At 37.5% G+C, this 288,358-nt stretch overlaps 7 protein-coding genes across 24 annotated transcripts in view; 6 read left to right on the forward strand and 1 right to left on the reverse strand.

The window, feature by feature from the left end:
• The first annotated feature begins 1,460 nt into the window (after positions 1-1,460).
• Positions 1,461-9,519, forward strand: LOC306991112 (NLR family CARD domain-containing protein 3-like). 2 transcript variants are annotated; one of them, XM_079598641.1, is made up of 7 exons: positions 1,461-1,596; positions 2,992-3,182; positions 4,900-6,978; positions 7,659-7,832; positions 8,054-8,227; positions 8,623-8,669; positions 8,840-9,519. In XM_079598641.1, the coding sequence occupies exons 2-7, from the start codon at positions 3,034-3,036 to the stop codon at positions 9,385-9,387; spliced, it is 3,171 nt and encodes a 1,056-aa protein (XP_079454767.1). In that variant the 5' UTR covers positions 1,461-1,596; positions 2,992-3,033; the 3' UTR covers positions 9,388-9,519. The 2 variants fall into 2 exon arrangements, with proteins under 2 accessions (XP_079454767.1, XP_079454768.1); XM_079598642.1 differs by lacking the exon at positions 1,461-1,596 and having other exon boundaries at positions 2,912-3,182.
• Positions 9,520-10,531: 1,012 nt separating this feature from the next.
• On the forward strand, positions 10,532-98,504 carry trip4 (thyroid hormone receptor interactor 4). The gene is made up of 13 exons (XM_079598668.1): positions 10,532-10,725; positions 11,232-11,404; positions 12,452-12,579; positions 13,201-13,419; positions 14,447-14,525; positions 14,620-14,725; positions 16,719-16,934; positions 18,169-18,295; positions 21,483-21,667; positions 23,748-23,872; positions 24,408-24,499; positions 64,274-64,376; positions 97,514-98,504. The coding sequence occupies exons 1-13, from the start codon at positions 10,646-10,648 to the stop codon at positions 97,570-97,572; spliced, it is 1,692 nt and encodes a 563-aa protein (XP_079454794.1). The 5' UTR covers positions 10,532-10,645; the 3' UTR covers positions 97,573-98,504.
• A 3,551-nt stretch (positions 98,505-102,055) lies between these two features.
• On the forward strand, positions 102,056-158,817 carry znf609b (zinc finger protein 609b). 3 transcript variants are annotated; one of them, XM_079598615.1, is made up of 10 exons: positions 102,198-102,319; positions 102,419-102,548; positions 113,375-114,243; positions 141,019-141,244; positions 150,264-150,351; positions 150,907-153,217; positions 153,546-153,870; positions 154,353-154,727; positions 155,929-155,998; positions 156,501-156,644. In XM_079598615.1, exons 3-10 carry the CDS (start codon positions 113,500-113,502, stop codon positions 156,508-156,510), a joined length of 4,149 nt encoding a protein of 1,382 aa, XP_079454741.1. In that variant the 5' UTR covers positions 102,198-102,319; positions 102,419-102,548; positions 113,375-113,499; the 3' UTR covers positions 156,511-156,644. The 3 variants fall into 3 exon arrangements, with proteins under 3 accessions (XP_079454742.1, XP_079454743.1, XP_079454741.1); XM_079598616.1 differs by having other exon boundaries at positions 102,056-102,548; positions 155,929-156,007; positions 156,501-158,817; XM_079598617.1 differs by lacking the exon at positions 155,929-155,998 and having other exon boundaries at positions 102,056-102,548; positions 156,501-156,668.
• Positions 158,818-160,118: 1,301 nt separating this feature from the next.
• gramd2aa (GRAM domain containing 2Aa) lies at positions 160,119-193,879 on the forward strand. Of its 3 annotated transcripts, none has more exons than XM_079598690.1 (12): positions 160,119-160,303; positions 167,477-167,578; positions 174,983-175,040; positions 177,784-177,856; positions 179,056-179,159; positions 181,441-181,536; positions 184,881-184,952; positions 185,056-185,118; positions 187,907-188,084; positions 190,794-190,887; positions 192,964-193,071; positions 193,159-193,877. In XM_079598690.1, exons 1-12 carry the CDS (start codon positions 160,194-160,196, stop codon positions 193,160-193,162), a joined length of 1,062 nt encoding a protein of 353 aa, XP_079454816.1. In that variant the 5' UTR covers positions 160,119-160,193; the 3' UTR covers positions 193,163-193,877. The 3 variants fall into 3 exon arrangements, with proteins under 3 accessions (XP_079454816.1, XP_079454817.1, XP_079454818.1); XM_079598691.1 differs by lacking the exon at positions 160,119-160,303 and adding an exon at positions 160,837-161,132 and having other exon boundaries at positions 193,159-193,879; XM_079598692.1 differs by lacking the exon at positions 160,119-160,303 and adding an exon at positions 167,160-167,357 and having other exon boundaries at positions 193,159-193,866.
• A 4,031-nt stretch (positions 193,880-197,910) lies between these two features.
• On the forward strand, positions 197,911-205,160 carry LOC306991125 (tripartite motif-containing protein 16-like protein). Of its 2 annotated transcripts, XR_013796040.1 has the most exons (7): positions 197,911-198,608; positions 199,202-199,288; positions 201,409-201,639; positions 202,144-202,297; positions 202,742-202,801; positions 203,459-204,652; positions 205,014-205,160. XR_013796040.1 is itself a non-coding variant. In XM_079598677.1 (6 exons), the coding sequence occupies exons 1-6, from the start codon at positions 198,024-198,026 to the stop codon at positions 203,995-203,997; spliced, it is 1,656 nt and encodes a 551-aa protein (XP_079454803.1). In that variant the 5' UTR covers positions 197,911-198,023; the 3' UTR covers positions 203,998-205,160. The 2 variants fall into 2 exon arrangements, 1 of the variants encoding a protein (XP_079454803.1); XM_079598677.1 differs by having other exon boundaries at positions 203,459-205,160.
• An 857-nt stretch (positions 205,161-206,017) lies between these two features.
• Positions 206,018-219,797, reverse strand: chrna7a (cholinergic receptor, nicotinic, alpha 7a (neuronal)). The gene is made up of 9 exons (XM_079604780.1): positions 219,598-219,797; positions 218,044-218,088; positions 217,138-217,247; positions 215,865-215,944; positions 213,728-213,895; positions 212,378-212,572; positions 209,100-209,186; positions 208,326-208,435; positions 206,018-206,586 (listed from the first exon to the last, which is right to left on the reverse strand). Exons 1-9 carry the CDS (start codon positions 219,691-219,693, stop codon positions 206,050-206,052), a joined length of 1,428 nt encoding a protein of 475 aa, XP_079460906.1. The 5' UTR covers positions 219,694-219,797; the 3' UTR covers positions 206,018-206,049.
• Positions 219,798-264,105: 44,308 nt separating this feature from the next.
• Positions 264,106-288,358, forward strand: part of neo1a (neogenin 1a) — a 180,151-nt gene continuing 155,898 nt past the window's right edge. For all 12 annotated transcript variants that reach the window (XM_079598740.1, XM_079598743.1, XM_079598735.1 and 9 more), the window contains exon 1: positions 264,106-264,591. In XM_079598740.1, the coding sequence (XP_079454866.1) occupies positions 264,519-264,591 (73 nt within the window). In that variant the 5' untranslated portion in view covers positions 264,106-264,518. The remainder of the gene's footprint in view (positions 264,592-288,358) is intronic.

A 288,358-nucleotide genomic window follows, 5' to 3' on the forward strand; every position in this document is an offset into this window, starting at 1 on the left:
CACTTTTTTTTTTTATCTTATTCGCTTTCCACCCAAAGCACAAGCAATGAAAAATGTGATTAGCAAACTAAGTAAAGGCCTGGTGAGTTAAGATGTTACATAGTTCACCCAAAAATGTAAATTATGCCCTCATTTACTCACCCTCAAATTGTTCCAAACCCGTATGATTTTCTTTCTTTTGTTGAACACAAAAGAAGATATTTTGAAGAATGTCAGAAACCAAAAAGTTAATGGGCCTCATTGATTTCCATTGTATTTTTTCCCCCTACTGGAAGTCAATGGGTGCCGTCAACTGTTTGGTTTCTGACATTCTTAAAAATATCATATTTTGTGTTCGGCAGAAGAAAGAAACTCATACGGGTTTGAAACAATTTGAGGGTAAATATTTATTTTTGGGTGAACTATCCCTTTAAAATGATTATGACTGATTTATGTTTATGGATTTGTCTCCATCTGGTGTTCAGATGAGAACTGTATTGTACAGATGCTATTACAGGGAATCACAGTGTTTATTTTCTGAAATAATTGGGAAAATCCCACTGGATTTTTGCCAAGGAATCCAGGGTGATGCTAACTTTGTTGAATTTATAATAACTAGTATGCGTTTTGGATTAGAAACACGATATTGATAATGATATTAACACAGATAAATTAGATCTGCAGGCTACTGTATTTTCCCTAAAAAAAAAATACAGTGAAAGAAGCACTTTGCTTGAAATGTTTGCCATTACTGATTTGGTAAAGTTTTTAAAGCCATTTTCCTGGGCAAAAGAATAAAACATTAGACCATATCTTGCAATCCCTGAAGTTATTGTTTTGTTAAATTAAGCTGGTCTAAGGCTAACACACGAACAACCCCACAACATTTTACAAAATTGTATTGGTTGATTATCCACGGCAGGAGAATCAGGTCTGAATTATGAATTGAACGATTCATGAAATGTGATTACTCTATATCACCATAGTTAGTATGAGAAAGGAAATGAAAAAGATCAGTATGACACACTTGTCAGATAAAGACCAGACTGTGTTAAAGACCCACTGGATGGCGCCATTTATCAATTCACTGAACATTAAAAAAAAACACAACAGCAGTAAACTTCATCAAAACATCATTTGATTTGTCATTATATTTGTTAGTATTGTGTTTCTAATGATAAAAAAAAATACGCTTCGTTCGTCGAAATGTTAGTAGGCTATTTTTTGTTGTTGCCACCACTGACTGTTATTTATCATCTCCATTAGTCATGTATGTCCAGCTTGAGCAAGTATTTTCTCAGAAACTTAGAGGATCTGAAACCAAAAAACATGACCCTTCAACTTTATGCGTGACCGACAGTGTTTCTTGTATACACGGCCAGCACGACACGACAGTCATCGATGCTTGACACTTGACTTTATCTGAAAAACAGTAGGCTTGGCGGGGACAGTGGGGGAGACGTACAAATGTAACTACATAGGCTGTTACTACAACAGAAAGTCCAACAAATACTGAGTCATTCCTTACAGCATGGTGAAATCTGGACGTTTTATGAGGTGTTTTTTGTCGCAACAAAGGCACACAAGAAGTGTGAGAAAGCAGAAGAAACTTCACGGGTGAGCTGTGTGTGTGTTTGTTTGGACTTCTGACGATTGAAGTGGGACCACCTGATTCCACAGGAACAGGGCTCAACTTTATTTACGATTGTCTGGGTGTGACCCTCGTTTTTTTTTTTTTTTTTTTTTTTGATAGGTAAGTTTCCATAACTTGATTTTTTATAAATAACGGTATTGTCGGTAAAATGACAAACATTTTAAGGACACTATTCAGATTCGATAGCTACGCAGACAGATATCCACCAGCATTTAGTTGTGTTTAGTTTCAGATATCTAAAATAAACCATAACGCCATTGAAGTGAACGAGAATGCTAATCTCTGTGGTATATTAGACTAGTAGTAGCTATTAGTTTGTGCATTAATTTACTTGATTTAACACTATTCTAAAGGAAAAGATGTCAGGTTCAACATTTCCCTCAATGTTTCTTAGAAAACCAGATTTCCATTCATGCAAGTTTTAGAGGAAACAGCTGTTTTGGGGTTCATAAAAGTTCATATATACTTAAAAAAGATACTTAAAAGATACATAAAAGTTAAAAGATGCGTCCACGATTAAGGATTCTTCATCTCTTTGTATTCATGTTGGTACTATGGGTTTTTTAAAAGTATTAAAACATTTTCCTGGAGCCTTGAATACCTGTAAGTAAATTAATCCATCCATCCATCCATCCATCTACAAATACTGTAAAGTAACTTTACAACGGAATCGCCTTTCGCAACTTACAGACAGCTTTTTGCTGGAGTCATTGTTGTTCCACTTAACGTTAATGGCTTCAAACATTTCATGAGTAGTTGAAATATGTCTGCTAGTTCATTTGAGTTCAATATGAGACCAAATATTCACTATAGGGTTCAAATCTGGACTCTGACCAAGGCCAAAACACAAACCTGATGGACTTGTTCTCAAGCCAGTTCTTGGTTGTCTTTGCAGTTTGGGCAGCAGCATCGTCTTGTTGAAAAATAACATCTGATCATTCCTCTTTAGATAAGAACTTTTCATTTGTTGGAAGCAAGCCAATCTGCAATAATCTCCTGTATACCTTCTCAAAGCATTAAATTACTTTTCAAAATGAAGTATCTCACCAATACCAGCAGCTAAAAAGCCTCCTCTTACTTTCGCCATGATTCACTGTGGTAGAGATGCATTTATTATTATTATTATTTCTCAGTAGATTTTCAAAGACACTGATCTGGTGCATCACCATGCAACTCGTGTTTCATTGTGATTCATCACTCCACACACTACTTCCCATATTCTGCCAAAAACTCAACAAATTTCCTCATTTCCTTGCCATTTTTTTTTGTGCCCAGGAGTGCTATGAATATTGCATTATCAGCCTTTATAGATCAGTATTTAGGACAGTTGTATAATATTTTAAGATGTGTATTTGCAGACCTAATGCCAGCCACTTCTGAGGAGCAGCAGTGCCTCTAAAATGAGTTTCCATGAAAAGAGCGAGGAAGGAGTTTCTGTTCAGGCTAAAAGTGCAGGAACTCCAGGACCCAGCTGTGTGTCTATGAAGAGTGACGTATCTATGGGCATACCACCTGAATTCAGCGGTCAAGCTGTGACCTCGGACCCCAAGTGAGAAACAAGATTAAATCATAATAATTTATACAGTACAGACGGATAAACATAGGCACACTTCCTTTCCATGGTCTATCTGTAAGCATATTCACAAAGCTTAAGGGTGCTTTCACATCTGTAGTTCGGTTAATTTGGTCCGGACCAAGGGTGAAAAATCATACTTTGTAGCATTTTTCAGGCGTTTGGTTCCTTTTCACACCACACTGATTGCTCTCATCAGTTGATGAGTTGATGAAACGAACCAAAATGCAGTCACGTGACAAAATAAACATCACTCATTGGCCAGATTTGTCTTGAACGTATTTCCATAACTGCTCTTCGATTGGTCAGAAAAATTAACGTGCGGGAAAATTACATCAGAACTCCTGGAAGTAAACAACGAGGAGGAAAATCCACCAGACAACACGCCGCTTTTTACTATGGATAGAGAGACGACAGCGTGGGCTGATTGTATCCCTGGTCATAGTTGATAGGATGCGGCATGAAAATAATGTTTTAATGCAATGCACGCAGCAAAAGGAGGAGGCGTGCATTGCATTAATGTTGCTAAACAGTGACATAATGCACAGCGCAGCTGACTACGGCAGCTGGTTTAATCCAAAAATGCGCAGTTCTTTGGCAGTTGGGTCTGTTCGAGGTCGCATCACGTTCTCACCACAAACGAACCGCTCCAGAGTTCATTTGTAAGCGTACCGAGTTGGTTCGCTTTTGGTGCGCTCCAGAGTGTGATTGCTGCATTCACACCTGCCCAAACGAACCGCACCAAGGGGGACAACTCTAGTGCAATTCAATCTAACTAAATGAGGCAGATGTGAAAGCACCCTTAGCATGTGGCTGTGTATTAATGAAAAGTGACAGTCCAATGAAAAACCTGATGCAACATTGGTTACGTTTACATGCAACCAAATAATCTGTTAGTAATCGGATTGACAGCTCAATCGGACTGAAATGCCTTCATGTAAACACCTTAATCGATCCGATTGAGCTTGATCTGAATGAAATTTCGATCCGATTGAAAGGGGTGGTTTATTCCTTTTCTAATCCGATTGAGATGAACATGTTCCGATTGAACATGTAAACATGAGATTGAAAACCAAACTGAAGGGATTGCGCATGTGCAATAGCGTAATGACGTATGACGTTGCAAACGAGCCGTTTCTCCTGTTGAATAAAGTATCTTATTAATGAGGTCCCCTCATTCTAAAATGTTCCTTTCACTGCGTCTGTGAAGTGGAGCAGGACAACATCCCACCAGTCTTTGTTTCGGATTCTCATCCACAGACAACTGGTTTTGGGCATTTTTACTGAGTGATAAATACAAGCAGCACGGCAAAAAGGTTCATATGCTCATTGTCTCCAAATTATGACCAGAGACGGATATTAAGTCTGCTGTTTAAAACTACAGTAATTTGGAGAATGGTTATTATGCACAAACACTCTGTAAATTCGTGCAGTGTGCGCATGTCTAAATCGATTCCGATTTAAAGCTTGTGACATATAAATGCGCAAATCAACTTCAACTACGATCACTTTATTTAGTGTTCATGTAAACACTACGTTCAGATTCATCAATCGTAATGAGTTTAGTCTGATTGAAACAAAAAGTGTGCATATAAGGCAAGTATGCAAATATGATTAGCTCAAACTCACACACTTTTAAGTGCATGCAGTGCTAACGATGTTACCAGATAACACATCTATTGTCTCTCTGCAGGGATTTGCTCCAGGTTCGTTCCACATGTGGAGTGTGTGAGCAGGTTCTGAGAGACCCAGTCTCTATTTCCTGTAAACATAGTTTCTGCAAACAGTGTATCAGCGGCTACTGGACTAAGTCCAGCTCATCAGAAGACTTTGACTGTCCTCAGTGCGGGAAGAGATCTAGAACACGGCCCGTTCTACAAACAGATAAAGTCTCGGGAGGATCCAGATCTGCTGGTTCTTCTCTTTGTTACACAAAAGCAGCCCGGCTGAAGGAGTCTAAAAACCTGCAGCTGGTGGTGGATGATGTCCTGCAGATAGTCAAAGAGAGACACAAAACCAGCATGAGGAACAAGTATGAGAACTTATTTGAGGGAATCAGACTACAGGAGAATCAAACCCTCCTGAATAGGATCTACACACAGCTCTATATCATAGAGGGAGAGAGTGAAGGGGTGAATGAAGAACATGAAGTGTTACAGATGGAGAAAACAGCCAGGACACAACATTCACAAGACTCTCAAATCCACTGCAATGACATCTTTAAATCCTTAACTGAACTAGGATGTGAGGGGAAGAGAAGAGAGGGGAATGACACAATAAAGACTGTTCTTACTAAAGGTGTCGCTGGAATTGGAAAAACAGTCTCTGTGCAGAAATTCATTCTGGACTGGGCTGAAGGAAAAGCTAATCAGGATGTTGATTTCATGTTTGTGCTTCCATTTCGAGAGTTGAACTTGATTAAAGATCATCAGTACAGTATTCGCAAACTTCTGCTCGACTTTCTTCCTGAACTTCAAGATGTGGACTCAAAGATTTATGATGAATGTAAAATGGTGTTCATCTTTGATGGTCTGGATGAAAGCCGAATTACTCTGATGTTTTCAGACGGACAGAAAGTTTCTGATGTGAATGAGTCTTCATCAGTGGGTGTGTTGATGTCAAATCTCATTAGAGGAGAGCTGCTTTCTTCTGCTCTCATCTGGATCACCTCGAGACCAGCAGCGGCCAATCAGATCCCTTCAGATTGCATTAACCGTGTGACAGAAATTCAGGGATTCAATGACCCTCAGAAGGAGGAATATTTCCGGAAGAGGATCAGCGATCAGCATCAAGCCAGCAGAATTATCTCACACATCAGAAGATCAAGAAGCCTCCACATCATGTGCCACATACCCGTCTTCTGCTGGATCTCATCCACTGTGCTTCAGAACATCCTGAAACAAGACGATGGTGCAGAAATCCCTCAAACTCTGACTGAAATGTACATCCACTTCCTGATCATTCAGATAAACATCAGGAATCAGAAGTATGATGAGAGAGATCCAGGAAGACTCCTGCAATTCAACAGGGAAGGGATTTTGAAACTTGCTGAACTTGCTTTCAAACAACTCAAGAAGGGCAACATCATGTTCTATGAGGAGGATCTGAGGGAATGCGGGATAGATGTCATTGACGCCTCAGTGTATTCTGGGATTTGCACTGAGATATTTAAAGAAGAGTCTGTGATTCATCAGAGGAAAGTCTATTGCTTCGTGCATCTGAGCTTTCAGGAGTTTCTGGCAGCTGTTTATGTGTTTTACTGTTATGTAATTAACACTGTGGAGGCACTAAGGTTTTTTGATTCCCTGCATAATTTGCTCAGAGGCGCTGTAGATAAAGCCTTAGAAAGCGAGAATGGACACTTGGATCTTTTCCTCCGGTTCCTGCTGGGCATCTCACTTGAGTCCAATCAGAAACTCCTAAAGGATCTACTGACCAACACTCACAGCTGTTCAAGGAGCATCGAGAAAACAACTGCTTGTATTAAAGACAAAATTAAACATGGACATAATCTTTCAGCTGATAGATCCATCAATCTTTATCTTTGTCTCTTTGAAATGAAAGATCAGACTCTGTACAGAGAGATCCAGGAGTTTCTGAAATCAGACAAATACTCAGAGAAGAAACTCTCGCCTGCACTTTGCTCAACGATCGCCTACATGTTTCAGATGTCAGACGAGGTGCTGGAGGAACTTAATCCCAAGACATTTAATACATTGGAAGAAGGTCGAAGAAAACTCTTACCAGCGGTGAAGAACTGCAGGAAAGCTCTGTGAGTGTTAAATTCAAATGTTGCTGCTTTCTGTTATTTTATAATTTGCCTAAATTGACATTTTTACAACTTTGCAGATTTTTCCTTATTAAGTTGAACCAAGTCTCTGGCTAAATTAGACTAAATAGTCAATAGGCATGACAGCCATGACTGTTTTCAAGTTGTTTTAAGTGGGCTTGTGATGCTACTGTAGCAGGCTGAGAGTTTGTGGGGTGGCTATTGTAGCAGTTTGTAATGTTTACTCGTTTTCAGTCAGTATGTCATGACATGTCATGTCAAAAATGAGCCCGATGCAGAATGGGTTTTTCATTGGCGAAACACTCGCAACACTTAAGACAGAGTGTTGCCTAATCAATTGCATACTCATGACACATAGCAACGCAGCTAAAAGTATTCCTAATATGTTGGACCTTTAATTGAAAGTAGCCCACTTTTACATGCTGAGACATGCCTTCACAAGCACCCGTAAGAGTTGTTTGTGATATTTTAGTTGGGGAAGGTGCGACACATGAACGGGCCATTTGCAAGGTTTGGAAATATGCTTTATTTTTGTAATTCCAATAGGTGCCACTAGTGTTGCAGAAACTACATACTTCACCTTTAAGGACGAGGACTTTATTTGAATTACCCTGTGCAGTTATCTGTAGATATCATTTGAATTATGTTTTGTTCTCTTACAGTCTAGCTGACTGTAATCTCACTGATAAATCTTGTGAGATCGTGGCCTCAGCTCTACAGTCATCAAACTCCGTACTGAGAGAGCTGGACCTGAGTAACAATGACCTCCAGGACTCAGGAGTGAAGCTTCTCTCTGATGGACTGAAGAGTCCAAACTGTCAACTAGAGATACTGAGGTTTCTAAGAGTTTTTAAGTTAAATTATTTTGAAAAAATTAAATCCTTTGTGAAAGTTACATGCAAGCTGCCCATCTGGTTCCAGACAGTCACTTTTAATATCTGGTCTAATACTATGTGTAAATTACCACATGTACAACAGTTCTAAAAAACTATCTTAAACTGTACTATAAACAGTGTGTGTGTTTGCAGATTTTCTGACTGTTGATATGCATGTTTAGATTATCTGGCTGTATGGTGACAGAGGAAGGTTGTTGTTGTCTGGCCTCAGCTCTGAGTTTAAACCCATCACACTTGAGAGAGTTGGATCTGAGCTACAATTGCCCAGGACACTCCGGAGTCAAGATGCTCTCGGATCGACTGAACCACCCAAACTGCACACTGCAGATACTCAAGTATGTAGACCTGAAATTGTGTAGTGTACATTAGGGGTGTATTTCACACAAAACTATGTGATCTTTGCCTATGCCGCAACACATGTCGTGATTGGATTACGATTAAATTAGATTCATGGGTATATTGATCAATATATTGATAATACTATATGATGTGCCTATTTTACACCATCCGTTTTTTTATGAACTTAAAAATGCAACCAAAACACATAACATGAACATTTCACTGAAATTTTTAAATCATTGGGACATTTGTTTTTGGACTTTAGTTTTTTAATATAGAAAAACAGAGGGGGAAAGCAATAGCAACAGTCAACATGCAAACTCTGGACAAGTGATAGAAGGTGATGGTTTGTCTAAGACCATTTTTACATGCCTTCTTTTGTGTTGTTTAGTTTGGACCACAGAGAGTCATTTAGGATCACACCAGGACTGCGGAAATGTAGGTTCTCACTCTGACACACTTCATGCACATTCAGTTTTTTTCAATTCAATATTATTGTGCTTTTATAATATAAATTATCCAAAAGCAGTCATAGAATAGTGCCAAAGACAAAGATGACAAAATCAAGGATCTATAGTGATATCACTGATGTTTTAATCTCTCTTCAGATTCCTGTCATCTCACATTCGATCAAAACACAGTGAACACGCATCTCATTCTGTCTGAGAACAATAAAAAGGCAACATATTTGGAAGAGGAGCAGCCTTATCCTGATCATCCAGAAAGATTTGAGCACTACGAGCAGGTCCTGTGTGGAGAGAGTATGACTGGACGCTGTTACTGGGAGGCTGAATGGAGTGGCTGGAGTCATATAGCAGTCACATATCGGGATATCAACAGGAAAGGAGGGAGCGACTGCAGGTTTGGACTCAATGAAAAGTCCTGGAGTCTGGTCTGCTCCGGTAAAAATTACTATGCCAGGCATAATAATGCAAGAACTGACGTACCCGCACCCTCGTCATGTTCTAACATTATAGGAGTGTACCTAGATCAGCCAGCTGGCTCTTTGTCTTTTTACAGTGTTTCCTCTGAAACAGGCAAAATGATCCACATTTACACCTTCCACTGCACATTCACTGAGCCCCTCTATGCAGGATTTGGTGTTGGGGTTGATAGCGGCTCTTCAGTGTGTTTATGTGAAATACAGAAGATGTAAGTCAGGTGTGTCAAACATTCAGACCGCGGGCCAAATACAGCCTGTGGAGGAAATAAATGTAATTATGCAAAATTTGGGTTAAAATATGACTTAAATTATTAATTTATTAGGTTAGTGTGATATTTAATCTGTGTGCTATGCACAAATAAAATAATATAATAACATTTTTACATTATTATAAATGGCACATTTGAGAGAGAGTTCAATGCTTGAGAAGTGTTTTCTACCAGTGCATAACTTACATTTGACTGTTATATTCTTATTTGGAAAAATATGTGTATATAAATAATAACTTTGTGCTTGTATTTCTATTTTGCATCCTAGTCTGTTAAACATTATTTTATATATTTATGTCAAAGAGACAAAGCATAACAGAGAAAGGCAGTGCAATAATGTTAACTATTTCTTGTTGGAGGTTACATATATATATATATAATTATAATGTCATTGAATTACTACTGTTAGTTAGAAGTGGCTTAAATTGACAGAGATTGTAAAGTTTTTTTCCTTATCAACATTTTGTATAAACTATAATAACATGGCGTAGACAATGTATATCCAGCTTGGAATATCAAACGATCCTTAGTTAACTTGCTGTTCTGACTTAGATTTAACATTTTAAAATCATGTGGTGTTCTTCTTAATTTCTCTTTTTGCATCAGTTATGATCTTCTACATTGTGTGTTTTTTTTTTTTACTTTTTAAAAATATTTTTAGCCTCATGAAATAAAATGTTGCTTTACTTTTAAAAAACTACGAATGTAGCTAATTTTGAAAGCTTCAAATCAACAATGAAAATCGAACTTTGGCGTGTATTAGTGCCAAAAAATAATGTGTGGCATTTCAGGTGTAATTTTACCACATGGATTCTTATCTGACATTTTAATTTAGCAAGTTGCTATAAGTTGTCAATAAAAGGATTGTGATTGGTTCGTCCTGTTCGTCCTGTTGGTTCGTAGCGTTGAGAAAAGTAACAAGTCTCATATGATATGATGTTCGTAAACTTAAGCAGTGATCGGGATACATTTTTACATTTGATGAAAAGCACCAATAAACCTTAATATCATTTAAAATATACAGTAAATAGTTACATTAATATAATTATTGTTTTAACCCATCACACCAGACCTGCAAGACTGATGGAGACTTTTATTTTAAAATACGTCTCCCGGAAGCCGTTACAGTCTCTGAGAGAAATCCTGACAGCTCTGAGTTAAAGTACAGCCACTGCAGTGTCTCACAGTTTACTAACTTCATCATGACCGATTCTTTGCTTCGCTGGACTGTCGATAAGTTAAAGCATAGTTTTGGATTAGAAGCCAGCGACGACATTGTACAGTAAGTATTTTTTTTATGCCTCTAGACTGGATGATGAATTGTACGCGAGCCTGTCTATTGTCGTTAAATGCTGTAAAATATAAATGACAGACCTGACAAGCCAGAAAGTGGACTTAATGTGTACACATTTGTCTACCTGAAAGTCCTTTCATGTAAAACTAACAGAGATAACTTGGTGGGCCACACTCTCTTTAGCAAAATGGTACCATGTTTTTTTGACTTCGTACTTCCAATAATGTAACTTACACCCTGGTAACACCCTGGTGCATGATTATGTAATTTAGTCCCACAGTACTAGGATAACTGTTTATAATAACCATATGTGAACGATATCTTAGTGTATGAGTTATCATAACATGAAATGTGGTAGATTGTTTGGAGTTTGTGATGGGTATATTTGGGTATCCAAACAGAAAACAGTATTTGTGGAAATAAGTGAGCACTGTCCCAGACAGCAATACACACTATGTTTGGCTCAGATCTGGATTTTTGTTGTTGTTTTTCAGGTACATCCTTTCCATTGACAATGCTGATGAAATTGTGGAGTATGTTGGAGATCTCCTACAAGGAACAGAGGGGAAGAAGCAGGAGTTTGTGGATGAGCTGGTGCAGAGATGGCAGAGGTGTCGAACGCAATCGCCTGATGGTCTGGGAGTCTTCAGGATAGAGCCGGTCATGGGTAAATACAGACACACTGATGTTTTCACTGTCAATACATAAGAATTTAGAATTTAACTTAAGTATTAAGGATAATATAGGAGTTACCATTCCCATATTGGTCAATAATCTGAATCGGTTTGATAAGGCTGATGTTTTTTTTGTTTTGTTTTTTCAAACTACCCTATATATTCTTCTTTGTCAGGTTTAATGTTGGTATGAAATGAAAATTCACCTCTTTTATATTCATCTAGTTGTTTAAATGCCTGTTAGGGTTAGAATGATTTATCCATGTAGCCTACATGTTTCCTTTTTTAATATTTCCTATAAATATAAAACGGCAGACTTGTCTCTGGCGATGTATGCAAGACTTCTTCGTTAATCTGCTAAAAGGCCTGTACGGGTTAGAAAATTTGATTTTAAATGTAATTTTCCCATGCGATTTGTCAGAGGACTTTCACTTTTATAAAAAAGCTGGGATAAAGTGGTATAATATGCTATTTTCTTATCAAGATGCTGAAATACCCTATTTATATTTTTTCCTTATAATTTACCGGTAGGTTATTATGTTTGTCCCAGTATTTGATTTTCGCGTGACTGATATTTGTCATAGTTACATGTATGCATGTATTATGTGTTTTATTCGCAGTGCAATGGAAAAGAGATTCCAACACCTCGCCATAAAAAATCTGTTGCATTGACAGCATGCAAATGTTAATGTTAATTCAAATTAAACATTTTAACTCCCAAAACATTTGTCTTGGTGTCAATGGGCCTTAAACCCTCCCTCTTCAAGCTGCTGTTTATCTGCCTTCATTTTGCATGCAACATCAAACATCAAACCTCAACATCCAATTAAAAACCAATGAATAGAACCAAGTCCCCAATCTACTTTTTTTTTTCATTGGGTTACAATACAGAAAAAAAGATTAGTCGCTATGTCAATTTTATCGCAACTTTAAAAAGTACTTCTATATTGCTTGATCTCTGCATCCCTGCCAATAATTTTGTTATTGCTATGAAAATATATCTGTCAATAAAGTAATATTGTATGAAATATCTGCCCCAGAGGGTCTAGACACAACTCCCAAAGACAACCAGAAGAAGACCAAGCGAAAGGGAAGAAACAAGCAAGAGATCACGACTGTCTGTCAGGCAGAGCCGGAGCCTGTCAAAACTCCCATTGACTTGATGAAGGTACGTCACCTTATTTAAATATCGTAAACTCTTAAGCTGTAAACACACGTCAGGTGACGACTTGCGGGAAACATGTTTAACATGCCTGTGTGAGCGTGACTTCTGAGAACTGGACTTCGCTTTACAGCCATTTTGTACAATATTTGAAAATTTCTGCAGATGGAAGAAACATGGTTATTATAATAGATTCTCACATTTACAGGTGAAACTTGAAAAATTAGAATATCGTGCAAAAGTTATTTTTTTTCAGTAATTCAACGTAAAATGTGAAACTAATATATTATATATAAACTCATTACATGCAAAGTGAGATATTTCAAGCCTTTATTTGTTATAATTTTGATGATTATGGCTTACAGCTTATGAAAACCTTTTCACAATTTGGGGTTTTCATAAGCTGTAAGCCATAATCATCAAAATTATAACAAATAAAGGCTTGAAATATCTCACTTTGCATGTAATGAGTCTTTATAATAATGTATATTAGTTTTACATTTTAAGTTGAATTACTGGAAAAATTTCACTTTTGCACCATATTCTAATTTTTGGTATTTAAATATCGTAAACTCTTATGAAGTTGAACTGGAGAGACTTACAGAGGGATTTACTTGCTGTTATCAGGCTCAGGAGAACAGCGGCTCCAGCTCAGTGAAGAAGAAGAACAAGTTTGTGAATCTGTACGCTAAAGAGGGTGGAGATAAGCTGGCGGTTCTGCTGCCGGGCCGTCAGTCCTGCGAGTGTTTGGCTCAGAAACACAGACTCGTCAACAACTGTCTGAGCTGCGGACGGATCGTGTGTGAGCAAGAGGGATCCGGGCCCTGTTTGTTCTGCGGCAGTCTGGTGAGCCTCTCATTCATCAGTCTGTGTTAGTGATGTAGACCTAAAGGGGCACTAAGGGGGTGGTTGCTTGTCAACACAGATTATCCAGTTATTAAAAATAAAAGAGAACACAACACATGGTCAAATGTTAGACTTTATTGTAGATGTTTTGATAGAACATCACAATTACACATTGCTGATAATAACAGAAACTATTTGCTGTTTTATATTTTTATATTTACCTGTTCCATTTACAGCAACACTTTTTTAATTTGGTACCATGTCCTGAAAGATCTTGATAACCTATTTTTTTATGATTCACAATTACACATTGTCTACAAAGTGTGCCAACAGAACAATTTAGTTATTTGTATTCGATCTGATCGAGAGTACAATAATTTGATTAGACAAGCAGCTAATTCTAAGAACATGGATATGTTGTACAAGTTGTTAGCACAGCACTAGTAGAAGACCAAGAGCAAAACATTACCGACATAAAAAAAAGGGGCAATGATAATCTCAAGCGCTGTTTATGTGCTTTATTTAATGTTAAAAGTGTGTCATGTGACTTTGAATATCATTTATACACATTTTAGTTCGTTTGCCAGATACTTTGCCAAAGCAATGGTGCAAAATAACGTTAGAGAACTTTTATGATATAATGAGACGTATAAAGTAAATGAAAGACTCATTCAAGTTTTGACTTAAATTGGAATAGAATGATCATGAAAACATTCTCATTACCATTCAAATCTTTTACTTTTGAGTTCGTTTGTAGTTTTTAACTGAATTTTCGATCAAGTAAAGTAAGTTAGACTCTTCTTTGAAAAAAATAAAAAAATATTTCAGATCCCAAACTTTTCAATCATAGTATAAATATTGACTATAGATCTTTTCACTGGCCATGGAAAAGCCCATACTGGTCAACCACTATTCTGTATCTTGTCTAATCTAATGGACCTTGCCATTTTGATTATGATAGTGATGAACAACTGTTTTAAGAAGCCTTCATTATCACCGTTTAACATTTCTTTCACACATAATTCAGGTCTGTACCAATGAGGAGCAAGAGATACTGCAGCGAGACTCCAACAAAAGTCAAAAGCTCCGTAAAAAACTCATGGGAGGTGAGACATTAAGTTGATTGTACAGTGTGTGTTTTCCTTTGACTAGTAGCATTTGCGTGATACTGACAGCCTTTGTTTTTCTGTGTGGACCCAGAGGGAACTGAACGGGACTATCTGCCCCACCAAGCGACCAAGGTGAAGACTGGTCTGGATAAAGCCGTAAAGCACAAAGACAAACTTCTGGAGTTTGACAAGAACAGGTCTGCCTGTCCAAATACTCTGTTGTGGTGTGCAATGCACTCACTTTTAAAGTGTCTTGAACCCCCCGGTTAAGCACTGATCGTTCACATCTCAGAGTTCAAAAAGTCTTAAGATATGGGCATGTTAAGTTGTGGAAAAGGTTGGGAAGAGGGGAGACCGCAACCAATAAAACACAGACCTGCAACACACTCATTATACAGACACATGAATATTAAAATATGTGACTCTGGATCACAAAACCAGTCTGGAGCCGCACGGGTATATCTGTGGCAATAGCCAACAATACATTGTAAGGGTCAAACTTATCGATTTTTCTTTTATGACAAAAATCATTAGGATATTAAAGGATTAGTTCACTTTTAAAATGAAAATTCTGTAATCATTTACTCACCCTTAAGTTGTTTCAAACCTGTATGAATTTCTTTCTTCTGCTGAACACAAAGGAAGATATTTTGAAGAATGTCAGTAACCAGACAGTTTTTGGTTCCCATTGACTTCCATAGTATATTTTTTTCCTACTATGGAAGTCAATGGGAACCAAAAACTGTCTGGTTACTGACATTCTTCAAAATATCTTCCTTTGTGTTCAGCAGAGGAAAGAAATTCATACAGGTTTGAAACAACTTAAGGGTGAGTATATGATTACAGAATTTTCATTTTAAAAGTAAACTAATCCTTTAAGTAAAGATCATGTTCCATGATGATATTTTGTAAATTTCCTACCGTAAATATATAAAATGTTTATTTTTGTGAGTGAATGCAGCACAATCGTGAGCATAAATGCACAACTTAAGGAGATTTTCTCAAAATTTTTCTTTTTTGGCACCCTCAGATTCCAGATTTTCAAATAGTCATATCTCGATTAAGTATTGTCCTATCCTAACAAACCACACATCAATGGAAATCGTATTTATTCAGCTTTCAGATGATGTATAAAGAAAGAGGAAGAAATGCAGAAGAACATTTAAAAGGTCTAAATAATAATATATTCATTACATTCACAAGCTACATCATTGTCTTCTGTGTATCAGAATAATTCATGATTAGACGTACGGCTGTATCAGTGTCCTTATTTGCACATAATATTTTTTATTTTAAGAAGATATGTGTGCATACACTGTGCTGGTTCATGTTTAGAGAACTAGAAAGAACCCGGAAGAACGAAATAAATACCATAACCAATAATAAATAACCAATTTATTTTACTTTTAGAGAGCTTTTACTAGTATTTTAACTGTTGCCAAAATTGAACCTTGGCTTTTTTTGTTAATCTACCCGAGTCAAACTGAGTCGTGTAAAAGCATCATTAGAATGGAAACGCCACTTTTAAAATTGACCGTATTTTAGTTTTAGGTCAAAATGCCTTTTGAATGAGAGTGCTAGGGGCACTTCTATGATAGCATCAAAATCGCTATTTTTAAAACACTAAGGCGGTTCAACACAACATGAAACTGTGCTTGAAGTATCACCAGGGGCTCTACACATGAACTCCATTATTGACTACATCGTTTGTGTACACAAAGTTTACTAAAAAGAAAGGTTTTGAACAACTCACTGTAGCTGTTGTCAGTCATAAATAGTTGATCTGTATCAATGAATCAATTCATTATTATATGAGGATCCTTTTTCAAATATAAGGTCAATATTGATTTTCACTAATGACAAAACAACAACATTATCAGTGAATTTATATGGAACTGAGCTTTAGGAGCTTTCCCTCTATAATTTTGATGCTATCATAGAAGTGCCCCATGCCTTCCCATTCAAAAGGCATTTTGAGCTAAAATGAAAATACGGTCAGTCTTAAAATTGACGTTTCCATTCTAATTACCGGTATGCTTTTACACGAAAGTTTAACTCGTGTAGATACACAAAAAGAGCCTAGGTTCAATGGCAACAGTTACCCTTTCAGTGATGTGTAGCCTGTACATATCTGTTCACATCTCAAAAAATGACCCTTTCAACAATTTCACCCCTTCCACTTTCTTTTAGTGTTAAGAGGACACAAGTCTTGGATGATGAATCTGATTATTTTGCAACGGACTCGAACCAGTGGCTTTCTCCAGGTGAGAGGGAGGCCTTACGCAAGCGAGACGAGGAGCTCCGGGAGCTTCGCCACGCCTCCCGCAAAGACCGCAAGATCACGCTCGATTTCGCGGGTAGACGAGTGCTGAATGAAGGGGAGAATATGACTCCGTACTACCAGAAGTAAGAAGCCAGCTTCATAATTAATTCAGGGTTCCCACGGGTCCTTGAAATCCTTGAAAGTTTGTGAATCTAAAAAAAAAAAAAAAGTCAAGGCCCTGGAAAGTTTGTGTAAATAAACAGGTCCTTGAAAGTGAGTTTTCTGGGGAAAAAATCCATAGTATTCCCTCTGGTCCGCTAATGTGTTATTTCGCCAACACTTCGTGGCCTATGTATACTAGCATGCTTGATATACGTTAGTTAAGCGCATTTACATGTTACGTTAAGTGTTTCCCGCGTGGGATACTTCGTGTTGTACGTTGCCATGACGTTCACACACGCACAAAATACTACGGTGGAACCTCAACGTTCCCACATTAAGTCCTTGTATGTGAAGGTATTGGACCTGGAAAGTCCTTGAAGGGTCCTTGAATTTGAAGTTAACCAAGGTGTGGGAACCATAGTTGTTTCAGTTATTTCATTTTTTATGAATCTTATGCCGGGTTCAGACTAAACTATATCAACCTGATTTTGGCGTGATCTGTTTGACGCACGGTTTCGTGGCGATTCGTAAACGACAATGGGCGTCAGGATGCAAGAATCGATCGTTTTATCTCGTTGAGTGCGTCATCGTGGATGACAACTGATGCCGCGTCTGCAACGCTTCACGACGCTCCGACAAAAAGACTAGCATGTTTCATTTTTTTTCTGGACCTCCAAAATGGTTTCCGCCACATGTGTATGGAAGCTTGTTTCCACCACAGAATAAAAAATAAAATAGGTAATTGCGACTTTTTATCTCGCAATTGTGAGAGAGAAACTCGCAATTCTGAGGAAAAGTATTTTTTTCCTTAGAATTGGACTTTAATTCTAGTTAATATCTCACAATATGAGAAAAGATGTCAGAATTGCGAGATATGAAGTCGCAATCGTGTGTTATAATTGCAAGAAAAATTGCGAGGAAAAAAAAGTCAGAATTGCAAGTTTATTTCTCTCAATTCTGACTTTATAACACGCAATAGTGCGTTTATATCTAGCAATTATGAGTTAAAATCTCGCAATTCTGACATCTTTTCTCATATTTGTGAGATATATAAACTAAAATTTAAGTCCAATTCTAAGGGAAAAAAAACTTTTCCTCAGAATTGCAAGTTTCTCTCTCACAATTGACCGTTCGCAAAGTCCCATGACTTGAAGGCAGCATTAATTGCATGATTGGCAAGGTATAATATGAATATCATTTTTTTGGTTGCAAAAGGTTTGACGATACAGTCAAGGACATCCACACTGGTTCTTTTGGTCGGACATCAAAACATTCAGTTTCCACTGATCGACCTCACCTCAGAGAGCTCGTCAACCCCAATATAGTACAGGCCGCGCCAGAGGTGGGTGCAAACAATCTGCTTTTGAAGAGCTTATATTTATATCATAAATATATTTATTTCATTTAGTTCACTCAAAAATTAAAATTAGCCCATGATTTACTCACCCTCAAGCCATCCTAGGTGTGTATGACTTTCTTCTTTCAGACGAATACAATCGGAGTTATATAAAAAAAATTCCTGACTTTATAATGGCAGTATGATTGGCCGGAAGCTAGTTATTTTACTTTATAAAGTTTTAAATATTAATATTTTTTGTTACACAAATGCATGGCTTCACTTAAGAAGACCTTTTATTAACCCCCGGAGCAGTGTGGAGCACTTTTATGATGGATAGATGCACTTTTATGATGGATAGATGCACTTTTATGATGTATAGATGCACTTTTATGATGTATAGATGCACTTTTATGATGGATAGATGCACTTTTATGATGTATAGAGGCACTTTAATGATGGATAGATGCACTTGTATGATGGATAATCAGGGCTCCAGACTAACTTTTTTCACTAGGAGCACAGTGGCCCCCAAGTAAAAATTTTAGGGGCACAACCAGAAAATTTAGGAGCACACATCGTAAATCAACATACTAACCAAATATTCACATTTCTACTAATTTCCAGTGTATTACTAATAAATATTTAGATAATAGATGCAGAAATTACAATGGCTTTGCGCTCTGATTTAACGTTACAGCCTCTTGTCTTCTAAAAGCAACCGGCAGTTGATTTATTAACATGTCACGGCATACTCTATGCTTGAGGCTAAGATTGTGTTTAAATAGAGTATTGTGTTTAAACTGTGAAGTGCCTGCACTGTCGGCAAACTTCGTGTTCCCCGCAGTTATGGGGTAGCGACTACAACATTCACAGTTCATGGAATTAGTCTTCTTACAGTACTACTACCTCAACCAGCTGAATTCTCGCATCCAGTCTTCCAGAAAATGGTGGGTTCGGCCTTTTTTCGCCACTAAAACCTCTCACTCTGAATCATCATCCGACTGTGGCAATGTACTAGGGCTGCAACGTTTCAAATAGCTCACGGACACGGTTCAGTTTGTATCACGGTTTTAGGTTCACGGTTTCGGTATGATTCGGTATGTGCTGTGTTCAGGGGGAAAAAAAGACTACTGTAAAAAAAAAATAAAGAAAATAAGAACAAATAATCTAACCACAAGCAAAAGCACAAATAAATGCATTAGAGCATAGCCTACTAATAAAATAAACTATGTGTAACAAGGTTATGGGAAGAAGGAGGCGGGAACCGGCGGACATTTAGACAACTTTAATAAATAAATAAACAAATACAAAATGAAAGTATAAGCCAGCAGTCCCTCGCGGACGACTGCTGGCTACAGAAACAAAACACAGGCCTGTCCTCTCTCGTTCTTCACTGTCGTCGCTCCTCCTATATGCCTCCGCTCCTCCGTGAGAGATACGAGACCGGTGCGTCGCGCAGGTGTCGCTCATCAGTAATCACGCCACCGGTCTCGCGCCGCTCTCACGTCCCTCGACCTCGCCCTGCTCGCCACACTATGCTTTTCAGGTAGGTCTAACATTAGTTTTCAGGTACAAAAATTGAATAAAATAATCAAATTTAAAATAACATTGAATATTTGACTGTATAAAATTAAAGAAAGCTATTCAATTCAGAGCTGATTCTGTAGGCCTACACCGATACAGTGATGAATGTTCACTTAAGGCATAACTATGTCTGCTATACTCATCAAGACGGACATGTTGACATACTTTTTGTATTAATTTGTCCATTCAAGTGCAAGACTTGAAAGATAACTCAATATTTGCGCGCTGTCTGAGATGAGTAGCCTACGCATACACACGCGCGCACGCACGCACACACACACGCGCGCACAAATCTAGACGCGAGTTCTCTTTCGCGTCTTCCTCTTGAATGTTTACATTGGCAAAACATAAATGATGAGTTTAGTTTAAACACCGATGGTAACGTCTGCAGTTCAGGTCTCGTCTGCGCTCGTGCGCTATCAACTCCCGGATTATGACGGCGTAAATGACAGGTCGTGTTTGAGCATTTGGCACTTGCATTGAACAGTGTTTACAAAGAGTAATCGTTTTGTTCACGTTTTTTTTATTTTCGCTGTTGTAATGTATTATTTGGGAAGCCAGCAAGTGAATTTGACTGGCACACTAGCCGCAGAACGAGTCAATAGTTCGCTTGCTCGTTGCTCAGACGCACATAGCAGGTTGTGATATTTGTCTCCGTCTCCTTCCCACAGACGTTTAAACGCGCGCTCGATTATCTCTGGGACCCTCCCCCTCCACACATTAGTCACTTACAGTGGCCATTCCCTATTCTTCTCGCACTCATTGGCCTGCCACACATTCCGGATTCATTGATAAGCCCCTTCCACGTTTAACGTGTAAAAAAAAAAAAAAAGGGACAAATTTACTGGTCGCACATGTGCGACTGGATGTAAAATTCAGTCGCACACACTAAAATTTTGGTCGCAAAATGCGACCATTTGGTCGCAGTCTGGAGCCCTGATAATGCACTTTTATGATAATCGATTCACTTTTATCATGTATAGAGGCACTTTTATGATGGATAATGCACTTTTATGATGATAGATTCACTTTTATGATGGATAGATGCACTTTTATGATGGATAGATGCACTTTAATGATGGATAGATGCACTTTTATGATGGATAGATGCACTTTTATGATGGATAGATGCACTTTAATGATGGATAGAGGCACTTTTATGATGGATAGATGCACGGATAATGCACTTTTATGATGGATAGATGCACTTTAATGATAGATAGATGCACTTTTATGATGGATAGATGCACTGTTATGATGGATAGATGCACTGTTATGATGGATAGATGCACTTTTATGATGGATAGATGCACTTTTATGATGTATAGAGGCACTTTTATGACGGATAGATGCACTTTTATGGACTTCAAAACAAAAACAGCAATTCACTGCCATTATAAAGCTTGGAAGAGCCAGGACATTTATTAATTTATTTTTGATTGTATTCGTCTGAAAGAAGAAAGTCATATACACCTCAGATGGCTTCAGGGTGAGTAAATCATGGGCTAATTTTCATTTTTGGGTGAACTATCCTTTTAATGCCAGTTGTATATGAGTTGCATCTGTGTACATGTCTATTCACTCATGTGTGTTTGTGTTGTGTCAGTGGGTTGACGTGGGCTGTAGCGACTCCTCGCGCAAGTCGTCATCAAAGGCTGTGAGCAATACACAGAAAAGTGAGCGCAGTCGACTCCGACTCCAGGACAAAGAGCTTCAGGAGATGTCAGATGGAGGCTGGTGCCTCAGCATGCATCAGCCATGGGCTTCACTGCTTATTAAAGGCATAAAAAGGTACAGTTCACTTGAAGACGCCATGAAATCATAAATTACATCACTCCCGGCTCAGGGGGTGAATATTCTTCCCCCTAAATTATAACTACCACCTGCGTCTGTCTAGCAATAGCGAGAAGTAAATATGTTATGTAAACTTAGGATGCACCAATATTAAAACTGAACCATAGCAATATTTGGCAACACGTTATTTTGTCCTTGTTGCATATGTTACATGTACTTACCATAGTAATAACAGTAAATTATGCATAATTGCATGCAACTAACCCTCAACCAAATCCTAATCCTACACTAACCCTATAGTAAGTACATGTAGTTAACTTAATATTACTCAGTACTTAAATATATAATTACACTGTAACAATAACACCTTAAAATAAAGTGTAACCCAATATTTCAATAATAACTTTCACATTTTGGCAATGCTGTTTTGTGTAAACTTACCGACCGATAAAGTATTTAGTTTTTGTGAAACTAGTGGAGTTACAAAGATAAAGCATATTGTCAAACAACCTTGCAAACAACACTTTTGCGCGTTGCACCTTTTCCAACTCAAGCATCACAAACACAGCTCTATGGGTGCTTGTGAAGGCATGTATTAAGTAAGTAAAAAAAAGTAAAAGAAGGCTACTGTCAATAAAAGGTCCAAACATATTAGGAATGATATATTAGCGACGTCTAGAACGAAAGTACATAACAAATGTATCTAATGTTTCTGCTTAGGGCATGATGCGCCACAACTGTTTGAGTCAAAGTAAACATTATAAACTGGTCATTTGTCTTTCTGAACGGGTGCATGGTGATTTTGTATGGTATCGAAGTGTCCATTGGTATACGGTGACCAAACGTCCTCTTGCCCGGACATGTCCACTTTTTAAGTACTGTCAGTTTTTTAAAAATAAATTCATGAAAATGTCCGGTTTTCACTGTTTTTCATGGGACCATTAAGCGTGTACTTTAAAATATTCACAAAATATATGAAACCGGCTTCGGATTCGCCCCGTCTTGTTATAATCAGTGCGTTCCTCAATCCGCAGCGGCTCCAAGCAGAGAGCACGTCAGAAAACAGAGGCCTGTGTGTGTGTGTGTTCATCTCAGCCTTATTGGTCTGTCACATGCTCGTCAATGTCAGAATATTTGAAATGACCAATCAAATCAAAGTAGGCGGACTTTATGTTCACAGAATTTTAGCAGCGTGACTCGACGCTGTTTACGCTCAAGTGCGAGATAAGATGCAAGTAGCTAACAGCGTAAAAAAAAAAAAAAAAATCATCAATTCATAGATGATTTACAGAGAAAATTCCCGTGTTTTCGTTTCGGTCGGGATCCGTGTAAAGCAGAATGCATGACCTGCAAACCCTGAATCTGAATGGACCGCTCTCAATGTTTTGATGGTGTCTGGGATACTACATTTTTTCTCTTTTGAGGGAGATAAACTCATGAATGGCATAACACCGGTGTATAAACCGGTTAAGAGAATGTATTTAACATAAAAAACTTGCATATTTTACCTTCATATATCACTGATATGGTAAAATGTTTTTCATTTGATGGTGATAATCTTTTTTCGGAATAAAGTCGGAATCGGCTAAAATCTGTATCGGCAGCTCAAACTCAATGAAAAATCGTAATCGGCCTAGAAAATAGTAATCGGTGCATCAATATAATCTTTCTGATTGGCTGGTATCAAACACCGCCACATAATCTTGATGTTCACAGATGTTTTATTTATTTCTACATTTGCCGTAGTGTTGTCGATGGGTTCAATAACACATCCTGCAAAAGGGGGGCCTTGGCCAGAACCTCTTGGTATTTGGGGGACCTTGTCATGGAAAAGTTTGGGAACCCCTGGTCTAGTCTAGTGTAGTCATCAACAGAAAATGAAGAGATTGAGAGGGGAGAAAAAATGATTTTGGCGTGACATTTCTTGTGTGTGAGAGCGTGAGATTGTCCCTGTATGTAGAGCTTTTGTGTGTAGCTCATCTGAACGTTTCTACTTTTCTCTCCATTTGTTGTGTGTGTGTGTGTATGTGTGTGTGTGTGTGTGTGTGTGTGTGTGTGTGTGTGTGTGTGTGTGTAGGGTTGAAGGCAGAACATGGTACACGTCCCATAGAGGGCGCCTGTGGATCGCTGCCGCCGCTAACCGGCCAACTCCTCAAGAGATCGCAGGGGTGGAGGCCATGTACCGACAGATTTACACAGATGGTATGTGTGCAGATTTATGACAGTAATACTAAACCTATATATATGTCTGTAGAATGTCTTTGTAATTTCACCGGTAACACTTTACAATAAGGTTCATTAGTTAATGTATTGAGTAACATGAACTAACAATGAGCACAATACATAATCTTTGATATTGTTAGTTGATAAAAATCCAGCTGTTCATTGTTTGTTCATGTTTAGTTCACAGTGCATTAACTAATGTTAACAAACACAACCTTTGATTTTAATAACGTATTAGTAAATGTTGAAATTAATATTACCTAAGATTATTAAATGCTGTTGAATTATTGTTCATTCTTAGTTCATATTAAGTAAGGTAGTTAACTAATGAACCTTATTGTTAAGTGTTACCATGTCACCTAACTTGGTTACTATTATTTTTTTTATTAAGAAGCACATGTACGCATATGTTCAAGCACATACGAATGAACATATAATCACAGTAATAAATACATATACATATAAACAGCTAAATAAACCATACGTTTTCTAACTTGGTTATTTTGCTGTCCAGATCCGCAGTTCCCGACGGAGTATCCCACAGGCTGTCTGTTGGGCTGCGTGAACGTCACAGATTGTCTCTCTCAGGAGCAGTTCAGGGAACAGGTCAGTGGCTTTTGGTGTCCCTGTTGGTATATTCATACATGCATAAAAAACATTCGGTTTACATTAAAGGGATAGTTCACCCAAAAATGAAAATTCTCTCAGTAATTAGTCTCCCTCATGTCGTTACAAACCCGTAAGAGTTTCGTTCATCTTCAGCACACAAATGAAGATGTTTCTGATTAAATCAGAGAGCTTTCTGTCCCTCTTTTGACACCTCTATCATTTTTTTTTTCCCATTGAAAATAACAATTCCTAATATTTGTCATTATTTTTTAGTAATTTTATATTTTGAGATCATTTTATGGTACTAATTCATATTTATCCAATAATTATGATCAATTTTTCCCATTGAATTTAAAGAAAAAAAATCATTATTGTTCAGTTAATGCAGTATTTCAGGTTTAAATAGATACTAGGCTGGTAAAATCCAATTTTTAAAGGCAGATTAGCACAATCTAGTGAGAGTAAAGAAAGAAAAACATGTCATATTATGGTGTAACCACTAGATGCCTGTAGAGCTCTCTATAGAGAGGCTTGTGAATTCCCTAGTTTTTGGACATATATATTAAGGTTGTGCATTTGAATATATATTTAGACATTCTAGAAGACTGCTTTTTGTCAAGGTTTAGATTTTGTTTGTGTGTTTGTTTTAAGGCTTCACACCCTCTTTGTACATTTAAAAAATTTTCATACACTTACCAATCCTTTAACCCACAATAACATTGCGTATTTTTGGGCTAAGACTTTGTTTGTTATCCATAGAGAAATTGAAACCCTGAGAAATATCCACTGGAGTAAAAATCAGATTACAAAATATCACATAACCAACCAAAACATTTCACAAAAAGAGGTTATAAAGCAAAATATACAGGTAAAACTCGAAAAATGAGAATATTGTGCAAAAGTTCATTTATTTCAGTAATTCAACTTAAAAGGTGAAACTAATATATTATATAGACTCATTACATGCAAAGTGAGATATTTCAAGCCTTTATTTGTTATAATTTTGATGATTATGGCTTACAGCTTATGAAAACCCCAAATTCAAAATTAGAATATTGTGAAAAGGTTTTCATAAACTGTAAGCCATAACTATCAAAATTATAACAAATAAAGGCTTGAAATATCTCACTTTGCATGTAATGAGTCTATATAATATATTAGTTTCACCTTTTAAGTTGAATTACTGAAATAAATGAACTTTTGCACCATATTCTCATTTTTTGAGTTTCACCTGTTTAATGTTAAAATGGGGAAAATGCTGAAATGAAATGTTGGTGGATCATGTTCACAGTTAATGTGTTGATCTGCACATGTGGTTACATGGGTAGGTGAACATGAGGAGAACTTCATTTACTAAAACACTAGTAGGTTTAAAGCGGCACTCGGTAACTCTAGCCACCGCTTTGCTGATTTTCTTAACGAGCTCCCCCTACAGCTGCGTATATTTTTCACATCACTGTCGTAAAGTCACTTGCGGCGCGCCGGCGCACTCCTCCCCCTTTCTACCGCTGCTCATGTGCTTTTGTTATGGGCGGAGCCGGTGTGGTGAACAAATGAGTCCCAGACGCACGGTCAACAGATTTCTTCGTCTCCCTCACCTCCTCCGCCGAGAACCGTCTCCTTTTTCTTTGCAGTGGAACTTTTGAAGAAAGATCCATCGTCGCTTGAAATTTCAGTTAGAATTGAGCATGAGGGGGGCGTGTGTGTTTATATCGAATTGCTGTAAAGCAGTTCGTGTTTCTCTCTCTTCCTCGCTCGTTCTCGCTTCTCACGAGACTTCCTATTTTCAACTTACCGGGACGTTAGTCCCAATGTTGCAAGGCTGGTTTTCCGCCTGGGAACGCTGGGGGGAGCGGGGAAAGTAACCATTCTCACCAGAACAGATTATTTAACCATCCAAATGATTTCTAAATGGATTTATTAAGTTGAAAAAGTTACCAAGTGCACCTTTAAAATGAAAAACTAGACTATTTAATTTAAAGTATACATTTTATATATTTAATCTGAGAAAAGGTCTTGCATCAATTGTTTGCAGTTGGCACTTCAGGGCTCCAAACTGCGACTAAAATGGTCGCATTTGCGACCAAATATATTTATTTGCGAGTGAAATTTCTGCCAAGGTCGCCATTGGCGACAATACAAATTTACTCCCTTTGATTGTAAAATTTAAATCCTACGTGCATGTTTTATAACCAGTAGCCTATCGCTTCATTTGTTTTGTTAACGTCATGAAATGAGACGCTTGAGTGAACTGACTGAAAGCGCCACTGAGTGAAAGCGCCAAAATATGAACGGGTAAAGCGATCACCTTTCCGCGCCAGAAAAAAATATGTCAAAGCGAAAAATTTCTGACTTCTTCAAGCAATCCTCATCTCTGTCAATAACCAGCACGGATGACACACCTGCAAACAAAAAAGCAGGCTCCAGCAGCTGTGCCAGCACGAGCGCGCTAGAGAATGCCAGAGACACAGGGATTCCTCTCTCCGCATCAGTCAATGAACACCGCGGCGAAAGACATTTCAAAACGTCCTGGATTCAGGAGTTTTCTTGGCTGAGGTATGATCACGAGACACAAAAAATGTTTTGTGACTTTTGTTCAAGAGCGGGCAAAGAAATAGCGGGGAAAACGGAGTTCATTACAGGAACTAACCATTTCAAAAAAGAGACTGTGAGAAAACACGGGGACAGTAACAAGCATAAAAATGCACGCGATCACATAATCGCGAAGAATGCTCCACAGACTGCACCGTTAGCACGTGCAGTTTCTCGTGCATGCGAGCTGCGGGACGAAAAGGAATGGAAGGAGTTAAAAATGAAATTTAACACAGCCTATATGATCGCACGGGAAGAGCTGCCATTCAGTAAATTCAGTTCACAGATATTATTAATGAGAAAAAACGGACTTGATGTGAGCAAAACGTATGATAATGACACATCTTGTGCTGAGTTTGTAGGATGCATTGCAGATGAGATCAAAGACCAAGCACTGACAGACGCACAGACAGCTAATTACATCTCCATTATCACTGACTGTGGCACAGACGTTTCTGGGAAAGACAACGTTATTGCATACTGCAGGCACATTTCTGCAGGTGTGGCAGTGAACAGGTTTATTGGTTTAACTGAGCTTGAACACTGCCATGCACATGGAGTATTGGATAAAATAAAATGCTTGTTTAGTGATGCTAAACAAACTGATTGTGATTGGTGGCAGAAGAAGATTACTGCATTTGGAGCAGATGGGGCTGCCGTTAACATGGGTGCTCGAGGAGGAGTAGGTGCTCTCTTAAGAGAAGAATTAGGACAGCACATTCTTTCCTTTCACTGTATGCCACACAGACTGGAATTAGCCATGCTGGATGTTCAGAAGTCTGTTCCAATGATTGCAAAAGTCTATGACTTGCTACAGCTAATATGGAAAACATACCATTTTAGCCCCAAAAGCAAGCGTGAGTTGAAAGCCATTGGCATGGAGTTAGGCTGTGCCATACGAACACCTTCTGCTGTGAAGACCCAGCGCTGGCTGCCTCACATTTACAGAGCCCTTTCTGTTTTTCTTGCATCTGATCAGACTACAGGCCAGGGCCAATATACAGCTGTGCACTGCCACATGCAACACCTTGCTGCCTCATCCAAAAACACTGAAATAACAGGAAGAGCAAAACACATCTCACAACAAATGGAAAAGTTGCCTTTTGTGGGGTTTTGTCACTTTCTCCATGACCTGTTTGGAGAAATCTCAAACTTGAGTCTTGTGCTTCAGAAGAACTCGCTTATTCTACCTCAGGCTAAAGCAGCTATTGATTCCTGTGTTTGTACAATCAAGGGAATGAAGGACAAACCAGTGAGAAATGGAAAGTTGGAGGAATTTCTCAGTCACACAAACTTAAATTCAGTTTCTCAGCATGAAAATGTGGTGCAGCAGGACAAAGCCCAAAGAGAAAAACAGACCAGAAGGCAGAAAAAAGCAGCCTCATCTGACTACGTGGGCATTTCCTTTCAAAACATACAGCTGAAAGGCTGTGATCTCCAAGGTTTCAGTGAAGAACTAAACCACCTCATTGATGAAACTGTAGACATTACAGTTAAGGAGCTTGATAGGAGGTTTGAAATAATGAGAGACAACCCACAGCACAAAAACACACAAGGGACAGAGATCATTCAATGCTTCTCAATCTTTTGTCATGATTCTTGGCCAAACGACATCTACACTTTTGGGGTAAATGAAATTGACACACTGCTGAAATGGTATCAAGACATCTTGCTGAAAAATGGATGTGACATCAATGCTGTACAGGCAGAATGGAGATTGTTGAAAACCCTTGTTAAAGGACAGTTTTCAGATAAATCCTATTGCAGCTTGTGGGAAGTCCTACTAACAAAAGAGCCCTACTGCACAGATTTCCAGAATGTTTTGCATCTAGTTGAGATAATGCTTGTCCTACCAATTTCGGCTGCTCAGTGTGAACGTGGCTTTTCAGCTCAAAACAGGATAAAATCTAAAGTACGCAATTCACTCCATGTGTCAACCTTGGAAGATTTGATCAGGATCAGCACTGAAGGCCCATCACTTGAACAGTTTGATCCTGAACCATGTGTCAAACGCTGGCTTTCTGCAAAAAAGAAGAGGAGACGGCCAAACTACACTCAGTGGCCAAGTGATATGGACATAATCATGGTCAGTGGCAGTGACACTGGCTCAGATTCTGCGTAAAAAATAATAATTTGACTGTATATAGTTCATAAGTCAGAAGTGACATTCAGTTTCCAAATAAGCTTCAGTTCCCAAATAAGCTTCAGTTCCCAGAACATTCACAAGATGACAATGCTGAAACTGTAAAAAGAGGAGAGACATGCACACAACAGAGTGAATAAAAGTAAGTGCATTATGTGGCTCTTAAAAAAATTATTTGGCACCTGTTTTTTTCCCCTATAGGAGCCAATGGCTCCTTAATTGATTTTTTTGTTTGGAGCCCTGCACTTGGTTTGATGTGTATTTTGTATCAGTGACATTCAGAAATGTTTACGTGTGACTTTAATGTCCACATTAATGTGCATCATCCTAAAACGGCAAGATGTGACAAGTTAAAAACAGTTTGCGTCTGTGTTCCCTTTCACTGCTCTCTGTCTGGCTAATTCTGAATTTAATAACATCTCCTGTGTGTGTACAGCCCCTTAGGCTTTACATGAAGCAACATGATTTAAAAGCCATTAAAAACAGATCAGATTGGATGAGCCGCACTCAAAGCTGTTGAGTAGCCGATATACCCACACCTGTGACCGCACTTCAGTTCAGTTTTATTCTGGTACTTTTTTGGGTCACCGCATGAAATCAAATATAAAATGTGGGTGCCCTGAAAAAAAAAAAAGGTATAAAATCAGTTGAGAACTATGTTTTTTTTGTCTTGATGAATTTAAATGCATGTAAAATGTATTGGTGTCTTTTATCATTGCTAAAGTCAAATTATTCCCCTTCTCTTTTCGATAGTTACTCTACATTAAATAGGACCTATTATGCTTTTTTTATGCGTTCAACATTCTTAAGTGTGTATTGTTGCTGTCTGAACATGAAAAATCTCTGCAAAGAGTCAAGGTCCCTCCAGCGGGAGTTATTCTCTATATCAGTGTCAGTGTTTCTGAACTCCTGAAACGCCTCCATTGTAGTCTTGAGTTTTCTTCCGGGAACGAACACGTCACAATATTCCTCATTTAAATAATTAATGTGCAGAATAAAGGGGCGGGGCTTGGTTGAGTTAGTTAGTAGTGTGTTGAAACTGGTGGTTATGGTAAGGGGCGGGACATTTCCCAAACCCGCTCAACCAATCACAACACACTGATCCAGCCGACCAATCAGAGCACAGTGTGTTTTTCAGAACAAGGGACTTCATAGGCTACATTCGGACTGTCAGTCCAAATCTGTTTTTTTGTGCTTATCCGATTGATATCCGATCAGATTTAGTCACTTAAAATCAACTTTTAAAACACTTGAAATGATACATTCATGGTTTGAAATCCTATTCAAATCGCATTTCTGGAAATCCGTTTCGGTCTGACTGATCTGATTGGATTTCGCGGATCTGAACGGTTGTGATTACACAGTGTGGACATCAATAATTTTAGATCAGATTCCAATCGGATACACAATCGGATTGGGACTGACAGTGTGAACAGCCATTTAATCCGTCTCTTTTGTCCACTTTTAACTATTTTCTGTTTTCTTCGAGGGGAGGGTCTATGGGCGGGTAAATGTTTGGGCTTTTTCTGATCTTTCAATATAATAGATGAAATAAGCTCACGCAATTTACATGAACACGACCCGAGACGACAGAAAAACACACATTTTTAGTTTCTGCTCTGAAGCAGCAAGACCAGCCGAACGCTGTGAGTGTGTGTTAGAGATCAGGAACGGTGAGAGAACATTCTGTTTGGTACGTTTTTCATCTTTAAACCAAACTTGAGTCTTCAGCCGACAAAGTTTAAATCCCGTCTGGCCAGAGCTCTTCCCATAATGTTAATAAAGAGAAGTCGGTGTTTTGTGGCCGTTTGAACACATTTGATCACATGAGCGTTTACACTACGAAAGCAATCCGGTCGAATGTGTTTTCAACTAGCTCTGGAAGAGGTCGAAAGGTCAAACTCTAAACATCTTAGACCCGTTTACACCTGTATTTAGTGTCGTCCACTTGTGATCCGATCGACCAAAACGCATCTTTATACCAGATATAAACAGGGCCAAATATAGTTGAGTGAAATTTCCTTCTTTTGTCAGATCCAAAATCTGCCAACAGTCATAAAAACAGATAATAAACAGTTTTATGTTGCGTATGGCAACTCTGCTCTCTAGATACAAGCATAGGCCGTTAAAAAATAAAAAATATCACTTGACTTCAGCTGTTAAAAGTATATCTTGCAAACAAGATTAATACAGTGTTACACTGAACAATGAGCAAAGTTTAGATAACAATGGCAACATTTTTGCAAAGACATTCACTTCTAAATAGAAACCAGATCTGTGATAATGTTCACGCATTAGATCAGCAGACGGAGAGAAGACGGTGTTTGAACACATTTGATCACATGAGCTTTTACACTATGAAAGCAATCCGGTCGAATGTGTTTTCCACTGCCTCTGGAAGAGGTCGAAAGTGGACGAGCTCAAAACATTTTAGACCCCGTTTATTATCCGATCAACAAAACGCAGTGTATGTGTAGTGCATGTACTGTATGTGAACACAAATAAACCGGAAAAGATGTGACTGACTGCATATAAGTGATGACATTGTATTCAAAATAACGAACATTACGTTTAGTCGATAAAATATTCCCGTGTATATCCTCGCTCATGACTCCTCAGGAAGCTCCTCACGCCTCGATCCTCGCGGTGCAATTAGAGAATTGAGATGTGAGATGTCATTCAGGATGGCTGAGCTCGACCGGTTTCCGGGTCATAGGATGGAGGACGGAGGAGAGAGGAAACGAGGAGGGATATTGAGAAGCACACTTCCTGTCTCACTTCCTGTCTCACTTCCTGTTCTCCCTGCATGGCAGACTCCCTGTAATAGAGGTGTAATTGAGGGATGAGCTCTCCTCTGCTGCGGCCTTGAAAAATTATAAACAAATAGGCCTAGAAAAATTATAACATTTTAGGGCCATGAAGATTTTTGCATTGTGTGACATACTTTAATGACTATTTAACTTTACAATGAAAATTACCCCATTATTTACTCACCCTCAAGCCATTATAAAGTTTGGAAGAGCCAGGACATTTATTAATATAACTCGTTATTAATGTTCGTCTAAAAGAAGAAAGTCATATACACATAAGGGTGTATTGAGGGTGAGTAAATCATGGGCTAATTTTTATTTTAAAGTGAACTACTCCATTAAGGACATTTCATAACTAGATACTTACAGGGACGTGAACAATGTGTCGTTTGTTGAACAATGTATTGTCAAAGTTTGAATACAGTCGAATAAGTTTGAATACAGTGAAGATTTGTAATCTCTTGAATCAAATAATCTCTGCTAATGGACAAGCAGAAACCAGTAAAATGCTCTATACCTTTCACAGAAACCAACATTAAATACATACACCAAAAAATAAAAAGCAGTTGGAATGGGATCATTGATTAAACAATTTTTTAAAAATAATAAATCTTGCATTTTGGAACAAGACATGCATTTCATTTCTAATAATCGCTGGGATCAAGTTACTTTCACATGATGCCGGAAAGACTCGCAACTAAACTGGTGATGCTTTTGAAGGTTTTTAACCAAGTAAATCCAAATTTAGTCTTAAAGCTTTCAGAAAAGTGAATCTTAAACATCTTATCGAATTTTTTATATTTTTTATATCTAAAGCATGAATTTAGCCATTGAAACTGGCATGGCGTTAAGATGTAACTTTCTTTCTGGTGTAGACATTTTACCCTTTGTCACAGGAAGGGTTAGATGGGACATATCGAATGACGAAGTGCCTTTTAGCTCACTTCACAGCCTAGAAAAATGAGGGGTCAAAGTTCGACTAGTTGGCATATGGTCCATTTTGACCCTCACCCGTAGTTCAAGCCAGGGTTGCCAGGTCTGCAGTTTTTCCTTCACCAAACATTATTGGTAAAGCTTCCCATCGAATAATCGCAAAGAGCTTTGAAACAAAGTCATCTTTCAAATTCTGTCCATTTTATCATGAAATTCAAGCAATAAATGGCATTTTGACGCTCTTGAATGTGACGTGAAGTCTTTTTCTTCCACTTTAATACAAGTTGTAGCATTAAAAAACATGCATTAGCATCAACAGTCATGTTGAAAGATACTGTACACTCATGTAATCACTCAATCAGTGTTTCAACAGCAGAAAGACTTCAATAAAACAGCTTGTGAACAATGACACTTAACGTGTTTATCTCAGGAAAGTTATCCAATGTTCACAGTTCATTAGTTAGCTATAAAAACACTAAAGACGAGCTTATTTACTGTTAATTATATATGTATGCTTGAAACAATTATCAAGAATACAAGTGTTTATGAAAACTACCTTACTGTATGTGCAACTGAGTAGTATACAAACATTTCAGCTTTTATTTGAGTGTAATTATTATATATGTAAATAAAATAGCAGCTGAATATGATAGTTTGGGCTTTGTTGTTCATTTTAACCTCTAATATTATATTAATGTCCCAAATGAGAGGGTTTCCCTGTTTAGTTTACAGCATTATTATTGGTATCAGTATATATTATCGGTGAATCTCGAATATAATATATTTAATATCTAATATACTGTGTATATATATATGTGTGTGTGTGTGTGACTTGATCCAGCAAAATGAGTCACAGTGACCCAAATTTTAAAATTAAGATTTTGGTATTAATGGAAAGAGGAGAAAGGAGACCATAAGCTTTCAAATGATATCCTAGTCAAAGTTAAAAAATACCTTGAATGGTTGTAAAGATATACACATTTGAATTATGGTCGTCTGTCCTCTTTTTCCAATTGAAAACCTGAGAAAATCGCTTTTAAAGTTTTTTGACCATTTTTGTTGTTGCTATCTTTCAAAATCCATTGCATATAAAGGGATAAACTATTTATTTTACAGCTTAATTTGACCAAAGACATTAATATATTACACAACATTTCTCAAATTAATAATATTTCATCTTTCTGAGGAGAGTCTGACAGGAGGATGGCTGGACCAATCGCGTGCTGGTCAGTCGAAACGGGGCTTCCCATTGACATAAGATCAACATTTGTGTACATTTCTAAGCTTTTTGATTGGTTCTATACAACGTGTAACACCATATTTGGAGAGCAGAGATAGTGACGCTTCAGGGGATACCTGGGAAATCCTCGGAGGTGATGAGAGGAGTTGACAAAAACAATGTTAATTTCCAGGGAATTTAGTAAAACTTTGTAAACTTTAATAGTCATTTAAATACATTTACTCAATTATCTGGACTATGAAACTTTGGGAGATTATTTTTGACTGTCTGTTCTTTGAAATTAGCAACAAAAAAAAATCTATTATTTCATTGTTTTTCCACATAATCGCCCCATATCTTAAAATGGAACATTGCGACTTTCCGACTCATTTCAACAGAGCGGGTCACGTGTATATATATTATTAATATATATATATATTAGTATAAATAATATATACAGAGATTATTTTATAATTATAATTTTTATTTATGCACTTAAATGCATTACATTTTTTGCTACTTGTTTCCTGTGGGTGGCACGAGTTATTAGAGGAGATAATACTTATTTCTTACTCTAGTGAGCATTTGAGTGGGTGGAAATTGTGCATGTCAAGATTAGTCATACATATGTTTTTATTTTTTATTCCCCTTAACGTAAAGATTTTCAATTTAGATTGTGTAGATACTATTTATTTTCAGGACTGTGCTTGCATACAGAGTGCCTCAAAGCTAACACGTGGATTAAAAAGCCACAATAAGCCTCGGTAATAGCCTTTAATTGTTTTTAACGTGTGTGATTCTCGGCTCAGCCTGCAGAGGGCGCAGTGCATTATCAGCTCCTCAACCTCCACATCACTGCCATTTTGACTGAAGCAATCCTTTCATACTGATTCATGTCATGCAATTACTTTCATATATTGCACTCTTTTACTATTGATAGTTGCATGTTTGAAGCGAGCATCTATTCTCTTAGTTTCTATGATGTCAAGCAGAGGATTTAAAAGGATTATGTCCAGGTGCAATATCGCAACCCGGCTCTGTCCTTGATTAATTATAAATCAATGAAGTCTGTTGCAGCTCAGAGGGCTCTAATCTTTTCTCTTTCATCCAGTGTAAATGTTGGTGTGCCTCAGCCACTCGGTCTGCTTTAACCTGAGCGAATCTGTCTACCTGAGTGCTTTTCATAAACCTAACACCTCTTGACAAGCCATGCACTGAATGAATTCTCTCAGAGAGGTGAAGACTTGATGCCAATGGTCAGACTGCAGATGCTTCGGATTAAAATTATGCGTTTAAACCCATTGATACGAGCAGATTTCTGTCGAACAAACATTAAAAATGGTTGTAATAGGGGTGTCAAAATATATTGCAATACAAAAATGCATCGATATGGATAGTGACAATATGTATTGTGGATAGTTCACCCAAAATTAATATTTCTGTGTGAGAAAAAAAAGCAAGTTTGCAGAGTTTTACTGTCAATACTACATTAAACTGCTATATATATAATGTTGGATATAATATATACCGGTAATAATGCAATGGGGGAATATTTGTAATAGGGGTGTAACAATATATCGCTATAGAAAAATGCATTAATATGTATCGTGAATAGTTCACCCAACAATTTCTGTGTGAGTGTCAGTATTACATGAAACTATTATATATAATGTTGAATATAATGTATAATAATGCAATGGGGGAATATTTGTGGGTTCTGATAATGCCAAATGTATTGTTACCAGTGAAAAGTGTCCAACATTATTTTTAATATATCTAGTCAGTGAAAGAGTGCAAGCATATTCGTGTAAAATAATTCTGTATTTTCAGCTTCAGAATCATAATTATGGTTATTCTGGTGTCTCTATTGTCCAGCACCAAGTCCAAGAATATTAATTTACACACACAATGTAAAACCAAATTTAGCATTTTAATCAACAGTACTTTTTTTTCTTTCTTTCTTTCTTTCTTTTTTTTCTTTTTTTTTGAACACAGTGTTTATTGTTTTTGATTATACAAGACGGGTAACGGAGAAGCACTTTTCCATTTCGTCATTGTTTTTTCCCACCCCAACAAGAGAACACATCACTCTCTTCTCCCATATAGAAATACACAAAAATCTAAGACAAGAATCAATCTAAATGCAAAACAGTTATTGCAAGGTACCAAAAAGCCAAATATACATTACTGTACTTACTGTACACAAAAGTTACATTTTCCAGCAAAAAAACAAAACAAAACACTAATACATAGTTACATCTCCTGTAATAAATGACCAATATTATTGTTGTTAATGTAGTAATTAAACGGCTTCCATATTTCTTCATAACTGTACATTTTTTGTTAACCTTTTACCATACGTCTTGGAGTATCGCAATAATATCGTATCGTGATATGTATCGAATCGTGACATGAGGGTATCGATACACCCTTAGTTTGTGATAATGTTACATCTTATGTTGATAAATTGAACGTTCATTGCATTATTTTAGTGTCATGAGTGTTACCATGAAGGTCTCTGTATTGTAAGCATGACACTGCATGCACCTTCTATACATTAGTATTTACGTCAGCTTGTGGAAAAGCTATAATTGTGATGAATTATGATTCATCATGTGGCTTCTCTCTTTACCCCCTGTGTTATTATGGTGGTTGTCAGTATATGTTAAAGTTTCAAAACTGATTTTAGTACCAGTGTGTCTTTGCTAATTCATCAGAAACGGGTTTAAAATGTATATATATATATTTTTGTGAATTACAGTGTTAAATCTAAACATATTTACAGATCAACCTGTAAATTTGACAGTTTCAGTTCTGGCAAACACTTTTCTTTAAAAGCGACAAGATTTAGTTAATTATGGATATTTCCAATTAATCTGGTATGTTTTAGAAGGATCTTTTAATCAGGCCACAATCTTGCATTGTTATTTTTCGCATAATTTTTTGGTATGGGTAAATTTTGTTATGGGAGAATATGGGAAAACAGTGGTATGTTTTAATTAAAATCATAATCAGGGCCCATTTGTCATCTCAACTTGGTTATAGGTTTCAATTTTCTCTTTTAATTGTGCTTTATTGATATGAAAAGAACTGTAGTACATTTGTATCGCCAAAGCAATGTAAACTACAATAACATTAGTGCAAATACATAATGTTTACAAAGAAAAAGTAATGCAAAATTAAATAACGAGAAATTAAAATAGAGTTTAATAAATTAAATAACAGAATAAAGAAGTAATACTAATAATAATGTGACCCTGGATCACAGAACCAGTCTGGAGCCGCACGGGTATATCTGTGGCAATATCCAACAATACATTGTATGGGTCAAAATTATCGATTTTTCTTTTATGCCAAAAATCATTAGGATATTAAGTAGATCACGTTCCATGAAGATATTTAGTAAATTTCCTACCGTAAATATATAAAACATGTATTTTTGTGAGTAAATGCAGCACAATCGTGAACATAAATGCACAACTTTAAAGAAGATTTTCTCAATGTTTCCATTTTTTTGCACCCTTCTTATTTATTCAGCTTTCATGTGATGGATACATCTCAATTTTTTTTTAAATGTACCCATGTGACTGGTTTTGTGGTCCAGGGTCACATATATGTTATGCAGTTTAGCTACACATGAGGGAAACATTAAGTCGGGGTGAATCATTCACTGTCTCTTTAATATTGTGGCGGGCATACACACATTGTGCTGCTAACACAGCAGTCCTTGTGTTCTTCTAACAGGAAGGGCATTTTTCTTTCATAGTTTGATAGGGTTTCAAATGCGTGGTGTATGCACTTTATTTTTTGATAGAGCAGTGTGTGAAAATCGTTGTGCATTGTGTTAGAAAGTGCAGCTCTGTCTCGATGTGGTTTAGATCACAGTGTGGACAGAAACCTCTCTTCCTGTGGCAGACATGTTTTCCTGTGTCTCTATTGTCCACCGAGTCTGAATCTGGTCAATGTGTCTTCTTTTTTTTTTCTTTTTTTTTTTTGTGTACAGATGGTGACTGGATTTCACAAGTCTAACATGTCCCTGGATCAACACCTCTGTTGATCCTGGAACAACATTTCAATCAACTAATCAGATTTGAGGGATTTGTATGTTTACAGCTTACAACCAGGAGTAGGCGCTTCTTCATCAGTGTTTTTCGCCTATAATATCCCTCTGGTTTTAGGAATCACTTATGGGTAGTGTTAGGTTTAAGTGTTGGGATAGGGTTAGAACAATTTTTTTTAGATATAATATGTTGATCCAGGATCATGTGTGACTTGGCAAAATGACGGTGACCGTGTACAGATAGTCTGCCGTGGTGTATTCTCTCTTTAGGGCCAAATAGCATTGCATTTTACTCTGAAGTGTGTTTGAGTGATGTAATTGTGTTACATTTATGCTGAAATTTGGTTGAATTTAATACGTTTGTCAGTATTGTTCTGGTTCAGAGCATCAGTAGCCACGTTTTTATTACCCTTCAAATTGCGAATTGTAAAATATGTCCAGTGGAAACGTCAATTTCGCAAAAAAAAAAAAAAAAAAACCCAAAAAACTCCCATATATATATATATATATATATATATATATATATATATATATAAAATTACGCTCGCATGATGTGGTTTTTCAGGCAATTAAAAAAATATATATTTCACAACTGCAATGGAAACAGTTTTTTCGCATTTAAAGGTCCCCTGACGTACGTAAAAGTCGATCATTCTTTAAAGATGACGCTGTGTGTTTGGACCGAAGGCGAGACCGTTCTTTATTAAACTTATAAAAGACAAAGGTATCCCGGGAATACTGGATTCTAAACAACAAAGAAATGCCTCAATTTATCAAGAGCTTGAAGCAGAAATGAGGGAGAAACACACAGAAACACTTCATACGAGTATAAGAGTCTTTCCTTGCCATTAATGCTTGAATAACACACATACGGCTACTTCCATTTAAAATACTCGCTAGTGCGTTGGCTGCAATATACTGTATTTTCCGGACTATGGGCCCTATTTTAACGATCTGAAACGCAAGTGTCAAAGTAACTTTGTGGGCGGATCCCGGCGCTGTTGCTATTTTCCCGGCGGGATAAATGCCTCTTGCGCCCGGCGCAAATCTAAAAGGGGTTGGTCTGAAGTAGCTTCATTACTCATAGGTGTGGTTTGGGCGTAACGTGCAATAAACCAATTAGAGCGTCCTCTCACATTCCCTTTAAGAGCCGGCGCGCTTGTTCCATGGCGGATCGCTATTATAACGGCGGATTTGCCAGCGCACGCCAGGAGCGATTCACAGCCGAGGAGACCGACGTTCTCGTCAGGGCCGTAAAACACAGAGAAGTGACATTGGGGATGATAGGAGAAACCCACCCAAATTAGCTTCGGTTAAACAGGCGTATAATTTGGGTAAATGTGTAGCCTAATCTAGATTTTTTTTTTTTAAGTCTAGATAGATCTTTTCCACATCTTCACGGACACAACAATGATTTCCCTCGTGTGTTAATATATTTTTCCTTGTAATAATGTATGATTTGCAAAAATGAAAACTGCTGCGTCTGTTTATATTAGAGAATAAACGTGTATGCGCGTTAACACACTACATTATGGCCAAGCACGCGCCCTTAAAATACCATATCACTAACGCGCAACGCGCCACAGTCTTTAGACTCGGATTTTCCTGGTCAATGGCGCAATTGCTTTCTAAAACTGGAAAATAGCACCAGGGTACTTTTGCGCTGGAACACGCCGCCTCTTTGCGCTGAACCGCCCCTGTGAGCGCAAGTTCATTCCCTAATTTACCGACGTGCGTCTGTGGAGGGAAAAGTCTGCTGTGCGCGGGTGCAAAATAGGAATGATACATGCGTCAGTGTACAAAGTCAATTGCACTGGGTGCAAGATAGGGCCCTATAAGTCGCTCCGGAGTATAAGTCGCATCAGTAAAAAAATGCGTCATGAAGAGGAAAAAAACATATATAAGTCGCATTTATTAAAAAATTTATTTCACAAAATCCAAGAACAGACATTTAATCTGGAAAGGAAAGTTATTCAGCTACACAATAGCACACAGAACAACAGGCTGAATAGGTGTCCGGTATGTTAGCGTAACACATTAACAGTTATTCAGCTGCACAATAGCATAAAGAACATATAACTGGGAGGCTGAATAGGCTAAATTAACATAAGCCAGCGAGTCCAACAAGTTACCGGTCAGCAAGTTCACCAAGCTCCCGATCTCATTCCTCAACACTGAATACATTGAGTTCTTCCTCGGTGTCGCTCCTGAACAACTCCGCCAACTAGAGCGCCCTCTCGCGGTTGTAGACGGTAATGTTTTCTCTTGGTTCATCTCAGTCAGTATGAATTAATTTTGATATATAAGTCGCACCTGACTATAAGTCGTAGGACCAGCCAAACTATGAAAAAAAGTGTGACTTATAGTCCGGAAAATACAGTAGATAAACCTACCAACATCCATTGGCATAATTTTGGGAATTACTTGAAAAAATTACGTTTTAGTCGCAAAACATCGATTAATGGAAACGCTGTCATGTCGCAATAGTTTTTTAATTGACATTTAGAAAACATTGCAGACATTTTGTGCAAATCTTTAATGGAAACGCGACTGGTGTGTTGGTGGTCAGTAGATGTTATTGAGACCTCAGAATTGAAGCTGTGGACCAGTCGAGAGTGGTTTGCTCCGCTCATTACATGTTGTTATCATTATTTAAAGTCCCCCTGTGGTGAAAATCAAAGGTTTAATGTTGTTTATGTGTCTATGTGGTGTTTTTAATATGAATTTGCACATGGTTTGTCTTAAAGCATAAGTCGATAGCATTGCTGAGTATTTTCTCCTTAAAACTGCAGTGAACCAAAGACAGTCTCAAAAACACGGTTTGAAATCGCTGGCGTTTCTGACGTCACACACTACCTTGTAACCAATCAGATCAACGTGTGATCGTCAACCAGTGGATCTCTGAGCTGAGTGAGTGGAGGCGGGGCTCATTTGCATATTCATAGAACGGCGTATACTAAATGAGGGTGTAGAGTTACATTCAAGCTATTTTAAGACATGACATTTTTTTCCCAAGGATAAAACACTTAAATATGTCATTTTGGTGATAAAAGATGATTGACTACAGTGGGACTTTAACAACCATTTTAGCCATTCATTTTGCTGACAAGATTAACACTATAGCCAAGTGTACAGGCGGACCAAACTAAAAAGTGGACCGGACTGTATTATGCTAATAGTCCAGCTACTCAAGGCTAGCGAGTTTATTGGATAAATTCATCCAACATTCGATAGTGCTGCACGGTTACTGTTTCATTGTTTGCGGGTCTTATGGATTGTATGCCAGCATTAATCTCCGAGCACGAACTGGAGAGCCCCTCTTTTGTCTTGCGGTTTTATTTGAAGACGAAATTGACAGTGCAAACATCTGTGACTGCCACCGCCAGCGTTTCCCACACCCTCTTAGTCTCATTAGCTTTAATGAGATATTGACACAGACACTGGTGTCTAAATTATGCACACTCGTTTTCCGCTGATGTATAAATAGCACTGATGAAATGTAATTGCTCTCCTTTAGATCACTCAGAGGGTGATTATGGAGAGAGACTTCTCCCCGGTCGTTGGACAGTTCTTACCGAGTCGCTTCCCGACTGCTTTTCCAGGCCTCGGGCGTATAACTGTGGCAATAACAGCGCAAGAGGAATCTGGCTTTCTTGTGTTTGTCGTATTTGCTCACTGGCTGTTTTCTCTGGCTTTTCAGCGCTGATCATAAAAGCCTGTGTTTGAGGTACAGGCAGTGTGAGCGGCTTTTCATCCTCTGTTTGAGTGCTCACAGCTCGGAGGCCAACCATAAATCCAGTCTGGGAAACAGGAGGGGGTGGATTGGGGGTTGAGAGAGAGAGAGAGAGACTGGGCGTAAATAAAGCTGGCCATAAAAGCCTGAACGAGAAGTGTGTATCCCTCCATGCTGTCCTCCTCCACCCCCTCTGAAAGAGAATTAGCACAGGCTATATGGCTTCTCCTGTTGGAGTTTGTTCCCCCTCCTACTCAAAAACTGGCTTTGGAGGGAGGGAAAAGAGAGAAGGGTTTTCACAGACACACACACACACACACACACACACCATGGCCCATCTGTTTGGAGGCATTATAACAGTCTTGCAGTATTAGAGTGCATTGAGATATTGATCAACGACCCCCCACTCTCAGAATTACTGGGAAGGCACCGTCATCTGCCATATTGACCCTCCTGTGTTATTTTGGAGATTAAGACATAAATTATGTGGCTGAGTCACAGAATTAATTTAGACACCTTTCTAGGCATTTAATGTAACAGTTCAAATGTCATGCGTCTACAGACAGGTTTCAAAATGAATGTTTTGCTGAAAATTTACTGGCCGTAAATAATACACTCACTTATTTGGTACCAGTACATTTGAGGTACTAATATGCACTATTTCGGTAACCAATATGTACCTTTGAGGTAGTAATATGCACTATTTTGGTACCAATATGTACCTTTGAGGTAGTAATATGCACTATTTTGGTACCAATATGTACCTTTGAGGTAGTAATATGCACTATTTTGGTACCAATATGTACCTTTGAGGTAGTAATATGCACTATTTTGATACCAATATGTACCTTTGAGGTAGTAATATGCACTATTTTGGTACCAATATGTACCTTTGAGGTAGTAATATGCACTATTTTGGTACCAATATGTACCTTTGAGGTAGTAATATGCACTATTTTGGTACCAATATGTACCTTTGAGGTAGTAATATGCACTATTTTGTTACCAATATGTACCTTTGATGTACTAATATGCACTTATTTGGTACCAATATGTACCTTTGAGGTATGCACTATTTTGGTACCAATATGTACCTTTGAGGTAGTAATATGCACTATTTTGGTACCAATATGTACCTTTGATGTACTAATATGCACTTATTTGGTACCAATATGTACATTTGATGTACTAATATGCACTCTTTTGGTACCAATATGTACATTTGATGTACTAATATGCACTTATTTGGTACCAATATGTACATTTGATGTACTAATATGCACTTATTTGGGACCAATATGTACATTTGATGTACTAATATGCACTTATTTGGTACCAATATGTACATTTGATGTACTAATATGCACTTATTTGGTACCAATATGTACATTTGATGTACTAATATGCACTTATTTGGTACCAATATGTACATTTGATGTACTAAAATGCACTATTTTGGTACCAATATGTACATTTGATGTACTAATATGCACTTATTTGGTACCAATATGTACATTTGATGTACTAATACGCACTTATTTGCTACCAATATGTACATTTGATGTACTAATATGCACTCTTTTGGTACCAATATGTACATTTAATGTACTAATATGCATTTATTTGGTACCAATATGTACATTTGATGTACTAATATACACTCTTTTGGTACCCTTATGTACCTTTTGAAAGGGTACCGCCCCAGTGACCGCTTTTGTACCTTTTTTTTCTGAGAGTGTACAATTGGGAATTTACCAGCCGTCGAGATTTCTTTCTAGCCAAAGCATATTGCATTTTTCATAATGTTGTTCATGGGGCAAATGAATTGTATGTTTCCAAGCATATTTGTGGTAGAGAGCGCAAACCACCGTTCCATTTATAAACATACATTAGTCAGTCTCAGTGAAACAACACTTGTTGAGACATGCCAATTTTGTTTGTTAGATTTTTGTTTTGTTTGCTTAATGCCAAGAATATCCCCGCACAGTTTTGAGCTTTCATTTAGTAGATATTTTGCATCTCTTAAAATGGTTTGCTTACATCAGGGATGTCTGACTAGCGTTCTTCTATTGCGATTCAACCCTTGGTGCAGTTGTCATGTATAGGTATAAAATGTATAAAAACAAACAGCCTTTTCAACCACACACAGTATCATTATTTCTGTCTTTCAATAATTCAGATAATCACAGAAGTACTGCGATTAAACGTTTATAGTTGGGATATAATCACTGATGGTTACAGTAGCGATCAGAACGCTGATTTATCCATTGTTAATGAAACAAGTTAAGTGTTTATGAGTGAGTCATTGAATCATTCATTCAACCCAATATAAAAAAATCTTATTTTTCAAATAGACTGCAGCGATTAACATTTTGTTAGAACCTCTTATTTTGTTTAGTTGTCTACTCAGAATCGTGGAAGAATCATGATCTCTATTTTAAACATAAAAAAATTGTGATTCTCAATTTATCCAGAATCGTGCTGCTCTACTTGCTAGCCATTTTCATTCCTACATCTCATAGTTTGATTGTATTGATCTAAACATTGAACAGAGCCCTTAATATCTCTGTCAGTCCAGTGCTGTTTTGTAGGCTGCCCTGTCAGGGTGATTTCAGACGCCTCCATTTGGCTGTCAACATGGCACTTTTTTAGTCAGCCAGAAATGAACGAGGGGAAAAAAGAACCAATTTCCCCTCCACAGTAGCCGAGTGCTGTATTGATCTGTATTGACTGAGCATGGGCAGGCTGTCCTGCCATAGAGAAACTGTGCTATTGTTGTAGTACTCCATCATTTGCAGTCTCTGTGTGTATGTAAATGTAAGGGCTTGGCTCTTCATTGATTTAATAGGTTGAATATCAGCTATGTATGCATGTATGTATGCATGTATGTATGTACCTGTATGGTATGCATGTATGTATGTATGTATGTATGTATGGATGCATGTATGCATGTATGCATGTATGTATGTATGCATGTATGCATGTATGCATGTATGCATGTATGCATGTATGCATGTATGTATGTATGTATGTATGTATGTATGTATGTATGTATGTATGTATGTATGTATGTATGTATGTATGTATGTATGTATGTATGTATGCATGTATGTATGCATGTATGTATGCATGTATGTATGTATGTATGCATGTACCGGCATGCATGTATGTATGTACAGTATGTATGCATGCATGCATGTATGTATGTATGCATGTATGTATATGTTTGGCATAATGATGCATAATCTGATTACACTATAAATGAATGTTACAAAGTTTTTTTTGAAACATTTATTTGTAATTATCAATTTTTCTTCTTGTCACTGTAGCATTTAAAATAGCATAATATATGTAACCGGACACTGAATTGTTGCCATATTTTGTAGAGAGTTTAATAGGGATCTAATGCAAAGGTATAAACGTTTCGTATACGTAGTATTTTATTATATGTGATTTATTGTGTAATGATTATTTAGATACAGTTTTACAAAAGAAAACAATAAAATGATTACCGGTATTATTGATGCATTCTCCTTCTCCATATTGTTTATTGGACAGTTAAATGCAAAAAGAATCAAATTGGTTGTGAAAAAATAGAAGAAGAAAAGAATTGGCCAATCTTTAGTGTTTTAAATCTAGGAGTTTTGAAAACTAGAATTAAAAAAATATTTTTTACACTACATAGAGACTATGGGACTATTTTAACGATCTGAAACGCAAGTGTCAAAGCGCAAGTAACTCTGTGGGCGGATCCCGGCGCTGTTGCTATTTTCCCGGCGGGATAAACGACTCTTGCGCCTGACGCAAGTCTAAAAGGGGTTGGTCTGAAGTAGCTTCATTATTCATAGGTGTGGTTTGGGCGTAACGTGAAATAAACCAATCAGAGCGTCCTCTCACATTCCCTTTAAGAGCCGGCGCGCTTGTTCCAATGCGGATTGCTGTTATAACGGCGGATTTGCCAGCGCACGCCAGTAGCGATTCACAGCCGAGGAGGCCAACGTTCTCGTCAGCGCCGTAAAACACAGAGAAGTGACATTGGGGATGATGGGAGAAACCCACACAAATTAGCTTCGGTTAAACAGGCGTATAATTTGGGTAAATGTGTAGCCTAATTAGATTTAAAAAAATATATATATATAGATAGATCTTTTCCACATCTTCACGGACACAACAATGATTTTCCTCGTGTGTTAATATTTTTCCTTGTAATAATGTATGATTTGCAGAAATGAAAACTGCTGCGTCTGTTTATATTAGAGAATCAAAGTGGATGCGCGTTAACACGCTACATTATGGCCAAGCACGCGTCCTTAAAATACCATATCACTAACGCGCAACGCGCCACAGTCTTTAGACTGTTTTTTTCCTGGTCAGTGGCACAATTGCTTTCTAAAAGTGGAAAATAGCACCAGGGAAGTTTTGCGCCGGAACACGCCTCCTCTTTGCGCTGAACCGCCCCCGCGAGCGCAAGTTCATTCCCTAATATACCGACGTGCGTCTGTGGAGGGAAAAGTCCGCTGTGCGCGGGTGCAAAATAGGAATGATACATGCGTCGGTGTTCTAAGTCAATTGCGCTGGGTGCAAGATAGGGCCCTATAAGTAACTATTCATTCTGTTCTGCGGGCTGTCCCGCCTAACAAGAAGCCAGTTGTCATTTTGATAGAGGCGTCACCAGTTATTATTTTTTTTTTTTTTTTTTTGAGGGGAACTCTGATGCATTATCTGTGATTTGAGCTAAAAAGGCTAAATTCAGTCATCAGATTTTATCACGATGCAATAAAACTGAGTGCACTGCATTTCAAACAAATTCAAAACGAGAGGTTAATCGTGTTAACTGCAGAAAATCATGACTTGTTTTAAGATCCCAATCAGAAAATTGGGATTATTTTAATCTATTAGCCCTAGTTGTTGTTTAGAAAAGGTGCTTTGTCCTACTGAGTCGCAGAACAAAAGCGTTAAGCTGGCTGTTATGAGAAGACAGTGGCCTGTTGGCAGGGGGCAGAAGCCCTCGTTAGTGCAGGTTAGGAGGCCAGCTGAGGCCTGTGTTTCCTTGTGTGGTAATGTGATATTTATATGCTGAAAAGCCCTCTTCCGGTGGGAGAGACTCTGAATCCGAGCCAAACCGAGACAGCCCTTTTTCTCTTTCACGCTATCTTATTCTCTCTCTTCCTATCCTCCCCCCACAGACATTGTTTTTCCCTGTCAGTGTAGTGTGTAAGGATGTGGTTGTTAGGAATTCAATTTCTCCAGTAGCTGCCTTCATTATCTGCTGTGTGGAAAGATGCTTTTAAGCCCCCCTCGCTCTCTGAGCCCAGCGTTTTGCCGTTCTGGAGAGATCAGACCGTGTGTGTGTGTGACTGGTCTGGACACACTGAGGCTGCATTTACACTGCAGGTCTTGATGCCCAATTCACATTTGCTGATATGAGTCGAAAAATTTGAATATGGTACAAAAGTTCATTTATTTCAGTAATTCAACTTAAAAGGTGAAACTAATATATTATATAGACTCATTACATGCAAAGTGAGATATTTCAAGCCTTTATTTGTTATATTTTTGATTATGGCTTACAGCTTATGAAAAACGTTTCACAATATTCTAATTTTGAATTTGGGGTTTCATAAACTGTAAGCCATAATCAAAAATATAACAAATAAAGGCTTGAAATATCTCACTTTGCATGTAATGAGTCTATATAATATATAAATTTCACCTTTTAAGTTGAAATATTTAAATAAATGAACTTTTGCACGATATTCTAATTTTTCGAGTTTCACCTGTGACCCGTATCCGATATTTGCATTTACACTATACACTGCCGAAATAACCCAATGTAGACGTTCTGACCCGGAAAAAGAGGTAAAACTGCGCAATATGTAATGGATGCAGACAAAATGATTATCCAGTGTTTTGCTATCCGTTTTAAGAAATCTTTTATTCCTTTTTCAATTAAAATGTTAAATGATGAATGAGTTTTTTTGTGTATTGTAGAATTTTCTGTTTATGTTTCCAATGTTTTTGTCAATGTAAACACCTTGAGTCCAACACAAATTTAAAGTGTATTTCATTCATTTATTAATTTTCAAAGGTCAGCAAAACATTGATGAGAATTGTTGAATTATTGAGATAAAAACTAATGATCCTCGTTCTGATTTCTCTTAACAATTCTTGTACCAACCTTCATGGAAGAAATAATTAATAATTAATTATATATATATTAAAAAAATTCTGTCTTACAATAATTCAAATCATCACCGAAGTAATGCGATTTAAGTTTATAGTTTGATATAATCACTGATGTTTATAGCAGCAATCAAAAATAGTGTAAATAACCTATTTAAAGAAACTTTAAAAAGATTGTATCAATTACATGTACACCAGTAGGTGGCGACAAGTGACTGTTAACATTTTTTATTTGTCATAAATCATTCAATCAAGAGATTTGTTAAAAAACGCTGTAATGAAACAAGTCTTTGAGTGAGTCATTGAATCATTCATTCAACCCGATAAAAAAAAAAAGGGAAATTAATTTAATATTTTGGTAACACTTTATTTTACAGTGTCACGGTTACATTTAGTTGCTATTGTAATAAATATAAATGATGCATAATTACATGCAACTAATCCTAATCCAGTTAAAACTGTATGTTTGAAAGTAGCTATTGCCATAATTTTTGAGACTGTCTTTGACTCACTGCCGTTTTAAAGAAAAAATACTCAGCAATGGTGTGCACATGAATTTACACATGCACACGCATATTAAAAACACCACATTGACGTACAGTATAAGCAAAATCAAAAGCTTTATTTTCACCACAGGGGGATTTTAAGTTAGATCAGTGTTAACCACAATTGATGCCGCTTTGTCCTGCATCAATGTTGTTCCAGTTGACCAAATGATTTGTCCTTAAAGATCATTGTTATGGTCAGTGAGGGGTCGTATTTCACTTGCCCTCATGAATGGAGGCCAGCAGGTGCTCAGCTGGGTCTGTTAAAGAGCTACGGCCCGATCCCCCACCCAACACTAGTGGCAGGTGTCGGTGGTGTTAATGCGTCTGACATTCTCCTCCCTTATTCCTGGAAGCCCGAAGCTGTCAGTCAGAGAAAGACACAGGCACCTCGTCAGCCGTACACTCTCCGCTAGGCATCCGTCTTCCTGACAGGCAGGGCTGAGAGACCCGCGGAGGCTGTCGTGGGTCAGACTGGACAAACTCGACTGTGTTATTCTGGGTTCGCATGTCCCTCTAAGCCAACCCCACCCTGATGGATCAAAGACGCGGTGCTGCTTTCATCCGTCATCCTGTTACTCGTCAGGCCTCACCTTTTACCTGTTAAGCACTATTCTTAGAAAAAACACCTTCCTCTCCTTCCCTAATGAACTCCCCTAATGAACTGGTACTTGTTCTACCATTTCTAGTGGTGCAACGGATCACAAAATTCACGGTTCAAATCATTTACGGTTTTTGAGCCACGGATCTTATTATTTTTAAGATGAGCAAAAAAAACATACAGGTGAAACTCGAAAAATGTGAATATCGTGCAAAAGTTCATTTATTTCAGTAATTCAACTTAAAAGGTGAAACTAATATATTATATAGACTCATTACATGCAAAGTGAGAAATTTCAAGCCTTTATTTATGTTTTTGACATAATTATGGTTATGATTATGGCTTACAGCTTATGAAAACCCCAATCGAATATTGTGAAAAGGTTTTCATAAGCTGTAACTAAGTCATAATCATCAAAAATATAACAAACAAAGGCTTGAAATTTCTCACTTTGCATGTATAAGATGCTCCGGAGTATAAGGCTATGTTTACACGGAAACGATCTGAAGAGAAAACGCAAAAGTTGCGTAATCACTTTTTATTCTGCGTTTAGACGAGCGTTATGGGGGGGAAATCTGCGTGCATATGGTGACGCAAAAGTGTGTGAAATTCGGTGTAGTGTGGACTCCAGGCGGCTAGGTGGCGATATGAAGCACTGCCACACAACAACACCAAGTCCGCGCACCTGCGTATAACCTTCCTTCTACTTCTCTCCCTAGTAGACGTTTTTAGCCTTTAGACGGGAACGCGACGGTGGAGCGTTTTTAAGATGACCACTCTGGAGGGTGGTTTCACTTTTTTTGCGTTTTTAAGCCCCAAAAACGCTGTCGCCGTGTAAACGAAAGGCACATCCGATCACAAATTTTTACCTTTTCACCCGCGAGAGTTCTCATGTAAACAGGGCCACAGTGTAAAGTCGCACCAGTCAAAAAATGCATCACGAAGAGGAAAAAATAAGTCCCCCTGGACTATAAGTCGCATTTATTTCGAAATTTATTTCACAAAATCCAAGACCAAGAACAGACATTTAATCTGGAAAGGCAAGTTATTCAACTCCACAATATCACACAGAACAACAGCTGAATAGGTGTCCGTTATGTTAGCGTAACACATTAACAGTTATTCAGCGACACAATAGCATAAAGAACATATAACTGGGAGGCTGAATAGGCTAAATTAACATTAGCCAGCGAGTCCAACAAGTTACCGGTAAGCAAGTTCACCAAGCTCCCGATCTCATTCCTCAACACTGAATACATTGAGTTCTTCCTCGGTGTCGCTTCTGAACAACTCCGCTAACTAGAGCGCCCTCTCGCGGTTGTAGACGGTAATGTTTTCTCTTGGTTCATCTCAGTCAGTATGAATTCATTATGTAAGTCGCACCTGACTATAAGTCGCAGGACCAGCCAAACTATGAAAAAAAAATATGGTAATCTGCGAATCGCATACGTGTTGAGCCGTGGGGCCGGATCCGTACGGATAAACTGCGAACGGATAAACCATTTCCCAGTTCAGCTGATCATGTTATGGCTGAATCCTCCCCTCTCTTTCCCTGCCATTTCTCCAGGTCTGTTTAATGAGGTGTCGGTAGACCCACGGGGGATCTGGATGAAAGGCATGCTCTCGTGGCCAGTTAGTCTCCCTCTAATGGGACTTTGTGGGAGCAACTGCTATTTCACCTTCCAGCAGACATAGATGGGCTGCTTTCCAAAACCTCAATCAAAGCAAACATTCATGTCTTCCTACCGACAAACTCATAAACATATCTCTTATTTCACGTCAAGACCTCTGGGTGAAGAAACAGTTGCCCCGATACTTGTTGACATGGTCCATGCTGACAGACAAGGTGAGATTTGTGGAGCTGATAAGATTTATTCCCAAAATGCATTGATTTGAACTGCATAAATTCCTGCTGAGCTTTGATCCAGAATGAAAGCCTATCCTTTAATAACGCTCTTGAGCAAAACTAAGTTGTGATTTTTATTGGGTTTCGATGTTAAACCCTCTCAGAGGCTTGAGGTTTGCTATGTTTCCAGTTTAGCAGCTATCTTGCCTTGATAGAAAGATAGAGTGCTACTTTTTTTTTCTGCTGACCTGCAACAGAGCAATAGCCAGGTGGTCACCGTAACACACACACACACACTCTCTCTCTCTCTCTCTCTCTCTCTCTCTTTCGCTCGCTCACTCACTCACACTCGTCATGGAGGACCGAAAAAAAATTAAACACGCTAGTCTTTTTGTCGTGATGTCGTGAAGCATCGCAGGTTGTCGCTCACTATGACACACTATACGAGATGAAACGATCAAATCTTGTGTCCTGACGCCCGTTGTCGTTTACGAATCCCCACGACATCCAACGTACGAATCGGGCCAAAATCGGGCTAAAATCGTGTAATCTGAACCAGGCATTAGTTGGATCAGATTTATAAAAGACAGATACGCTGTATACCGAAAAACATCCGAGCTCCTAGAGGTAAAGAGTCTGTTTGACATTAATTTATTGAAGAGGAATAACCCCTTGAGATGAACCATCTCGTTTTCGAGGGGGTCCTCAATTCCAAGTACAGAGATTAACAATGACCTTACAGCAGCAGTCAAATAAAACAAAAGACAACAACAACAACTTACTTTACAATAATAGTAAGTACAAAAAAATATATAATACATAACTCATACAAACAAGACATTCACTCATACAAGACTCTCCAAAAGTTGCTCACTCGTCCCACAACAGAGTAAACACATGTAGTATATATACCGAAACATCCAGTAAACACATTAGCACACAAAAGTGTAAAGGATTAGTCACGCACTAACCCTAGATAACTTTTGATTGCCAACAAAACACAGACATTTTATGTTACTCTCCGCCTGCAATTCCGACTGATGACCGGGATCTTTTATCGCTGGGACCGCTCCATCTTTCAGTTTCAAACGATCTGCAAATCCAGCGTTGAACTGATTTTAAATATCTAGACGGCTGCTTTTGGTATTATTTCTGGGTATAGTTTACATCCACATGGACTGGAGGTTTGCATGACATTCTTAAAACTATATTTAAAAAAAATATGAAGATCTATGATAAATATGTTCTTGTCCTTAGTGGCCGTGCTGAGAATTTTACACAAATTGTACTTAATATTAATATGAATTTCTTATTTTGAGCTTTATTGAGCTCCACTTTAATATAATTTGTGGAAGAAATCTGTTCAAAAATGTTGACATAGTGTGGTTTTGTATAACTCGGCGTCTGGTAGATTCTTAGGCGACCTTGTTTTCTCGTTGCTCGTGGTTTGCTCTGAAAGGTGAGGTCATAGGCAACACTCAGGGACCTGGAACTGAGCAAAACGTTTGGGCTGCATAAATCTTACCACCAAAATAAGTGACCTCACAAAATCTATCATCATCTTGTGAAACTGCATTTTTCCCATTCGCCAAGCCATGATTTTCAGTAAGTGAAGGCCTGTCGAAATGCTAATGTAGAACCTGCAATCCAGCCAGTTCTGGCTACATTGGAAGCCCGCTAGTGTTTCATTTTGCTTATGCATTTCCAGCAGGAGCCTGATTCACTGACTCTTTTTAAACGAGGCCAATCAATGCATTACAGCATTGGTTCCCCCCCGACGGGCCATTGCCCAGCTGCTCCTGGAAGTTTTGTGCTTTTGCCTCTGAGAGGTACATTATCTGTTCAGTATGCATTAAGGTGAGCGTTTACCATCAGCTTGATTGACACAGTGGCAGCTTGTGAAGCGGTAATAGCCGGACATGAATTTTCTTGTGGCTGAGACATAAATTATGTAAAAACACTAGTGGCAGTGTTGGACAGTACTGTATAATTAATTTGCGCTCCAACTTGACACCAGTTGTGTTTGTGGATGGAGGAGTATGTTTAAATATTAATCACTGCAGAACTCTCCTACTGGAGACAGAACCGCTCTGGCTGACATAAATATAAATAACTGCATTTCATTTCAAATGTTTCTGTTTGTCTGGAATTGCTGTGGTTTCAGCATTTGGAGTTCTTATCATTTTGAGCCAAATCATCTGTATTTACAACAAAACATAAAAAATATCAAAATCTGACAACATGAGAAAAACACATTCGCATTTTGATACCAGCAGGGTTTTTTTTCAGTGCTTTGTTACAAATTACCGTATTTTCCGGACTATAAGTATTTTTTTTCTTAGTTTAGCTGGTCCTGCGACTTATAGTTAGGTGCGACTTATATATCAAAAGTAATTCAGACTGAGATGAACCAAGAGGAAACATTACCGTCTACAGCCGCGAGAGGGCGCTCTAGTTAGCGGAGTTGTTCAGAAGCGACACCGAGGAAGAACTCAATGGATTCAGTGTTGAGGAATGAGATCGGGAGCTTGGTGAACTTGCTTACCGGTAACTTGTTGGACTCGCTGGCTAATGTTAATTTAGCCTATTCAGCCTCCCAGGTATATGTTCTTTATGCTATTGTGTCGCTGAATAACTGTTAATGTGTTACGCTAACACACCGGACACCTATTCAGCCTGTTGTTCTGTGTGCTGTTGTGGAGCTGAATAACTTGCCTTTCCAGATTAAATGTCTGTTCTTGGTCTTGGATTTTGTGAAATAAATTTCTAAATAAATGCGACTTATAATCCAGTGCGACTTATATATGTTTTTTTCCTCTTCGTGACACATTTTTTGACTGGTGCGACTTATACTCCAGAGCGACTTGTAGTCCGGAAAATACAGTATGTTATAGGTGCAGTCACATTTACCGTTGTAAATCCAGTCATTTATTTGAAATCCACGCAATCAGGAATTTTGTGTGAGTGAAAGATTTCCTCACACAGATTTCAAATTGGACACTCGCATTCACCGCATTGACCAACAGAACGGTTTGAAAATCACTTCTGTGTGAGCTGTGCATTATAACCTACTGTTGACGGTAGACAATAGCCGTGTTTCCATTACCCTTCAAATTGCGCAAATTGAAATTGATAATTGAAAAAAACGGCCAATGGAAACACGTAAATTTCACAAAATCTCCCATTTATCGCAAAAAAGTTTTTACGCTCGCATGAGGTGCTTTTTCAGGCAATCCGAAAAATAAATATTGCACAAAACTGCAGTGGAAACCTGACGTAGATGACGCGGTGTGTTTGGACAGAATAAGAGACAGAGTTCTTTATTAAACGCATAAAAGACAAAATAATTACAGGAATACTGGATTCTTAACCTCAAAGAAATGCCACAATCAAGACCTCGAAGCAGAAATGAGGGAGAAACACGCAGAAACCCCAGCCGCTCACAATCATTTTTTGTCGACATTTAGAAAAAATCACTAATGTTTTGCGCAAATCTGTAATGGAAACGCGCCTAGTGACCCTTTTTTGCCTGCAAAAATTTACCAACATTTTGTGATTGTGACTGCACTTTTAGACAAGAAGTGTCTTTTAAATTACATGATCACATATCACATTATATTACCAATGCTAAAAACATTTTCCTTTCATTGTGTTTTCAGTTAGTCTGCTCTTAATTTTAATTGGTTTAGAAAAACATATTTGATTAGCTAGCACAAGATATCACGATAACATTCTCCATTCTCCAAAAGGCATTGAGGATGATGTCAAAAAACAAGTGCACAGAACTCAGAGCTTTTATATGACCTTACACATTTTTGGCCTAGTAAAGGAGCAGTCCAGCAAAAAAAACTCAACAATTTTATTCCCAACCTGAAGACTGTTATTTTTTCCCAAACATAATTCATTTATTTTCAAAGCAAAATCACTTTAGTATTGTATTTTTCATGCTAATATAAAGTGAAAATGGTCCATAAATCTTTGACTTGTCTGCCAAATTCGAAATTTTGATTCACTAATAATGATTCATTGAAAACCAAGGGTCATTTGCCTTAACCAAGCATCATAAGGTCAAACAATTAATAATTGTTTAAAAAAAACACAGTGAATAATGACTTAAATTTTGGTCTTTTTTTGTGTGTGTGGTCCTTTTTCCTCTTCATTTTTGGAGCTTGACAGCTTGTGGTTATGATGAACAGTCATGAAAACCTCATTCATTAATCAAAACCTATATTTTACACCAACATTTGCTCAAAATTCACTTCGAACATCTGAAAAGAAAGGAAAATGCTATCAGTTGAGCTTGAGAAGCTGTCAGTATTGACACAAGAGATAACACTTCCATTAATTGGCCAAATTTGTCAGTATTATTGATGTATAATAGCAGCAAGAGCTCTAGAAACCGGTTCATTCTCCTCATCTATTCATGGTTTATTCACTGTTACCCGTCATGAAGCTGGAATGCTGCTCAGGCATTTCACACTACAGCTCCCAGATGGTCTTTGACTTGCAGGGGTTTACAGGCTTTTTTTTTTTCCTTGTTTTGTTTTTTGAAAAGGCTGCTGAGCTTTTTATTTTCCATTGAGGGTTGGTCTTATGCTAGTGAAATACAACTGAAAATGCATGAAAGCAGTGATCCTGACAGCATGCATTTTTCTCCTATTCCCTTTCTCTTTGAAAGACCTCTTCCTTAGTGCTTCTCCTGTGTCAGGGCGTCGGTGCCAATGAAGCCTTTTTATTTGTCCGAGATTGAGTGCAGCCAAGCGGGCCGGCCCTATTACCACTGCGCCACAGTGCAGGAGATTGCCTGCCTCTGTCATCTAATTGCGTACATCAGCTGAAAGCCTGTTTCTCTGCAGTGGTGAGCAGACAGCCAGTCTCAGATTCATTGCTCCATTGGCTAGTTAAAGCACCAGGCTGTCTTTGTTTGGCGACATGGGGAGGCTTATAAGCTATGGTGTGCTCTGTCTGTTCACTAATCTTATAATGTTCCCTGGCAAGGTCTGCTCACCCTTTGCTGCCCTCCTCTGCACTGGACAATATGAATCTCTCATCACAGTGCTTATAGCTGGGACACACTTGCAGAGTCTCAGCCTAGAGAGAAAAGAAAATACTTTCCACTTATCTGGCACCCTGTCAGCAGATATTTGTGGCTGCGCACACATTTTGCACTGCGCTAGCGTTGTGTTTTGGAGTACATGCGTACATGGCGTGAGCTGCTGTCTGAAATTAAATTGGCTTTTGCATCATGCTTTCTGGTTTGAAGAAATTTGGCCGGTTAAATACAACTTGAGCTCAGTCGACAGCATTGTGGCATTCTGTCAGTTACCGCAAGAAGGTAATATTGACTCAGTCCTCAATATTTAAAGTCCCCTTGTAGTCAATCGTTTTCTCCTTTAAAACTCACAAAAATGACATATTTAAATGTTTTTTCTTTGAATTTTGAATTTTTTTCATGCCTTAAAATAGCTTGAATGTATCTCTACACCCTTGCCTCATTTAGTATGCGTGCATATGCAAATGAGCCCCGCCTCCACTCACTCACAGCAGCTCAGAGATACACTCGTTGACGATCACACCGTGATCTGATTGGTTACAAGGTAGTTTGTGACGTCAGAAACACCAGCGATTTCAAACTGCGTTTTTGAAGATACTCAGCAATGATGTTGACTTATGAATTTGCACATGGTTTGTATGTTAAAGCATATTAAAGCATATTAAAAACACCACATGGACATGTAAACAACATTAAAAGCTTTTTTTTTTCCCACAGGGGGACGTTAAAAACAGAAAATTTGTGTCCAGTAATACTTAGTGGCAATCATCCTGAACCAAAAAGCATAAAATTAGCACCTATCACACTGTTTTGATTACATAACACTTTAATCAATAGGTCACCAACATGAAAATTATTATTATTTATTCACCTTTGTGTCGCTCCAAACCTGTGTGACTTTCTTTCTTTTGTGATGCACAAAAGAAGGTTTGACCATTCTAGTCACTCTTTTATGTAATAACATTGATTGGAGCTTCCTTTATTAAAAAGCATTATTAAAGTATCATGATTGTTTATAGCCAACATGACTTGTGCACTATGCTCCAAATCTTCTGAAGCTACATTAGCTTTGTGTGAAGAACAGACCAGAATTTAAGTAATTTTTCTCAGAAAATTTTCCAATCCAGTGAGCTGATTATCACTGCATCCGGATAATCTAGTTAGCGAGTTGAGAAACCAGAGAAATAGATCTGTCAGATTTGTGAATGAATCGTTCATGCTGGTTTCATGAACCAGATTAACCTATTAAAGGAACACGCCGACTTTTTGGGACTTTAGCTTATTCACCGTATCCCCCAGAGTTAGATAAGTCCATACATACCCTTTTCATCTCCGTGCGTGCCGTAACTCTGTCTGACGCACACACCGCTAGCCTAGCTTAGCACAAAGACTGGAGGTAAATGGCTCCAGCTAGCATACTGCTCCTAATAAGTAGCAGTGCTTCGCCTTCTGAGAATATAGTTCCCAGTATGTATACGGTTAGAAGATGGCTGTGTCTCATGTACAGTCTGTGACTATACAAATCACAACATGTAAATAGGAAAATGTTGGTGTTATTTTGTCACTTATTAGGAGCAGCATGCTAGCTGGAGCCATTTACCTCCAGTCTTTGTGCTAAGCTAGGCTAGCGGTGGGTGCGCCAGACAGAGTTACGGCACGCACGGAGATGAAAAGGGTGTGTATGGACTTATCTAACTAACTCTGGGGATACAGTGAATAAGCTAAAGTCCCAAAAAGTCGGCGTGTTTCTTTAAATTATGATTCCTTAATCGACTCGGAAGCTATGAAGGTCAAGAACGCTCCAAAGAACACACAGTGTTTCCGCTACATTCATTCAGCCGTGGTGGGCCGCCACACCAAAAATCCTCCCGCCACGGCTGCAGCTTCTCAGTGAGGTCCGTCCGATATTGTGCATACTATTGTGTTATTGTTAAGCCCCACTAAAGGCATAAAAAAACATTGTAAAGCACCATAAAGTTTTCGTGCACTATATTCCAAGACTTCTAAAGTCATTCGATAGCATAATGTGAGGTAAAAAATAATATTGAAGTCGTTAAGTTAAAGTTAATGAAAACTCATCTCTCCTCGGTCATTCTCCATTCAGAACTCAAACAGCGCGTCACCTTCGGTTACGAGTAACACGATGACACTCTCCAAGATCAATGTTCACATTATTATACTTTATTTGTAGATAAAGGTCTATGGTTTGCATAAAATTACTTTATCTTACTGTTACTGGAGTTTATTGCGTTAATTATGTTAGATTACAGCACTGAGCAGCACTCTGAATTCGAATTGTTCTTCATGCGCACTGTTAACTGAAATGTAAAACTGTTAAAAGAAAAGGCTAAATAAACTGTTGCATAGATATAATACAGTAAGCATCAAATATCTCTTCGCTTTGTGCTTTTAAATAAAGTGTGCCAGTCAGAGAGACTGGTAGTTGTGAAACAGTATTTCGTGTGTTGTCTGTGTACTCTGCTAACACTTTTCAATGCGACGCGCTGCACGCTGTGATTTCGAGTTGCTTCAAGTGCATCATTCGGCGCACGGGATGCGCATAATCGCATTGCCGCTGTAAATTGGAACCTTTCATATAGAAAAACTATTTTTCGATTAATCGTTTTTTAAATTGTGGTTAATTCAATATCGATTCTCAAAGGCTATGAATCGATTTTTTCCCCCATATTTATTTATATATCACCCAAAAGCCAGTATTAGTTTTCCTACACTTCATAGGCTTGCAGCCTCCATGTTATTCTAATGCAGTGAGATTTTATGTTTGTTTTATCTTAAACATAAAATAACCTGATCCTGTTTGATCATCTTGCATCAAAATCCTGTCTATTCATTGTATGCATTTGATATATGCTGTTTTAATGTACCCAAGTGTACCTAAAATAATAAGAGTTTAATATACTGGCTCTTAATTTCTTTTTATTAATTAACCACTCGTAAACTTATGTTCACTGTTCTTTTTTAATAAATATAGGTTTTGTGTTAAATCTACAGTATATTCATTGAGTGGAATCGAGAATCGAAATTGAATCGAATTGAGAGCTTGCGAATTGAAATCGAATCTGAACATCTGACATCTGAATCGATACCCATCCCTAATTCTAATACTTAGGGGAGGTTTAAACACCTGGGGCAAGGGGGCGTGGCCCATGGGAATATCACGCATGGGCGACGCCCCCTCCCCCTGGGGTAATGGGCCTGCCACCACAGCTGGAAAAAATCCTAGAGGAAACACTGACACAGGTTTGGATGTAGAGATATTCAATGAATAACAACTTTTAAATTTCGGTCTGTTCCTGACACATAGCTATCGTGTAGCATCAGAAGGCTAATATTGACTTGTGATTACTGACTCACAATGGTTGGTGAATGTCAGAATTGTAATTTTTGGGTTAACTGTTGAGTTATGTTGTAATTGCAAATATAATGACTGTTTCCAACCCAAACAAGTTTCCCCAATATTGTCACCATTTGTCATATTTCAGCAGCCACAAACTTATGCAATTGGCTCAGCCAGAAATTTACATTACACCATGTCCTAACTACACGCGACGCGCGATAAAATGCGTCCATGTTTTTCCATGTTAGCCAGCCGCGACGGCGACACGCGGCGATTCTATTTTAGAAACAATTTCTATTATTCTGAGACGTCACGCTGGAACAACAAACACAAAGTGTGGCAATGATAATCTCAGGCACTGTTTATGTGCTTTATTTAATGTTAAAAGCGTGTCATGTGACTTTGAATATCATTTAGTGCTCCAGCTTTGTAGCTGTAAAAGCAACACTGGATAATTCACCTCAGATCTTGAAATTAAACAAATGGAAACAAGAACGTTCAAACTGTGAACAAACAAGTGTATTATTTGACAAAGATTGTTTTAGTAACTCAGTAGCCTATGTAAATAATGTTTAAATGGTGTAATATTTGTGAATTTGATTTTGTAGCTACTTATCCATTTCTTGCAAGTGCCGGCAAGATTACTCGCTGAGACTCCGCCCACACGCTGTTCTGATTGGCTGTGGGTTTTGATTTTGATTGGCTGAGATTTCGACGCATCTCGCAGTCGCGTCTAGTGTGGACAGACAAATTATTTGTCGCTGGAATCTTATCGCATCGCGTCTGGTTAGGACACCGTGTTAGCTTCATCCCCTAAAACAGTGGACAACTTATCACCTCGAACAAAAACATTTTACTGAACAATAAAAATACATGCTTCACATTTCAGCTTTGAAACCTAGACATCCAAAAATGTAAATGTGCATTTTCTGATCTTCATTACAAACTGATGAACAGAACAATCTAACATTATTTTCTCTAGCAATGGGAAGCATATGGCTTCAATATAGCTTAAGTTGTATTTTAATCCACCATATTACTTTAATGGCTGATGTTCAGATTGTATCTTATCTCAGTGATACGACTGAAGCTTTTGAATGCAAGCCCTTATTCTGTAGATGGATATGAATTTGACATGCCTTTTCAATTAGTCAGGTATTGAGACTGTCACGCGGGGGAAGGGAGAACTGGCCAGTGCAGTTCAGCAGCATTAAATCCTAATTAGCCATGGAAGGATGAAAGGGAAACGTTTTTTCAGTTCATTCTTTGATCAAGATTATATTCTGAACATTAGCCATATATATATATATATATATATATATATATATATATATATATATATATATATATATATATATATATATATATATATATATATATATATATATATATATATGTATATATATATATATATATATATATATATATATATATATATATATATATCCGCTCCATTGTGTGTGTGTAGAGGCTTCTTTTTGTTAAGGGCATTGGCTTGAATTTGAGATTAGTTCCTTTTATATCAAATACATTCTCTCTTCTCTTGCTTTTATTCACGGTTTAATTCGAGATTCATATGTGACCCTAGACGACAAAACCAGTCACATGGGTCAATTTTTTTAAATTGAGATTTACACATTACATAAAAGCTGAATAAATAAGCTTTCCATTGACGTATTTGGAAACATTGAGAAAATCTCCTTTAAAGTTGTGCATTTATGTTCACGATTGTGCTGCATTCACTCACAAAAATAAATGTTTTATATATTTACGGTAGGAAATTAACTAAATATCTTCATGGATCATGATCTTTACTTAATATCCTAATGATTTTTGGCATAAAAGAAAAATCGATATTTTTGACCCATACAATGTGTTGGCTATTGCCTCAAATATACCCGTGCGACTTATGACTGCTTGTGTTATATAGAGGCTTTTTGAAGGTTGTCTAACAAATAAAAAGACTGAGGCAGTACACTCAAGAAAGCGATTAAGGAATAGTGCTGTTAGTCTTTTGTTCAGTAGTCCTCCCACCGGCCCATCATGCAATCTGTCATCCTTTTAAATGAGTCTTAGCCCACACGCTTAAATCTTTGAACTCTGCAGTGCTATCTTCCATTAAAATTCTTTTAAAAACATGTTTTTGTGAGACTTTTTAACATGATACCAAAATGGAAGCTATTTACTTTCTTAATAAATGTTCCAGGTCTTATCGTGCAGTATTTATCAGTGCACATTTTCCCAAAGAAAGCAAGAAAAACTGTGCATACTTTTTTAATATCAAGTGTAATAACTTGACAACAATAGTTATTTTTATTTTTGGTTTTAAAAAATTTAAACAAATAACCAAAGAAACAATAGGACAAAAAAGAGATATACATGTACGATTAACATATAGACAGATTCTTAGTAAAGCTACACAAGTAATTCAGTCAAAGGAAGTGATTGATTTTCTCTTTTTCTTTTGTTGTTTGATTAACATTAAAGATATAGACAGCAGTTTTTATATTATGCTCCTGTCACTTTAAGACTGAATGCACAGATCCAATATATTTACTGATTTCTTTCCCAATTGTTACGTCCACTTTTGGTTGAGCAATGTGCATTTAATTTTTTTGTTGATGGCTGATACCCATGTACAATAGGGTCGCCCATATATGATATCACGCTATCTAGAGGTAGTAAATGACACATGCATAACAATTTTTAATTATTTTTATTTACTGTGCATTCATGCATGTTTCTTTATCACTCTAACGTGTCAATAACTTTAAGTAGCGTTGAGCTATGTGGATTTATTAACATTCCTCCATTACATTACATTAAAGTCTCAGTCAATTTACACTACTTTCTGTTTCTGCTAATGTCATTTAGGCCATGCAGGCTATTGAATAATGTTAACTTTTAGCCAAACAGATTCGGCCCTGCTTTCTTCTGGTATGGAGAACCCTTTTTTCACAATTCAATCTCTTCCACATAGATCAAATCAAGTCCCACTATTTGTTTTCCTTCATTAAATAAATAGTCAGCTGGTTCTTTGTGTTCTAATTAGTCTTAATACATTATTTAGCAAACAAAGAAATCTCAAAAAGAGGCAGAACATTAAATTATAATGCGAGACATTGCACTAATCAATAAAATCGCTTTTGCTACTGAGAAGCTACAAAAATGAGAAATGTGGTAAATGGAAACAAAAACTCTAATGAGAAATGTGGTAAATGGAATCCCAGGTATCCTAAAATATCAAAATAGTTTTTTTTATACAGTATGTATATATTTTTTTTTTTCTGGTGTAGTTTTCTTGTTCATGGGTTTCTGATGATGATGTGGGCTTGCTACACAACCTGTCCATGATGGCATCTAGAAAATTTGGCAGCTTCTGTTTTGTTGACAGTGACATTGTAGAGTTTTATTGGACGCATATCCTTTGACATGCACTACAAAAGATATATTTGTCTAGAATGCAAAACTGGTGATTTAAAATGGTAAAAATATTTAATGTAAACTCTAAATTTGAGCAAGTTGACCTTATATACTTTAATGTTAGTGTTATTTGTCAACCTTTCATCTGCTGATCTTGGCGCAACATTTAGTTTTTTTATATGTATATATATTTTTCTTGTTCATGGGTTTTTGATGATGATGATATGGGCTTATCTGTCCACGATGGCATCTACTGTAGAGAATTTGGCAGCTTCTGTTTTGTTGACAGATGCATTGTAGAGTTTTATTGGACGCATACACTCTTAGAAGAAAAGGTTCTATATAGAACCTTAAAAGGTTCTATAGGCGCTTCGTATTTGGAACCCCTAAAAGGTTCTATATACAGAACTCTTTTTAAGGGTTTTTAAGAACCAAAAGGGTTCTTTCTTGTCATCAAAGAACCTTTTATGCTAAAAAGGTTCTATAGAGTTGAGTAAAGAACCCTATGGTTCTATATAGAACCCCAATGAACCCTTTTTTTCTAAGAGTGTAGAACCTTTTAGGGGTTCCAAATACGAAGCGCCTATAGAACCTTTTAAGGTTCTATATAGAACCTTTTCTTATAAGAGTGTATATCCTTTGACATGAACTACAAAAGGTATATTTGTCTAGAATGGTGATTTAAAATGGTAAAAAAAATTATGTAAACTTTAAATTTGAGCAAGTTGACCTTATATACTTTAACGTTAGTGTTATTTGTCAACCTTTCATCTGCTGATCTTGACGCAACATTTCCCCACAAGCATTTCAATCAGATATGTGACCGTATCAGCGCACGAGTGTGAGCAAATCTTGCAGTGTCTGAATGTATCCACGTCTCCTGCGAGACAGCTCAAGTATGCAGAGGGACCTCATATCTGCAGCACTCTTAAAAGCCCTGATTGTGTCAAGCTCTCTTTGCCGCTTTTAGTGTGTGTGTGTGTGTGTGGGGTGGGTGGGAAATAGTGTTGTGAAAAGCTTGTGCTTCTTAAATGCCGTGATACAATCATACGACTCTCTGATGGTCGGGAGGAAATAAGATGACCTGTGCCTTCCCTCGACAGATTAGATAGATGTCACCTTTCTTATGAAAGTGCCAGTCAATTTCGCCTCTCCTGTGTGCTGCCTATCAATTACTGGGGAAGAGAAGCCTTTCAAAGCAGCTCTTCTTTTCTGTGCGTGGTAACCAAGTGGCTGAACACAGCTCATTGTTTCCTCTCTCTCTCTTTTCAGTATCCCAAGATCAGCGAGGAGTCGACTTCTCCATTTGTCTTCATTTGCTCCAACCCCCAGGAGTTGGTGGTGAAATTTCCCATGAAAGGGAAACACAAGATTTGTAAGTCCTGCCTGCCTCTTTTCATGTGCCGGCTCTAGTCGTTCTCCCTTTCTACACTCTCTCATTTAAACACATGCATGTCTAATGAGCAGTCTATAGAGGCAGCATATAGGCCACTATACACATAGACAAATTCATTACGCCACCTCAATACGATACTTTCTAACCAAATTCTAAAAATATTGCATTCTGTACTGTGCAGAAGTCTTTAGATTGTTCCCAAAAACATTTATTTTAAAAGGGGTCATGACATGAGAAACCAAATTTGCCTTGATCTTTTAGTATATAAGAGGTCTTTGTACCATTAAAACGTCTTGCAAGTTTCATAGCTTAAGACGTCCTCCCCGTTATAAACGAATCATTTATTTAATCAAGCTCTAAATACAGCTCGTTCTGGATCCATGGTAAGAAGTGACGTCACGGTACGAAGTGACGTACCAGCGTTTGCATATGACCGCCTCCAGCACAAGACAACTACGCTCATTTCGTACCGTTGTCGCGCCCGCGCGCTGCGCGCCTCACAAGTGTTCAGTCGACGGACAGCGAGTGGGTCTGTGTACAGGGAAATTACGATGCTGCAGATGTGCTGTTCCTGGCTGTGGACAAACAACATCTTTGAATACGCTGCGAAAGATCCAGTCGTCAGGGAAAAATGGATGCACTTTATTTTTTGCGGACGTCTCAGTCACGGCAGTGTTAGTTTAAGCGTTTGTTCTATACATTTGAAGGATGACTGTTTTGAGAACAAATCCCAAAATGATGCTGGCTTTGCCAGAAAACTGTTGCTCAAAGATAAGTCCGTGCCGACTATTCTGGGCTCAACAACGACGACGCAAAGTGTAAGTAATGTGTTTAAAACTTTAAACTACTTTTTAAATACGCTGAATCCGCACAGGTTCTGGCTGGGGGCGTTAATAATTGATGCATAGGCACTGACGTTAGCCAATCATAACAGTGGGCGTTAACACTGAACTCTTAAAGGGGAAACACCCCCAAAACAGACTGTTTGAATCAGAGGATGAGAAACAGGGTGGGAAAAGGTCATACATCACTACATTTTAAAAGTTTTTTGTAAAAAAAACTATAGTAATACTATAATTGCACCTAAGGGAACATAATAATAAAATAAAAAAACCCATGTCATGACCCCTTTAAGATGTTTATTTATATCCAATTATCTATAGTATTAGGGGTGTAACTGTACACAAACATGACGGTTCGGTACGTACCTCGGTATTGAAGTCACGGTTCGGTACAGCAGGAGTGAGAAAACTAAACACAAAATTGCTTCTTTTTTCTTTTCCTTTTTTAACAAAGATGTAAATGTGTTTAAATAAATTCTATTATAATTTGAATTTTCTTAAGGGTAAAAAAATCTATCTTGGCTAATGCTGTAAATTATATGGGGAGGCCTTAATTACATATTACTATAATATTAAAGGTTACAATTAACAACGAGTCCAAATTATTAAATTCAGTTGCTATTTATTTTTTGATATAATAGTCAACACAGTAAAAACAAAACAGAAAAACATTTACTGTAAATTGCACATAAGACAGGTTTTGCATTAACTTCTAAATCAAATTATAAAGAGTTTTATAAAGAGTAAAACATTTTTTAAATATAATAATTTACACAGTAGCTGTCATAACTTGTTTTCATGACAAATTTGTTTAGACATACATTAAATAATCAACACATTACTAACAGGTTAAGTAAATATAATGAAGAGGCTAATATAGTGCATATACAAAATGTTTCTCTCTAGAGTTAATTTCTCTAGCGAACTAACCCGACTCTAAATGCCAGAGGTTAATGTAATGCTGCGTGAGAAATTATTCTCAAGCTGTTTTATTGATATCTTTCCACTTTTAAAACACTGGTTGAGAGATGTAATCATATCGCATCTTCCTCTCATTCTTCGCTTTTTACTGGTAGCAAACAGCGTTGCATTGCCGCGCACGCCCCCTTCTGGATAGGAGTGTGGATTGCCTGTGACTGACTGTATTCGTTGCGAATACATGTATTGTTACACCCCTATATAGTATACAATATTTCATGTAATGTTTGGAAAAATGTGTAGCAAAAAATATAAATAAAAATCTTAAAGCAAATGTTTTTGAGGAGCATCATATGCAGTGTACTGTATATCCTTCACGGAGAAGGCAATCCCATGGAATATTGCACCAAGCTTGGTAAAATAAAACAGTTAAGTTGTTGTTAGATGAAGCAAAGGCAGTGTTGATTTATAAAATAATCTTGCATTGTGTTATTTTGTGATTAGAGTATCATGGAATTAGCTTAATTATTATAATTTTTGAGTGTCCAGTGAGGAAAGCTATTTCCGCTGATTTACAGAGTAGACATTGAGGCAGTTTTACAACAGAGCTATGAGTTTACACACCATCTTGTACTTTAACTGTTGCGTGGTATTCAAAATATTACATTTTCTTAATTACTTTACTTTTCGCCACTCTTTTCATGCAATATGTCGTATGGTGAAATTTTCCTTGAAAACACAAGCTGCTTCTTTTCATGTGTTGGACTGGATTATCAATTAATGCTTATTGTTGTCTTCACTATCCTCTAGCTTTGGTTCCCTTTGGTTATGATCAAGGTGTTAGTTCATTTGATTTTCACGTCGTGGATGTCCAAATAATCACATCTTTAGGCATTTCCAATAGTAATGGTAGCATATATGATTTGCATTTGAGTTTAAAAAACGTATTAATTATTCAATAATTCAATTCATTCAATATTCAATTACCATAAAATATCCCATTGGGAAACCCATGGTAATATTGTGGAGATTGTACTGGAGTTTATGTCAGTGGCCTACCATTTGATAGTCAATCGTTTGAAAAATGTGTAGCGGCTATGCAGATCAAAGAAGGTGATTAATGTAAAAATATTCAAACAAAGTGAAACAAACAGTTGTCGGTCTGAACAAAAGACAAATGCACTCCAGCTGTTCCTTTCCCCTTGGCTTATCCTGGGTTTGAAATCACAGCTCAGGATAGTCACTAATGAAGGGTTTGGGTCTATGCATGTTCTCGTGGTCCCATCAGCCAGAGTGATAGGTCACATGGCATTTACGGCTCTAGTGATCGGGCAAAAGCACCTCATGGCAGTGTACTTCTGGGAGGTCCTACGCCAGCTGAGATGAATGGGAATGCTAACTGATGAATGTTAGCTTTTTTTCCGGGAATGATAGAACCTCTTGTTCCAACCACATGACCCACGTTTTGTCACCAGACATCATGAAAAAACCTATATTTGACCCTGGACCACAAAACCAGGCTTAAGTCGCACGGGTATATTTGTGGTAATATCCAACAATACATTGTATGGGTCAAAATTATACATTTTTATTTTATGCCAAAAATCATTAAGATAAAGATCATGTACCATGAAGATATTTTGTAAATTTCTTACCGTAAATATATATAAAAAATATATTTTTGTAACATCGAGGACTTAATTTGGACAACTTTAAAGGCGATGTTCTCAATAAATCTTAGATTTTTTTGCACCGTCAGATTCCAGATTTTAGTCATATCTCGACCAAATATCGTCCTATCGTAACAAACACACATCAATGGAAAGCAATTTATTCAGCTTTCATATGATATATACATCTCAATTTAAAAAAAAGACCCTTGTGACTGGTTTTGTGGTCCAGGCAGGGTCACACATGATGACAGAAGTACGAATAGTTCTATATAATGCATTGTTTTTATCTACAATCTTGTTTGTAGAAAATCTCCACTCTTAACGGAGGTTGTTTGGTGTCATTTTTTTTTCCCAGTCATTCTTCACAGCAGCTCAACTGTCAACAATGGTGTTATTTCACAGTACAGACTGGAAGCATTTCACACTTGGATAGTATCTGCGTGCAATTCCTCCTTAATCACATGTACACATTCTTCTGTTCAACCTGCTTAGCTTCTCAGATACAAAATGGTCAATTAATTATATAACTGAATTTGTGAATTCTCGGGTGGAAAGCGTCTCTGACAAGCATGTGGGATTGCTTTTACAAGAGCATTGGTGACTCAGTGTTCGGATTCTTTTGTTTTCACATAAAGGAAGCACAAAGCCAGGCCCTCAAAAGCGATCCTTCCTTCTGACATTCAATGCGCTCTTCTTTCTCCACCAGCTTTTCATATCGTAATGGAGAATTTTATATCCGTTTTGACCTTGTGTCTATCCACCGTTTCCCATTCATTTTCATTCTCTCCTAAGCTGCCAGAGCTCTCAAGAGAGTCGACCTCCATGAACTCCTCATTGGGTGAATGGGGGAGGCGATATGGACTGATAAGCTGGGAGGGCAGTTAAGAGTAAGAAGTCACCACAGAGATGTCCTGCCCTTTACCTCTTCCATGTCGTTTGAGGTTTATCCAACACTAGGGTCAATGTGTCACCCTTCTTGTCCTGCACATGAAGACCAAACAACTGTGTCTGCATCACGTTGTTTCAAAAACCGGATGGTATATTCATTAGCAATCAAAAAAGATTGCTATTACAAAAAGCTATTACAGAAAACTGACTTGCATAATAGAAAACCATCCATCCACCACTCATTGTTGCTGGAATTGCTGACATTTAGATGTGGCAAATTTGGAGTCTGTCATTGCATTACAACAAAATCTCCATTCCCTGATTAAAACAACTGTATTAAAAGCTGTGTGGGTGCTGAGGTTTCTGAATCTTTTATCCTGTCATTTCATCTCCTCACTGAAGGTCACCCTCGCTGCACCGAGCTAACAGAGATCTCCTGATGAGTGGCATCAGCCATGTGTGAATATTGCAAGTTCACATCAGTGATTCTGTTACATGCCAGCCTTTTAAAGGCTAAAGGTTGTCTCTCTCTTCTTGCTTTATTCGAATCAATACGGCTTCAACATCCAAACAAGTGTGCCTTGGAAGCTGCATGCATTAATAATATGCAGCCCAGCTTCTAGAATGATGTGTTGAACTGTTTTGCTGAAGGCTGGATTTAAGGTAGATGATCTATTTATTTCTTGAAAGGAAACCAATTGTGTCTGTTTTAACCAACTGGTAATAAACAGGCTTCTGACTATGGGAATGTCTGCTTCACTTGGCAACTTATTCTGGCCAAGAATGATCCACAATTACCAGGAAGAGATTTTCCGACCAGAATGTAAAGCGACTAGCCAGAGTTTGTTTAATTTTTCCATATTGTTTAAGGGCAACCTAAAAACTTCGGGTACGTTTACACGACAACGATATCCTTAAAACTGAGAAGTTTTTCATTTTAGTTTTCCACGTACAGACGACACCATTGTCAAAACGATCTCCATTCATTCGGATCCGCGAAAATGACTAAAAACGCTGTATTCTGCTGCCAGGCCAGTAGATGGCGATCACTATAGCCTGAACACGTAATACGCATGTGCGTGACGTCATCGTCTTCAGAGATTTGCGTTTTTATTGTTTACACGGAAACCGTTTTCAAAAACCTGCACTTTGAAACCAAAACTTTGTGTTTTTAGGCACCCAAAATGCCATTGTCGTGTAAACGAACGGCCAAAACGCATAAAAAGTTGTAAGTTTTTAGTTGAAATTGGTGTCGTTTGAACAGCCCCTTAGTTCTCAAATTCAATTAATAAGTTTGTTAGTAGGTGTGCAATACAGTGCAACCAGTGTAGTTTGACAAGCAAATTACTTTTTCAATTAATCATTTAAAAATACTGGTTTGTGTCAGTTAACCAATTTGGGATCTTCACAGACATAGTGAGATACACTGTTCTGCACACGGATGTCTTGTTACGGAGTGCGCTCAACTCCCTTCAACACTTTTTTTTTTACCATATTCAAATCCATTCGCAGAATTCTGCCAGATTGTCCCACACAATCGTTGCAGAAAAGTGTGTAAAGTCACCCACCAGTTACCTCACACCCACCAGCTACCTTACCAAGGGGCTATAGTAGCCTGAGGCCGTGAAAATTATCGACTTCAACTTCTACTGTTAACGCCTTTTCTTTTTCTCCCTGCAGTGCCCTTGTTTCTACACTTTTTTTCCCCTTTCATTTCAACACAACCTTTTTTCATTCTCTTCCATAGGGCAAGTAAAAAGAGAGGTTTTGATTTATTCATGGACTCCTTTTTTATATTCATGTATTTTCCAGGGCTATCTGGGTGCGGTGGAATTTCTTGCTTCAGCGGCTGCTGGGATGCTCGACAGAAATCGGGTTTCATGTCTATTGAGCCTTGCGGTGGGGGAAGGGAATGTGTATTGGGGGTGGTTATATATTACCCAGGAAATGTGCAGCAGGCTTCAGAGGTGACAGGCTGTGTTTATTACAGATCTGTCACACAGCTAATGGGCAGCCGGGAACTGGCTGCTTCACTAATGTGAAGGAGAAGCGTGCAATGAACAAGAGGACTTTAGTGCTCAGAGAAGGGCTTCCTCCCCCTTTTTGCCCTTTAAACTCAAAGCAGTGATAGTGATCCGCAAACAGGCAAAAGGTGAACGAATGTTACCGGAAATCTCAGTTTTCAAACATTGCACAGGTGTTATAACACTGCATGCTAGTGGGTGAGTAGTGAGCAGGGATGAGTTTATCCAAAACAAGTTACGGCAGACATTACTGGCATGCTCAGAGGGATTTTTGAGCATTTACGTCACTGATTTTGGGTCGAATTTTCAGACATTGCACAGAAGTTATAGAAATGCATGCTAGTAGGCAAGTGATCACCTACAGCAGACCTTTTTTAAATTGTGTCCCCCTGTAGTCAATCATTTTATCCCTTAAAACTCATCTTTGATCACCAAAATGACACATTTAAATGTTTTTTCTTTGAAAAATCTACACCCTAGCATTTAGTATACGCGGTTTTATGAATATGCACATTAGCCCCGCCTCCACTCACTCACACTCCACTCGTTGACAAATCACACGTTGATCTGATTGGTTACAAAGTAGTTTATGACGTCAGAAACACCAGATATTTTAAACCGTGTTTTTCAGACTGTCTTTGGTTTTAAGGAGAAAATACTCAGCAATGGTGTTGACTTGAATTTGCACATGGTTTGTCTTAAAGCAAAATAAAGACACCACATAGACATATAAACAACATTAAAAAACTTGATTTTCATCACAGAGGGACTTTAATGGAGCTGAAAAACAAAATATGTATACAGCAAACATGCAAAGGGCAGATCTGCAGAGTTGTGTGCAGTTGGGTGCAGATTTCATGTTGGCCCCGTACTAGTCATTGTGATTTTGCCAAGTAAGATGTGTTCCTCAACAACTTTTTGCAAGTTCCTTTCAAAGAATATAGACCTAACATTGATGTAAACTAATCCTATAAACAAGTATCTAGCATACGCCTTGTTTTCTGGTGTTCAAATTCATAAATTGGAAAAGAACAGGAAAATGTGTACACAGCCTAAATATATATACCGGTAGGTCAGCATGTCAAATTCTTAGGAAGTGGAGGAGGGATGGAGAAGCTTGTTGAATTTCCACTCCCCAACCTAATGTTTTTCCAGGAATTTGTCCTACTTGGCACAATCCTGGTGTCCGTACATTATTACAGGGTCAATTCCCCTGGAGAAACCTTGGGTTAAGTGCCTTACACAGTGATGTCGGTTTAAAGCTCGTTCCTTACAAGGCTCGAGCCGGCAACCTTCCTGTACGCACTACTCCACACCACCACCCTCTTATACATAAGAGATTATGAGACATTTTCATGTTCGGAGAGAACCAGTGTTTTTGAGAAACTATAGGGTTGAGTTTATACTTTAGAAATTAAATTGAGGCTCTGATATTTGCAAAACCATTGCAATTGCAGCTTTGGATCTTTTTGTCATTTTGTACTTTAATAACAGCCTTGTTTTTCAAGGTAGACCAATTTCATAATGGACTATGATAGCAACTGAGACAAAGACATTGTATGTCAATTTTAAAATCAATCAGACAATAAAATAAAATCAATCGTAGTAGCCAATTCCATGTTTTGTTAAATTATAGCGCCACCAAGTGGCGCAGTTCCACAGGTTTTTGTATGTGTCCTCAGAGTGCCCCCATACATAAGCGTGTCAAATTTGGTGAAATTATCTCATTTTGTTTTGGAGTTATAGACATTTAGCACATAGAAAATTACCCACACAGGACTTTAATTGCATTTTTTTGCCACTAGCATTAGCAATAGGTTGTGCTGTTCAGTTCCCTAGTGCAAATTGTTCACACTGTATTTCAGTGGACCAAAGAAAAACAATTATGTGTTGATATATTTCCTATTGAACTAGAAAGTTTCTGTGGGATATATTGAAAGAGTCGTTGTAGTCCTGAACCATGATTTACTGCTTGCTGATTGGACGCAGGAAAATAACCATTTCAAGATAAAGACTGTAAATTGTTATCATGTAATGGCATCTTTAAAACAGTATAACTCATTGATTGGGCTCTACTTCTATCCCTACTCGTTTTCATCCGTGTAACTTTTAAATGTGGTGTTTATTATGAAAAAGATCTGTTAATGTTTTTTGGTAACTGAAAACAAATTGAGTCTACTTTGAGAGGTGTCCTGGAGGCCGTGTGGGATCGAGTTTAAGAGTGTCATTGCTGGCTACTTTTCCAAGCTCCCACACAGAGTTGTTCACTCGTATCGTGGTGTGTGATCAAAATATCAACAAGCGGTTTTGACACGCTTGTATATCTGTCTCCTTGATACAACCCTTCAGTGCTAAGAAGACTTGCTAGCTTTTAAACTGAGTGCTACATAAACACATAAAATATATGTGTACATGAAAAGAGAATTGGAGAGAGACTGTTCGAGACTGCCAGAAAAAAAAAAACCAAGCAAGCCTTTGAAGGTCCTGTGCATTTAAGCAACCGTCCAAGAATGCGGTTGATATTTGGCTATGAGTCGAAATAGACATAATTCTCATTTCAAGCACAGGTCAGCCTAGCATGAAATGTAAATAAACAACACCGTTAAACCTGGGTCCTGTTCTTTAAGGCCATGACAGACAAGTCAATGTTTGTGAGCATCTGCTGGGCTAGTGTTTGTAGAAGACTGTAGTCTTTTCGTGTGTGTTCAAGCGCAAGCTTTTGTCCATACCTGTCAACACTCCCGTTTTCACCGGGACTCTCCCGTATTTCACACCCATCTCCCGTCCCCCTCCCGTTTTGTCCTTTCTCCCGTGAAACTCACGTAATTTGTATTCCCAAATGTCGTTATATGAATAATCACATCAATATATTATTCCAAGGTTGCCCAGTTGCCAGATCTTGTATAAACCCATGCTACTCGCGCAATCAACACATCATACAAATTTCAACCCATTTGTGAGCTCAACCTGGCAACCTACAACTCAGTAGCGCTGTTGACGTGCGCAGATCGTTGGAAGTTGAATAAAGCGATCACTGGTAGAAATGGGAGGAGAAGACTCCGTGGTAAATATTTCACGTAATTAACGCAGCATCCGTTTTTTCTGTCATCCTTTGGCTGGCTTTACATTATATGATGCGCTTTTATTCTTGCAAATGCTTTTAAACCATTCACGCAAAGACAAATTGAGCGCCAGAATCGAGTTCTTTCGGCTTGAAGTTGACCGAACTAACACACAATTCTGCAAAAATATCTGTTTTGTCAAGTATCCTCATAAGAGCAGGCTGAGCACTCTTAAATTAGTTAAATAGTTTTAAATTAACATAAAGAAGAGTTGTGAGAGAATGAGGCGCGTGTGAGATCCGCGTCTCTGTCAGCAGCGGCTGCTCTTAAAGGGACAGTAGCCAAATAAAGCTTTCTGTCAGTAAAGTTAATCAAAGAACAAAGGGAACAGAGAACAACACTCTGCTCTTGACAAAAGAACATTTGTAACTTTAATAATGATTCATCTATGTATAATTTAACATTTATGCAGTGCAAACTGTTTGATAACTTTATTACATTTCTGTATATTTCCTACCTTTTAGACAAATATTTAAAATATACTGTCTTTGTTGTTTCTACATTAATTTGGAGATTAAATGTGAAATTATGACATTATAAAATATATAAAAATAATGTTTTTTATCGTGAGTAATCACATATTTTTTTTTGTTTCTTACCAGTATCAATGTCAAATGCCCTATGTTAAATTCCCATCGAGGCAGGCAGATTTTTATTTTTAAAGGCCAGTTATTTCATGGATCCAGGATACTATGATCCTGATAAAGTTCCCTTGGCCTCTGGAATTAAAATAACCGCACATCATCACACACCCTTCACCATACCTAGAGATCGGCATGGGGTAGTTTCCATAAGATCATCTCTTAATGCAAATCAAACCAGTTATTAGGCGAACTGAGATAAAACCATGCCAATCTCTACACTCTAAAATTTGCTGGGTTGTTTCAACCCAAATTTGGGTCAAATATGGACAAACCCAGCCGTTGGGTTACATTTGTAAATAAATGTTTTTGAATGTTTTTTGGATCGGCTTCGATTTTCTGCGTTTTTCGCATCCGTAGCAAGCATTTTGAATGGTGTTTTGACAATTCAGAGCCACGAATGTGAAAAAACGCATGCAAAAATGTCAGACTCAGTGTGCAAGGACCTTCAGCGTTGAACAAAACACGTAATAATTAGAAATCAAGAGTATTGTGATGGTGTTGTAGTTGTATACGTGTAGTATTGAATGTATAATGTCGGCGGTTTAAGTGTATGTCGATGTTTAATGTATGTTGGTTACTGTAAACTTAGACACTGTTATGCAAGATAAATGTCAGACTTGTCTGACAATAAAGTGTAAAGTATTAGTATTAACCAGGAAAGCACCACAGTCTACAAATGGCTTTCTTATAGTTGTGTGGGAAAGTGTTTCAACATTGGGGAAACTTGAATGTGTCCCTCCACAAAATGGCCGTAGCTCTGTGGTCCTGAGATGCAGAAATGTGGCTATCTGGCATGATGTTGCCCTCCATTTGTTTTCAGTAATGACCGCTCTGCTTAAAGAGCCCAAGTCCTCCGAGTAGAGCGATGGAGATTGCATCTATGTGTGGGCTGCCAGCTGCTCCCATGTTTCTCATGCTGTCTGAGGTTTAATTTCCCCACTGCAGCACGTATGAATAATGATACGAGGCAACGGGCCCTCTTCTTTATCTTAATTTAATCCTAATTTACACAACAGCCAACTGCAATAGAGCACTAGCAACAGTGTGGGAGTACTGGAGTCCCACACCATATGATGACAAAGATTACAAGGTCTCGGTTTGGTGTTGTCAAGCGTGTTTTTACAGGCTCATCTGTCGACAAATACATCTACCACTTTGTTGCTGGAAGTAGGAACCCTTGACTCTGTGCCCTCAGCCTCTGCCAAGATGGCCATTTAAGCTCTTGAAAAATTAATGCATGAGTGAGAGAGAGGAAGATGGTGGGAGGAAATGGAAAGACTGTGTACATGGATGAAAGTTGAGTTGCTGGTCTCTGGTTACAGTGGTTGCTCATTTGCACCTTGCATCTTCATCTAGTTTGAGTTAGACAGAAGCTTTTCTCTTTAAAAAAAAAATAGTTAAAACATGCATTATATTTTATATGTGTATCTATCTATGTGACAAGGTCTTGCAATGGGACTTTATCCCAAAAATCTTACAATGTGACTATTTTTTATTTCTCACAATTACCTTTTTATTTTTTCTTTGATGCAGATTCTTTCCTTGTTTTTCCTTCAGTTGCCATATACAATTATTATTATTTTTTAAATGTTTTTTGACTTAAAGAATTGGACTCTTGGATATCTATTCAAACTACGATTTATATTCTACCGCAGTTGTTCTTAAAAAATGTTTTTAATACTAATAATAAAAATGAACTGCATCGGTTGAATAGGAAAATTGACACTTTTGGTTTCTAAATGTCTCTTGAGTTTCAAAACAGTGCAGGTGTTATATATTTTTCCCCGTGTTGCAGGTAAAGTGTAGGTCATATTTCCCTTTTAAATTAAGTAATTTTGTTAATGGCTTTTAAGGTTGTGTGCATGGTTTGCAATTTGTCCTTTTTGGCATTGTCCTGATTCCTTTTGCTATATGTGTCTGGAGTCGCACGGGTATATCTGTGGCAATAGCCAACAATACATTGTATGGGTCAAAATTATAGATTTTTCTTTTATGCCAAAAATCATTAGGATATTAAGTAAAGATTGTGTTCCATGAAGATATTTTCTTACCGTAAATATATAAACATTTATTTTTGTGAGTGAATGCTGCACAATCGTGAACATAAATGCACAACTTTAAAGGAAATTTTCTCAATGTTTTGATTTTTTTGCACCCTCAGATTGCAGATTTTCAATAATCATATGTCAACCAAATACCGTCCTATCCTAACAAACCATACGTCAATGAAAAACTTATTTATTCAGCTTTCAGATTATGTATATATCTCAATTAAAAAAAAAAAGACCCATGTGACTGGTTTTGTGGTCCAGGGTCACATATAATATACAACTGTTTTTTATATAGTTTTTCCTTGCTCTCCGCAACCCTATCACAACATCAGATTCTCACATTCTAGGTTGCCAAGCACAGCACCTTAAATCAAAGCTTTGTTGTAACCACTTCAAATGAGTAGGTGTTTCCCTCTTCATGCTGCATTACTCCTTAAGTGGCTTAAAAACAAAGACAGGGTTATCCCGTGACTATTTGCGCATTGTGCAAATCTAACTGGAGAGGTACAATACTACTATACATCAACACAGCTTGACGTGCAAGGTTGTAGATGGTGAAAAAAAAAAAAAACATTTGACTTGTCTAGGCAGATTTGTGTAAATCTGACAGGATTGCTTTGAATCTTTAATGGTATGTGTATATTTATGCTTCCTGTTGGTATGACTTAGCTGTCAATTTACTGCAGTTCACCTTAAGGCGAGACACGGCAGGCAAAAACATAGTTTTTTTTTTTTTTACAGGTCAATTTTGAGATTTTCAGCTATTTGTCTTCAATAACATGTCTTCTTTCAGACTTGTGGTGAAAAAAAGTCTGAAATACACATTTAGGTCTTTATTTTACTACACTTTGTCTGTTTGTGTCTGTAGATTTCTCATAAATTCAACAAAAGTTGATGTTATAAATCATCATGATCCGCGATCTCTGTCTGCTCCCTGTCATCACACACACCGTTAGAAAGCTCTCTCTCTCTCCTGTACAATGCTGTCGGATAAGGAAATGACCATATTTGGATCCGGCAGCATTTATCAGCAACCAATCGTGAAAGTAAAAGGGCTGAATGCGCAATCTCATTGGCTGATGATAAATCTTTAAAGCCCGTTTTCTCAAGATTGTAAATATATTATTCAACTAAATATAAATATATTTATATAACATTTTATTCCAAAAAACATGGTGAAAATCAATTTAAGGCTATTGACAGTATATTCTGATTTACAGGATAACAAAAGTAGATATCCATAAATCCCTCTGTATTTTTTCCCCATCTAATATGTGAACACAATTAAAAAATAATTTTTAACCTGACTTTATGCAATACTCAGATTTCGTTTTTTAAAATATATGCTAATTAGTGCATATTTTATTAGATATTGCCTAATTTGCATATTTAAACATTAAATTACAGAAAACTTGTAATAAATTTTTTTCTCATCTTAATGTAGGTAATCAACTGGGAAAGTTTAATGGTGATATCTGCTAGTTAAAAAAAAATACCCTATTCACCTGTAGTGTCTCGCCTTAATACTAAGAGTCTACATGAAATTCAGTGTCAAATAGTTAAATATTCGCTTAGCGGTCAGAGGTCACGACTGTAATAAAGCTTGCTGGTGCTTGTGTGAAAGGCCAGAGCATTGGTGCATCACACATGGCTTTCCTTCACGCTATGTTTCTGTTCTGTTGAGTGTGAAAGGGACTTCAGAGAGTCCTCAACGCTGTGCTGTGCTCCGCTCTCATGCACACCATGAATATTGCATTAACACATTCCCCACCATATGTAGCCTAGACGCCCTGGCTACTGCTGCAAGTGTGCTTTAGTATGCAGTGAGAGTCACTGCCTCGCATTGACCTGCCAACAGCAGCAGCTCTGTATTGTGTACAGTAAACATACTCTTAGTTTTGTCGACAAGCTCCAACATAGAAATTAGTCGAGTATTTAGATTTGTCTTTGGGTGGGCAGCTAGTGTACAGTTAAACACTCTTTAAAACCTGATGTAAATAAAAATGCCTGTCTGCTTCCTTCTGAATAGTATGATTTTAAGTTTGACTTCTTGTGCCAAATATCCCAGTAAAGAATCATCATACCTTTTCTGAATGGCATTTACAAAGTGTTGATATTCAAAGTCCAGTTGGCCTGATTGATGATCTCAATGACGTTACCATGTTGGGATCGATTTTCGTGGCTTATGTGCTCATTAATCTCAAAGCGGGTCTAGCCGGGGCTTTGACCCCAGGGATGTGGCCCTCTAGGGTAGAGGAGTGGATTTCACTACATTGTGTCGACATTCATTTTACATTTAAAGCAACACCAAGTAGTTTTTCAACCTTCATAATATATTTCCAAGACTCTTGTGATGGTACATCGACTTACAATAGGTTGAATGACACGTCTGCCATAGCCTGACCGGGTCTGTATCACTTTTACTGGCACTACGTAGCTTCGCGGACCTCGAAATCGGAGGTGAGAGCCCAACTAGCGTTTCTTTGCCGGCTGGTATAGCGTCTGTATGTTGTTGTTGTCACGGCCGAAGCAGCAACTTAACCGAAGAAGACAAAGGTGGAGACTAGGAAGAGAAAAAGGGAGAGTTATAAAATCAAAGGCCGGACGAGGATCAATATTGGTCCAGCGTTCGCTCGCTGGCGTGAGATAAAGGAGGAGGAGGGGTGATGAGTTGTTGGCCGTCATGCTGTCGGACTAGTAATAGCTACATGATTAGATGGACAAAATCATCTTTTAGGATAACTATCCTAATGACTGCAGGCTGATAGTCATGTTTGTTTATTTATTTTTTCTGGTGAAAGTGTCTTGCCTCGATTTTTCAAATTTACATTTACATTTATGCATTTGGTAGACGCTTTTATCCAAAGCGACTTACATTGCATTTAAGGTACACATTTTACATTTTGTCAGTTCTTGCTTTCCCTGGGAATCGAACCCATGACCTTGGCGTTGCTAGCGCCAACGCTCTACTGTTTGAGCTACAGGAAAGCCTTTTTTACCATAGATTAATTTGCAGATTCATCTATGGTAGCTTGATATTATAATATTGACGATATATGGCTATTACCTACCACACAAACATTGAATTGAAATTAGCATATCCATTATGTAAAACAGTAGCCAATAGGCTACTATAATGACGCTGGCTAAACGTGAGCTACGCGATCTTTTGGCGTTTGAAAAAAATAAAACTCATGAAATTATATTCATATGACATGTTGGGCCCTATCTTGCACCCAGCGCAATTGACTTTGAACAGCGGACTTTTCCCTCCACAGATGCACGTCGGTATATTAGGGAATGAACTTGCGCTCGCGGGGGCGGTTCAGCGCAAAGAGGAGCGTGTTCCGGCGCAAAACTTCCCTGGTGCTATTTTCCAGTTTTAGAAAGCAATTGTGCCACTGACCAGGAAAAAAACAGTCTAAAGACAGCGGCGCGTTGCGCGTTAGTGATATGGTATTTTAAGGGCTCGTGCTTGGCCATAATGTAGCGTGTTAACGCGCATCCACTTTGATTCTCTAATAATTATAAACAGACGCAGCAGTTTTAATTTTTGCAAATCATACATTATTACAAGGAAAAATATTAACACACGAGGGAAATCATTGTTGTGTCCGTGAAGATGTGAAAAAGATCTATCTAGATAAAAAATAAAAAATCTAGATTAGGCTACACATTTACCCAAATTATACGCCTGTTTAACCGAAGCTAATTTGGGTGTGTTTCTCCCATCATCCTCAATGTCACTTCTCTGTGTTTTACGGCCCTGACGAGAACGTCGGTCTCCTCGGCTGTGAACCGCTCCTGGCGTGTGGTGGCAAATACGCCGTTATAATAGCGATCCGCCGTTATAATAGTGATCCGCCATGGAACAAGCGCGCCTGCTCTTAAAGGGAATGTGAGAAGACGCTCTGATTGGTTTATTTCACGTTACGCCCAAACCACACCTATGAATAATGAAGCTACTTCAGACCAACACATTTTAGATTCGCGCCGGGCGCAAGAGGCATTTTTCCCGCCAGGAAAATAGCAACAGCGCCGGGATCCGCCCACAAAGCTACTTGCACTTTGCGCTTTGACACTTGCGTTTCAGATCGTTAAATAGGGCCCGTTGTCTCATTGGTCTAAAGCCCCATCTCACATAGCTATATATTAAACCTCAAACATTTTCTGCATGGCTGTGAATTCAATGCTTCATGCAGTTTTTCTCTCGAAGTATAAATGGAAAAATTAGTTTTCCACTAAAAACTGTCACATCATGCCTGATTAGGACACACTTGTCCCCTTTTTTGGCCGCATAGCCGATTTCTAAACCTCGCTGAATGTCACGGTTGTCACTGCGAAACCATTTCGGCATCATTTGGGGAGCTTGAAAAAGAGTCAGCACTGGTGTTAGTCATCTTTAATGTTTACTATCTCTCTTTTACCTGGACAGCAGCCACTGCCTGAGCTGAAAGAGGAATGTGTTGCTTTGAAAGCCTTGAGATATGGCTGGAATTTCCCCAAAAGGCTGGCGCAAACAAGACCGGCATGGCAGGCATTCCCTTCCTCTAATTGGTCTTTCACAATCAAAGAGAAATCCTTTTTCAAACTGTCTGGTAGAATCTCTCCAGTGCTTGAAAGCAACTGGACATGGTTTTCCATTTGAATCAGACTCATAATTGAAGCGTGGCAAAAGAAGAAGACAGAAAAGATGCCCTTGTTAAGCAATCAAACCGTGTTTTGAACGGGAGATTCAGCCCTAGATCGTGACTGCAGTAATTAGAGAGCTTTTTGGTTATATTTGGAAGCACACTCATGCTCGTCTCTGGAGGGAAAAGCCACTGCTTCTCTTACTGCAGTGCATCAGCTGTTCACCTTCAAGCTGGATTTTCTGTTTTAAACGCATTAAGACCTATAACATCAGAGCAAAGCGACAAAAGGAAGCGGATCATTGCCCAAAATCATCCAACGACTGTCACCCGTAAACTATTAAGCCGTTCAGGCAGTGACACAAATTTTTCCTGGCCTCAAACACATTCTCATTTCGCCTCGGTTGTTTGTTACCACTGTGGCTTTCAAAGACAAGTGTCTTATATCCTTGGAATGCTTGAATTAAGACGAACAAAACACACGTCTCGGATTCTCGTATAAATATATATATATATATTAGGGCTGGGCAAAAAAAATCTATTTTTCGATTAATTGATTTTTAAAATGTGGTCGATTCAAAATATATATTTTTCCCATATTTATTTATACCTATCACCCAAAAGCCAGTATTAGTTTTTCATAGGCTTGCATCCTCCATGTTACAGCTAATGCTGTGAGATTTTTTTGTTAGTTTTATCTTAAACATAAAAAAGGCCTAGACTCTATATTAAACTAAAATACTGCATTAAAAAAATAGACCATAAATATTAATAAATTCAATAAAATTCACTCAAAATACAAAATTAAAAAGAAAAAATATTATAGAACAAAAAAACAATTGCATTGGTTTAATTGCAAAAATTACATTTTTAGGTGTCCGGTCGCTTCCGACCGGGAAGGCCCAGGATGTGACTCCGAAACGAAGACCGTCTGATATATATTATATATATACTTTTTTGAACTAGTCCTATTTTTTTTCTCCCTATCGGATCCAGGTCTGATAGTCAATAATTATCAACAAAAAGTCTGTTTCGATTGACGTCTGCGACGGGACGCCAAAACGTTCGAAGTGGTCACGGACACTTTTACTAAAATGGCTATCCCTCTTGAACGGAATGAGGTAATTTCACCAAAGTTGGTACACCTGTGTATGGGCTCGGTGTGTGGTCGCGTGAAAAAGGATGAGGCGACTGGCCACTCGCTGGCGCTATGAAACAAAAAACACAAAGAAAACAATGGAAAAAAAACAGTAACACTTTACAATGAGGTTCATTTTTTATGTTTTAACTAACATGAACTAACAATGAGCAATACATTTGTTACAGTATTTATTAATCTTTGTTATTGTTAGTTGATAAAAATCCAGCTCTTCATTGTTTGTTCATGTTAGTTCACAGTGCATTAACTAATGTTAAATACAACCTTTGATTTTAATAACGTATTAGTAAATGTTGAAATTAATATTGACTAAGATTAAAGTATTAATAAATGCTGAATAAATATTAAACATTCTTAGTTCGTTAACTAAGGTTGTTAACTAATGAGGCAAAAAACTCAACACATTTTTATGGACAAAAAAACTAACAACATTAGTACAATATTAACTGTATTACTGGAATGTCTTTTTTTATTTTTTTTTATTTTTTTACAAACATCAAAATATTTTTTGTGGTTTTCCAGTGAAAATTTGCTCTCTTTTCCCCCCACGATTGGTCATTTTACAATATACTACCTACTGTCCTCCTCACAACAGTTTCACAATTAGAGAAAGATTTGATTTGATAATTAGAGTCATTTCCTATTGATGTTCCCAGAACGCTCTACAGGGACAAGGCCGTCTTGAAGACTAAGGTTACACACAAACACACGCTTCCCCATGGTAATTATCAGATCTTTATCTTATCTACAATATTTAGTACCAGTGCCCTTGAAAGTGTGCTGATAAAAACCATGGCAAAATCACACAGCGCTGAGAACGACTCTTTGTTTTACATTTCAGTGCTTCCCACAGCTAGCCCCGGCTTTGTGCTGAGCTTGTTTTAATCTCCATAGCTCTTGTTGAGCTTATTGTTGTGCTTTTGAAAGAAGTGTATTTACACTCAGAGAGCTGTCTGTAGCCACCTCGGCTGAGCCAGACCTCTCTCAGCAGGATAATCTCAGTCTGATCTGCTCACCCCCTACATAGGAGCCAGTTCTGCCGTCTTTGTGGCGTTGAGCGAGTGGGGGAGGGATCCTCGCTCTCGTCTCCCCATGTATGGACTAGTTCTCTGAGAGCTGAAGAGGCCCTGAGTGCTTGTGTTTATACTGAGTCCCTACAGGCTTTGTGTTCGCCGGCTATAAGATTCGCACTTTGAATACGTCACTCGTGGAATTTTACATTTTCTGAAGATTGAAGAGGTTGCATCTCTATCGTGTTGCTTCCCATAATGTGTCGGAAAGTAAATATGTGGTATTTTTACATTTCTAAGCCCATTTTACCTTAAGTTTACCCTTACCTGCCAATTTTATTTCTAAAATCTAATCTAATACATCTAATGTCTCTAATATATCTTTGTGAAAGGGTATGAATTCACCTTTTCACCTGATTTTTTTTTCACCTTCTTTGAATTTTTTTTTTTTTCTAGTTCGGCTTGGTTGCAAAATTTCACATTTACACCCGCATCTGTGCATATCCTGAATAAGCTATTTCACAAAACAGATGTTTGCATATAGACTAAGTAATAGCTGAATATATAAAAGTTGACCCTTATCAAAAGTTTACTTGTGCTTGATTCTTAAAGTCACCCTGTGGTGTAAATCCAGCTTTTAATGTTGTTTATTTGTCTATGTGTGTTTTTAATATGCTTTAAGACAAACCATGTTCAAATTCATAAGTCAACACCATTGTGGAGTATTGTATATCCCTTAAAACTCATCTTTTGATCACCGAAATAACACATTTAAACGTTTTTTTCCTTGAAAAAAGTATTCTACATGTAGCTTGAGTGTAACTCGACACCCTTGCCTCATTTAGTATACGTGGTTCTATGAATATGCAAATGAGCCCCGCCTCCACTCACTCACTCACTCAGCTCAGAGATCCACTGGTTGACAATCACATGTTGATCTGATTGGTTACAAGGTAGTGTGTGACGTCAGAAACACCAGCGATCAAACCGTGTTTTTGAGACTGTCTTTTGTTCACTGCCATTTTAAAGAGAAAATACTCAGCAATGCTGTCGACTTATACCAATTTACACATGGTTTGTCTTAAAGCATATTAAAAACACCACATAGACATATAAACAACATAAAAAGCTAGATTTCTCCCCACAGGGGGACTTTAAGAAAAATAAATTCATTTCAGATTCAATGTCTGTTTTCTAATAACAACTCTCGTTATCTCGTGCAATATTGCTTCTTGATGAAGTGCATATTGTTTTAAGGCTATTTAGATATTTTCTACTGGAAAACAAGACGAAATACTGCCTAAGGAGTTGATTTTTTGCAGTGCTTCCATGGCTCTGTGTGTCTAAAAAGAAACCATATGTCACAGAGTGCACTCATAAGTGCTCCTGACACGTTTACTTGTAAAAGCAGTGGCCGTGTGGAGGTGTGCGATACACTCCTCTGATGGACTCTGCGTGTATTAATGCTTTGTGGCGTTGGACTGGCAGGTTTCCAGGGCTGCTCAATGAGGCAGCACTCAGTCTGCTGAGCTCTTTCTGCCTCACGTCACTCTGTTTATTCTTCCCTGCACTCCAGCAAACCAGCTGAGCTTCAGGAATAAACCCCATCAGCTTTTTACCTCCGTGTACTGTGTCCACAGATACCGTGCCAGTCTAGTCCTTAACACCCAGCACATAACCTTCCCACCCGAGAACCCATTTTGATGATTACCAAGAGCGTTTAATTCCACTGTCTGTGCGCACAAGCCTTTGGGGAGCCAAATTTGACCCAGTTTCTGTGTGAATCTACATTTAGACTGGCTCCGTGGGCTAAAATCATCTATCCTTGATCTCGCCCTCATAAACAAAACTGCCGATAAATCATCCTTTGCTGCTTTCCTGTCATTTGAGTGAATAGTGCTTTTTAAAAGGGTCATGAACTGGCTTTTAAAAAAATGTTATATTGTTGTCTGAGGTCAACTTATGACGTTCGCTTGGTTTTTACATTAAAAAACATCAAAATTAATAAGTAATCGGCTATTTTCTACCCTGGTTTTAGCCTAGCTCCTGAAACGCTCGGTTTTTATGTGCGTGCCGCATTAAAGACTTGGAAGTAAACGCCCACTGCTATGATTGGATAACAGTTTAGCATATTATAATGAGTTTCATGTAATGCGTGAGTCGGTGGGCGGGGCTAAACAGGCGGTGTTGAAGTGGGCGTCGATCTTCTTCTGCGGAGGCAGGGTTTGATACCCTGTGTCGTCAGAGATCCCCACTTTGAAAAACCTGTCGTTCGCTGTGTCTGGTGTCAATAAAAGCTTTTATTGGACTAACAAGGAAGTTTTCAGTTCTGACCCAGGATATTCTCATAGTGTGATGACCTCTTATATGTCAAAAGCTCTAGGAAAATTTGATTTCTCAGTTCATGACCCCTTTAAATTTAAGTACAATCAACTTGCAGTATAAGTTAAAATGACTTGAACATCCATTAAACTGACTTAAATTGAGTTAAATCTTGTATAAATTAAGTTGAAAATTGCTTAACTTTAATATTTTGATGAGTTAAAGAAATGTAATGAAGTAAACGCCCACTGCTATGATTGGATACCAGTTTTGCATAATATTTGCATATGAGTTTGATCTTCTTCTGCGGAGGCGGGGTTTGGATACCCTTTGACGTCACAGATCTCCACTTTGAAAAACCTGTCGTTCGCTGTGTCTGGTGTCAATAAAAGCTTTTATTGGACTAACAAGGAAGTTTTCAGTTCTGAAACTTAAAGGATATTCTCATAGTGTGATGACCTCTTATATGTCAAAAGCTCAAGGAAAATTTTATTTCTCAGTTCATCAACCCTTTAAAGCACTAACATGACTATTGTGCTTTGTGTGTGTGTCCTATACTGATTACTCATTATCTTATAGCCATTCATTGATATGCTTTGTATATTGTAGTTACGTCCATAAATTGATATGTTAATATAGTGATTCTCACCCGGTTGAACGAGACCCAACAGTGGATTGCCGGTCTGTTTCTATAGGGTCACACATTGCAGGTGAGCTAAATGCAAATAATCGTTTAGTCATGCATAGTTAGGGTAGCAAAATAAGCTTATCTTTTAAAAGGGCAGAGAGAATGCGTCCAATATCTTTTGTTGTTGACTTAAAAGACCATTTCGGTGCTAATTCAATCTATCCCTTGACAGATCCCAGTATAAACAGTTTTGCATCTTCTCATCCTTGAAAACCATTTACAAAACTATGCAATGTTTAAAAACACTTACTAGATCTGCCCATTGTTTTTTAATTGATTCATTCATTGGCATATAACATAATTAATTAAAAATAATTGCATATTTTCGCTGCGAAAAGCCGCCAATTGAAGATAGTTCAAAGACATTATTGTGGCAGACAAGTAAAACACTTACTAGACAGTTGGTATGTATGTGTACACACGCAAACAGACATCTTTAGGAGTTTGTATTGTATTTGTGTGTCTGTTTTTCACATGCCATCTGTGCATTAAACTGATATTTAGAAGACTGAGAGTTTAGAAACTAGAAGATTTTAGGAGAAAACTGAGACATTAGAAACCAAAAGCTCAATGTTGCTGTGCAATAATACATTTCAATGTATAGAAAAGATTAACCTTTTAATATGGTTCACAAAATCTTTTTACTGAGCATTTAAAAAAAAAGTACATATGGATATACCAATAATGTCACAGGAATAGTGTGCATCCCTAATCATCATTTTATTATTTTTGTTGTTGTTGCAAAAATCACTTTTTACTGCAAAATGATAATCCTTTATATATATATATATATATGTATATGTATAAAATAACCCATCACTGTCAGTTTTGCACTGTGATTAGTTTGGTCTGTCTGTCAGTCAAAAAGTGCCAATTGACTGCCTTCTCAAATACACTCCTGAAAGACAGGGATTCACATGCAAAGATGCTGCTTAACTCTGCTAAACTGCTTTTTGTGAAGCTTTTAAGCCCATTACTTTCTACTTTCTTCCAAACCATATAGATAAATGGCAGAACAGAAGCAGTGTCACCCGTGGTTTCGGATTTTGGACCCAGTGTTTATCGGCACTACACTAATCATTTCATCATAGGCTATAAAAAAAAAAAAAACTTATCTGTCGACTAATTTTAACCCTAAATGTGTCCGTGTTAGTAAAACCTAACCGCAGTGTGTGAGTCATTTCCTGCAGGATTGAATTGTTCACCTTAAATGTTTTAATATATGTCGTGACAACCAACCGTTTATCAGTGTTCCTCCCCCACAGCCAGGTAATATAGATGTGTGTGTGTGTGTGTGTGTGTGTGTGTGTGTGTTCACTTTCTGGCTCATGCTTAAATAGAAGCACAACCATGGCGGAGAGTGCAACCAGTGCTTAGCCTCTGCAGGGAGATGTCAAGCAAAGCAAGCCAGCTGAGCGCGAGCCCTGGATACGGTCAGAGTGTGTGTGTGTGTGTGTGTGAGGGGGTAGTGCAGCTCAATTTCCATTTTTATTAACAATCCTGTTACCTCTGTCAGGGAGACGGATGGACGGGAGCTGGTGGATCAATGTCACTCTCCCTCCAGCATGCCAAAGAGCCACAGCACAAGCAAACCATTAACTGCTTCCTATCCAACCCCTGTCCTGTGCTCAGCCCACAAGGAACAGCTATAAATACTGATTATGTTACCTTTCTCAAGGTCTTATCAAAGGAGCAATGCTCCTTAACAGGCACTACAAAGCAATTTCTTGCCATTACACTGCAGGTAATTGATTGTTCAAGTGCTTGCTGTTAACTTAATTAATTAATGGCGGTTTTTAAGACAAGCAACACTATTGCTATTGCTCATACAGGGGATTAGGGGTTTGTTCAAATCCCTAAATCTGAGTATTAAACTTCGTTGCATAAACTAATTGTGTTTGTGGTACGGACATGAAGGATTTTGGCTCCCAAATTGAAGATAGGTCAAAGACATTATTGTGGCGGACAAGTAAAACATTGACTAGATAAGTGAAAACGCACTATAAACTTCCCTGAATATTCAAGGAACCAAATAGCAATGTGCTAAAAAAACACCCTATCATATGCATAGGAACACATTAAAGTCGCAAAGAAATAGAAGAAGCTTAAGATCTTTGCTTCCCTGTTGTGATGCACATCCAAGTGAAACAGATTATCGGAAAAGAAAGGGACTTGGTTCAGCACATCGTCGTTGATTGGGTGGAGGCAGATCTGAAAGCGAGATGCAGTCGATTTGTAAAAAAAGGGGTAGAGTTTAAGTGGACTAAATTATTGGAGAAGTCCAGTATACGTCACCGGAAGATCGAGTTATGACAATTTGATTAAAAATGACGAGGTCAAAACTAATTTAACACGCTGCTATGCAACTGCTAAAAATCACCCACAACACCGTAATGCTGTGTGTGTTTCATGATCAAACACTATTTGTGTTAATATAATAATCTATTAACTTCATGTGCAAAATCTGGCAACTTATTCTGCTTATTTTACTGTCGTTTTTCATTCTTAACAGAAATGACTGCAGAAAGATGAACAGTTGGAGAAGTGTTCGGAAAACCTCTCCTGCTGGTTTTTGATTTGTGACTCACTTACGCCAACAAGAAGAGGACCCCTGGTAGTTAGTGGGGATGATTTCTCCCAGAGAGCCATTCATTCTGAAGTCTCAAGCTGTAACAGAACAAACCGTGATGGATTTTGCATGCACAACGATGGATTTAGATCCATGTGTTTTTCAGAGGCTGTGTGTGTGTGTCTACTTAACTATCATTTTTGGGAGTAAATTTGTATCCAGCAGTGACCACAACCTGAAAAAAACTCTCTTTAGAGACGTCCTCATTTGTAAATCTGGTATAAAAAATAAAGCAATTGAATTTTTCAAATGCAGAAAGTTTTGTGTTTGGGGATAGGGTTAGTGTAAGGGGAGAGAATAAGTTTGCACAGTATAAAAACCATTATGTCTATGGAATCACCCCATTTAGATAGCTAAGTAAAGTGTGTGTGTGTGCGCTGAGCTTGACTGCTCTTACGATGATGGTGGGGAAAGGTTTGTATCCGTTCCCTGCTGAAAAGACCAGCATAGCTGATCACCAGCCCCCAACAACTGCATGCCCCATCTTAAAGAGTCCTTACATATATTAAATGTAGCCTAACATGGTTGTTGTCCCAATTTCTTAACTAGCTTAACCCCCTTAAATATCCCTAGTTAACCAGCTTCTATGCTATCTGTTCTGGTTGAACAGCAAAGTTTTGGTGGTGAATAGCATGGTTATGTTGGTTCATCACCACCTAACCAGAATAAACCAACCAGGACCAGCATGGAAATTAATACTTGTCTAAGCTTGTCCTTGTTTCATTTCCTGCACACTATCAACCTTATTCTGGGTGGAGGCCATATTTGATTTTAAGCACCAAAGCTGTAAGGCATAGTACAGTGCAGTCGTTCTATACGTTCTAGAAGTCTGGATGCTGGTGTGTACCTTGTTGTCTATCAGTATGTTTTTCCAAAAGAGGAAAACAATCTCAGGATAACATAGACCAACGTATTGATCGTCTATCTCACAGCCTCAAATTAAACAGTATATGGTTTTGTACGTGTCTCTTGATATTCATTTGTCCTCTTTTAGTCTAGCTCTGTACCAGCCCACACACACATATACACGTCTCCATTTGCCCTTGCAGCAGGGAAGGTTCAACTCGCCCTCCCCCCAGAGAGCAGATTTGCACTTGAGCTGACCGTTAAACATGCTTTGCTGGGTTGCCATAGGAGGGCTGAGCACAAAGGCACTGGTCCTGACCCCCGAGCGGCTGTTAGCAGGGCTCCTGCGGTCTCTGGGAGAGAAAGAGAGGCGCCAACATTGAGCTTAAAAATTCTCAGGAAGCTGTCAGTACTGACACATTTCTCCCTCTGCACTGCTGCACATATATGCAAATCTCAGCGCCTCAAAAACAGAGCACCAGATTTATTCCCCCCGTCTGTTTCTCTCCACTCCTTTCTCTCATCCGCTTTCTTTTGCCGCTGCTCTACTAATGAAGATTTTCTTGCCCTGCCTCCCCCTCGCAGGAGAGAAGTGGAACAGAGAGCTCAGCAGTGTTTGAGTGTGGGGGAGCGGTCATGTACTCAAGTGTTTCTCATTAATGAATGATAATGGAGCCATCATATCTCATGTAAAGAGCTCTGTGACTAATTGTGCTACACTGTTTGTTGGGAGGATCTGCTTGATCTCTCTTCCAAAGGCTTTAGTGAGTCACCGTCAACATATATGTGAGATTTTCTCACCTGGATTCAGCTCTGAGTCGCTGTTTTGTTTGATTGTTGTATACAGAGACCAGCTGGCTGTATTTCAGTGGTAGCTGTAGCTTGTTCAAAAACCAGTCTGCTATGGTACTTTCATGGTTTTGGTCATTGTGGACATTGTTAATACCATGTTAATACTTTTTTTGAACATGCTACTGCTACCATTGTGTCTTACATTGTAAGGCTGAATAATTACATATGCTTAATTATAATCTTTCTGATAATGGTACCATGGTGATATCATATATGTTGTAGATGTGGTATCATGGTAATAGCATGGTATGCTTTTATACGTTGATAAGTCCAATTCATAAACACCAATGTGAAGCGTGTATAAGAACAACAAAGGGCCTAAGACAGAACCTTGTTGAACTCCATACTTCACTTGCATGTTTTTCTGTGATGTTAACATAAAATAAGGCTGAAACACTACTTGTGCTTAATTATTTAATCAGTTAGCATGACACAGAGTAAAATGTAATGTGATGGTTAACATGGTACCATGGTTTTATGGACATGTAAGATCTTTTTTGACATGGTGTTTTAGTAATTGTCAAGTCACCTTTATTTGTATAGCGCTTTTTGCAATACAGATTGTTTCAAAGCAGCTTTACAGTGATAACAGTAACATTTAGCAATGTAATTGTATGAGATTTGTGGACAATATGGTAATATGTTTTTGAAATATGGTATTGTGTGAATGGCTGAGGGTCTAACAATGGTGCCATGGTAATATCATATATATTGTGGACATGCTATCATAATAACATACCGATACCGATACCAATACCATCCGAAAGCACCAATATGTTTCTTAATATCATGTATATTAATAATATGGATGGATGTTTTGTATATTATCTGGGTAGATTCTTCTAATGATGTCTACATTGCTCTATGGAGCGGAGTGAGTATGGTTGTGATTGAGAATGAGTTTAGTCGTGGCTCCAGCAGAAGCCCTGGATCTGTGCTTAGCCCCAGGCTCTTGTGCTGACAGAGAGGGGAGGTGATTAATTGCTTTGGAGGGAACAGTTGCAGGAATTATTAATGGCTGCAGGATTAATCTGTTTTCTCTGGTTGGCCCATTAGTATGGGCGACCCTGGTGGCTGGAAGATTTTTCTCTTGGTCTGGAGCTCCCTGGCAGCTAGTAGGACTGAGCTGTGTCTTTCTTTTCATCAGTCTTTTTTCTTTGTCTTTCTCTTCATGTGTCTGAAAAATTCCCATCCTCAGCTGGCTTTTTCGGCAAACTCCAAACTCTGTGAGGCAGGTGGAATTGATTAATGTCACAGCATATTAGGGAAAGGGCTGTAAACACGGTGTGTCCCTGTTTTAACGGTCCAAGCACTGCAATTTCTCAGCATACCTGTCCTGGTCTGTGTGTGGGTTTGCATCTAAAATGGGTAAATGCATTTTTTTTTTTTTATGGAACATGTTCAACTCTCGGCTACAAGTCTCATACCCAGGCCTCCATTGGCAGAGGTTGGGGGATTCGAGCTACATGACTCGAGTCTGACTTGAGTTGCAAATTTAAGGAGTTGTGACATGCTTGACTAAATGAAGAAAATTACTAGACTTGACTTTGACTTGAGAACCAAGAACTCGAGACTCGACTTGGACTTGAACTGCATGACTTGACAATTACTTTTTAACAACTGTAATTAAATTATGTTTTTTAACTGATTTAACATCTACTGATAAATAAATTGCAAGCCACAGAACCACCGACACAACAGAGTCAGAAAAAGATCGCAGGGCACCAATAGAGAAGGTAGGAGACAATCTCCCAAGATCGTTGCTTTTGGATATAAACACTTCAAAATGGACCATATTCATTAAAAGAGATTTGCTGTGTGCACAATTTGCAATGCCAGGAATATCAGACACGGCCAACATAACCTTGAACTTTCTCTACTTCAAAAAGGAAAGGTATGTAAGCTAACCTGTTCATTATTGTTAAATTGACTAATATCTAGAGAGAATAATGTGCAAAATAACATGCTTCTTTATGCAATATTATGTTTTCAAATGTAGTTGAAGGCATCCAATAGACTAAAATTATTATGAACAACAAATCTCTTGTTTTGTAGTTAACGTGATGTCGAACTTTAAAGTTGGTTTTAATCTAATCGGTTCATTAATTCAATGACCCATTCATGAACAGTCTATTTAAGGGGGCAATTGTGGGGCCTTAAGGCTCCAGTATACTTTGAAGAATAAACTTGTGTGACATCATTTTGAACAAAATTCAGCCAAAATAAAGTATAGAGTAAAGAGTTAGAGTTAATTTCTGGAGTTGGAAACAGCTTGCCAAAGTGAACTTACCAGAAACGCCTTCAAACTTCCATTGGTCGTTACCAATTACGAAATAGTTTGGTGTGGCTCTGTGGCTCTACCTTCTTTGTGAACAACATCTTCAGGTTATTTCTTCTGTTCAGTCCGTCGAGGTCAGACGCAAGTAAAACAGGAACACACTTGAGAGACGTTTTATAGTAGAAACTGAAATTGTAACTCGAATTGATAGAGATTGATAGATTTTTTGTCATGTTTAATACTGAAAAGCTGCTTGTTTTTAAACAATCTATTGCATAACGTGTTATATAAATACCTGTGAAGTGACTTTATTGGGGTGTCGAAATGCAGATCTTGTGCAAACATATCCACATCGCTATGATCAAATGCTTTCTGAACTGCTTTTTTCTCACCGCTGTTATTTTTTTGTTTATTTAAGCTTTTTTAATAATGGGCAAACACATTTTACCATATTTAAGTATATTCAGCAGAAAGCTGTGTAGATTTCCACAGAATTCTGTCTGCCTTCATTCATGAAGTGCTGCTTTGTCCTCGCCTCTTGCTAGTTTGTTCGTTTGGTTGATAATTTGGGTAATGTGTTTATACTTTTTTCTGATAATAAAAGTGTTGCACTCTCAACTCTCTTTTAACATACCAGAGTGAAATAAGTGCACAGATTCCATGTGGACCTATTAAAAATGTTCATTTTACTCCAATTGTGCAGCAAGATAATTAGTTGAGTGAATTCCATACGATTAAACCACCCGAGTCTCTTCCGTTCGGAGACTTGTGTGCATTGAATTTACTGCAGTGAGGGAGCTGTAAGTGTCTGTGAGCATTCATGACATGCTCTAATCATTAAGGTACTTAGAGTTAGATTGAAAAAACGAGCTGGATTTCCCCAGACTGTGATGTGATTCTCCCTTGGCACTTCTGTGCGTTATTCATGATTGAGACCCTCAGAGTTAGTCAGATCCTGCAGTGAACAGTGATTTGTTTTATAGGCTTTTGACTTGACTCACTATCACATATGAAACATCAAAGAAAAGACTGTTTCTTTATTACATTATTATTTCTAGTCATATATCCAAGCTCATCTTAACTCATTAACATGGATAATACCTCTAGAGCTAGATCACAACGCTCCAGCTGTCTGTGTTTATTACCCCCACTGAGTGCATGTGTTGATGTCCCTCCTCCCACCCTTCACTGCCCATGGCTACAAGACAAACAGCCTTTTCAAGAACCGATATGATTGAACACAACAAAAACAAGGCAATGCTTTCTACTGTAGGGTTCCTTTGGGGATCTCCAACAATGAAATCCATCCTGTACATTTATAATACTATTGGATTTCTGGCATTTGTGGTCTTCTATGGAGAAATGTGAAACATTATAAATGTAAGTAAAGACTTTAATGATATCAAAGAGATAGTCTACTAGACAATGAAAATTCTGTCTACTAGAAATAAATTATTGGAAGTACATTCTTAATGCACTCAGTCAACTGATATTTCATGTGGCTGGTGAAATCATAAAACTTGTTGATTTTTGGTTAGTTTTATCAGCGTCAAAGTAAAAGCTAATGCCATGTTTTCTCATAATATCATCTAAAGGGAGTGTGTATAAGGAGAATAATAAAGGGCCTGAGACAGAGCCTTGTGGCACTCCATACTTACAGGACATTGATTATCAGTGAATAACAAGTTTCTCACGTGAAACTATTATATGTATTTAAATAGAAAGTAGAATATAGTGCACAACATACGTTGTACAGACCACTTTTATGGCATTGTTTTGTCCTTTTGGAAGTTTCCATTGAATGGAAAAGAACAATCAGATTGGACATTCTACAGGTAAAACTCGAAAAATTTGAATATCATGCAAAAGCTAATTTATTTCGTTAATTCAACTTAAAATGTGAAACTAATATATTATATAGACTCATTACATGCAAAGTGAGATATTTCAAGCCTTTATGTGTTATAATTTTGATGATTATGGCTTACAGCTTATGAAAACCTTTTCACAATATTCTAATTTTTCAATTTGGGGTTTTCATAAGCTGTAAGCCATAACCATCAAAATTATAACAAATAAAGGCTTGAAATATCTCACTTTGCATTTAATGAGTCTATATAATATATTAGTTTCAACTTTTAAGTTGAATTACTGAAATAAATGAGCTTTTGCACGATATTCAAATTTTTCAAGTTTCATCTGTAATAGATGACTCGGGCTGAGAAGATGATTTAAATTTTTAGGTCTATTGTTTTAAGTTCCAGTAGTGTTCCCCGTTACATTTTACTTGCAAACATAAAAAAATAATAAAAAACTACCCTCAAGTTTCACACACACGGTTGCAGTTCTTCGAATGAGCCCAGGGTGGTTCTACGTGTTTTACTAGACTATATGTCCTGTTAGATGGGAAGATTGCATAAGTTCTGGAGTTCAGTACTTGATCTGAGCGTAGGTAGTTGGAGAAAAGCCAGATGTGCTAGAGATGATGGAGTTCCAGCAATGCTCTGCACCTATTATTGGGCTGGCTCCCTTGCTGCAGTATGGGTAATAAACTGCTTCACAACAGCCCCCAAACAATCAATGGGAAATTATCTCGCCAGATCGATGTCTGGGCTCTCAGAAGTTGCCTCACCAGCCAATGCTGAATACTTGGACTCAGCAGCTGACTGTACCCATTTTTAAGAAATTGCTGAAGACATATCTTTTTCGGCAGCATTTAATCCAGTAATACTAACACACTCCTCTCTATTCTAACAAAAAAAAAAAAAAAAAAAAAAAAAAAAAAAAAAAAAACTGTACGTTGGATTGTACTGTGAAGGGTCATAGCACTTACATACTGTTGGTCTACTGCTAGTTTAATTGCTTCTATTGTTTCTCATTTGTAAGTCGCTTTGGATAAAAGCGTCTGCTAAATGAATAAATATAAATGTAAATGTAAATGCAGCTCTACACAACCATTGGCTGGAGAAATGCATCTCCATTAGATTGTGTTTGTGCTGTGAGGTTTCTATAGGGTATGTTATGTTTAGATCTCTCTTAAATTAAGGTTTTGATTTAAAATTGATTCTGGAATAGCCTTAGTTGATTTCAGATGTGCATCTATTGCTCGGTTTGTTTTGAAAAAGTATGTTTTATCAAAGAAAGAAAATCTCTTTCTCTGTTTGTTGACCTAACTGATCTGTTCATTCATGTATTGGTAGCGTGAAATTCTCTTTGTGGCTTTGTGACAGCGTGCTTTGAAATAGCATTCAGATGCATGCTCTCAACAATTGTTTACAGGTTTTTGCTTTCCCGAAGCCGCAGGTTTAATAGGGCGAGACAAACAAAAAGACAGCATCTGATAAGCTGGCTTTAGCGCATGTCGTGTTTCGTGACTCAAATTTTGGTCAGGTAACAGATTGCATCAGCATGAGCTGTTCGAAGTGAGCCAGACTTTGCAGTCGTTGCAGGTTGACAGATGCTAGCGCTGTACATCTTGTGCTGAATGCTGCCAACTGATCTGAAAAAAGCGGCCAGCTAAGATCAAGGGGTGGAATTGAGAGTCTTTGCTTTCCCACAGAATAGAGATGCTGATGCCAGCCAGATCAGCATCATCTCCTCTGCTATCGATCGAGTGGCTCCAGTTTCAGAGCTGAAGACTGCTGAGAGCCTCGTACTGGCGGCTCTTCGCTACAGTAATGCAGCATTACGAATCACAGACTCTCATCTGACAGAACAACTGACACTAGCCTAAAATATTAGCCTGAAGTTGAGATTTCTTGAGCATTTCTTGAAGGCTAATTCTGATTACAGGTGAAACTCGAAAAATTAGAATATCGTGCAAAAGTTCATTTATTTCAGTAATTCAACTTAAAATGTGAAGCTAATATATTATATAGACTCATTACATGCAAAGTGAGATATTTCAAGCCTTTATTTGTTATAATTTTGATGATTTGCCTTGATGATTACAGCTTATGAAAACCCCAAATTCAAAATTTGAGTATTGTGAAAAGGTTTTCATAAGCTGTAAGCCATAATAATCAAAATTGTAACAAATAAAGGCTTAAAATATCTCACTTTGCATGTAATGAGTCTATATAATATATTAGTTTCACCTTTTAAGTTGAATTACTGAAATAAATGAACTTTTGCACTATATTCTAATTTTTCGAGGTTCACCTGTATATCATTCTAGGAAGAAAATGTAAGCTCTCTGAATGCTAGTTGGTTGTGAATCCGTATTCTCAGAATTGTTTCTCTCTTTACACTAAACAAATGAACTATTCTGTGAATGCAACATCTAGATTTAAACCTGTCCCTGAGTAATGATGCATCAGTGTGACTTTTACAGCACTGCAATCCCTATATGTACGATAAGAAAGTGTGAAAAAGCTGGCGTAAGTGTGAATGTGTGTGTAAACGGATTCATAAATTCTCTCTTCCTGATCCCAGCCCTCAGCTCAGCAGGGCAGCTTTTGGTTGTTTGACAGGGAGCTTTGAAAAGGTCACTGGGACTTGAATCACCATTAACCTCCCCCTCCCCATTCTCTCACACAGGGAAACTGGAGAGCCAGAGCCACCAAAGTGCCAAGAAGTGTTTAATGCAGCCGGCGTGACCCGAAACAAAGCCGCGGTGGTCAAGAGACGAGGAACAGAGAGTCGACGGCCGTGTCACATGTCACATGGATGCGTATGGTGACCATCAATAGATAACTAAACCAGAATCATTCCCTAATTGAATGTTATTGCTTTCTCTGCATTAAAAGGCTGAAGAATACTTGTGTATCTGCTCTTTAATACATGACATCTTTTTTGCCATATAATTAACCAGCTCCCTTTTAATCTCAATTGGATTTCCAGCTCATAAAGCCGACGGCCTGAACCAGAACCGCTTGGCTGAGCAAGGAATGTTCTGCTTACTAAAGAGGCAATTGTGCTGGAGAGCTCATGTTGGAGCGGCTCTTGTTATTTGGGCCACAAAGCCTCTCAGGTTTTTGGGCCTGCCGCTCTCAGAGTGATTGAGTGGCCTCTTTGTGACACCGGCATCTCTGCAGCAGAAAGAGCAAATGACTGGCTCCATTAACGGGAGATTGCATGATGGGAACTGCATTAAAGTGGCCATGGAGCATATATTTCCCTCTTCTTGTGCAAAACGGGACGTTCAACACGGGGAAATACATCAACATGATAAGTGGTTAGCTAGCATCTGCGGTCTGGTGAATAGAGAGTCTGTTCTGGGATTGCTTCACTTTTTTTTTTTTGGCTTGAATATCAAATGTGAATCATTTTGAGAAATTCTCTCAAATTAATAATGAAAATAATAAAAAAGTCAATTTCATACCAAATTCCTGTAGATGTGATTGACCATGAGTTTTAAAAATGTGTTTCCTTTAATTAAAATTATACAAATATTTCAAATAAATTTTGTATTACAGAAATGCAAATTATACTTATTTTATATTTCACATTTACAGCACACTACTAACAATTGAGAAACGAGGAAATGCGCTTAATTGTCATAAAGATAATGTTTCAATAAATATATTTTAAGAAAACGCATGTGTAACAGTGTAATGGATCCGTGCATCTTAAAGTGACAGTAGCCTAATAAACCTGCTGCCAAATTATCATATAATATTTAAAATATGTTTTTTCCCCATATTATTGATGTAAAAAATGTGGCCAGTGAAAATGTTGAGTGGTAACCAGTGACTGTGGAGCAAAAAAGTTAATATCAAGCCCTGTTTATATCATGAATGAGCTGCAAAGTGACCTTATGTGTTCATATGATCCACCCTTGTACAGGACGTCAGTCACTTTGCTGCTTTTTTCCCATCATATTATAATGTGCGACTAATTGTCCAAAGCTCCTTTGTGCTGAAGTACAAAAGACACTTTCTCGGGAAGTGCGGACAACTGTCCTAAATTCAGTTTCTCACAGAGATCTGATCTCGGGTGGGCTTTGATAACACCGGCCGATGCGTGGGATTTATAAATGAAAATGTTTCTCAATAAAACAACATTATTATGGAGCATTCAAACAAATTCCCTGCGTTTGTTTAAACACCCAGTATGAGCTATTAAAAGCGCGATTCAAGTGTGAAGGAGCTAATTATCTTATGAAAAGCTGGTGCTTTTGCATCTGAATGAGGGGGCATTTTAAAAGAGGCTTAGGTTGTAGGAGGAATGTCAGCAGCAGGTCTTCCTGTTCTCAGTCAGCACTTTCCACACAGGCGTTTCCTTCTCTCGCCACTGTCTGACAGGCCTCACTCTGTTAACCCCGAATAAAAGAAAGTGCAAATGAGTGTACCTGTGGCTACAGACACGACACTGCCACCCAGGAACCACGAGTCTCTCCCCGCGGCAGTTTCTGATGAAACCTGGAGACGCCGGTTTATCATCAGCCGGCTGGAAACCAGCATTGTTTGGGGGAGATACTGAGCTATGCGAGACGTGAAGGAGTAATGAGCCTACTTGCACATCAACAAATGGCATTTGTACATTATAATGACATTTTTGAGTGTTTGTGTGTTTGCTATATTAACACATGATATGTCTGGGCTTAGTCATACTTCAAAAGCAAAGCAATGCTGTCAGTCATCATGTGTTACAGACAGTGTTGGGGAAAGTCACTTTTAAAAGTAATGCATTACAATATTGCGTTACTCCCTTAAAAAGTTACTAATTGCATTACTTAGTTACTTTTTTAGAAAAGTAATGCGTTATGTTACTTTTGCATTACTTTTTTCCCCACCTGGGCTGGGCTTGTTTTTTTTATAACAAACGTTCTATTTTTGGGCAAATGTAAAGACCCTTTCACACCAAAAGTGAAATAATAATCCTCAGACTGAAGGACATGTGTACAGTAGAGGAAAGCAAACAAGCAAACCTTTCTATCTATCTATAGTCATTTTTGCTTATTTAACTGAATCATCGAAGGTCAGAAGCAAGAACATTGGTCAATAAAGAGAGATTAAATGCATAAAAAATTATGTTTTATTTCACATATTAAGTTATTGGAGGTTTGCATAGTATTCTGATTCTACATTTCACTGATTTTATTCATTTTGAGGAATATTGAATTTTTTCTTTGTGCAAGTGAGAGGAGTAAATGCTCACATTTAGTCTAGAATTACAATAAACATCATCTTCACACACACACACACACACACACACACACACACGCCTCTGCACTTTGATGTGTCTCAACATGAGGACAGGAGAGCTGTCAGTCAATAAATGGGAAAACAAAGTAACTTGCTTATTTGAAAAAGTAACTCAGATATTTTGTTGTAAATTTTAAAAGTAATGCGTTACTTTACTAGTTACTTGAAAAAGTAATCTGATTACGTAACTCAAGTTACTTGTAATGCATTTCCCCCGACACTGCTTATAGATAAATCATGTTCTCAATGTTACTGTAGTAACAAATGTCAAGCGTTTAATCATTTAACTCCTCCTCTTTTAAAGGGATAGTTCCCCCAAAATGTCAATTCTGGCTTAACTCTCTTGCGAATACCTCATGTCATTTCAAACATGAAGGATGTTTAGCACAATGTTAACGCTGCTCATTTCCTAACACTGTTTCCATTCACCTATTTTTATGCAAATTTTGGGATATCACATAAAGACGCTGGATGGAAACGTATGGTGCATAAAAATATTTTTTTATTCTTTAAGAGGATATGCGCATAAACAAAGATGAAAACACATTTACCTCAATTATGCTCAATATAAAAAAACTGCCCCAACAGAGCATGTGATTGGATAACGGCACTTACCAGCGGACCAATTGCATCTCAAATGTAGTTTTTTGTCGTTCTGAAGTTTCTGAGATGAAGTTTGTCATTGCGTGTAATTATAATTATAATCACATGATTGCGTTCCCAAACACCAGCATTTGAACGCAAGAGAACAGCGTTTATTGTGTTTCGTCAGCCGCTCTGAGACGAACTCATTCATGATGGAGGAAAAAGAGCCACAGTTTCTTCCCTTATCACAGAAACTTCCATTTTTATTTCTGCAATTCCCCAGGAAGGGACTATTTTGTTCTCCTGAACACATGGGATGGAAATACTGCTTTATTCACAAATGTTTAATGCCATATTCCAATTTTGTGCATCGGTTAAATTGGAAACTTTGGATGGAAACGCAGATAGTAGTGTCAAACCTGGTGCAGTGCATCTTTATACCATATTTGCACCATATAGCAAATCTCTGGCAAAACAAAAAGAAAAAAAAGATTGTATTTCTTTAAAAGGTTTGCAAAATAGCATACAGATCCCTTTTATCATTCTTTTATGGTCCCGTTTTGTGTGTCTCTTTTAGGCTTGGCAACCCCTGGTCACTTCCCACTTTCATGTATGCTAAACTGCTGGAGTTCATGGAGGAAAAAGTCAAATGGCTTTGGGTTTGGGTTTGGAACGACATTTAATAAGTGTTTTCATGTAACTAAATTGTGTTTTGATTATTCAGTAAAAACCATGGTCTGTTCGAACGAGTCCTTTTTATTATCCAAAACTGAAGAACGTTAATGCCATTCATTGCAAGTCTACAAGTTAATCTGAATAATATTTAGTCACTGAAGAACTCATATTTAGGTCATTTGAAGAAGTCAATGAAGCCAAATTTGAATAAATATTGTTTTGGTGCATTTGCTTTTAACTAAATTTAGTTTGAATTTGATGCAAACTCTGAATCAACATGCACCAATGCTACAAATTTCCATATGCCATAATAATTTCATAAAACTTAAATGAACTCATTGTGTCTGCTTTAAATTATTACATTGTTTAAATTAATACAATTTTAACTAACTGTGTTATTTGTATATGTACATTTCTGAAATACATAAAAGTTACCTCTGATAACAGATCACTTTAAATTTTTAATGATTTTCTGTAAAGCTGCTTGTGTATTGTGAAAATCGCTATACAAATAAATGTGAATTTAATTGAATTTGTAAAATCAATTTCATATAAAAAACATTAAGAAATATGTTAAAACAAGACCAGGAAAAGGGAAACAAGTTAAGGCAGAAAAGAAGGCTTTTTAAACGTGTGACTCATAAACACATACAAACACATGTTCCAGGAAATTCCAGGAAGAATATCGACCGATCCAGTTTCCGCGTCTTACCGCGCACAGCGCGCGCAGGGTTCAATCCATCCGGATCTTTCTCCTGGATTTCATGGCGCTTCCTCCTCCTGCCCTTTAGTTACATTGTATCCCCCTTACTGAAAGGAGCGAGGGATCTGGGACTCAACTCAAGGGGAAAAATGAATGAATATACGTGAAAATGGACGTGCCGAGATGTTGGATTTATCGTCTTGGAGTTTCAGAAAGACGTATTTGAAGAAAGCTGTGAGATTTCGATCCTGCGATGCCAGTTTCAGGGCAGTGTTTGCATTTCTGAACGGGATCTTTAGGAGTGTGATGGCTGCTGGCCTTCCTTTTCTCTAGTTGCTGGATGTGTTGGGAAGTGCTCTGCTTTGGGATCATTTCAGGAATTCCGTGCGCAAATCCAGAGGCCTTTCCACCTTCCTCTATGGAATGTACATAAGTATTCTCTGGATAGGGGTTCGCGTGTGGGGTAAGTGACGCTGGGATTAATGCATTTCTTTTGTGTGTGTGTGTGTGTGTGTGTGTGTGTGTGTGTGTGTGTGTGTGGGTAGGGGGTGGTGTTTTATTGGTGCAGATGGAGACTGGAGGTGCTTTAGCCCGTTAGCTTAGCTCGGTTGTCATGGCTCACACATGCTTTGACCATCTTAGAGAGTCATTTCCTTAAGAGCAACGCGACGCGGACCAATGCGCTCGAACGGCGCGTTAGGTGCGGCGAGTCGAACAACGAGTCCCAGTTTACTCGATTACGAGCACAAATAAACGGGTTGCTAGTCCATAAACACCCCGACAGTGCTTAAAACGCCCGTGGTTTGTTTATGCTGGAGTTGCAGTTCTCTGTGGAAGAGCTCGAGTCTGTTATGATTATGAATGTCAAAGGATGTGTGCGAGTATCAGAATATTCGCGGTGAATCACTGCTCAAACACACTCCAGATAACACAACCTTCAACAGTCACACGTCTTCAGAGCAGTCCTTACACACTAACAAAAGGTGCCATGTTATTACCATGGCTTTTAGACATGGTATCATGATTATATCATGTTTTTTTGGACGCGAACCATGATAGTATCGAGTGGTATTCTTTCAAGTATATTCGATTACAATGTAATTTACATGGTATGTCAGTACTGTGTTATTAACATTTAATGCCATATTTCTATCTTATCTGCTTGTTTGATTTCCCCACTGTTATAAATAATCGTACCATTTCTATAAGTTGTACCAGTGTTGATTGAGTAGAGGCCAAATCCAAATATTAGCTTTATGATGTGGATTATTAGCTCTTCAACTAATCTTACACTCATTCTAGTTTTCACGGGCTATTTATAATTGGATATAGGCCTATGTCAAAATCTTTAATGTAAATTGATTTTTTTGTTGCAGGCTATAGGGAAACATGTTACATTTTCTCCTTTTCATTTAATAATAGTCTTTATTTTGGCTCTGAACGCTAACAAAAAAAGGTGTTAGTGTTTGTTTTCCTGACATTTTGTGCCATTTTCTGATCGTTGCAGATGTAGGTACCACATTAACACCATGGTATTCTTTGACATACCTTGTCCATGTAAATATGTGTTAATATAATCTAGATGTATTCAGTCCATGGTACTGCACTAGCTAGGGTGCACCTAGCTATAGTGCACTGTTCAGTATGTGTGAGAAAGGAACTGAAATGCATTTGCCCTATTGTATTGTTTAAATAATTAGCACAGATATCAAGTAGCCAAATAAAGACAAGCAGGGAAACCATAATAAATAGCATTTGGAAATAATAATCGGCTTTCAGAAGAAACCCGAGACGTTATATGGTCTTAGAAAGAAGTGTTATAAAATGGGCTATTTGAAGAGACACCTGCTGACATCCTCAAGATAAGTTGAAGATGTGTGTTCAGAAAATCATTTCATGAGTCTGAACTTGGGTTTCACATTTTGTTTGCAATTTCCTTCTTTTGGAAACAAATTATGTTAATACAGTCAGTGAAGCACGATCATATGGCTCGTTTTTATTGGCCACTCATCATCATCTGCCTTTATTACTCTTAGGCTTTTGTCAGGTGCTTCTTATTCTATGGGTTCCCTGTTCCCATCATGGGATCATTTAATGGATTTAGTTTTAATTACCGGTAATTCATTTTGTCTTCATTCATTTGTTATTGTGATTCAATTTTATGAATGAAACGGCTCGTAAAAAAAATATTTGTCTCTAGAAAAAATTGGAATAACCTGTTAAACCTGCAATAATTTAAAACATTTCTCCTTGTATATCCCTCTATCCTCTCCTTTTTGGCATACAGGGTTCTTTAAAGTTGAGTCAAGAACCCTAGTGTTCTATTATAGAACTCCATTGAACCCGGAAGACTTATTTAGAAAGTGTTCCCTCAAGTTTTTTTCTAAAGGATTTTATAATAAATAATTAATTAAAAACAATGTCTGTGGTAGTGCTGCATGATTAAAGGATTAGTTCACCTCAAAAGGAAAATTTCCTGATAATTTTCTCACCCCAATGCCATCAAAGTATGTTCATGTCTTTCTTTCTCCAGTGGAAAAGAAATAAAAAATTTAGGAAAACATTTTAGGATTGTTCTCCACACAATGGATTTAAACCGCAACCAAATGTTGAAGTCCAAATCAATGCAGTTTCAAACGGCTCTGCACGCTCCCAGTCGAGAAATAGGGTCTTATCTAGTGAAACGATCGGTCATTTTCTAAAAAAATAAAATAAATTATATACAATTGTTTGTGTAGTGCTGGTCTGCGATGCCAGGCATTACATAATCACGTTGAAAAGGTTATTTGTATAAGTTATTTGTCTGTTTACTCCGGTTTAAAAAGGTAGAGAAGGGTGAAAAAATCGTTTAATTTTCTCTTCTAACTTCAAAATCATCCGACATCTTTGTTTTAATTGATTTTTTTTCCCCGTTACCTTTCCAACGTGATGACGTAATGCGTAGTGCATCGCAGAGACGGTACAAGACGGGCATTTGTGGTTAAAAAGTATTTATATATATTTTATTTTTAGAAAATGGCCGATCGTTTGGCTAGATAAGACCCTTATTTCTCGACTGGGATCGTGTCGAGACTTTAAAGCTGCATTGAGACGGACATTTGAAACTTCTTTGAACATTGGGATAGATGGTTGCCATTGAAGTTCATTCTGTGTAGAAAATCCTGGAATGTTTTCATCAAAAACCTTAATTTCTTTTCGACTGAAGAAAGAAAGACATGGACATCTTGGATGACATCGGGGTGAGTAAATTATCAGGAATTTTTTATTTTGAGGTGAGCTAATCCTTTAATCGTTAAAACTAAGATGGCAATCTCATTCGCAAATGACAACGATTCGCCTGTCTAAGAATCAAATCACACGGGAACATTCAAACCTGCGTTGTGCCGCCGCTGACCCAGAGAGAGCAAATGTCACGTATAGGCATGAAACTGCACAGTTTTGTTATTTATGTGTTACAAATATTCATATCGCAGAAGAATTCGGATAAAAGTTTATAGTTCGGATGTCACACTGATATCTACGGTAGTGATCAAAATAGAGTAAAGTACTTGACGCTTCAAATAAAGATTATATCATTTCATCGTTACACCAGTAGGTGGCGACAAGTGACCGTTAAAAATGTATTGGACATTGAATTCATCGTTCAAGAGATGCGTTCAAAAACGCTGATTCGTCCAGTAATGAAACAAGTGAAGTGTTTATGAGTGCGAGTCATTGAATTGTTCATTTAACCTGATTAAAAATAAATAATAATTAATCAGATTAAACATTTTAAATAGACTGTTGCAATTCACGTGTGTTCAAAGCCTCTAGTAAATTAGGTCTGCATGTTATTTAGTTTAGTTGTCTGTTCAGAATCGTAGGAGAATAGTGATCTCTGTTTGAAACGGAAAAATCATGATTCTCAATTTATCCAGAGTCTGTGTTAAACAAACATAAGTTGACGATACTTGGATGTTTAATTCTACAACATAAAATTACACACACACCCGTATCAAAAATGTGAATTTTGAAGCTGTTTATTAAAAAAAAGTTTCTAATGTAACTTGATAAGAACGTTTGGGGTGTGAGTGTGTGTAATTTACGCTGTGGAACAAAACATCCAAGTATCGTCAAATTATGTTTAACACCGAGCTTATTTTACTCAAAACCCCATATCTCAAGGGAACCATTGACTGCAGCACTATTAGATGCTATTGGTAACACTATATGTCCCAAAAAATTGCAAGATTATGAATGGTGGCTTGACAGTTGACACCAAATACGGGCAAATATGTGACATTTTCTATCATCTGCTTTCAATACGATTGGCTTTTGTCAGTAATAACGTTGTAGAGCACTCGTGTGGAGATGAGTTGGCAGGCAGCCGGAGGGCGAATCTATTTCCTGTATCTCACACACACATTTCTTTCTCTCTTTTAGCTGTTGAGTTTTGTCTGCAGGCCAGAGCTCGACGTTTACTCTCCTTACACTAGAAAACTTTCGCTCCGCTTTGGTCTAGACCGATGTTTTTGTCCAGTGTTTTTCAGCCCATACAGCTTTGATATTGAACGTTCCCTGATCCCGTGTCAGGATAGTCCGGGGAAATCAATCGGTCCGAGCCGCTGGAATAGAGATGCATTGCTGGAGCTCTCTCTGTAATGTTTGTGAATGCTTAGAAAGATCCATACTCTCATTATGAATTTACAGTTGTCACTGCTCAAGCTATGCACATCATTCAGTTCAGCGCTCGATGTTTATTGCACGTTACAAGTGATTGTGCTTTATCTTTCTAATGCAGATGAATGTTATTCTCGATCTGCTTTTCAAGCCGTGTTACTTTGTGGCGTCAATAGGGCTGATTATTTTATATTTATTATATTTAGGACTGCATAACGATTAATCGCAACTAATCGTTTGCATAATAAAAGTTTTTGTTTACATCATATATGTTTGTGTACTGTGTAAAATAATTATGTATTTATAAATACACACATGCATGTGTATATATATTAAAAAGATATTTACATGTTTATATAAATTTTTATATTTAAATATAATTTATATTATATATAATTATAAATATATTACTTAATATATAAATAGATTTTTTTCTTAAAATTATACATGCATGTTTGTGTATTTATATATACGTAATTATTATACACAGTACACAAACATATATGATGTAAACAAAAACTTTTATTGCAAATTAATCGCGAATTAGTTGCGATTAATCGGTATGCAGCCCTAATTATATTGACAATGACAATGTAAACATTGTGATGATTTTATTGTTTATTTGGCATTAAGTTTGCTAAAGACAGCATGTCTCGTTTCATTAATATGAGATTATTCAATCAGTTATTCAACGATTAATCGCGATTAATCGCATCCAAAGTAAACGTTTGTTTACATAATATGTGTGTGTACTGTGTATAATTATTTTGTATATATAAATACACACACATGCATGTATATATTTAAGAAAAATGTGTTATTTATATATAAAATATTTCTATTTTTATATAATATAAAATATATAAAAATATATATGCAGTACATAAATGCAAATATCTCTCAAATATATACATGCATGTGTGTGTATTTATACAAAATAATTATACACAGTACACACACATATATTATGTAAACACAAACTTTTATTCTGGATGCGATTAATCGGTTCACAGCCCTACAATTAATCAATTCCACTTAACGGTTATGTTTCCAAACACAGATTCAACAATTCATTACCGTTACCAGAAATGTTCTTCGAGCGTCATTTTAGATGCTTAAAATGTTTTAGTGAAATATACCTATTTATCATTATATTATTATATTGGTGAACATAAAAAGAAATGATCAGATATCGTTCTTCCCTTCGTACATTGAGTGAGAAACTGTGAAAAGCATCTGAGATCTTGAATTTAGCCTCTTAAATGTACTTGGCAACACCAGCTCTTTGCTCAATATAATAGTTCTCGTTTTACTGCAGAGAAATATCAAGATGCATATCAAACGTTTTCAAAAGGCTGAAAAATATTGGGATTCATGATCCCAAAACACTCATTCGATAAATGGCATGTTTAAAAAGCGGCGGATTGAATGAGCTGTACGTCTCCTGGACTTGTAAAGGGATCAAACATGAACACACGCACACACACACACACACACAGGTTAGCTGCAGATGTTACACACTGATTTGACCTCTTTGACTGTTTGTTCCAGCAGAACATCTGCAGTCTTTAGACGTAAGAATGACCATCTGGGGTCTCGATCAATACGAGGTTTTGCGTCGTGTTCTTGTTGGGCTATCGGCATTTACAGGGCATAGTTACTGGGAATGCAAAGGCTCAGTTGTGTTGGAAAACTAATCTATATTTAAATGGCAACACCATTATCATCCTAACTTAAAATCCTATCCTATCTGTTTAATCATAGTAACCATGTTAATTTCACTTAGAAAAGAGGATTTAGGAAGTTTCTGTGAGACTAGACTCAAAAAGCTTTTATGATTTAGTGTGAATATGGTCTCTATTCAGGACACAACTAAAAACTGTTTCAAATTTGTACTTGCCCTGCTAAAGTTTTCACTTGCCCCACCACACATTTAAAAAAAAAAAAAAATTGTTTACCCATAACCTTAATATAAGTATGTGACACCAAAAACTACTTGCCTAAATCATATACATTTCAAATAATGAGTAAGCTGTCTTTTCAGGTAGTGAAAATGAATAATCAAATATATAATAGCACTGCATAGTTTTCACTGTATAAATTAAATGTTGATTAAACTTTATTAAAGTGAATCAGTCCAGAGCAGTGAGTGATTTATCTTTATCTTTTGTTGTTTGATGAACATTACGACACAGACGGAAGCAGGAATATTAGGCTACTGTCACTTTAAGAATGAATGCACATGTCCAATATACTGACACACATGCATTTTGTTTCTCAAATGTTTGTTCACTTAAAGCAATAGTAAAGAAATTTTTTTTTACCTTAAAATAACGTTTACAAAACCGTATCAGTGGTTCATCAAGTCATAACGGTGAACGGCACTTCTGTCTCCCTATATCTGCTGTAACCACACTATGTAAGATTACCAGACCGGGTCACGTTTCTGTAGTTCAAATGAGACATAAGAAAACTACAAATGTGACTTGCTTTACGTCAAGCGTTACAATAGTCATTATTTAGTTTTTCTGATGTCGCAATACATCATACTTTCATAAAGTTTTGTCTGTGGACGTCGTTCATTCCAGAGCCGGCGCTGGATAAACAGTGTGTGTGTGTGTGTGCGACCGTAGGCTAAATTATTTACGACAGCGGTAATGGACAATTCCGCTTCCAACCTGTAGGGGGACAGAAGAGGAAAAGTTCTTTAGTGTTGCTTTAAGATATAGCCTAACATATGTTTACTAGGATATTAGTCGAGACCAGCGAGTTTGACGTTTCTCATGTGAATATGTCCGTTCAAGCACAAGAAGATGTACAGTTTTCTTTTTAAATATGTCTTTTGGCTAATTTTAGACATTAAGCATTGTATTAATCATTTATTTATTTATTAAATAAACTAAAAATTCGATATATGTTTTATAACAACAAAGTATAAAAATGTTTTCCTGTTAACAAACTTATAAGAAGTATAATATATAAGCACAATATTTTTAAAGGAATGAAATAAACACTGCGGTAACACTTTATTTTACAGTGTCCTTGTTACATATGTTATATGTACTTACCATAGTAATAATAACAGTAAATTATGCATATTTAACTAAACCTCAACCAAATCCTAACCCTACCCTAATCCTATAGTAAGTACATGTAGTTGCTTAATATTACTCAGTACTTAAATGTATAATTACACTGTAACACTGACACATTAAAATAAAGTGTAACCAACACTTCATATACATTTTATTTGAGGATTGACCATTGAAATAAAACCTCATTATTGTAAGTTTGTGTTTGGAAATGGATCTACTCAGCCGAGGTGGGAAGTAAAGCATTGATTCGTGCGAGACGCTTGATTAGGGCATTAGTGTCTGAAATGATATCGCTCACATTCAATGCCACTATTTGACTTTTGTGATGATCAGAGACTTGTGAAAACTTATATGGAAGTAAATGAAAGGCTAATATAAGCTCCAGCTTAATGAACAAAGCCCTCCGCTCGCTGAACTGATCTGCAGTTAAGCTCGGTGAAGCATTTCAAATATGGATAGAGTAACATGAGTTAATCAGACGCTCACAGATCCAGCGTGAGCGGGTTAGGACGTTTGCAGTGTGCAGCTCTGAGCTCACTGGCACTGCAGGACCAACGCTGCAGACTTGAGTGTTAATTATTTACGCTGTCAGAGGTCAAAGTGCACGCTCCTTTGACTTGTGTTGGCTTATTTGGCCGTACCCTGGCTAAGCAGAGATGACCTGAGTTAAAGAATGGCTGCTTTAATTACACATCAAACATCAGGCTCTGAAAGCAGCCGGATCTCAGCAGACACATGTTCTTAACCAAAACTTTGGCACATAATGTAGGTCAAAATGCTCACAATTTCACAGATCTGGTTTCTATTTAGAAGTGAATGTCTTTGCAAAAATGTTGCCATTGTTATCTAAACTTTGCTCATTGTTCAGTGTAACACTGTATTAATCTTGTTTGCAAGATATATACTTTTAACAACTGAAGTCAAGTGATAATATATTTTTGAACGGCCTATGCAGATATCTAAAGAGCAGAGTTGCCATACGCAACATAAAACTGTTTATTATCTGTTTTTATGACTGTTGGCAGATTTTGGATCTGGTAAAAGAAGTAAATTTCACTCAACTATATTTGGCCCTGTTTACATCTGGTATAAAGATGCGTTTTGGTCGTTTGGATCACAAGTGGACGACACTAAATACAGGTGTAAATGAGTCTAAGATGTTTCGAGTTTGACCTTTCGACCTCTTCTAGAGCTTGTTGAAAACTCATTCGACCGGATTGCTTTCGTAGTGTAAACGCTCATGTGATCAAATGTGTTCAAACGGCCACAAAACACCGTCTTCTCTTTATTAACATTATGGGAAGAGCTCTGGCCAGACGGGATTTAAACTGTCGGCTGAAGACTCAAGTTTGGTTTAAAGATGATAAACGTATCAAACACAATGTTCTCTCATCATTCCTGATCTCTAACACACACTCACAGCGTTCGGCTGGTCTTGCGGCTTCAGAGCAGAAACTAAAACTGATGCTCTCCGTGTGTTTTTCCATCGTCTCCTGTCGCGTTCATATATAAATTGTGTAAGCTTATTTTTTCCATTAGATTGAAAGATCTGATAAATCTCAAACATTGACTCACACACAGAGAAATCAGGACAGAAGTGTTGCAAAGTGGACAAGAGATGGATTCAAACATTGGGTGTAAGCGGCTGTAAAATGACCAAATATTGATTAATTGAATGAATTATTAATTGTCCTGTCCAATCTCTTCCACTAGACTAATGAATAATTTTTTTTGAATTTTAATTTTTTGTGTAAAAAGTTAACCATCATCACAATCGCCAAATCATCATCCATTTTGATGTCCGTGAAGCTTGTACAGTCTAAAAAATGCTGGGTGGTTTCAACACAATTTTGGGTAAAATATGGACAAACCCAAACGTTGGGTTAAAAATGCAATTGAAAAATTTAACCCAATGGCTGGGTTTGTCCATATTTTACCCAAAATTGGGTTGAAACAACCCAGCATTTAGTGTATAACTTTATGTATATTTACTAACTGCACTTGTATCTGGATTAATAGTAGTACAAACTAGTAAAATGTTCTTCTTTCTAGACTCTTATGCAAGTGTTTCCTTTGTTTTAGCATCGCTGGCTGAATCGTCAAATGCCACAGTTGCAGAAATTATTGAATAAGTTATGGACTGTTGGTTGCACTTAGTTTAACAGTTCATGCATTTACAGTGAACGGTGTAAAAAAGGGTAACTACATGGTAGGGCTGTTGCAATTAATCGTAATTGATTTTTGATTTTGGCTTCCAACGTTTATGAAAACATAATCAAGTTAAACTATTATTTACCACTGACACATAAACAGTGCATTCCTCACTGCGCCGAACAAACATCCAAATCAGCCGAATAAGTGAGTGTTGTAAAGTATAGTCCACTGTTGCTAAACTACGGGACATGTTTGTTTGATATTAAACGTGTTATTAAAAGCGCATTAAGCCGCTAAAGAGACGCGGTTCCCCAGGAGGCTTTCTGTGGTTTCATAAGCAAAGAATACTGTGCACTTCGCCTAATCGGTTAAATAACACACACAAATGTTAAAATTGCATTTTAGGAAGTATCCTCATAAACACAGTTGATTACGTCTTAAGTGAATGTAAACAGTTGAGAAAGAAAATGTGTGTGTGTGTGTAACAGTATGTTGGATCTGTGCATTAGCTCCTAAAGTGACAGTAACCTAATATTATATCATTAATGTTCATCAAACAACAATAAACAAAGATGCAATCACTCACTGCTCTTGAATGAATAACTTTTGTAGCTTTGATAAGGATTAATCTATATTTAATGTATACAGTGAAGACTATGCAGTGTTTTTACATTTACATTCAGTTTCTGTTGTGGGCTATTAGCTATATTTCTGTCCATTTAGTTTAATTTGTTTATTTCTTATTGTATTGCTGACTGTTTACATGTCTTCTGTAACCTTTTACTTAGCTACATTAGTTAACCTAGTAGTATTAGTTTTAGCTGAAGTAGCCTATCGATAATTGTGAAATTTTAGTGATATTGAAAATCACTCGTATAATGAAACAAGACTTCATATCGCCCACCAATAGTCGTGTTAAATAATCGTGATTTCAATATTGACCAAAATGATCTTGATTGTTTTTTGCCATAATCGAGCAGCCCATAGTGGACTTAACATGGTCTGAGGTTAGGATTATGGTTAGTATTATTACTATAATAAGTACTTAGTATAGCCTATACATGCATAACAGAACTGTAAAATAAAGTGCTACTGAAATTTGAGTCCAATGCGATGAGATAAAAATGTGTACCTGAAAATAATGACATGAAAACATGCCTTTCTGTTGAGTTTCTCAAATGAACATGTCAAAGATTGACTGCATCTGTTTGGGACACTATAACTCTCCTGCTTTTTAAAGTTATTGCTCGTGTTTTGTGTATTTGCTCTTGTGTGGTAAGCCACGTCCTTATTTAGTGCTGCGTATATTCATCCCTTACCGTTTCATTTTCAGAGTACAATTTCAAGACAGATAATCCCTCTTTGTATGTCTCTCCTCTAGGGCAAAATGTGGGCGACTGGGAAGTTGACATCAATACGTTGAGGCCACTGTTCTCCTTCTCCCCACACCCTGGCAGTCTGAGGAATCAGACGTTACTGTGACAAACCTGGGCCGCTGGCACTAAAATGTCCCTAAGTGGTGGCACTGCAGGCGGGAAAGGTGTGGACTCGAATGCGGTGGACACTTACGACAGCGGTGATGAGTGGGATATCGGGGTTGGAAATCTGATTATCGACCTTGACGCTGACCTAGAGAAGGACAAACTCGAGATGTCTGGCACCAAGGACGGTGGGGGAATGGCAGCTCCACCTAGCGCAGTAGCGGCTCTGCCAGACAATATCAAGTTCGTTAGCCCAGTTAGCGCCCCTCAGGGCAAAGAGAGCAAATCCAAATCCAAACGCAACAAAAATTCAAAAGACAATAGCAGCAAATCTCCAGCTGCAGATGGAGCAAAAAAGGAGCATCCGGGACGGACCCAAGGGGAGGTTGCTGGTGCGACGGGTAGTTCAGGCGGCGGCAACTCCGCTACGGGCAAAGGCGCCGAGAAGGGCGCCAAGGCCTCACGCGGTGTGCCGAACAGCAAAAAGGAAAAGGAAGTATCGAGTGGGAAAAACAAGAAAGAAAAAAGCGAAAGCGCACCAGTTGCAGTCGTGGCAATTGAGAAGGAGATAGTTGCGAACGCTCAGGCGTTTGGAAGCGCACGCATCGCGCCCTTTGACAATACGCAGAACGCAGACATTGCTGTGACCGAGCAACTTGGGAATAACGCTCTGGAAACTGTTGGAATTGTCTCTCCGTTAGCTATTAAATCCGAGCCGGAGGAGCTTGACGGGGAATGCAGAGTTCTGAAGAAGATGAAAAATGAAAAGGTAAGCGCGGATGGCCCGCTTGTGTATTTGAGCAGCTACTGCATATTGTGTTATTGATAACTTGATAATGATCTAATCCTGAATGCAAGTGAGGTGTTTCCTCCTGGGTTTGGCATTGTGTGTGTGCTTTTTGATTGCAACTTTTTGATCAGGACCAGATTCGAACATGCATTACCCAAATAAGGTAATCGTGGTGTTTCAACCGTTAGGTCTCGGATCTGGCATTTAAAAATATATGATCACAGTGTGTATAAAAACATATTCAAGCAATATTTACAGTATTATGCTAACATTATTACATTGCAAATTTGTTTGTCTTGTTTTTCCCCCCTGTCGTTCCGGTCTTTGAATAGAGGGAAGTTTAGGACTGGTTTGGCTGTTAATCGCAGGAGCCAAAGATGTGTTTGGGGGGGGAGGGGAGGAAAAACGCTCAGACGCCTCGAACCCACTGGTCTAAACTTGCTGTGGGGGAAGGGTTGGAAGAAGGTCATTTATCTGCGTGCATACAAGCTTTTAATCTGAACAGAACAGCTTCTGTGCTTCTGGGGATCATTAAAATTAGGAAGGAAATTCCAATTAAAGCTTCAAATCCAGATTGAGATCTTACGCAGATCAGTGATCCCAGTGTTTGTTTGTCACTTTTACATTGGCCCTTTTATCTGTGGAAGAAACTGTGGCTTCCACTGTGTTAACTTAATCATGTAACCTTTCGCAAGTACATGCCGTTCGACTAAAAGAACAAATGCGGATTGTCATAATCATTGCAGGATTATGTTTGCTACTGTTGTTGCGTAGATTTGCCAACATTGAAATTCCAGTCACCATGAAGAAGAGCGTAGCATGTGTCTCCTGGAGATTTTAACGTCACTCCCTAAGCTTTTTTTGTCTTTTCAGTAGCATGGTGTGACAAAATAAATCTGTGGTAGATTAGGTAGGTAACCATATTTTCAGATATTGATATTGATTTCAGATACAGATATTCATATGATGACCCAAATGTTGTAAATCAAAGCCAAATCCTGTACTCTCCCAGATTTCCATAGTGGAAAACTCAGTACAAAAGAGATGTTTGCTTCCCGGTTGATTGTTCACATGACTTGGTTCTCGGGTAGAGTAGATATTATGCAATTAAAAGATTCCACACTTGAAGTAAGAATGCAGAGATTTGTGCAAAAGTTTGTTGTTGTTTTTTTGCCAAAAAAAAGTGCAAAAAAATTTATGAATTTTTTTGTATATTTTAATTTTTTTTTTTTATGTAAAAAAAAAATGCAGTTTATGTTGTGACAGTTAATTGTGCATTGGTATTTAATGTAAATTGAATTATTGTAGGCCAATTTTTCCAAGAAGAGATGCATTTCATATGTCTATACGTTCAATATATTTGATAAACTATTGACTGATTAATAGATGATCTGCTTTTTCCCCTCCTTTGTTTTTGCTGTGTAAAATCAAACTGGTTGACCTCTACATTTTAGTATTGGTGATAGTTTTGGATGGTGCAACACTGTTTTTTTAATAGCGTTTACAATAATTTTAGCTTGTAATGCAGCATGCGAGAAGGAATTCAGTGAAATATAAGGTGGCACAAAAAAAATCATCAATTAGAGCAATGGCAGATTTGGGAAACAAAGCCTTTGCGTGGTGCGTTTCCCTCAGCTTTGTGCATGGCGACTGCGAGTATGTCTGGATGGGTGTTGAAGCCAGCAGCGAGGGTGGGGGAAGGGAGCGCGAGCGAGCTAGCACTGCTAATTCAGCTCATGAAAGGCTTGAGCAGTGAGAGCAGCTGTCCTCCATTGTCAGCCAGCAAATTTCCAGCATGCCTCATTTCACCTCTCAATGTGAGCAGAGAGAGAGCTAGAGGGCAGAACAGAGGGGGATAAACAAACAGAGACCGATAAATGAGAGAAGGAATGAATAAATGAGAGAGAACTGTTGAATGCCTCAAGTTGCCGCAGTGCTTGCAAGCGGAGGTGGGAGAGATCATGTGTTAAACGCCAGCGATGGAGTCGGGGTGTAGCTTCGCGAGGGGTTGGAAGATGCTCTGCTCGAATCTGCAGAAGAAGAAAAGGCCAGAGGAAAGAGAAGCGGGAACAAATGACCTGGCTAAATGAAAGAGGGGGAGAGGGGTTGCTTTATAAGTGGATGAAGTCTTTAACTCCCTACACACTAAGGAGCTTGTCAGCTCTCCCAGTTCCACAGGCGAAAGAGGACTGGTGAAGAAATCAGGACTTTGTCACAATTCACTTAATTGCACTACTGAAAATAAATACTAAGTATTAACTGGGTCACACGTCCACTAGGATAAGCAATGGGGGTTTTTCCACCCAGCAATGTTGTGGTGCTTGTAAATGTAATTAATTTGAAAGGTTCGTTCACTCAAAAATGTCTTCTGAAGAAACACAATCACTTTATATTATGAACAGATTTAATTTAGGCTTTTATTCAAAAACAATTGATCGATGTACATTAGAGCTGCACGATCTTGGATAAAAAATAAAATAATTTTTTTTTTTAAATAGAGATCCCAATTTCCCCGCAATTCTGAGAAAATGTTCCGAAATTGTAATTGCTGCAGTCTATGAAAAAGTCGAAGACTTCACTTTCAACGATTCTCTTGAGTGAATGATTCAATGACGAATACATTTTTCATTATCACTTGTCGCCACCTACTGGTGTAATGATGTCTTCATACAATCTTTATTTAAAGCTTTCATTTAGGAATAAGATCACGTGTGTAATTGTGCAACTCTAATGCACGATGGTAAATGAAAGCTCAAACTTGCGTTAAGGTTTTTTGTTACATAGACTTTTAATAATGAGACCTTTTGTGTTTTGAAGATATCCAAAGATATCGTTAAAAAATATTTTTGGCCGAACTAACCCTTTAAGATATGTACCGTTTGAAATGTTTACAACAATACTTTTTGAGATATATTACAGGAAAGAATAAATAGCATAGTAGAATAGAAAAATTAACTCTCAGCTCTTCTATTGCAATTTTCTTTTAGTGCTAGAGTAGATGAGGGCAAAAGCAATCAGACATTAAACAAATCTGTGGAAATGAGCATCCACATGTTCATTATCCAATATAAATACAGAACACAAACATCAGTCAATAACCAATATGGTTCCAATATTTTTTTTTTCATCCTTTTTTAAATGGTTGCAGCTTCAGCCTCACAATTTTTGTAGAAAACTTTGCATAATCCGTAGCATGTGCAGCGCATTGTTTTTCTGAAATTAAAAAGTATTTAGCCCACTACTTTAGCAAAAACATCTGTATAAAGTAATGTGGCCATCGGACCATCATGAATCTCTTTATAATGGCAGTTCTTTCATTTTTGACAAGCACAATACTTTAAGCCCTCGGGGCTGCTGTGAAAAGTGGAACATTATTGTTTGATGGAGAAAATCACACAATCTCATTCATACTTCTTTCTTCTACTGCAGAATGTATAAAGAGCTGCCATTCAAGGATGCTTGGTTAGTCTCATGGTGTGTTTAACATCTTTGTGCTCCGGCATTGTGTGTCGAGTTACTCTTGCTCTAATGAGGTTAGTGTCACTGGAAAGATCCTTTTAAGAAGATTAGAGGGAATTGTTAAAGATTTCAGCGACAGAATGATGTAGGATTTCTTTGTGTAGGAGACAATCCAGACAGCATCCAGCGCTGCTTTAGCTCACGATTTACAAATCCATGTGTCTTGGCGTTGAATGCTGCAGGAAAATCTTGCGTCTCAGAAACTTCAGGGTGATCTTGACATCGTAATGGTTTAGTTTGGCATAATTAGGGCTGCACAATTAATTTGTTACAATATGTGATCTTGATTCAAATACCCACATGATCTTATTCCTAAATGACAGCGATTGAACGGTTAAGCCTTTGACAAGTACGATCTGCGTTCTGATCCAGAGAGAGCAGTTGCCATGTAGATTTGAAACGCTTCACAAACCACACGGTATCATAAATTTATTTTTGGCTTACAATAATTACAATTTTCACAGAATTACTGAGATATAAGTTTATTGTTCGAATATAAACACTGATGTCTATGGTAGCGATCAAAATAGAGAAAATAACATTTTGAAAGTAACTTGACACTTTAAATAAAGATTGTATTAATTACATCGTTTCACCAGTAGGTGGCGACACGTGACTGTTAAATGTATTTGTCATTCTAACTAGTGAACTAGTGAAGTCTTTATGAGTGTCATTGAATCATTCACTCAGCCCTGATTTTTTTCTTTTCTTTTTTTTTTCTAATTAATGAAATCTTTTTTAAATAGACTGCAGCAATTAACATTTAGTCAGAACCTCTAGAGAATGGCATGTTGTTTGGTTTAGTTGTCTATTCAGAACTGTGGGAGGATCATGATCAGTATTTTAAACACAAAATCCAAATTTTATCCAGCTGTAATTACAACTATATGACCATAAGTATATTTCTAGGAACTGTTTTTGGTTTTCTTTTCTTTATTGTGGGGTCTCATATATCACTGGCCCTACTAACTACATACCAATACTAAATTAGAGACCAATATAAAACAATTTGACACACTTTCATCATCTTCAAAGATTTGCGAGCTGTTCATCTGTTTAAAACGTTTCTTTCTTTAGTTAAAATGCTTTCCGTTTCTCGCATTCGTCTGCTGTTTGTTTCCCTCTTCCACCGTCTCGTCGTGAGAGCGCTGAATGAAGCGAGCCGTTCAGCAACACTTCTGCTGAAGGGTTGTGTTTTCCACAGTCCGTCTCAGTTACTCATTACATCATGTAATGCTGTGGATGTTTTATGTTGAGAGGACGTGCTGTGCGATATGTTTTGCTGCTTCAGTGGTGCAAAGTGCACATGTGAGATGAAAGGCTCATGCATGCATACTGCCATGTTTCCATAATCAATGTGAGCCATGACCTGAGCTCGGGGACCGTGACCTGCCACCCTTTCTCTCCTGTGACTGTTACTGTGAGCACCTAAACAACAAGATTGCTATACTTATAATTAATAGCTATTGGAGAGTTGGCTTTTACAATATAGCTTTAGGTATAGATTTCTTTTAAATAATTAAAAACTTGTATTTTTTTCTTCAAGCAAGTCAAGCAAGTAGTTTAAAAACAGGTGCTACAGCGTTGACTGTTACTGGCTATTTAAATCTAGCGGGTTTGGTGTCTCGTGTCGCGCAAATACAATGACGCTGGTAGTGACGATTCTGTCTGACCAATCAGTGATCTGCAGTGTTTCACGTCACTTTTAGTATCGGTACGGTACGCTTGGAAAAAGCGCCACAAAGTGAGCCGAGCCGAGCCGTACCGTAGCATGCAGTGGAAAATGAGTATTTTTATTTTTATTGTATTAATTTTGGGGGCGGGTGCTTATAAGCTCTTTTGCTTCGGCTCACTCCTTTTGAGCAGGATGGTTACTGCTCAAATAAATAAAGCGCCACAAAGTGAGCCGTACCGAGCCGTACCGTACCATGCAGTGGAAAAGCGCCACAACTTTCTAACCTGCTTCTAACACACAATGAGTTATTTAGTTATGTAATGTTCTGGCTGCTCTTGCTTTGCATTAAGTAGGGAATTAGAAATTGCTGGTACTTAGGTACCAAGTTGATAAAAAATAAAATAAAAATAATAACTTGCAGTATTTATACAATGTTGGTAGTACTTTGGTACCTGCATAGCACATTCCTATTGAGATGCACCGATTGGACTTTTCTTGGCCGATTCCGATTTTCTTTCAAAGAACAATAATTGACAGCATATACAAACTAAAATCTACTTTTCTTCAATGCTAAAAGATACAAGTAAAAAGTTAATAAAATAAGAGCAATTAAACAAATAAACAGTATTTTCTAAGTTTTTCAGGTGGGCATACAGTCAGGTAAGAAATACTACAGACATATACAATATTAGACCGCTGTCACTTTAAGAGTTAATGCACGGATCCAACATACTGTTACACAACTTGCGTTTTCTTTCTCCACTAGTTAGGTGCCAAAACTGACTGTGTGTAATTGAATACTCGCCAAGACTTATTGACACAATGATGTTTGTATTTGACCATTAGGCGCAATAAGTAATAAAATAAAATTAATTTGAGACTGAGAGGCGGCTTGTGCGCTGGCTCCACTTCTATAGATCCGTGGTGTGAGCGTGAAACCTACAGGGATTAGTAAAGTTCTGCACAATACAAGCACTATTTTATCCAGAGCCAATGAGACGAGTGAGTGAGAGGAGGCGGGTGTGTGTCACTGCCGTCGGAGAGAAGAGAGAGAACACACAGTTGATGTTATCCGGTACCTGGCCGGTCGATCGGTGCATCTCTACTTTTCAATGTAGTGTGTGTGTGTGTGCATGTACATACAGTATTACATTAATGTAAAAAAAAAAATCTGAATTGTCAAAATATTAAATCTTGTGAATCCAAACCGTCACTGTCACCATTAATCATGTGATTCAACATGTCAATCAAACATCAATATTGACAAAAAAAAGATATGTCATCACTACTCTTAATTGATGTTTACTTGAGTAATTACTCTTCTCTACTGAGAAATACTTGAAGGCTATGTTGGATAATGCAATTAGATTTTTTTTCTTCATATATATGTTAATATTTGTAAGAAGTGTGTTCAATTGAGTTATTTCACTGGACTACTGAGATCTTGGTTTCTTGACAACCAAAAGCTGCTATTCACTGAATTTTGCTGAGTACTTTATTTTGCAGTAGAAAAAAACAAGCAAACACAAAGCTTTTGGACATCGTGAGGTTGAGTAAATGACATGATGGTCTAGTGAAGAACCTGAGACTAAAATATGTTTGTATGTGTGTTTTGGTTTTTCCCTCTCGTCTCTAAAGGAGCACTCAGACTTTATAATGTTGTAAAAAAAATATATAGACTTTTCAATACTAAAATATTCAAGATTCCTTGTGCGGTCTAAGCTATTGAATTAAAATGACCCCATTAAACACAATACATTGAGTGAGCAAACATTAATTTAGTCGAGAACTGATCATTTCATCTCTTCAGAATACTTGATTATTATGGATTATGGATGTGTCATGTGTCTATTGATTGATGAGATTTTCAATGAATAGACAAACAATGGGATAATATTAAAATGATCTAAATTGCAGTTTTTCCCTGTGGTATCAAAAAGGATATTGATTATATTTTTCGAGGTATCAGTATCGTGACAACATTAGTGGGCTTTAAACCCAAAACTGAGAGCTTGGCTTCATCATAAGACTCAATAAATATCAAATCAAATGAGCTGAAGTTATAGGACATGCCAGTTGCGTTTACAGCGTCTGGACAGAACCAGTTTTATTAATTTTATCTGCGGTGTCCATCTGTATCTGAACTGTAATGAGACACACACACACACACACACACACACACACACACACACACACTGATCAGATATAAATCACTCAATGTTGTTCCTCACTGCAGCCGATTGATGGTGTTTTAATATGCCTGGCATCAGTGTGTTTTCCCTGATATTGTGAGTTTCTGCACTCAAGGTTACACTGCAGTTATTAATGAATCACTTGCCCTTCCTCTCGGTCTTTAAGAGTGTACGTCTGCACAGTGTTTCCAGCGTTAATTGCATGCCCGACTGCGACCTTCTCAGATGCCGTTTGTGGGATCATGATTGATGTTTAAGATATCTTAACCCTTATTTAACCCCTTTTTTTTTTTTCTTTTTTTTTTTTTTAGAAAACCAAAACAGTTGTGGAAGAGATTCTGCAAAATCCTTGTTACATGGAAGAAAAATATGCATAAAAAATATTTTTTTTGGTTTTGGGGGGTTGAACTGTCCCTTTAAATGTATCCGCTTGTGTGTATTGAACTTCACATACAGATAGGGCCCTTAAATGGGTTTGATCCAACAGAGCAATGATCGTACAGATGATGCTGATAGGAGTATTGATCTAAAGCATGTGTCTGGTGCTTTATTATAGTTGAACCGTTGAGCTCATGCCAATAACTGCCCTTATTGATCAGGAGAGATGACATGAATGGCTTGGTTTGAGATTGGGATTTCTAATGATAGTTAGCTACTTATCCTCATTACCATATGCTAGGCTGTAGTTGAGTTTTTAGCAATTCTAGTGTAACTACTACACCGTATGATGGTTTGATTTGATTTAACTTGAGTTTCCTTGGAGAGTTTGTGCATATTTTCCACATGATTGCAATGATTAATGCTTTTGTCATTAGAACTTTTACGAAAAGCCAGTTTTTAAAAACATCTTCTCAAATAATAACAGTATGATGAAGCATTACGCACATTTTCGTCAATCTGATTCCAGATTCTGAATGTCCCCAAAACATGTTGAAACTGAGGAGCCCACCATAGTTGGCATTATGTTTTAATGACATATCTAAACAATCTGACAGCAGAGCTTTTTAAGTAAATATTGTAGTCTTTCCCACTGACTGGAGGTGGGCTTACTTTATAGTGTGACTCTCTGCTGGAGTCCACATGCTCTTGAATGCATGACATTGGAGCATTTTTCTTCCATTGTATCAGTCTTTCTGGTTTGTATAAACCAGTAGTATAGAAGTGCTTGATGCTTAAACTGAAAATATTGCGAAGTGGATTTATAAAGCTGTTGACCTGACAGTCACTTTAACACGACCAGTCTATAGCCTACATCTCGTTTGAATGGCATCTATTGCAGGAGAGCCAACCATGTCCTAACTTGTTCAGTGGATGTGTATCCTAATATAACAGTGACCAATGTTAATGGTTTTCTCTAGGGATGCACCGATATGAATATTTTGGCCGATACGATAATCAATAATTCTTTATTTCAAAGGCGATAATCAACATATTGGCCGATAAATCTAAATCCAATTTTTTTAATGTAATTTTTGAGAGCCTGTTTCAGCTGAAGGAAATAATCCATTATTTATCGGCTTTTATATATCGGACACATTTTCTTATCGGGCCGATAACATTAAAAATAAACGCATATCGGCCAATACCGATATGGTGGCCGATATATCGTGCATCCCTAATTTTCCACTGATAATTACTAGGAGACCAATTTTTTTTCTTCTAATGATCTAGTCTAATGATATACGCTATCTATCTCCAAACTTCAGTAGCAAATGCACTTTAATGTGTAGTAGTTTTATTCAAAGAAAGTTTCACCACTCATCAGTGGAGTTTCTTCACATCATGTGTTTTTTCCTGTAGGGCTGATAAACATTCATGTTTTTTTTTTTTCAATCTATTTGCCGAGAGATCTGTCAATCAATACTTTCTTGATGGACTTTATTACATGACATGCTGTTTAATTAATGAAATCCCATAAAGCCAACGGTTTAGACAACTGCCTCAGAACATGCAGACGAAACGCGGTCATGTTATCTGGCTTTCGGAGGAGGACGCCTGTTGTTTGGGAACGCAGTCGTGTGAGAAAGCTCTGGGAGGGAATTATACTGAACACTTTGATGACAGACTTCGGCTCAGGCTTTTCACAATGAACAAAACAACTGCAGTTATGCCGTCCCATTATGCAAAGTCACACGATGTTTTTATGTGCAAGCATCAAGGAATTTATTTAGTAAATGTGTTTCCATCGTAGTTTATGGACACGTTTTCTTATTGGGTAAAAAAGTTTTCGACCTCAATTGAGCGTTTACGTTTTTTTTATGCACATTTTTTGAATTTATGCACATCCATTTTTTTTATGCCAGAAATGTGCATAAAGATAGGTGGATGGAAACCGGTAGACACCAAATGCATTCTGTCCATGTATTTATTTTAAATTGTTGGTCCATGTACGTATGCGTACGGTATCAGAATAACATTTTTGGCTTTTTTATCTTGTCTTGTTAAAAAGTGGTTAAATATGCATGTTGAAAAGCTACACTACATTATTACTACTAAATGAATGTGTTAAACTGATAACCCTAAACGTTCTCTGGCAAAAAGCTGAATTCTGGTTTGCTCAATGCTGTTATTATTGGATGGGCTGTCATACACAACAGCAAAGAATAATCATAAAGATTTGTAGTTTTAGCTGTAGTATTTCAAGTCACCTTTCAACAAACTATCGCCAAGAGTAGTAAAACACCAACTCCAGCTGTTTTGTGTGACATTTGTGTTTTGAGAGCCAGTTCAGACTGAAGGTTTGCGCGTGAATGGATGTTTTTCCCCTTGCGGTCACCAATCACCGTCTTTTGTTCATATTACCAGACTGAAGTTCAGCTCCGGGTTCAGAGAATTGTGGAAAAGCTGTTCTTCCCCTGGCTCTGTAAATATGTTGTATCTGTTAGACCGAGTACCACCCACATCGAGTCTTTCCTCTGTTTAGAGGAAGCAGAAGAATACATTCTGTCCATAAATAGTTGGCCTGTGGTTCTCCAGGGAAATCTAGCAGCATGAAAAACAACTGGTCTTGTAAGTGGGCATGTTGAACAGTGTTGTGGTTCTGTCATTGTGTACGACTGTACAACACAAGAACTTTATAATATACACGTAAGATAAACGTATGACATAATTGCAGTATTCTTACATCTTTCTTTGTTCAGTCGCATCACAACTGATCTGACCTCATAAAATGAACATAAATCATAGATTCCTACCATAAATCTTAATTTAGCATTCTTGAAAATGGCATTTAAGAGTATTATTTCTTGCTAAGACTCATTTTTATGCATCTTAAACATTGTTTTCATACTTGCATTATTAAATCACAGCTTGATTGAAACTAACACATAATAATTATATTGTCAAATTTACCCTGAAGTACACAAACATTACAAAACTTGTAGGAAAATTGGTATAATATACACATAAGATAAACGTATGACATAATTGCAGTATTCTTACATCTTTCTTTGTCCTGTCTTTGTTCAGTCGCATCACAACTGATCTGACCTCATAAAATGAACATAAATCATAGATTCCTACCACAAATCTTAATTTAGCATTCTTGAAAATGGCATTTTAGAGTATTATTTCTTGCTAAGACTAATTTTTATGCATCTTAAACATTGTTTTCATACTTGCATTATTAAATCACAGCTTGATTGAAACTAACACACAATAATCATATTGTCAAATTTACCCTGAAGTACACAAACATTACAAAACTAGTTGGAAAATTGGTGGAAATGACTGTGGCATAGATTTTGAAAACTAGATTTTCACTATAAATGTTGGAAATGGTTTGTTTTTCTTTTTTATTATTATCATAGTTGTAAACATGTCATGCAATGTGATTCATATTTTTATGACAGATTTGCCTCTGGGACAAGGGCAAAAACAATAAAATATATATAAGGCATTTAAAAAGCAAGCTAAGATGTGGCAATAAGACCAATTTAACGTGACCTGCATAAAACAGAAGAAAAACAGATCATAACAATGGACATTTGGGAAAATGTCTTATTAATAGACTTGTTTTTCTCCAGGATTGCGGGCCAAAGTTCTAGTTCATGTTGCCGGAGCGCTGGATGTTTATTCTGGCATCGAGCTGCGAGTTTTTGCATTTGTTGTGAAAAGATGTATGACGAAGCAGAGTGCTGGAGAGTGTGTGCTTCTGAGCTGCTTATCTGGATTTCCTCTCAGACTAGCCTTTTCCAGAGAGGGTGACCTTGACAAGAATGTGGATTATTATTGAAATAGATACTGTTGTTAGGGAATGACTAGTCACACCAGGAGGTGGTATTATGGAGGAGGGGAAAGAATTTGCTCCCCCCACATCTGTCTTGCTCTTGATCACTCTCACTCTCTGATCTGGTACATACTATTAGTGCTTGGCTTGACATCTGGATCTTTTTTTTTTTTTGGGTCTTCCAGCCATCCTTTCTGCATTTAAGAAAAGAAAGCAAGATGTGGTTTGACAGAGCGCTCAAAGCAACGTGAAATTAGCTGGATCTCCTGTGTCTCGAGCAAACAAGCTGACAACGTTCTGACTAGCTGACAAGAACGCTCCTCATTCAAGAATATGTAATGTCTGTTATTCTAACAGTCCTGAACGGTAGGCTACCACATCATCAAACCGCTAGAATGAGCCGCACCGCAACTGTTCTTCAGGTCGCTCTTATTTATTTGTGTGTAAATGGATCTGGTCCAATTAATGAAGGCCCCATCCACACTACTGCGTTTTCGTTTAGAAACGGGGACCTTTTGCTACGTTTGCACCTCCCGTCCAGACTACAACGGCAAAAACGAAGACCTAAAACGGAGAAGTTTAGAAATGCTCAGACCCCGTTTTGCGTTTTGAATCTCCGGAGGGCGTTTTAGTGAAGACGGTCAAAACGGAGGACATTAGAAACGATGACGCAGAGGCTCACGCTCGGCTCTATGATTCGTCAGCCACCCATCACATGACCCGTCCCCGGGAAGAAAACATACAAAAACAGCCTGGACTACATAACGTTAGTGACCGCAACATGGATAACGAATTACAAGCGTTACTGACGTTGATGTCTTTGCTAGCATCTGTTGTGCAAGTAAATTCTGCATTTTACAATGCTATAACTACCTACATGCGCCGGTTTACACCGGCACACGCATGCCCAGTGTTGGGGAATGGTCACGTAATCCACGTTTTCAGTCGTTTTAATGTGGACGGAGATCAATTCTAATACGCAGCTAAAGCGCTGGTGTGGACGGAGATCGTATTCGTTTTAATTCTCCGTTTCTAAACTAAAACACAGTAGTGTGGATGAGGCCTAAATCAGAGATTTTCAAACTGGGCCCAGAGACCTGCAGAGGGGTGCAATAGGGTTAACGTGGTCTATAAAAAATTTGCAAAATGTATGTTTTAGGACTGTCAAAGTTAAAATGTAAAACTGCCTACCTGCCTTTCTCAGTCAGGGTTGGAAATGAGGGAAGTGAATTTTTGAAGTGAGACTTTATTCACGCAATTTAGCCTATTAAAAAATGATACGAGTTCCACACACAAAAACCCATAACAAAATGCATAAATGCTTGCTGTGCAGTGTCGACTTTTGTGATTGGCTATAATATAATACCTGCAGGTTGCAGCCCATGCACATGCTCCTCTATAAGTGAACATAAACTGAGATATTGACTGAAAATCTTAACAGATGTGTTAATAGAAAATTTGATATGGTTAAAGCAGTTTACACGTTTCCAGGTTTAAGTGAGGGATAAATAGATCCAGCCGATTGTTATCGCAGAATAAACCCAACAGGGCGATCAGGACTAGCGAAGAGAAGGGGTCTTCTCACTCTGAAGGGGTTTGTTCAGGGTGTCGGGGATTGGCCACTAGCTACAAATCACATTTTAATGGTGAAAAAAAAGAAGCATGCATGTATGTAGTTGAGTAAAATAATAAAGTGGTTACAATAGGACATGGATCATTACATTGATCAATTGACTAACAATACGATGTATCGATGCAACGCCGTACAAATGTGTATATATGGGTAAGCTACTTTGAAACTGTGTTTGACAAGGTACTTATAAGTTAAAGGGGTCATGACATGGGTTTTTAATTTTTTTTATTAAGTTCCCTTAGGTGCAATTATAGTATTACTATAGTTTTTTTTACAAAAAACTTTTAAAATGTAGTGATTTATGACCTTTTCCCACCCTGTTTCTCATCCTCTGATTCAAACAGTCTGTTTTGGGGGTGTTTCCCCTTTAAGAGTTCAGTGTTAACGCCCACTGTTATGATTGGCTAACGTCAGTGCCTATGCATCAATTATTAACGCCCCCAGCCAGAACATTTGCGGATTCAGCGTATTTAAAAAGTAGTTTAAAGTTTTAAATACATTACTTACAGTTTGCGTCGTCGTTGTTGAGCCCAGAATAGTCGGCACGGACGTATCTTTGAGCAACAGTTTTCTGGCAAAGCCAGCATCATTTTGGGATTTGTTCTCAAAACAGTCATCCTTCAAATGTATAGAACAAACGCTTAAACTAACACTGCCGTGACTGAGACGTCCGCAAAAAATAAAGTGCATCCATTTTTCCCTGACGACTGGATCTTTCGCAGCGTATTCAAAGATGTTGTTTGTCCACAGCCAGGAACAGCACATCTGCGGCATCGTCATTTCCCTGTACACAGACCTACTCGCGCTGTCCGTCGACTGAACACTTGTGAGGCGCGCACTCAGCGCGCGGGCGCGACAATGATACGAAATGAGCGTAGTTGCCTTGCGCTTAAAGCGTAGTTGTCTTGTTCTGGAGGCGGTCATATGCAAACGCTGGTACGTCACTTCGTACCGTGACGTCACTTCTTACCATGGATCCAGAACGAGCTGTATTTAGAGCTTGATTAAATAAATGATTCGTTTATAATGGGGAGGACGTCTTAAGCTATGAAACTTGCAGGACGTTTTAATGGTACAAAGACCTCTTATATACTAAAAGATCAAGGCACATTTGGTTTCTCATGTCATGACCCCTTTAAAGTAGTTAAGACAAAGTAAAGCTTCTGAAAATGTAGTTAGCTACACTATAAGTTACTATCAAAAAGTAACTAGCTACATTAAAACTACTATTATTTATTTTATTATTATTTTTTACAATGAAATTGCATATTACAAATAACTGAATAATTGTTAATTAACAATGTTTTAAGTAAAAATCTTTATTTTGTAAGATAGCCTACACACAATGCTTAAATCTCAATCTGACTGTCAAAGTAAAAGTGCATAATTGCAATAAATGTAACATCATTGCAAGAACAAAATGTATGCAAAAAAATTGGATATACAGTAGTCAAAAATGTATATTAAACTCATCGCATTTACTGTGAAAGGAGACCCGAACCATGAGCTGCTTATGTGAACACAGTACGCCTCATTTTTGAAACACGTCACAAAAACAAACGATGCTATATAGCCTAGTACCTATTTAAATAAATCATAGCCTTCGCCGTGTGATAAGCGTACTAAACTATATCGCAAATTAGTTTTCTGTTCGATTGACAAGATGATTTGCCAAAGCAATGGCGCAGACGTTAGTGATCTTTTAGGTTCATTATGAAATTGGACAGATTAGTCTATGCAAATGAGCAAATGAGAAACTCTGATTTATCATTGTCATTAAAACAGAAATAGACATTTGATAAAGAGTGCAATAAAGCAGGATAATTAATCAATTTAAAATGGGTATTACTTACAATACGCTTTGCAATATATGGGAGTTTTTGCTAAATTCACGTATTTTCAATTTGTGAAATTTGGAGGGTAAATGGAAACGCCAAAACGAACACAGAAAACATATAGCAGCTCGTTAACCTCTGGTGATTTAATCGCTGTCAGTGTGAAGTGTGAACGCCCCTTGAGCCATGTTCCCAAAAAATCTGTAATGTTTTTTCTTGCGTTTTGAATAAACAGAAGTATTAATAATGAAGTTAAAATTCCCAAATACACATCAGTGTAAATCCTTTTTTTTCGCAGCTTCAATAAATGCTCTCAGGCGTCCATTTTCTCGGGCAGCAGCTTTGAGGAATGCAGGTCTCCACTCTCGCTCAGCTCGTGGGCCTTCCCTCTTCCCCTCCAGCCTCCCACAGGCCCGTAAACAATACTGGGCATGAGCCCAAGCTAACCAGCTGCGTGGAGGAGGCCAAGTGAGGCAGGGTTGGGGGATGGTCAGACACGGCCGAGCCATGTTGAGAGAATGGCGTTTAAAACACCTGCTGTGCAGAAGCCAGTGCACTAACCAACACACATTTCCAAAGCAGAAGGTGAAGTGCACAAGCAAATGCTCACTGTGGCTGTTTGTGGTTGTCTTGTTTTATTTGAGCACCATTTTGTTTTATTCAGATCATTTTTATCCAGGGTTTCTCAAACTCGGTCCTGGAGGGCGACTGTCCTGCACAGTTTAGCTCCAACACTGATCAAACACTAATCACAATCACAAGCTAATCAATGTCTTCAGGATCATTAGAAACTCACAGCTAGGTGTGTTTGATCAGGGTTGGAGCTAAACTGTGCAGGACAGTGGCCCTCCAGGACCGAGTTTGAGAAACCCAATGACGGTTGCGTCGCATGTTGCAGCATTGGCATTGAATTTTGGTTTGACTTTAAAACCACTGCGTTCAATTCCATTGTGGTGTTTTTTCCCTTCGAGTAGACCTACCACACCTCGAAGATCCTTGCTGGGTGATTTGATCTTTTACAGATATGTTAACATGAGGATATGGCAAATATATCATATCACGATTTTTACGATCCATGATCTTACCACAATTCTTTTGCATGATTGTTTTTAAGACTATCTTGCAATCACTGAGCATCAAAGCCAAACTTATTTCCCTATTTAAAAATGTTCACATGCATGATTCTGGATAAATTGCTTCAAATAGAGTTCACGATTCTATCATGATTCTGAACAGACGACTAAACAAAATAAGGTTCTGACAAAATGTTGATTGCTGCACTCTATTTATAATGTTTAATTTGAATGAATTATTAAAAAATAAAAAACGTGTAGCATGAATGATTCAATGACTCACTCATAAATACTTCACTTGTTTTATTACTGGATGAATTAGTGATTTTGAACAATTCTCTTGAATGATTGATTCAATGACAAATAAAACATTTTTAAGTTACTTGTCGGCACTTGTTGTCATAACAATGTAATCGATACAACCGTTGTTTGAAGAGTCAAGTTACTCTCAGAAGGTGATTTACTCCATTTTGATCGCTACCGTAGACATCAGTGTTTATATCCAAACTATAAACTTCATCCCAGTTCTTCTGAGATAATCTGAATTATTGTAACACAGTAATAATACTTTTTGACCATTCCCTTCCTTAGTACTGTCAAACAGTGTCTGTTAAAACCAACAGCCTTTAAGTTTAAAAGCTTTTATCTTGCCATCCAATATGTCCAACAAAAAGGACGGCATTCTGTTGGACAACATAATGTTTTCAGTGCTTGAAATAAGCCTAAGCTTAGTTGCTCAGCGTAGGTCATCTGTTATCTTGGAAAGCGCAGAAGCAGTTAAGTAAAGCTGACAGATTACTGCCTCAGAGCCACAGTCCAGCTGCTATCAGAGCAGTTCAATTCAGCCGCGTTTGCTCTAACTGCCTTTGGTTTGTGTGTTTAGTTTGTGCGTCGTCCGTTTGATATCAGACTTGGGTTTTTGGTATGTGTGAAAGCTGTTTAGCTTAATGTTTAGAAGGTCACCTTTGATACTGACCCAATAGACCTTACTCAGGGTAAGTTATGCTAGGGGTGTAGCATTATGCTAAAATTATGGTTCAGTTCGTCCCAAGGTTTTGAAGTCACAAGTCGGTACGTTTTCAGTACAGCAGGGGAAATTAGACAGTGTTTGGTTTACTAAACAAACTATGTCTGTCTTTAAATAAATAAATAAAAGTGTCAGTATTGTTGCGTCCGGCAGCAACACACACTGCAGTTTATGGTGCTGTGAATATGAGGGAAGATATTTTGAAGGGCCTAAAATCAGGGTTCCCACAAGTCCTTGAAATTCTTTAAAGTTTGTGAATCTGAAAAAAAAAAAGTCAAGGCCTTGGAAAGTTTTGAAAAATAAACACGCATAGATACAGGTCCTTGAAAGGGCTTGAATTTATTTTGTGCAAGAAGTTTTCTGGAAAAAATTCCATATTCGGTGGATGAAAGAGTTATTTCGCCAACACTTCGTGGCCTATGCATACTAGCTTGCTTGATTTACGCTAGTTACGTGCATTTACGCATTACGTTGTGTTTTTCCCGCGTGAGGTACTTTGTGTTGTACGTTGCCATGACGTTCACACGCGCACGAAACTACTATGATCGAATCTCAACGTTTGTTGTTGAAGACAACAAATGTGTCCCCACATTAAGTCTTTGAATTTGAGGGTATTAGACCTGGAAAGTCCTTGAAAGGTTACTGAATTTGAAGTGAACCAATGTGTGGGAACCATTTTGGATGCAAAATATTTTAGAATAGGGTTAGAATTATTACATTGCCGGCACTCATTTGTTGAAGTCTGTAAAGTTAAAAAGAGACTCGCTTGCTGGCAGGATAATCCTTTATGTGAAATGGAAAGACTTGCATCATGTATATGGGACATTTAGGGTACGTTTACACAACAGCAATAATATGCTCAAAACTGAGAAGTTTTTCCTTTGAGTTTTCCACGTACAGACGACACCTTTGTCAAAACGATCCCAATTCACACGGATCCGTGAAAACGACTAAAAACCCCTGTATTAATGTTCTTATCGGGCCGATAACGATAACATCAAAAATGTTCGTATATAGGCCAGTAGCGATATGTTGGCCGATATATTGTGCATCCCTACTATAAACAGTCTAACCTGTCTTGCTGTTGATTATGTGTAATTTGCCTATTTATACTACCGTATTTTCCGGACTATAAGTCGCTCCGGAGTATAAATCGCATTTATTTAGAAATTTATTTCACAAAATCCAAGACCAAGAACAGACATTTAATCTGGAAAGGCAAGTTATTCAACTACACAATAGCACAGAACAACAGGCTGAATAGTGTCCGGTGTGTTAGCGTAACACATTAACAGTTATTCAGCTACACAATAGCATAAAGAACATATACCTGGGATACTGAATAGGCTAAATTAACATTAGCCAGCGAGTCCAACAAGTTACCGGTAAGCAAGTTCACCAAGCTCCCGATCTCATTCCTCATCACTGAATACATTGAGTTCTTCCTCGGTGTCGCTTCTGAACAACTCAGCTAACTAGAGCGCCCTCTCGCGGCTGTAGACGGTAATGTTTTCTCTTGGTTCATCTCAGTCAGTATGAATTCATTTTGATATATAAGTCGCACCTGACTAGAAGTAGCAGGACCAGCCAAACTATGAAAAAAAGTGCGACTTATAGTCCGGAAAATACGGTATGTCTTGATTGTGCCTTCGATGAGCAACTTTCATTCTTTGTATGGGTTTTTTGAGGGGGATTTTCAGTTATCAAGCAAGGTGGGAAACCCGCTTGAGATGTGCTGTCGAAGCTGCTGAGTTTCCAGATGAGATTGATGGGTCAAGGACGTCACAGAGCCTATCATGCATGTGTGCTGATCGCCTGCTTATTAGCCTCCATCGATTCCATCTCAACGGTTCACCCTCAGGCTCCGCTATCATTCTCAGATTGATTCTCACAGTTTTGTGTTTGGAGTCGTAAAAGGCAATTGTTTTATACCCCCGCCTCTATTAGTTTTTCTGCGGATGTCTTCTGGGGAATGCAGAATCCTCTTAAGCTTTGTGTGGCAGATCTTCCTCTGCCTGCGGAAAATGTCTTTATCGTTTATAAAAATCACTTCCTTCTATGCGGCTCTAGCGGAAGACTGAGCATCAGTGAACTGGAGACTGGAGAGTGCTGATAATTGTTTTTTAATTAGCCGAGGATAAATCTCTGCTGTTGTGGTTTTGATGTACTTCCGTTCCCTGCTTTTGAATCTCTCGCAGTGCTGGTTATTAAGCCCGAGACAGGAATGTAGAAACACTGTTTTCTCTTTACTTGGAAGGGCGATGATATAATCTTTTCTCATTGTTTGTAAAGATGTCGGCGAGATTCTCTGTTTGTTTGGTGCGTCTCCACAGACGGCTGAAGATTAAGTGGTTTCATCTGGCAACTGCTGTGAAGATTCGTTTCATCTCCTGTGGCCGCTTCGCCTTTTTTCCTGGCTTAGTGAAGTTATTGGTTTCTCTGCGAGTGAAATAGAGTTGAGCTTTGAACTCTTAAGTATGCATGGCTTCTGCTTGCTTCTGCATTCTTCAGGACTGAGTTGTACTTCCACTCTTGTGCAACGGACTCTCGGTTCATCCTCTGATATGTGAAAGTGGACTATTGCTCACATTATAAGAGTTTTTTACCATCTGATAGCCTCCTGAAAAAGGTCGTCTGCATGTTAAAAGATCTTTTGAGTTAGCGATAGATAGCCAGATTGAGCCAATGCAATCCCTCTTTTTCCCCCCATACTATTGCAATAATAGTATATTTCTGTTACTAAAAACACAAGGATCTAATCAAACAACATTGGATATTTCGTTATGCATTGTCATTTCTGTATATGTTTTTAGATTTAGAGACACCGAGTTCAAAAATGAATGTTAATCGGTGTAATATAATGACTGGTTACATTTTGCACTTTTTACTAAAATTTCTAGATGTAAAACCAGTGCATAGTTCATATTTTTGAACTTTATTTGATCTAATAGTGACCTTTTGTTGTATGGGTTGTACCTCTTCAAATATTTGGTATGTTTGCTGCCACTTATTTAATATGTTACAAGGGAACCTAACTTCAATTAGTTTAAGGAAAAAGCACGTTCGCACAGTTTACGTTATGTTTTTCTATTTTTGTTAATAAACTATGTTCGAAAATGTAATTAATGAACCCTCTGGTTTCTCCAGGCTTCAGTCATTGTCGGGATACTCCTCAAGCTGGCAGCATTATCATGACAAGTTTTGATATCGATCAATATGGAAAAAAATATTGATCATCATATTTTTTTGCCCTACATTTAACGCTCACTTAAAGTCTGCTTTAAAACACTAATAATTTTGTAGTTAAGTTGAAGTTAATGTCCATCTATTTAACTAAACAGCATACATTCTTCCTCGCACTGCAGTTTATTTTAGTCAACAACCGTCCACTTAAACACTAAGACACTGTTTGACCAAAACGTAAAGATACCAACCACAGTTCACTTTGTTTTGCAGCGTGAAAGTCATTTATTTGAAGCCGAGATCTTGTACTTGTTAAACGTGCCTCCAAATGAAACTTTCAGGGATGATCCTTCTAAGATTTAATGACTTCCTACTTGATGTTTACTTTGTAAATTCGTCCCAATCCAGTGATGCTTTTGTCCTCAGAAGCGCTCATTTTAAATGCCACTGTTTCCAAGTGGAGTAATAAAAGACACTCTGTGCCATTAACTATCAGTCAGATTAAATCTTATAACATTGGGGAAGTAGGTTGCTGGTTTCTGAGCATGAATGCAGTCGGACTGAGCGTGGGTGTGCCGTCTCCAGGCTGAGACGGCTAAAGAATAGACTCTTTATCATCATTTTTAGAGTTTGGGGGATTTTCTTCATGTCTCTTTCATTTCTTCTGTCTTGTTTTAGGCTATGTTGGTGTTTTGCAAGAGTATTAAAAGCATCTGTGCTTAGCCAAGATGATTGATGTTTGGGCAAGATTTAGAAATCACATTGAGTTCTCATCTCAGGAAGAGATTAGGTTGAAGAACTGGAATTTTTTTATTTAATTTGAAGGCCTTCATTTTTTCCTACCCTTCTTTGTATGCGTTTGACAGTTGTTTTTTGCCAAGCGTCTGCTGGCAATACAACTAGATTGTGGCACTTGGCATCAAAACCACTTGAAGGTTTTTTCCATTTACATTCTAAAGGCTCACGTGTCAGTGTCGGCAGATGGAGATGCACTCTCATTATTCGTCACTATTAAAGTCCTCCTGTACTCAATCATTTTATCCCTTAACTCATCTTTGATCACCAAAATGACATATTTAAACTTTTTTTTTGTAGTGTTTATTATAATTGATTTATCTGTGCACTTCATTACTTTTTTTAAATTCATCTACCCTTATAATCTTCAAATCAAATACATTACCCTTCCCTCCCCCCTCGAAACGACCTCTCTTCTCTTTCGGTCACGTGCCGTGGCGAAAGGGTGCGGCTATCGGTGTCTGTCTCGTTAAATATAAATATGGGCTGATTCCTGCCTGAAAATTTAGCTGCCCGTCCTCGTTCTCGTCGCTGGGCTCCTCAATAAAAAATCATTCATGGAAGGGTAACAGTGGGGAGTCCGGTGGAGAGAAATCCTCCACAACTGAATGTAAACTGGCATTCAAATCTGCCTCCATTTTGTTTGCAACGCCCAATCTCCAACGATCCAATCAATTCCCGAAGGACGAAATCAAGCCCTGCCCTAAATTTTTTTCTAATTTCAGAAGCCGTTTCACTCGGATATACGTCACAACAAGGAAAAAATGACAATCTCAACTTCCGTTTCATGCCGACTTTAACGCCTTAAAATAGCTTGAATGTAACTCTACACCCTCATTTAGTATACGCGGTTCTATGAATATGTAAATGAGCCCCGCCTCCACTCACTCACTCACTCACTCAGTGATCCACTGTTTGACCTGATTGGTTACAAGGTAGTTTGTGACGTCAGAAACACCAGCGATTTCAAACTGTGTTTTTGAGACTGTCTTTGGTTCACTGCAGTTTTAAGCAGAAAATACTCAGCAATGCTGTCGACTTATGAATTTACACATGGTTTGTCTCTTAAAGCACATTAAAAACACCACATAGACACATAAACAGCATCAAAAGCTGGATTTTCACCACAGGGGGACTTGAATGTGTCTTGAATGTGCTCAGCAGAGTACATCCAGATCCTGTGAGGTAATTGCTTGATGAATGTGTCACGGTGTATATTAGGGCTGTAAGTATATTTGATGGGCCTGTAGTGTGTTTGAGCATGTCTGTGTGTTTTCTGGGAGAGCTGACAGCTGGATGTTTGCTCGTCTGTTGTGTGTGTCAGCGCACCAGCTACCGCTCTGGCGAGTCACGCATAATCATAAATCAGCTGGCGGCCGAGATGACAGGAGCTCTTCACTGGTGTGATGTTTCATGCAGGAGGTAAAGACAGTCGTGGAGCTTCTGAACCTGTTATTATCTCAATCACAAACGATAACAGGCCTCAATTCAGACGTGCTGCACGATTTTCCCACATGACCTTCCTCTTCGTCGTGAGGTTTCATCGTTTAGAGTTGGGAACCTTTTTGATTTTATCCCTTATGTCATTTTGGTGCTCAAAGATGAGCTATTTTAACGTTTTTGAAGTAAAATCACCCCCTTTTTATAAGTATTATACTCTATTTTAAATCGCATGAGGCCTTATATTTAAAAAATACGCTACCATTCAAAAGTTTGTGGTCATGCTCACATCAAGGCTGCATTTATTTGATCAAAAATACTGTAAGAACTTGTGAAACAATATTTTAAAATGTAATTTTACACATCTGCATTTTCAGCATCATTACTCCAGTCCCTGTAGTCAATAATTGTATCCCTTAAAACTCATCTTTGATCACCAAAATTACATATTTAAACATTTCCCTGTCTTGCCTTAAAATAGCTTGAATGTAACTCGACGCCCTTGCCTCATTTAGTATACACAGGCTCATTAATATGCAAATTAGCCCTGCCTCCACCCACTCACAGCAGCTCAGATTTCCTGATCCACTCTCTCAACTTTACTGTAGTATACACACTACACAGTGACAATATTGGTTTAATTCAGACATAGTATGTTTGACAGAAACTGATTCAGAAGAAGAGGAAGAGCGAATAATACAGGATCGTCTACAAGTCGATGTATCCGAATGGTAGTGTGTTTTATGTACGTCAGGCACATAACGGTAATTGATATGACTAGCCTTTGGCTTGATTACATTATCAAACAGATATTTATGTGTTTCTAATGTTACACAGACCATGTTCCCGTTCACCATCTCAGAGTCAGCTGCCCTTCTAATAATCATCCTTAGAAACACTCTGAACATGAAATTGATTGTTTACATGTTTGTGACGGTAGGAAACAGGCGATTTCAAACTGTGTTTTTTGAGAATGTCTGCAGTTTTAAGGAGAAAATACTCAGCAATGGTGTTGACTGATTCATTTGCACATGGTTTGTCTTAAAGCATAAACATAAAATCACCACATAACATTAAAAACGTGATTTTCAGCACGTGGTCTATAAGTGTCTCACTAACCTTCTAGCCTTTTTTTAACAGTATTTGATTTATAGAAAGTTTGAAAGAACAGCATTTATTCATTTTTATAACTAAATAAAAGTCTTTACTGTCACTTTTCAATTTAATGTGTTCTTGCTGAATAAAACTATCAATTTCTTTCAAAAACAACAACAAACGAGTCAGTTTGTTGTTGTTTTTGAAAGACATTGATAGTTTTTGTTTTAAATATAACAAACTTTTCAATGTATTTTCCCATCACCTCCAATGCAACAATGGTGTGAGTGTGACTGCATTTCCCAAACGAACATTTACCACTGCAGTGCTGATCAGTTTTTGGTTTATAATTTTCATTTTGATGACTTCATGTGAGGAATATTCCACATGAAGTCCTGGAGGAAAACATGTGACGGCAGATATTATCTCTAGTAGGCAGTGTGTATACAATTGGACTTTAATCATATAATGTTTTATTCACAATTTCACGTGTAATGTTAGATTTACTCATGATAGCTTCTCATTTGCTGCTTAGCGAGTGTTAATTTTGGACCTTGAATTCAGTGTTTCTAAAGTAAACAACTAAATATAATTATAATCATATACTATTCCCCCCTCTCCATTTTGTGCCAATGTTTACTCCTCCGTGTGCCAGCGGTGGGACACATGCCCTGGCATTGATGATTTCTGGTTATTAATATATTTATCATCGTTTCTTTCTCCTTTTGCCTGTTTTTTTTTTATTGCACCAAAGTGATTTTTTTTTAGGAGGAAATATATTACAAAATATAGCTTTTTTAGGACTAATTAAACTGTATGGCATGTTAAAAAAATACATTTCTAACTTTGTTTTGGTCTTGATTGGGGATTGAATCTCGTCAATTAAGAGAAAAGTGTTCAGAAAGTGTTTACAGTTGCTGGGGTCGTCATAACTTATTCTTAGTCTTGATTTTGGGGTGGACTAGAATGTTTTGATGCTTGATTGTTCAAAAAATGCATTATTTTTCACATATTTTACATTATTATTGAACCTCTCTCTCCAGTCTGGCTAGAACACGCTGATTTCGATAAAGCCCCTCCTTCCAAAATACAATATGTGCTGTACAATAGCCGGCCTAATGTGTTGTGATTGGCAGTACTTAGCTCGGGAAGTGTCCCGCCCCTCAATAACTACGAGTTAGTGTAAATATGAATAAGCATGGTTTCAATTTCAAACCAATTCGAGCCCGATTCAGACCCTGACAATGTTAACGGACTAGAGGATTGTGCAGAACGGATTTCATGCTAGCAAGGATTTCACAAGACGTTTCAGAGTGGTGTGTTTGTCATTTTCTTATACATTATAACTTCATAAGAGCTGTAAAAATTGCGTTGTAGTGCAAACGAGCCGTTCGTTGTAGTTCTTGAAAAGGAAATTCTGTTAAATAAAATCTCTCCCTTTGGAGTGGACTGAGCGTTGTAACCTTGCAGATCTTTTGTTATGCTCAACCTACAGCAACATTACACACTAAAGTTGAAAAAGTGGGAAAGCATAATAAAAACATGTTGTTCCCAAACATATCAGAGTAACAGGGTTCGTACAAGTTGCTTAAAGTGCTTGAAGTACTTGAATTTGAGTATTTGACGCTTGAAATTCAAGTCCTGGAAAACAGCCCTATTTATGAAAAGGCACACAGTGCTTGAATTATTGAAAGTCAATGTTTAAAATTAGTGTTCATTTTTTTTTATTATCTTTTCACACACAATCAACACTGCAACCTGTCTGATATAGATATAGAGACATTTTGCATGGCTATGAGCTTGATATTGCTCATATAAATATCCAAGTATATGATAGATATTTCATTCTTGAGGTCAATCATATATTCATGGGAGAAAAAATCTGAATAAGGAAAGCGATATCTTTCTCATAGTATCCTTTCAATGGTTAACGTGACCAGTCATTGCTTGTTGCACTTTATTTGTACCATTTTGTTTTATTAGTTTATTTTTGTTTATCTATTTACCTATTTTTAAAGATATTGTTTGATAAGTGAGATCTATGATTGCAGTCCTTGAAACCCAAAAAGTAGTGCTTGAAAAATCCTGGAATTTAATTTGACAGTGTCTGTACGAACCCTGTAATAATGCATGAGCTCAGAGACTGTAGACGTAGGAGATGGATCACTCACAGAAAAATACCATGTCGTCCACCAAGTGCCCCGTGAAGCAGCATGCCGTATTCATACTGGTCTATTTCTGTCCGTTCACCTGGCTGGTGTCCATCACGGCCCCTGGATGCAGGTAGGGTCAATTATATTGCCTGAACACACAGCCACTGTTCCTTAATTGAACAAGCTAGCCTGTGCTCAGTCCGTGAGATGATGTGGTGTCGGTGATCATGCTGTGTGTGCCCGTTCCCCTGGAGTGAGGCGTAAGAAACTCAAAGCATCTCCGGCTGTTAATGAGATCCACTGTCCAGCAGGGTGCAGGTCAAGCCCTCTCTGTAACAGAGGATAATATATGTGTGTTTTAATTATAACTGTGAAGCACTGTGGGCAACAACGTTGCTATTAAATGTGCTATATGAATAAATAAGTTGAAGTTAACAGCCTTCATGTAATTGTGTACTCTCCATGTGTCATTAAAGGTGCAGTCTGTAAGAATGACAGCTAGTGGTTGAAATAGGTACTGCAGTCCACATTCAAAATATCGGAGATTGTTGTTTCTATCGCCCCCTCCTCCTCAGACTCGACGGCGCTCACACGGGTTGCCAGTTTGAGCGCACGCAACAGGAACGAGCGCAATTGACTATGAAAATTGGCAAAGTGCAGTATCACAGATCAAATAAAAAACAAGACATTCCAGCCTGGAAACGCACATTTCATAGTAAAATAACTGCTGTAGAAGTGTTTTTCAGAGAAATGAGTATGTGAACTTAGCATGTTTCCTCAATATATGGAAACATATGGTATTTTTATGCTTTAGTAGAGTGAAAAAGTTACATATAGCACCTTTAAATTCCTTGTCTGAGATCCACCAGCACTTATCTTCCTTGTTCTGTCTCTCTCTCTCTTCAGATGGAGTCTCCGGTCTCCACCCCGGCTCCTCCGCCGCTTCACCTCCTCTCCTCTATGGGAAACAGTGATATCGCCTCACCTTGTGAGCAGCTAATGGTGCGCACACGCTCTGTGGCCGTCAATACGTCAGATGTGGCCCTGTCCACAGAGCCGGAGTGCCTGGGACCCTGTGAGCCGGGCACCAGCGTCAACCTGGAGGGCATCGTGTGGCAAGAAACTGAGGACGGTAAGAAAACGCACTGGAGCAAGGCCATGTGTGGTTATAGGATGAGGTTGCAAGTTTTGATGAGCCAGACTTTTTTGGTTGAACTTTTTATTAAGGCTACGTTCAGACTGTAAGTCCAAATCTGATTTTTGTGCATATCTGATTGAAATCGGATCAGAATGAGCTAATGTAAACAGCAGAAAACCACATTAAATATTTTTTTTTTTACAAATCCGAGATTATCTCTGCAAGATTATCTGAATAGATTTGATAATTGGAAGAACTGGGGGAAAATATGATTTAAATAGTGTCTGTGATTGGTTGTAAAGAAAATTTGGACATTTGTATAGATTGTGCTTGTGATTATTTCAGAGATATAACTCAAAATACTGTACTGCTGCTCATGCGCATCTAGTTTACTCACACATAATTCTGGGCAGTAACTTGGGAAATCCTGTGAGTTGTTCCTCAGAGCTCATTGTATCAATGCAGTATCTTTGTTTGCAAGTGGAATGATAAAAACAAGCCAATCATGATATTTTGTATGCATACAAACTGGTGGTGGTTGAGAAGATTTCCCTAATCCCATTCTAAATCACTTCGGCTCCGTTTACACCTGGTATTAAGGATGTTTTTTGGCGATCGGATCACAACTGGACGACACTAAATAAAGATGTAAACGGGGTCTAAAACATTTTGAGCTTGTCCACTTACAACCTCTTCCAGAGGTAGTGGAAAACGCATTCGACCGGATTGCTTTCATAGTGTAGACGCTCCTGTGGTCGAATGTGTGATGATCCAAGTTTGGTTTGAAGATGAAAAATGTACCAAACACAATGTTCGCTCTCCGTTTCTGATTTCTAACACACTCTCACAGTGTTCGGCTGGTCTTGCGGCTGTCAGAGCAGAAACTAGCTGATAATCTCCGTGTGTTTTTCTGTCGTATTCATATGTTAAGTGCGTGAGCTTATTTTGTCCATTAGATCAAAAGATCTGAAAAAAAAAATCATGCATTTACCCACACATAAACCCTAGAAGATTCAGGACAGAAGTGTTTAAAGTGGACAAAAGAGACGGATTAAAACACACGGTGTAAACGGGAATGTGTCTTTCTCGTCTACTTGTGATCCGATCGACCAAAACACGTCTTAATACCAGGAGTAAACCGTGCCTTTGATTGTACAGTAGTATTAAATGTGCTATATAAATGGTTCATTCATTATTTTTTTGTGTACAATTTTAATTGGTCATTGGATTATATGCATATAAACTTGGTAAACTTAATAAAAACTATCGGTTAAAATAAAGAAGGCAGAGAAGAAACCAATTAAGAGTAGATAAAGCGAATCTTGGTTGAATCCTGAGCCAAGATACTATTCACAGAAGTAGATGCATAAATATTTTTGTCAGCCTCCAGCAACTGTTACTGAGAGAAGACAAAAAACTGGCAGCAAGTTACAATCGTACTTCAGAACAGTTACTGAGATTCATAAAAACGGTCTAGTTTTAAGTCATGGGGGATACAAAAACAATTTTTTTAGAATCAAGTGAGCAATTTACTGTGTTTGGAGGATAAAGTTTTGGTTTAGGGGTGGGCGATATGGCAAAAAATATCATATCACAATTTTTTTCAGTCATGATTCACAATCTTATCACAATACTTTTTCATGTTGGATTTTTAAGGGTATTCTGCATGTCACTAACAAATTAGGTTTACAAAGTAAGAAAAAGATAAACGAATGACCGGTCAAAGTAGGTCTGGGACAAAATCTTCTTTACCTTTATTTCATTATTTTATCTTTATTAGAAATAAGAACAATGATGCAAATTACAAATAATAGATTAAATACAATATAAGGTACAAAATAAATAAACAGTGCTTAAATTTTTTCAGCAAGGTCTGTTTTGAATATTCAAATAAACTGCATTGACTTCTTCAAATATACATGGATGTTACTGAAGTTATTCAGTGAGTGATTTTCTTGTTGTTTGATTAACATTAATTTACCTCATGCACAGATCCAATATACTGACACACATCCGAACCGTTTACATAACCGACTGTGCTTATGTAAACCTTGCATGTGTTTGACAGTTAAAGCTCAATAAGAGAACTTAGTTTTGTGCTTGCGCTGTGTGACAGCCGGCTTTCTGTGCGTACGCTTTCTGGTGTATGTCAGAACAGTGCAAGTTTTTAAACATTTATGCTTCATATGTATACAAGAGCTGAAATGCCTTTGAAAATGTAGGTGTAGAAAAGGGTCTTGATCTATCGTTATTAGTAATTGTTAAATATTTAAATGAAAATATATTAGTCATTTTACTAAAATAAATAAGCTTGTAAAAGTTGCTCGTTCCATTAGATTTCAAGAGTTATTATAAGAGTAATCCTTACAGTGCACAAAAATAATAATTTGTTCCTGTCCTGTCGATTTTTTAAGGCTATGGACAGTATAGTTTGATTTCCTAGGTAATGAAAGCATATATCCTGAAATCCCTCTGAACATCTTTTTTCATCTTGTGTGTTATCAAAATGAAAAAAGAATTTTGCACCTGGCTTTATCATATGTTCAGATCTATCCCCTGAAAATATATGCAAACTTGCGCATATTTAATGAGATAATGCCAAATTTGCATAATTAAACACAAATTTCAAAAACTTGTAATACATTTTTTTATGAACTTGTGTAAGTAATCAACTGAGGAAGTTTCATGGTGATATCTATTATTTTAAAATTGTACTCTATTCACCTGTAGAGTCTCGCCTTAAATGAGAAATATATTATTGTCATTTTACTTAAATAAATAAGCTTGTAAAAGTTGCTTGTTTCCATTAGATTTCAAGAGTTATTATTAGAGTAATCCTTACAGTGCACCAATACCAAAATAATAATTTGTTCCTGTCCTAATTTACATATTAGTCTCTTCCTGAATTTCTCCTCAGGGATCAATAAAGTACATCTATCTATATCTTATTTGAAAAACACCTGCCTCGTAGTGATTTCAGACCTTCGTTCTTTGAGCTTTTTAGGCAGAGTACCTCACGCTTGCAATTTAATTTATTCTAACTGGATTTGTCCAGATTCTGTAGGTTTTTTTTTTTATCGCTTCTAATCATAGCCCACTGCAGAAACGTCAGTTTGTTCAGCTCTCCACCAGCCTCAGTCTTGATTGCTGAGAAAGAAAAGGAAAAATTTCCTTCAAATCCCTAAATGAGAGCATATCTAGGCTATGGGTAGGCAGTGGAATACGTGCCGCCCACTCTCTGCCATCCTCCCAGTGCCGCCACATAAAGCCCTGCTTCATCAACATTCACAGCGCATTGGCTGTCTAAGTGTTTTCTATTCCTCTTGCCATGGGCACAGTGTGTCTGATTCACCCCGCTCCTCTGTGGCCACTCGTGTGTGTGTGTGTGTGTGTGTCTTTGACATGGAGAGAGAACGCAGTTGAAGGGTCAAGAGGGAGAGAAAAACAAGTCCGTTTGTGTGTCCATTGACAGCCCTTCCCAACCAGTGCCACACTTCCACAACATCAGCTCGGATCTGTTTCTGCAGGACGGGTCCCAAACACAGGGCTCCAGTCATCTGCTCTTTCACTTTTCAGAGGCAACCTTTGTTGTGCTGGTGTTATACACTGTCTCTCTCTCTCTTTGGGATGCGAGAGCTGGTTCCACTGGTGTGCATCTCTTCTTTTGATGTGTTATTTTCCTCATCGGGGTGTTGGGCAGATCTGTATCGTGGTGACACTTTGTGTGGGTGGAAAGTAGAGCAGCAAGATCCCGTGGCAGGGAACACATCTCTCACACACTTTGAGATGTCTTTCCGCTGTGCTGCACTCTCTTAAAGACGTTGCAGACAGTCCACCCACACTTCTCATAAGGATAACTTCCTAAGTCCTAACACTGACAGTGTGATAAGTTTATGTTGGTTTTGAATCTTTAATGCAGGAGTGATGTGCCTTGCCGCAGAGTTTAGACTAAACACACCTGATGATGAAAGCTTTGTGGTGACTTTCAAATATGATCTTTCCGACATTACTTGAACGCAGCATAAGATCCCTCTGGTGATAACTCTGGATCTCAAGATCCACTTTCCTGCTGAGATTAGCTCTAACGCTACTCAAACACACCTGAACAAGCTAATCAAGGTCTTCGGGATTACTAGACCGCTACAGGCAGGAGAGTCGCCCCCAATACCCTCATACACTATTCCCTACATTAATCCACTAATATGGTTTACTTGAGGCAGTGAATTCGGACGCTGACTGCATCAGAAGGGCTGCCGCTTTTGCGTAGTTTGTGCAATAACTATTTGAAACTTAGCAATAGGGATGGGAATTGATAAGATTTGATCAATATCAATGCCACTGATGATTCTGCTTATCGATTCGATTCTTTAACGATTCTCTTATCGATGCCTGATAGCACTGAGTGGGGAAAAAGTAGTCATGATTTTTCGGCAAAAAAACCCCAAGTGGTTTTATTTGTTTTAAAGCTTACACTTGCGTAAGCAAACGGTATTTTTTGTGTAATAAATGGAATCTTATTGTAAAGTGTTACCAATTAGTTATTCACCGATTCAGACGTCTCGTGAGTTCAGTGTTGGAAAAATCAGTTGTTTTAACCTTCATTACAATGAATTGGTTCAAAGGAGTCATTAGTTCGCGAATTGGACGTGTCATTATCGGACGTGTACGTGTTGTGTGTTTTATCCCGGCAGTTTAGGACATCACAGGACAACACAGAAAACATTTCATCACTGTATAGGTTTTTTCGTTTATTTAAAGTATGGTTTATGTCAGCTGAATGTGTGGAACGCTTTTCAGAGAAGATAAGGTATGTTAGCGCAATTCACACCCAGTGGTAATAAAATCTCAGAATGCTCCACATGACATGAAACATCTCCACATCTTCTGGTGAAACGCAGAAATTAATTCTGTGACTCTCACAGTGCATTATGGGTATTCTCTAGCCGTTGAGCGTACATCAGTTGTACACTCGTTACTGCGGTGCATTGTGGGATTGAAAGGATGCAGTTAAAAACTATGTTTTCGGACACCACTACAAATGGCTGTCCCCTCAAATAGTTTCAGTTTTCTGATTTCGGACACATCCCAAATTTGCCCAGCCCTGCCATAAGACCTGCGATATATCCAAAATCGAATACTTCCCTAATATATAGTCTGTAAATGACAAACGAGTAGTATGTCCGAATATCCGAAAAACAGTAGACGGAAAAATCCCCGGATGGCCTACTACTTCCGGCGAGATTCTGGTGCGCATTCAATGGACACTTTACATCCAATGGCCTCATGGGATTTATGAATAGAAGTGAAGTGACGCAACACGTGACAGTAACAACATGGCTGATGAAGTACGATTGAATTTCATTCATACTACCCATATTTATACTATATAAAACATACTTTTTAACGGACTTGATTGGCATCTTTACAGTGGTTGTCAGTCCATTACTTTTGTTGGATCTCCCTTAGTTACACTATGGATTCATGCAGTGCTACCTTAGATTTAAGCAAAAAAACAAGGTATCTTGTAGGGGAATATAATTTAGAGTGGCATTTGTGTCAGGAACGTAACTAGGAAAACAACAAATGTTGCCTAGGTAGCTCGCTGAGCTTTGTAATAGAGAATCCATCTTCCATGACTTATTGCAGATCAAGTTGTTGCTGAGTCGCAGTGTCCTCTCTTGACTTCCTCGAATCATCAACAGTGCCGTGCTTTATTTCATCCAAAGCCCAGTGTGGAAATCTTATCTAGTGCACTGCAACCTTTTATTTGTGGATGGACATATTGACTTGCTCATGTTTCAGCCCAGTGCGTGAATCCCAGAATGGCAGGAGGTTAAGGGCAGACAGCTCTCAGTTCATGATGAAACAGTCAGAGGCAGATTGGTGCAATATTTCTAGGCATCACTCTGACACAAATCCCGCTGCAGGACGCTGGAAGCAGACCAGGGTCGTGTTGGTGTGGCATCCACTCTCACAAGCCATCCATGCTGATGCCTCCAAATGTCAGCCCTAAATCTTCTGAAAGTTTATTGCTCTTGAAGTAGAGCCCAGAAAGCCCTCACCCACAGACTATGAAGGGCCCAGTGCCAGCAAACACAACCGTGCCAAACTAGGGCTGGGCACCGAGTCTCGATACTTTTTAGGTACCGACCGAATTGCCTCGATACTATCGAGTATCGAAAAATGACATGTTGTTCGGTTCCAGATTTCGATACCTAAGGAGTTAACTCGTCAACGTCAGTGCTCAAACAAATACATATGAAATGCACAACGACACACATAAAGTCGCTCACGCACACATACACACAAACTCTATTCACACGAAACACGCGGAACTCTCCGCGCACACTCATATGAGACGCGCGCGCACGCACAAACTCTCGACACGCATAGGCCTACTTATGAGCCGCGAGCACACACACACACACACACACACAAACTCTCCGCGCACATATTCATATGAGACGCGAGCACACACACATAATACCTTAAAGATGTGGAAAATCGATCAAAAGTGTGGGTACATTTCTCCAGGCTCGATGCCAACCGCGCGCGATGCTGTATTTGCGCTAAAATAATTGCTGCAAAGACCGGTACCACGACAAACACGATGAAGACCTTGACAGTGCACGGAGTAAACATGAGAGCAGAAAGTTGCTCCGTCTTCGACTGGTAAATGAAGAGATACCTTGTTGATCACTCGGACAGTGTTTATATTGCAATAAATAATAACCTACTGAATGTACACTGCCGTTCAAAAATGTGTTGGTTAATGGTTAGTCAGAATTTTTTTTCAGTAAGGATGCATTAAAGTTATCAAAGGTGACATTAAAACATGTGTAATGTTACAAAATATTTCGTTTTTAAATAAATGCTTTTCTTTTGATTTTTTTATTCATAAAAGAATCATGAAAAAAATTATCATAGTTTCCAAAATATTAAGCAGCAAACTGTTTTCATATTCTGAAGGGTCATGTGACACTGAAGTAATGATTTTGAACATTCAGCTTTGACATCACAGGAATAAATTACATTTTGAAATATATTAGATACGATTTTAAATTGTAATACTATTTCACAATATTACTAAAGTTTTACTGTATTTTTTTATTCAAAAATTCAGCTTTGGTGAGCATGAGCGCTTTATAAAACATTTTTTATTCCTTTGTGCACTGGCTAAGGAGCATGAGTCAAACTGAAAAAATAAAACAAAATAAATAAAAAATAAAAGTTTTTCTGAGGTAATATGTTATGTAATCTTGTTAAAATAGATTTCATAAAATTGGTATCGAAAAAAGTATCGTTAGGAACCGGTATCGAAACTGAGGTATCGAAATTGGCACCGGATCGAAAGATTTTGAACGATGCCCAGCCCTATGCCAAACTGCAAGGCTCATGTGCCAGTATCCTGATTCAACCCTCTTTCCAGGGCCACCTCAATAAGCCATTGCTATTTTATTGCCAGAATTGACTGTTGGTTTAAACAAAACATAGCTGATTGTGTCATTACCTTTTCTGTTTTCATTTGCATACGTCACTTCTTGGATTTCATCAATGAAGTGCATGCATCTTAAAAATCAATAATTTTTCCCCTTTGCTCGTGTATTTCCTAGTGGAATGGAAATTTTGGGTGGACATATTGGATGACTACTCCCCCATTTTTAAAATATCACTAGGCTTAAGTAACGATGAACGATTTAAAAATATAAATATTTTCGTCATGTTATTTCTGCAATTGTTTTATCATGACTTAAAAAAACTTATTCCAGCCCAAGATAGTCGACTGGTCTTAACTGGTTTCCTTCTAAACCAGCTTGACCAAGATGCGGGAAAAAATAAGAACTGTTAAAAAAATAAGCTGTTTTGTTTTAAGCCAGATTTTTTTTATTGTTGTTTTGTGGAGTTTGTGTTATTTTTGTGAGAGGTATTATCTTATTTCTTTATGTATTGTGTTTTATTTTAAAAGTCAGTGTTTTGCATGTCAAATATTACATGTGCACAATGTATGGATTTAAATCTCCCTAGTAAATCTTGACCGAGATGTTTTTAATGGAGTGTAAGAGTGCAGTGCACATGCCAGACGTCTGTTTGTTCCACTCTGGCTTCTGAAGAGCATCAGAGGTGAAATGCCGGCCATTTAGCCTCATTTAGTCTGGGTTCAGACAGGTGGCCAGAGAACCACTAATGACTGCAAGTGAAATAGGAAGGGGCCCCGCTAATGTGCTCTTCGACTGACCTCCATTGACATTTTTCAAAGGAACGGTCATGAATTCAGCTCTCACATTCTGATGCCCATACTATAATGTTTGGGATGGAGGAAAACAAGACAAGGTTTTGAGTAAGAAGATACTCCTCCTTGAATAAAGCAACATTCTATAGTTACTATAAAAATGTTAATTTAGTGTACAAAATATTATGCAGAACATCCTAGAGGCTTATCTGAAATACATTTATTAGTCTGACTGAAGCCATATCAAGGTTACACAACATTATACTGCCTCTCATGAACTATTAAGGGCATTTAATTGGAATCCAATATTGATTTTGCCTGCTTTTATGGTAGTGTAAAATCACAGAAATATCCAGCACTTACCTTTCCAAGCTTCTGTAGCAAAGCCTCTGAATTACTGCCAGCCACAAACATTTTCATTTACTTCAGCTGTTTTCGCACAATTGCTAAACCATTTGCAGAGGCGGCTCACAGTACTGCAAAGTCAGATGGAGGACACCATCAAACAATTTTCCTCCCAGAAATGACACACTCTGCTCCTTACAGCTTTTAGCTGGTGTTATCATGAAGTACACAGTCAAAAACAGCATGGCTGCTTTGAGAGTCTCCAAAATACCATTTGAACTATTTAAATTGTGGCTTCTGCCAGGACTGTGCGTGAAATATTGTGAATGAGGTGGAGGAGCATTAGAATTATAACTCTATACTATTAGTCTCATTGAGCCTCTAAGATAATAGAGATGTTCTCACATTATATTAAGGGTCGTCTTTATTTTTTTACAGGTATGCTGGTGGTTAACGTTACCTGGAGGAACAAAACATATGTCGGAACACTTTTGGATTGTACACGTCATGACTGGGCCCCTCCAAGGTATGTGAAATGTTTTAACTTTTCAAATCAGGAAAATCAAGTGTTCTTCTCCAGGAGCCCCCCTTCCTTCCTTCCTCCCACTTCACTTGCCCCTACTCCCTCTAGGCTAGCAGTAAGCCAGGTGTATCACATCATAACCCTTAGGGATGAGGCACTCTATTAAAAACACACACATCTCCAAGCTTATCAAGTGAGAAGAATACAATCCAACCTCTGGCTTAATGCAAGAATCTAAATGTGTGCTTTTTAAAATCAGTTTTATATTTTGAACATCCATTTGTTATTTGTTGTTCAGGAGTGATTTAGTTATGAAAAGCTTTTTAGTAGCATTTAAATGTTATCCAGTAAAGTGCATGCTGTATTAAATGTTTAAAGTACAATTCTAAATGTCATACTATTTAGTATTTTAACTGCTAGCCTGTTTTAGAGGTCTAAATGTTTTGTATTCCCCCCCCCTCTAATTTACCCATTGACAGCATATAATTTAGTGATTGTCATGACGGCAAATTAAGTTAATTGTGAAGGTCTAATAAATAATGTCAAATTTTTTTTTAGGTTCTGCGAGTCTCCCACAAGTGACCTCGAAATGAGAAATGGACGTGGCCGCGGTAAAAGAATGCGACCCAATAGCAACACCCCAGTCAATGAGAACAGCAACTCGTCTGATAATAAGGGCAGCAACAACAGCAAGACGAGAGCAAGTTCCAACAGCAAGGGTAGGCGTGGAAGCCAAAACTCCTCTGAGCGCAGGACTCCGCCTAACAGCAACACAGAGGACATAAAAGCCAGTCCCTCCTCAGCCAGTAAGCGCAAGAGCAAGCCTACATCAGACATGGAGCCCAACTCCAGCTCTGAGGATTCTAAAGGCAATAAGCGTATGCGCACAAATTCAAACGGTGGAATGACCTCTTCTGCACTCCCAATTCCTATCATTAAAACTGAGTCCCTTCCTCCTCCACTAGACCGAACCTGCCCCTCACCTGTACTGATTGACTGCCCACATCCCAATTGCAACAAGAAGTACAAGCACATCAATGGCTTGAAGTACCATCAGGCTCGTGCACATAATGACGATGATATTAAGTTAGATATGGATGGGGACAGCGAGTATGGGGAAGAATCCTCTCTCCACCCTGAGCCAGGAAGTTGCAACGGAGCTTCAATTACACAGAAAGGCTCTCTCTCCCCAGCACGGTCTGTCACGCCTAAAGGAAGGGGCTTTGATGCTCAGAGTCCATCTCCCTCTCCTGGAAAGTTTGGCTCTAAGACAAAGAAAAAAAATTGTGATGTTGAAGCAGACGTTTGTGGCACACCAATGGAGGGTTGTGAGGATGGGCCTTGCGTCACTGCTGACGAGGCTAGCAATGATGGCATAGAGGACAGGAAGTCCAAAAAGCCCAACAGCACTGTCAAGTCTGACAAGCTGTCCCAGAAGAACATGAAATCTTCCAGGTCCATGGCTCCATCCATCCCTTCTCAGCAAATGTACGCTCTGCAGCCAACACCATTCAGTGGCGGGAGCCCCAACCACCCCCCTGGGTTGGCCAACATGTTGCAGGGTATCCCCAAGAGTCCCCAGCTGAAAGGCATGCAGTCTAAGTTAGGTGTAGCTGGGGACTCGTCGCCAATTAATCCAGCCGTGAGCAGCTCCAAAGACAAAAAGAAAAAGGACAAGAAAAAGAAAGATTTGGCTAAGGATGCAGACAGTCCCAAGCTCCCAACAAAAAGTGGGAAAACTGAAGAGGGGAAAAGTCCGTACTCTGAATCCTCTGACCCAGGAAGTCGATGTGAGGGTCATCTCAATGGCTCGTCGGACCCTCATCAAAGCCGCCTTGCTAGCATGAAGGCCGAGGCGGATAAGATATACAGCTTCACTGATAATGCCCCCAGTCCATCCATCGGGGTGGCCAGTCGTGTGGATAGCAGCGGACAGCCTCTCACTCCTCTTCACGTTGTCACCCAGAATGGGGCTGATAGCTCATCGGTTAAGACGAATAGTCCTGCATACTCTGACATATCTGATGCCGGAGAGGATGGGGAAGGCAAAGCGGAAGGGGTCAAAGTCAAGACGGAAGATCAGTCAAGCAGGGATAGTGCGAAAAAGGCTCTCTTTCCCTCTCAGGCATCCTCTAAGGAATCTTCATATTATGCTAGCTATGACAACTACTATTCTCCAAGTTACACCCACCCTAGCCCCAGTAGCTCCACTGCTAGTGGGCCTCTACCAGACGGACAACCTGTGAAACTGAAGAAGGAAGATGAACAAGAATTGCCAGAGGAGAAGCCGAAGGTGGATGTGCAGGATGAGCACAAAACTGAGGTCGCTTCAAGTCACCCACACCAACAGCAGCAAGCCTCGGTCATTCAGCAGCGCTCCAATATGTACATGCAGCCACTATACTACAACCAATACTATGTCCCCCCATATGGATACCCAGACCAGGTTTATCACAACCACCTCATGAACACTAATCCAACCTACAGGCAGCAGTATGAGGAGAGGCAGAGACTTATGGCCGAGCAGCACAGGTCTGCTGAGAAAAAGCCTGATTTCGGTGTAAAGGACAGGGAAACCTCACTGAAGGAGGACTGGAAACAGAAGGGCCCTGTTCCTCCAGGCTTAACAAAAGCCCCCAGCCTTTCAGACTTGGGAAAGCCACAGCCCACTGGCAAGCAGAGAGACACTTCCTCCGAACCTGTCAAGTCAGTCATTATCCCTAAAGGGGAGGAGGTCAAGCTACAGCCACAGCAGGCTGAGGGGCTTAAAATGAAGCTTAGTGAAGCTGGCCATCATGGAAAGGATGACTCAAAGGCAAGTGTAGAGTCTGCCAGGTTGGGTATGGAGCAAGCCATGTGGTACAGACAGGTGAGGAAAACATGTGATTCTTGAACTGAACGACACCACTGTTTGCAAACTAGAGGGATCATTTACCTACAAATTAAAAATCAGTCATCTTTTACTCACCTTCATCTTATATAAAAGGATAAAAACAAGCCCAATTAAAGTCTTCTAATGCAAAACGTAAGATCTTGCCTTTTGAGTATTATTGTGAGAATTTAAATCAAAATAATAAAATCACAGATTTCATTAGGGTGAGAATTTAAATCAAACTAATAAAATCACAGATTTAATTTGGGTGAACTAATTTAATTACCTTTCAAAAACCCTAACTGTAACTTCTTTCTGTTTCCAGTACCCTGACAGTCAGAGACCGCCAGATGAGGAGCGAGACAGGGAGCGAGAAAGAAAAGTCAAAGATGAGAGGCCCAGGCCGAAAGACAGCAGCTCCAAAGAAGATGGTAAAGATGGAACTGATGGTTCATGTCCTCCCAACACTGAGGACCATCGAAGCGGGGGGAAAGATCCCCGGCCCAATGCCCACATACCTTTCAGCTCCCCCTTGACACAGCACCAACCCTACCTGCATTACATGCACGGATATCCTTTTGGACAAAGCTACGATCCCAACCATCCTGGATACAGAGGCATGTCCTCTGTCATGATGCAGAACTACCCAGGTAAGATGAATTATAACATCTGAGTTTAACGATTGATTTGAATGGTTTGGCCAACATCATACTCTATGCAAGTACAGAATGGTACAAAGGATTGCTTGGAAGACACATTTTGAGTGCGCAGTCTTCTTGTGTTGCATTTATTGAGGTGCTTTCAAATACCACTGCTTTTAAACCAGATGCGTTATTGTTTAGGTAGCTGCTTTAGACATGATAACAGTTGAACTGGTTCAGCAAGTAGATGAACGGATCCCCACTATAGTGCTCCTTGTGACAATGTTGAGAATGCAACACATACTTGCGCTGCTTTATAAATTGGTTTTGATTTTTTTTTAGCACAATAACATGTGATATCAACTTTGGCAATTGTGGAAAATTGGCATTCATATACTTGCATAAAGTATGTTTTGGGTCTTTATGTGTGTTAAAAGTGTGTAAAGGCACTTCCATGAAATAGAAACTCAGTATGGTTTCCTAATCTTTAGGGTCATATCTGCCAGCGGGATACCCTTTCTCCCCTTACGGCAGTAAAATGGGAGGTGGAGAGGAAGCAGAGAAATCTCGCTCCAGCCCCACAGTCAGCAACAAGTCAGCTTCAGAGTCCAAAGCCTTGGACATACTACACCAACATGCCAACCAATACAAGAGCAAATCGCCCACTGTTGCCGACAAGCCCTCCCATGAAAGGGAGAGAGGAGCAAGCGACCGAGAGCGGGAAAGAGAGAGGGATCGAGAGAGGGAGAGAGAAATGGATCGGCCTCGATCATCTCCCTCCCAACGCCTAATGCCACCCCACCACCACCACCATCATCTAGGCTATCCCCTTGTAGCCGGGCAGTACGATCTGTCTTACGCCACAGGTTAGCAGTACTTTTTTACATTAACTTTTCAAATACAATATGAATATTCTGATTATTTTGAGAAGGTTGTGGATGAAGCTCACAGTCTGTCCAGACTCTAGAACATAATAAACTCTAAAATCTGACTGGAAATACAGGGAAAAAAGCCTGTTTTACATGGAATATTTATATATAGGGCGTTTCTTCCGAGGAGGCAAGGGAGGCAGTGCCTCCTTAATAAATTGGATGAGAAAATAATCCATATTAGAAAAATAAAACAATGCAAATATTACAAAAATGTGGGTTTAGTGGGGGGTAATTGATAATGAATGGGGAAAAGTCACGTGAGGAGGGAATGCCTCCATCGCACGATTGTTTATGATTGTGTATGATAGGTTCGTGCGATAAATCCCGCCTCTTGTTTTCGTGCGTATTCGCAAGTCGATTTGAATTAACAAAATGATGGTGTTAATGGGAAGACTAATTCAAAAGTAAACAACTCAGCCATTTAGATATCACCGCTTTTGCTTGAAGCTTGATGACTGATGAAAATAATAAAAAACAGCTGAATATATTATTATTATTAATATTTAATTTAATATATTTTTATATGAAAATGTATTATTTTAATTGTTAAATTGTGCTTTTAGTTATTATTCTTGAATAAATGATATGTCAATGCTTAAAAACTAACTTGATGAGATTTATACTTGGTTTTTAATAAAGAGAACATTAATTGTTACATAGTTAAATGTGTGTGTGTGTTTATATATATATAATATATATATATATTAGTACATAGTTAAGTGTGTGTGTATGTATATATATATATATATATATATATATATATATATATATATATATATATATATATATATATATATATATATATATATATATATAATGAAATGAGGACTTTTGCCGCCTTATTTCAGAACACAATCATACACCACTCATTTGTACTATAGGCCTACTGTGCATTGTGACCTTATGTTTAATTATGACATTGTTATAAATTACTTTTTTTAATTTTAATTGTTTTAAAGATACGGGGGGAAGGGGGATACAATATGATCCAGGCATTTCTTAATGACATTTCAAATGGCTCATCTGATGTGTTTAGGGGGAAAAACAACAAAATTTTGCTGCTCATAAAACTGTGCCAATTCCACAAGGAAACTGAGCGTAAACAACATCTTTACTGGATGTTCCTTAATTGCAGGCCTTTCATCGTCAGCAATTGTTGCCAGTCAGCAAGCCTCAGCCCCTTCCCTGTACCCACCAGGACGGAGGTGAGAATGGTAAGAGGAAACAAAGATCAAGGAAAGTCAGCAGAAGTGATGGATTGTGGCCCAGCAGAGAGTAAATGGCATAAATCAGTCAGTTTTGACAGCAGCACGTGTATCCCCATTTCTGCTTTCATGTCATGCGTAATGTAAAAGCTTGTTTTTGATATCCAAGCTTACACTGAAGGTTCTGTAAGACCTCCCATCTGTTTCATGGCAGCATGATTATTTAAGGACCGCTAGATTGAGGCTAGTGTTTTTAGCACAGCAGCATTGCTAACACTCCTGTACCGTTTCAACAAATGAAGCCTGTGCTGACCTCTGGTGGAAAGACATGTAATAACATCAGGGAAATGGGGAGAGTCCATTGGATTAGGCATGTTTAATAATAAATATATAAAAATACTAAATTTATAATTAATTGTTTATAGATTCAATTTGAAAGCCAAATCATTGATGCTGTATTCTGACCAGTTGTTTCTTGTGTTTTCTTTCTTTCTTTCTTTAGGGAAACCTGATTGTCTCGCCCTTCTTTACAATTAATCATGTGACTGGATCACATGGGGAAGTATATGGAGTTCATTTAGACATCAGTTGAATGGTGTTTCTATATTTTTAGTTTTCTGCCGGAATGTGTGGCAGATTGATGTTTTCCTAGTATCCGTACCTCGTACCCCACTACAGACTGAGACCAGGTTTAAAGCCATCCTGCCCTGCTCAAAGCCCAGCTGGCCACTGAACTCTTGCCTGTGAACCGGCGAGGAGTGATTGAGAAAGCAAGGACTGTCATTGTACTCGGCCGACACGGGCTGTGGCCAGACTGAGGCGAGGACTCGAGGGGACATAAGAACACAAAGACTGAAAATAGTTTTATCACACTGAGATAACTAAAGTTGTTTCCTTTTTTTATTTTAGTTGGCATCCTCACTGAAGAAGAAAAAATCGGTTTGACCCACGGTTTTTGAATTGCTCTCTAGATACCGCTGCGGATAATATCTAGCATTGTCTCATAACTCTCGTCTTTCTGCCCTTGGTTCCTAAACGGTTCTCTTCGCCACATGCCTCAAGACTGCTCTTATTTTTTTTTCCCTCAAGATTTTTTCTTTTTCCCATGCCTGGCTTCTCTATCATCAGCATGGTTCTGTGTAACAAAAAACTTCAGTTCCAACAACCAGTAAGTTATAGCACTCAGCTCAAACTGTGTAGGAGACAGTCATGCGGTTTTATTGGGACGTGTTCAGCACTACCATCCAGCCTCTCATGGTAAGCGTCCACTTTTAAAAAGCATGACTGCCCGAGATACTTCACTTCCAGATTCATTCACGACATATAATTTAAGTGAGCACTGAGTCTCTCAGAAGAACATCAGCGGCTGAGGTCCGTTTACTCCAGGGAATTCACTTGGTTATCCTTCAACTTGAATCCGAATATCCTCCTTGGCTACCTTACCTCATCGCTGACAGAATTTCCGATTTATCGCTGTGGTTCTTAAAATGGATGTTTGTTAATGTGACGAGGTATAGTAAGTTCTTATAGAGAGAGACGCTTACGTGGTGGCCGTTCTGCTACAGCATTATGGGGTGCGTGACACCAGAGGCCCAGTAGTTTCGTTCTTGCATGGGGCCGCTCTATCCCTGAACACTTATTGTGGAAGTGTTGTGATAACTCCAGCGTGTTTTATGAAACCAAGTGAGCGTTTGACCCGAACATGCTTTCATAGCCCATCATGCTCTGTGTATTTCATGTGTCGTCCAGCATGGTGTACTATAGCACTAGAAATGTGACTTTAAACGGTGTCTCCTCAGGCAAAGCAAACTTTGGTTCCGCACCAAACGCTGTCGACTCTCTCGGTTGCGCACACTATGTGATGTCTGTATATGATGTACAGAGGGACTGTTTTAAAATGCAATCAAGCGACCATCTGATTACTTTGATGTTTTGTTTTGAAATCTGTCTCTTGGGTGTGCTTTTCTTTTCCTGTTCGGTACTGTCCTCTCTGCTTTATTTTGGCTTGCTGGGGTTTTTGAACATTCAGTAGATCCCTCAAATAAGTCTCGGGAGTCTCTTAATCTAAAATCTCGACCAGTCACAGCTCATGGTGGATCTCAGGCGGTTCCTGGTCGTTCTGGGCTCATGTTTTCAAACGAGCAGGTAGAGTTGAACAGGCTCTGTTGGAACGAGACGACAGACAGGTGTTCGGAGGATTATGTTGACTCATTCCCTCTCTCCCATGTGTAAAGTCACAATGGAAAAAAGCAGTAAAGCACCAGGTACACGGAATACTAAGAGAAATGGGTTGTTACACATCCAAATATGTAATTTGATATTAGGTACATTGGGATGTTTGTGCTCCACAGAACAACTACTTTCAAACCTGAACAATATTGTTTGACCTTTGTGGTTTTGTCAGTTAAGAAAGATTCTCAGTACATGAACATTGTCACGTGCATTTCATTTCAAATGGTGCTCAGTTGACGCTGTGATTTGTTGGAAAGAGGACGCAGTGCACTATTGCATGCTTTACGTCATTTTCACGATGGACTACCACCTCTTTCCTGTCGCGCTTCATCCCAAGTGTTTCTCAAAAGACAACTTATCACCAAGTATCAGGCCCCGGTACTTAAAGAATGTTTACATTTTTTTTTTTTTAATGGCTTTGTTTAGATTTTTTTTTTTTTTTGGCTGTATCACCCAATTCCTTCTGTTCTTTCTTGGACTGTTCTCTTATGTAAAGTGTACATTACCACGTTTCTTTTTTATACAATACTGTAACTTGCCTTTGTACATTTAGGCAAAAAAAATAAATCTTTTTATGAGACAATCACATCTGTCCTTGTGTGGCTCTCTCTGTTCTGTTTTACAGTTTTTTTTGTTGTTGTACATTTTCTTTACTTTACAATAAAGTTGAATGTTCTTATCCTTCAATCAGAAGATAGTTTTCAGGTAAGTTATCTTAGGCTCTGTTTACACCTGGTATTAAGATGCGTTTTGGTCGATTCGGATCACAAGTGGACGACACTAAATACAGGTGTAAAGTCTAAGGCGTTTTGAGCTCGTCCACTTTCAACCACTTCCAGCGGCATGTGTTTTCAACTGCCTCTGGAAGTGGTCGAAAGTGGACAAGCTCAAAACGTCTTAGACTCTGTTTACACCTGTATTTAGTGTGTATTCATGTGGTCGAATGTGTTCAAACCGCCACAAAGCACCATCTTCTCTCCGTCTACTGATCTAATGCGTGAACATTAATGGAAGAGCGCTAGCCAGACGGGATTTAAACTGTCGGCTGAAGACCCAAGTTTGATTTGAAGAGGAAAAACGTACCAAACACAATGTTCTCTCATCATTCCTGATCTCTAACACACATGACGTGATCTCGCGGCTGTCAGAGCAGAAATGACAGATTTCCGCCTCTTCTGCCGTGTTTAAAATCGTTTGAATGTGTCAATTGGCAAGACAAATCACATCCAAATGATAAACTTGTTGGTTAAATTTAGCAGTTAATCCATGAATAACATGCGTGCTGAACCGTAGGGCCTGGTCCGTACGGATCAACCCCTAATAATGAATGAACACACTTATCATCATGATTGCGATCTTACCAGAGATGGAGAAAAATCCTTCTCCAGTCAGTAAACGTGTCCCTGTCCCCAAAAATGGCAAATATGTTGGTACTCAAAAGCGCCACCTCCACGTTTTCTGCTGCGCATCGTTCATTTTCACCACGCATGCGCACTAGTTATGTTTATAAGACTGACAGGCTCAATAAATTTCTGGAAATATTTCAAATCCTTCACCGTTAAAAACCTTGGATGCATGAAATTCAAAATCCCTAGTATTTTAATTCACTTGCCTTATTGCTCTAATGCTGTTAGACAGTCATATGACAACAATAAACGTCTGAAAGGGTCATTGTTTCGAATCATTTGAGTATTTGCACAATAAAGCCCTTTCAGCTCGTGTAAAGTGCTTTGTCTGTGACAAAAGGAGCTTTTTATGTGCAACGTGATGCAGCGGTGGAGATTATGCGGGATGATTTTGTGGATTGTGAATGTAAAATCTGATTATCGCTGATGGGAGGGGGGATGGGAGGGAGGCAGGGAGATGCTGAGGCAATGACTTTTCCTCTGATGTCCTGCAAGGGCATGGAAGTACACCTTTCCTCTTGCTGCTAAGCAAGTCTGCATCGGACATCTGGGATTTCATGGGATGCACTATATACGCAGCCAGTTCTGAGGCTCCTTCGGCGGAGGGGCCTGAGGCACAGAGACGGCCCCATGGTCACAGCAACAGGACCTGTCGTACCCGGGACCGGTGAGGCTCAGATGCATAATAATCTGTTGACATGTGTCTTTTATTAATGCTGAACTTTAAGCTATTAAAAACTGTCAGAGATGTATTGCCAAAATATGAATGTCCCCAGTAATTTCAGGCTATTTATGTGTGCTTTAGGCTTTACTTTTGAATTTTCACTTTGGATTTCATTCATATGCTTTGTGTACATCTGTTTTAACTTAATTTGCACAATCCTACTATTTGTTATCTTGTTTTTAAATTAAGATCAAGGTAGAAATATAATATTACCAACAACTTTTGTGAAGTAGCCTACTGTATAAAATGCTTCAGCCATGAAGTAAAATAACAATAGGCTAATAATAATAATAACAAAATTATTTAGAAATGGTTTCTTTATGATAATGGGCATTTCTAAGACAACAGGTTCGTTTTATAGACGTCTACGGACATTAAGGCTGCTTTGTCAGTCGTTGTCAAGTGTCTGGACTAAAAATAAGAATTGATTTAAAGAGCAAATGGGTAGTTATTCCGATTCTGCAGCATGTCAGTCAGTGTGTGTGTGTGTGTGTGTGTGCGCGCGTGTGTGTGTGTGTGCGCGCGTGTGTGTGTGTGTGCGCGCGCTGGAGTAAATCCAGCGGGAGTTCCAGGAGCTTCCTAATAACACCACGAGTCGCTAATGCTACTGACGCTATGCTCTCATAAGACATCACACTGACTACATAACGATCACACTTATGACACTTTACACGCATAAACACGGTCTTGTAACGCCGGGAAAGATGTCGTTGTCTCAACACTGACTCACCTCTATGGGACACGTCGAGCGAGGGTTTGGATATTTCCTCAGGTACGTGTCTGTCAACGGATCTTTCTGACTGTGATGACGCGTTTTCACGCATTGTAAATCCTGCAATGTTTTTATTTTATTTTTTTAATGTGTGTAAATTTATAACACTATTCGTATTACCTTTGCATCAAATAACAAAACAACTACTGCTGTGACTGTGAGGATGTTTCTAATAGGCTACAGCATCTGTGGAAGTGATGGTCAAATTGACATCTTCTCTTCTGACTTCCGTTTTCAATTTCTGTCTATTTTTACCCTCTTTTTGAAAGTTGTGAAAACACTATTGTGGAGTTATTCTTTTGCTATTTGAGCAAATGGGAGCACAGTCAGCACACACACACACACACACACACACACACACACACACACACACAAAAAGTAGTCCCCCATTCACTGCTACAAGTTTACCCAACTATGACGACAAGAAAAAAAAGTTTTAAAATAATTTCAACACAGGAATAAAAAAATTCATAACAGAATGGGAACGTTAACACGTACTTAGAATATATTTTCTATAATACAGTAAAATAATTTGCCATATATATAGGCTGCTGTACTTAATTATTGTGCAAAGTTGCTACATTGCTTGGAAACCGCAAACCGGCACGCAAGCGATTTACTTGGCGGATATTTATTAGTTTTATTCAGATCATTATTACTATTGTTAATAAATGTATTTGATATTTGTATATTTTATTATATGTTCGCCATCATTTTGCTTGATGCATTGTTTTACAGTGATTCTATCACAGTTACAGAACTTAGCCGGCTATAAAATTACTTTATTGAACTGTAACCACACCGACTTCAATGTAAGCAGATGTGTTTTCTGGTGGTCTGTTGCTAGTATGCGTAGACCATACTCGGGATAGGCGCCATATTGAATTTAACAAGGATGAAAACGAGGCTGTGAGTAATATAAAGGTCCTAGATCACATACTTTTCACAATTCACAACTTTCAAAACTGTTTAAATGAGTCTTTGCATACTGGAAGTTTTTCTTCAAAAGATGTTTTGTCAGCTGAACAATTGGATTGTTAAACATTGATATATTCTTCACAGCCTCGTTTTCATTCCTCTCCAAAATGAAATATAGAGCTACTCTGATTAAAGTCTATAGTCACTTTAGCAGGTTTAATATACACTTAAAAACGCCACAAATTCTTCCTTTAGGTTATGCAGGATATTTTTATCACACCAAACATTTGAACTTGTCAGCATCCACTACTGTATATAAACTGCTGTGTGTATAAATGTAAAGGGCAGTGGAGCAGGCCAAGCGGAGTTAAGACTGAGTTAAGACGCTTATGTAGGTCACTCACAGCGAGTCCATGTAACTCTATACAATAATACATAACCAAATGTGATGTATGAGAGATTAGCATTTCCAGAATTTACCACGACAACCATAGTTTTTTTTACCAAAACTCCAGAAGTGATGTTATTAACCAGTCAAAAATAAGGTGACCTCTTATGAATTTATTATGATTTTACAGTATAACAATAAATGCAGCAACTAGGGTGTTTTTGGCAGAAATTATGATTACCATTAGTAGGCAATATACCAGTAGACACCATTAACCAGTAGAAATGTATCAACCGGTTGAGATTTTGGACTCTCGCCTCTATCGTGGTTACGCTCATGTGACGTTACTGTGCTGAGCGGTCAAGAAAGCGTATTATTTGCCTGTCTTTTTAAGCATTGCGGATTTAAAACAAGTGATTTTAATAGTCTAAGAGCGCACATAAAGCCACTGCTCATAAAGCGCAGATGAAAAAAACTGAATTGGGTTCTTATTGCTGCCTTGGGCTTGAACTGTTCAATACACTTGTGCCCATCTTTGCAAGTATCCTCATGAACTCCGTAATCAAAGTCTTAAGTGAACATGAACATTTGAGAAAGAAAACGCATGTGATCAGTATATTGGATCTATGCATTCGGTCTTAAAGTGACAGTGACCTAATATTCCTGCTTCAGTCTGTCATTAATGTTCATCAAACAACAAAAGATAAAGAGAAAATTATTCACTGCTCTGGACTGAATCACTTTTGTTACTTTAATACGAATAAATGTATATTGAATATACACAGTGAAGATGCAGTGTATTTATTCATTTGAGTGCTTTATAAAATGTATGTAGTATTTCTTATTTTTAGTGTTTAAAGTTTTTCAGGTCTATTTAATTTCTTTATTGTACTGTAGTTTGTTTTCCTTGTTCACTGTTTTACTTATTCCGTTTTATTTTGTGTGACATTGAAAATGGTGAGATGAGTTAATGATATCATGACCTTATTCAAAGCAAAAATTATTATTATCGTGATTGTTATTGTGAAATAAAACTAGTCATATCTGGAATGGCTTCTGGTCAAAATGAAACAAAGAGTTGTTGTCCTTATGTAAACCTGCTCGACATAAACCACTCAGGTGTTTTCCAACAAAATAAGCTCACTAGCATGTCCTGACAATACAGTTTGGATAATGCGTTGTGAATGGCTTGTCAGAAGTGTGTGTGTGTGTGTGTGTGTGTGTGTGTGTGTGTGTGTGTGTGTGTGTGTGTGTGTGTGTGTGTGTGTGTGTGTGTGTGTGTGTGTGTGTGGACGCCTGCAGCCGTACATGAGAACAGCCCGTGAGCCTCGTGTAGTACAGCTGTCGCTGTTGTTACTGTGAAGCTCTTTATACAGCGAAACCTCCTGTCATCGCCGCTCCAAACCAGCATCAACAAATTCGAGTACTACTACAATATTGTAGTTGCTACGGCGTTATTTGTACACTCAAAAAAAAGAACTAGGAAGGTTGTGCACTTTACATAATATATTTATATTTAGTTTACTTATAATAATTGTGTTTGTTGACTTGAAATGTTTTTTTTCATTAAGGTCCATAATTATGTCTCAATTTAACAGTACAAAATTCCAACGTGTTGCCTAAACACAAACCATTTTTGTTAAGTAAAAATTCTTACATCCAGAAGGTGGCGCTATAGTGCGACGCCAATGGCCATTTTGCCCTAACTCAATTTGATTGAGTTCAATCTGCTTAAATAGTATATGTCAAATTTAAGTTTACTTAATTCATTTGTATTGGATTACATGAATGAAACTGGGCGGTGCTTGTTAGTTCCCTGCATGCTTTGCATATGGTTGAATTAAGAGAGAATAAATGTTAAAATTAAGTGTTTTTTTGTTGTTGTTGTTTTTTGAGAAAATTAGAAAAATGGAAGACTTGATAGTGTGTAATTGTGTGTAATGGTCAATTACATTGGTCTTATTAGAACCATTTAAATTACAGTGGGTTACCATTGTGGAGAAGAGTGGAGCATTGTGATTGGCTGTGAATGATTTAGTTACTTATGACTTCTTTGGTTGAAGGAGCATGTAAATCTTAGCATTTAAAATGCTAATATGTGCTACTGCTAGCTAATAGCTAGCTATAGTCTATTAATTTAATTATGTTTCACTGAAATAAATGAAATATTAATGGATGAATAAATATAAAAAACACATGAATCATGTCAGGAAGCCTTTAAAAATTCACTTTGAGATTACTTAAATTGGGTCGCTTAAAATGACTTAATTCCATGATGTTGAAGTTACATGAACAAATTATGTTTGTTTAGCGTAACCCAGTTATGTGGAACCTGTTGACATAAAAAAGTTAATTAAAGCCAACATATAATTTTTTTGAGTGTACTTGAATAGTTGTAAAAGGTGCACACTACTATATTAGTTATATCAGTAATATGGCTAATCCAGAATGCATTTTCAACATTTATTTAAGTTACTTTAAGTTTGAACGGTGCTGTTAGTTAACTGAGGTGATTTAGTTTTACATCACTGATACTGCCGGTTGTTTAGACACATTTAGACACACTTTCATTAGTTGATTTGGTAGACATGCTTTCTGTGCGTCCACAAGCAGAGGTTGTTTGTTTAATGTCTTGTAAATCGTGTATTCAGAGCAAACATGCTAATAATAAAGGTTCTTTATTCCAAATTAATATTTATGGAACCTTTCCATTGCATAAAAGGTTCTTTAGATAATTTAAATGTTCTTCACATTTTGAAAAAAATGGTTATTTTGAGAACTGTTCACTGAAAGGTGCTTTGGGGAATCCTCTTCTGTGAAAACTCATTGTTGGAAACGTTATTTTTATTTTGAAAGGGTTCTCGAGCCTTTATGCCTCGTTTTCAACTCTTGCTGCATGTGCCAATTTTGTCAGCAGTGGGTAGAAAAAAAAGGCGGTGTGTCTTTAAGAGAGGCTTCTGTGCCTGTGGGCTAATGTTGATCTGGCTAAATGGATTAGCAGTTGTCCTGCCTTGTGAATAAGTATTAATATAGAGAGAAACAAGAGGACACTGAGTGTCTCCAACATTTAGGACGACTCTAAGTGTCATTTCATGATATAAACGGTTTACACTTCCAGAATCTTAATCCATAGAGCTGTTGAAACACATCAGACCGATGAACATCAACACATGATTGTCCACATTTACACTTCTCTGTGTGTGTGAGTGTGTGTGTGTGTGTGTGTGTGTGTGCGCCGATGACCGACCCAGCAGTGGTGACTGCTTTAAGAGACACATAAAGCAAGGCTTCCCCCAAAAGATCTTCACAAATGTTGCTGCGAGATGTTCATCTGTGTTTTTTCTATTCGTCCGTGATCACAGATTTTTTTTTTTTTTTGTATTATTTTTTACTGAGAAATAGCAAATTTCAGCAATTTCTCTAATGATTTTTTTTTGAGCTTTACAAAATTAGGAACATTATTCATTATAGAAATGTACATGACTTTATTAATTTCCATGACCTTTCCAAGTTTAGTAATTCTCTCATAAATGCAGGTTACCTCCTTCTTACATACAAATGACAGTTCTTGAGTAAACAAATGTAAAAAGAAAGAAATATGTTTAAACATCTTGATTTGCAAATTTTGTCTTATACTTTAAATCATTTTAAGCCATCCAAGAAGTGTTTAATTAAAAATCTTTTTTTTTTTAACTGTACTTGCAGGTAATATAATCTTAATGAAATAAAAGGCCACTTAAGTGTAATTAAAGAGTATGCTTTCATTACTATGTTTCGTAACACACTTAAGTATACTTTTAATAACGCACACTTTGTAATAGTGTCAAATTACATGTTTTGCTTTAAAGTACATTTTAAATTATTATGTTTTAATAATCTTTTGTCGTGCTTTAAAAAAGTACACTTATTTTGAAATGGTGTATAAACTACTTGTAAAGTATGATAATATCTAGTGTTATTAGAGGGTTACATTTTAAGTAATTGAATATATATATTTATACACAGGTGAAACTCGAAAAATTAGAATATGGTGCAAAAGTTCATTTATTTCAGTAATTCAACTTAAAAGCTGAAACTAATATATTAGACTCATTACATGCAAAGTGAGATATTTCAAGCCTTTATTTGTCATAATTGTGATGATTATGGCTTAATTTATGAAAACCTTTTCACAATATTCTAATTTTGAATTTGGGCTTTTAAGCTGTAAGCAATCATCAAAAATATGACAAATAAAGGATTGAAATATCTCACTTTGCATGTAATGAGTCTATATAATACATAAGTTTGAACTTTTAAGTTAAATTACTGAAATAAATGAACTTTTGCACGTGTGTATATAGCATATATATATGTGTGTGTAAAGCAAACCTGCAGAAGCGTGTGTGTAGGCGGAGCAAAGAGTTCACATGTGGAGGCGGTGTTTCTTAAAGGCACAGCAACACAAAATGCCCTTCTTTCAAAGGGTCAGAGAGAGAGAGAGTGAAAAAAAAAAATTATAATGGAAAAAGTATTAATGATGAAATGTGTATGACATGACCCTTTAAAAAACCTTCAGTAACTGTCATCTAATTACTATTATCATGCGCTGGCTGTTTAATCCTCTTGTCTACGTATTTCTCTTTGTATTTTAAACGCGGTAGTTTGCATATCTTGCTCTCATCGCTGTGCATCAGCAGGAGAACTGCTAGTTCAGTGATTTAGAGGAGCTGCGCACCAGCTGTGTGTGTGTGTGTGGCGTATAGCAGTGTGTGTGCAGTCTCGGGGGTGCATTAAACAGCGGATCAAATGATGTGACCTTCAAAAACAGGAACCGGTCTGTCAGTGCACACAGAGATGAGTCAAACTCGCGCCTAATGAAGCTTCCCAATTAAAGATAACAAGGGAAGAGTAGAGCGGCGTTCTCAGCAGAAACAGCGGTGCTCCATTTATCACAGCTTTATAATTGTAGCCCAGAAATAGCATGTGCTCTTTTGCTATGGGAAAAGGCTAAACGTTCATTAGAAGTGTGTATGACGTGTGTTTGTGTGTTTTGCAGGCCTAAGACCATGAGTGATCATCAGGATCCGGCTGAAGATATCGGGCTCCTAACACCTCACGATCAGCCGGAGCCCTCGAAGGACGAGGACATGCATTTCAGGCAAGCTAGGACATGTGTAAAACGAGACTCATCTGGGTTTATCATAATAATATAGTTATATCATCATGGCTTCATATCATAAGTTGAAGCAAGAAGGTCCAGGTTTGGGTCTGCATGTTCTCCTCGTGTTATTGTGAGTTTTTCCAACAGAGGCTCTACATTATTTGGAAAATATATTAAAGATGAGGCGGTCATAACTCATAAATAGATATTTATCAGGAAGTGACATACTATTTGGCTTCCTTCCCCAATAAACAAAACTATTTTAATGAAATATTTTAACAGAAAGACATTTAATATTTGCATACAGGTGAAACTCGAAGAATGTGAGTATCGTGCAAAAGTGCATTTATTTCAGTAATTCAACTTAAAAGATGAAACTAATATATTATATAGACTCATTACATGCAAAGTGAGATATTTCAAGCCTTTATTTGTTATACTTTTGATTATGGCTTACAGCTTATGAAAACCTTTTCACGATATGCTAATTTTTAATATATAATATATAATAGCATATATAATACAACCCAAATTCAAAATTAGCATATTGTGAAAAGGTTTTCATAAGCTGTAAGCCATAATCAAAAATATAACAAATAAAGGCTTGAAATATCTCACTTTGCATGTAATGAGTCTATATAATATATTAGTTTCACCTTTTAAGTTGAATTACTGAAATTAATTAACTTTTGCACGATATTCAAAATTTTCGAGTTTCACCTTTAATATTTTTTTTTAAACTGTCTTTTTTTATCCCGTTCACATACAATTCAGACTGCAAACAATATTCAGGTGAAATATTAGTAAAAAAAATCATTATTCATCATGCGATGGTGTCATAGAAAGGACAGTGTGATTCAAAACAATCACACTGTCCTTTCTATGACACCATCGCATGATGAATAATGATTTTTACTGTACCATGTTCACAAATAACTCTCAATTTATTACAATCTCTTTACAATTTATTACAATCTCTGATATGAAGATTGACGGGACACACTCCAGTCTCTCAGCGGATTACCCGGTTACAGCTGAGCATCAATAATCATAAGTGGCACCAATAAAACATTTCAACACACTCCTTACTACTCTATTACTGTATTAGTAATGGTAAAGTCATCAAACTTGACACGAATGTTTTATGCAGTGTCCAAAATCTTTAGTCAAATCAAATTTACAATGTAATAAAAAAACATATTAAAATGGTTTATTATGAAATCTATACCCCTGATGCGAGGCTTAAGCTTATTTCAAGACCTTCCCTTGTGAAAAAGAACAACACTTTGGCATACTTTTAAATACAGAAATACTATACATTCAAAGAATATACTTAAATGTGAAGTGAATGTATTTTCAGAAACTGAACTGCATTTTACATTTCTAAAGTACTTCTATTTCCCTGCTGAATGTACTCAAGCATTCATGCTAAACTAAAATATATTTTCGGTCACACTTTATTTTAGGGTCTAGTTCTCATTAACTAAAACTTTTGCCTCAATAATGACTGCTTATTAATAGTTAGTAAGTTAGTTGTTAAGTTTAGGATTGAGATATATAAAATATGGTAATGTAGAATAATAACGCATTAATATGTGATAAATTTAAATATACTTGTAATTAGACTTTTGTAGTTTTGAAGTTGCATCTAAAATATTCACTTTAATTGTAAAATTGACTAACACACTAATGTAAAAATTATAATCAAGTACTTATTAAAATATTCAAGCTTTAAACAAGTACTCTTATTTTGAAGTAAAACTTTTATTTTGACATTATTACAAAAGTGTACTGTCACTATATAAGACATAACTGTCACTATAAGTTTCTCAGAATACAATAGTGGTAAAATACTGAAACTTGAGTCTTATACCTTTTTAATGATGTATAGTTTGTCAAGGTAATAATATTAAATCTGATAGTAACTTTGAACTATAAAAAAAAAAAAAAACGCTTTAGTGCGCCGACGCACTGGCAACGGTTAACAGGTTAAATATGTTAAGCATAGTCATGTAAGTAAGTACACTTAAACAACATTTTAATTTGATTAATATATTTTTTTTAAATATACTTTTAACATTTGAAGTACACAGCAAGTGCATTTCTCTTAAGGGTTCCATTGATGTTGTGAGAACTCTGGAATGTTGGGAATGTTATGAATGAATTAAACAGTAATTCAGATTGTAGCAGATTCCGTTATATGTGTACTTGTGCACTTCTAAGTGTAGTGTGCTTCCAGACGGGGTTCAGTTGAGCACTATAATATCATGTGCTCACAGTTATCCGCTGAATGACTCAGTATCACAGAGCCTGTATTGTGTTTCCTCTGTAAAAATCCACGTTTGAAGATCTTTGTCCCCTTTTACTTGCTTCTATATGAATTATTGACCGTACACTGGGACATATTCTGTTTCTGGCTCGAGATGTGTTCTGGCTGTTAATCCGCCTGTGTATGCAGAAGCTCAGCCAAGGGCAAACACACACACACACACACACACACACACGCGCACGCTGCCAGTCTGAAAGTCTCACCGTGAGCAGAATAAGAGCTTGTGACTCATGTCTGCATAGCACAGGAGACACAGCAGCATTTGTGTTCATATCTTACATATCTTACTGTCGTTTTAAAGGAGTCTGCAAGTGGACGATGATATCTGATACATGTTTGTTGCTTAGAGATCAAAGAGAAACGAGTTAATCTATTTAAAGTAGTTTGTGGCAGCTGAAGTTAATGGTTATTAATGTGAGACATGTCACATGATGTCCCCGTGTATGCCATGATACCAGAGACCAAACCTATTTAAAGCAAGTTTGAACAATTATTCAGAATGATATCTGTCGATATCGATAGTTAGATTTTCTTAAGGGAAACTCATTATTAATATTAGGTTAAAATTAACAATTTTATCTCGCTAAGATAATGCAATTGTTCAGAATGGTAGCTATCTGTTGATAGCGATGGTTTGATTTTCATTAAGGGAAAAAAAAAATCAATCCCAACTCATTACTGTAATATTAGAGGTTAAAATGAGCTATTATATTCAACTGGTATTTATTTTCAGATATAATAATTACACAAAAAAACTGACATGTTTGTGTACAGCTCAGTTGCACATAAGGTAGGCTAGTTTTCATAAGAACTTGTCGTCATTATTACACATTTATTCAAGCATACATATGATTAACAGTAAATAAGCTCATCTTTAGTGTTTTTATAGCTAGCTAACGAACTTTTCCCAATGTTAAGTGTCTTTGTTAACGAGCTGTTTTATTGGTTGAAACACTGAGCGAGTACATGAGACGTGATACATTTCGGTAAGTCGTACTGTATCTTTCAGCATAGTTTTTGATATTCATGCATGTTTTTTAGTGCTACAACTTGTAGTAAAGTGTAAGAAAAGACTCGCGCTGCTGCTTGAACTGAGGCGCTTCGGCGATCTGTCGCGATACATGTAAGAGAGTCAAAGCACCATGTATTGTTTTAATTTCATGATAAAATGGACAGAATTTGAAAGCAGAGACTTAGTATCTTAAAAAAGCGATGGCCAATAGTCAAAATGGTTGCTTTTATCGGCCGATACATCGGTGAATCCCTATTTTGATAATTTTTTTCATATCACCTCAATTAAGTGAGCAAATCCAACCAAATGTAATCACGTTTATTTTACTTGAACAAGGTTACAAGTAAACAGGTTTGATTCGGAACACTTTTTTAATTTATATTTCTTTGCACCAGCACTGATCAAGCAATTGAAAATTTTTCAATACATAGATTTTTTTTTTTATAAACAAGTTTCAGTTAGTTAGAAGGAACACTAATCTCCATGATGGTGACCATATACAGTATATAATACAACCCAAATCAAATGTAATACTAAAATTAACCGTTTATACAACTGACCTTATTAAAGTCCATGAAAGCCTCCTTTCTTAGCAAGGCCCACTAATTTAAATATTCAGGTGCGAGAGCCAATGGCCACTGATCCCAAACACAATATGCAGATTTGCAGACAGGCATGACCTCAGCTCAATCTTTCATTAATTGACATGTGTTTGTTCAAAACACAGAGAATGCATTAAAACCTTTATTAAAATCAATATATTTAACATTAAACCAAAAAGCAAAATTGAATGGTTCAACTGTTGCTCAATTTGATTTTGAATGCAATAATGAAGAGTAACTGATGCACATTAACTGATGTTTTATCTATTTTGTCATTTTTGTGCAGAGGATGATGGGAAATCCAAACATATCCTGTTGTTTTCTACTGGTGATTTCTATGTAGTATTAGGAGAAGGAAAATGCTAATTTTACTGGACAAAAATGAGTATGCAGCCCTGCAAACAAAATATATATTTTTGGTCCAAGTCAAAGACAAATAGTAGTATGTCTTCCATGTATAATTCATATTTTCTGTACACATTGCACACCACATTTGTTGACATTTAGTGGGTAGTTTGCCATTCTCGACGTAGTCTCGACTCACTCGCCACACAGGAAACCACATCACATGTTGCTCTGAAAAACACACATTATACTTGTGCCTCACACACTACTGAGATGGGTCTCTATTTGTTTTGATCACATTAAAGCATGCCAAGCAATGTTTGTAACTCAGTCAGCACTACTTGAGGCATTGTGTCTGTGTTCAAGTGGCAACAAAAGGAATATACAGTAGAATCATCAATAATAGATGTTCATTTTTATTGGATTCAACAGAGTGCAGTGGAAACAATAGCGGCCTAAGGGGACATTATTGAATCTTCCCGGGAACAATGATGTGTGAAAAGAAACATGTTTGTGTTCACGAGTGTGGGTGTAGCGGGGTTCCCTGTTATGTTGAATGATGATAAAAGCATAACTGATGCATTTGTCCTGTCAGTGAGATCGAGGAAGATGTGCCATTGTGCCAGAGGACTCCATGTTTCTGCGTTCCCAACACGGCTCTTTCTCTTTGTGCCTGCAGAATAAAGAGAGTTGCTGTCATAATCTCATTTCTGATGCCATTGGTTGCTGGCATGTATTGCAGAGTTACATAGTTAGTCTGATGGGGAAAAAAAGTGTTACCCAATTATGACTTATTGCATCCTTATGAGTAAATCCATGTTGTTCTTGTTTCATTATTAATTGACAAATAACCTTAGAAACTAAACTATAAAACATTTTTTTTAATTCATTGACTTCTGATCCAAAGCCTGTTTATATACTGGGGATAAATTGGTATAGTATAATGGGATAAGTGATACTATTGGTATAGTAACGGATTAAAGAGCCTCACTCAAAGTAGTCACACAAAAGATGTGAAAAAATAATTGCATATTTATACAACTTGGCTGCTGCCTTTAATAGGTATATAAGATCAAATAGTTTTGCACATTGTTTTATATGTTGATCAAACTGTAATTGAGACTCCAATGTTATACCTAAACTTTTTCTGTTTGATTTTGATCAATCATAAGTATAAAATCAGCAATTGGTGATTTTTAAAAGAAAACACGTTGAAAGTTCTTTCATATAGTGTCAGACACATATTTTGCAATGAAATCATTATATTTGTTAACAATTTGAATACATTACATGGAGTGTTTGCTGATGCATAAATAACAGTATTATCTGCATACATTGGACATTTAGTATTTATATAGTATTCTGCAAAATCATTCATATATAATGTACAAAAAAAAAAAAAAAAAAAAGCGGGCCCAGGACTGACCCTTGAGGAATACCCACTATTACTTTAGTACTTTAGTTAGAGGACCTTATACCATCGCAAATACTTGTACCCAGGGTTTAAAATTAACTTTTTTACTCACCAGCCAATTTGGCAACTACATTAGAAAACAAACGAAAAAAAATAACGTACTGAATTCTGCGCATAAGCCTGTCCTCCATTGACATCAATAAAAAAAAAAAGACAAAAAGTGGCCTCACGTCGTGGTTTTCAAAAGCAGGTGTTAATTTCAAACCCTTAACAGAAGTTTGCATAACACCTAATTCAAAAATGATATCTTAAAGTCCCGAAGTTATATTTTTAGAAGTTTTTTTCTTTGAAAAGAAGATTTCCTCATGCCTTAAAATAGCTTGAATGTAACTCTACACCCTTGCCTCATTTAGTATACGCGGTTCTATGAATATGCAAATGAGCCCCGCCTCCACTCACTCAGCTCAGATCCACTGGTTGACGATCACGCGTTGATCTGATTGGTTACAAGGTAGTTTGTGACGTCAGAAACACATCGATTTCAAACCGTGTTTTTGAGACTGTCTTTGGTTCACTGCCGTTTTAAGCAGAAAATACTCAGCAATGCTGTCGACTTATGAACTTACACATGGTTTGTCTTAAAGCAGATTAAAAACACCACATAGACTCATAAACAACATTAAAACGTGATTTTCACCACAGGGGGACTTCTGTAACTTCTGGAATCTGTAACACTTTATTTTGATGGTCCCCTTTAGACATTCTGTTGACTATAAATAACCTTGTACCTACATGTCAACTAATTCATTACAGTAGTAGTGGACAGTCTGCTAAATATCTGCTATGCTCCCCAACAGACATTCTGCTGACTGTAACTTTGCAAGTACATGTCAACTTATTCTACTACCCCTACCCTAGTTATTAGACATGTAGGTATAACTTTATTTATAGTCGTCAACAATATGTAAAGGGAAAATCTCTTTCGTATGTCACGTGAATGTCTCGAGCTCTCGTCTGGAATATGTAACAGTCATAAGCTTCATGTAATGTGACGGCTCTCTGCCTCGGGCCTGAGCATGAGCACATCAGAGGGCCATCATAAGTTGTCATGAGTTCGCCTTGAGATTAACATGACTGTGTTTGCTCAGTCTTGTCGTAGCGCTTAACAGAATAAATGCCGAACTCCATATCACAGGGAGAAATGTACTGTATAAGTTTACTTTATACAGGAGAAACTCGGAAAATTAGAATATCGTGCAAAAGTTCATTTATTTCAGTAATTCAACTTAAAAGGTGAAACTAATATCTTATATAGGTTTATTACATGCAAAGTGAGATATTTCAAGCCTTTATTTGTTATAATTTTGATGATTATGGCTTACAGCTTATGAAAACCTTTCAAAATTTCTAAATTCAAAATTAGAATGTTGTGAAAAGGTTTTCATAAGCTGTACGCCATAATCATCAAAATTATAACAAATAAAGGCTTGAAATATCTCACTTTGCATGTAATGAGTCTATATAATATATTAGTTTCACCTTTTAAGTTGAATTACTGAAATAAATGAACTTTTGCTCCATTTAAAAAAAATTTGAGTTTCACCTGGGCTTTTATCGTGAGTTTAGCTACTAATTTAAACTAAATCATGTTGGTTATCCGGGTTGAACCTCTTATATATATTTTCTCTTTATATTACAGGGTGCATCTAATAGATGATCTGTCATATGAGGACCTCAAGAAATGCTACCGTGGATCTGTAAGTACCAGATGCCATACACTTCAGTTTCATTATGTAACGTCTAACGTGTATAACAGTGATCTGAAAAATATTCTGACACTTTATTCATGTCTGAATGTCAAAATATGAACATATACAGTTTTTCTAAGCATTTTCTATCAGATGAGACATGTTTTTTTCTATGTCCCCAGATTCTGTTTGAATAATATATGACATTATTCTGTCATAAACCAAGATAGGAGATCTGTAAAGCTTTCCATGGACATGTACATTAATCTCAATTCATCCTGTTTGTCAGAATACACAGATATTTTTGACTGGCTGTCAATGGAGGAAGATGTGTTTTGCTCCCAGATTACAGCAGGGACTAATAGGGCAATACAATTTTAAGTCTCCTGAATGAGATATGATCAAATAAATCCTCTTATGTTGTTTTCTGAACGATACAAATATCCTCCTTCAAAAATATGATATTTAGATCAACAAATCATGAGGTGGAAAAAGCCCCATTCAAGGAATGACTCAGCATTTTTTATTATTATGATTTTATCCACCTGGTGTCGTAGTGATGTATGAAGCGCACTCAGGTGTCTCAGGAGAATAACCATAGTAGCCGACCGTCATCACAATAATTATGAACACACTCCACTAACATCTGACACAAGAAAATGACCGTAGGCTACTTTTTGTACATTTGTGATATATTTCCTAAAACTAAATGCCATTTGTTTTTATATATTATCTTTTACTTGTGTATTAAGTGTCTAAATACTTTTGGCTCACTGTGTGTACAAATGATTTTGGTGTCTTGCTAATTTCAGAGTAGATTCTGTGACCACAGCTTCGCTGCTCAGGAAGTTTGAGTAAAGTGCCGTTTTTCAATATGCGTTCTTGTCTGTACTTGTGTTCTTGTGAAACGTCATGATTCGCTGCACAAGTACTGTTCCAATTCAAAGTTCGAGTACATCTCGGATGTGTTCTTGATCCGATCCTTGCATCGAGAGGTGACTTGTGACTTGACTTGAGACAGCCAGGTATCCCAGAATGCATCTCGCATCAACCAGCAAGCGTCAATGGTGGAGGAGGAAACCCGCGTGAATTAAAAATACTTCTGTTATTGTGTCAGGAAATGTAGTTTTAAGAGTTTCTCAGGTGAGAATGTAGTTGTTTAAAGCTCAAATCTGTGGTTTATTTATCAAGTTCGCTCTTTTTTTGAAATTTTTAAACGTAATGTTTGCGAAGTTGTGAGATCAATTCGATCACCGGGCGCTTATTAACCTCGCGTTTCCTCGGCTAGTCCTTCTGGCGTTTGCCGCTGGCTTGGATGTCTCTGTAGTGGTTAAACAAGATATAATTTGTCTTGTGTATATTTAACAGGCGACCTTTGGTCTCATGAATCTATAATTTGTCCCCTGGCTAATCTTTATTTTATTTTTTTTACTTTACTGCTGTAGCCTACTAGAGCACTTTGTACGTTTGACTGAATTGTTTGCTTTATTTCGTGTTGTATAGCTTCTTATACCTTTTACGTATACTTTTATAATGGCTAATATTGATCATTAACTCTCACATTTAACAAAAAGAGACAGGGTTGTGTTTTATGTCATATTTCATTCAATTACTGTGAGAATAATCAGAATAGATATGCACATATTGCCTGAACCACACAATAATATGTTTAATATTTTTTAAATGTAAACTAAAAGAGGCAGGGTTGGGTTTTATATTTCGCTTTGTTATAAATATTCATGCAGTGAAGATAATAAATGTTAGGCTACTTGATGCCTGAACCATTTGTATGGCTATTAATTTGTTTAATATTTTTTTAAATGAAAACGAAAAGAGGCAGAGTGGTGTTTTATAACATATTTTGTTTTATTGCTGCCTAAAATATAGGCTACATACAGAGATAACCGGAGTAGGCCGTATGCTGGAAGCTATTATAGCTAATAAACATATTTTCTTATAAAAACCCATCGCTTTGCTTCAGAAGGCATTTATTAACCCCATGGAGCAGTATGGATTATTTTTTATGATGGATGGATGCACTTTTTTTGGATTTCAATATCTCGCCCATTATAAAGCTTGAAAGAGGCAGAATATAACTCCGATTGTATTCGTCTGAATGAATAAAGTCATATACACCTAGGATGGCTTGAGGGTGAGTAAGATCATGCGATCATTTTCATTTTTGGGTCAACTATCCCTTTAAAGATTACGAGGGCACATGAATAAAAAAGAAAAGATAATGTGCACTGATAAATCATTTATAATAAACACTGCACTCAGGGTTAAACATTCACGGTGCATTTCTGATTGGATCAACCCATCTACTTAATGAACATCATCCAAATGCATCAGTGAAACGCTCTGAGCTGCACACACACACACACACACACCAGTGAAGACAAATGCGCTAGAAACAAGCCCACAAGTTTTCCGTCGAGGTGCAGTGGGTGTTTCTGCTGCGCAGAGAGAGAGAGAGATAGAGAGAGAGAGAGAGAGAGAGAGAGAGAGAGAAGGAAGAAGAAACGCTGTTTACTTCACTCACAGGAACAGGACGGCGCTGAAGCTGAGCTGGCTCTCGGGTCCCGGGACAGTGTAACTGCAGCACACACACTGTCTCTCGGCTCGTGTGGCGTGTGTGTGTCGTGTCAGCATGCTCAGTTTGGTGCAGAGCTCGCATCCCTTACGAGAGAGAGCCAGGCTGCAGAAGAGCTGTGCCAAACCGCTGATTCCTCTGTCCTCTGCTTCCTCACAGACCGTCAGCAAGTATAATGCGCAGTTCCACAAGCTTTTCCAGAGCGTTCCCAAAGACGAGCTTCTCATGAAGGGTACGTGTGGTGTCGTTCTCCTTATATACGCTTTCACTTTTACTTGCATCTCCTTGTCAAGTGATAAAACGATCCTTTAATAGTGCAGTTTCCTCAATAACATTGTTTGTGTGGTTTATGTGAAATGTGCGCATTAATTAAATTGTCCATTAAATACAGAGGGGAGGGGAGGGGAGGGGAGGGGGGGGGGGGGGGCAAAGATCAGAAACCACTTGTGAAGATGCTTCCAAATTATTGCATTTTTATAATTGAATACAAATTTGATTTGGTAAGAGAAGTCTCTTCTGCTCACGAAAGGCGGCATTTATTTGATCAAAAATACTGTAAAAACTGTAATATTATGAAATATTTTTACAATTTAAAATAACTGTTTTCTATGTGAATATATATAGTGAAGTGTAATTTATTCCTGTGATCAAAGCTGAAGTTTTAGCATCATTACTCCAGTCTTCAGTGTCACATGATCCTTCAGAAATCATAATAATATGATGATTTGATACTCAAGAAACATTTCTGATTATTATCAATAATAAAAACAGATGTTACATTGGTCCTTTGATGAATAGAAAGTTCAAATGCTCAGCATTTATCTGAAATATAAAGCTTTTCTAACATTATACACTATAGGCTAGGCCTACTGTTTTTTGATAAACGCAACCTTGTTGAGCAAAGCGACTAAAAACATTAAAAAACGTACAGATTGAACGGTAGTGCATATTGTTATATTTCATATTTTATGAATTCACAATCATAATAACTAGCGTGAGAAGTTTATGTACATAAATGCACATTGATTTAATTGATTACCTTAGTGTGTCCCTAGAGCTGCACGAACGCAAGTTTATGTAACACCTGATGATCATATTATAAAGAGCATTACATGGTCAATGTTACAAATTTGCTTATTTGAGTAGTGACCATAGTGCAAAATCTTCATCAAGTGATAACTTTTTTGTATTCAAAATATTTTATAATCCTAAAACTTTACTTCAAGTATTAATCTATATTTGTAGTGTTTGGACCTCTGTGTATTGCTTGTTCATCTCGATGTTTGATAATGTTGTTGCGATCTATCAGTATTTTAACTGCTTTGAGCTGTCAATCAAGTGAAACCAGACTTCAGAATCTAATGCTCTCACTCGAGAGTATGATTATACTTCAGTTCTCTTGTGTAAGTGTGCTTGTGACCCCTTCTTTAGTGTACTCCTGTGCCCTGCTGCGAGACATACTGCTGCAAGGCCGACTCTACATCTCCCGAAACTGGCTGTGCTTCTACGCCAACCTCTTCGGTAAAGACATCAAGGTGAGCGTCACGATTAGAGCCGGGATAGACACGACTCGACGGTTCATTCCCTGGAGACGTTGGCATATGTTTGATTTGAAAACTTGAACGTTATATGTAGCTGTATTTTCCCACAGTACCCAAAGAACTAAAGCCTATTACCACAATATAGGGCTTTTCACACTTGAACTAGTTAACCATGGGTCAATGTTAACCCCGGGTAAAGCGGTTCACACTGTACGTTTCTAAACCCTGGGTTAACTTTCTTTATAGTTAAGGCCTGTTCACACCAAGATTGATAACTACAGTGCGTAGCATAAGTGAACATGCTAAAGCTGAGTAAAAAGAGGAATAAAAAAATCATCTTTTGGAAATTTATCTCCTAATGCCTTAATTAAAAAAATTAGGAAAACTCCAACCTTTAAGGACACCAATTTTCTTTAATGTATCGTAAATAAATAAATGTTCTTCCTTAAAATACAGTGTGCATAAGTCAGGACACCCCTATGTTAAATCCCCATAGAGGCGGCAGATTTTTATTTTTAAAGGCCAGTTATTTCATGGATCCAGGATACTGTGATCCGGATAAAGTTATCTTGGCCTTTGGGATTAAAATATCCGCACATCCTCACACACCCTTCACCATACCTAGAGATCGGCATGGGTTAGTTTCCATAAGATCATCTCTCAATGCAAATCAAACCAGCTATTAGGCGAACTGAGAGGAAATTGGTGTCCTTAAAGGTTGGAGGTTTCCTAATTTTTTTCAAATTAAGGCATTAAGATCAATTTCCAAAAAAGGATTTTTTTATTCCTCTTTTTAGTCAACTTTAGCATGGGTTCGCAAGTTCACGTATGCTAAGCACTGTATAAAGATAACTATAGTAGCACCCGGTGGCAAATTTTGTACATTTTAAGGTTAAATGCATCAATCTGGTGCACTTTGAGAGCTCAAAATTAAGAGCTTCGACCCATGAACTGTGCACACTGAACAAAGAAAAAGCATGGACTTGTACCTAAAGAGGGCTCAAACATCTTTTAAGTTATGATATAGAGTCTCAGTCTACATTACATTATGACTGGTGTTTTAGAATGCCAAACATTTATATAATTATTCATATGATGGAAAATCCATATAGCCTATAAATGTATGCTACTGTATAAATGAAAATTAATATTTCAAAAGTATAGATTAGGAAAATTACAAAACTTTTGTCCTAATTTCTTCACTTGCAAGAAATAAACACTTGAGCTTTTATTTTGGAGAAAACACCAGATCACCATGCTGATCGCGTGAGCAAAGTGCGCACTTTTCAAACAGAATGCCTACTTAAAGTCTTGTGCTGAAGTGCGGGTGTTGAACCCTCTCACCGGGAAAAGTGTGGGTGTTTGTGCGACGCCCCTGGTACACCCACACCAGCGGACGATATCGTTGTGTTTATTCTAAGCGCGCTACAGTTTTTTTTGCCTGCTGCATTATAACCTTGAGCTCTTTAAAATCTGGTGGATTCTGATTGGCTGTCATTGTTTTTATCGGTCATCAGCTGAAAAACAATTACTGAAAGTGATTTCATTTATATCGTTTCTCTGTGCCGTTATCGTCATTGTTGTGGTGTGAACTCTGCTATTCTTGTATTTCAAGAACGATTTTTAGAACTATATCTTTACCGTTATCATTATAGTTATCGGCACAGAGAAATGATAGCATTTGAATCACTTTAAGATTTTTTTTTTTTCCCAGCTGATAAACGATAAAAACACTGACAGCCAATCAGAATCCATCCTGCATTAAAGTGCTTGAGCATTTAAAGCAACAGGCGCTTAGAATAAACAGAATGATATCGTCCGCCGGTGTGGACACTAATATAGTTATCTTTATAGTTATCGTTCTTCGGCCTTAACCCTAAAGTTACATTTTAATTAGCCCTGCACCGCTTAATTTCATAATTTCAATAAATAGCTGTGAATGTTTTGGTAGTATCAATTCCAGTGTACTTTGTACTAAATCCTGTTGTATTGATAAATATGATAAAACCTGTGATGATATTATTAATTCAAATATTATATAGATGATGATGTTAATGAATCGTATAGATCAATGGTGTTTTGTTCACTTTCAGTTGCCATGTTGCAGTTTGTTATGCAGAATGAAGCGTAATGTTATATCGTTCCTTTGTGACCCGTGTTATTTAGTAATTAGATGAAGCTGGTCCAGTTTCAATCCTTGAGAGGGAAAATGTTGCGTGAGAATTGGTAAGCACTTTGAAACACTTTTTCTCTGGCACTTTCTCTTGCCTCTCAGGTGGCCATTCCTGTTGCGTCTGTGCGGATGGTGAAGAAACATAAGACCGCAGGTCTGGTTCCCAATGGCTTGGCTATCACCACAGACAGTCAGAAGGTGCGTTTCCACTGGGTTGCAGGTCACCGACCGGCAGATTGAAATACAAAGCTATAGTCAGAACATGCTGCAAAACACTGGAGATGCAAATGAATGCAAACACTGAGACTCCAGGTCACAGTACGAGTCCTTGACTTCAGTCAGCATTTATCACGTGTTTTAAACCTTTTGGTTTAGTGGACTGTTTAATTCTTGTTTGGTACAGTAGGTAACACTGGTTTAGAAAGTACAGGTGAAGCTCGAAAAATGTGAATATCGTGCAAAAGTTCAGTAATTCAACTTAAAATGTGAAACTAATACAGTATATAGACTCATTACATGCAAAGTGAGATATTTCAAGCCTTTATTTGTTATAATTTTGATGATTATGGCTTACAGCTTATGAAAACTTTTCACAATATTCTAATTTTGAATTTGGGGTTTTCATAAGCTGTAAGCCATAATCATTAAAATTATAACAAATAAAGACTTGAAATATCTCACTTGTTTCCGCCATGGAATAAACCAATTTAAAAGATAATTTTGAAGACAATTTTCTCTGAATTTTGAGATATAAACTCACCAATTGCGAGTTATAAAGTCTAGTTCTGAGGTAAAAAGACTGACTTTTAAGCTTTACTTTTTTAAGTTAATATTACACAATTCTGAGAAAAAAGGTATGAATTGCGAGTTAAATTTGTTATCATTTTGATGATTAAGGCTTACAGCTTATGAAAACCTTTTCACAATATTCTAATTTTGAATTGAAGCTGTAAGCCATAATCATCAAAATTATAACAAATAAAGGCTTGAAATATCTCACTTTGCATATAATGAGTCTATATAATATATTAGTTTCACCTTTTAAGTTGAATTACTGAAATAAATGAACTTTTGCACAATATCCAAATTTTTCGAGTTTCACATGTAAACCCCATTATTCAGCAGTGCAAAGAACGGATGATCAGATGGTTTGTATGAATTATTATTTAGAGGTTAAACGAATGTCGAAATCTTAGCTCAGATCATTTTGTCTTCAACTTTCGAGTTCCTATTGAAGTCTCTGAGGTTTGATTGCAGACTCTGGTATCTTGGAGAAATATGAGCACAGTTTTGACTTATTTTATAAGACTTTTCAATCTCTAGAGGAGAAACGAGAGATTATTGTACTGAAAATAATTGGCTTTGAAACAATTTTCACAAAATAATTTCAAAGAAATGGCAAGTAACTATGGAAGCTTGTTTCCGCCATGAAATAAAACAATTTAAAAGATCATTTTAAAGACAATTTGAACATAATTCTGTTTAATTCACGCAATTGCGAGTATATCTCGCAATTCTGACTCCTTTTCTCAGAATTTTTAGATATAAACTCACCAATTGTGAGTTATAAAGTCTAGTTAAGAGGTAAAAAGACTGACTTTTTAAAACTAATTAAAGTTAATATTACGCAATTCTGAGAATAAAGGTCAGAATTGCGAGCTAAAAAGTTTTTTTTTTTTTTTTGTAGTTAGTGACGGGATCAAGTAACACTTTATTGTTTGCATGTTGCACATTAATTGTAAAAATTCCTTTTTACAGTGTTGGGTCTATTTCTCAGGAGAAGCAAACGTCACATTTACTCTAATTTCCATCACATTGCAATCTATAAAAAGTTGAAATACAGATTCCAGAGGATAATGCATTGCTCAAGTTTCATATCAATACATACAAAGACAATTGTTGACATACTGTAGCAAGATTATATAACACAGCTAACATTTAGTCATGAAAGAATTTAATGAAAAATGTGTCATTTAATATTTCTGTCTTTTGCACACATTGCTTTTTATTCAATCTCATTCAACTCTAGAGGAAATTCTCTGACATCTCATGTGGTTTTTCTTTCCATGGGAGGGTCGGTGGACTTGGCATCAGATTCTTTCCAGTTAAAACTTCAGTTATCTCATATTACTGTAGAACTTGTTAGAGCGGATATGAGCACGGTATTCATGTCGAAGAGTGTTGAGAGCAGTTTTATTGGAGATTAATTGCTTTGACGATTAATGCCTGTAAATAGTCTGTAATTCTATAGTTCTCAAAAACACTCTATACTTCCTGTTCAGTAAAAACAGAACAAACGACATAGTGAAAGTCGAGTATGTCTGCCTTGAATTGCACCCTAAAATCTTAGCTGGGCAGTTGGTATTGCAACTATTATGAATTAAAGTTGGAATCAAAATTCAGAAGCAACTGAATCATAAAAATCAATAGTGGCAAATTCTTTTTTTTTTTAAATGTTTTACAGATAAACAAGTGAATACACTTGCATCTCTTTTTTGAATCTAATATACTTTTTTATATATTATTATTATTAAGAAAAGCATCTCAAGCACAATACAAGCATCAGATAGTTATGGAAGAAAAAAAAGCACAAATTAAACAAACATAATAAATGTTCACATATGAATAAACATATAATCACAGTAACATATGCATATACATATAAACAACTAAAAAAAAAAAAAGTTTTATCCAGAGCTTGTCTCCTTAAAATAAGCTAAAAATGGGCTCCAAGATTTCAAGAAAAGATTGGGTTTCTCTAATATACTTTTTTATGCTTGTCATCTCCCAAATAATAAGTTGTGATGTACTGTATATCCGAGTTAAACAGCTTCTCGAACAAAATGTAGGGCGGGACTTGATTTTGTCCGCGGGGAATTTATTGGATGGTTGTGGTTTGCTATTGGTCGATCTCATGTGAGTGACAGGTTGCCCCGCCCTCGTCATGTCGCTGCAAGAGGGAGGGGAAAATATTTTAATTAACGATTTGCACGGATAAATCATTTAAAATAATAAATACTGCATAAAAAAAAAAAGGTCAATTTTGATTTCATGGTGACTTTAATTAGCTGGAAGAATATTGAAATATAACTTCCACTGTCGTTTGCAAACATATTTTCAGATATTTTTCAGGTTAACATGCACCTTATGAAGTCGGGTATCATTGAGAATTCATTTGGTCAGTCATCACCAAATTTAGTCCAATAAGCAATAGAGCAAGATTTGGAGACAACCTCCTTTAAAAATAATGAACGAATAGATTTGTTATAGTTTTTGGACTGTTAAACACAAATTTGACCACATACTGTGTCCGTTGGGTTAATTATGGGCATACCAACCGATGACAACACGCCTCTACATAAGGAAATTATTCCAGAATTAATTGCAGAAAATACAAGAGCAAATTCCTTGGGAGTCACAGGAAAATTAAAGTGCAAAAGAAATTCGTCATACGTCACCTTGAGTGTTAAACAAATGACAAACTAAAACAATACCTTTTCCGTAATAATGTTTTGATATGTTTGTCTCCTCTCCTTGCACAGTACGTGTTTGTGTCTCTACTGTCCAGAGACAGCGTCTATGATGTGTTGAGACGCATCTGCACACATCTACAGGTGAGAGTTTCCTCCGCACCCGTGGGACTGGATCATCATGTAAACAGCATGTTAATATAAACAGCCCGATGACGAGTGTGTTGTGCTGCTCTCTGTCGTACAGGTCAATGGGAAGAAGATCCTCAGCCTCAAGCAGTACATGGAGGAGCCCAACTCTTTATCTCTGGTACGTTTCAGAGTCTAGCTTGCAATTCAGAGTCATTTTTGTGCATAATATCTGCATTGTAATTATAGTGGTTTATTTGTATAGCACATAAACAACACATGTTGGCCAAAGTGCTTTAAACCCCAATACAATACATATTGTTGCTTGTTTATGTTACAAGTATGAGCCAGAGATGAGTGTATCAAAGGAATGTGCATATGGAAGTAATATACTGCTATAAAATAATACATGTTAATTAGCATTTTATTAAGGCGAGACACTACAGGTGAATAGGGTACATTTTTGAACTAGCAGATATCACCATGAAACTTTCCCGGTTGATTACCTACATTAAGATGAGAAAAAAATGTATGTAATGTACAAGTTTTTTGTAATTTAATGTTTAAATATGCAAATTAGGCTATATCTAATTAAACATGTGCTAATTTGCATATATTTAAAAAAAATGAAATAGTATTGGATAAAGCCAGGTTAAAAATATTTTTTTTCATTGTGTTCACATATTAGATGGGAAAACAATTACACAGGGATTTATGGATATCCATTTTTGTTATCCTGTAAATCAGAATATACTGTCAATCGCCTTAAAATCGCCTGTCGGGCTTTAAAGATTTATCATCAGCCAATGAGATTGCGCATTCAGCCCTTTTACTTTCACGATTGGTTGCTGATAAAAAGGAAATTACCATATTTGGATCCGACAACATTGTACAGGAAAGAGAGCTTTCCAGTGCTACAGTATGTGATGACAGGGTGCAGACAGAGATGTTGATTTATAACGCCAACTTTTGTTGAATTTAAGAGAAATCTACAGACGCAAACAGACAAAGTGTAGTAAAATAAAGACCTAAATGTGTATTTCGAACTTTTTTTTCACCACAAGTCTGAAAGAAGACATGTTATTGAAGACAAATATCCAAAAATTGAAAAATTGACCAGTAAAAAAAACAACGATGTTTTTGCCTGCCGTGTCTCGCCTTAAATAAGGTAATGCTAATGTATTTGGTCTTGGTGAACTAGATCTGCTACACTGCTGTTGCAGAGCAAGTATGGATGCGATACTGCTAATAAATCCCGTAACAGATCTAGGCAGGTGGAGCTGGGGAGGTGGAGGGTCTCAGAGGAGCTCTGAAAGGACTACAGCAAACTCTGAACCAGACTATTTAAATGTTGAGCAAGCAATCTCATTGGCTGTAGGATCAGAACAGGCCAATCAGATGCTTGCAGATTGCATGTAAAGGACCGATCAGACAACAAACTTGCGCAATTACAATTTGTGCTCGTTTTGATTACAATATACGGATACAATTTTTTTAAGTTTTGCGTGTTGATTCCAGAGTTCCCGTCATCTGAAATCTTCACAATTGTCCGCGTCGCCTGAAAACATTGGATGCAAACTGGAGATGACGTAATCTGTAGTTACTCCATCTCGAGGTAGAAACCGTGACCACTTAACATAAAAAAATTTAATAAAAAAAGACAACTGAAAACTCATCTCTTCCGTGAGCACTTAAAGGGGTGGTAAAGTATGATTTGACTTTTCTAACTTTAGTTAGTGTGTAATGTTGCTGTTTGAGCAGAAACAACATCTGCAAAGTTACAACGCTCAAAGTTCAAAGCAAAGGAAGATCTTTGCTTTTAAAGAAAAGGACTACAACACACGGCTGGTAGGAAATACACGACATTCCTCCCGGGTTAGTGACATCACCAACCCTAAAATTTACATAAGCCCCGCCCCCTGAACACAGTCCATGTTGAGAAGAGGAAGAGTTGTTGTAGTCGAGCACATTTGTGAGTCAGCTCAAACTTTAGCATCCATCTTTTCACATGCGATAGAAACTCACTCTGTGTGCATCTCACAACAGTTCCTATACGAGCGATTTATAGATTATCATGACAGAATATGCTAATTGAAGATAGTTAACTCCACATCAGCAACATAACTTCATCAACTAACCATTCAGAGACGTCCTGTTGCTTCTACATGTTGTCACTTCTTGAGTCTCCATCTTTGTCTGACTCCGTTTTAACATTAAAGGCAGAACAGTTTCTGTAAAATTTAGTGTGTGTCTGCATGAGATAATCGCAGCTGCTAACACACATGAGCTCTTGAAACCCCGCCCGCTGCAGCAGCTCATTTGCATTTAAAGGGCCAGATCCACAAAACGGTGCGTTTTTGTAAACCCTCAAAAAGTGACAACTTTAACATGCTATATGAAAATATCTGTGGGGTATTTTGTGCGGAAACTTCACACACACACACACTCTGGGGACATCAGAGATTTATTGTACATCTTGTGAAAAGGGCATTTTACCACCCCTTTAAAAAAAAAAAAAAACGTTCCTTTTCCTTTAATCCTCACTTGTCTGACTTCTGCTACTCTGAGCAATGCCTGAACTTTGTATTTTGAGCACTTCTTGTTGTTTTTGCCTCTTCACGATGACTCGTTGCTTTAGTCCTCAGTTGTAAGTCGCTTTGGATAAAAGCGTCTGCTAAATGTAAATGTAGAAACAGGGAAGCAAAAGGAGAATATATCACATATAACTGTAGTACAAGTTTATTAGAAGCATTACATGAATGTTGTGCGCCTCTTTGCACATAAATCAGCTGTAAACTCTGCGCCTTGTCCATTTAGTCTCATTACAGAATGTCTTTCGCAATATTACTGCCCGCCGAATGCAGGCTGTAAATGATTGTTTATGTAAAATGGATGTATGTGATTTCAGTGCGCGCAGTTCATTCTTAGTGAATCTTAGTGTGTCCTGTACTTCCATTTTGGTGTTGTAGGATGAGTTCCCTGTCCCTGAAGTGTTCCCGGTCCCAGACGAGTTTCCTCCAGTGCTGAAGTGGAGGAGGAAGCCATCAGTGGTGTCTGTGTCGTCTTCTCTACCGGACTTACTGGGAAACTCCACCAGCAGCCTGAGTGTCGTAGACGCTCCTTTCCAGACAGACAAGCCTCAGGAGGGTGAGTGACCCAGCAAAAAACCTACTTGAGTATTTGATACTATGGACAATGGTATTCTGTACAGTACCTGGGAGTAGCATGTATCATGTCTACAGGTGAAACTCGAAAAATGTGAATATCGTGCAAAAGTTAATTTATTTCTTAAAAGGTGATATAGACTCATTACATGCAAAGTGAGATATTTCAAGCCTTTATTTGTTATAATTTGGATAATTATGGCTTACAGTTTATGAAAACCTTTTCACAATATTCTAATTTTGAATTTGGGGTTTTCATAAACTGTAAGCCATAATCATCAAAATTATAACAAATAAAGGCTTGAAATATCTCACTTTGCATGTAATGAGTCTATATAATATATTAGTTTAAATTTTAAGTTGAATTACTGAAATTAATTAACTTATGCACGATATTAAATTTTTTCGAGTTTTCTCATTTTTCACCTGTATATGAATCTGATACCATAGTATTGCCACACAACTTTTTTGAAAGGTGTAACAATGTGTTAGAAGTTATGAAATTGTAAGTATTGCATATTTCAGATGCATTTTGTTTGTATACTGTAGGTCTTTTGTAAGTAGTATAGATCAAAGGTCAAAGGATCAGGGTTATGTGTGTTACCAGTAGCAAGTAACTCCTTGTTGAAATGACACCGTACAGGGACTTGTACAGGAGATTTTACATGAGATTTTACATGAGTAAAATCTTAGGAAGTCATTGAAAAGTCAATAGTTGAATAGAGAAATCTGCTCTAGAATATTTCAGATAGATAATGCTCTTTGTGAACGTTTAGGTAAAAGCCGCATGATGGGTGTCTGTCAGTTGATCTGTATTGTGCATTAAATCCATTCATTCAGGAGATTGCTGCTTGACCTCAGAAATCTCTATAAAGTGATTTAAAATAAAATCTCTAGTAATCATGAACAACCAGAAAGGTCACATAAAAGTCATTCTTTGGGACTATAATTATAACCCTTTAAAACAAATGATCAATTAAAATAACTAACACTTACTAATATAATGTGTATTTACTGCGCACAGTATGCATGAAATACTATTGTATCTATTGCATTTAACAAAATGTGAAAATATAACTATAACTTTGAACTTTGGATATATAACCTATAAGGATTGATATAGTTAAAGAGAAATGAGACGAGCAATATCAACCTTGATGTCGTTCTTGACTTGTTATGAGATTTTAGACATACATCAAAACCGAAGCTAATTGAACAATATAAGTATAAATAAGTATATTTATTTCCCAGATAAATAATTGGATGGCCCTTTCTGAAATAAACATGTAACGTAATGAAATCGTGTGACGGACAGTGATGCATAATGCCGAGTCAGTTTTTGTGCTGAACTTCTGAGGAGGGGAAAGCCTGGTGAAAATCTGCTGTTGAAAACGCATTATGAGCGGATTAATATCTCCGACCAGACTGGACGTTAATGTCCCCATTTGATCTAATGTTTCTGGGATGGAAGGAAAAAAATGTCCATTAAATGATTTTGTTTCATTCGGGAACAAGCTGATCACTTTGACGTCATATCTCGGCCTGTGTTGTGAGTGGCGGGTTGACTGGCAGGAATCGGGTCCGTTATGCAATACGGGATTAATCCCAGAAGGAGATTAAAAAAAATGTGGAGATAAAACATTAATATCAGCCTCTGCTTAAGACTAATTGATGTAATACTTTTAAATGCTTGTTTGGATAATGTTAAAAGCTATTTTTGGCCGTTATGGGTCGTTCACATATTCTATGGGTATTTTATTTCAACATATAGCATTTCACCAAATAAAGTCTCTCAACTAAAGGCCCTAATATATATGCGAACTGGTGTGAACGGTCATTTCAAACAAAATCAGACCAAAACGCACCTTCGAACTATCATTGGTCCGTGGTGATGATGTAATATGTGGGTGTGGCTCTGAGGCTCCGCCTTTTACAACAAGGAAATCATCTTCTCTGGTTCATTCATTTCTTCTGTTCAGTCCGTCAAGGTCAGACGCGAGTGAAATATGAACACACTGGATCGTCTCTTACAAACTAAAGTTGTAATTCTAATTAAAAGTGACTTTTTAATACATTTTTAGTACTGTAAAGCTACTTGCTTTAAATCCATCTATTATTGTATGAAGATCTATATAAATAAACATGACGTGATTGAAGCGCAGAATAGGCTTTATGCACAGCTGCACTACTTCCTGAACTTTAGCCAGCTCCTTTGTTTCCTGTCTGCCATTATTGGACAAACTGATTAATCCAGGTGTGCCTGACCAACAACAATAATCAGACACACCTGGATTAATCAGTTTGTCCAATAATGGCAGACAGGAAACAAAGGAGCTGGCTAAAGTTCAGGAAGTAGTGCAGCTGTGCATGAAGTCCATTGCAGAGCTGGGGCAAACATCCACATCACTGCGGTCAGATGCTTTCTGAACGGCTGTTTTCTCACCGCTGTCGTGTTATTGTGTTATTGAGAGGAAAGCGTGCAGCACATATTTACATATTTACATTTAAACGCTGCTCTCATCAGTATGGGGGGCGTCGGGATGTTTGTCACAGTATATCGCTGGTCACGTGTTTTCAACTTTTTTACCTCTAAGCGAAGAATGAAAAGTATATCAGGGTCTTAATATGAGATCTGTGTTCATTTATTAAAGAAAGACGCTTCCTCATCCTGTGATTCTGTGATCCGCTTCAGATCAAGGTCTGGAAACCCAGAAGTTCCTCCTGACAGAGACGATACCAGAACTGGGTCAGATGGAGTACCAGCTACTGAAGTTCTTCATCCTGCTGTGAGTGTGTGTGGTCATCCTCGCTGGGTGTCCATTCGCTTATTCTTACTCTTAGCTTTATAAATGCTGTCCTGTCTTACTGAGCCAGAAAGTGCCTCAAAACCGTGTGATTGGCTAAACAAATCATTTGCTTATGTGGTGTCACAGAGACCGGTGTATTGTTTCAGGACACCTAATTCACTTGTATCATCACACACACACACACACACACACACACACACACACACACACACACACACACACACACACACACACACACACACACACACACACACACACACACACACACACACGCATACTCACATACTCACATGGACACACATGCCCGTGCACGCATGCACACACTCACTCAGACATACAAACACACGCACGCGCACGCACGTGTACGCATACTTGCATGCATGCACACACACACGTGCACGCACACACACGACTACACACTCACTCAGACATACAAACACATGCAAACACATGCACACACACGCGCATACTCACATGGGGACACACACACGCGCATGCACACACACACACACACACACACACGTGCACGCATACTCACATGCACGCACACACTCACTCAGACATACAAACACATGCACACACGCGCATACTCACATGGACGCACGCACGCACGCATGCACACACTCACTCAGACATACAAACTCATGCACACACACACACGCATACTCACATGGACTCACGCACGCATGCACACACTCACTCAGACATACAAACTCATGCACACACACACACACGCATACTCACATGGACGCACGCACGCATGCACACACTCACTCAGACATACAAACACGCACGCGCCCACACACACGCATACTCACATGGACACACACAGACATACATACACACACCACCTTTAGCATTTTACATTTTTAATATGGGTATCATGTCAAAATGTATTTAATTAAAAATCTAACTATCTAGATCGACACATTCTTGGAAAATTATATACGCATATTATCATACTTTTTTTTAGTCAACTTTTCTTCTAGGCTTTATAAATAGATCAAATGAAGAGGCAGGGGAGATTTTCTCATTATTTTGTCTCACAGACTTGTGTGTGTTTGCCAGTCCACCTGTTCCAGTAATCCGTCCCCATCGCCCGCCTGATTTATGTGGAGCAGAGAGACACTCACGTGTGGAAACTCACGTGCACACGCCAGGATGTTTTAAAACAACATACTTAACAGAATAAGATGATGTCTGGGGAACCGCAAATAATAATGAATCAACAAATTCACCCAACAAATACATGAGTTGAAAAACGTTTTCAGAACTACCTTTATTATTTAAACAATACATTCGATTTCAACTATTTACCTTTGTGTGCTTAATGCCTATACTATATAAACGACAAAATTATAGAAAATATATTAAAACTCATATTCAGTATAAAAATACTAATAATGAATAAATAAAAATATAATGCAAAAAACAATAATAAAAGCGAATAATATAATTTATTATTATTAATACTACTACTTATATATTAAATAATATAGAAACATTATACAATTAAATAGTAACATAATAATAATAATATATTAAAATTATACAATTTAAAAAATATATATTAAAATAATAAAAACATTTTGCCTATGTCCTCTGCTCTTCAGTTGAGAATTAATATTTAATAAATTATTATTATTAATACTAATTGACACTACTACTACTACAACTAACAATAATAATATATTAAATAATATAAAATAATTATAATAAAACAATACAAAATAATTTTAATTTTAGAATTCCAAATCTCAATCTCTTTGGCATCATAAAATTTAGGTATAGCTTACTTTTTAGAAATAATATTTATGAATATAAAATTGAAGTGTTTTTACTTTATTTATTTGAGCAACCGAGATGACTGTGATCATATCAATAGTTGTGTTCCCATTAGATATGAATGACAAAAAAAAAAACATTTTAGCTCCCAACGCTGCCATCTAGTGTCCATCTGACATTCATACGGCTGTCCGTGATCTCGCCGCTCACACTGAGCTGCAGTTGTTCTGGTGTTCGGTTTCCGTTTGAAATGTGACTTCTGTCCCGCAGCATTATCCTGCTCATCCTGTCGTCGTGTTACCTGGCCTTTCGTGTGTGTAGCCTGGAGCAGCAGCTCTCTTTCCTCAGCAACAACCCTGCACTGACCCTCAGAGAGAGGTACATGTGATCACACACTCTCTTACGCCACTCACACACTCTTACAGCTCGTTTACCAGCGCGCTCTGTCTGTCTGTCCACACACAGGTAACTACTGACCAGATGTCCACAGGAAAGTCTTCCAGCGCTGGCGCTCTCTCTCTCTCTCTCTGTGGCCGCCTTGCAACTATGCAAACAAACTCTCACGTATTTATGCGAAGTCTTTGACGATGAGCCTGAAGACTGCAAGTGTTCTCAAATAGTCATTGTGTGTTACTGGACCCATGCAGAAAGGACCTGACCAGCCTACACTGGATTTAGACTGAACGCCCTGTGTGCATTATTAACATAATGCTTCCCCTGTTTGTTCACTCGTCACCTAATGCATCAATCGCTCTACCAGTCAAATGACTTTCAATAGGTTATAAATGAATATTATGTATAGCTCAGGATGGAATGCAGTATATTTGGATAAGATTATTTTATTTATTGATATGCAAGCCACTTGCCATGCTCTTCCAATAGGATTTTAGTTCTCTATCATGTACAGTATGTGTACAGTTTGATCAGGTGGGCGGAGTGTTTATGGCATAACGAATGTTTACTCAAGTAAATCTTGAAGCTGTTGAATTCATGGACAATAAAATAGTGCATTTTCATGTACTGTCTTAATGTTATCATTGTGCTGTTGTTGTTGTTTCCTAAAAAGCATATTGTGCAGATTTTATATACTTATCCATGTAAAGCCTGACATATGAAATAATAGCCCGAAAAATCGACATTTTTAAAATGGAACAGTTTATTAAATCTTCGGACAAAATATATATATATAAAAAAAGTGTGCTTTTTGGGGGGGGGGGGGGGGGGGGTATAATTTTTGAGAAATCAGGCTTTTATCAGGCTCACACTCGAGGAGAAAAACAAATGCAATTTGATACAATTATTGATATTTATATTGTCAAAAACTAAGATGAAATTGTGATGGTTTGTAATGTACACCTATGATATCGTTATCAGACTACTTTCATAAAATATAAATATCAGTTGTCAAAGATAAAACATTTTTTTAATTTTAACCCAAACTAACAGCTCTTACACCACATATTTTCCTAAAATGTTTTGGATTACTAATATGATTCATTTACAATATTATGATTTGAATTTCAACCTTTAGTAGTGTTTAAATTACTTGACATCCACATTTTCATATTCTGCCCTTTTATGTTTTTTTTTTACTTGAGTGTATGTGTTCAGATCTGCTACAAATTATTAATTATTATATTACACCAAATATTAAACAAATCCAGTGTGCAGAACATGCCCACTGAGGACATCTGCTGGTCAAACACGTGCAGCATGATCCAGCAAAGATCCAGCATGGTGGTTGTGATATCTGATGTAGTTTTATTATTTTATTCACGGTTAAAAGGTCACGGTGGGAAACTGCCTTACGATAACAAATAGCTATTAATGAGGCAGACACAAAACGAATGCTGAACACTTTACTGAACAGTCATTTAGTAGTCAACATGTGACACAATTGCACTTGCTCACATTGCAGCACCAATACGGGAACCTTAAGGAGCTCCTAAAGGGACGTGATGGTGGGGAAAAAAAATGGATGGGAAATATTTTTCAGAACTTTTGCGTTCCCCTGAGAAACTTTGCATTCCCTCGCAAAACTTTTGTATTCCCTCGCAAAAAAAACGTCTCTGTTACGTATGGTAACCCTCATTCCCTGAAGGAGTGAACAGAGACGTTACGCCGACGTAATTGGGATCACTTCAGGGAGCCCTATCATCTTCGAGTGTCTACAGAACGAACCAATGCCCTCCTTCAGGGAACGAGGGTTACCATACGAAAACCGAGACGTTCCCTTTCAGTCAGTCACTTTCGACGTTACGCTGACGTAATTGGGATCCCTATGGAAAACGCCACTGTTGCTGCCACCTCCAGTGCCCTACGCCAGTCTCTCAGACCCCCAACTGACTGGGGCAGAAGACCTGCGTAGAGAGAGTTCGTACTGCTGTTCCGTATAACCCATAAAGGGGAACTCTTGGATAACACTGGGGAAAGCGTGCCCCTCCATGTGGCTTTACATGTGGAAGCCACATGCCCGTAGGGAGGTAATATGTGGGAGGAATATCTGGACGTAGGCAGTACAACATATGGGAGACTACTACGGACAGTGACGACAGAATGGACTCTGCCAAGGGAAAGACACGGGCTCACCGCAGGGAGCAGTACCATGGAAGAATACACTTATGGGATTGCCGCAGGGATCACAACATATGGGACCCAGCCTAGCACAGGTTCCACCAATGCATTCGAGTGTTAGGCCTGGCGTCGGACGCTCCGCCACGTCTGACTGCCGAGGGGTGTGGAGGAACTCGACAGGGTTTGCCTAAGACCCTCTACTGGAGCAAATAAGCGCAAATATCTGCTCCATGGGAGGGGAGTGGCAAAGCAAACCGACACGAGCGGGTACTTTGGTGTTACTGGTTACTAGAGTGCACTGAAAGAAACCGACTCTACACATACGGTATACAATCTAGCGAACGTGTTCGGTGTCGCCCAGCTCTACAGACATCTGCAAGCGAGGCCCCATGCGCCAGCGCCCAGGAAGAGGCAAAACTCCTAGTGGAGTGGGCTCTCAACCCGAGCGGTCAAGGCACGCCATGGCTCTGGTATGCCAAGGCGATGGCATCCACTATCCTTTGGTCCATCCTCTGCTTGGAGACAGCCTTTTCCTTTTCTGGACTGCGCTGAGCGCTGATGGGACAGAGAAAAGCCAGGGCTGGGTCTGCTGCCTCTGAGGGCAGCGATTGCAGGTTCACCTTGGGCACGTATCCAGACCGGGGTCTTAGGATAACGCAAGAGTTGGCTAGGCCGAATTCTAGGCACGATTCGTTGACCATAAATGCATGCAGGTCCCCTACCCTCTTGATAGAGGCCAATGCAACCAGGAGTACTGTCTTCCAAGACTGAATTTTTAACTCTGCTGAGGCTCAAAGGGTGGTCTCTGCAGTGTGGTTAGCACTAGAGACAAGTCCCAAGAGGGTATCGAGTGAGGGCGAGGAGGATTCAGTCTCCTTGCCCCCCTCAGGGACCTGCCGATCAGGTTGTCGAACCCAGCTTGCAGGAAGGAAAGTACTGCCCTGACTGAGCAAGTTCGGGGGTTCTCCTGGTGAGAAGAACACCACTCAGTGAACAGGTTCCACTTCAATGCATAGAGGGGGCTCTAGCGGTAGTAATGGTGTCTACCAGCCCTTGGTGTAGGTCACCTAGAGCATCCGTGTCCCGTCCAGGGACTAGACATGGAATTTCCAGAGGTCTGGATGCAGATGCCAGATGTGATGGAAACCCAGCCCGACCCGCGCTGCCACGCACCTCGCGGGACTCGGTCGTGTGCTGGAGCGGTCTCATATGAAGTAATCGGAGCGGCGTCATAACGGCTGCGGATGCCATATGCCCGAGAAGCCTCTGAAAAAGTTTCAGTGGGGCCGCTGTCCTGCACCGACTGCGTTCAACTCCGACTGAACTCGGGCCTCTGTGAGGCGCACTGTTAGGTTGACCGAGTCCAACTCCATAACAAAAATAAAAGAGATCCTCTTCACGGGGGCGAGTTTGCTCTTCTCCCAATTGACCTGACTGAGCACCATGTCCCTGTGCTCGCACGACTGATTTCTCGACTGGGCCAGGATAAGCCTGTCGTCGAGGTAGTTGAGGATGCAAACACCACGCTCTCTTATGGGTGCAATGGCCGCCTCTGCAACCTTCGTGAAGACACTGGGCGACAAGGCCTGCCCGAAAGGGTAAGACCTTGTACTGATATGCCCATCCCTCGAACGCAAAGCATAGGAATGTAATAGTCTCAAGGGAGAATCAAGACATGAAAGTATGCATCCTTCAAGTCGATCGCTGCAAACCAATCTTGGGGACGGATGTGTTCCTACGTTAGCATCTTGAACGCTAGCCTGTGATGGGACCAATTCAAGACTCGTAGGTCCAAGATTGGCTGTAACCCACCGCCTTTCTTTGGTACAATGAAGTAGGGGCTGTAGAAGCCGGTCTTCATATCGGTTGGAGGGACCTGCTCTATCCCGTCCTTCGCCAGTAGGACTGCGGTTTTCACCCTGAGCACAAGATGGGCCCTGAAGTGATCCCAATTACGTTTGCACGTCGACGTAACGCTGAACATGACCGACTGAAAGGGAACTGTTGTGAGCTCGGGCAGACATTTCCTGTTTAATGTCCCGCTGGCAGTGTTTCAGACAGCTCTGCAAGTTATCAATGGAGCGTTTCATAATGTTTGAACTTGGACTCAAATATAAAGAAAAGGATTTCAGTAAAGTTGGCAATATATTCAGAGATTCGAACTTCCCGGATCAATAACTCGTGAGCTAAAGGTTGTTAATCATAGTAACGTAGACAATGAGCTACAACCCAATTTTCCTCATAACAAGCTTTATAATATAAAATATATTAGGGGAATGAAAAACATTAAAAAAAAAAAAAAAAAAAAACCTCCCATCCCAAATTTTTTCCACCACCACGTCACTTTAGGGGCTCCGCAGAACCCAGATGTACAAATAAATGCAATTCACAAATCGCTCAATAACACAGATTTAACACGTGTTGAATCTATGCTGTTGTTTAACAAAGCAATTTTTACTTTACATGTATGCAGCTTATTTTGTGTATTTTAGTAACTTTCCTTACGTTTTAGTCAAATCTTCTTCAGCACAGTTCCTAAGATCCTTCTTTACTGAGTGAAACACAATTGTTTACTGAGACGAAATTGATTTCTGAACCGCTTCAACTGGAAAAGCGTTAAAGCCACACCCGTTTTGCACACATCTCTCCAACACAAAAGCCGTATAATATATCAGGTGATCAGTTGAGAGAAACCGAAACTTAAGTGTTATTGAACTGTTGTTTGTTGCTCTTCATCTGTGTGCACTTGCAGAGAAATGGCGGACACTGCTTATTCTCAGGACAAGTTCAGCTGTTCAATCTGCCTGGATCTCCTGAAGGATCCAGTGGCTCTTCCCTGTGGACATAGTTACTGTATGCGCTGCATTACAGGCTTTTTTGATCAGGAAGAACAGAAGAAAGTGTACAGCTGCCCTCAGTGCAGACACACATTCACTCCGAGACCGGTGTTAGGGAAAAATGTGGTGCTTGCCGAAATGTTAGATGAACTGCTGAAGCTAAAACTCAAATCTGTGGTTCCTGATCAGTGTTATGCTGGACCTGGAGAAGTTGAGTGTGACGTCTGTGCCGAAAGAAAGTGCAAAGCTGTCAAGTCCTGTCTTGTGTGTTTGGAGTCTTACTGTCAACGCCATTTTGAACGTCATGAGGAATTTCGTTCAGGAAAGCAACACAAAATAACTGATGCCACAGGACGACTCCAGGAGATGATCTGTCAGGAGCATGAAAGGATTTTAGAGATTTATTGTCAAACAGATGAGCAGTGCATTTGTGTGCTGTGTATGATGAATGAACATAAACATCATGACACTGTTACAGCTACAGCACAGAGGATAGAGAAAGAGGTATGATAGGGGTTGAGAAGTCGACCACCAAACTGATATAGGAATAGTGAGACCTGACCAGAGACCTTATCAGGGTAGCGGCATATTTATTTATTTTTGACAGGAATGAAAGTAAGGCTATGAGGGATACAGTGCATTCAGTGGGTGGTAGGTAGCCTACTGTTGTTTAACAAGAATCTGACGAATGAAATTTGACGAAGGTGACAAAATGTTTTTCCAAAAAAAAAAAAGATTCAGTGGACAAAAACTCCATAAAACATTTTTGTGAGTTGTGAAAATAAACTTTTATAGAGTGTGTGTCATTGTAAAGACTGTATGTCTATCCCTCACAGCCTCGTTTTCACCCGTGTTAAATTCAATATGGTGCTTACCCTGACTATTACAGGGTCGAAATTGTTTTCTGAGCTGCTATACGCTTTACAATGCATTACTAAGAATAATACCAAAAAATCTAAGAAATACAATAGCTCAGTTGTTGGTACTTTCGACCATCCATAACAATACAACACAAAATTATGTCACTAGACATAAAACATGACTGTCTGTAGATATAAATGTCACATTTCATTGTTTCTCATATCTTTCTCCTGCAGAAACACTTGAAAGAGAGAATCAAGCTGCAAATTCAGGAGATAGAGAAAGAGATTCAGGAGCTGAGAATAGCTATGGTGTATTATAAGGTCAGTTTTAAGAAGAAAAACTGATGTCAGTACTGAGCTTAACCAAGCAAGAGCTTAATAAAGGTCTTTTCATTACATATTGTATGATTGGATTTAAATTTTATTGTTCTACGGCTTTTTATTGTTCTGCGACAATATTTATAAAAATACATTTAGACGGTTTAACATCGTGATTGCTATCAGGATAAGTGAAGAGTTTAAATCCCGGAAAAAAAAATAATTACAAAAAAATTTGGTTACACTTTATTTCGATAGTCCACTTTAGACATTCTACTAACTATAAGTAACTTTTCAACTACATGTCAACTAACTCTCATTAGAGTATTAATAGTCTGTCTGCTTAAAGGGATAGTTCACTTTGAAATTAATTTTTGATATGTTTTAGCTTACCTCAAGGGCATCCAAGATGCAGGTGTCTTTGTTTCCACAGTATTTTCAATTTTGATATTTTTAGGTCAAACCGTTCTTGTCTGTCAGATATTTAATGCAGGTCTATGGGGTCCACCTCAAAGAACATGCACAGAGAAGTCCAAATTAAACATGATTTAATGACTCGTAAATGTAAGTACACATTGATGGCCTAAGACACGAAACGAGCGGTTTGTGTGAGAAAACGAACAGTATTTATATCGGTTTTACCTCTTGTAATCACAGTCACGTCCAAGTGATCTGAGGGCGCGGGCGCTTCTGTCTGCGCAAGCGCCGGAAAGCCCCGGAAGTGATCTCTCGTGGGTGTGCGTCACTCATTGTTTACACAGAGATTTAGGAAGTTTTACCTTTCACTGTGAAACTACTCCCGGATGAGTTCGCGCGAGCATACGCAATTGTTTTATTTTACAACGGTTAAAAACATCCCGGATAAGCGCAAATTCGTACCATTTTAATTAGCCGTCTTACCTAAAATCTCTGTTCTGTGTAAACAATAAGTGACGTACACGCACGAGAGATCACTTCCGGGGCTTTCCGGCGCTTGCGCAGACAGAAGCATGTTTAATTTGGACTTCTCTGTGATGCTCTTTGAGGTGGACCCCATAGACCAGCATGATATGACTGACAGACAAGAACGGTTTGACCTAAAAATATCAAAATTGAAAATACTGTGGAAACAAAGACACCTGCATCTTGGATGCCCTTGAGGTAAGCTAAAACATATCAAAAATTAATTTCAAAGTGAACTATCCCTTTAAGCAGACAGACTATTAATACTCTAATGAGAGTTAGTTGACATGTAGTTGAAAAGTTACTTATAGTTAGTAGAATGTCTAAAGTGGACTATCGAAATAGTATTATCAAAAATTCTGTAGATAATCACCTATTTCACCTTTAAAGTTATTACACGGCACAAGTTTGGCACTGCAACAAAATATTCCAGAGCTGGGCTTTATAAAAAGTGGTGCTAACCCTCCTTTTAAAGGGTTAGTTCATCCAAAAATGTAAATGTTGTGATCATTTACTCACCCTCATATTGTTCCAAACCCGTAAGACTTTCGTTCATCTTTGGAAAACAAAGATATTTTTGATGAAATCTGAGAGATTTCTGTCCCTCCATTGACAGCTATGCAACTACCACTTTCAAGCCCCAGAAAGGTAGACATCATAAAAGTAATCTATGTGACTCCAGTGATTTAACCTCAATTTTATGAAGTAATGCAAGAGCTTTGTTTGCACAAAAAAATACATAATTTACCACTTTATTTACAAAACATTAATCTCCAACGCACTTTTAATCAACGTTTGATCTCGCGTCAACACAACACGCATTCGTCGTGGTGCTCTCGTTAACGCGTCAGAGATTAATATTCTAACAATAAAGTGGTAGATTATGATTTTATTTTTTTGTGCAAACAAAGCATAGTTGCGTAGGCTGCCAATGGTTGGACAGAAAGCTCTTAGATTTCATTAAATGGATCTTTATTTGTGTTCTGAAGATGAACAAATATTTTGTGGGTTTGGATCGACATGAGGGAGAGTAATTAATGGCAAAATTTTAATTTTTGGGTGAAATAAATTGCATTAATTTAAATTACAAATGTGAAATGTTCCTGTTTATAGCGATGATAACCAAGGGTTAAGTGCGGTGTGAAAATCCCTTTTAAATGGACGGTGGTGTCTCCTAACAGTACTCTGCTCAGACCGCAGTGGAGGAAAGTGAGAGGATCTTTACTGAGCTGATCCGCTCAATTGAGAGAAGTCGGTCTGAAGTGACACAGCTGATAAAAGATCAGGAAAAAGCTGCAGTGAGTCAAGCTGAAGATTTCTTGAAGCAACTACAGCAGAAGATCGTTGATCTGAGAGGGACAGAAGCCGAGCTAGAGCAGCTTTCACATTCAGAGGACATCCAGTTCCTCCAGGTAACAAGAGCTTAATGGGACAGTGGTCTTTAATAATGTCTTGTAATTACACAAGCTTTTGCTGATTTAAAATAGTAATATCAGGAATTCTGTCAAGGGATGCCACATGATCTCATTCTGTTATCATCTCATTTATTGGAAACTGTGGTAAAGTAATCACAGGGCATGTCAGGCGTTTACATTTTTTTAAAGAAGTTTATTAATAAAAGCTGGGTTGTTTCAACCCAATTTTGGCTCAAATATGGACAAACCCAGCCGTTGGGTTACATTTTTTTAATTACATGTTTAACCCAACGTTTGGGGTTTGTCCATATTTGACCCAAAATTGGGTTGAAACAACCCAGCATTTTTTTAGAGTGTATAAAAAAAGAAAAAGATGTGTATTGAGATATGGCCCATCAGCATTAACATGTTCAGCTATTGTTATATGTGAGTCTGAAGGCTCATTTTAGTGAGCATTTCCACTTTTCATGTGAAAACGCTCTGTTGTTTGTGTGTCTGTAGAGTTTCCAGTCTCTCTCTGTCCTGCCTATGGACTCTCCCAACATCACTGTTGGTTCTCTCCTTTCCTTTGATAAAGTACAACAATCTGTTTCTCATCTGAGAAAGAAACTTGAGGATTTCTGCCAAGAGGAGATAACCATGATATCTGGGAGAGGTAAAGTACACTCTCAGAAATAGGTCAATGTGCAAATACAAAGGTGACTTTACAGGGTTAATTATATAACACATATACGTATTCTTAAACATGGATAAGACATCAGTCAGTGAGTGTTTACTTTACATGTACATTTTGACACCAATGGTCTCTATGATCTACGCTTACGATGCCTTTAGAAAATGCATATAAAAGTATTATTTAAAAAAACTCGCAAGAAAACTGATTGCATGAAACAATAAAACTACATTTAGTTTTAGAGACATGCACAATGAATAAGCTGTCATAACATTCATGTTCATATGTTTATAGGATATTGGTTGTTGTTGGTATATTAAGGATAATTAGTCATAAGAATGTGTAAAACACAATGCAATTTATATAAAATTCATGTCGATTATTTTTTAATGCACACTAATGTCTACTGTTTACTGTTTTTCACAGTGAATTGCATCCAGATCATCCTTGTTCCTGAACCCAAGACCAGGGAAGAGTTCCTTCAGTGTAAGTCAATATGAAAATATATAAACACAGAAAGATAGAGATACCAGTGCCTCAAAAATGTCTGTTCTGATAAGCTCTTGGACAAGGAACAAAATGATGCTGAATATAAAAATTAAATGTAACTAACCATATAGTAATCATCATATGGAGGCCAAAAAAAAAGGCGAGAAAAACTTCCATATCTTTCGTTGATGACTTCTTTTGCTCCAGATTTTATGCCAAATTTTAATAGATTTTTTTTTTGCAACTGGTAAATCACAGTTCCATTTCGAAAGGGAACTTGCGCTGCGTCCTCTAGAGGGCGCTATGGGGAATTCCTCTGGCATGACCGGTGTCTGAAGCATGAGTGTAAACATGATATTCTGCTGCTGTTTATGCATTTACAGAGTATCAGACTCATATCATTTAGCATATTGTTGAGGAAATTCAAGGCAACATATACCACTGTCATTTTTGTTTTTTTAAGGACAGTTTTGTATAATTGGTCCTCAATTTTTCTTTTTTCTTTTCAACAGACGGGCTATTATTTATACTTTACAACTTATAGCAACTGTGGCAAATAATGCACACACATTCATTCTGCTATCATCAATATCTGTGAGACACAATGGTGTCAACCTTTTTCCCTAAAGCATCCTATTTCTCTACCTTTACTAGATCGCAGTCACTTGACTCTGGATCCAAACACAGTGAACAAAAAGCTCCGCCTGTCTGAGGGGAACAGAATGGCTACTTACACTAACATATTCCAGCAGTATCCAGATCATCCAGACAGATTTGATCAGTGTGAGCAGGTTTTGTGTAGAGAGAGTGTGTGTGGACGCTGTTACTGGGAGGTTGAGTTGAGCAGGAGTGTGGCTGTATCTGTGGCATATAAGAGCATTAGCAGGAAAGGAGCAGCTGGTGGATGTTTGTTTGGATGTAATGGTCAGTCCTGGAAACTGTCCCGTAGTCCCTGGAGTTGTTCATTCTTGCACAATAACAGAGAGACCAAACTGCCTCAGGTGTCCAGCTCCTGTATAGGAGTGTATGTGGATCACAGTGCAGGAACTCTGTCCTTCTACAGTGTCTCGGACACAATGACCCTCGTTCACAGAGAACAGACCACATTCACTGAGCCTCTCTATCCCGGGTTCAGGGTGATTGATGATGGATCATCCGTGAAACTGTGTGATCTGGAAATATCAGGGGTGTAAAAGATATGGAGATATCATAGTTGGGTTAAAGCACGGGTTCTTCGTTTTACTCAAAAGACAAAGCATCTAAATTGTAGAAAAAAAATAGGCCTATCTAAACTTATAAGCCTATTGAATACCCGTTAGTCACTTTATATTTACTTTTTGAATATTTTCAACAGTGATTTGAACGGTTGTGTTAAAGTTGCTGTCGTAATAATAAGAATTAATAAGAATAAATTCTTTTGAGTTCAAATCTAGAAAATAATCATTACTCCTTTTGTTTAAATTTAGGGTTGTGGTTTGTGATGTGTGAATATATACAACAATTACAATATTTTTATGTTGGGCCAACTCAGTTTTAGTCAGTATTATTTTTATTTTTTTTGCAGGATTAACATTTTTATGCTTTTGAAAACTAAAAGTCCCCAACACTTCGGCCAAAGTTAGTGTGTCTGAATATAACAAAAGGGGAAACAAAACTAGACAGCAGCATAAATATAAAACCTCATGAGCTCAGTAACAAGGTGAATTAATCAAGAAATCCAGATTTGCTTTTACCCAGTAACAGAAGGATTTGCTGAATCATACATGTGAAGAACCAATCATATCGTAGAAAAATTATGTAATGAATCATGTCACATTTACCAGGCTCCTATTCTATACACGGGTTTCTGTGCAACGTCATCACATGGATGCGCGCGCATCTAAGAGGCAGAAAGCAACAGTCTTTACGGCTATATCTAGCAGAAGCAGAGATGACGCGGAGCTGTTGTGCTGTAAAATAACCTAAATAAATAGAGTATGTCAGGTTTTTATGATTCGCAAACTTAGTTGGACAATTTCATACTAGTCAACTAACTAACGTTTTACATAATGTTATATTAATATGCAAATGAAACACAAGCAAACAGATCCAACTCTGAAATTGCAGTTTATTATTGAGTCAACAAGAATTTACAAACAATGCGAAATCTATGTTAATTACAATGTTCTTTTACAGAACTCGGCATAACATATAGCGGTCTTGCCTCTAGGATGCGCGCGCATCCGGTATTGTTTGTATACAAGAAACCTGTAGGCCTATATAAAAACTGTTGTACTCTTTTTGTCATGAGGATTTTCTGTGTTTGGTCTAAGATCCTCTCGGCCATGATTAAAGCATATAAAATTATTTTTAAGTCAACTTTTTTGCTGGTTTCAACTCATTTAACAAGTCTGACAAATCAGATTCAACCTACAAAAATAAGTTTATTTGTCATTATACTGTACAATATTTTGAAAGAAAAAAAAGGTTGAAATCTCCACCTTCATATCATCACATACACTGATTCACCAGCAGTTACATACTGGAATAAAGACATGAGCATGAAGATATACTACAGACAAAGCATGATGGCAGAGACAACAGGACAGGACATTTATATATGCATGTTCTTTAGATGGAGCGATTAACTAATAAAAACAGAAACTTTTATAAAGTGCACATAATGTGACAGTCTTGTCTCTGGTCCACACTACAATTGGTGCATCAAATTTATAGAGCCACTACAACACAAACACTTAAAAACATTCGTTGAGACTAAGACTTGAAGGACCGGTTCATCATTTCATGAATCATCTTCTCATCCTCATGTCGTTGCAAACCTGTATAATTTTCTTTGTTGAGTGAAATACAAAAGGAGATGTTGAGCTGAATGTTTACTCTGCTCACTCCCATACAAATACAATGTAAATTTATTTTTAATTTTTTCCTTCATGTCAAATTTTAGAGAGTTAATCTATAAAATAAGTATATCGTTACACTTAAAGGGATAGTTCACTTTAAAACCAGACAGTTAACTGGTCCCATTGACTGCCATAGTATTTTTTTTTCCTACTATGGAAGTCAATGGGACCAGTAAACTGGTTACTGACATTCTTCAAAATATCTTCCTTTGTGTTCAGCAGAAGAAAGAAATTCATACAGGTTTGAAACAACTTGAGGGTAAGCAAATGATGACAGAGTTTTCATTTTAAAGTGAACTATCCCTTTAAGAGGCTCTGAGATGCAAAAATAACTACAATATGGGCTCAGGTGAAGAAATCCTTGGCTATGGCCTCTACGAAGTTCGGGGCAGACATTAAGATACCAATGGTGCAGAGAATGGTGAACAGGGAAAAGGCCATGAGGCAAAGACGGTCAATGACAGACGCTGCAAACTTCCACTCATTACACAAAGTCTCTTCCTCGTCTTGGTCCCGGAAGCGTTTGGCAATGTACCGAACCTCATCCAAGATTTTGGAGAGTTCAGATTCGCTAGGACCGCTGCTAACAGAAGACGCCTGAGCTCCAGGGAGAAGCACATCTTCCTCTCCCGAGGCGACGAGGCGACTGCAGATCACTCCTGAATCCGGTGAAGTGGCGTAGTGGAGGGTGTCCAACCCGCGGAAGCCGATGTACAGCAGGTTTCCATTGGTGGACCGTGTGGCTCCCGTGCTGATGTTCAGATCCACGCTGGAGACGCTGCTGCGCGGATGCTTATTGTGACAAGCTGAGCGAACTCTGTCCTCGCCAGGCCTCTTCATCCGCAGGAACCACGCGCACCAGTTCAACAGCACCACACGGGTCTAACAGGGGAAATTACTATTAAATACAGAGTTCGTATGGTCATGGAAACCCTGGAAAAGTCATGCGAAAGACATGACTTTTCCAGGGCGAAAAGTCTTTTCCATGACTTTTCCAAACAGCGAAAGACAAAGAGAAAATCACTCACTGCTCTTGACTGAATCACTTCTGTAACTTTAATCTGTTTTTAATTTTTTACTTTAAGGCGAGACACGGCAGGCAAAAACATCGTTTTTTTTCACTGGTCAATTTTGAGATTTTGGGCTATTTGTCTTCAATAACATGTTTTCTTTCAGACTTGTGCTGAAAAAAAGTCCAAAATACACATTTAGGTCTTTATTTTACTACACTTTGTCTATTTGCGTCAGTAGATTTCTCTGAAATTCAACAAAAGTTGCCGTTCTAAATCAACGCGCTGCTCCGCGATCTCTGTGTTCTTCCTTTAATCACGCACACGTCTGTGAAGCTCTCTCTCTTCTGTACAATGCTGTCGGATCCAAATATGGTCATTTCCTTTTAATCAGTAACCAATCGTGAAAGTAAAAGGGGCATTTAACCCTAAAAGCGAAATCTCATTGGCTGATGTCAATTTCTGACAGCGTGATTGGTTCAGATGCATCACGTGACGCGCTCTGACACTCAGATGTGTGTTTTTGACTGTTTTTCTGCTCAGTTGAAGGCCATAAATGCTGTGTTTATAAGTTTTGATGTGATTTAGGTGGTTTGTATTGTTGTTGCTAATGATTTGATAAGATATTGTGTCAGTAAATAGTTGTTTCCACTAAAAAAGTATGATTTTTTACATTACAAATCTTTAAATGCCTTTTTCTCAAAATGACTTTTCTCTCATACTCCAAGTCCGAAATCTCCTCTTCAGTAGCACCTATACACACCAAACTTTCCAGTCTTGTACCTAGTTATATTATGAAGACAATTACAGAGGGATTTGTAAATATATTATTCCTAGCCTGATTTATATAACATTTTATTCCAAAAAACATGGCGAAAATACATTTTTTAAGGCTATTGACAGAATATTCTGTTTTACAGGATAACAAAAGTAGATATCCATAAATCCCTCTGTAATTTTTTTCCCATCTAATATGTGAACACAATGAAAAAATAATTTTGAACCTGGCTTTATCCAATTCTGAGATTTCGTTTTTTAAAATATAGGCAAATTAGCGCATATTTAATTAGATAATGCCTAATTTGCATATTTAAACAATAAATTACAGAAAACTTGTAATACATTTTTTTCTCATCTTAATGTAGGTAATCAACTGGGAAAGTTTCATGGTGATATCTGCTAATTACAAATATTTCCCTATTCACCTGTAGTGTCTCGCCTTAACTTGAATTTAAATTTTTTTTATTTACTATGTTAACTATCCAGTGTTATTTTTCATTAGATTACTTTATTCGGTTACACTTTAGTACACTTTAGATGTAGTTACATTGTACGTACTCAAATAAGCACTGAGTAATATTAAATAAATACTTATAGAGTTACAGTTAGTGTTTGGTTTAGAGTACATTTTTTTAGTTTACATGTATACATAGACTGTCATGGAACATTAGATCATGAATATTTGCCTCAAAAGTCATGAGAAATTATTGGTAAAAATGCGCACGAACCCTGTAATTAACAGTTTTACGAACACAAACATGTAAGTAAGCATAATTCAACCAGATGGGTTTATATGGTAAGTAGAAATAAAAGCAAGCACAAGAGTCTCACCCATTTTGGCATTTTCCCTCCATCGGGATCATGGTAGTGATACTGTAATACCCAGACTGTGGCTATCACAGACAGTCCAACAATAACCATGGTGGTGGCGAAATATTGAGCTAATCAGAGGATAGAGAGAATTATATTAACAAACTAAAGAAAAACCTATTAGACAAAAACTGACGTTACATTTATTTGTATAGTGCTTTAATACAGATGGTTTCAAAGCATGAACAGGAAAATAACAGTTGCAAAATTCATCAATCATGAAACGATTTCAATTTTAGCAAAGTTGCAATTTAGTACATTTAAAATTTTAAATGTAATGTCAAATGTACAGAGTAAAAATTATAATCAAGTACTTAACATGTGCGTTAGTTTGTTAGTTTAGTACTTTCAAGCATGACAAAAAATTTAAATTTACTTTAAAGTAAAACACTTTTTTATAAGACATTATTACAAAAGTGCACATTTTAAAAAATGGGTTAAGAAACAGTGATTAAAGTATACTCTAAGTACACTTAAGTGGCCTTTTATTTTATTATTATTAATTAGCAGTTTTTAACCGAGTCATTCGAATCATTGTTTTAAAGTTTTCCTGGATGTCTTTGTCCAAGTTATACAGATATAGCTCCAAACTCACTGTTTTACTCCTAAAAGAAAGTTCTCATTTACAGTGATTTATAAAGGCTTTGCAAAGTGGTTAAACCAAGTAATTATAAAGTATAAAGTTAAAACAACAAAACCATTTGATTACAAATCATCTTTACAAATTGGACTTACCTATTAAGGGAACAGAGTCTGATGTCGCCGGCATTATCTCTGCTACCAGAAGCATGAACACTGTCAAAGACAGCAGGACTGTGATCCCTGACAATAATAAATACAAAAATATTACTCCCTCCAACACTGTGACAGTTTTCATATCAAATCACAACACTGAAGACAGATAAAGAGGAAGCTTGGGCTATTTTAATCATGACAACTCTCTGAATAGTTTTTGCATGTAATTAGATATTACGATTTTAGTGTATTTGTCGACTAAATCTGCCAAGTATGGACTTTGTTGTTGCCAAAAGAGACACAGGCGCTGCTGTGAACATGTAAGATATGCCGCTGCTGCACGAATATGCATGAGTGAATCCAGATCTATACAGGTGGAGCTGGGGAGGTGGAGGGTCTCAGAGGAGATCAGATACTGCAGGACCGGCTTACAGTGAACACTGAACTATTTAGATGAGCTGAACTATTTTATCTACCCCGAAGTGATACAATTCTCTCTAAAAATATTTAAGGCCAGACAAGTAGTTTGTTAAGGCTTGGTTTGTAGGGAATTACAAACCTGCGCACATATATTCAAACGCGCATAACGAATTAATTCTCGATGCGCACGTGAGCGCCATCAGTGTTTCTCACAGGTTCGTGTTTAAAGTCTGTGTTGAGAGAACGCTGTCGTCTTAGCGGTCTCTAATTTAATAACTAATGATCGTTGCGACGGAAGTGAATCAATCAAAACTAACTTTAGCTGGAAAATAACATTATTCAAGAACCACTATAAAGACAAAACAACCTTAAATTATCCGTTTATCTCTGTAAAGCCGCTTTGAAACAATCTACATTGTTAAAAGCGCTATATAAATGAAGATGACTTGACATGAGCAAGCAATCTCATTGGCTGGAGAATTAGCAGAGGCCAATCAGCTTGTGCCATGTAGTAATGATGTGATTGCTTGCAGATTGCATGTAAAGGACCGATCAGCCAGTCAAGATGATCCAAGAGAATGCAAAAGAGCAGTCAGGCTTAAATCATATTTTGGTTACTATAAAATTAAAATATAATAATTTATTGCCCTAATCACAGTAGATAAGATAAAATAAGAAGAGCTATACAAGATGAAACTTAAATACCTGTTAGTGACTTTATATTTACTTTTAGAATATATTTGAACCGTTGTGCTAAAGTTACTGGCCTAATAATAAGAATTGTAATATAATTATTCTAATATAAGAATTCTAAATTCTTTTGAGTACAAATCTAGAATATAATCATTACTCATTTTGTTTAAATTTAGGGTTGTGATGTGTGATGTATGAATATATACAACAATTACAATATTTTTATGTTGGGCCAACTCAGTTTTAGTCAGTGGTTGAGTGGATTTCCTTTTCTTGCAGGATTAACATTTTTATGCTTTTGAAAACTAAACGTCCCCAACACTTTAGTGTGTCTGAATATAACAAAAGTGGAAACAAAACTAGACAGCAGCATAAATATATAACTCATGAGCTCAGATTTGCTTTAACCTAGTATCAGAAGGATTTGCTGAATTATAAATGTGAAGAACCAATCATATTTTAATATGATAATGTAGTGCCCTAATCACAGTAGATAAAATAAGAAGAGCTATATAAGATGAAACTTAAATGTACTGTATCATACACCGTCGGCTATTTGCTGGTATTTAGAGTATTGATCTTGAGTAACTCTCAGAGCAATGGCCAACGACTCACTCAGTGCAAAGTAATGTTGGCAGCTTCATCACACTAATACCATTTAGGAATGGCAAAATGAAATAAATAAATTTTGTTCTGCAGTGATTTGATGTTCAGTCTCTTCCCTCACTCACTATGGCCGCATCCATTAAAATAAATCCAGCATGCCTGATAAATAGAGGCATTGGTCCTTCAGAGCTCTCCGTGAATCACCGAAGCCATCAATCTCACTACACGCCGCTTACAGGAGCTTACAGGGACGCCTGTGCCAAAGTGAATTTCACATGGTGTTGGTTTAAATGTGAATATTTCACTAAGTCAGCAAAAAAGGAAGTCTGCTGATGTGAGAAATAAAATGAATGATTTTTAAAATGGCAGATGTGACATTTATGCACTTCCGTTAACAGCAGTGTAAGAGTGAGGCTCCCATTATAAACCCCTTTAAAGGTGAAATGCATAATTTCTTTTAAAAGCTGCTTTTCCACCAAGGAGGAAACTGAAACCATATAGAAGGCAATGGAACGGTTAAGCAACGAGAACGGTTTGTCCTGATGGTGGAAATGTGTCTAATGTCTTGATGATTTCCCATATGGAGTGGAAGTTAGAAACTAGAGATGCGCCTGTATTCAAATGTTGGCCGATACCAATAATTCTTAATATTCACTCTTAGAAGAAAAGGTTCTATATAGAACCTTAAAAGGTTCTATAGGCGCTTCGTATTTGGAACCCCTAAAAGGTTCTATACAGAACCCTTTTTAAGGGTTCAATCAAAAGGGGTTCATTTAGGGGTTCATTCATTAATTTTGTTTTGTCAAATAATAGCCTAAAGAACCTTTGTGCCAAAAGGGTTCTTTCTTGTCATTATAGAACCTTTTTAGCATAAAAGGTTCTTTGGAGTTGAGTAAAGAACCCTATGGTTCTATATAGAACCCCAATGAACCCTTTTTTTCTAAGAGTGTAGAACCTTTTAGGGGTTCCAAATACGTAGCGCCTATAGAACCTTTTAAGGTTCTATATAGAACCTTTTCTTCTAAGAGTGTTTGAAAGCCGATAACCGATATATTAGCCGATAAATCTAAATCCAAATTTGTATACAACTTTGAAGAGCCTAATTACAAAAACCTAAATCTCACCATTAAAAGCCATGTCTCAAACACACAATTATAATGTTCTTGTTATAATTTGATGTAGCCGATATGACAGACTTGCACTTTACTGTATTTTTTCTTTTTTGAAGTGATTCCAATCATATTTCAAGCAATTCAAAACCATCATGGCGAACCATCATGCATCTGAAGGAAATAATCCATTACTCATCGGCTTTAATATATCGGCCACATTTTCTTATCGGGAGGATAACGGCCGATACCGATATGGTGGACGATATATCTTGCATCCCTAGTAGAAACTCTGTTATTACTTCCCAAAAATTCAAGGAAAAGTTTTTTAGGAAAACATGACATCTCAAACTAATTACAGATTTGTAAATGCACACTTGAATGAACATAATTCATTAACATCACATCTAACATTAACAGTTTAAAATGATGACGAGTGTAATATCTCACCGAGAGAGATCTTCTCTCCTGAGTCGGCAGGCAACAGGAAGACGAGTAGAGCCAGAGTAGAGATGAGCACACAGGGGATGAGCAGATTCAGCCCGTAGTACAGCGTTCGTCTCCGCATCACCACCGTGAACGTCACATCTGGGTACGGCTCCTTGCAGCAGTCGTAGAATTTCTCATTCCTTCGACCTGGAACCTCTGAGTTACAGAGAATTGGTAACCTTATAAAATTAATGTTTTGTGCAATGACCATTCAAACCTGTTACTGTACATTCACAGTGTTTCTGGGCTGTGACTGTCACAAGGTTTAAGGTCAGTGCACCAATGCTTAATATGATCATAAATAGAAAATGTTATTTGATACTGTCAAAGTTAAACAACCCCCACCCAATTTTTTTTTTATAAAATAAAAAAATGAATGGGATTTTTTCCTATAACAGAGCTTGAACTACTGAGCTTGACGACCCTTGTGAAAAAGAAGTTAACTTTAGCAAACGTAAAAAAAACAAAAAAAAACAGGGTTAAAGGCGCATTTGACTTTATTCTTTTTTTAAACCACTAGACGGCACAACAATTCAATTACACTTTATTTTAAGGAGTCATTGTTACAGTGTAATTATATATTTAAGTACTGAGTAATATTAAGTAATATTAAGCGACTACATGTACATACTATAGGGTTAGGGTAGGGTTAGGATTTGGTTGAGGGTTAGTTGCATGTAATTATGCATAATTTACTGTTATTACTATGGTAAGTACATGTAACATATGTAACAAGAACACTGTAAAATAAAGTGTTACCAAAACTTCTGCCCAGTACTTTTCTTAACCGCTTTTGATGATCGTGGGCAGTTGATCGCAGTCTTTAGAAAAACTTTTTGCTGAATTAAACTTACCCACATTCAAGTGTTGGTAAAAAATAATAATGCATGAAGCTACCGTAGAATAAAACATTTATTTATTTCTTTTTTAAAGCAGAGGGTCTGTTCTTTCTTTTGATGCATTGCATGTTAAAATTATAATCAAGTACTTAGGCATGTTAGTCAACATATCATATCAACATATCATATAACATATAAGTAGTGTCTTTAAACAAAATGCATTTTAAAGTCAACTTAAATTTTTTAAACATTATTACAAAAGTGCACTTTTTAAAGAAACAGACATGAAAGTGCTTTTTATTTTATTAATATAATACTATCTACAAGTATAATTTTTTTAATAGATTTTAAGGGCACAACAAGTGCACTTATTTTTCACAAGGGAAGTCTAAGTATAATAAAATGCAGATAAAGTCTGTAAGCGTGATTAACAACATGCGTACATTTATTTTTTTACAGTACATCACCTTACCCACAAGGTCCCACTCTCCATTAGCGATATATCCTGTGATGTCAGCATCAATCATCTGCAGGTCCAGAGACCATCCGCCATACGTCCAGGAGCCGAATTTCAGATCACACCTCTGAAGGTCAAAGGGGAACCAGCGGACGTCGATGTAGCAGGTGCTTTTGAAAATCCCTGAACATACAGTAGATGTGCTTTTCAGTGGAGGGAAATCAAACCAGCAGCACATCCGAGAGCACTTTAAGACATACTAACTATAATACAAACAAAACACTTATCATTGATCATCATTACTATTATTATTATTATAAAATTACATCTCATGCAAAAATTCGATTTATATGAACCATAGCAGTGATGAAACTGAGCATTTGGGGAACTGTTCAATGAGGCGGCCGCCACAACATCAACTGAAGGTGCCAGTAAAGACATACGCATGTAATTTAGCCTGGATGGTTCAGTGCTTTCATTCCCATAAAGCATAACTAGGCTTCTGACAAAGCTTTATGGAGGTTCAGGAGAAGGCAATCTCTTCAATGTCACTGCATGGAGAATTTACGGCAAACTCACTGCCAGGACTACATCTCCTCATGAATCTAATGTTTATCTCGGGATAGAGCGTGCTTCAGCTTTAACAGCGAGAAACAAGAGGAGAAAACTGAATAAAAGTGGTGGAGGTGAATGCTGAACAGACAAATCTACATTCACATCAAAGAGTGTATCGACTCTTTATACCCAAAACTAGAAGTAACATGAAAAGGTATATTCAGCTTTCCATACTTGTTTTGCTCAATGGAAATTAATTTAAATGTGCACTACGTAACTTTTGGCCAATACAAAAGTGGTTCTTGATTTTATTTTACTGGCACTTACTGATGTGCATGCAGCATAATGCTAAAGCAAAGCATTCATTGCATAAATATACAATTTGTCATGCATGATTATTTGTCACTCATTTTACAAAAAACAACAACAAAAAAGTGTTATAATAAGCGTATTTGAGTAGTGATGTGTTTCTGCCAGTGTTCACACTTGGCAGGTTTGGTTCCACTAAAACAAACTCGGGTTGTGTTCACACTTGTAGTTCGGTTCTCTTGGTTCGGTCCGGATTCCCACCACTGTTTTGACTCCTTTACATATTATATAACTTTTCAGCTGATCAAAATACCATCATATGCACAGACATAAAATGTATAGTCGCAAAATATATTGCCTTTTTTTACTCTTTTTTTTTTTTTTTTTGTATCTAGGGTTGGTGTTAAAAATGACCTGGACTAAATGTAGCCTGTTATATTCTTCTTTGCTCTGGACCAAGAGAACCAAACTGTAAGTGCGAACACACCCTAACTTGTGACTTTGTTCATTGCGACTTTATCCCTTATTTAAAAATGTTATATTACAAGTACCCATTTTATTTGTTCATTCTGAGCTTGAAATGGGCGTCCACAGCAATCCAACAGTTGTAGAATATAATTATTTTTGGTCCCACTTTATATTAAGTGGCTTTAAGTGTTATGTACTTATATTGAAAAATATGTGCAATGTACTTATTGTGTGGATGTTGTATTGTAAAACACTTGTGCAGCTATTGAGGTGTGCTACGGGTAAGGTTAGGGACAGGTGTGCTGGTATGGGTCGGTTTAAGGATGAGTTAAGGTGTAAGGGAACAGTGTAATTACAAATGTAATTGCATACATTAATCACAGCTATAATTACATGATTTAAATATATATATATAAAAAAATATAAAAAAAATACATTTTTAAAATATAAAGTACAATGCAAAAACCTGTATGTACACAATAAGTCAGTTTTATCAAATTATTAATTTCAATGTAGGGTAACACTTTATTTTACAGTGTCCTTGTTACATGTTACATGTACTTACCATAGTAATAACAGTAAATTATACATAATTACATGCAACAAACCCTCAACCAAATCCTAATCCTATAGTAAGTACATGTAGTTGCTTAATATTACTCAGAACTTAAATATATAATTACACTGTAACAATGACACCTTAAAATAAAGTGTAACCGTACATAGTACTTAAAGCCGCTTAAAATAAAGTGGGACCTTTTTTTTCTTCTAGAGCAAGTGGTAAATATGACTTGTGGCTCCATACACATCTGAACAGTACCTGGCGGGAGGTATTGGCAGGCACCAGAGGAGTTCACCAGCACATTAGTGTGAAATGTGGCATCAAACCTTTCATCGGCACTGTGGAGAACACAAGAATCATTTTAACTAATAAGAACATAAGTGATTTATGAACATCTCACACTTAGAAACACTTCGGATCGGTCCAATACAAAGTAAATGCAATTTTCTAACAGCTGTAGTGAGTACAGGATTTCTGGAAAATGTCAAGTTAAAATTGCTTTGCGCCATGTTCCAATTTCATAAATGTGTTTGTCTCTCATTCTGATAATGGAGGCATGTTCAAGAATAAAGACTTCAGTCTCGGAAATCCCTGAGGAAAACACTATGATTGTCCAGCCCAACTCAACCAATACATGTGACCCTGGACCACAAAACCAGTCACATGGGTCCTTTTCTGAAATTGAGATTTGTACATCATATGAAAGCTGAATAAATACGCTTTACATTGATGTGTGGTTTGTTATGATAGGACAATATTTGGCCGAGATTCGACTATTTGAAAATCTGAGGGTACAAAAAAATCAAAACATTGAGAAAATCTCCTTTAAAGTTGTGCATTTATGTTCATGATTGTGCTGCATTCACTCACAAAAATACATGTTTTATATATTTACGGTAGGAAATTTACAAAATATCTTCATAGAACATGATCTTTACTTAATATCCTAATGATTTTTGGCATAAAAGAAAAATCGATCATTTTGACCCATACAATGTATAGTTGGCTATTGCCACAGATATACCCGTGCGACTCCAGACTGGTTTTGTGATCCAGGGTCACAAATGTGTTTGTTTAAATTAATTCTCATTCAGATAATGGAGGCATGTTCAAGAATAAAGAAATCCCTGAGGAAAACACCATGATTGTCCAGCCCAACACAACCAATACATAAATCAAATGAAATTGCAACTGTGCACCAGTGGTCAAATTTGATTTAGTTTCCATGTCGTGATTCACTGACCCTGATTTATTTTACCTCAAAGTAGAGGCGGATTCTGCATTTTCTGTGTCAGATTCTCCTACATCTACTCCTGCTTTTCCAGACAGGAACAAATGAGGCCAAACCTTTTTTTCCATGACACAGTGCAAACTCAGTTCCTGTGAGCAGCACTTCTTCCAGGCAATCTCTTCAAGAAGTCCGTCATGCACAGGATTTACACTCTAAAAGCTATGTTTGGTTTTTATGGATCCTTTTTCTTGCTAAAGATACATAACGAAAAATTCATAACTCCCTGAGTGAAGAACAAACCTGTTATAAAGTAAGATGTCAGGCTTCCAGATCTGACTGTCGGGGAACCTTACACTCGTCACTCCAGGATATTCAGAGGAGTTCCACTGGAGATAGTAGTCATACCAGTACTGAAATATAGAGACAAACTGCAGATAATGCACAAACATCAACCTTTACAATGTATGCTTGGTGCAAAACTGAATTAGGCACGTGAACTTGAATCTGAACCCGAATCTCATGTCAAATACCCTTCAGAATCTAAAGAGCTTAAGGCAGACATATTGAACTCCTGTATACATGAAACATGACCATGAATTATAATGCATTCTGTTAAGAATTAGTTTATGGAGCAAAGTCAAGGACATGACTGCTGAGATCTAACACAGTTAATAAGGTATTAAAATTCATCGGCACACCTGGTGGTATATATATATATATGTGAAACTCGAAAAATTAGAATATGGTGCAAAAGTTCATTTATTTCAGTAATTCAACTTAAAAGGTGAAACTAATATATTATATAGACTCATTACATGCTAAGTGAGATATTTCAAGTCTTTATTTGTTATAATTTTGATGATTATGGTTTACATGAAAACCCCAAATTCAAAATTAGAATATTGTGAAAAGGTTTTCATAAGCTGTAAGCCATAATCATCAAAATTATAACTATATTCTAATTTTTCGAGTTTCACCTGTATATCCAAGTATATCTACATACAGTACATAGATTATAGTCATGTAAAGCAGCATGTGAATCTCAACTGCTTGATTGCTTGTATCATCACAAAATATCAAGTACAGTTTATTTTCGCCCAGCTCTAATCTGCTAAATATAAGGCATTAAGATTTGATGAACATTAACATGACTTTCTGAAAGCTACTTTGAAATGATGTGTATTGTGAAAAGTGTTGTTGTCTTACCAGCTGCAACCAAATGTTGGTTGTAAGTACTTGGTTCTTCTCATCCTGTAGATGGACAAAGATGCACTTTTATAAAAACTGAGAAGAACCACTTCCAAAACAAGTTTTACAATCATAATTTACATAGTCTTAACTCTTCAGACACAAGGGTCAAGAAGAGTGCGCTTTAGCCTACTTTTTTACTGAAATAATATACTTAATAAAATATATAAGTGAGAACTGGATGTAATGTTTTCGGACACTAAATTGCATGTTTACTGCAATTAAATGAAAATGTATTATATTTTAAAGGGATAGTTCACTGAAAAATGTCTTTCTTCTCCTGAACACAAAGGAAGATATTTTGAAGAATGTCGGTATAACCAAACAGTTGAAGGACCCCATTAACTTTCATTGTTTTTTCTTTTCCTACTATGGAAGTCAACGGGGTAAATCAACTGTTTGGTTACCGACATTCTTCAAAATATCTTCTTTTGTGTTCAGAAGAACGAAATTCATTTGAAACAACTTGAGGGTGAGTAAAAGATGACCGAATTTTTATTTTTAAGTGAACTATTCATTTAAATGCTTTAAGTTATCTGACCCTTTAAACCTTAATGTTACTACAGTACAGGTTAAAAGATATTAAAATATGATGGGGAAGTGATCTGAACAATTCAACAGTACGGGCTGAAGGCACACCGGGGTAAAAGGCGTATTTGGCTTTATTCTCTTTTAAATCAATAGATGGCACAAAAATTCAGTTTTTTTCACTTGATGATGCACATGGCCATTTGGCTGAAGGTTAACGCGATCGTGAAGTTAATTATGTGATCTAATATTCAATGTTTTTAAAAATGTTGTAGATTTATGTAAAAAAACGATAAAAATTATTGTCTATATTTTGAGACAAAGGTTAATGATTTTCAACATTGTTCAAGGTAATAAAAGCAACAGTTTTTCAATAACAGAAGAATATGTAAAAGTGTGGTATTTGGGGTAAAAGGCTCAATAATTAACATGGCTGACTTTTCCAGTTGTTGACATTAGAGCAGATTCAGATATCAGAAATCATATTAAGTTGGGTTTCCACCTATATTGGAATGCTTTCAGAATCTACTTTTTAAAATATTATTTTCTGTATTTTTAATTTTAAATGAACATTTTAATTCCAGTATCTTTATTGAACAAAAATTACTCCTTTATCAAAATAAAACGAAACTAGCCTACAAACTTTGTAATAAGTTTTAACTTAAGTATTAAAAGCATATTATTTTAGCTAAAGTAGCCTATTCTCATATCAATACTCTGGCTTTACCGTGTGTCTGTGGGGTAAAAGGCCCTCCTCATACATTTATACGATTTTTAAACAAACAAACCACTTTTATGATTTATTTTCACACAAAATCTGTCGCTCCATCAATGTTCAATAAAAACAGACTTGTGATAGTATAACTTGCTGGCAGAACAAATGTAGGCTACTTGGATTATCCTAAAGCATCGTTCATGCTCATATTTTTTAGCCGGGAATATTCAGTGTTTCATCATCTCTTATTATTGAATGAATAAACGTACCACGTCCATAATCTGCATGAGACTGAAGGTGAAGTACACAGTGAGCGAGTGTGTGTCGTTGAACACCGGTCTCTCCAGTGGGTTATAGTCTTTCATCAGGTCTCTGTAGAGTCTCCTCTGATGCTCTCCCTGAAGGGACACTGCCGGAGAATGAACAATGTGACACGGTTGCAGAGTTTCACCTTCACCGCGAGAGACTGAGATGTTGGCGAATCAAGAGACAGAGCAACTCGTATTGATCGGAGACTCTCAGCAAAGCTTTTCTGCAGGGTTTCAGTGATTAAATCTCCAGTCTGACTGATTAGACTCAAAGCACTTTCCTTAAGTAAGCGTTTAGCTTTTTTTTGTTGCCAGATTTGGACAGCAAACTTAAAGGATTAGTTCACTTTTAAAATGAGAATTCTGTCATCATATACTCACCCTTAAGTTGTTTCAAACCTGTATGAATTTCTTTCCTCTGCTGAACACAAAGGAAGATATTTAGAAGAATGTCAGTAACCAGACAGTTTTTGGTTCCCATTGACTACCATAGTAGGAAAAAAATATACAATGGAAGTCAATGGGAACCAGAAACTGTTTACTGACATTCTTCTAAATATCTTCCTTTGTGTTCAGCAGAGGAAAGAAAGTCATACAGGTTTGAAACAACTTAAGGTGTTTTTTTTTTTTTGTTTGTTTTTTACCTTTATTTTACCAGGTAGGCCGATTGAGAACAAATTATCATTTGCGACGGCGACCTGGCCAAGATAAGGCAAAAAACATGTGCAAGACAACATAGTGTTACATAATAAATACACACAGGAGTGCAAATTTACAAATTACAGTGAAACACAATAAGACAATAGGGTCAAAACAGGATAAGATATATGTGTATTTTAAGATTAAAAATAATTATTTTACTGGATATATAAAATGTATCTTATTAAAATATATCTAACCAATAAGTCAAGAAACTCAGCAACTGGGTGAGTATATGATAACAGAATTTTCATTTTAAAAGTGAACTAATCCTTTAATCATATTATGTTTTGTTTTTTTTATGTTTTTTTAGTGAAGTAAAAAGCATAGCTAATTTCCCAAAGTTCAATCGCTTCATCTCAGGGATGTTTCTCCCAGTGTAATTCCCTTAAAATCACGTCCATTCATAATGTAATCCCCCCCGAGGACGTCCAGATTGCGTCAGGCTTTTTCTTTATTCCTCGATGCACCTGTTATTCACCAGAGATGAGAGATCTGCCAGTACCAGAGACACTATATTGTGCACACACACAAAGTATCCAGTGTGTAACCGCATATTCAGAGGCACTAATGGAAGTGCACTCAAAGACTTTCTGAAAAATGCTAACAGAACGAGACCCTAATTATATAGCGAAGCCATTGCTATTAGGGAAATTAAGACAAACTACCTCCAAGCAAAGCAGATTCAAGCCGCATTATATAAGACACACATAAACTTGCAAATGAACTGCCAACATAAAGCTGTGACCTTACATTTGGCTTGTATCCTCATATAAATAATCCTAAAGGAAACATAAACCTTATTTGATGTCACAGTAGCAGCTGAAATATTATAATACAAATTCTGCAGACATTTACTGTAACTCTGTAATCTTATAAGTAAGCAGGAACTATTGAACATAATTCCACAAAGATCACATTGTATATGTCTATTAGGTTTCTTACCACTCCATAGGCAGGCTGTGGTGGTAAAATAAAGAGTATATTCCCAAATTCCCATGTTCCTATCAAAATTAATTTATGCTCTAAGTGATGCAGTATTTTTTTATTTTAGGTTTGTGGTCAAGAATCTCTCTCGGCATCTCACAGACAGAAGTGAGTAGAGTCTCAAACAGCAGCATCAACAAAAGAGCACTTAGCTCCGCCCCCTCCATCTCTCTCTCTCTCTCTCTCTCTCTCTCTCTCTCTCTCTCTCTCTCTCTCTCTCTCTCTCTCTCTCTCTCTCTCTCTCTCTCTCTCTCTCTCTCTCTCTCTCTCTCTCTGATAGATCCAGTTGCTCAGCACAATGAGGGTGTACAATCTTAAGGTTGTACTCTCATTTAAAAGGCTTTAAACATAAAATAAATTAATAGCAGTTTTGAACATTTTGTTTTTTTCGTGGAGCAGGTAGTCTCACGCACTGAAAATAAATGTGTTGGATTTAGATGATTTAAACACTAGGGCCCCCTAGGGCTGGGCGATATGGCCACAAATATGATCACAATAATCCCCCCCCCCCCCCCATATCATTCAATATTGATATTTATCACGATATTAATTTACCATTAAAGATACAATATGTAATTTTTTTAACCGCTAGGGGTCGCTAACCTCTTACAATAACAAAGGCGTAGGTTGATGACGCATTAAGCGGAATTATGGAAATTGTCGTCAAGCCGATGGATCTAATAATGTTTATGGATGAGTGAATACATTCATGTTTTTAACATGACTGTAGGATAAAGTAGGGCACTATTGCTAATAAGAGACAGCTAACAGCACAACACGCGAGTCCCGCGGATATAAAGGAATAAGGACATTTATTTCTAACGAACTACACTCAAATGCTGTATTAATCACACAGGTCAGTTTATTAGACGAGTGAAACTTGTGAGGTAACGCAGCGCTGTCTCACTCGCTCTACACTATCACACTAAACTGCATTTGAGTGAGGTGAAAGTTATAATGTTATTCTATGTGTTAGTATGTATGAGACTAGCAGTAATCTAGACCAACATTAGAATAACAGATCATATTCTAACATTTCATCATGTTGAGCTATATAACATTGATTAGTTGTACTGTATGTACATTTGCTCAGCTGTCTAATAAAGTACATGCAAGAGCTCTGTGAAGTCGAAGTTTGTCACGGACGCTAGCTCTCGGCATCTCGAGAACGCCACGCTGATATTGATCCTCGGTTTAGTTCTCCTTTTGTCCCAAAGTCTGCTTGCCATGGTCCATAATGTTTGAATGAAACAACAACAGGGTGAGCACGCCGCTAGACATAACGCTGTTGTCTACGTCTGTCGCCATGGTTACTATGGCAGTACGAGCGGAAACCAGGCATAACTTGGATATTACGTCATTGACAGGCGACACGTGAACAGGGATTACGGGACGGCCCATTATTTAAAGCTGCCGTCGGCAACATTTTTTTTGATCAAATTCAGTGAAATTGACATTATAATCCGACAGAACAACATAAATAAGGTGGTTTTAGAAAAAACCCGAGCTTCTAACTCCATCTGGAGCGTGTTATTTTGTTTTGCAAAAATCCACCGGTCCCGATTCATCGGGTCTAATCAGCGCAGGGGTGTGTGAGATCTGACTGTCAATTACAGGTCGTGCACAAATCACAGATCCCCCTCCCTCGCGCAGACGCGGACGTTACAATATCACATGCACACGACACGCCTGAAGATTGTATGAAGCATGATGGCAGAGAGAAAATCTAATAACAAGCTTCCAATTCCTCGGTTATTGCTATCTATGGATAGATTAGCCAGGGCAGCCTACCTCCGAGTCTATGGTGTTGATCGATGCTGAAGAGACGGACGCATTCACAGAAAATCAGGTACACACGCACTGACGATGGGCGGGTGCTCGTTGGTAATGGGGGAGGGGCGTGAGAGTTGTAAACATTCAAAATTTTGTCTAAGTCCACTCAATCTGCCAGACTTGCCGACGGCAGCTTTATTTAAAATTGGAATTTCTCTGAAATTAAAAATCTTTGGGAACTTTTGGGACATTGTAGGTACACAACTGCAGGAAATAGATCACACTGTGAAAGTGATTTTTGGATATTTTATTACTAAATTCTTACATATTGCACCTTTAATGGGGAAGGAAATGCTTTTCGCATATTTGTTAGAATGAATGTAAACCTGATGGAAAAATATCTTGGTTGTTTGATATTCCTTAGAAATAATAATATTAGTATTGCTTTGAACTTTGATCTGTTGGTGATGACGTAGTACGAGTGTATTTGATCACGTTGTAAATAGAAACCTTTGAGGGTCTTGAGACTGTGAACACAAAGACGCACGGGACCATTTAAAAGCAGCTTCCTTTCAGCCTGTACTGAACTAAACAGTCTTGGCTATTGGACTCGCAGTTTGCCCGTCCCTATCGATTCCCAAACCACACCATGACCATGTACATATTATTCCACCCGTCACATCAAATATTAGCGGTGTTACGTTTTGAATAGACGAGGCAGAGAGAGAATACAAATGCGCACACAGTTTTAATAACAAAAAAAAAAACGACACTCCAAACCTGGAAACTGACAAATAGTCCACACAAAGAAACAGGAACATAATCCAAAGACAACGAAGGAAGGATAGACATCCAGGTTCCCCGATGGAGACATAAATCAAACGACTCATGTCCCACGACAAAAACACAAGAGCTTAAAAACTTTGCTTAAAAAACTAATTTCTTTCATAAGCTTTTAATGACTTTATCTCTTCAGTTTGCGTTGTTCACATCATGAATGTCAGATAATAATAAAAAGCGGGGAGGATCAGACTCTCATTCTTCACAGCTTAAACATCGTCTCTCGTTTATCCCCATATTTCTGCTTCGGTGGTTTATTCCCAAGAATGTGTTGCTGCATGAAGTTCTTAAGTTTCCAGTTTGCATCTCCAGGTCACTGACACGCATTGGGTGTTTTCCAAATGTTCATTGCTCACAACAAGTCAAGAGTCTTACAATTTGGTCTTCTAATTTGTTGTCTTTAAGGATGGTTATAACTTAGTCAGTTATATAAAAACTAAAAACTTTTTACTTAAAAATTATTTCCCACAAGTCTATTTTCTTCCACGTCTGTTCAGCTGTCATAAAAAAAAATATATATATATATATATATATATATATATAAAATGCATGCAATGTGTGCTAATTGTTCAATAAGGAGGACAATTGTCTGACAATTGTTTGCTTTACAGGATGAGCATTTACATATTTGAATGTGCAATCATACAAATGTCTGTCATTGCATCATCCCATGATCCAAACATAATTTAATAATAAATCCTTTCATGTCACTGTTTCACAATCTTAATTAAAATCACCTGAAATGAAATTAGCTAATCTGTTACACAATGCTAACGACATTCGCAAACCGATATGATGGTGGGTTGGCTCCCACTTTATAATAACCATGGAATAACATTTGATACAATGCACTTATTGCGAACATTAATAGGCTATTCTTGTAAACTTATTATACAAAGGCGTTTAGTTAGATTGTTTATGTGATCAAATTTCTTCCACAGAGAAGCCTATTAGCTTTATAGGAGCCAATATTTTCTAAGATGAAAAAGATACAATACCACCAGTAACCAGCAGAGGGAAGTGTCAGACTGATGATTTCATTAGAAAAAAATCAAGCAAGGACTGCAGTGTCCTATAAATATGAAATACATGATATATCTGTTTTGAACCCTTTCTTAAAGTCCCCCTGTGGTGAAAATCAAACTTTTAATCTAATTTATATGTCTATGTGGTGTTTTTAATATGCTTTAAGACAAACCATGTGTAAATTCATAAGTCGACAGCATTGCTGAGTATTTTCTGCTTAAATCTGCAGTGAACCAAAGACAGTCTCAAAAACACGGTGTGAAATCGCTGGTGTTTCTGACGTCACACACTACCTTGTAACCAATCAGATCAACGTGTGATCGTCAACCAGTGGATCTCTGAGCTGAGTGAGTGCGTGGAGGCGGGGCTCATTTGCATATTCATAGAACCGCGAATACTAAACGAGGCAATGGTGTCGAGTTACATTCAAGATAAGGCATGAATAATTTTTTTTTCAAGAAAAAACATTTAAATATGTAATTTTGGTGATCAAAGATGAGTTTTAAGAGATAAAATGATTGACTGACTGTAGGGTGACTTAAAATTTTTAGATGAAAAGTTTGTGTGGATCCTATCAGTGATTCTGCTGATTCAAATGTTTAATGTTGTTAAATGTCTGACATTTAAATCAGAGGTAAAATTTTTACATTTATTGTTATATACACACAAAGCCACAAATAAACAGTATTTATTAGCGTTATAAAATTTTCATTTTTTATACCAAAATTAGTCCACGTACCTCATCAACAATTAAAACTGCCTCACCAGTGTAATATTTTCATTATGAACATAATTTGTGTCCAGTAGCTTAAATAAAACTCATATTTATATTTACATACCGTTTACTCTATGGCACATTACATTCCCCTTTTCATAAATGTACATATTTTATGCTATCCGTGGCCTATGTCTTGTATTGGCATGTTTGTGTACACTTGACTTCTACTTTATTTGCTGTAGTATTTCTCTGTGCACAAGACACTTCTGTCAACAAGACAAAACATTCTGTGAAAAATATTCTATAAAAAGATTCTGAAGATGAATGTACCATTTATCCCTGATTTTCCCTACAATAGACTGTTCCATGTAATGTGTGACAGGCTATATGTTCTATGGGAAAATAGCTTCCATAATAGTTTCTTGATGTATTCATTTCCATCACTCATTCTGGCTTTGTAGTCATAATACATTTGTGTTGTAAATGAGGAATGAGAGTGAAAGCACGAGTCTCTGTCCCACGCTGAGTGTCTCATCTGCACATCTGTCACTGTTACCTGCAGACCCCAGTCAGTTATTCACCACGCACTGACACACTTTAATATGTGTCATTATGCACAGGATTCCTCTGATACACATTAAACATTCAGCGTTTTTCCCTCTTCACAGGGCATCCGAGTACAAATGTGCAAGGTATCCTTTCCAAAACAGAAAAATAGAGAGAACTTGTGTCTCCGAATATGAAAAAGATGAAAAATTTTGATTTAGCTATTTTGCTATGAGACAACACCTGTTGAGTCGTATAGTACTGTTACACTTAAAGGGATGGTTCGGAGTAATTTCAACCTACGGGCTTTTCCCAAATCACATAAGTGACCTCGACGTCCAGGGTTAGCGTTAGCATGAGCCATATCAGGCAAGTGTTATTTAAAGCTACACAAATTGTATATGTATATGAAATTGTAAATGACTACCAACTGAATATTACTTTCTAGCCCCTCCCACCCCGAGGGCGTTTTAACTCCTACAGTGGCCGTATTATTTCAAATCTGCCGGCAGTCGCGAGTAATCTCAGCTCGCATTCGTCACGCCGCCACTGAGTGTAAAAACGCGAAAGGCGAAGCTTGAATTTCCAGGTGTGTCCGTCTTTGACTAATGTATTTTCAAGATGGAGGCGCAACATGGCTTCCGCCATTCGAGCAGCTCAGCCGTATGTATTATAAACGGCAGATTCTACGCTTACGAGAATACTTGATTAGTTTAAGTAATTATAAGTAATTAAGTAATTAATTGAAAGAACAAAGTGTTTTTTGCTAAGAATTTGCTAAAAATTACACAGTGTAGCTTTAAATAAACTCCTAAAGTATTTACAAACTTTCCAATGCCTCGTTTTATGAGTAAAGAACCTATTTGTACTACTGTAGAAGTTTGGTACTATTCTGGGCATTATTAGTGCGGTGATTTACCAGATACAACCTTGAATCCATTAGCGCCTGCACATTCGGCTGATATCTAAGCTATAAAATAAGCTATAACTTTAATAAATAATTTAATTAAATAAGCTATAACTTTAATAATGTTCGACCAAGTGAAAAAAGGTCCCGAACCATCCCTTTAAGAAAGATATCCATTGAAAAACATGTCCTGGTAGAAAATGTGTCATTCAAAAACACTTGTGAAAGAGCAATATGGAAAATTCCCTCGTACACACACACACACACACACACACACACACACACACACACACACACACACACACACACAAGGGTGTTTTGCTATCCTTGTGAGGACATTCCATAGGCGTAATGGTTTTTATACTGTACAAACTGTATATTCTATCCCCTTACACTGCCCCTATCCCTAAACCTACCCATCACAGGAGACATTCTGCATTTTTACATTTTCGAAAATATATAATTTAGTATGTTTATTAACCCGTTCCCCTCATGGGGACCGCTGGCTGGTCCCCACAATGGAGGTGATCTCAGGTTTTACTATCCTTGTGGGGACATTTGGTTCCCACAATGTAATATAAACAAAAGCACACACACACACACACACACACACCATATTAAGTACCAAGAGGATGTAGTCGTTCGTAAACAGGATGATCGGTGTAAATTGTTTGTCTCGTTGGAAATATGTAAATATTTAGGTTGTGAAAGACAGTTGTAAATCAAAATAAGATCACTTACATTTGCATCAATTCTCTAACAGGTTGAATAAAATTAGGAGACACATGTGATTTGAATAAAATTGTATATAACATTATATTACAATGTCCAAAATCAGTGAGTAATCTGCACTATTGTATATGGCACATTTATGGCATAGGTAAGTATATTTTACACTGTGTATATTTAAGTGATATAACAGTAGTTTTGTTCCTGTCTATTAACCAAAGACTTTAAAAGGCTGCGTCTCAAATCGCTTATTTTGAATAAATAATTACTTCACAACCGCAAACAATGTATGTTCTATATAATGAGTGTGTAGTATGACTGTAATCCGGACGTACTACATTTGCCACGTATTATGTTATGACAATGATGATCATTTCCGTTTCTTTTCTTCAAGCATTTAATAAAAAAATTAAATATAATAAAGTATTCGCCATGTTGTCATTATCATGTGACCTATCAGTTGCGTCACGTTACTCACAAATCCTCTCCTGTGGCCTCTTGGGATAGTAAAGTGTCCATCGTATGCACACTTAAAGGTGCAGTCTGTAAGAATAAGTGGTCGAAATAGGTACTGCAGTCCAATTTAAAAATATCGGAGATCGTCGTTTCTCACGCCACCTGCTCCTCAGACCCGACGGCGCTCACACGGGTTGCCAGTTTGCAACAGGAACGAGGGCAATGTTCAATGAACATCGACAAATTGGCAACGCGCAGTATCACAGACCAAAAAAAATGACATAAAAAATACAATTCCAGCTTGGAAACATTTTTAAAGTAAAATAACTGGCTGTTTTTCAGAGAAACGAGTATGTGAACTTAGCATGTTTCCTTGCAATATATGCAAACAGATTATGGTGTTTTTATGCTTCAGTAGAGTGAAAAAGTTACATATAGCGCCTTTAAGAATCTCGCCGGAAGTAGTAGTTTATCTTTGAATTCGGACATACTTCTTTTATCACATACTGTTTTTCTCCAACTATATAGTAGGGAATAGAGGATGGATACCCGACCCGAGCCCGATGGTACCCGTCGGTACCCGACGGTCCGGTTTCGTACAGATATTTAGAAATGATGTTCGGGTTTGTGTCGGGCTCGGTCACATCAGCGCGATAAGGCATTGAACATTATAAATTTAAAACCGCTTATTATGTAGGTAGCCAATGTGCCTGATGCTTTCACTTGATGCTAACGTTTGTTTTTGTGAATAAAATACATGTAAAATATTACCATAACCTGTATTTGTGTGCGGAAATTTGTTTATGTAGCCGTGACAACGAAACACGTGCATGTGCGCCTGTGTTAAGAGCGCTTTGTTGCTCCGTGCGCTCATCCTGTTGACATTGCCGAATGCCTTCCTACAGTTGCTTAATAAAAGCGGGCTTTCCACACAAACAAACATACATGTATCATTAGGATGAGGTCGGACATAAATATCTTTATGCCTGTCGGACGCGGGCCGGGCTTAGACAGAAAAATTTGTCCCGATCCGCGCTCTAGTAGGGAAGTATTTGATTTCGGATGCAGCCATACAAAGATAGTGTACTGATATTACTTATGAATAGGAGAAAGTGCAACGAAGAATAATTCCCGCCTAGCCAATCGCTGATTGATAAAGTCATCGCGTCACTGCAGCTTCCGTTAGGAATTCCGTTCCGTTAGGTTTCTGGTTTGAGACGCGCGTAGGACGCATTGAAATGCGTAATGAAAGGGACTTTGCTGTTAACCTCGAGTCTGCAGGCCGTTTTTAAGCTTAGCGCTGCAGGTGAGAATGCTGTCTTTGGTCACATGAACAAAGGCTGCAGTTATTGCGAAAGGCTATTGGTGGGGTCACTTTGATATCCCATCAATCACGGCCGGCTCCACATTGTAATAGCTCCCTAAGCAGTCATTGCATTGTTATAAATACTTGGCCAGAGCGACCAGGCAATGCAATTACTGTGTTTAAGAGAGCCTATGGACAAGTAACAAATGCCCTTAGAACATAATTGCATTGCTAGGGGTTGCTTTCTGGTCAGGTCTGAAATTATGCTTCTTTGGATCGATTTCATTCAAACAGGCACGATTTGAATTAAGGTTGTGAGAGTAGTAGAGAGCTACAGATGAAAGATTCATTCATTTACTCGGGACTGACTGATGTTGTAGCTGACAACAATGAATTTTACTCAGGAACAACAGTTTGTTAAAAGCCCCTCCTTCCGAAAAGCACAATGTGCTCTGATTGGTCGGCTGGACCAGTGTGTTGTGATTGGTCAGCTGCTTCGAGTGTGTTTCTGAAATGACACGCCCCTTATCATATCCGTGAGTTTCAACACACTACTAACTAAAGGATTAGTTCACCCAAAAAATTTAAATTCTGTCAGTAATTACTCGCCCTCATGTTGTTCCAACCCCGTAAGACTTTCGTTCATCTTCGGAACACAAATTAAGATGTTTTTGATGAAATCTGAGAGCTGTCTCACTCCTCCATACTTAAGGGATTGAAACTTGCCGACCCAGAAAGTTATTAAAGACATCGTTAAAATAGTCCAGTGACTACAGCGGCTCAACCATAAGCTTATCAAGCCATGAGAATACTTTTTGTGCGCAAAAAACAAACAAAACTTTATTCCACTATTCATTATATTCTCCGTGGGCCTGAGTGTGTTTGCGTAGTATATCTGCGCAGCGCGTCTGTGTTGTACGTCACACGCATCACACACATGACCAGCGTCGGCCATTAGTGAGCCTACGTAGTGACTTAGTGATTGCTATCAGCATGTGAAGAGACTTTCAATCAGCATAACAAAAATGTTTTTGGAACAAATCACCGACCCTGCCTTTAACATTGTCATATTGCAATCCTAAAATATTCAGAGAGTTGTCTTAATAGAACTTCACATATGTTGCATAACTTCGAAATCAATCATTTAATAATCATGTTAAAGGTTGTATTTTCCTTGTTGTAAACCCTTCATGAGAAGGTTGTATTTTCCTTTATTTTATGCAAACAAAGATACTATTTACAGGTGGCAGAACAAAAACCAAGGCCAAAAAAACATACATAACAACAGCCAATAGGTGTGTGTGTGTGTATGTGTGTGTATGTGTGTGTGTGTGTGTGTGTGTGTGTGTGTGTGTGTGTGTGTGTGTGTGTGTGTGTGTGGGAGCATAGACAAAGGAACATCAACAGATGTTTAACAGACGTAAATATATATTGATGACAGTTATAATAATGATGATAATAATAATAGTAAAAATAATAACTGGAGGATGAGGAAGATGATATGACAATATAGTTGTGTATAATAATACAATAATGGTATAATAAGAATAGTAATAGTAGTAGCAATAATAACAACAACAATATACACATAAATGTGTTCCAGAGACACGTTGTATGATCAGCATGACAATACTAACGGACCTTCATAACTAACAAACCTTATTGTAAAGTGTATTGCAATGCTAAAATATTCAGAGAGTTATCATGATAGAATTTCACATATTCTATTTGTGTTTTTAAATCTCGCCATCTTTTTCGGCTTTTATGTGATTACTTTTACATGTGAATGCTGGTATACAGGCTGTAATAATGAGAATTTGTTGATTGTTGATAGTTTTATTGTGTTTGTAAGGTGTCCTTGAGTGTCATGTAAGGCGCCTATAAAAAAAATAAAAAATAATAACATGTTGCATATCTTTGAAATCGTTCATTTCAAAATCATGTTACAATCCCCTCATGAAAAGCTTGTATTTGGTTCCAGAGAGACACGTTGTATGATCAGCATGTTTCCGGCTCCCTCTTGAGGGGATCTGACCCCTGGCTGGAGGAACGAGGGCATCACCCTTCAGGTGTTGGGAAACACCGGGAGCTGAAGCGGCAGATGGGGAGGACATGACCTGAGACTGCTGGGACAGCTGGAAGCCTCACACCCCCTCCAGCACACACACCTGTTACTTATTATGTTCAGTCCATCACACTTGCCCCAAGGCCCACCTTAACACAAGCCGAGTATTAATGAAGCGCTCGGTGAGGAAGCAGAGTAATATTCCTGGAATACAACAGAGAACCAATATATTGTGTGGGTTCTTGACACAGCTCATATTTCCTACAAATTATGCATTTATGTGTGTGAATGAATATGGCATTCAACTCTTTCCCTGCCAGCATGTTTTTAAAAGGTTGTCAGCCACCACCAGCGTTTTTGACCATTTGCACAAAATTTTCATGACCCCCAGAATATTTTGTTGTATGAATATCCGAACATGCAAAAATCAAGTTTTTGTGAAAGTCTACCTCTGGATCATATTCAGAACGATGATCAAAACACAGATGGAGTAGATCGAGTCCCTCTGTTTTTAAACAACAACAACTATTTTTAATCTAGCTTCATGCATTCCTTTTTTATCAACACTTGAATGTGGGTAAGCTTAAAAAAAAGCAACATTTTGAGCAAAAATCTGCGAAAATTGTGTATATGTCAAAGACATCCGGATCAGATTCAGAACGATGATCAAAACACAGATGGAGTAGATCGAGTCCATCAACAACACAAAGCTTCACAGTCCTAAAGCTCGTCCTGGGTCGCATTTCATTCAGTAACATTAGGCAGTTTTGATTTATATGCTGTTTAGTGTTGATGATCGAGTTATTTTACATATGCATCTGCTTACATAAGCTATCGCTTGTTTCTGCTTCTACTTCGCATGTGTTTTGATCAGGAGATTCAGTACTCTTTCAGAAGATGTACCATAGCGCCCCCTACTGTATAACAGTGAAAACACAGTAAGCAAAAAATTTCCGTCAATGGCGGGGAAAGAGTTAACATACTGTATGTATATACATATATTGATGACATTAGATAACATTTATTTTGGTGCTTTTGCTTTTTCACAGAACAAAGAAACTAAATAAATAAATAATAACAATGGTAATAATAACGATTATCGACACTGTGTTAATTGCATTATCAGTGATTACAGATAGTCATCAGTTACTTATAAATTCAGCAGGGGGTCAGTAGGCTAAAAATGAATACTCTAGTTATCTTGATCCAAAACCTGTCCCTGGATTTTGCCAAATAATTCAGGTCTGCTAGTGTTAATGTATCTGAACTTCTCAATCATATTTAATAGATATTCAATCATGGCAACTCTCCGAACAGTTTTATGCCAATGTATTTGGTCTTGGTGTTCTAGATCTGCTTCACCGCTCTGCAGAGCAAGTATGGACTTGCTGCTGCTAAAATATACATAGACATGCTGTCGTGAGCATGTAAGATATGCTGCATAAATATACATGGCAGATCTAGACAGGTGGAGCTGGGGAGGTGGAGGGTCTCAGAGGAGCTCACTGCAGGACTAGCTGACAGTGAACACTGAACCAGACTATTTCAATGTTGAGCTAGCAATCTCATTGGCTGCTGGATAAGCAGAGGCCAATCAGCTTGTGCCAGGCAGTAATGATGTCATTGCTTGCAGTTTGCATAAAGTACTGATCAGCATGTGCCATCTAGAGTTTCATGACTGAACTAGATATTTAACTTACATTTCAAACTTAGGCACTAAATCAGTTTTGTAAGTCACAAACCTCATAGAAATCATCATGCCAAATAATATGGCTTGTCCTTGATGTATGTCAATCATCTTTAGATTACTGGATATTAAGAATAGCTTTGTATGGACAATGTTCAAGTTTAGGTCACACTTAATGTGTCTTTAACTAATACTACTAACATACTTTTTTTTTTTTGCTACAATGTACTTGTGTTCATGTTGTATTGCAAAACACTTTTAGTTACAGAAACTAATAAAGCTGTAATTATGCAAAAAATGTTAAATAGAAGTACAATGCAATAACATGTATTTACACAATACGTGCATTGTATTAAATGGTTAATTTAAAGACAGTGGCACCCACGTTTCTTTTTTAATACATTATAGAAACAGTCAGTAAATATTCCTGTAACATTACATAATTTTTTTAAATATATATTTAGCAAACTAAATGTGAAAATAGTTACCATGCACTGTTAATTATTTGACTGTAAATTTACAATAAATTGCAGGTTACAAGTTGCATGACTTTCACAGTAAGATACTGTAATATTTTTACAGTAAATAATTGTGAATTGGCTACTGTATACTGTGACTTCACAGTAATTATGCTATCGTATTTCTGTGATTTAGCAGTAAGCTGCTGTATAATTACTGTATTAACCTGTGAATGTCTATTACTGTGATTTAGCAAAAATGATGGACCAAATAACAAAACTGATAAAACAGTGGTTTAACTTTTATTTTAAGACTCTAATTGTATGGAATATCGTAGCTAATAAAGGACACTATGTACCAAAATACATAAATAGCAAGAGGAGTTGGCAATCAATCAGCAACATCTTTTGGGAAAAAATGTGCGCATGCATATACAGTCTATCTTTCATCCCTCGAACTGGAGTCGGCCTTTAGAGAAAATATGGCGAGGAAAACAAACAACACTCACGAATGCCAGAGCAAACAAGCTTTCCGAGCTCAGAAAGTGGCCGAGGGAGCGCTAGATGAACCCACGCTTTCCCAACGCTTCCCACAGTGGTCATCCGTCTCCATTCTCAGAACAGGGTGTCAGGAAACTGAAATGGACACTGTTCTCATCCAAGAGTAACAGCTTTTTATGTGATGATTGACTGTGAAATTACCCGAGGACGGGCCGGTAATTAAATGATTGTGTAATGTAAACACAACTCTAGAGAGAAAGATCGAGGCCATCATGCATCATGACTTGTGTTTTGGGAGGCTCCGTTTGAAATCTTCTTACATGTAAAGAAACACACAAACTATAAATGATATTAGCATCCAGAGACAACAACGTCATGTTTATTCTAAGAAAGTGATTCCAATGACAACATCATTCATTCGTGTTGTGGACATTATAACTGTGTGGACGCTCTTCTCAAGAAAATTATTACAACTTTATGGTTATAGTTGTAATTTTTCGTTGTAAAATTCATCCTTGATGTGAACAGCCACAGACAAATATTCAGATTTCTCTGTGTGTTGTTTCTGTGCTGATGACAGTTTAGTTTTAATTCTCTCATAAATAATCAGATATAGTAAATACTGGCCATTTTTTTAAGGCTATAAGCTATGTTGTCAAAAATAAGTCAAATCACATGCTGTGGATAAAACCAATCATCAAAATACATTTCACATTTAAGTTACACTACAGTTCAAAAGTTTGAGGTTCGTAAAACTATTTAATGTTTGTTTGTCACCAAGGCAACATTTATTCAATCAAAAATACAATAAAACAGTAATATTGTGAACTATTATTATAGTTTAAAATAACTGTTTTAATATATTTAAATACTTTTAGTGTCAAATGATCCTTCAGAAATCAGAAATCATTCTAATTTGGTAATAAATATGTATTATTATTATCAATGTTGAAAACAGTTGTGCTGCTTAATGTTGTTTTTCTGGAAACTGTTACTTTTGATTATTATTGTATGAATCGAAAGTTCAGAAGAACAGCATTTATTTGAGTGATTTTTGCTTATTAAAAGTATATTTTTTTTTGAAAAAATATAAAAAGTTTCTTTTGAAAAGTAGTGCATGTTTGTAACAGTTGTATTGCTAAAACTATTTTTGCAGCCATTTGATCTGATCTCCGTCTCCATCTTCCTTCTCTGCCGACTGGCTTGTGTATGCCTTTCATCTTCTCATAATCTCTAATTTAGCCTTCATCAGTCTCTGTGGACAAGAGGTAATAGAGCCTTTATAAGATACTTCAGCAGTGATTACTATAGGCGACAGTCCTACTGGAAATGGCCAAGAAATAAGCATGAGAGAAAAACAGCCCACTTATTTAAAAGACTGAATACAATTAGTGAAAATCTAATGGAAAAAAAACAGGTAATGGAAGGTCAAGTTCATTTTGGAGGACGTTGTTGGAGGTTCAATCTGCTTGAGCAAGACAGAGGATCAGGTTTAAACCAGTTTTAAAAAAAACCCCATCTTGATCTAACAGGTTCTGGAGAAAAATCCTCTTATATTTTGCAAACATTGTATAAAGGCTTTGAGATATGCATGTTGTAAATATTTTCCTAGTGAAAAAGAAATGCGCTTAATTGTACTGAATGTGCATTTGTAGTGCACTTCAAATATTAAAAGTATATACATTTTAATATATCCTGCGAGTATTAATGAAATGAAAGGCCAGTTAAATGTAGTTTACCACACAAAGCACATAAAATCATTGTTTTAATAATCCTTTGTCGTGTTTTAAAGAAGTAGCCTACACATATTTTTGTGTTGACTAACATACTGAAGCTCACGTAAAATACTTGTTTGTATATAATTTTTACTATAGTGCGTTATTTGATATTACATATAGCCTATGTATTTTAAATGTACTAAATTGCAACTTCATCATTAGGCTATATAAATATTTCAATGCATTGTTTTAATAGAAATTATATTAAAATGTATTTTATTTGACCATGAATGCATGTCAGTAAGTTCGGCAGGACTCTTTAACCATATTTCAAATAATAGAAGATGTAAACATGTACTTAACTGCATAAAAAAAAGCATATCATCAATAACATGCAATTAAGTGTCTGAAACATTACATTCATTATACACTATATATAAAGTATATTATTTAAAAATGTACTTCTTAAGTTAAGTGTACTTCTATTTCACAAGAATTGTCATGAAATGGATTTTGCCATATTCCATTTATTTAACAGTTTTTGAAATCCTTGAGGAGCACATGCAGCTTCCCATTGATTGTATGGATGGCCAGAAGAAACTTTGTACTGGTCAACAGAACAGAAGTGGACATTGCAGTGACAGATATAATGAAAGGAGGCCCAAACATGAAGGTTTATCCCATGTAATGTCAGTCATTAGCAGTCGTTCGCTGTGAGTGATGATGGTGTCATTCAGCATTTGGGAATTCGTCATAATTTTCTTACTCATATGTGACCCTGGACCACAAAACCAGTCACATGGGTAAAATTGAAATTGAGATGTACATCACATGAAAGCTGAATAAATAAGCTCTCCATTGATGTACGGTTTGTTATGATATGACAATATTTGGCCGAGATACAATTATAAAAATTCTGGAATCTGAGGGAGCAAAAATATCGAGACATTGAGAAAATCTCCTTTAAAGTTGTGCATTTATGTTCACGATTGTGCTGCATTCACTCACAAAAATACATGTTTTATATATTTACGGTAGGAAATTAACTAAATATCTTCATTGAACATGATCTTTACTTAAAATCCTAATGATTTTTGGCATAAAAGAAAAATGGATAATTTTGACCCATACAATGTATTGTTGGCTATTGCCTCAAATATACCCGTTTTGTGATCCAGGGTCACATATGCTTGTGGGTTGACCATTTCTCTCTGAACATCCATCTCGGCCACCTGTTATCAATCAGAAAGCTATGGGGAGGGACTCTGGGATTCTGGGATTGCTGGTGACCCAACAATCCACACAAAACTGCACCTCGACTCTCATAAATCATCTTCTGTCCATCATTCAGAACGACTGCCAAATCCCTGTGGTTGCGAGAGTCGAGACATCTCTCTCACATTAACATTAACTAGTCAGCCATGCTGAACCAACATCTTCATAATAGAACTGCCTGACAGATGTTAAAACAATAGTTGGCCCAGAACTGAAACTGTGAAGCTCCAAAAAAAAAAGAAAAGAAAAAAAGCACCATAAATAAGGCATATTGGGTGCATTTGACTATTTTCAATGGTTTGTGTAAAGAACAGACTGAAATTGAAGTCGTTACTCACTAAACATTGTGCCGTCTCTCAGTTCTTCAATCCGATTCTCCATTACACATATGCAAATTGACACAACGTGACGCCCAAGAACCAATGACATTTGCCGTCAATGATGTCATAACGTATCATTTCTGAATCTGAGCCGGCTGATGTGAATAAGATTTCAGCGCTTCAGCAGAAGGAATAATTATTTTAAAGACCCACTCAGATGAAAATCATGTTTTTCTAGGTGTTAACATATTCTTGTGGCATTTTTCTGATGTTAGAGGACATATCTTGAGAAAAATAAGCTCAAAGTTGTATTTCTGAGTATTTCTACAATCAAATGTCTGTGAATCAGTTGCAGACGCTAAAATGCCGTTTAAAATAGACTGGAGTTGTGACGTAGTAACTCCACTGGGCGGGGCCACGAGCTCATACTCAAATTGGAACACATACTGTAACAAATAAGTCACTTTTCACCGTCTATCAATCGTCAAAACTAAAGTTTGGAGAACATCACAGACTAATCCCGTCAGTATTACATCATTACATAATGAGAGAGGGCAGCCAGCCTCCTCCAGCCAAGCAACAGGCGACATTCGTGCATGTGAAATTCCGCGCTCGTTCAGGTAAGTAAGACTTGCACACGCCGGGTGACGACAAGTTTCGCCTGTCGCAGTCGTTTGTCCCCTCGTGTGTCAAGCCCATCACTCGTGAGAGAGTCAGTCAGTTTTTCAGCGGTGACATTAGCATCATAATAATCCCAAAATTCCGAGCAATCCACTGATACTAAATATGTCCTGAATGATCACTGTGGGAGGGATGAAATATCGAGGCGAAGTCGAGCTGTTTTTTACCGCGACGTCTCGGAGTGAAATAATGATCGGTGATAACTTTGATTAACTTCGGATAATAATATATAATACTGTAATGCTTCTCCGTGCCAACGGCTCCGCCCACAACGCAGAGGCGAATTGCTAATGAGCTACTGCCGCTCTGCTGAAGCGAAGTCCCAGAAAACAGCACAGGTTTTGAGATTTTGGCTAAAAATGGCATAATCATAATTTAAAGACCACTGGGAATGTTTAAAAATAGATTTAAAATATGATCGGAGTGGGACTTTAAAGTCCCCCTGTAGTTAATAATGTGATCCCTTAAAATTCATCTTTGATCACCAAAATGACATAGTTAAAAGTTTTTTCCTTGAAAGAAAATTTGTCATGCCTTAAAATATCTTGAATGTAACTCGACACCCTTGTCTCATTTAGTATACGTGGTTATATGAATATGCAAATGAACCCCGCCTCCACCCACTCACTCACTCAGAGATCCACTGGTTGACAATCACATGTTGATCTGATTGGTTACAAGGTAGTGTGTGACGTCAGAAACACCAGCGATTTCAAACCGTGTTTTTGAGACTGTCTTTGGTTCACTGCAGTTTTAAGCAGAAAATACTCAGCAATGCTGTCGACTTATGAATTTACACATGGTTTGTTTAAAGTATATTAAAAACACCACATAGACACATAAACAACATTAAAAACTTGATTTTCACCACAAACTTTAAATTTCTGTTTGTTCCCCACACAAAGCTGTTGCATTTGTCTGCTTTCAAGACTTGCGTTTTATGACATTTTTTGAAACTTTTTTGTTTGTTTTGTGCTTGTGGGTGCGAGTACATAATTTTATTTTCCCCTTTAACCACTGGAATACACTAAGTCAAAATGTAAGAGTGTATTGCTGGCAAATAACTTACTGTTCATTTTAACCAATGAAAATAATGTCATATATCATCGGGACTTCGAGGCAACTGCTGACATAGATTAAGAACACAATGCTGTAACATTCAATAGCAGATTTGGTTTTGGAAACGTTCATACCGACAAGTTCATTTTAAAATCTGAGCACAGTTTGAGACTGAAACCTTGGAGACATTGAATGCAGAGCGAACAGAGATTTTTGCATATTCTTGGTACTCCCATGTGTGTGTTCATTGGTTTGGAGAAACAAAAGAGGTTTTTCTATGGGATATACTAAAACCAAAATACAGAAATATACTTATTTGATTAAGCTTTAATATAGGCTGCAATATAAAGATTTAATAAAGGTACTGTATGCACAATTTTCTTACTTAGCTAGTAACATTTTTATTAGTATGTCCGTATACGATTCCATTTATTCCACTCACAGTGTGTGTGTGTGTGTGTGTGTGTGTGTGTGTGTGTGTGTGTGTGTGTGTGTGTGTGCACGTGTGTAGTTATCCTTGTAAAAACAATATAAAATACAAGACAAAATTAAATGAAAATATGTAAATGGAATAGGTTTAAATAAGATTTAGGGATAGAAAATACTATTTGCTCAGTGGAATTCAGAGAAAAGTCCCCACAATGATAGAAATGAATTCAGACCGAACCTAAAATGCAGTTGTTGTTCATCACGTCTCATCATGCATGTAATGAAACTGATGGCCCAGATCGTTTATCTGTTGTAAGTTCTTTCATTTGTCAAGCTTGAGCTTCAAAGCTCTTTCGGTGTTGGTTCTTGGTGGGAGGGAGGCTTTCGTTTATCCCAGATAACTCAGTCTGTGTGGTTGCGGATCCCATCAAATCCCGTCATTCTGAACAAAAGAGAACAGAATAAATCAGTTATTAGAAGTTATGGGAAGAAAGTAGCTTCGGCTTTGAAAGTTCAATAATCAGATTCCTTTGATAATCCCACACCTTGCTTTCCCGTCATCCTGCTGGTCTCAATTCAGATCTATTGTGTTACTCTCCCTTAAAAGACTGGCTCTCAGGTGTAGTGTTACCGTCCGCCCGTGTCTTTAGAGGAATGAGGCTGTATAATGTGTGCAGAGAATATTGTTCAGCAGATAATGGGCTCTGTATTAGACATGTGTGTGTGTGTGTGTGTGTGTGTGTGTGTGTGTGTGTGTGTGTGTGTGTGTGTGTGTGTGTGTGTGTGTGTGTGTGTGTGTGTGTGTGTGTGTGTGTGTGTGTAGTGGGTCAGAGGCGTAGAGAAGCTCCTCATCCGTCATAATGACCCGGCCAGTGTGAGGGATTGACGCAGAGCCCTGGATTTAGTTTCATTAGATGTTCCCTGAAAAGCCTGTGGAATCTCAGAGTTTGTTTGCAGAATTTTAATGATGGATGTTTACAGTTTCCACGCCGTCTCTCCTTTCCTCAGCCGAATGTAATATATGTAGTACTGGTTGAATTTTTTCCCCACAAGGTCAAGCAGAGGTGAAGTGCTGTGTGTTAGCATCATGCTTTGACTAATTGCCCGTTCTTCTTGTTTTCAAGCACAAAACCCTAACCAGAATTCCAACCAAGAGGAAAATTGTATTGCTCGTAACATTTAAGGATCGTTTAGAACAAGAACGATAACTATAAAGGTAACTATAACGATAAATATTTGCGTCCACGCAACGAACGATATCAGTCTGTTTACTCTAAGCTGGTACGCTGCGATTTCAAAGTGTGAACAACGTCATTGAACGTGATCATTATGTCTAGTTCAGATTACACGATTTTTTTTTTGTCTGTTATGATAGTCACTGTCAGATTACTGACTCCTTAAAATCTTGTTGTGTCTGGACGGGAAACATGTCAGACTACACGTTGCTTTCCAACCAGTCATCGCGTGCCGTCCAGCCCGATCTCACGAGAGTGCGTATTTATACGCCGAATGTTATTTCTCGTGCCATTTATACGCCAAAAATAGCAATTACGTGAATTTGATACGCAGTTTTCGCGTGCATATGATAGGCTACGCACTTTATGGCATGTAATATGCACGCACTGCCCACCCCTAATCCTACCCAAGGGTTTTCAGTGCGTAGCGCACACAAAAACCATTTTGCCGTATAAATGGTACGAGAAATAACATCATGGTATAGCATAGATACGCACTTTCATCACACACACACTCGCTCATTCACACACACTCACTCACTCACTCTTGACGGAACCCGTAGTGGAGGACCGAAAAAAAAAAATTAAACATGCTATACAGGCTTTTTTTTATCGTGATGTCGTGAAGCATCACAGACGCAGTTGGTTGTCGCCCACTATGACACACACACACTATACGAGATTAAACGATCGAATATTGCGTCCCGATGGCCGTTGTCGTTTACGAATCCCCACGACACCCTACGTCAAACGGATCGGGCTAAAATCGGGCTAAAATCGTGTAATCTGAAGCAGGCGATGTTCCCTGAAAAGCCTGTGGAATCTGAGTTTGTTTCCAGAAATCTAATGATGAATGTTTACAGTTTCCATGTCTCTCCCTTCCTCAGTAACATTTTTCAGTAACACTTTAGTATACTCCTTCATTAATGAATAACTACACAGGAACAAATGAGTAACACACTATTAACATTCTAATATCTACTATTAACTAACAAGAAACTGATTCATGAATTAGTCGAATGTGGTAGTTCACTCTTTTTTTTTTTTTTTTTTACTTTTGAAAGTTTACAATGACATTTTAACATCAAACATAAAACAAACAGAGATTGGGGAAAACGTATAACAGATCTTACCGTATACAGAGTAAAGCATTAAATTCTACAAATTATTTTTTTCAACAAAAGAGATGTTTTTATGCATTTCTTATTTCTAGTGGTCATGGAATATTTTAAGATCTTTACAAAAAAAAAAAAAAAGAGCCTGTAATAGACATTACTTTAGCTTTATGTATATGAAACTTCCCAAGAATAATTATTCACTTTAATGTTATCAATTATATCTGAGCCAGTATTGCTAGTTCACTCTTAGCTGATCAGCAACTACTATTTTTCATACCTCACTGAAGACTACTAAGAACTACTAGGCCTACAGGTTCATAATTAATATTAATAATGCGTAATGTATAATATAAGGTAATGGTAACTATATGGTGTTACATCCTTCTAAAGGAACTACTAATAATTTGGATCAGTGTTCTAAAGTGAAAAGAATGATAATGACCTAATATTGACTGAAATCATTGTAAGATTTTGAGGTTTCTGTAAGGTTTTGGATAGTAATGACTCAAGTGTTACTACATCTTTCATTAGATGTTCCCTGAAAAGCCTGTGGAATCTCAGAGTTTGTTTGCAGAATTTTAATGATGGATGTTTACAGTTTCCATGCCGTCTCTCCTTTCCTCAGACGAATGTAATATATGTAGTACTGGTTATTGTTTTCCCCCACAAGGTCAAGCAGAGGTGAAGTACTGTGTGTTACGCTTGCTTTAACTAATCGCCCGTTCTTCTTGTTTTCAAGCACAAAACCCTACACTGTAAAACCTAACAGTAATATGTACTAAATCAAATTGAGTTCACTGCACTCAAATATTATTGAAACTTGAATGACTGAAATTGAACTCAAACTGAATGAGTTATAGAACATTTCTATATCCCAGAATGATAATTGAATAATAATTGTATAATTAAGTGATGATTGAGGATTAGTGATAAACACCTGCTGTTAACAAGCCGAATCACTGAAGGAAAGAGAAACACAAGAACTACAACTGACTTCCAGCCACATCCTTAGATGAAATCAACTGAAGATAAAAGAGGAGGATTACACCAGTACACAAACAGCATTACCAGCTTCACTTATTATTAACCAGTTTGAATTATTATTATTATACAGTTATTATTATAATTAACAGAGGTTTAGATGTTGATGATTTGTTTCGTTTAAGGTCACCATGATGGAGATCAGCGTTTGCTTTAGTTGGGCTCTTGACCCTTGACTTTTTCCACATAAGGTTTTCTTTGGCTGCTATATTGTGTGTTTATATAACACATTTATAATGGTACAAAAGTCATGGAAAATTGTTGATTGTGTATAAATGGTTGAGGACTGATGATGACAATAGATCATTTTGTGACTTGATTCACTGATCTTATTCAGAGTCTAATCCCTGATAAAAAGGGCAACATATTAATCATTTTTTTTCAAAACTGTGTTTCAACAGCATAAGCGCCAGCAATTCTATGTTCATCAGACAATATGAATAATATTACAAAATTAATGTGCACAAAAAGTTTCACAAAAAATGTATTGTATTTCAAAGACTCACACAGACATAAAGATTCAGCATATGAACCTCAACAATGGTGACCATTAAAAACTATTCATGTTGCAATGCATGCTGGGTACTAGCATAATACAAAATGTATCCATTGCTCCCAGCACACATTGCGGCATGAATATTTTTTTATTGGTCACCGTTGTTGAGATTCATATGCTCATTCTTGATGTCTTAGTAAGTCAGTATGAAACCATAGAGGTTTTAAAAATCATATTGTCACTTCAATGGACCTTACAGTAAAATCAGAGTTCTGTTATAACAAACAATACAAGTAACATATCACCTGTTTACACAGAGATTAGGCTCTGGAAAAGATCAGAAAATCAAGTCATTAAATGTTGATTTGCATCATCTAAACGCAATAACATGTTTTTATTTTATTTTGGCTTATGTGCCATAACAAATGTGTTATATAAACACTCAGTTACAGCAGCCAGAAGAAAATCTGGTGTTATAAAGTCAAGGGTCAAGAGCCCAACTAAAGCAAACACTGACCACTATCATGGTGTCTTTAAATGAAACTCAATAAATCATCATCATCTAAACCTCTGTTCATTCTCAATAACAACTTCTGTTGATGCATGACAAAAGTAAAACTGGTTAGTAATTAGTGAAGCTGCTAATGTTGTTTGTGTAGTGGTTTGACAGGTGACCTCAGCGTTACGTTGGACAGACTGAACATGAATTTCCAGACTGAAAAGCCACGTAAAGTGTCTCTTTGCCCACAGATTTAATTGGATAATCATGGGTCATAATCCTCTTCTGCTGAGAACTTGAGAGATTTAAACATATTTGATCTTAAGTTGATTTCATCTAAGGCTGTGGTTGGAAGTCAGTTATTGTGTTTCTTTTTCCTTCAGTGATTCTGCTTGTTAACAGCAGGTGTTCATAATTAATGCTCACTAATCGCTTAATTCATCAATTAATTAATCACTTAATTTCTTGACTGCAATGTATACTTTTATTTAACTCAACTGAGATAAGTTCAGAGTACTCATAACTATTGTTTTTTATAAACTTAATTAAATTGAGGTAATAAGTTTCCTCAAATGTAATGAGTTAGCTTAACTCATTGGATTTGAGTTTGTATATGATATTGCGAGCTAGCAGGAACTGCAAGTGCTCTGAGTTCATTTAAAGTTAGTCTTTTCAATTTTTTTACTCAATATAGTGAGGTTTCAGCTATATAAAGTATTTAAATGCAGTGTAAAGTTTAATTGCGTATTAAAAAATATCATTGTTTAGTGGACTCGATTAAAATAAGTTCAGAGTACTCATAACTATTGTTTTTTGTTAACTTAATTAAATTGAGGTAATAAGTTTCCTCAAATTAAATGAGTTAGCTTAACTTGTTGGGTTTTACAGTGTAACCAGAATTCCAACCAAGAGGAAAATTGCATTGCTCGTAACATTTAAAGTTAGATTTTTTTCTCATAAAATCCCATATCAAAAATAAAATTGAAGCAAATGAGACCGTTGTTGTCGTCTCGATTGTGTCTATTCACCACTAATGTGCAAATATCTGTCTTGTTGACAAAGCTATTTACACTAACTCTCATCGTGTGCTTGAGCTGATTGGAAATGGAAAAGAAATCAGATTGTATAAAAGATAATGAGACGGTGACGTGAAGAGTAAAACATAATTTAAGTAATACCAGGCTTGTGCACAATTCAGAATTGAATTGAATTTGAATTGATGGCAAAAACAGAATCTAGAATTACAATTCGAATTTGAATTAAAGGAAGAATTGCAATTCTAAGAAATTCATATACATATTTGAAGTGAAGTGTTTAACAATGAAGCTTTACAGTATATGTCAGATATGATTGCATTATGCACTTTGTGTTATTTGATCACTTTGAAATGAAAATAACATTGGAACACAACTAATTACGGTAATAAACAACATTGAGGGAGTAATTTATTTAAAGAATTTGATCATTATCTATATTTTAGAACAAAATGTATGCAGGGTTGAGGAGTGACTTACGTGTATTGAAATTATGTTATTAAATTACAATAATGTAATTGTATTGTTGTATTACTGAGGTAAAAATTGTAATTCAATGAGTTAATAATCAAATTAAAAGGAAATTGCTTTGCATTGATAAAGTAATCAAAATAAAGTAATCCAAGCCACATTTAAACTTAACAGTAAGCAATTACACTTCCAAAGTAACCTCCGTAACACTGAATGTGTGTGAGATTCAACACATTCTTTCTGTTGTGTGACTGTGTGGAATTTCTTTGAATTGCCGTGAATTCAATTCCACTTCCTGTCATTCAAATTCAAATTCAACTTCCTGTGGGGCGGAGTCAATTCAATTAAAATTCCAATTCATGAATGCTCAAGTGCATGCTCTTTGAGACAGTGACCGTGGACCTGCATGATATGACTGTCAGACAAGAACAGTTTGACCTAAAAATATAAAAATTGAAACTACTGCGGAAAAAAAGACACCTACATCTTGGATGCCCTTGAGGTAAGATAAAACATACCAGAATTTAATTTCAAAGTGAACTATCCCTTTAAGGAATAGGTTAAGAACTACTTAGCGATACGAACGTTTTGGGGAACCGGGCCCAGACTTATAAGGTTAGGGTTAGGGTTAGGCTGTGGTTTAGGGTTAGTTGCATGTGATTACTGTACACACTAAAGTAAAGATACCAACTTTTTTTTACCCTTCAAAATTCTAGAGGAATTATGAGAGTCTCAGGAGAAAAATCTGAGATGCAAGATTCTCCACATACTCTCCACATCTCTCCGCTGTCGATGAGATACAAGTGCGATATTAAAGAGATCTCATTTCTTTTCGTTTAGGCCTTGGACGTATAAATACACATTCACACATGGAAAAGAGTTGCCAACCTCGTACACCAATAACATCATCTGTCCTTAAGATGACTTTTCTAAAGATTACATCTTTCTCATTCTTCTTCTTGAGTAATATCAGATATGTGTAAACATCCTCTAGTCTGTGAGCTTTATTAAAGCCTTGGGAGGACAAGCTCTCTCTGCTGAAAATCCAGGGTCAGGAACTTAATTAGATGTGACCAGAAGATTGAACTTTACAAACAGATTCATGGAAACTGCCAAATTACTTTCATTTATACTGGAGATGACAGATCTGACCTGTGTGCTGCAGATCAGAACTAAAATTATATATATATATGAATAAAATGTAAAATAAAATAAAATAAAATATAGAATAAAATATAAAATAAAATAGAATATAAAATTGAATACCAAACAAAATATGAAATATGATATATATATATATATATATATATATATATATATATATATATATATATATATGATATTAAATAATATTGAATAAAATATTAAATATTAAATGAAATATAAAATAAAATATGGAACAAATTATAAAATAAAATATTAAACAAAATATAATATTAAATATTATAAAATAAAATATAAAATAAAATAGTTTAAAATAAAAGAACAAAGTTTCGAAATTGTTAAATATAATGTAAAATAAAATTATATAAAATATTAAACAATATAAAATAACATATTAAATCAAATAAAAAATATAACAAAATATAAAATAAAATACAAAATAAAATATGAAATATGATATATATAATATTAAATAATATTGAATAAAATATAAAATGAAATATAAAACAAAATATAGAACAAATTATAAAATAAAATATTAAACAAAATATGATATAAAATAAAATATAAAATAAAATAGTTTAAAATAAAATAACAACGTTTCTAAATTGTTCAATATAGTTTCCATGAAATGACCACAAACAGAAAATAAAGGACCACCATGATTGTAAACAATTACTTTATTCATGTGTTTACTAGAAGATTGCAACCAGACTATTCGCTGTTCTGTCAGATTATTGCAGTGCATCCATCATTAGCTGTGTTAGGCCTTTGGTATAGCTAATTATTTATTTCTACAAAGCTTGTTCTAAAATCACTCGCCAGTCGGTTGAGGAAGAAAAGTGAACAGCGTGCCAAAGTGGACAACCGCTGTGAAACTAAAAATGTGCTGGATTTATTATAAAACAGTGTGAGTGCTGTAGTTAGGTTAGAAGGCTGTGTGTGTGTGTGTGTGTGTGTGTGTGTGTGTGTGTGTGTGTGTGTGTGTGTGCATCAGGTGTGTGTCTGTATCTTGCTGTGGCCTTGTGTTGAACAGCTCTGAGGTGATGAATAACACATTATGGTGATTGGTTTTGTCTGCTAGCTCGCTCTGTCTGTGGAATACGAACAGCCTGCTTTATTACAGCCTCTCTCTGACTTACACACTACAAATGATGCGCAGAATAAATTGGCTCGAGAAAATGGACGAGGGGCACTGTGGAGAGGGTCTCGGTATTTAACATACCGAATAACTGATTCCACCAATGGAAATGTATATTTTTTATGTGTGGGAGAATAATTTGGCTTACCAACTGACTTCAGCTGAACAACAGGAACGGCATTAGAACAACACCAGTGTTAGTAAAGTGTGACTTAATATTTATTTAACTTACCCGTTAAGGCTAAAATGATACCGATAAAGAGATAGTTCTAAAAAATAAAAAAAATAAAAAAACATATTATATAAAAATAAACAGCATAATGCAAATGAAAAAAGAATAATATGAGGAGCTATATACTTATATTTTGACATAAAAAGGTTAACACTTTATTTCGGTAGTCCACTTTAGACATTCTACTGACTATAAGTAACTTTGCAACTTATTCTACTAATCCGAACACTAACACCTAACAGTCTGCTAACAGTTTAGGCCTACTACTAATACTCTAATGACTGATAGTTGACATGTACAAAGTTACTTATAGTTAGAATGTCTAAAGAAGACCATCAAAATAAAGTGTAACAAAAAAAAACAAAAGATAAACATTCGGTAAAACTAAAGAGAATAATCAACCCGATCTCACAGCAATTCGTACGTATTTTACGAGGAGGCTAAATCGTACATATTACCACCATGCCCCTAAACCCACACGTCACTGGGGTTTAGATGAATCGTACGAATTCGTAGAAGTGATGTCGGCACCGATAGCCTCGTGGACAGCGCGCCGACATATAGCGCCGTTGCGCTTCGGGCGACCCGAGTTCGAATCCTGGCTCGTGGACCTTTCCCGATCCCGTCCCTCGTCTCTCTCCTACCTCGCTTCCTGTCCTCTCTATAGAGGGTTTTCACCGACATCACGTTCTGGGGTGCGTTTCCCGTACAACTATATAGCTCACTGCTTAACTACCATAGTACGATGAATCGTTGGAGAAATCAACTAGCTCGTCACGACTGTTTCCCGAAACCGTATGTCGTAAAGTATCGTTCAACCACGTTGGTTTATGAAGTCTCGCACGTGGTGGACTAATAAATTATTTTAATTCATCTTTTTGAGATCGAATTAACGCTAGATTTTGTCATATAAGTTACAGACATGTCATCTGAAGACCATTTCTCATTTTTCTCAGTTATTTTGCTTTATTACCAGACTCAATATTTGGCTCGTTCTTACAAAGTAGAGCACGTTCGCACATGCGCAGTCTTCAAAAACGGTGTTTTAAATCTCTTGACAAACTAAAAGACGTAAATTACATCTGTATGTATTCTAAATAAATAACACGGGTTGTACTGAATGTCAGCTTGCTTATTTTGCTAAAGATAAGGATTTATTCAGTCTATATCTCATGTAAACTAGAAACTATGCTTCTAACCACAGCTCGAGAGCTGTCGTTCCAACCACACAAGTTTGCAATGCTGTTTGCGAACGTTCGTTGGAACGATGGTTTCGGGAAACACCAAATCGTTGAACTATGCTGATAATGATGGAACTTGCGACCATAGTTGGCTAATGATGCTTTCGGGAAACGCACCCCTGGGCGGTAACCCGGATGCGCGGCCATTATGGAGGCACTCGGATGTAAACAACAGCATGGATTGCACTGTTTATACGACTGAACACATTGTTACACTAATAAACCACTGAAAAAACACGTGGAAGCTGCGAAATCATATAGAGAAGGACTTAGTAAGCAGGAAAGAGCGCAAAATTTTGACAAACTAAGGTTAATATGTGATAAAGATCCGAACGAGCTAACAGTTGCGATACACAGTGTGGACATCATTTTAGATCTCTTCTCTTTAACTTTTGACCGTCTATAGAACTTGAAATGTTTTTTTCTCGATTAGTACAGACCAAAACTCGACCATTTTTCAGCAGCAATAATCAGCCAAATTTGCGAGTCCGTTCAGTTCAGTGGCATTGTTTACGTTCAGTGCCTCCAAAATGGCCGACTTCCGGATTTATGACGTGTAGTGAAAACCCTCTATACTATCCTATCACAATAAAGAAAAAAATCACCAAAAAAATAAATAGAAAACCATTATTTAAAAAATAAAAAAAGTCGTAGGAGTGATGTCGAACAAATTGTTACGAATTAATCCGCCTTTCTACTGCACACGACAATCGCATACGATTGTTGCATTTCGCCCCCCTAGTGGCAGTCGCACAGAACTTTGAAACAGGTCGTGAAGCAACTGTTACCTCGGCTTATTCACCATGCAAAATTAATCATTTTAATGAATGTAATGCATGTAAATCCACACAAAACCAAGGACCTTCAATACATCTGAAATACAAACAGTAGATTTTTTAGAGCTAATCAAAATAAATATTGATTTAACAATATTATTTCTGCCATAATTATTAACAACCACCATTTTGCAGAAATAGTATTTACAGAATAACATTAAAGTGTTCTAACTCAGCGCTCATAGTTTTGATTAGAATAGTTACACTCTAAAAAATCCTGGGTTGTTTTAACCCAATTTTGGGTCAAATATGGACAAACCCAGCCTTTGGGTTAAATTTTTAATTTACATTTTTAACCCAACATTTGGGTTTGTCCATATTTGACCCAAAATTTGGTTGAAACAACCCAGCATTTTTTAGAGTGTACATCACATTCGCTCGGCCGGTTGCATACGGTCTAGCCGCAGATGTTCAAATATTTTGTATCTGAAGCTCAAATCGGATGCAAAATTTCCGCATGCACACGCATGTAATCGTAACTCCACGCAGCTCACGTACTACTCTCCATTGGAAATGAATGACTTCTGGTCCAACGGCTGTCGTTCGTCGTATGCAGTGGAAAGGCGGCTTTATGTACGTCGTGCATACGTATGAATTATTAGTGAGATAGCGTTGGAATAATGTCTTCTGATGAACACCTGCCCAGGCAGAACACTTCAAGGTCATTGGTATTCTTGTGTTTTAGAATACAATTCAAAATCACATTTTATTTCTACTTTCTTTCTCGTTTAAATGCTCTATCCTATAGATTCAAATTCAAAAATGATGCGTCTTGATGGCTTCCTCAATTCCAATCAAACAGTGACATCCTAATGTGCATATCAGCATTCATAAAACTTTACGTTAGACCCTCATTACAGCATGAGAATGCATAAACCCATAATGCAACATTTATGAGGACGTTGGCATTGCTTTCTGTGCGGTGGCATCATGCCTTGCCTGGCAGAGCGCTGTATGTTCTGGCTCTGAGAGCCAGTGAGGAGGGAGCGCTGCCAGTCGGTGCTCATCACATTATTGTTGAGATGTTCCCCGCCAGTAACACCTGTTCAATCGGACTGGAGGAGCTCTAGCAGAGGAAGCCCATATGTCATGCCAATCCCTACACCGCTCCTCCAAACCCTACCGTCTTACCGTTACAACAGCCAAGAAAACATCTTATTCCAATATGCTTCAAAATAAATAACAACGTAAAAATTAGACTGAATCAAAAAAGTGTCAAGTGTCCATAGAAGACTCCAAAAGTCATTTCCAGAAGAGATATTTGTTTTTTACAAGTTTGATTAAACCATTAAAATATGCGTAATATATATATGAGGGAAGAACAAAACACTGAACTTGGTATTTGAAGGTATTTGTCTGACAGAATTATATGACAAAAAATGTTTTATACAACAAAATATAACAGAAAAAAAAAAGCTCACAGAAAAAAAAATGCATGCATTGTCACGGGTTGTTGCAGGTAAACAATAATGCTTCAAAACAATAAGGTTTCAACACAAGTTTGATATCAATAATTCTCAGAACAGACAAACATGCAGACGGGAGCAACACACACTACGCGTTCAAACACACTACACGTGCACAACACACACTTCACTTTCTCGAGCCACCCAGCACTGTTGTTGTGCGGATGAGCGGCCGGAGGGTTAAGCGTTCCCTAAGTTAATAACTAATGATCTCTGCAATGGAAGTGAATCAATCAAAACTAACTTTAGCTGGACAATAACTTTATTCTAGAGCTGCTGTAAAGCCAAAACAATCTATGTTACTTTAATATCCTATTATCTCTGTAAAGCTGCTTTGAAACAATCTATATTGTTAAAAGCGCTATATAAATTAAGGTGACTTGAATTGACTTGACAAGTAAACGTGACCGAACAATGACAGACTTAAATTTTAAAGGTGCACTGTGTAATTTTTAGCGGCATCTAGTGGTGAGGTTGCGAATTGCACCCAACAGAAGTTACGGTGGCCGACAGGAAGTGATGTCATCGTCCGAGATAGCAGAGAGTAGCCAGTTGAGCAATGAGTGTTTTTTTTTACAGAGATACATTAAGAGATTTGGTTTACTTAATTATTCAGTAAAACAATATGTTATTGAGAATATTATTGTTACTTGTTCATCATTGTGTCAGTGTTTTATCACAGATTTATACATTTATAAAGTCAGTAACTTTAGCTCGCTTCTTTGCACGAAGAACAACATAGTGACGAAACGCGTTTGTCCATTTAGGGCCACTGTAGAAACATGTCAATGTAAGGGGACCCATGGTTTATGTAGATAGAAACTGCTCATTCATAACGGTTAATATAATGCACAAAAATACATTTAATACATAAAAACATAACAGTTCATTATGTCATACACCACTCAAAACATAGTTATGTATATGATATATTGCATTTCTGTCAACAGATCCTCCTAAATATTAAACAATGCACATTTAAAACTAAAAGGTGCTCTAAGCGATGTCACACGTTTTTTTAGGCCAAAACATTTTTTGTCACAGCAAACATCTTCTCACTATCCGCTAGCGGCTAGTCCCCTAAACACACTGTAAAAAAAACGCGGTCTCCAGGCTCCACAAACGGCAACAAAAACAAACTGGGCCAGCCTGGACCACGAAACATAACAAACAGTGTTCCAGCCAATAACCGACAAGAAGGATATGGGGGTGGGGTTTCGGGGGTTAGTGCGCGGATGAGGAGGAGGGAGGGTCGAGCTAGCCTCCGTTTTGTTTGACAATACTTCGAACGTCAACAAGAAGTGACGTCGCCCAACATCATTTAGAACACCTTTAAATAGGGACTCAAACTTTAATAGAACACAGTGGAACCAAACAAACTCATAATGATGGTTACCATGGAAACAAAGGAGTGGCAGGAAAATCAAACAAAGGAACACATGAGAATGAATGAAAACAAACTAAAAGTTCAAACTGAACATAACTGTGACAGCAACATAATCAGTTAATAATATTGTGTTAGTTCTCTCTTGTTTTTGCATGCGTTCATAATTTCTTTGTAGGCTATGTCAGCCTGGCCACAAATTTTGTCCGCACAATCTGGCATGTTTCATTGCGATATCAAGCTCAACTATGCAATAAGCTTTCAAAACTAAAATTTTATAATATTTGAATAAAGGGTGAAGATGTAAATTTTCCTAGGCCGGACATCACTTTTGGCCACTACTGTATACATGCTGAGTTATTATTTAACTTGAATAACTTACTTTTTAAAGTGATTTTTCTTCTTTTTGCATAAATATTGTTTTGTCAAAATTCACTCTTCTCAAGAGGCGTATTTGAAACTACAGTTTGTGAAGACACAATTCATTACTAATATATTGGATATTGGCTGTTTATTAGTAGCCTACTTATAAAGCACATACCGTATAAATGCCATATTCTACATAATTTAATCTACCCAATACCTGAACTTAACTACTACTAACTATTAATAAGCAGTAATTAGGAGTTTATTGAGGCAAAAGTCATAATTAATAGTCAGTTAATAGTGAGAATTGGACCCTTAACTAAAATGTCACTGAAATTGCTACATTTCACAAATAAAATACAAATAACTGGCAAGTAAAGCATTGAATTAAACATGACATTTTGAAGACTGAAACATAATTTTCTTGTAAAACATCCTCCACTTTGTTTAAATTATTGAGTAACATTTTATTTCGATGGTCCAATTTAGACGTACTGACTTTGCATCTACATGTCAACTTATTCTACCAACCCAAACCCTAACCTAACAGTCTACTAATACATTTAACTATTGAATGCACTATGCCATTTATTGTAGGTCTTTATAGAATAATAAAATGAGAAAAAAGTATGTTCCCATTCTGTTATACTGAAATCTTTACATATTAATAATTATTGAATTCTCTTGGTTAGGCATTGGTCTTTTTTCATAAATCCTGACAGGGATCGAGATGTGTCTGACGCCTTCAGTGAATACAAGTGCATCAATGCATTCAAATGGATTAGTTAATACTTATCTGGTGATTAAATACAGTGTTTTTCCCCTCTCCTGACGATCAGTCACAGCTGCAGACAGGTGCGTTTGGGAGGATATTTCTGAACGGTTGGAAACAGCTAACAAATAATGCTCTGTTTCTCATTAGACAAATATTCTCATATTGTATATATGGAAAAATATAATTGTGCACATGACAATGGAAAAGAAAATGTAGATATTGAGATGTAAAATAGAATATATTTAAACGTTTGTTGTTGTTTGATGGTTGATCATTCTTTTGTTACCAACTGAAAATTACAGAACAAGAAATCTGCAATTTGCCTTCATCAAATTATTGGCTGGATTTAGTGAACAAACAGCTTCACATTGACAAAACAAAGAAGTGTTACTTAGGACGATTAAGACTTGAACTTAAAAACCTGAATGCATCATTTTGCCTTGAATTTGCAACCTTTTTTGTGCATCCTTCAGGAGAAAATTGACTTTAAAAGGATCAGATTGCTGATATGGATTTCAAGGAAATGAGCTTGACAAAGTTGACAAAGCAAACATGCATTAACTCAGTTTATCAGTAGAGCAGGTGGGTCTGAAACACTCAGTGTGTGCTCAAGTAATCTTACCTGATAACAGCATTCCATTGCTCATTGAAGTTTGCTTTGCTGTTTTCCACAGAAAAACACTGAAACCTGTTCAAGTGATGCCAAAATGAAGCAAAAATCCTCAAGTCAAGCCCTACAAAATGTGTTTCTCTGATTTCATTTCCGTCTATGTAAATATTCAGCCATTTTCAATTTTCTTAACCTACTTTTTCTTGTCCATGGCCATTGGTCCGATCTTCACCAAATGTTTTTTTTGATTTATCAAACCATTGCAAAGATAGAACTTATTGGTCAGGCAACGCCCATTTTTCGAGTTGACCTATCTGCCGAATGCAATGTCCAAGCTTAACGAAACTTGACACACGAAGACATTCTGAGGACACACACCAATTTTCGTAAAATTCTGCCAACAGGGGGGGCTACAAATAAAAAAAACATTATAACTCATTATAACATTATAACTAAAAAAAACATTATAACAACATTACAACATTTGACAAACGTATGATCCATGAATTGACTGAAAATTGGTATGCATCTTCTTCGGTGGACATCCTAACAAATCCTCTAATATGACTCAGATACTTAAAAAACATGCACCGAAGTTTGTGAAAATCGGCCACAAGGTGACGCTATTTTGTGCAGCTTAACTGATCATTAATATTACATTATTTTAGAAGACTAAATGGCAATTCATTCCTCCTGACTTGCAACATAAACTTCTTCAGTATGCTTCCTCTTGAACAGATGATCACTCACATTCTCATGTTTTGAAATTCACAATCTGTTGAGACTGATCAACATTTCTCTTGCAGAATATTTACGTTTGTTAGTCAGGTTGTTTAAGGAGAATCATTCACAGTGTTTACTGTTTACAATATTGATGGCAAGCAGAACCGGCATCTGGGAGAATCGTCACACTGGAAATATGAGTGTTTACAAGATGACAGTAGATTTATCTCCAAGTATAATGTGGTTTCCTATAGCATAAACATCTGGAACCCAAATATTACTGAGACTCTTTCATCTCCTTCTCTAACAAGTTACTAAAATCAGTTCATTTTCATTATTTCCCCATCAAACTTTTTATATATCATATATCATATGCATTTCTTAGTAGTTCAACTTCACACATCTTTCCTTTACTTATGTCTTTACATTTTCCCAGTTTAGCTCCACTATAGTATTTTTCATCCAAGTACTTGACTTGGATACTTACACACCACACAATATCTGAAAATTTGCTCCAGCAAGCTTCTGCCAAGAACATGTATAAATAAACATAAATAAATGGCCAATGAAACGAAAGGCACAGTTCCAGAGAGTCAGGGTCAATGACGGAGTACATGCACATGCATTTGACTTTATGTAACTGCTAAATTAATTGCACTTCATTGTAACAATGTATGATTGCACATAATTTGAAAAACATCAGTTAAACCCACGAGTTTTTATCTTTCCATCAGGACCATTTTATTGGATATTTTCATTGTAAAGCACATGCAAACAGATAGACAAAACTGATAGACAGTCAGATAGTGTCAGGGTTCGGGTAGATGAAAGTAGTGAGGACTCGTGTGAGGAGTAGTGAGTGCAGGACAATGAGTATTTATTAGGTAAAAAATAAAAATAAAAATAAACTACCCCAGGGGGGAAACCAAGACAGACTTGAAAACAGACAGGAGGAACATACAAGGAAGACTCGACGTACATACAACGACAAACCAGCACAGGACTATTAAATATTGTATAAATGTAAAAAATATTGCAGATTACTTACAAAGCACTAAATGGTTTAGCTCCCTAGTACTTGAGCGAGCTCTTAACGCATTAAAGTCCTTCACGTCTATTGCGAATTCCGGCCATTTGATAATACCTAGAATATCAAAATCGACTGCTAGTGGTAGATCCTTTTCCTATTTAGCACCAAAACTTGGAACAATCTTCCAAACATTGTCCGGGAAGCAGACACACTCTGTCAGTTCAAATCTAGATATTAAAAACACATCTCTTTGGCCTAGCATACACAACACATTATAGACTTCTATAATTTAATGTTAGGCTGCATAGTTTAGATCAGCCAGAACTGGGAACACTTCCCATAAATCCTGATGTACTTGGTACATCATGAGAAGGATGCTAATATTAGTCTCTCTGTTTATCCCAAGGTTTACCGCAGTCCGCCGGATCCAGGCCGTATCCGGATCTGATGAAGGACCAGCGCCTGGACACGACGACAACGCATCCTGAAGTGTCAACTAGTCAATTAGACATTAGTATAATTAAAATGAATAATGGTAGCTAGAGTCTTATTGGCCTGTTTAGCTGAGCTATTCATAGAACAAACAAAACAAACCCTGACAATTGATAAAATAACATATATACACTTGATAATCTTATTAGATGATTAGATAAGTCCAATTCACCTTTGGCTAAGCCCCGCCCCCCTTAGTTACTGTTGCTACCTCCGACAACTTCATCTGGGCTCTGGTTTGGTATCAACATGGCTTATGCTGTGACGGCTCTTCCTGCTGGAATTTTATCAAACTTTTATAAAGCAGCAAATAAAGTGTCCGATAGAAGTAGGCAGAAGCGGCTGCAGTGTGCGTTTGAAGGCTTTATTCAAGACATACGGTGAAACGCGAGCAACAACAAGGCATCCAAATACAGGCAAAAGCATAACGGTCACAGTCAAAAAATGAACCACAGCATATCCTAATGGAGACGGAGGCTGTGACTCACAATATCAGGAGAAACACTGTTCATACAAAGCTGGGTAGGTCTCTATTCACTTCTATAATCGTTATTATTTACAAAGCAACGGACTACGCGAGTATAAAGTTGTATGTATTAGCAGCGTGTGCTAGCGTATCAACAATTAGGGCAGAGAAACGAAATCATAACCTAAACAGCATAAAACTGTCTAACTAGTATAACTTAACTTCACACACAGTAAGGTTAAAAGGTAAATGTATCTTAGAGCAAAGGTGAGCTTGTTGATCTTGAGGGGTTTCGCTGACTGTGAGGACGTCCACACAGTTTAATCCAAAGACGACACTTGTCAGTATTTAACTTCGGTTTTGGGAAGGGGAAAAAACGGACATCCCCCTCCAACCTCTCTGGGAAACGCGTATCTGTGTTACAAATGCCCCAGGCAAAACGTTTAACCATATTTTTTATAAAACGACGACGTAATAGCCTGCCGAGACCAAAAATATGAGCCTCCTGCGTTGAAGTCAATGGAGCGCCGTGAACAAGTGTCGGACCTCTGTGGAGCTCGTTCTTGGCTGCGCTGTGATTGGTCAATCTACATTCTAGGGCGTGGCTTAGCCAAAGGCGAATTGAAAGATTTTACTCTCAATAAAAATTTGGCAATAGTTTTGTAAAAGGTGTTTTTATGAATGTTCGGCCTGAGTTTTTGTTGCATTTACACTGTTCTGTCCACTAGGGGTCACCATGGAGACGGGTGTTGGATTGTTTCAAAGCTTCGACACAATACGGCACATTCAGTGCCTTCAACCTTTTCAGTGTTTCACAAAGCCTCGATCTGCCCACCCCCAGCCATGGCTTTTGGCTTGCTTAGTTGGAGACATTTAATATTCAACAATATTATTGATCTGCCTTAAGGTGGACGATGACACAATTTTCTTCTAGAAACAAACTTTGTTGTATTATATTCATGTTATCACTGTGAAGCTGCTTTGTTACAATCTGTATTGTTAAAAAGTGCTCTAGAAATAAAGGTGACTTAACTTGACTGCAAACACAGCGAGAATAAATAGGGAGAGCAAACAAAGCATGTAACGAGGGAGGACAGGTGGGGCAAACGAATCAATAATCAGGTAACAAGGTGGGAGGGGCTAGACAATCTACAGGAGAGCACATGGCACAAGGAAACACATGACAATCCATGTGCACATGTCCAGCAAACACAAATCACCAGCCATGTGCCCCAACAAAACAAGACATGAACACGCAGCTAATGACAACACTCATAAGCCGCGTATTCACACAAAACATGACAACATGAGTGATAAACACAAGCTGCGTGCTACACAGCACAAGACAAAACATGACATGAAAGCACATGAAACAAGACACACAGACACAGACAAGACAAAACAGGACTGTCACAAAACCAAGAAAAAGACTAGACAGAAGTGACAGAACCCAGATAGATAGATAGATAGATAGATAGATAGATAGATAGATAGATAGATAGATAGATAGATAGATAGATAGATAGATAGATAGATAATATTATAAAGCATACAATTCAATATTCTATCATAGAAGGAAATCCTCTTTGCAAGATGTGGAATAAATAAGATGTGGAGTTGGATTTTCTTATCTTACGCTGCAGATATTTATTTTGTGCTCGTCGGGCAGAAAGAGTCATGATTCACATTGGTTTTAAAACGACTACCTCACAGATGCGAAATACACATTTGGGTTTTTCATAGCCTCACTCTTATAAGTCCTGCAAGTACATGCGGTCTCTGCGACTGAAAGAACCCTTTAAGTGATCGCAGTCATTCAGCAAAAGCAGAAGAAGAACTCTTCACCACACAAACTCAGGCTGTGGGAGAATGTCAAATAATGACGCTGCTATTTCAGCCTTTCTGAACAGCTGTGCCTTAAAGCAGAGGTCTTCAACCCTGCTCCTGAAGGACCCCCAACACTGCACATTTTCTTTGTCTCCCTAATCAAACACACCTGATTCAACTCATCCGCTCATTAAGTTCATCAATCCTTCAGGAGCAGGGTTGAAGACCTCTGCCTTAAAGGGTAAGTTAACCCAAAAATGAAGAGTATCAAGCGATGAGAATACTTTTTGTGCGCAAAAACCAACAAAAATTACGACTTTTATTCAACTATTCATTAGGGGCCTCTGAGTGAGTTCAAGTAGTGTAACAGTGTAATCTTGCTCTATTAAACTGTCCAACACTAACATCTGTGAAATAAACCACATTAAATTCCAGCGAGCTGTAGATGATTCTGTCCCAACATCTCTAAGAGGCTTTGGTGAGGCACAAAACAAGAATTGGTTTTTGAATTTGTGGCAGGCAATTTTTGCCCCCCCGCTGTGCTGTGGGACGAGTCGGCCTCCCCATGCGAAGACCCCTGGTGTGGTGAGAGATGGACGACGCACTCACCATCATTACTCTCGGCTTTCTATTTCTGATTTTCTTTAAATCTTCAACCCAAATGCACTGTTAATTCTCTGCTTTGAAGTGCTTTCAAGTTAAGACAAATTCAAGGATTTACTGTTGGGAAATTTCCTTTCTTTGAGGTCATATTCATAAGCCACCCTGAGAAGGAAAGAGATTTGTGTCAAAAACACTGCCATGTTCTAGCATGCAGTGCCAGTCCAAAGTGAATTCGCTACCTGACCCTCATGAGAGACATCTATGGTGTACGGAGAGTATATTGCTTACTAACACACACCTTATTGCATGTAGTCTGTTTTAAAAAGGATGTAGCACATGCAAAATAACATTATTGAAAGAGTTTTTATTTGTTCTGTCTATAAACTCATAAGCAAAACCATAACACATTCCTGAATAAATTGTATTTCACAAAGAGATCCCAGTGCATTAAGATGAAAATGATGCGTGTGTGGTGTTTTTAATCTGCTTTAAGACAAACCATGTGCAAGTTCATAAGTCGACAGCATTGCTGAGTATTTTCTGCTTAAAACTGCAGTGAACCAAAGACAGTGGATCTCTGAGCTGAGTGAGTGAGTGGAGGCGGGACTCATTTGCATATTTATAGAACCGTGTATACTAAATGAGGCAAGGGTGTCGAGTTACATTCAATATATTTTAAGGCATGAATAATTTTTTTCAACAGAAAATCACTTAAATATGTAATTTTGGTGATCAAAGATAAGTTTTAAGGGATACAATTATTGACTACAGGGGGACTTTAATAATTTGAAGGCAATGGGTTTCCTCACTTTTAGTAAATTAAGTCAAATGATCACTTTTTACAGTATAGGCCTACATATTATGCAAATATAAGTCTATACCGGTAGCCTACTTAATTGCAAACTGAGAGTAATGTTTTCAGACACTCAACTGTATGTTAATTGCAATTTAATTAAAATGTAAATTGACCCACCTAAGCATTTAAATGTCATTTCTTTTGAAACTTATATATAATTTCAGTGCTGTTATAATCTGGATTACTGTCACATTTAGAGTTTGGTCATGTTCAGAGTTTGCTTCTGATCTCCTTTTCTGTTCTGGTCATGTCTGTTTCTTGGTTGGTTTTCTTGTTCTGGTAATTAGATTTCCCTGTTAGTCTCCTAGGTTACAAATGATTTGATTAAATTGTCACATGTGTTTCACGCTTCTTTGATTGGTTTGTTCTGTCTATTTGAGCCCTGTGTGTCTTTTCGTTTAGTTGTTCTCTTCCTGTTTTGAGTGTTATGTGATGATTTGAGTTTGTTTCTGAATCTGCACTTCAGCTTCAGATGAAAGAGATCATGTTTAATTAAGTAATCAGATTTAAAAAATGAAGTACTTGTAGTTAGATTGTATTACATTTTATACTTGTAATCAGACTAAAGTTTATTTCTTGATAACCTGATTACATATTGTTTACACCATGGCAGTATATCATTCATAATTTATTTTTATTTTTTTATGTTTAAAATTTCCTTTCTAAAATATTATATTACTTGTATGTATAGCTACATATGGAAAGTCTTCTAGTTTTGTGAAATTGCACACACAGTCCAGCCACTATCAGGTGTCTATAATTACAAGGAAAACTTTACATATTGAATAATCTCAACACATGAATTATTATTGTAATTATCACTCAACGCAGTGAGTCATTTAACCATGCGTTGTTAATTTTTCATATTTATAGTTTGTTTAGGTTATTTCATTAATAGCTTTTCTGTGGTAACTCCCTGCAGTTTCTCTACAAACCCCAGTCTGGGAAACCCTGACATAATGTTTTAAGCACTTTTCTTTCTCTTTGTATTTTCATATCAATACGGTGCAATATTCAATTCAATGTGATAAATGAGGCAGGTCAAAAGTAATCCAAAAGTAGTCTGATTATACCTAAAAAGTGTCATGTGATGGATTATGTTACTATACCTACAATTTTTGTAAACTAAGACAATTTTTTTTTTTTTTTAAGAATAAGAGTGTCAAGAAACTTGGAAAGATGAAATCTGCACATAAAAAGGCTAAGACGGTAAAGATTTATGAACGTGCATTAGTCAGGATGATGAGTTTATACTGTAATTCTGGCCATTCAGCAAACATGGTGTCCATATGGCTTATGATGTCCCTGTATCCACAACCAAATAATCTGTCTTAAATTAATAAGGCTCGGTGCTTACAGTGATCTGATTAATTCCGCCAGCGTTTTCTAAACCTGTATTAATCCCTGTAATCCTCAGCAGTTTCACTGCCAAGTGCTTTAATCCTTTAGCCACCAAGTGAGGAAAATTCAAAAGTAGCCATGAAGACATAAAATTCGGTTCTGTCCATCATTTCAACTTTCATCCTTTCACCTCTGTGTAAACGGGAACAAATAAACCCAGTCAAGTTGATCTCTGCTGTGGATAAGGAACACATCCCAAAGGTTTAAGATAATCAAGAGTAGTGTGTTGTTGAGATACCATATCACTATTAGCATAAAATAACACCTCATGCGTGCATCCTGCAGATTTCACCACAGCTAATAACATGAAATACACAAGAGGAGAGTAATAATTACCAATGCATTTTAAAAAGGATGTAATACTACTGAGGTGAGCAGTGCATGCGGTTAATGTGAGATTTATACCTAATATCCTGATCAAAACCCAAAGATCAAATAATAGACCGAAGACTTTTGACAAAAACATTTTCATCACATTTCTTTACAAAACAGAACAAAAAAAGGACCATAAAATAATGTTTTTTTAAAGACAATTTTAATAGCATGTACAGTATACCATATCATGGTGTCCCATGTTCTGTACCACAGTCACATTCTTGTAAATCAGCCAATCTGCCAGTAGATGGAGCTCTTCTGAGAGACTGTTCCCAGATCTGACAATGTGTTGCATTTATTTTTAGAGATTTTTATCAAGTCTAAAAAAAGGGTTGAGGACCAAAAAGTAAAAAAAAAGGCTTTCCAATAAAAAATATAATAACAATAATTTAGAAAGAATATTTAAAATATGAATGTTAGTTAATAGCATCTGAACCACAAACAATTTAAATAAAAAATAAACGTAAAAAAATGTTGCACATATTTTTTAAGTAAATTTCACATATGGAATTAAGTAAAATCTACTAAACTAAGTTAAGTAAAATTAAGTAAAAGTTTGTTGAGTAGTTCCTACTTGGCTTGATTCAGTGTGATATTGTTTGAGTGAAATGTACTTGCAGAGTATTGCAAAGTAAACTTCAACTATGTTTTAAAGTGTATGCTTTATTTAGAACATCTAAGTAAATATAGCCTACAGTAGATATTGTGTTGACACATAAATAATTCAGCTGGCAAACAGTGTAAAAGGCAACCTTATTAATTATTCATGCCACAGTGCATTATGGGGTCTCCAGTATCAGAAAGTTTATTAGGTTTTACTTAATTTTACAACGTTTATATTTACGCTTTAATTCCCACAAGCTTAAATTTTGTTCTAATATATAATTTGCGTTTTCATATAGTACTTGGAAGCATGTGATAAATTATTTCAGCTGGCAAACATCATATATGACAAGAGTGTGAGTGAACGCAACATAACTTCTGTCATTAACTAACAGACTAAAAAAATACTAGTTTGTAACACTGACTTTGTGTTTTTTTTAACTCAAAAACTTGAGCGTTTGCAACTGGATGCTGCCTTAATGTTTGTTCCACCAGAGATGTTAACAAATAATTTTAAGTTTATTAATTCTTAAATAATGTTGTAAAAGTATAGCTAGCTATTGAAAACAAAAGGTTTTAAAAAAAGAGATCACCTGATCGATGTTTAGGTAGGCCTAGATATTTTGTGTGATATTTAAACTTTTTTTTTTTTAAATATCTTAATATGGATTTGAATTTGAACTAAATCCTTAAATTGTTCAAAATAGCCTATAAAAAGACTGGAAAAAATAAAATAAACAACCCATTCCAGGCTTTTGTGATGGCCATGTCAAATGATTCCTGATCTCTTTCTGATCCAGTTCCGGTTTTCCCAGGTTCCTATCTGAATTCCTGCTGCTCTCTCTCTCTCTCTCTCTCTCTCTCTCTCTGAGATCAGTGAAAAAATATCTCCAACCGTCCGGACTCTCTCTCTCTCTCTTCACCTTTACACACTATGTCTGCATTATGACGCCTCTCATTTCGCTATTCTCCAACTTGGCGTCCAATCTCGCAAATATGGATTGACTTTGATTTTACTCGGTCGCCTGTTGAAGTTTTGAAGCGGCGGATCGTGTCTCTGCTCAACGAGCTTCATGTTTCCTTCGGCAACTTTCGGAAGTAACTCGTTCCGGATGCGTTGTTCACACTATTGAACTGATCCGTGCGCGCGATCAGGGGGATTTTAAACGGGATCGTGTCCGAGGCTTTCCACACTTCTTTTATTCGTGTTTAAAGTGATGGCGGAGCGGGGAGCCCGGCTGCTCCTCTCTCTTTTCTGCCTCACGATCACACTTTCACATGCTGAAAAAGGTAAGTCTGAGATTAAAGAGCATTAAAACTTTCTGCGGTGCGACCCGCTGTCTGTTTCTCTTCAGCGTGAAATGAGTGTGTGACTATTTTTTCATCTGAACTAACTTGATTGAATCCAGTTCGTCGAACACACACCGTTCAGACAGCCTCATAAATCAAAACATATGCGAAATATCTCACATATGTGCTCTGAAAAGGCTTATTTACTGCAAAGGTGTGTTCTGCATTAACACATTTTCACCTGAATGGAAAACCGCATTCCTTCATCAAATGGAAGCAAGTAAATGAGCCTAAATCTCGTTAATTATCATGTCTGTGGAAATCAGTGTTTTTTTCCGAGCACTGTTGGAGGATCATATGTTGCTTAGACTCTGTCTCTGTAAGAAATAGATATTTTGCACCATAATCCTAGATATTTTCCTGTAAAGTTGCCAGAAGCCGAATTGTGCTGTTGCTTTTGAACGCACACTTGAAAGAAAAGAGAACATGTATTTTTACATCTACCATGTTTATTTTGGTGTGTGTAGAATTATGGGCTGAACACATGAAGAAAATTTATAACTTTCCCCTGTTTGAAACCAAGCAGAAAACATACATAGGACAAAAAAACACACACACATTGCATATGAATATAATGCTGTCTTTGCCCAGCTGAAGCGGCATATAACCAGTAATGATGGCTTAATGCTGCACAGAGGTGGCACACCAGTAAATGCATTTACACTGACATTACAATATCTTTAATATTCCTATGAAACTTAAAATAAGAATATAAATATAGGTAGGCTACATGAATGCTTAACATGATGAAAATGGCAAAGTTTAGGCTTGCACTTCATTTACACAGAGCCAAAGCAGCATCAGAGGTGGCTTTGATGCGGGGTCAGCTACCTTTTTCTTTTTCTTTTTTGGTACGGTTTTATTTGCCATTGCATTGCATTCTTGCACATAATATGGAGCCGCATGTGGAATATATTGCACAGAAAATGGAGCTGTGTAAATACACCTTTAGAGAAATGGGTATTTTAGCTTCAGAGCATCTGAATCTTTTGTTAGTTTATTCATCATCTTTGTTCATTAGGTGCACCTGTAATTTGCACGATGCATCATTTAACTCTTTCATTGGTATTGGCAACATGTTTTCACTAGTTTGTGCTTGTTTATTAGGCTCACGTACGATGAAAGCAGGCCGTAGTGGAGTTTGCGGCTGGGCTGTCTTGCGTGCAGAGGCTGATGAAAGCTGCTCTGCTGCATGAAAAGCAATGTGCTGTGGTAAAAAATCACAGGCTTTGCTGGAGATCAGTACAAAAGAGAGGAATGGGGGGCTGGGTGGAACGGGCAGACTCTGTCTGGAAAGTAATAAAACCAGGAGATTAAGGGGGGGAACAGGGAGTTCCTTTGGGAGTTTTGATTGATTCCAGAGAATTGGACCTACATGTGGAGAGCGGGTTTCAAGTTACTAATTGTGGGGTCCCCTTCTGAAAATATGTGTTTATTTGAAACATGTTTTTTGAGGTCCTGAAGCACACAAATGCGAACCATAAGCAGTTTCGTGAAGATGATTGTGTCGCCTACATCTCGCCCGATAACAGCATTCCAACTTTTCGTTGTTCTGGAAAGGATATGGGCATGTCTTGAAGTTGTTGTTTTTTTGGGGGGGAAAGTTGTCATTGCATCCAATTTGCATCGCATCTTATCTGCATAATCCTGCTGGAAGAGAACTGTGCTGATGGCTTCCCTGCGGACAATGTAAACAGCATGCTAAACTGTATAAACACCCTCACTACCTTGTCTGCAACCACTCAGCGATGTAAGAGATCTGCTTCCTTCCACAGGCCTTCATCACAATACATTGCACAGAACTATAAAGACCTGAACAAAAGGATAGTGTTGTAACATGGATGGCGTTTTTCTTTTCTTTTTTTTCTGTTCTGTAGGCAATACCTGATTATTAAGTTAAGTTAGGCCTGGTTTCATAGACAGGCCTTAGATTAAGCCAGGATTAGGCATTTGGTCAATTAAGACATTTAAGTAGCTTTTATAAAAAAAAAAAACATTCAAATTTTTTTAAGATAAACAGACGGGATTTCAACTTTGTCGGCTGAAGACCCAAGTTAGTTTTGAAGAGGAAAAATGTACCAAGCTCAATGATTTCTAACCATTCCTGAACACAAACTGAGACACCGAGTTCGTGTTCAAGAAGTTGAGTTATCTAAATTAATTTACCCAAACTTAATTTTTTAATTTAGGCTGAATGAAACCTTTCGGTGTCTGTGAAAAATATAGTATTGGTGCATAACTATTACCACGGCACAATAGCTTGTTTGATCATAGCTGTCCAATGCATTATAATCATTATCCAAAGTCATCATTACTGTTGCAGCTGCATGTTTTCAGATGGCAGGGAACAAAGAGGATCAATATCACAGTAACAAATTAAGTATTGTCAGCAATTGAATCTCGCTGGAAATAGGGCGTCACAATAAGCTCCAGCTGAGAGATCTAGCCTTCGATGTTCTTTATTCATTTAGATGGACAATGGGCCCTTGGCTAATCGCCTAATGTGCAAATGAAGGCTTGATAGCAGCCTGTAAAATGGATTATGATTGATGGAGTTATTTGTTTATTGCACTAGCTGCAAAAAGTGCTGGGTAATAATTTGACCTCGTATTTGCCAACATTTGATTTGGGTTTCTTTGTGAGAGAATCGCACCCTTTCAGTGTTCATGTAATAAGCGATATTGCATGGCGTCGGTATGTTTGGAATGGCATACTACTTAATATTTCATATTACATATTGCTTTGCATGGAATGATGTTTTACTTTTGCCAAAATAAGTAGGCTGTATATTATATGCAATGCACTCGACATGACTTTCCATTTAGAAAGCAAAACAGTTCAGGCAATATCATCTCGTTTCTTGACTCATCATTCGATCAGACTGTGAAATGACTCCAAACTGAAGTCTAAAATAGGCATATTTTGTTTCTGATGACTGAATGTCACATAGTGAGATAATCTGGAAGCAATCTAGCAATGCTACAGTTTGAAATGTTCAGTGTTACATGCTGTTTCAATTACTCTTTAAAAAAAAATAGTACAGTATGTAACCTGAAGTATTCCATTCCCAGCTGGCCTTGATTGGCGGTGTCAGGAATCCTTAACGTCAGCACAGGCTATTCATCAGCATTTTTTTTTTTTTTTTTTTTGTGGCCTCTAAATTGAGGTATGAATGGTTAGGGCTACTTGTGAAAATTTCAGTCCGTTTATTGAAATGGTGAGCTTCTGCTGTATGAGATTATTGGAAAGATTTCGGGCCAATTCTGCTCCATTACCATCAGTAGTGTATCATTATGTTACTGAGTGCACTATTTTAGTGTAGCATTTGAGAAAATGACCAGTCTACGCAAATACACACGAGGTAGCGGATGGCTTTCTGCTGTTGTTGAAGGATTCCGATGAAATGGTCATACCTAAGGAATGTTTGCTGGTCAACACCCTCGTTTGGGATCTGAGTGGTTGCAGTTCCCAGTGGATCTCTCTGTGGGTGAACTCTCTTGCCAGCCTCAGCAGCTGGAGAAGATTATGATGCATGTGTGATACGAATGCTCGTGCTCGGTGAAGTGAAGCAAAATCCAAATAGAGCTTCTGATAAGCCGTTTTGTAGTGTCTCCCTCTTGGTGTGATTGTTTTGGCAGTAACAAATCTAGAATTATGCTAATAATAAATAGGATTTAAATAGCTCCAAACAAACAGCACTATTAATTATTTCTTATGCTCGAACAAAACCCTCGTTTTAAGCATAATTTAAACTTTAAATTACTTTAAAGTTATTCTATAGACTCCAATCATAATCCAGAATTGGGTATATATCAACTGATATATGCAATTATGCATGCTCATATTTTTACATTTACCTCTGCATCTATAGGTTATCTTTTAAAACACAAAATAATTTAATAACACTATTAAACATAATTTATCAATATTTCCCTAACTCTCAAAATAATTGGTTTAAGTTGGGCAAACTTAAATTAAACAAATTAGTGAAAACTACTTTTATGAGTATGTAGAACTTTTGAGTTCACATTTTAAGTGATCTGATCTTTATTTTTTGAGTTAAATGAAAAGGGAGAGTAAATGCTTTTGCTCCTTGCAGTCTTTGGAGAAAAAAGAGAGATTTTTTTTTTATGAAACTTACCCAAGTGTTGTTAAAAAAGATTGCACGAAGCTAGAATGAAATGTTTTTTTATTTTATTTATTTATTTATTTGAAAGCAGAGGCTCTGTTCTTTCTTTTGTTGTGCTTGTTCAGATATTCAACAAAATATTCTGGGGGCCATGAACATTTTCAGAAAACTGTTAAAAATGCTGGCGGTGGCTGGCAACTTTTTTCAAAAATGCTGCCGGGAAAATAGTTAGTATCAGTGGATCGCTTAGCTAGAAGGAGGTCCCGAGTCAAATGTAGGGCCCGAAATCTTAGTCATGATGGTGAACCATTAAGTGACCCAGAATGCAACTTTCTGAGTTTTCACAATTATATTTAGCATATTTTAGGCATTACCGTACCACTGATACCAGATGCTGAACTAGAGCAAATGTGAGCTCTCGATTGGGGGAAACCATTTTTTCCATGTGGAAAACTGCATGTGGCTCTGATCACTGCTCAGTGACAGTCCAACTGAAACCCATTTTCTGCTGACCCAAATTGTTCAAATGTTAAGCTTTCGTTCTTCTTTCCGACCATGCACTGCCATGTTAATTAGTATTGTTCTCTCCCTATCTTTCTTTGCTGCTATTTAAGCTGTCATGAAATGGGGTCTGCTTTCTTTATGGCCTGTTTTGCAGCATTTCAGTTAATCAGGAATCCTGAAAGGACCAGTCGTTACACACCTGCCGAATATGCTGACGAGCTAACTTGTTTCCCTTTTATTTGGTTCCCCGTTCTCAGCAGCAAAGGTTATATGTGAGTAATGGCAGCATGAACTGATATCTGTGCCAAGCATCCCGGCAGACTAAAGCTGTGAAACCATTGAAGGTGATTGAAGCACCCCGTTGTTGTTGCGCATTGCTTGAGCGCTGATGACGGGCTCTACGGGGGCCCTCACGGCTCTGTATAAAGGTCTCATAGTGTGGCCTGTGGAGGTATCACTGAAGACGGATTGTGAATAAGCTCAACGTCAGTGCCAGTCTGCATGAACTCGGCTTGTGGATCTTGGCAGCTCAACCTTCGCTTAAGATCTTCTCGACACGCCATCCTGCGGTCGGCTTCTGGTTTATCGCAAGGGCTCACCAAAGCTTTCTGCTCGATCAGCAAACACTCCTTCCTTTGCTTAAACGAGGAAGTGTGGAAAATGGAACATTAAACAGTGCATTTTTTTTTCTTACATGTAAACTAGTAACCTATTTTCCATACGTCACTAATCATTAAAGGATTAGTTCACTTTTAAAAATTGTTTTTGCTGATAATTTACTCACCCTGATGTCATCCAAGATGTCCACGTCTTTCTTTATTCAGTCGAAAAGAAATGAAGGTTTTTGAGGAAAACATTCCAAGATTTTTCTACACAGAATGGACTTCAATGGCAACCATCTATCCCAATGTTTAAAGAAGGTTCAAATGTCCGTCTCAATGCAGATTCAAAGTCTCGACACGATCCCAGTCGAGAAATAAGGGTCTTATAGCCAAACGATCGATCATTTTCTTAAAAAAAAAAAAAAAAGTTTAACCACAAATGCCTGTCTTGTACCGTCTCTGCGATGCGCTACATATTACGTCATCACTTTGCAAAGGTCACGAAAAAAATAAAAAATAAAACAAAGATTTTGAAGTTGGAGGAGAAAATTAGATTAATTTTTCGCCTTTCCCTACCTTTATGAACCGGAGCACACAGACAAATAACTTAGACAGATGACGTGACCCATGACCTTTCCAACGTGATTACGCAATACATGGCATTTGTGGTTAAAAAGTATATATCGTTTTTTTTATTTATAGAAAATTATAGAAAATCGTTTAGCTGGATAAGACCCTTATTTCTCGACTGGGATCGTGTAGAGACTTTGAAGCTGCATTGAGACGGACATTTGAACCTTCTTTGAACATTGGGATAGATGGTTGCCATTGAAGTCCATTATATGGAGAAAAATCCTGGAATGTTTTCCTCAAAAAACCATAATTTCTTTTCGACTGAAGAAAGAAAGACATGGATATCTGGGATGACATCGGGGTGAGTAAATTATCTGATTTTTTTTGTGAAAGTGAACTAATCCTGTAAAGCTGTACTTAATCATCTGGAAATTGTACATTTTAGGGTGCTTTCACATCTGTAGTTCGGTTAATTTGGTCCGGACCAGGGCGAAAAATTATACTTTGTAGCATTTTTCAGGCGTTTTGGTTCCTTTTCACACCACACTGATCGCTCTGGTCCGAATCAGTTGATGAAATGAAACCAAAATGCAGCCATGTGACAACATCCACATCACTCGTTGGCCAGATGTGTCTTGAACGTATTTCCATTACTGCACTTCGATTGGTCAGAATTAACGTGCGGGAAAATTCCAACAGAACTCCTGGAAGTAAACAACAAGGAGGAAAATCCAGCAGACAACACGCCGCTCTTTACTATGAAGAGACGACTGCGTGGGCTGACCGTATCCCTGGTCATAGTTTATTATATAGTTTGTCTACACCACTTTAGGCGAACAATAACATTTGAGAATGAAGCGGCTTGAAAACGAACCGCACCAAGGGGAACAACAAACTCTAGTACGATTCAACCGATCTAAATGAGGCAGGTGTGAAAGCACCCTTAATATTATTTACTTGGTTCAAAATCCATAGCTTCCACAAAACTTGAGTAATTTATACTTATTTAGTTCCTATTATAATGAATGTGTAGTGGAGCTTTCAAGCTTTAAAAAACAATCCAAGATTTTCAGAAATTAACGACTCAAATTTTAGATTGTTTCTCACACTAAGCTATCATGTGGCTTCAGAAGGCTTGGAAAATATAGCAAGAGTTGAATGGACCACTTTTATGACATTATTATGTTTACTTTGAATTTGCATTTGAAATAGCTTGAAATATTCTGTCCTGATTCGTTGAAATTAGATTGAAAGAGCAAACAAAACAAGCTTCACTTGGTCAATGAAAAAATATACATTTATGAATAACGTGGGTGAGTATTTATTTGATAAACAGGATTTGTCAAGGTTTTCACTCAAAGAAATGTTTCTTAAGAGGTTTTTCCTGAATATGTCTGTTTGTTATAATGCTAATTATGTATTTTATAACATGAAATGAGTACAGAATCTAGCCTAGGTTACATCATGCGCTGTGAATACTGTTGATCTCGGCTGAAATGAGTCTGAATGGTCTGAGGGAGATTGAGTTCTGCTCTTTATGTGTTCAGTCCTGAACCTTTGTCGAGATAATGGATGTTAGAGAGCCATGAGGAACTGTGCATTACTTACCTTCCATAACCATTGTATTGTACATAATGGACAGATTAAAGGATATATTTACATTTTCTCTGCATTTTTATGAGGCAAGTCTGTGTGATTTTTGTTCTGGGAGGTTGCATTTATAACTTGTAGGTGGTCTTGCAGCTGCAGTGCATGCAAGATGAGATATGAAGAATTTCCTCCTAATGGTTAGGAGTGACGGGAATGATGGAAACCAGCTGCCCTGGGTCCCTGACCTCAAGATTTGACCTCTGACCCCGCGATGGATAAATGCAGCTGGAGTAAAAAAGCCAGGAAAATAAGATAAAGCCAGAAAAGCACCTGCAGAGTAGGCTTGACATTCCAGCACTGGATCCATGGACACGCGTCACATGATCCCAGCGAGCGTGTCCGGATGGGGGGACTGGGGGGGGGGGGGGGCATCATTAAGAGGAGGCCAGCTGTTACTGTATATGCCTAATGAGCGCTTTTATGGAAAAGATTTGATGAACACGCACATTTGACCGGCTACCTGCGGAATAAGTACGCCTACAGAATCAAACGGTCATTTAAAAAAAAGTTTACTAAAATAACATCAACTCTCAAACAACTCTCCTTTTATCTAACTTTTAATTCGTTTTTTTTACTGATTTAATTAGTGATTTACTGTTGGAAAGTTCTAAACGGCCATAAAGTGTGCAACACATAGACTGTATCCCTGTCTTTACATTATAAGCGTAATGTTGTTAATTTGTGATTGTTCATACACTTGAATTATTGTAATTATCACCTTTTTGCTCGAGAGTGTATTTAAAAATGGCAGTAGTTAGTGCAGGATAAGGTTAGTCTGCTTTTTCAGCAAGTAAGAGTGTAATACTTTCAACAGTTTAACACATTTACTATTTAAATCCTTTCTGCTGAATATAATGCAGATTGCATGTGGGACTAGGAAAGATAATCACTGCTGAAGACCAATGCAAATGTGCCCCATTTCTCTTATGTACTCGAAAGAAGCAAATGAGCTATTTGGCTAGATTAAAGAAGGCCTTTTTGAAAAGCTTCCTGTGACTCTTTTATACAATTTTTTTTTTCACTGCTGTTGTGTCTCACCTTATAATAAGGTTTGATATTGGTAATTTGACCATTTTGGAAAGTATAATACAGGCCCATTATGTTCATCAAAAAGCAATTACAGGAAGCCACTATTGCATGATCTTTTTATGTATGGTATAATTATACAAAACTCTACTTGTATCTTCCGTTTCTCACCTCTAGACGTTTACACAGTCATCCCACTTCACGTGAATTAAGCAGAATCCCGTACACAATAACTTTATGATTGGATAATTAGCAGTTGCAATCAGAGGATATCACAGAGTCATTACCCTTTCTCATCTTTTTTGGGGCAAAATAAACCCTCTTGGATGTTGAGCTTGAAAAATGGCTTCACCGTGGAATTCCTAATGGATAATACAATTCACTGAGCAGTGAAGCGGGCCGTCCCACCCACACCAGCCCAGTTCATAGTCTTACTGCCGCTGTCTGCATTCCCAGCATGGCTGGGCCAGTAATTCACAATCAGGGTGGTGTCGCATATTGCTTGCCGAAAAGAGGGGGGTCAGGGGTTCAATTGCTCCCCCTGGGTAAAGCCTTAGATACATAGTGACTGTACGGCTGCCCCACGCTGACTACAGTGGTAATTAATTTCTAATGAGGGTTGGACCGCTCGCCTGTGTCAGCCTGCATTCAGCCCACGGGCTCCAGACGTATTCTTCCATGCCCCATTTGTTTAAAGAGTTTGTAATATTCTCCAGGAGGTCAACAGTTTCATTCCGCTTCATGATGTCTACTCTCCTCCAGTTATTTTTCTAGTAGCATTTCAACACTTTTATTTTGATTAGATCGCAATATTGCGATATGAAAAACATTTGTCTTTCTTGTCTCTTTGTCACTTAATCCTGGTTCTAGTTCAATAAACCCATTCCAGTTTCATTCTATTTTTTTTTATAAAGTTATGCTCTTTATGCCTCATTTCATTGCTCTTATAGTGGAAGCATGCCTTCAGCGCATTCAAGCAGTTTTAATTAAAGTCGGTGACTTGTGTTTTGTGGTTTTGGGTCAGTGCTGAAGCGGCTTGTATTGATAACATTTCCTGAGAGGAAACTATTCTGTGAAATACAGGAAGCCATTAGGAAGTCTGGGCTTCACATCCATCTGCAGCCAGTAAACAGTGACCAGCTCCCTGTGTTAGCAGTATGGATGAGCTTTAGGCCCCATCCACACTACTGCGCTTTCGTTTAGAAATGGAGACCTTTTGCTACGTTTGCACCTCCCGTCCAGACTACAACGGCAAAAACGAAGACCTGAAACGGAGAAGTTTAGAAACGCTGCCGACCCCGTTTTGCGTTTTGAATCTCTGAATCTTTTGAGGGCGTTTTAGTGAAGACGGTCAAAACGGAGGACATTAGAAACGAGGCTCACGCTCGGCTCTATGATTGGGTGTCATCAGTCATGGCGTATCCTTCCCTGATTCGTCAGCCACCCATCACATGACCCGTCCCCGGGAAGAAAACACAAAACCAGCCTGGACTACGTAACGTTAGTGACTGCAACATGGATAACGAATTACAAGCGTTACTGACGTTGATGTCTTTGCTAGCAGCTGTTGTGCAAGTAAATAATGCATTTTACAATGCTATAACTGCCGACATGCGCCTGTTTACACCGGCACACGCATGCCCAGTGTTGGTGAATGGTCACGTAATCCGTGTTTTCAGTCGTTTTAATGTGGACGGAGACCAATTATAATACGCAGCTAAAACGCTGGTGTGGACAGAGATCGTATTCGTTTTAATTCTCCCTTTCTAAACTAAAACGCAGCAGTGTGGATGAGGCCTTAGTGCTCACGAAGATCATTTTGTTGTGAAATTTGTTTGCAATGTTTTTCTTAGTAGTGTAATACAGGTGGAGCTGGGGAAGGTGGAGGGTTCCTGAAAACATGCTACACTGCAAATGCTGACCAAGTGTTTGAAGGTTGAGCTCGTTGGCTACTGATGATGCAGGAACCAATCAGCTGTGCCCTATAGAGAATGATGTGATTGCTAGCAGATTGAGTTAAGAACCCATCAGCCTGCGCCATCTAGATTTTCATGACAGTACTTTGAATTTACTCAAAAACAGGGCTGAAAACATTGATCGAAACCGTTAAGGCTTCTACGCTGACATATTTTTCCTGTGTCGGCATCTATTTTCTGTGCACAGTTGAGGTCTTCATGGGTCCAGTTGGATCTGAAAACCTGAGGCCCGACCATAGACCGTAGATGGGGTTGCTTAAAATGACCAAGCCCTGCAGGATACTGGGGTGTGTAGTGTGGGTATTTGCTTAACACAAAAAAATTAATTGTGGTTAAACATGGGTTAAAACGTCGTAATAAATGTTACGAAGAAGGGTCAGAGAATGAATTTCATCTACAAACAAGGTATGATAAAGGGCATAATTTTAAATCTACTCCTGGTGTTTCTTATTTCTCTTATCTGATTTTGGTCTGTGTCATCTCTGGTTTTGTCAGTCAGCGCTCGCCACAGGGATGCAGGCCGTGCAGACATCGCTGCTTTTTACATTCGGGTCCAGTCGGGTTTGAAAATAAAATTGCCGTCAGGTTGGACTCGGATCTAATTTGATTGGGTTTGTCTCGGGTTGTTGTTTTTTGTGGGTCAACTTATGCACGATGGGTTCTGGTAAGAAGTGATTAAGGTCAGGTACAGGTTTTAGGGCCCGAGAAGACCTCTAGTGCACAGCAGAAATAAGCAACCGCAAAATATTGAGAGCTGGCTCGTTGCCGAAGAACATTACTATGACCGGTTTATCACCTGTGGACACGACTCCCTGAAAAGCATACAGAGTTTACACTATTACCTACATTTAATTACCAGATCTTATGTTTGGTTTTGGTTTTGGTTACTGGTATTCATAATTTTTGTTGTTGTTGTATCATTCATGTAGCAAAAACAATGCGGGACTTACATGCCAAAGTATGAGCAATACTATTACTAAAGCTTTCAGTTGATACTACTTTTGAAACACTTAATTTAGATTCCCATCATATTTTCTGACATCCAAAAATACTAATTATAATGGTTTTCATTCTCAAGTGGTTTCTCTTCTAAATGTGTTGATATCACTACACCAGCCTTTCACAGCAATTGTGAAAACATTTTTTTTGGACCGATGTTCAATTCAGCCTTTAGTCTTTCAATATTGTAGAGATCCTAGAGTCGGGATAATTAAAGTGTGCTTGGAGCGATGATCTCCAGAATGAGATTTACCCAATATAAACCTTTGTTCATTTCCAATGCTTTGCTCTGCACAGATTGATTTTGGCTCCTTGACGAGCTCTGGAACTCATTCAGGTTGTTGTTATTGAACCCTTGTAACTGAATTACTCAAGGCAAACCTTTCCTAATATAATTTCAAAGCTTTGCCGTCCATTTTCATCTGGCGAGTTCCTTCTGCTAATGAACAAGTAAATGTGACCATTAAGGTTGTGTGTTTCTGGTGAATGGCAAAGACACACACACACAAAAAATGGATGTCGTCTACTTGCACTGGGTTTCTTCATCAACAGAAATGTTATACGGAGCATTGATCACCCATGAAATCGCATATCGCCAAACATCACTCCAGAATCTCAGTGGAAAATTGACTAGCAGTTAAGTGGTTTTGGAGATGTGCTGTATTGGGCCCCTGAGAACCTCGGTGATGCTTCGCTACGTCTACCCCGTTGTGCGGCGCTCCTATTTGAATTTCAATCAGCACTTGATGTGTTGTTATGTGAAGGAATGGGGGATGGAGGTGAGCTGGAATATGTGGCGTGACCAACGGAGACTCATTTGAGGCTCATTTGTGTCCCGGGAGGCACATACCGTAAACTCCTAGCCGCTGGGCTTGCAAACACTATTTTTACTGCTAGCTCAGACTGGAGGTGGTACAATCAATATTAACCCCCTCCCTTCCTCCTTCTCCTCTGTTTTGTGTCACTTCATCATGTGCTGTCACATCTACCACACCTTAGTTTGTTATATTGAATTAAATGTGCTGTGGTAGCCCTTGTCATTCACTCCACGGGGTTCAAGACCGTAATTGTATCCCGGACTCCATTAAACAGCCATATGTTTTATGGGTATTTACCATAATGTGTGATTGAATTATTCCTCGTGTGACACCGTGTGTTTCTTACAAATGCATCGCATATTGGGAAATGCTAATGCTGCGTTTTCTCTACCTTTCCATATGGCGCCAGTCAGACCTCTTAGGTCTCTGCGGTGATGCCAAATGAGCAGTTTTTGAAATGAGATTGTAGTCGACAGTGTGAAAAAGACGTAAGGAGGACAGAAAGGACAAAGCTTTCAAGATGAACAACAAATAATTCATGTTTTTGAGGTACTAGCTCCACCGAAAGCCACATTTGATCCATTTCCCCTTGCAGCCGGCTTCCATTAATAATGGATGATAGTTTCTCCCCCATCTGAGTCCTGCGGGGCACAAATCCCCATCCCAGCCCCCCACATCCCTCCACTGTGGTTCCCATCATTGACTATCCCAGTTGGGTTCAGGGCTGAGCTTACACATCATATCGCACCCTGACTTACTCCCATTGTTAGTTTAGCCAAGTGCATCAGGAGGTGTCTGCTTTGTTGCGTTACAAAGCCAACTGTCATGATATGACGTTTTAATAGAAATTCTTCTCTCTTGTGCGGAGGTCACCTCGGACAATGCTTCAGATACCTTCATGCTGTGCTAAAGGAGCCGTGTGGGTTTCCTTCTTCTTTAGCAGTGGCACAATGTGGAGGGGTCAGAACTGGATGAGCGCTGGAGATTTATGGCTGGTTTGGAGTTGAATAGGAAAGCTGTGAGACATGCCAAGTGTATGATGTAAGAAACTGGCCAGGCTTACTCTCACTGCCACAGAGAATGAAGACAGTGATGAATCAATGAGAAAATTAAAGCACGCCTCATGGTGATCTGATTCAGAAGTCTAAATCCTGGGGGGAAAACTAGGTCATACCAGTATAAGATGGTGAGCCTGGTATTGGGAATATGATCACTATTTTGTTGCTGGTCTGAGGTGGCCTTCCAGCCCAAACCAGTGTAAAGGAATATTGCAGGTTCAATACCAGTTAAATTCAATCAACTGCATTTGTGCTATAATTCTGATTACCAAAAAATAAATAAATAAATAAATATCTCGCTCGTTTTGTTTAAAAAATAAAAAATTTAGCTTATGGTGAACTTATAGTGGAAGGGAAATGTCAAATTTTTTAGGTTTTAATAGCCTAAATGTGAAGCTTATAATAAAAAAACAGAAATTAACTCCTAATAAAATGTGTATTATTTGAGATGTAATGCTGTTAAAATAATTTTACAGTTGTTTTAGGTTTTTTAATGTTGCATTGTCATGGATGTGTGGAAAATTTGATATAATATAACCTTCCACAAAGTTGTTTAGTACATTTTTTTTTTTTTTTTTTACATTATAATCATGTTAACACATATTGTTTATGTCTTGTCTATTGAAACTGTGTGTATTTTTTAACATTTACACATTGATGCCATTGACTTCCATTTTAAGTGCCTCACTGTAATGTGTATTTTAGCTCGAAAAGGAGACAAGTAGAAATTAATTTTAGTGGTAATCAACATAATACCATAAATGCTGTTAAAGATGATCTATCTAGTTGAAAAAGTCTGGCTGATCAACCATCTAATGGACCAGCTAATGGTCATAATGGAAAAACCTTGATTGTAGCTCAACACATCCACCTCGTGTTATCGCATACTAGCATTTCCCATAAACCTCAGAAGTGTGGATATGCTGATCCATTGAGAAGCTATAGTTGGTAATATCACACTGTATAATATACAGATGTCTAAATTTATCTGGGCTTCTGGAGAACAGACATATTATTTCCACTTTTAAATTGAAAATTTGATTATTTAGTTTAAATAGAGATCAGGATTCTTCCACGAATCTGAATAGACAATTCAACAAGATAAGATGTAATTTACTAGAGGATCTTACAAAATGTATGAATATTGAATGAATAATTTTGTAATAAATCAGTTGAGTGAATGATTCAGTGACTCACTCATAAAGACTTTTTTTACTGAATGAATCCGCATTTTTGAGCGATTCTCTTGAATGAATGATTCAATGACAAATGCATTTAAGTCACTTGTCGCCACCTACTGGTGTAACGATGTAATCGTATCTTATTTGAAGCATAAAGTCACTTTCGAAAGGTGATTTACTCTATTTTGATCGCTACCGTATACATCAGTGTTTATATCTGAACTATAACCTTTTATCCCAGTTCTTCTGTAATGATTTGAATTATTGTAAGACAGAAATCGTGATATTGTGTGGTTGACAAGACTGTTTGTGAATCGGATTCATATCTATACATGACGACTGCTCTCTCTGGCTCAGAAACACAGATCTGAATGTTCGCTGTGATCGTACTTGTTAAAAGTTTAATAGACAGAGCCGAATCGCTGTCATTTATGAACAAGATCACGTGGGTGTTTAATCGTGCAGCTTTACTACAGAGCAGTTTATTCATTTGATCATTTTGTGCCTAATTTAACTTCTACTTTATGAATATTGACTGAAGTACAGCACTTATCTGAGCTTTGTGAATCTCATTTTCTATAATTTGAAATTCCTTTTTAAATCTCTCCATTACTATACACACTTTTCAGCCGTCAGAAAGCCAGGGTGTTTGTCGTCCCAAAGGCGATTGCTTCTGTCCATCAGTCTTTCTGTCATCTCATTGATCCCTGTGAGTCATGAATATGTAGACGAGGCTGCTGAAAAGGAGATGGGAGGAGTTATTGATGTCTGACATTGAGAATGTGCTAAAATTGCTCTGAAATCATTTTCTCTTTCGCCACAGAGATTATAAACACTCTAGAGAGGATTATTACCTCCATTTGTTCCCTTGCTTAATTCATTATTATTATGATTATTGGGAATATTGAAGGTCTGTCTGTCCTTTTGACATTGAATGGTTCACAATAACACTTTCTATTTTAGTATTATCACTATTATAGTATTCGTTAATATTTTTAAATACATTTTAAGTTTTCATTTAAATTTTAGTTAGTTTTATTCATTTTGTGTGCTTTTAAAAATATTTCTATTTAGTTTTGTTTCAGTTAGTTGCCAAGCCAACATTTTTGATTAAGTTTTCTAAATGCAAGTTTGTTGCTTATAGTATAAGGTAGGGCTGTAAACGATTAATCGCATTCAAAATAAAAGTTTGTGTTTACATAATATATGTGTGTTGTCTATAATTATTTTGTATATATAAATACACACACACATGCATGTATATATTTAAGAAAAATGTGTTATTTATAAATAAAATAGTTCTATTTATATATAATATAAATCATATAAAAATATATATGCAGTATATAAATGCAAATATTTCTCAAATATATACATGCATGTGTGTGTTTTTATATATACAAAATAATTATACACAATACACACACACATATTCTGTAAACACAAACTTTCATTTTGGATGCGATTAATCGTTTGCAGCCCTAGTTGCTTATTAGGGTCAATTTATTCAAACACTTTTAAAATCCAGTTTGAACATATATATATATATAATATTAGTGTATTCTTGTATTATTAGCAGGGGTGCACATAACTTTTTCAGTGAGTTACTCAGGTGAGTACCAGGAGATGGTGTTTGGTACTCACCCCATATGTAGCGTGGCCACAGCTGTCAATCATGACGTCACATTCCCGTTTTTATAGCATAAAAATAACTAAAACCAAAGTTATTTTTTTTTAACGAACACATAAATTTACATCAGCGTGGAAAAAACGACCTAAAATGATAGAATTTTTATTTATTTGAAGTGTTATTGTTCAGATATATTTATTTGTATGAATTAAATATAATTAATCCTTATTAAAGATATTAAAGAGCAGTGGATTTTCTCTTTTTATTTTGTTGTTTGATCAATATTAAGTGTACAGAAGGCATTAGGTTTATTGCGCACTGTCACTTTAAGACCGAGTGTGCAGATCCAATTGCACGGATGCACTGTACGTTCTGTAAAGACATAACCGACTGTGTTTACGTGCCAAAACGGAAATTTAGACATAATGTTGTGTGTATTTGTCCATTCAGAAGCGAAAGAGAGATCAATTCAGTCCTTGCACGCAGCGCGCTTTAGCTGTATAGTGTGCGGGGCTGCACGCTTCGGTAGAGCGCGCGCGCGGTGTGTGTGTGTTCGCACAGAAAAATATACTGAATAAAGCCTCTCTTTCGCGTCGTCACTCTTATTCAGATCTATCCATATGTCTGCCCTTCTCTTTCTCCCAGACGTTTACATTTTTTTACGATTTATGAGATGCATTAAGCGCATGCCAACTCGTGTGCCGCTGGGTAGCGCATCTTCCACAAACGCAAATCAGTTCTGACTGGATCTCTTCCCCAATCGTCCCTCCCTAACATTTCCGTTTGTATTCGTTGACGAAAATGTCAATACATTTTCGTCATAGTTCTCGTCATTTAAAACGGGTTTTTATTTAGTTATCGTCTCGTTTTCTGTAAAAAAAATGAAATGTAGGCTACACTGCCTAGGTTGCATTTTGGCGACAGTACGCAAAGGCGCGTAGTAACACAAGTGGCATTACGCATTCCTGATTTTTGTCGCGCATGCGTACCTGCGTACCAGTTATGTGCACCCCTGATTATTAGGCTATTTCTCAAAAAAAATCTTTGTAGCAATTTTTGTAGAGCATTATAAATATTTAAAAAACCTTTGTCTGCCGAATAACATGCATGTTGTGCAACCAACATACAAATACATAAAAGAAGAGAAAGAGAAAAGGAAAATTAAATCATAGAAACGACCCGTACATTTGAATGAATTGTTTTACAAAATCGGGTTGAGTGAATGATTCAATGACTCACTCAAAAAAACTTCACATGTTTCATTACTGGATGAATCAGTGTTTTTGAATGAATCTCTTGAATGGATGATTTAATGACCAATTCATTTTTTAACGGTCACTTGTCGCCACCTACTGGTGTAACGATGTAATCGATACAATCTGTATTTGAAGCGTTAGATTTACTCTATTTTGATCGCTACCGTAGACATCAGTGTTTATATCTGAACTATAAACTTTTATACCTGTTCTTGTGTGATGATTTTAAATTATTATACGATACAAATAAAGATATGTGTGGTTGAAAAGACTGTTTGAAAAGCCGAATCGCTGTTATTTAGGATTAAGATCACGTGTGTGTTTGAATCGAGATCTTTTAAACGATTAATCGTGCGGCACTAACAGGGATATAAAGTTTTTTTTTAGTACCTAACCATAAGCACGAGCAATAACAATAGCAGTAAACACACTTCCCATGGGAAAGCAGATTGTTCTATGAATAGCCAAGCAGAACTCATGATACAAGGAGACGAGGACACAACTAAAAACACTAATTCTTTCTTAATTATGATTGCACTTACTGTTAACACTGGTAAACCTCAAAAGCTTCGCAAAGAAGTCACACCAATCACGTTTAGAGAAGTGTGTGTGTGTGTGTGTGTTGAGCTCCATTCATAGCAGTGCTATTTGCCCATTGCCATGAAATATGCTAATTGCTTCTGTACAACTGCTGTTAAAGCAAATATTTCAGCTGCAGAACAGACGTGAATGTTTTTCATAAGCACAGGGTTATGTGTTTGATAGATGTGCATGAATAATGATTGTATACAGCATATCAGATGTCTAAATCTGTGTCTGCTCGAAGAAAATGATCTTGTTATGAGATGGTGTCATAAAAGACAAGGCAGACGTTATTGTATTAGTTCTCAGATATGAGCGTTTCTTCACCCAGGGGTAATGGTGTGTTTTGAGGCGTTTGTTTTGATGCTCGGTGTATGTCTGGAACACAAATCAGATTCTGATCACAAATGACTCAAGAAAAAAAAAAAAAATGGAAAAGTGACATATTTCAGCCCAAACGTATTTCTGTTTACATTTTAGTTATTCTGAGACCCATTTTGTCTGGAAGTGATGGAGAAGAAAAGCAAAATGTTCCAGTTGTTTAAATCGGGAACTCAGTCAGTCATGTAAACTCTTTCTCACGGCACATAAATGTTCAAAGGGGAATCAAATGGGTCTTATTTCGAGAGGATTTCTATTTCGCATTGTGCGTTGGTGTTGGTCAGCGGCTTGGCAGCATTTGTACTTTTCCAGCAAGCATGGATGGTTTTTAAAGGGATTGCGAGGGTAAATTATAATCTTTACACTCTTTAATTAAACGTACCCTGTGTGGTCTTGGATATATTTTTACATGTTCAGTTTGGACGTTCTCAGTCCGTTTCATTTAGACTGACACCTCCCACACGGAGAGTTTGGAAACGTGGTGATAATGGGGATGTTCTGCTCGGCTATATGGAAAAAAAAACAGATCATGGAAAGAAACCACAAGATTTCAAACTCTGGGAAAACAATCCAAGAATTAATCTCAAACTGTGACTGCGTGGAACTTGATGCTGGGTGTCTTACTGGGGCTTTAAACGTGTTAAAGTGCACTTTGTATGTTACTAATTTCATTTATATAAGTAATTTTAACATAGTTTATAATCTAGCCTATATAAAGTTCGGAACGATTTGTTCATGTTTTTGCTTCTGCTCACAAAGGCTGCATTTATTTAATCAAAAATACAGTAAAAAATGTAATATTGTGAACTATTATTACAATTTAAAAACGTTTTTCTATTTTAACATATTATATATATATATATATATTTTTTTTTTTTTTTTTGCTGAATGGAAAGTTTATTTGATTTACTCTATAAATATTTTGTAACATTTATAAATGTCTTTACTGTCACACTTTTGATCAAAATAATCTGGCCTGAATCAAAGTATTAATCTTAAAAAGTATTAATTCTGAATGTGTATAAATGTTTCAACAAAAATTTGAAGAGAGCAAAAACAGTTTTTAACATAAATAATAATAAGAAATATTTCACCACTTATATAGCTTGACTAATCACGTGGGTTTTGAAGCTGTTTTAATGTCATTATAAGAAAATAAAAAAAGTAATTAAAATACATTAAAGTCTTCATTTACACAAACACATATATATATATATATATATATATATATATATATATATATATATATATATATATATATATATATATATATATATATATATATATATATATATTTAGAGGGAGCAGTCCTGTCTCAAGTGATGCGAAATGTGAGATATGACACATACATACATACATATACCAATGACATAAAGTAAACATACTAGTTTGAAGAGAGTGTGTGGACTGTGACACAAATTTTGTAAAAAAAAAAAAAAAATCAGCAGAAGATGCGACTTTAGACATATGAATGTGTTTGGCAGACCGTCTGCCAGTCTGCTCTATTAGACTGATATTCCTCTGATTAAATAAACTGTGAACATAAACAAGATGAGATGCTGTGCAAGCCAGTCGTCTTCTCTTCATATTTTTGTGCAGGACCAATTATTCGTCCATACTGTGCACAAATATGTTCATCTTAATCCATTTTTCTTCTCTTTGCTGATATATAAATACATGTTCCTCTATCTCCCATGGACATTTATTAGCATCTTCTCATGCAGGATCCCTCAATCAGTGGCTGGTTTTCTCCCGTCGGATCAGGACGCCCCCCCCCCCTCTCTCTCTCTTTAACTGCCCCCTGCCCCATGGGACTTCATAAATAGCATTTCATCCAGTGGAGCTGCTGACATGGAGCAAAGGGCCGCCATAAATAATTCATCCTTAGTCCTGGCTCCCTGTTTAGGAATTCACAACACAAGATCTTTACTATGCAGGTTTGGAGCAGATCATGATCCGAAGACCTCCTCTCTCGCTCTCTCTGAGTATCTGTGAACGTCTTGCTGTGTGTATCTCCTCCTCGGGTCCTTTCCAATATTTTATGTACACCTTTGGTCTTTGTAGAGAGAAAAAAAAACCTTGATCTTTGCCGTCTCTTTTCTTCTGTCTGGCTGTGCTTATTTCTTTCTTCTTTGCTTAGTACTTTTTTTTGTGGCAAAAATGAGTTTAAGGCAAAAATGTAGATTTGTGATCTAAGCCTCAAAGTGCCGGTTTCAAAGATTTATTTTTCCATTATTTATTCAGAATCTCTTAAGTCTTTAAGATTCAAATATTAGATAGTTTTATAATATTTGTCTTAAAAGGCTTGCAGAATATCTTCAACATTAATCTCTTTTGTATGCCCAAATCTCTTTCCCCCCAACCTTTTTTTTACTGGCACCTTTTCCTTGAAAAATCCAATCTTCACACCTTAAAATAGCTTGAATGTAACTCGACACCCTTTCCTCATTTAGTATACGCAGTTCTATGAATATGCAAATGAGCCCCGCCTCCACTCACTCACTCACTCAGAGATCCACTGGTTGACGACCACATGTTGATCTGATTGGTTACAAGGTAGTGTGTGACGTCAGAAACACCAGCGATTTCACACCGTGTTTTTGAGACTGTCTTTTGGTTCACTGCAGATTTAAGGAGAAAATACTTAAGTCGACTAATGAATTTGCACATGTTTTTTCTTAAAGCATATATAAATATAAAAAACCCCGCATATAAACAACATTTTCACCTCAGGGAGACTTTAATGAATAAGGTAAGTTCTTCTGTGTTAGTGAAGTGATCTAATTTCTGGAGGAAACTTCATATCTGTGCGAATTTAAATACATTTTTATCATAGTATCACATTTCAGAGCTTTGTTTCAGAGTTTTATTTCAGTGTGCACAGATGACGCAAGTTACGTAATCAGATTACATTTTCAAGTAACTACGTATCGTATTCATTTTCAATTTAAAACTAAATATATGAGTTACTTTTTCAAATAAGTACTTTGTTTCCCCAATTTGTAACTTTGTTTCCCCAAGTATTAACTGATAGCTGTCTTCGTATCGTAAATGCAATGTGTGAACATGATTCATTATTCCTCAAAATGAATAAAAACAGTGAAATGCAAACTCAGAAGATTACGCAAACCTGCAATAATTAAATGTTAAATAACACAATATACTTTATGTATTTAATCTCACTTTATTAAGCAATTTCTTTGGTGCTGATCTTCAATGATCCAATTCAATATTACGAATAAGCAGAAACTACTTATTTATACATAGATAACATGACACGTCACGATGGCAGCACAGCTGAAAGGTTTGTTCAAACTCATTACTTTCCATAAAAAGTAACTAAGTAATGCAATTAGTTACTTTTTTTAGGGAGTAACACAATATTGTAACACACTACCTTTAAAAGTAACTCTCAGTGCAGTTGAGTATAGTCTTAAATGCTGGGTTGTTTTAACCCAATTGTGGGTCAAATATGTACAAACCCAAACGTTGGATTACAAATGCAATGAAATTTTTTGACCCAACGGCTGCGGGTTTGTCCATATTTTACCCAAAATTTGGTTAAACCAACCCAGGATTTACACAGGAGTGTACATTTGCTAATATTTGCAGAGTACAACCAGAATATTTGTAAAACTGAACCCAAAATACATTGCTCTAATTTGACCTTTCATTTTGAATGCAAATGAACCATGATTTTTTTTCAATCTTGAAAATACTACAATAAGACATTGTACACAAATACATAAAGACATTTCTACAGGATTGAAAATGTAAAAACATTTCTGAGATGAATTAAAGACGCATTGATTTAGACCTTATAATGACAATCAAGCACATATACTATATGACAAATTGAATTACATATTATTTCACATATTATTAAAAAAACATACTAGGCATTATACTCGGGTATTCCTTTTTTATCATATATTCCATGCCTTTTTGGTTATTAGTGCAGTGCATTAAGGTTTTGATTGTTCATTATTACCTGAGCTTTCTGTTGGATTTCCAGAAGAATCAACTGAGCTGCATGAAAGTGCGTATCTCTACCACAAATGTTATTTCTCGTGCAATTTATACGCCAATAATTTTTTTTTGCGTGCATATGATATATACGATCATATGATACGCACTTTATGGCGTGTAATATGCACGCACTCCCCAGCCCTAATCCGACTCAAGGGTTTTAAGTGCGTAGCATTTGCACGCAAAAAAAACAACACATTTTTGGCGTATAAATGGCACGAGAAATAACATTCGTGGTATAGATGCGCACTTTCATGAGATCGTGTTTAATGCTGAGAGGAATTGTGGGATACAACAGAGCTTAGTGAAGCAGAGGCATATGTGTGATGTGAGTTAGGTCTGCAGAGAGACAAAACGCCACTTCTGAACAGAAAGAAACCTATTTTTATCATAAAGGATAATTCAATCATGATTTGCATGATCCCATAAGAGATTTGTTTGAAGTTATTGTCTCTTGTTAGAGAAACACAGAAAGCAGTTTGAATAGGCTCACAGATGAATGGTTGTTTCTTCCTCTCTTGCCATTGCATAATGCAAATAAATGCTATTTGAATAGTGTCTTAGCGTGATGTTTTCTCAGCAGAGACCATCGCTGACATTTCCACACAATGCTGGTACAGAGCTTCATGCGATCCGACAGCGAGGCTTTGCTCCTGAGACTCCGTCGGCTGTCTTTGTACAAATTGGTGTCAGTCTGAGCAGTTTAGTTTGGCCAGTAAACAAAGTCTCTCCGTGAAGAGCATTATTGCTGCTGATGCCCTGTGTGGACGGCAGTGCTGTTTTCCTCCTGGCTTCTGCTTTACAGCGGCTTTTGTTTCACAGACATACTGTCTTAATCCACTACCAGAAGAGTGCTCTGGCTTAAAGGGATAGTTCGACCAAAAAAAACGATAATTATATCAACATTTCCTCACCCTAATGTCACTGTAAAGCCATCTTCTGTTGGGCCCAAAAGAGATGTTATACAAAATGTTCACGCTGGTCTTTTCAATGCATTAAAAGTGAATGTGGACTGATGTTGTCAAGTTCAAAAATGAAATAAAAACCCCATATGGTGGCCCAGACTACTCCTCTGAGGAGACAAGAGGGAAAAATTGATGAGAAAATATTCAAGTACAAAAATAAAATGATGCATTTATTACAAAACATGGCATTAAAAAGTATATGAATCACTAAAGTTTCTAAAGTCACTATCCAACAGCGACCCCAGAGTCCTGAGGGTGAACTGCTAATATTTGATGTCACATGACGCACTGCCTCCATCTTGCTATAATTGACCTATTATTACACTGTTCACGTGATTAAAGAAACCT

Source organism: Phoxinus phoxinus (genome assembly GCF_949152265.1).
Source record: "Phoxinus phoxinus genome assembly, chromosome: 2".
Classification (NCBI taxonomy): domain Eukaryota; kingdom Metazoa; phylum Chordata; class Actinopteri; order Cypriniformes; family Leuciscidae; genus Phoxinus; species Phoxinus phoxinus.

Bases quoted from the DNA above. Each gene is read 5' to 3' on its own strand.
- LOC306991112 (XM_079598641.1), top strand. From the start codon at position 3,034: ATGAGTTTCCATGAAAAGAGCGAGGAAGGAGTTTCTGTTCAGGCTAAA. The intron at 3,183-4,899 runs GTGAGAAACAAG...GTCTCTCTGCAG, and splicing joins GCTGTGACCTCGGACCCCAA to GGATTTGCTCCAGGTTCGTT. The intron at 7,833-8,053 runs GTTTCTAAGAGT...ATGCATGTTTAG, and splicing joins TGTCAACTAGAGATACTGAG to ATTATCTGGCTGTATGGTGA.
- LOC306991125 (XM_079598677.1), top strand. From the start codon at position 198,024: ATGGCGGACACTGCTTATTCTCAGGACAAGTTCAGCTGTTCAATCTGC. The intron at 199,289-201,408 runs GTCAGTTTTAAG...GTCTCCTAACAG, and splicing joins TAGCTATGGTGTATTATAAG to TACTCTGCTCAGACCGCAGT. The intron at 201,640-202,143 runs GTAACAAGAGCT...GTGTGTCTGTAG, and splicing joins AGGACATCCAGTTCCTCCAG to AGTTTCCAGTCTCTCTCTGT.
- trip4 (XM_079598668.1), top strand. From the start codon at position 10,646: ATGACCGATTCTTTGCTTCGCTGGACTGTCGATAAGTTAAAGCATAGT. The intron at 14,726-16,718 runs GTCTGCCTGTCC...ACTTTCTTTTAG, and splicing joins CTGGAGTTTGACAAGAACAG to TGTTAAGAGGACACAAGTCT. The intron at 64,377-97,513 runs GTAAGTCCTGCC...TCTCTCACACAG, and splicing joins GAAAGGGAAACACAAGATTT to GGAAACTGGAGAGCCAGAGC.
- znf609b (XM_079598615.1), top strand. From the start codon at position 113,500: ATGTCCCTAAGTGGTGGCACTGCAGGCGGGAAAGGTGTGGACTCGAAT. The intron at 150,352-150,906 runs GTATGTGAAATG...ATTTTTTTTTAG, and splicing joins CATGACTGGGCCCCTCCAAG to GTTCTGCGAGTCTCCCACAA. The intron at 154,728-155,928 runs GTTAGCAGTACT...CCTTAATTGCAG, and splicing joins CGATCTGTCTTACGCCACAG to GCCTTTCATCGTCAGCAATT.
- gramd2aa (XM_079598690.1), top strand. From the start codon at position 160,194: ATGGGATGCACTATATACGCAGCCAGTTCTGAGGCTCCTTCGGCGGAG. The intron at 177,857-179,055 runs GTACGTGTGGTG...CCCCTTCTTTAG, and splicing joins AGACGAGCTTCTCATGAAGG to TGTACTCCTGTGCCCTGCTG. The intron at 185,119-187,906 runs GTACGTTTCAGA...TTGGTGTTGTAG, and splicing joins AGCCCAACTCTTTATCTCTG to GATGAGTTCCCTGTCCCTGA.
- chrna7a (XM_079604780.1), bottom strand. From the start codon at position 219,693: ATGAAAGACTATAACCCACTGGAGAGACCGGTGTTCAACGACACACAC. The intron at 217,248-218,043 runs GTAAGACAACAA...TCTATATTTCAG, and splicing joins CCAACATTTGGTTGCAGCTG to TACTGGTATGACTACTATCT. The intron at 213,896-215,864 runs GTACTGTTCAGA...CTGTATGTTCAG, and splicing joins CTGCCAATACCTCCCGCCAG to GGATTTTCAAAAGCACCTGC.